At 34.7% G+C, this 288,358-nt stretch overlaps 2 protein-coding genes across 2 annotated transcripts; one reads left to right on the plus strand and one right to left on the minus strand.

Moving 5' to 3' along the window:
• Positions 1-24,276: 24,276 nt before the first annotated feature.
• LRRIQ1 (leucine rich repeats and IQ motif containing 1) lies at positions 24,277-207,015 on the minus strand. Its single transcript, XM_060113615.1, has 25 exons — positions 206,872-207,015; positions 205,593-205,704; positions 200,975-201,066; positions 199,649-199,766; positions 198,873-199,096; positions 195,028-195,102; positions 189,667-191,301; positions 183,584-183,736; positions 181,109-181,259; positions 160,972-161,165; positions 160,323-160,450; positions 155,325-155,398; positions 151,930-152,023; positions 124,840-125,016; positions 122,310-122,759; positions 119,420-119,630; positions 113,175-113,294; positions 93,184-93,273; positions 92,407-92,528; positions 91,815-91,910; positions 91,472-91,554; positions 83,844-83,945; positions 37,405-37,534; positions 34,838-34,898; positions 24,277-24,429 (listed from the first exon to the last, which is right to left on the minus strand). Exons 1-25 carry the CDS (start codon positions 207,013-207,015, stop codon positions 24,277-24,279), a joined length of 4,989 nt encoding a protein of 1,662 aa, XP_059969598.1.
• A 9,733-nt stretch (positions 207,016-216,748) lies between these two features.
• On the plus strand, positions 216,749-229,732 carry TSPAN19 (tetraspanin 19). The gene is made up of 8 exons (XM_060113974.1): positions 216,749-216,814; positions 216,904-216,976; positions 218,649-218,764; positions 222,117-222,191; positions 225,366-225,476; positions 227,245-227,388; positions 228,305-228,388; positions 229,664-229,732. The coding sequence occupies exons 1-8, from the start codon at positions 216,749-216,751 to the stop codon at positions 229,730-229,732; spliced, it is 738 nt and encodes a 245-aa protein (XP_059969957.1).
• The last annotated feature ends 58,626 nt before the right edge of the window (positions 229,733-288,358 follow it).

The raw sequence follows: 288,358 nt of genomic DNA on the forward strand, positions 1-288,358 counted from the left end.
TTGTACTCATCCACAGTGTAACCCTATATTTAAAAGGCAGCTTGTATATTTTTCATTGTTTAGTGTAATTCCTTCAGCAGATAATTATAATTTAAAAAACATATTGTGTGATATTACAAGACAGCTTTATAACAATTTTGAAGTACATTTTCTGTGGAATGAAAACGCTGGAGGAAATTAGTCTTTAAAATTACATAAATACTTATGTGAATATATAGCTTTTTAAAAAACAATATTTTAGATGTCATTAAATAAGCTTGCATTTTATTGTTTTGCTACATGTAAATAAACAATTTGAGCAGTAATCAATATAGCTTATTCTCTCATTGCATATAGTGAGAGTCTTTGTTATCATATAAATTATTGAACCACCAGATATACAGAAACAAATTGAGGAGTAAAGCAACAGATCTACGAAGGAACCACGTATTGGCATTCATTGCAAAGCTGTTACTTTGTCCTATGATTACTCTAGAAATGAAAAAAGAAAATAAAGAAGCAATTTAATATAGTCAATGTATAATCATTCTGAAATTACTTACCCACATGAAAATACAATAGTGAGAGAATCTTGCCTCAAAAAATGGATATTAGAGCTAGACCTACTGATGGGTTCCTGGAATAAAAAAATTATAACTAAAGGATCTTTGCCAGTTTTTTCTCTTTCCTGCAACATTATTGTTACAGATTTTACGTTTTTTTAAACAACAGTAGACTGCATATTTTCAGGTGACCATACAAATCAACCAATCAGTCTCTTACATATATGCTGAAAGTATGTGTTGATAAGTTCGCTCTATCTTCCAGTAACTCACTGCTTGCCACATAATCTGTGTTCTGCTAAAGATTTGTTCTGGTCCTTTAAAATTTTGGGGGGGTTAAATCCTTGGTTCTTTAACAAATGTCAAGCTCTATATATGCTGTGTTTTGATAAGTAATTTAATATGTAAAATGCTTTGAATGACTCTCCTGGTATGAATAAGAAAAACTTCCTTAAACAGGTTAAAATAGAAATTTCATGATGCATAGTAATACGTCATCGGATTTTTGTCGATACACTATGTGTCTGGATATAGAAATCATTTCAAAGTCCTTCCCATATTGTACTGCTTAACAGCAGATACAGCAGAAGTAAAGCATGAAGGAAAAAAAATCAACATTTTAATGAAAGTGACCAGAACAAATTTTTAGCAGCAAAGCGTTTACATCAATTTAAGTGCTGTGAGTGAGTTACACTGGGCAAGTTTGAGGTTGAGGTAGATATTACAGTGTTCAAATAACAGTTGCTTTTTAAGGCTATTGCTATATCCAGCCTTGGATTATAATGAGTATTTATAGATAGATAAAGTCTAACACTAAGAATGAAAATAAAACAAATAAACAGGTTGTTTATATCATATTCAGATTGACTCAATGTAACATGGTGATTTTGCTTGTTTTTGAAATTGTTTTCAAGCTTTTTCAGTGAATAGAAATTTTCTCTATAACTTATAAAAATACTAATAAAATTTCCCTGCTTCTTGAAATCCCAATTGGACAATGACATTTACAGTTATCCTTCTTACCCAATATTTAAGAGACATATAAAAAAGAAAACCAGTTAGGTTTGGTACATTTGATAGTCACAAAAATATCCACAGTATTTGTTATTGTTGCTAAAAATCATGATGCCTGATGTTTCTTTTTAAATCAACGTGACATATATAATTTGCTTTGTCTATGTACATTTATTTTGAAAAAACAATTCCTAATGAGCATAAAATCTGATACATATCATATAGGGTAGGGTATCTTATTTTGTTATACAATGTAGATTTTTACTTTTGTATTTTGCCCATTTCTTCATCTTTTATAATAGCTACCATTCATATTTGATCTAGAATCTTTGAGCCCTCCCTATAGTATACAGTGTTACCCCAGGTTTTATTATTTTTAACATACTATTGTGTAGATTTCTTCTTAGAGGTGTGTTTGCACAGACAAGGATGGCTAGAATGTGGTGCTAAAAATACTATTTTATTTCTTTATATCCTGTGGTTCTTATACTAATATTGTTCAAGATTGTTTTAATTTTTTTTCTGGAGGAAATTTTTTTGAGTGATTTATTTTTTGGTTATAAAATCTAAATTGGTTTTGTGATGTTTTTCAGAATTAGATTTGCCTTCTGTCACGTGACCCTTCTGTCCTGGCTTTTCTGGCTTCCCACCAAACTAGTAGATACTTGCGTATTTAACCTCCTAAATTGACTAGGTAATAAAAAGTGTAACTCAGTAAGGAATTAAGAATGAAATTTAACAAATCTATAAGTTATCTAGGCATCTATTTTCTTCTGTACACAGTTGGTTCTAAAAAATCAGGTCATATGTCCCGTTATTCTTGTCAATTCAGAAAAGGTCTGTTCCCAAATTCTCCAGTCATTCTAAAATTATTCTCTTCACGACTCTATTCAGTTTTATTATACTTACAACTAAGTGTCCATAAGCATTTGTAATTAAGGAGTAATGGCATGAATTATGCTAATAATTGAGAGCATTTTTTACCCTTAATTGATATGCATATTCCTTTGAAACAGCCCAGTTTTTATATAACACTCTAATTTCTAATAATCTTGTCTTACCCCTCATTTTCCCATGTTAATTAATTTTGCCAAAAGTAAACATATAGTAAAAACATGCATTTTAAGTAAATTCCCAAATGTTTATCACTGTGCAGTTATCCTTTGGAATTTAACTATTTAAAACCTAAATTAGATTTTCAAGATCACTTGGAGTCTTTGAAAGCTTGAATTTACTCTTCCTTTTATTTACACATTCATTCAATACATATTTACATATTTACTTAGTGCCCATTACGTAGCAGGCACTGTTCTATTCTGCCTTTCAATGAAGCTTCCCTGTCAATGTTCCTCCATGTGCCAAGTAATATTAGTAACCATCATACTACAGTTGCTTTCTATTTCACTCTATTCTCAGAATTCCATCCTTACAATCCTCATATGGAACTTGTATAAAACAAATACTTATTTCCACATTCCCAGATAGTGAAGACTTGTGGATAGGTTTCCCAAAAACTTTTCATGGAAACTTTCATTATCCCTTTTCATGCACATTAGTTCTTAGCAGGGAGACATTTGGCAACAATAAACATGACTCGCCTGAGGATTTATTATATTATTGCACTTCAGTTTCATTCATTTGACAAATGCATTTCACATTTGACCATACCCATTTATTTTTGCACCACATTAGCTAGTGTAAGAAATCGGTTGGAAAGCGACAACCAAAAAAAAAAAAGTCAAAGTCAAGCTATTTATTTATGAAGGAAAGGGGTAAGAACTAAAATATTACAGTTAGAAACATGATGCTTTAATCTATTATCAATAGAGCATACATGGATCCTGTCCTCAAAACTGTTAAAATGTGTGTAAGTTGGGTTTTTCTTTTGTTTTTTTTTACAAAGAATAAATGTAGTTGACATATGTACAACTAGTTCTCTCACACAAGTACAGTTGAGATCTGTCTTTCTCTGGATATGTCAACTGCTGGTGAAACTAACTACTGTTTTAGATCTGTAAACATTATTCTGTGGTTACTAATAACTGTTATATTTAACTGTCTGGAATCATTGTTGACTGTTGCATTAAACTGTCTCGGATCCTGGAAACAGGCTGTATTGAGTTGTTAAAGGACATTAAATCAACAGCTATTTATTATGTGCCCTACTCTGTGCTAGAATTTTAATATATGTCTGTTGGATGTTTCCGGCAACCACGTAAACATGCTCTTGGTATAATAGTAATTAATTTTGACTATCCAGTTCTGATTACAGGAATATTTGAAGGGTTGAGGTGTTAATGTTAATGTGTTTGTCTATTCAGGGACAAAATATTAAGACCTAACAAATCTGTATTAAAGTTCCTGCCAAAAAAATTGAGACCAAGAAAAATCAGAGTTAATGGTTTAAGCAATAATAAAATAAAAGCCTTAAAGTTTAAACTTTTACATTGTTAGAGACCAGCTCTTGAACAAAATTTTTTAAAAATAGTAATTCTACGAGTTAGCTCTAAGATTCTTTACTGATGTGTTACTTTAAAATTAAACTCTTCAGCTAAGAAACAAGAGGATAAACAAAGACAGATTTTATTATACACAGAACAAAAAGTTTAACTTGGCCACAGTTGTTTATAAAAATCTTATTTTTACCGTATTTTTATCTGGGGAAAAAAATAACATCTAGAGCAGGATTAAAGTTTGAATATTTTAAATAGGAAATCTGATAAGTCAATTTTTACGCCTACAGTGAAATTTTGCAAAAATTGACATAGATAGTGGAATTGTTTTATTAGAAGACTTTGTGGGCAGAACGCCTTCATTTATAAGTATGCCAGTTAATTAAAAGTATTACTACAGTGTGCTTTTTAACAGCCTCTTTATTGTGCATTTAGCATCAACAATATTTTTGCTTGTACACAATTATATTACTTTTTACTATCAAGTCTATTAAAAGACTATTATGTGCTATCGTCCACATTTTCTCATCATGCATTTGTCTTCAATTCTGCCAATGACCTTTTACTCATAACCTTCCTGAAAATGTCATACTGAAGGAGTAGCAGGGATTTAGGAATCCATTATGTTCCAGGCCCTGGCTTGGCATTTTTTATTCACCATCTCATTTAATCCTCAATACAACTGTGCACGATACATATCACCCTCATTTTAAAAATGGGGAAACTGAGGCAATGCAGTTAAAGTATTTGCCCAAAAGTAAGTGACAGTAACCCAAGTGAAACTTGGCTTTACCTGACTAAGTTTTATTAAAAAGAAGACAATATCTTTTTTTAATTTAAGAAATAAAATATGCTTCTAATATAACAGTACCATAAAGAAAATCATTAGGCAGCAAATGTGAGATGTGTATCTGTTTTTGCATGTCTTGTAATGAAAGAACTGTCCATTATGGGAAATAGGCCTATGAAACTAAAAATGAATAAAATGTATAAATGAAAAACAATACTATCCTTAATTTCTGTAAGCTGAGGGAAAACAAGAGAAAGATATTTCTTTATCTGTATCTATATCTATATCTTACCTGTATCTATGTATTATATCATAACCCTTAACATGATTTTTTCTTTATTATTAAGCTTTTATTTTTTTAAAAAGAGCAGTTTAAGGTTCACAGCAAAATTGAGGTAAAGGTGCAGAGATTTCCCATGTACACTTGGCCCGCATATATGCACAGCCTTCCCCATTATTGACATTCCCCAGAGAGGTACATTTGTTACATTGATTAAACTATATCATAATCACCCGAAGTTCAGAGCTTACATTATGGCTCGCTCTTGGTATTGAAATTCTGTGGGTTGGACAAACATATAATGACATTTATTCATCATTATGGTATCATAGAGAGTATTTTCACTGCCCTAGAAGTTCTCTGTGCTTCACCTATTAATCCCTCCCCTTCCAACATGATTTTTTAATTTAAGAATTACTTTATCGAAAGATTTTTTTCAGACTTTCTTACCCTTCACTTATGTCACTGTCTTTCTGTTTACCTGTCAAGGTCTTTGTAAAGTAGGTGTTACCAGAATTTCTGAAGTCCTTCAAAGAATACTCCCATATTTGAATGATTTTGGCTGAATTACATAAACATGTACTTTAATAAAATAACATTAATGAGTGTCTCCTTTGAACTTTGCAAAAATAGACATGGAATATTAGAAACTACACGTTTTTTTCTTTAAGAAAGTATATGAGGACAATGTATCAGAATTACATAGCTACCTAGAGTTTCTAAAGGCCATGTACAAGTAAAATCAATATGTTAGTTAATTAGTGGACAATTGAACCAAAACTCAATTTTTTTAAATATACAGTTTCAGTGTATACTAAAAAATATGCAGGTAAGGACATAATTAAACATAACTTTCACTCACCTTTTGATCACTCTATGTGACAGAAAATTAAGTTAAATGTAAAACGTTTCTAAACATCCAGTGAGGAAATAATTGATTTGTAAATTTAAGTTATGGAATGTAGGGAATCAGTTGGAAGTAGCAGAGCTGCCAAAATGGTCAAAATGCCAGTTAGGGATCTTGGAGCCTTGAAAAAGGGAAATTTCAAAGGAGATGCAGGTTAGGAGTAGGGTGGCAGAAGGCTTGGAGAGCAGCAAGATGACAAAATGGGGAGGTAAATTCACCAGTGAAGCATCAGTGACTAGTATTCATAAATTAAAGTCATTTATAACTATATTTACAACTGTATTCACCCAATCAAGTTTCCTTACTGTAGGAGTGGAGAGAGACGGCTCTTGACCGGAGATGTGGGTCCTCCCACATTAAAAATTAACATTGCCATTCATTAACACATCTTTGCGTTGGATGAAACTTGTTATTAATACTTTCAGAGAGAAAAACCGAAGCTATTTCATATAAGATATATTGTTCATGTTTTTGAAATACCAAAATAATAAGACAATTTTTGAAAATAAATTTAAGCATTACTTTTTTACAAATTTGTAATATGTGCTATATTAAGTATAAGGTACACAAGCTGACTTGTATATTTTAAAAATTTAGAATTTTGATATTTAATTGAATTTGAAATCATCTCTATTAGAGATAGAATCATGCCTAATATATAATATATATAATATATAATGTGTTCATTAAATGTTCATTGATTAAAACAGCCACAAATAACTTCAGAGGTACAATTCATTCAGGATGGATTTAAAGTATTACTAATGTTATTAGCCTTGTTTTCAAAAGAGATCCCCTAAAAAAAGAGAGAAATCCTCTCTCTCCTTCTGGTTTTTGCCCATAAATATACTAGAATTTTCAAAACATAACACTGCTTCCTTCAGGAGAGACTGCAGGCCTGGTTCTCTAATTAATATTATGCATGAGAATAATCAGATTTAAAACAAAGGCCACCTCTTTTTTTTCATTTTTAAAAATTGTATTTACTTTTTTATACAGCAGGTTCTTATTAGTTATCCATTTTATACATGTTAGTGTATATACGCCAATCTCAATCTTCCAACCAAGGCCACCTTTCACACAGTCCTCTAAGTTGAAAAACTGAAATTTCTTTTAATGAGGATAGCTGCCTAACATGTAATTCCTTTGTTTTTCCTGTAATAACAATATATATTTGTACAAAATTTTATAGCCTTTACTAATTACTTTCAGGATAACCTATTTATTAAATTACCTCCTACCTGTAGGCCTATAGCTGGCTCCCTACTTAATTTAAAATTTACAAGCAACTTCTTTCTAAAAAGTAACTATCTAGCTAAAGCTTAAGCTAAAGATAATTTCCAAATACCACCCTATGAAATGTTGACTGGGTTCTCAATATGAAAATTTTTTGTCTTTTAAAAAAAATGTATTGGGACATTAAGATATCAACTACTAAGTAAGCATTTACTGTAGAATATTCTTAAGCCAAATTATTTTAGTAAGCATGTTGAGATTTATAATCACTCCTAGATTTTTAAAATTCAACTTGATTTTATGAAATAGCCATCATTTCTCATAGATGATGGAATTTTCTGATCTTTATTGAGAAAACATTTAAAAGAAAGATTTATTTATTCCCCATCTCAGTTGACTGTGTTTAGCTCAAGTAATCAGAGATAATTTAAGCAATGATTGAAATCAGGGTCATTTAAAAGTATTCTGGCATGGAGAAAATTTTCAGTTACAAACATGATTTTCATACAATAAAACATCAGAAATAATAGCTTCTGTTGCCTTCTAATTGGAAAATTGTCATATATAAAGTTTTATTGTTTTAGTTGCAGATTATGGAATTTTAAAGCTATAAGAATTCTTGGATCTCATTTGTGTTTGTTTTTCTCCCCACCTTCCCACATGAGCACAAAATATATACTTATATACTCATCTAATTTTCAGCAGGATATATATATTTTTAAATATTTATTTATTTATTTGGCTGTGCCTGGTCTTAGTTGCGGGATGTGGGATTTATTTCCCTGACCAGGGATCGAACCCGGACCCGGACCCCCTGCATTGGGAGTGCGGAGTCGTAAACACTGGACTACCAGGGAAGTCCCAGGATATTTTCTAAATGAACAAACCAAACATGAAGTATCTCATCTAAGCTCACAAAAACATATGTGTGAGAAATGGGATTCAAATTCAATCTGTCCTTCTCCAAATTTCTTTCCACTATTCCTGGGTACCTTTTCCTACCAAACCTAAGGTCACAAACAAGCTGGTGAAGAGCCAAGGCAGGACTAGAAATTGACTTCTCAATCTCTTAACACATACTCTTACCAATACCACACTGTCTCTCATTGTGTTTAAAAATGCAATTGACATATCAATCATCTCTCACCTCTGTGCTTCATAATTCCAGTTTAGTAAGAGCTATGCTATACTTTATTAAAGTCATTCTCTAGTTAATTGTTTTCCCTAGTTAATGACATGGCTTTATAGGCTGTAAGTTTCAATAGTTTCTAAAACTTAGAAGAAAGAGAATGATAGGACAACATTATCTTAACAATTTGAGGTCTTCTCATACTTCTCCTCAGTTTTTCTCAATTGTGAAATTTTTTTTGCAATTTTTCTCAATTAAACATGATTTTTAGCCTAAGACACCCTGAGTAAAATAATACTAGGCCTTAATTTGGTCCAAGTTGTGAATCTCTTTGGGAGAACAGTGAGTCCAATTTATTTTTATAAGGATATTTTTCATACATATACTGATAATTCATATACACATATATATATAAATGACTGTATTCAGAGACTAGTAATTTAGTACATGCATATGTGTCACCTATCAATGTATTGCCTCTTAGCAATGAATACACCCTTCATTACATGTTTTGTGATAAAAGAATTCCTTTAAGCACTTCTCCTTTAAAGTGAGAAAAAAGTGAAGCCTTCTCAGTAGAGGGTACTGAAGGGTACTGCCAGTCGAAGAGGCTTTGCAATTTCTGGCATAGATGGAGGTGGTGGGGTTGGCCTTGTGGGTTTGAGGCCCTCTGATACAGGTTGCCTGAGCCACAGGCCCAGAACATGATCCCTCTGCAACCTTGCAGCTTTGACCTAACCAAAACCTGTGTGCTGTCCTCTCTACAGGGAAATCAAAGCCTGCACACCTTCTGCCCTTATCAAGTCTACTCACTGCTTACGCTACCCACTGCTCATCACCTGTCCCCCTCCTTTACTCCAGAGAGTTGCCCTGTAACCCCAGAGCAGCCTTGGTCTGGCTAAACCAAGAACTTCTCTGCTATTCAGTGGCCAAACCACACCTTCTCCAATGAAGTCCAAACTTCCAAGTTTATCTTCCTTGGGTGCTCTTCCTCAGCCCTAGGATATGCCATTCCTTACATTTTATACTTGTTACTTTAGCATAAATAACACTTAAGCTTTCCCTGTTTAACCTACTTTACAATAACTATCTCCTGATTGGACCCAGACTGTTACAGTGGATGTTTATGTAGATTATAACTCCATGAAGTCCAGAATTACGCTCAGCACTCTTTCCCCTGTATGAGGCGATGGCCTCCATACATATTTTTGAATGAACAAATGACAGGATTGGCTCCATGTAAGCTAGATCTATAGGAACTTGCAGCTCATGATCTGGGCTGTTTGAAAGACTCATCCAGAAGGAAATCCTTGCCATTTAGGTAGATTGTCCTCTTTAATGATAATAGTACCAGGAGTTTGAACAGGCCAGGTGCTTTTAGAAGCCTTGGCAGATACTTGAATGTCTACCAAACAGTAAACCTTCTACCCACCTTCTTTGTCAGTACAGCCTGCCTCCCGCTACGGAACTCGAAAAACATGTCAGATATTCTCTTTTCTGGCTCTAACGCAGCTAAAGGATGGCCATGTTCATTCATTCATACATTAATTCATTCATCAAATATACATCAAAGGCCCTACCATGTGCCAGAGTTAGCCTAGGCACCAAGGATACTCCATTAAATTCCCTGCCCCCCTGGAACACACACACTAGCAGGGGAGAAGGAGAATAAACAAGAAACATGGAAAATTAGTACCACACTGTTGTGGCCAATGGAATCTGAAATAAAGTGTTTAGATTTTCCTCCCTGATAGAGGCTAAGTCCTTCAAAATTCCGTCTTCATGTTGACTGAATTCCATAATAGAGTGCTATTTATAACATATTACAACCTTTCTTTAAAATCTGTAACCATTTACTAGTATAAATCTCATACAAACAGTTTAGAGAGAAGGACATAAAATGTTAATGGAAATGTTTTCCCTTGTTCTGGAGAAGATAATATCCATTGAAAAATAAGGTGATATGAATATATGATATAGGAGAAAAGCAACAATGGCTGATAAATTCATTTATTCTCTTAAGTGCTTTCTATGTGCTAAGCATATACAATTCCTCTTTGTACTTTTTTTAAAAAAGAAATCATAATTTACAATATTGTCTTTTTGTCCCATCTTTACATTGAGATAGATAGAAGCAAAGCATTCATGATGCAGACAAGTTGGATGGGAAGCAATTGATATCTTTACACTAGGAATCACGAGACTCAGATTTGAGCCTCAGCTCTACAACTTTCTGCATCCTTAGCTCTGGACAATTTATTTATAAAATTAAAAGCTAAATCTCACCTATTCCAAAGTAAATCTCAGGCAATAGTTGGTAAGGAACACCTTTCTGAGCTTTTCTTTTCACTTTTTTTCTTTTTTCCCCTCCTCACTGTTATTAAGATTATTTTTTTAGAGCAGTTTCAGGTTCACAGAAAAATTGAGAGGAAGGTACAGAGATTTCCCATATACCTCCTGCTCCCACTCATGCATAGCCTCCTTCATTATCAACATCCCCACCAGAGAGGTACCTTTGCTACAAATGATGCATTTAAATTGACAAAATATAACCACCCAAAGTCCACAGTTTACATTACAGTTCACTCTTGGATTTTGGTTTTGTACATTCTATGGGTCAGGAAAAATGTATAATGAATGGCATGTATTCATCATTATGGTATGCTACAGATTATTTTCACTGCCCTAAAAATCCTTTATGCTCAACCTATTCTTCTTCCACCCAACCCCATACAACCTTTGACATTTTTACTGTTTTCATAATTTTACCTTTTCAAGAATGTCACATAGTTGGAATCATACAGTATGTAGCCTTTTCAAATTGACTTTTTTCACTTATTAAAATGCAATTAAGTTTCCTCCATGTCTTTTCATGGCTTGGTAGCTCATTCCTTTTTAGCCTTGAGCAATATTCCATTATCTGATGTACTACAGATTATTTAGCCATTCACCCACTAAATGACACCTTGGTTGCTTCCAAATTTTGGCAATTATGAATAATGCTGCTATAAACATCCATGTGCAGGTTGTTCTACAGACATAAGCTTTCAACTCCTTTGGGTAAATACCAAGGAGCAAAACTGCTGGATCTTATGGTAAGAGTATGTTTAGTTTTGTAAGAGAGTGCCAAACTGTCTTCCAAAGTGGCTGTACCATTTTGCATTCCCACTAGCAATGAATGAGAGACCCTGCTGCTCCACATCTTTGCCAGCATCTGGTTTTGTCAGTGTTCTAGATTTTGGCCACTTTAATAGGTGTATAGTGGTATCTCATTTTAATTTGTTTTTTTCTTTATTGTAAGTATTGAAGTGGATGTGTTGGCCTTCCAACTTTGTTCTCCTTCAACACTGTGTTGGCTGTTCTAAGTCTTGTACCTCTCCATCTTCGTACTTGCTTAATGATCTGTACAGTGCTTTGCTTACTGTAGGCATGCAATTGCTTGCACCCACTACGTACCCATGATGTGGTTTATATAATGACCCACAGATATATGCAACACTATTTAAGTCTTAAGTTTACTCAGTGAGGGATTATAAATGCATATTATGTATGTATACTGCAGCTATGTACAAATTAGATACCATATATATGTACATATATACATACAGACATACATAAATATATAACATGCTAATAATTCTTGACTTGCAAATTTTAAGTTATGTTAATGAATGTACTTAGTAAATTTGGTCATCCTTGAAATCTACTTTTGCTTTAGCTACCACCTTAGTCTCTCAATCTCCACATACTACAGAGCACTGACATCTAGTAAACTATATATTTCACTTTGTACTTTTGATAATCAAATTAACCTTTTTTGATAAGAGCTGTAAAATTACTTTGTCAATATATTGGAGTCATTGTATAATGTTAGGATTGACTCAGAATGCCTTTCTTCAACTGATCTTAGGCTTTCTGAAACACTAAGGTATTTTCAGAAATCTTTGTTACTCATTATCAGTAGGAAAGTCCAATTCCTCCACTTTACTTTCAAACTTACCTGAAACTAGGCTTCATTTTTAATTCAACCTTATTTTACATTACTTCAGTATGTGGAACCTCTGGTCCAGACAGACTCCTCAAATTTTAACAAATATATTTCACCCTTTGCCTTTGTTTAGTGGATTTATTTCCACTTTTTTCCTTACTTAAATCCCAAATGTCATTCTAGGTACAGATCAATTGCCTCCAAGAAGCCTTCTTCACTCCAACAACAATAGCTGTTTTACTTCTGAAAAATATTTTTTTCCATATTCAGAAAATTCAGTACCATATTAAAAGGGCTTACATTTCATGAGAATTTAGACATGCTCAAAGAAGAAGCTGATTTGGGGCTGAGTATGCACTCTTACAGAGGTATTGTGGATTTTCAGTCCCTGGCTAACTTTGAAAATGGAGTATGTCCTGGAAAGTGCAGAGATGATGAGAAGAAGGCAACTGGAAACCTAAACTAGGTATATAGTGAGTAATGATCAATCAATAAATGGCTCTTGAATGAATGAATGAATAAGAGGAACTACATTAATTATGTTCTATTCTTACTAACTAAGCTATATATTTTGGCCCAAGGAAGAATAGAAGACAATATAGCACTGAGTTTGGAATAAGAAAAGATGGGTTCAAGTTGCTGCTTTCCCTTGCTAAGTTTTTTTTTGTGTGTGCCAAAGTCAAATTAAATAAACTCTCTAAGTCTCATTTATATTAGCTCTCAAAGAAAAATAATCATTATAAATAAGAAAAGATAATTAAAAGAAATTGGTTAAGCTATAAATTGCTAGAGCAATAAAGTTATTATTATTGTAATGCATCCTTTATTTTGAGTATTAAATGGGAACATTAATCGAGAAAACCAAAACCAAAACTATTTAAGGAAGTCAAATATTTTTTATCTAAATATTGTCTAAATGAGGAAATTTCTTGGCATAGTCATTTTATAAATGGCACATTTTTAAATAAGAATGTGACCTCTTTCATCTCTTTTCAAGTCATTAGATAGATTATAAAGATAGGTAGCAGAAGATCCCCTTGGCCTCTTGTAAGAGAGCAATAAGACCTAAAAGGAAAAGGACAAAAAAACAGGAAATTCTCTAAGAAAAGACAGTATTGCTTGAGATGGATAACATGCTGAAAGTACAGTGGTTCTGGAATTATTTGACACACAGAAAAGGAAGACAACTCTACTTTGAAGTAATTTAAAGTAATTCAGCAGTAACATAAAACATACAACAATAATAAACAATACAAACGGAGCCCGGAGGAAGATGGCGGAAGAGTAAGACGCGGTGATCACCTTCCTCCCCACAGATACATCAGAAATTCATCGACACGTGGAACAACTCCTACAGAACACCTACTGAACGCTGACAGAAGACCTCAGACCCCCCAAAAGTCAAGAAACTCCCCACATACCTGGGTAGGGCAAAAGAAAAAAAGAATAAACAGAGACAATAGGATAGGGACGGGACCTGCACCAGTGGGAGGGAGCCGTGAAGGAGGGAAGGTTTCTACACACTACAAGCCCCTTCGCGGGCGGAGACTGCAGGTGGCGGAGGGGGAAAGCTTCGGAGTAGCGGCGGAGAGCACAGCAACAGGGGTGTGGAGGGCAAAGCGGAGAGATTCCGGCACAGAGGATCGGTGCCCTCAGGCACACACCAGCCCGAGAGGCTTGTCTGCTCGGCCGCCGTGGCGGGCGGGGCTGGGAGCTGAGGCTTGGGTATCGGCTTTCAGTCGGAGCGCAGGGAGAGGACTGGGGCTGGCGGCAGGAAGAGAGCCTGAAGGGGTTAGTGCACCACGGCTAGCCCGGAGGGAGTCCGGGGAAAGGGTCTGGAGCTGCTGAAGAGGCAAGAGACTTTTTTCACTTTTGCTTCCTGGTGTGCGAGGAGAGGGCATTAAGAGGGCTGCTTAGGGAAGCGCCGGAGACAGGCGCGAGCCCCGGGTAAGGCGTGGACCTCGGAGACGGGCTTGGGCCGCCGCCGCCGCCGCCACGGCCCGCCGCCGCCCGCCGCCCGCCGCGGCCCGCCGCGGCCCGCCGCCGCCGCGGCCCGCCGCCGCCGCCGCCGCCGCCCCCGCGGCCCGCCACCGCCGCCGCCTGCCGCCGCCCGCCGCCGCCGCAGCCGCGGGGCCTGTGTGCGAGCGCGGGTCACTGTCCACCCCGCCTTCCGGGGGACCTGTGCACCCCGCCACTGCCGGGGTCCCGAGACCCGGGGACGGCTTTCCCGGGAAAGCGCACGGAGCGCCACGGTCTGGTGCAACGTCACGCCGGCCTCTGCCGCCGCAGGCCCGCCCCACACTGCGCGCCCCTCCCTCCCCTCTGCCTGAGTGAGCCAGAGCCCCCGAATCAGCGGCTCCTTTAAACCCGTCCTGTCTGAGCGAAGAACGGACGCCCTCCGGCGACCTACGCACAGAGACGGGGCCAGGTCCAAGGCTGAGACCCGGGAGCTGTGAGAGCAGAGTCAGGGAAATCTCTCTGTGCAGCCTCGGAGGCAGCGGGTTAAAGCTCCACGGTCCATTTGATGTGCCCTGCGTCTGTGGAGTGCATGAATGGACAGCGAATCATCCCAAATTGAGGAAGTGGACTTTGAGGAAAAGATTTAAGACTTTCCCCCCTTTTCCTCTTTTTACAACGAATTATTCCAAAGTAAGGAGGTGGACTTAGAGAGCAAGATTTCAGACTTCTTGCCCTTTTCCTCTTTTTACAACGAATTATCCCAAATTGAGGAGGTGGACTTGGAGAGCAAGATTTTTGATTTTTCCCCCTGCTCTCTTTTTGTGAATGTGTATGTGTAATCTTCTGTGTAAGATTCTCTCTGTATAGCTTTGCTTCCACCATATGTCCCAGGGTTCTATCGGTCCGTTTTTTTTTTTTTTTTTTTTTTTTTTTTTTTTTTTCAATAATTACTTTCTAATTTTAATAACGCTACTATATTTCATACTTTATTCTATTTTACTTTACCTGCTCTTTCTTTTTTTCCTACCTTCCCTTCCTCCCTCCCTCCCTCCGCTCTTCCTTTCCTTCTTTCTTTTTCTTTCCTCCCTCCCTCCCACCCTTCTTCTTTCCACTTTCTTTTTCTTTCCTTCCTCCCTCCCTCCCTCCTGTCTTTCTTTCTTTCTTTCCTTCCTCCCTCCCTCCCTCCCTTCTTCCATTCACTCTTCCTTTTGCTTTCATTGCTCCCTCCCTCCCTCCTTTCTTTCCTTCTTTCTTTCCATCCTTCCTCACTCCCTCCCTCCTTTCTTTCTTTCTTCCTTCCTTCTTTCCTTTCTTCCCTTCTTCCTTTCTTTCCCTCTCTCTTTCTTTCTTCTACTAATTCTTTCTTTCTGCTTTTTCTCCCTGTTATTCTGAGCCGGGTGGATGAAAGGCTCTTGGTGCTGCAGCCGGGAGCCAGTGCTGTGCCTCTGAAGTGGGAGAGCCAACTTCAGGACACGGGTCCACAAGAGACCTCCCAGCTCCACATAATATCAAGCAGCGAAAATCTCCCAGAGATCTCCATCCCAACACCAGCACCCAGCTTCAGTCAACGACCAGCAAGCTACAGTGCTGGTCACCCTATGCCAAGCAACTAGCAAGGCAGGAACACAACCCCACCCATTAGCAGAGAAGCTACCTAAAAACATAATAAGGCCATAGGCACCCCAAAACACACCACCAGACGTGGACCTGTCCACCAGAAAGACAAGATCGAGCCTCAACCACCAGAACACAGGCATTAGTCCCCCCCACCAGGAAGCCTACACAACCTACTGAAACAACCTTAGCCACTGGGGTCAGACACGAAAAACAACGGGAACTACGAATCTGCAGCCTGCAAAAAGGAGACCCCAAACACAGTAACATAAGCAAAATGAGAAGACAGAAAAACACACAGCAGGTGAAGGAGCAAGATAAAAACCTACCAGACCTAACAAATGAAGAGGTAATAGGCAGTCTACCTGAAAAAGAATTCAGAATAATGATGGTAAAGATGATCCAAAATCTTGGAAATAGAATAGACAAAATGCAAGAAACAGTTAACAAGGACCTAGAAGAACTAAAGATGAATCAAGCATCGATTAAAAACACAATAAATGAAATGAAAAATACTATAGATGGGATCAATAGCAGAATAACTGAGGCAGAAGAACGGATAAGTGAGGTGGAAGATAAAATAGTGGAAATAACTGATGCAGAGCAAAATAAAGAAAAAAGAATGAAAAGAACAGAGGACAGTCTCAGAGACCTCTGGGACAACATTAAACGCACCAACATTCGAATTATAGGGGTTCCAGAAGAAGAAGAGAAAAAGAAAGGGACTGAGAAAATATTTGAAGAGATTATAGTTGAAAACTTCCCCAATATGGGAAAGGAAATAGTTAATCAAGTCCAGGAGGCACAGAGAGTCCCATACAGAATAAATCCAAGGAGAAATACACCAAGACACATATTAATCAAACTGTCAAAAATTAAACACAAAGAAATCATATTAAAAGCAGCAAGGGAAAAACAACAAATAACACACAAGGGAATCCCCATCAGGTTAACAGCTGATCTCTCAGCAGAAACTCTACAAGCCAGAAGGGAGTGGCAGGACATAATTAAAGTGATGAAGGAGAGAAACCTGCAGCCAAGATTACTCTACCCAGCAAGGATCTCATTCAGATTTGATGGAGAAATTAAAACGTTTACAGACAAGCCAAAGCTGAGAGAGTTCAGCACCACCAAACCAGCTTTACAACAAATGCTAAAGGAACTTCTCTAGGCAAGAAACACAACAGAAGGAATATACCTACAATAACGAACCCAAAGCAATTAAGGAAATGGGAATAGGAACATACATATCAATAATTACCTTAAATGTAAATGGACTAAATGCTCCCACCAAAAGACACAGAGTGGCTGAATGGATACAAAAACAAGACCCATATATATGCTGTCTACAAGAGACCCACTTCAGACCTAAAGACACATACAGATTGAAAGTAAGGGGATGGAAAAAGATATTCCATGCAAATGGAAATCAAAAGAAAGCTGGAGTAGCAATTCTTATATCAGACAAAATAGACTTTAAAATAAAGACTATTAGAAGAGACAAAGAAGGACACTACATAATGATCAAGGGATCGATCCAAGAAGAAGATATAACAATTGTAAATATTTATGCACCCAACATAGGAGCACCTCAATACATAAGGCAAATACTAACAGCCATGAAAGGGGAAATCGACAGTAACACAATCATAGTAGGGGACTTTAACACCCCACTTTCACCAATGGACAGATCGTCCAAAATGAAAATAAATAAGGAAGCACAAGCTTTAAATGATACATTAAACAAGATGGACTTAGTTGATATTTATAGGACATTTCATCCAAAAACAACAGAATACACATTTTTCTCAAGTGCTCATGGAACATTCTCCAGGATAGATCATATCTTGGGTCACAAATCAAGCCTTGGTAAATTTAAGAAAATTGAAATTGTATCAAGTATCTTTTCCGACCACAATGCTATGAGACTAGACATCAATTACAGGAAAAGATCTGTAAAAAATACAAACACATGGAGGCTAAACAATACACTACTCAATAACGAAGTGATCACTGAAGAAATCAAAGAGGAAATTAAAAAATACCTAGAAACAAATGACAATGGAGACACGACAACCCAAAACCTATGGGATGCAGCAAAAGCAGTTCTAAGGGGGAAGTTTATAGCAATGCAATCCCACCTTAAGAAACAGGAAACATTTCGAGTAAACAACCTGACCCTGCACCTAAAGCAATTAGAGAAAGAAGAACAAAAAACCCCCAAAGCTAGCAGAAGGAAAGAAATCATAAAGATCAGATCAGAAATAAATGAAAAAGAAATGAAGGAAACGATAGCAAAGATCAACCAAACTAAAAGCTGGTTCTTTGAGAAGATAAACAAAATTGACAAACCATTAGCCAGACTCATCAAGAAAAGAAGGGAGAAGACTCAAATCAGTAGAATTAGAAATGAAAAAGGAGAAGTAACAACTGACACTGCAGAAATACAAAAGATCATGAGAGATTACTACAAGCAACTCTATGCCAATAAAATGGACAACCTGGAAGAAATGGACAAATTCTTAGAAATGCACAACCTGCCAAGACTGACTCAGGAAGAAATAGAAAATATGAATAGACCAATCACAAGCACTGAAATTGAAACTGTGATTAAAAATCTTCCATCAAACAAAAGCCCAGGACCAGATGGCTTCACAGGCGAATTCTATCAAACATTTAGAGAAGAGCTAACACCCATCCTTCTCAAACTCTTCCAAACAATTTCAGAGGAAGGAACACTCCCAAACTCATTCTACGAGGCCACCATCACCTTGATACCAAAACCAGGCAAGGATGTCACAAAGAAAGAAAACTACAGGCCAATATCACTGATGAACATAGATGCAAAAATCCTCAACAAAATACTAGCAAACAGAATCCAACAGCACATTAAAAGGATCATACACCATGATCAAGTGGGGTTTATTCCAGGAATGCAAGGCTTCTTCAATATACGCAAATCAATCAATGTGATACACCATATTAACAAGTTGAAGGAGAAAAACCATATGATCATCTCAATAGATGCAGAGAAAGCTTTCGACAAAATTCAACACCCATTTATGATAAAAACCCTGCAGAAAGTAGGCATAGAGGGATCTTTCCTCAACATAATAAAGACCATATATGACAAACCCACAGCCAACATTGTCCTCAATGGTGAAAAACTGAAACCATTTCCACTAAGATGAGGAACAAGACAAGGCTGCCCACTCTCACCACTCTTATTCAACCTAGTTTTGGAAGTTTTAGCCACAGCAATCAGAGAAGAAAAGGAAATAAAAGGAATCCAAATCGGAAAAGAAGAAGTAAAGCTGTCATTGTTTGCAGATGACATGATACTATACATAGAGAATCCTAAAGATGCTACCGAAAAACTACTAGAGCTAATCAATGAATTTGGTAAAGTAGCAGGTTACAAAATTAATGTACAGAAATCTCTGGCATTCCTGTACACTAATGATGAAAAATCTGAAAATGAAATCAAGAAAACACTCCCATTTACCATTGCAACAAAGAGAATAAAATATCTAGGAATAAACCTACCTAAGGAGACAAAAGACCTGTATGCAGAAAATTATAAGACACTGATGAAAGAAATTAAAGATGATACAAATAGATGGAGAGATATACCATGCTCCTGGATTGGAAGAATCAATATTGTGAAAATGACTCTACTACCCAAAGCAATCTACAGATTCAATGCAATCCCTATCAAACTACCACTGGCATTTTTCACAGAACTAGAACAAAAAATTTCAAAATTTGTTTGGAAAAACAAAAGACCCCGAATAGCCAAAGCAATCTTGAGAACGAAAAAAGGAGCTGGAGGAATCAGGCTCCCTGACTTCAGACTATACTACAAAGCTACAGTAATAAAGACAGTGTGGTACTGGCATAAAAACAGAAAGATAGATCAGTGGATCAGGATAGAAAGCCCAGAGATAAACCCACGCACATATGGCCAACTTATCTTTGATAAAGGAGGCAGGAATGTACAGTGGAGAAAGGACAGCCTCTTCAATAAGTGGTGCTGGGAAAACTGGACAGGGACATGTAAAAGTATGAGATTAGATCATTCCCTAACACCATACACAAAAATAAGCTCAAAATGGATTAAAGACTTACATGTAAGGCCAGAAACTATCAAACTCTTAGAGGAAAACATAGGTAGAACACTCTATGACATAAATCACAGCAAGATCCTTTTGGACCCACCTCCTAGAGAAATGGAAATAAAAACAAAGATAAACACATGGGACCTAATGAAACTTCAAAGCTTTTGCACAGCAAAGGAAACCATAAACAAGACCAAAAGACAACCCTCAGAATGGGAGAAAATATTTGCAAATGAAGCAACTGACAAAGGATTAATCTCCAAAATTTATAAACAGCTCATGCAGCTCAATAGCAAAAAAACAAACAACCCAATCCAAAAATGGGCAGAAGACTTAAATAGGCATTTCTCCAAAGAAGATATACAGACTGCCAACAAACACATGAAAGAATGCTCAACATCATTAATCATTAGAGAAATGCAAATCAAAACTACAATGAGATATCATCTCACACCAGTCAGAATGGCCATCATCAAGAAATCTAGAAACAATAAATGCTGGAGAGGGTGTGGAGAAAAGGGAACACTCTTGCACTGCTGGTGGGAATGTGAATTGGTGCAGCCACTATGGAGAACAGTATGGAGGTTCCTTAAAAAACTAAAAATAGAACTACCATATGACCCAGCAATCCCACTACTAGGCATATACCCTGAGAAAACCATAATTCAAAAAGAGACATGTACCAAAATGTTCATTGCAGCTCTATTCACAATAGCCCGGAGCTGGAAACAACCTAAGTGTCCATCATCGGATGAATGGATAAAGAAGATGTGGCACATATATACAATGGAATATTACTCAGCCATAAAAAGAAACGAAACTGAGCTATTTGTAATGAGGTGGATAGACCTAGAGTCTGTCATACAGAGTGAAGTAAGTCAGAAAGAGAAAGACAAATACCGTATGCTAACACATATATATGGAATATAAGGAAAAAATGTCATGAAGAACCTAGGGGTAAAACGGGAATAAAGACACAGACCTACTTGAGAATGGACTTGAGGATATGGGGAGGGGGAAGGGTAAGCTGTGACAAAGCGAAAGAGAGGCATGGACATATATACACTACCAAACGTAGGGTAGATAGATAGTGGGAAGCAGCCGCAGAGCACAGGGAGATCAGCTCGGTGCTTTGTGACTGCCTGGAGGGGAGGGATGGGGAGGGTGGGAGGGAGGGAGATGCATGAGGGAGGGGATGTGGGAACAGATGTATATGTATGACTGATTCACTTTGTTATAAAGCAGAAACTAATAAAAAAAATAGAAAAAAACAACAACAACAAAAAAAACAATACAAACAACAAGGACTATACTTTAAGCCCTTACTTATTACTAGGCAATATATCACATACTTTACATATATTTTTACTTATTTATTCCTCACTATAACTCTATGAGATAGACATTATACTTCCATTTTATAGAACATAAACTCATTCTCAGAGGTTAAATAATAAACTCATTCTCAGAGGTTAAATAATTTATCCAAGGTCACACAACTTATATGTGATGGTGGAATGGGGTTTTTAAACCTGAATGTATCTAACTGTAAAGAATACATGTTACAAATATTATAGCAACATTGAAAGAGCTCAAAGGCTGAAAGAATTTTAGAGCTGCAGCCCATAAACTACTCTCTAGATTTGGTTTGTAAAGCTAAAAGAAATATTTTAGCTTTTATAAGGCGACAAGATTTTGAGAGAGAGACAGCTGTTGGAAAAAGAGCTTTCAAAATACCCAAACTGTAAGTGGTTGGCCCAGGACCATGGGGGCCTAGGACCCAAAGACTTTGAGAGTTAAAAGGTTTCTATGGGTAATAAGCTATGCCAATGTTTTCAGTCAAGTAACTATTAAGAGTACATTTCTTTTAAGCTGAGCTCGTTAGCCCGTGTGACTCAACACTAAAGACTTCAATATCTTACTTCAATTGATTTTTTTTTTATTTTACAGCTATGTGTGGGTAGCAATTACTAAGAACATTTACTAATCACTTATTCTGAGCCAGATTCTATTCTAAATGTGCTACATTTGATCCTAAAACAACTCTACAGGTAGGTATCATTCCCATTTTAAGGATGAGGAAATTAAGTCATGATACAGATCTAGGCAAACTGGTGTCTGAGCTCACTCACATCCTTTACCATTATATTACATGACGATTATAGTAAACTAGTAATGACAATAATTCAGCAAGTAGTATTTATTCATATTCATTCTGTTATTTAATAAAAACTCTTTTTCTAAACTGTCTTGTCTTAAATTGTCACTAAGTGAACAGATTTAGTGATTAGTAGTGTTTTCAAAAATGTCACTTATTGGGGCCTCCCTGGTGGCGCAAGTGGTTGAGAGTCCGCCTGCCGATGCAGCGGATACGGGTTCGTGCCCCGGTCTGGGAGGATCCCATATGCCGCGGAGCGGCTGGGCCCGTGAGCCATGGCCGCTGAGCCTGCGCGTCTAGAGCCTGTGCTCCGCAACGGGGGAGGCCACAACAGTGAGAGGCCCGCATACCGAAAAAAAAAAAAAAAAAAAAAAAATGTCACTTATTGACAAACTAATTGAAATTACAGTGAGAATTGCCTTACTACAGTTTCTTAGAGAAAGTGTTAAGAAATGAACTCTCTATAATGATCTTGTATACTCTAAAATCTATGATTCAGTGTCTATGTAAGTGAAAGATGAAGCTTGTGCATTTCAGGATAGTTGCTGACATTGAGTTATTTATGTTTTAACATTCAGATGGTACATTATGAACAGAAGCTTTGTTATTCTGTACAGGGACAAGGCAATTTTTGTTAAAATTTTATTTGGTTTGTTTCTTTTTACCTACACTGCTTCGAAGTGATATGAGTTTGTAATAGGCAATGCTTAACATGGATATGGCAATATTCATTAATATGTGTGGCACATTTCCTTCTGAAATGTATATGTATATGTGTGTATATATATATATATATATATATATATAATTGATGTAATTAACACATTATGTTGCTGTAGAAAATTTATATTAAATGAATAATTTTACTTAGGTGAATGAACCTAAAATATTTCTTAACCATATTGACTAGAATAACCTTTCATGACCAGATTCTATAATTAAGTAAGGAAATTCAAGCACTCTAAGAACTTTGAAGGCAGGGAAATATTTTTAAGTTAGACATATTAAAAGAATAATTTTAAAACAAAATTAAAATTTATCAAAATGAACTTGCATGTATTAATGGATTTAAATGACTGTAATCTAATAATACCAAGCATCTGGATGAAAAGTCAGAGAATCATTTTGAAGTTTTCATTTATCTGAAGAGCACCATCTGGACTGTTGAATTGTTCATATTCAATCAAATATTGACTTTGTGTGTATATAACCACACCATCAATGAATAATAAATCTTTTTATAGAATAATTATTCCTTAAAATGAAGTGTAAGTTAATGTGTGGACTTTTGAGGTTCACTATACTTTGGGAAAATTAACAAAATACGGTATTAAATGAAACATCTTTTATACTCATATACCATAACACTGTAGAAGATATTTCAAAATCTCTACAGTGTAAGTTAGTTGAAGAGTTTGAAAAAATTAGGCTTTATTACCCCCAAATATCCTAAGATACAGATATTTTTTAATGTTTACAATTTTTTCAGAGTTAAGAACTGCTATGCAATTCTTGTTGAAACCAATATATAGTTTTATAGTTATATTACCAAATTAAAGGTAACAGATGTGTGTGACAAGTTTACAATTGGAAAAAGTCATCATTAAGAAATATAAACTGTCATCTTTTCAATGGAAATAGTTTTTAAGAGCATGGTTTTGACAGTATAATATTATTATCTAAAATCTGTTATTTAAAAAAAATTTTCCTTCAAAAACAAACTTTACTTACAATATATATTAAATTAATGACAAAAGACCAAAACACACTACTTTGATATATAAATCCAACTTTTTACAATTAGCCTAAACAAATTCTTTTAGAACTAAATGATCAAAGAATTCAATACAATCCACGGGGGTTGGGGGGTGTGGGGGGGTAGACCACTGAGTCACAGAATACAATTAAAATAAAAACTGATGCTATTAATTTTGAAATAATTTAATTCTGTTTATATCAAAAGAAGACATTTAAAGAAGGAAAAAATTCAAATGCGTAGTTTTGGGCGGTTCTAGTTGCTGGCATCCTACCCCTTATCTGTTAAAGAATGCTTGCTGGCATTAGTTTCCATCAATTCATTTGTGATTTCTAAATTAATTCTGAAGGAAACCACAACTTACTTGAAGATCCTGCTGAGTGTCTGTGGGCCTGATTTTTTTTTTCTCTCTTCACAGACAAAGCACTTCCACTGGTCATGGAAAAAAGGTCTAAATCCGTGTCTTCTCTGCTTACAAGCCTTGCCTGGGAGCAGTGGGAGAGAATGTATACAATCATGAAACAAAATATGGCATTTTCTGAATGCAGCTCACATTACCCCAAATAAACAAACAGGCTCTGTCAAACAACCTTCTTCAAAATGATACCACAATCCTTTATTGCTGCCCAGGCAGAACAAATGCACTATGTCAAAGCATTTTTTGTAAATAAGAGCCAATTTTAAAATTGAGGTTTGCTATTTGAGTCTGTACAACAAAAGAAAATACTTTAGTACAGTAATTTTGATGAAAATCAATCTTAAAGGCAACTGATGAAATTTAAATAACTTAACATCACTTATTTACCAAGGATGTTATTTAATTCTTAATTGAATGTTAGAATTGTCACATCGGATTATTTTCTGCAATATTTATGTCTTACTACTTATAAAATTCCCTGAAATGCCTTTCGTCACATATTTGTATACTACAAAGTCACAAAAGATCTCTACCTTCTCATTATAGTCATTATTAATATAAAAATACTATACATTAAGTCTAATTTGGGAGTAAGGATAGATAGAAATTTCAAGATATTTTATTTTAAGGACATATGTGTTAGGTAATTTATTTCAACCAAAATTACTCTCAGAACTTTTATTACTATCTTGGGCTGAACTTAAGAGTTGAAAGAGTCATTTCTTGCCCATAAAATATTGCTTTTACGTAATGTCTAATATCATTAAGTAAGGATTTATCAGGATTCAACCCTGAAGTGGGAGAAAATGCCATGATGGAAGCAAGGCAGCCTCAAAGTAGCTGGGATTTCACCCAAACCACAGAATGCTTGAAGTCCTGTGAAAAAGCATTGTCCTTAATGTTTGATGTGAGAAAAATTTAAATAGAGTGAAATAAAGCCATAAAACCATCACTGTGGTTAAAAAGCTATCCCCATATGATGAGCTACAAAAACTCATGAAACCAGAATCTAAAGATCATCTTCTTTCAGATTCAGATCTTTGCTCTTCTCATTTACATCCCCTTCCCACCTTCCCAGCCATATGCACGACCTTCTCATTGTTAAGTGAGCAAGTTTGCTATTAGTGAACTCAGAATAGAAACCATTCTATAGCATCAGTCACTTTTTAAAATGTATCTGGCTAAGTGATACAATTGTTTTGTTAAAAAACCTCAGTAGAAAGCTGTTGAAAATGAAATAAATAACAATTGGCTTCCAATTTACACTTGTGATTTTAGTCTACAAAATGTAACACATTCTTTCTGGATTTTATTTCAATTAGTGCACAAGAGTATGTATTTAATGTTCCCATTAGAATAGCTCCATCAATGCTAAGACATCAAAAGAACCAGTCAGGAATAAGGGGGAACTACCAAAGCAATACCACAATTTTGGTGAGACCAGTTACAAAACAAGGAAAAACATGTTAACCACATAGGGGACTCTCCTGCTGGCTAAAGAGGCTTTATCTGTAAGCCTCAGGATTTTAAAATCAGGTTTTATTTGCTTCAATTTAATGACATAATTTCACTACACTTATTTAAAATGCAGAAATCCCACCCTCCTCCAAACAAGACGATACCTACATGTCAAGAAAATATTTCTGAACACATGCCTTCCAAAAACCTTATCATCTAAGCCATTAATATCCAAAAGATTGTTTCTTCCAAAATAGAAAACAATGTCAGTTACTAATTAAGCCAGATTATACCAGGGAATCAAAGTTAGAAGCGAAAATTAACAATAACACACAGGGCCTCCCTGGTGGCGCAGTGGTTAAGAGTCCGCCTGCCGATGCAGGGGATACGGGTTCGTGCCCCGGTCTGGGAGGATCCCATATGCCGCGGAGCGGCTGGGCCCGTGAGCCATGGCCGCTGGGCCTGCGCATCCGGAGCCTGTGCTCCGCAACGGGGGAGGCCACAACAGTGAGAGGCCCACATACCGCAAAAAGAAAAAAAAAAAAAAAAAACAATAACACACAATTTCACAACGGTGCCACCTAGCAGCTTAAATGCAAACCTAGAAATTTCATAAAAGAGGCTAGCTACAGATCCAGTAGTGCATATGTATTTATATTCAAATTCTATTTCTGAAAACACTGGCTTTCAAATTGAACACCATTCTTCCTCTTACTGTTAACGAGTAGAGAGATCATAAAGAAAATATATATGTTCTTCTATGTCATGCAAAATGGATATACTTAAAAATGGAATATAATCGACCATGCTTTTAATACTTGTTCTACAAAAATGTATGTTTAATTCCAAAACACTGTAATATTAAACATTCTGTATGGTTATAACACAATAAACAGTTCTGAGTTAATGTCAGATAGGACATTTCTTATATGCAACTCAATAGCAAATATTTAAATAGTGATTTTGCAAAATTCTCGTTGGTCTTTGTTTTCTGATCAGGTCACATTTGCAGCCCCATCTACAAAGTTCGTAATATTTTTTCTCATATTTTCACAATGAAATGAGGGGTATGAATTTTGGAACATGACTTCTCTAAGCAAGTGGATCCTGGTTCACCTCCAAACCAAGTAACTTAATTTTAAAATAGAGAATGTCTCTCATTTAATAAAGAACAGTGAGTTCCTTTTTCTTCTGCTTTTTTCATAAACAAGATTTTATTAAATATTTATTTTAAAAGTTTTTATTTTTAGAAGTCAAGACATAAACAGTACAGATAAAAATAAATACCTATTTACTTATTATCCAGATTTTTTTTTTTTTTTTTTTTTTTTTTTTTTTGCGGTATGCGGGCCTCTCACTGCTGTGGCCCCTCCCGTTGCGGAGCGCAGGCTCCGGACGCGCAGGCCCAGCGGCCATGGCTCACGGGCCCAGCCGCTCCGCGGCATATGGGATCCTCCCAGACCGGGGCACGAACCCGTATCCCCTGCATCGGCAGGCGGACTCTCAACCACTGCGCCACCAGGGAGGCCCCCAGATATTTTTTAAAAAGAGAAATAAAAGGTTATAAAGTGAAGTTCACTTATAAGCTACCTTTTAGTATTTCTACATATAGGTATTCAAAAATTTTTAGAGTATTATTTTCAAAATTAACCTAAGTGGTATCTTTTTTCTGCAACTTGCTTTTTTCACTGTACATTATTACATCTGTAATAATTAGTTACAGATGTAATAATAATTAGATTTAGTTCATTCAACTGTTTGAATAATATGCAAATTATTGTATATGCTATGAACATACCACATAATTATTTGTATTATTTCTAGACATATGAGTGATTTTAATTTTTTTATTTTTTTTGCGGTAAGCGGGCTTCTCACTGTTGTGGCCTCTCACGTTGCAGAGCACAGACTCCAGACGCTCAGGCTCAGTGGCCATGGCTCACGGGCCCAGCCGCTCCGCGGCATGTGGGATCCTCCCGGACCGGGGCATGAACCCGTGTCCCCTGCATCGGCAGGCGGACTCTCAACCACTGTGCCACCAGGGAAGCCCTAAAAATATTTTTATCTTCGGTTGCAGAAAGATGAGGTATGCATACCCCTCCATTCATAATACTTTGTCATCATTGCACAAGCCCCTTTTCTTATATAATAAGGCAGAGACCTTGTTATATAACATATGTGGGCATGGAAGGCACTTCAAATGTTTTACAGGGCTATAATATACATGTAATGAAACGCACAGAACTTAAACATGAAGTTCAGTCACTTTCAAAATTTTCATTTTGAATTTAAAACTCTCATAGAAGCTGCAGAATTGGTACTAAGAGTTCCCTGTATACCCTCCACACAACTTGTCCAAATGATACCTTATATAATCAAAGTTTGATTAAAAAAAACAGGAAATTGACATTGGTGCAATACCATTACTAAACCACAGACCTCATTTGCCAGTTTTCACATGCAGTATTGTGGGGGTTTTTTTGGTTTGTGTATGCTTCTATGACATTTTATCACATGTATAAATTCATGTAACTAACACCACAATCAGAATAGACAATTATTCCATCTTCCCAAAGAAACTCCTCTGCTTTCCCTTTAGTCATACCCTCCCCCCAGTCTAATCACTGGCAACCACTAATATACATCCCATCGCCATAATTATATAATTTTGAGAATGTTATGTAAATGAAATCATACAGTAGGTAACTTTTTAGAAAAATTATTTATTTATTTATTTGGTTGTGCTGGGTCTTAGTGGAGGCAGATGGGCTCCTTAGTTGTGGCTCCCCGGCTCCTTAGCTGTGGCATGTATGTGAGATCTAGTTCCCTAGCCAGGGATCGAACATGGGCCCCTGCATTGGGAGAGAAGAGTCTTAACCACTGCACCACCAGGGAAGTCCCAGTATGTAACTTTTTGAAATTGTCTTTCACTCAGCAAAATGCTCTTGAGATCCATCAGAGTCTTTGTGTGTAACATGAGTTTGTTCTTGTTTGTTGCTTTTTATTCCTTTTTTTGTATCCATTGTATGTATGTACCACCATTTGTTTATCCTTTCACTCACTGAATGAGATTTGAGCCATTTCCAATTTTGGCTCTCACAAATAAAACTGCTATGAACATTTATGTATAGGTTTTTGATTGAACATAAGTTCATTTCTCTAGGAAAAATGCTCAGGAGCAAAACTACTGAGTCAAGTAAGTATATATTTAACGTTATAAGAAATTGACACATTTTTTTTCCAGTGGCAATGTATGAATATTATTTTTTCCTCAGTAGCAGTGCATGAATGATCCAGTTGCTCCACATATTCGTCAGCACCTGGTATTCTCAGCATTTTATTTTAACCACTCTAATAGGTTATGAGTGGTGTCATATAGTGGCTTTAACAATTTCCTTAGTGATTAATGATTTTTAAAATTGTTTCGTGTGCTTATTTCTATCTGAATATTCTCTTTGGTGAAGTAACTATTCAAGCCCTTTGCTCATTTTCTAATTATATTGCTCAGTTCAATTATTAAATATTAAATAACCAAATATTTAATATTTGGTTAAATATTATTTCTGGGTGTGTCTGTGAGCATGTTTCTGGACGATATTTATATGTAAATCAGCAGACTAAGTATACCAGAATGCTCTCCAGAAATGTGGCTGGCCACCATCTAATCCTTGAGGGTCTGAATAGAACAAAAAGGTGGAGGAAGGGAGAAGTCATTCTCTCTGCTTGACTGATGAAGCTGAGATATAGATCTTCTCCTGTCTTAAGACTGAAACTTATACAATAAGAGCCAGGAGAGCACTCCTGGCTCTCAGGCCTTCAGACTTGGACTAGAACTTAATACCATTGGTTCTGGTTCTCAGGTCTTCAGATCAGACTGGAACTACACCACCAGGCTCTCCTGGGTCTCTATCTCACAGGCAGCAGATCATGGGATTTCTCAGCCTCCATAATCAAATGAACCAATTCCTTATAATAAATAGTATATAGTTCTTTATACTAAGTAGATAAATATATTTATAAAATCTCTAGTTGACTAGCTTGCTAATAAATTTCTCTCTCTCTCTCTCCATATATATATATATATATACACACACACACACACACACACACACACATACACATACACACACACACACATATATAAAAAACCTTTGTATAGGGCTTCCCTGGTGGCGCAGTGGTTGAGAGTCCGCCTGCCGATGCAGGGGACACGGGTTCGTGCCCCGGTCTGGGAGGATCCCACATGCCGCGGAGCAGCTGGGCCCGTGAGCCATGGCCGCTGAGCCTGCACATCCGGAGCCTGTGCTCCGCAACGGGAGAGGCCACAACAGTGAGAGGCCCGTGTACCACAAACAAACAAACAAACAAAAAACACCCACCTTTGTATACAGGACCTAGAATAGCCAATGCAATCTTGAAAAAGAACAGTAAGAAGACTCATACTACCTGATTTCAAGACTTTTGGACCAGAACTGTAACTTATACCATCAGCCCTCTGGTCTATCTATTTATCATCTATCTATCTATCTATATATCTACTTAGAGAGTTAGGATATAGGATATATATATATATATATATATATATATATATATATATATATCTTTTCATTTTTGAGTTTAAGTATGCCATTGCAAGAATATACCACAGTTTATCTATTCTCTCGATAAACATTTAGGCTGTTTGCATGTTTTAGCTTTTATCAATAGGGCTGCTATATAATTTTCATAGAGGTCTTTATGTGGACATTTGTTTTCATTTCCTCTGGGTAAACAACTCAGAGTAGAATTAATGGGTCATAGGGTAGGAGTATGTATAAATTTATGAGAAACTGCCTATTTTCCCCAATGGTTTTATCACTTTTCACTATACATCAATGTGTGAGTGTCCTAGTTGTTCCATATATTTACCCACATTTGCCTTTTAAATATTAACCATTCTAGTCCTATGTAGTAGTACCTCATTGCTCTTTTAACTTAAAGTGTTTATTAACCATTCAAATATCTTCATTTGTGAAGTCTCTCAAACCTTTTGCCACTTTTTTAATAACTTGGGGTGTCTGTCTTTATATTATTGATTGTAAGAAGGCTGTGAAAAGACAAACAGGGGGCTTCCCTTCCCTGGTGGCGCAGTGGTTGAGAGTCCGCCTGCCGATGCAGGGGATACGGGTTCGTGCCCCGTTCCGGGAAGATCCCACATGCCGCGGAGCGGCTGGGCCCGTGAGCCATGGCCACTGAGCCTGCGCGTCTGGAGCCTGTGCTCCAAAGCGGGAGAGGACACAACAGTGAGAGGCCCGCGTACTGCAAAAAAAAAAAAAAAAAGACAAACAGGAAGGGGGGAGGGAGGGAAGGAGGGAGGGAGGGAGTGAGGGATGGAGGGAGGGAGAGGGAGAATGAATTTTTCTCCTAGGATGTGGTTTGACTTATCATTTCCTTTCATTTTATGAATGTTGTTTCTAAGTACAAATGATTTTAAATTTGATGAGGTACAATTTATCTTTTTCTTTTTTTGATTATGCTTTTTTTGTTTTATCTGAGAAATCTTTGCCTACTTCAGGTTTTTGAAAATACCATACTATGTTTTCTTTGAGAATTTTTATAATTTTAGCTTCTACATTTAGGCCCATGATTCATCTCAAATTTATTTTTAAGTAAGATGTGAAGTAGGAGTTGAGATTCATTTATTTTTTCCATGTAGATGTCCAGTTGCCCGGCACTATTTGTTGAAAAAATTATTCTTCCCCTCTTTTTAATTGCCTTAGTATCTTTAAGGAAATCAATTAACTTTATAAGTATGGTATTCGTCTGCACTCTCTATTCTTTTCCATTGATTGATTTTTTTTCTTTATGAACATAACATACAGTCTTGATTACTGGGGTTTTATAGCAAGTCTTGAAATCAAATAGTGTGACTCTCCTTACTATTCCTTTTCAAGAGTGCATTGACTATTCTAGGTCTTATGCATCTTCATATTTAAAATTCCATTTTAAAAATCTGTTCATTTCTACTAAAAAGCTTTCTAAAGTTTATTGAATTTATAGATCATTTGGATAGAACTAACATCTTACAATTTGAGTCTTCCTATTAATGCATGTGGTATATCTCTTTGATTTTTTTATAAGCAATGTTTGATAGTTATCATTGTAGGGGGCTTGCATGTATTAATATTAAGATTTATCATTTAACTCTATTGATATTCACCTTCTCCTGCTCAATCCTGCGTTTTTCATCCCTCAAAGGAGTTGTTCCTGAAAGCCTTCCCCAATTAACATCCTGCTTTCAAATATCAGAATCTCAGAGTATGTTTTCTGGAGAATCTGAACTATGACTGTCTTCTGCAGGAAAATGCTAGCGTTTTGGGGGGATAAATTTAATAAACAATATAATTGTCTAGCTCTATGACATGCCTTCTGAAGTATATATTTGGAAGTAAGTAAAATAATATATTGTTTCCATTTTTCTCATTCCTGTCTGTCATACAATATGCTTTAATCCCATTTGAAAAACAGAGAGGTTATTTATTAGCTTCCTCAAAACCCAGCATTTGAATGTTTGATTATGTCTAACTGTCCTCACTTTTGAAGGTTAATGATGAATATTCTAGATGATATTTATATGCATCCCATTATTAAGAAATAACTCCATTGTCTTTTGGTATGCCTTGTTCTGATATGATGTTAGCTGTCAATCTATTGTTCCTTTGTAAATAAACTTTCAATTCACTAATTCTCTATTCTATGATGTCTAGTTGAGGGTTCAGTTCAATGATATTTTTTATTTCCAGAATTTATAATAGGCTTATTTGCATATCCATCTCTCCTTTAATTAAAATTTGATCATTTTTGTTCCATAATTTTCTGTCCTTTTATTATGGGTGTTATTCTTATGTCTTTGAGGATCTTATAGTAGCAGCAGTTGCAGCTTTTTAAAATTTTAAGATTTTCCTCTTAGTTATGGCCTGGTCCCAGTTGTGCAATTATCTGTACAAGTTCCCCCACTAGTAGGGTGTTTTTATTCTCCAACACCCTGCATGATTTCCACTCTTGGCCTTCAATTACCCCAGTATCCTTTTAGCATAAATCCTTGATCCATTCCCCTGTCTTGACTCAAAAAAAAAAAAAAAAGTCTGTTCTACTACTATTAATACTTACCTTGCTTTGTGTTCAGCTGTACCTCTTCAACATATTAAAAAAAAATCATTTATCATTGCTATGTATTTGCCATACATTTGTAGGTGGTATAATATAGTGGGATAGGGAGGAAGGAGATTAATGTCAGAGCATTAATCTCATAGAAACATTTTGATTACTAATCTACCCAATCTGTTTTCATTCATTTTAGAGGTATAATAATGAAATGTAATATCCCTTCCTTTATCCTGGCATTCCTTGGCACTTTTATATTCCCCATTCTTGCTCCAGAGTGGCCACACAAAAATCTGTGCAAAAGTGCTAGTCAATAACATGTAGGGTGTTAATAGCCTGAAGTACCAATTTTCCTAGGGTAATCTACATGTCACTCTGCCACAGGGATCTCTATTAAAATGCAAGAAAATACTTGCTGAGTGATTATTTCAAATATGTACATAGATTCTATATATTTTCATAAACACACTAATTTTAGCTATTGTCCTAATTTTTCTCCACTTTCAGGAAAACTCCTTGAATGAGTTATTCATGAGAATGATGAATAACTGATCTGGATACGATAATACTAGTTCTCATTAGGGAATACATTATTTTTTATACTAAATTCTACGTGGTAAGTTAAATTATAATCAGTTTTCTTGGTGAATGTAGAATCTGAGCAAGGAGTATTTACTAGTTGACATAAATGGAAGGTGTCATAAAGTTAGGGTCACTTGATGCATCCATTTTCATCTGCCAAGGAGGCCACACACTTCAATCATTGGTTAGGGTAACCTCTTCTCTGGAAATTTCTGGAAACACATTTAAAATTTCTTGTTTGGGGAGTCTTTCTCTAGACTCCATATTGGCCATTCTCCTTCTGCTAATATAGTCTTCCTTCTAATAGCATATACATAGTTCAACTGACTTTTGCAATGCCCATTAGTTATACTGTCTAGAGTCTACACTCTGGTGACCAAGTTAGAACTTGGTTGTTCCTAAGGCTCCAACAATTAAAAAATAATTTTCTTTGATGTGGCCCATTTTTTAAAAGTCTTTATTGAATGTGTTACAATATTGCTTCTGTTTTATGTTTTGGTTTTTTGGCCGCAAGGCATGTGGGCTCTTAGTTCCCCCACCAGGGATCGAAACCTGCACCTCTGGATTGGAAGATGAAGTCTTAACTACTGCACCACCAGGGAAGTCCTGAGCTCCAATAATTTACACTTTATTACTTAGAATGGTGGAGTTCATAATTACTTTCTAATTTTTATCTGGTTTGATTTCCTGAGTTGTGAGGGTAATTTGCTGTTTCCCTCAAATATCCTACTCTTAAAATATTCTAGAAAATAATGTTATTATACAACTTCTTGTCCAGAGTATTTTTAAAAATATGGTAGCGTGCTAATATTTTAAAATCTACCATATAGAATTAATATTTTAAAGTAATATCATATTTTAAAGTTATATTACAAGCCAAGAAAACATGGTATTATTATTATTATTATTATTATTATTATTTTATTATTTTTTTTTTAGGTAAGCGGGCCTCTCACTGTTGCGGTCTCTCCCGTTGCGGAGCACAGGCTCCAGACGCGCAGGCTCAGCGGCCATGGCCCACGGGCCCAGCTGCTCCGCGGCATGTGGGATCCTCCCAGACCGGGGCACGAACCCATGTCCCCTGCACCGGCAGGCAGACTCTCAACCACTGCGCCACCAGGGAAGCCCCATGGTACTATTTTAATACATAGCATTTTGACATTATCCCAAAAAAGATACAGTTGTGGTATTTTCATAATTTACACTACTTATGGACATATCTTAAAGTGCCATTTATTGAGTACTGGTGTGCACAACATTTTTTCGGAACTTACTTTAAACACATTTCTTACCACAAGCTGAACTCTTCCACCATTAAGTACATCTGGATCTAACTCAGGCAAGAAGTGATTGCTGCATAGTGACAAAAACAGAAATCATATCATTATATAAATGTAGAGGAAGACTATGAAAGACATGCCCAGTGAACATTTTGGGAGAAATAAATAATTTACAAAATGGAAATAATAGTTTTCTTAAATTAGGTGACATGCAAAAATACATACAAATTTACATCTTTTCATAGTCATTTTAAAATACAATTTGACATGAAATTTAAATTTCTAAACAACACTTTAATGCCACCCTTCTTTGCCGAACATAAGCACATACACAGATCAAAAATCTGAAAGTACCAATAACCATAGCTAATAAATTATAGAAAAATATAAATATTTTACTACATGTACTTATATATCTTACTTATAAGAAAGGCAAAACTTCCTATTTTTAAAATAGCTCTGGTGTATTTAAGGCATTATATTAATGCTCACAATGAACTTCTGTTGATATTTGGCTTTTCAAGAACTTCTGTTTTTGAAAACAATTTTTCTTAAAATATTACTACCTATATATTCTTTTATATATTATGTTATATTTTCAAAACAGAAAATCCATCAACAATTGCCTGTTGCATTATATGGTTAAACATAACTTATTTAGGAGTAAGGGATGTTGTGAAATGTTTAAGCATATCTAAAATACATCCTGAAACATTTTGCTTGTATTTTTCACATTATCTATACAGATGCTTTTATATTTCTAAACCAGACCTTTTATACCTGGTTAATACGGATGGTAAGGTATGGGTTATACTATACTTGTTTACAGTCCTAAGAATGTCATATTATGAATTATGCTTAATTGATTAATACCAACATAAAATAAATTGTGCTTGCATTAATTAGAATACTTAGCAAAATAAAAAATTCTCAAATGTTGATTGCTTTATTCCTACTTTCTTTGCTCACAATGAAATAGGATATAACAATCCAGATTTTGAAATGTTTTAATTTCACTTTCATTCTTCACTTTCTTTTCCATGTTTTGAAAGAAATTATATGGATAGAATTGACTACATACAAAGGTTTCCATTCGTATATATTATAAAAAAAGGTTTCATTTTTGCATATTATAATTTTCTGCTAAATTAAGTTTTAGCCCTCATAATTGTAGATTTATTTGTTTGTTTCTCATTAAAATAGTTATCACCCACAATCCCTGGAAACATTTCCAAAGTGTCATCTACATTTAGATTCAATACTTGTTTACATATTTAATAAATGCTTATAATAGCACTTTTTTTTTTACTGTTTTGTGGATATATGTAGCTAAAATGAAAGTCTTAAAAATTTATGTCAGCTGTATAGCACAGGGAACTATACTCAATATTTTGTAATAACCTATAAGAGAAAAGAACATGAAAAAGAATATGTATGTGCTGTACACCTGAAACTAACACAACATTGTAAATCATACTTCAATTTAAAAATTTTATGTCAAAATATTATATCCAGACTTCTTTTTCCTTAAAAATTTGGTTTAGTGGTTATGCACATAAGTGCTTTATGTTACATTTTTTGGGCTGAATTTTGTTCCTTCAAAGTTTATATGTTCAGATCTTAATCTTCAATACCTCAGAATATGACTATGTGAAGATAGGGCATTTAAAAGGTACTTAAGGTAAAAAGAGGTCATAGGGGTGGGCCCTAATCCAATATAACTGGTGTCCTTGTAAGAAGAGGTTAAAACACAGATAACACAGGTGGAGGGATGGTCATGTGAGGACACAGTGAGAAGGTAGCCATCTGCAAGCCAAGGAGACGGACCTCTAAAGAAACCAAACTTGCTGACTCCTTGATCTTGGACTTATAACCTCCAGAACTGTGAGAATATATCGATACATCTCTGCTCTTAAAGCCACACAATCTGTGGTATTTTGTTATGGCAGCCCTAGAAAACTAATACATACATTAATGTAATAAAAATTTGTTGATTACCTATTAAGCTCAAGGCACCTTGTTTGCTGCTAAGGGACATCAACATTTGATACCCTCAACCTTGAGAGCTCACTTCTATTGTGAAATAGAGAGATAAGATATTATCATCTCACTATAAAGAAGAGGAAACTAAAGCATTGAGACATCATTGAAAATCAGTTACATGACTGGTAAAGTGGCATCAGGATTGAATTATAATTTTAACTGCCAAACATAAATGATAACAAAAATAACATAAAATAAAATACTATAACCTCCAATACATATGATATTTATAAACAGTTAATCAATACCATGCATTTTACTTTATAAAGTAGAATCCTTTGTGTGGTTCATCATCACCATCAATCATTTGTGTTGGTTTTAAGCAATAAAGAAACTAAGTTCTTGAATATTTTATGGTGAAAAATATAAAGAGTGATCAAATCTATTCTACATAAGAGGCCATTTATAACCTGGCAATGTAGAGTATTGGCCTTTGGCTATATAAAGTCATGTTTGTTTTAGCACAGTTAACCTAGGTTTCAGTTTTCAAGATGTATTTGCAATACAAAAATCTAATTTAAAGGAAATGACCTCACCATTTCATGTTTCTGGAACTAGTTTCATGAACCCCAACCTGTGTATGAAGCCATTGGTATGTATAATCTTTATTCCTTTCTAATTTTTCATTTGCAGCGGTATCCTTACACATAAATTCTTCTTCCTTACCTAGGGAAAAAGTATCGAAATTTTATTTGTTATTTAAAGAGATCAAATTTTGGCCAAGCAGTTCAGTCTAGGCTAACAGTTTTATCACAAGAAAAAAAAGAAAAACAAGACAATTTAATTCATAGGAGCTAAATCATCTGTAAGAGAAATAATGTCAGTCACGTATAGATTAAGTGCTTTACCAGCTTGAGTTTCAAACCCACCTATTTTGAAAAATAAAGGAGTTGTTTTAGTGCAACCTACATTTTATAGGGCTTGTTTTTTAGTGTTTTAGAAAATTCAAATAATTATTTTTGGTAGACAGAATTTAAAGTCTAATTGTCCTCATGCTATCTTATCCATATGTAGAATTTATCAATTATATTGAGGATTTTCAAAACAGAATTTTTTTTTTCCTTTTTTTTGCGCTACGCGGGCTTCTCACTTCTGTGGCCTCTCCCGTTGCGGAGCACAGCCTCCGGATGCGCAGGCTCAGCGGCCATGGCTCACGGGCCCAGCCGCTCCGCGGCATGTGGGATCTTCCCAGACCGGGGCACGAACCCACGTCCCCTGCATCGGCAGGCGGACTCGCAACCACTGCGCCACCAGGGAAGCCCCAAAACAGAATTTTAATTCTATGTAAAACTAAGCTTGGTTCATGTAAGCTAGTACAATACTTAAGTTAGGATATCATTTATATTAGGTTTAGGAAACCTGTGCTAATGCCATAGTAGTGATTTCAAAGATGGAGGGGGGAAAGCATAACAATGAAGATGGGTATGGAGAATATGCAAGAGGAGAAATTATACCAGGTAAGAACACAAGATAACAAGTATAAAGAAAAATAAAATAGTAAGAAAATAAAAGAAAAATCCGACCATTATATTCACATTTAAATTTACTATATATATGTTTGTAGTTTTCAAAAAAAAAAAACCCTGCAGACATTGCTGCTACATCAATGTCATGCATTTGAGTTACAGTGAAGACCTGTGGTTTTAGAGCACTTCTCTTGAGTTGTTAGACTGCTTATTTTTTGGTGCCATCACCATGCTTAGGGACTTGTTAGCATTGTAGGCTTGACTGACAGTACACCAGAGAAGGTACCTCTTGAAACTAACTCATGGTAATCAAACTCACAAGAATTCTATAATTTAAAACCTGATGTTTAAAATGTCCATTTATTAACTGGAATTATTCTTTCACTATAGATGGTACATAGAAAGTCATTATTCTTTCACTATAGATAGTACATAGAAAGTCATTTTATATTTGCAAGTTGTTTGGAAAACAAATGGAGCATGGTGCAAAGCCTATTTTGAATTCTTGGTGCTGTACAGAGACACATACATGTATACACATGTATACATCACACATGTATACACACATTTAGCATCTGGCTTTCTGAATATGTTGAGGATAGTACATTCATCATGTCTTTTTATTCCTTAAAAGTTACTGTTGTATTAGTGAAATGACTCTAGTTTCAGTCCAAAGAGATACTGGAGCCAGTTCTCAGGAAAGCTACAAAGCAAGATTTTTTTTTCTCTAAATTATGTTACTTAGTAAAGTTAACTTCCTGTTAACTTCTTGTGCCACCTTATGTTTCTAAAATGGTCATATCCCTTCTTCCTGAGTTTAAGCCAATCCCTCCATAGTTGCTGTGTTGAAGGAACAATTACTTCACTTTCAAGGGCTGACCACTGAATCCATGAGCAGACACCACTTTGATAAATGGCCTTCCTTATAAAGAAACTATAAAAGAGACTCAAACAAAGGGAAGATTTGGGGTTGCTACACCCATACTGCATTAAGCATTAAGTCTCTTCGCCAGCAGAGTCCCAGCCTTTTATCTGCCTTTCTTGGTTGACTAGACCAAATGGTGAACTCATGAGTACAATGACAGATAGTAGTGAGGAATCAGTGACCCTGATAATCAACTGAACCCATGACTGGAAACTTACCTACTCTTGATATGTAGAGAATCGTTTTGTAGCAAGTGTACTTTTAGCTGAAAATAAAAATTATCTCTACATCTTTCTGTTTTTAAAAATAGTGACATATACTTGCAATAGGCCCTTTTTAAAGTGTTCGTTTAAAAAATTTTCCTCAACTGTACGATAACACTCCATAAATCCTAAGTGGTTTTACATCAGAACTCAGCCAATGTTCTAAACAACAATCCCTGGGTAAAGATGAGAGATTTCACTGTAAGGGTCCAATTCATATTAACCCTTTTAACCTGAAGGCATAGATTGGTAGATTGACATGAGTTCAGTGTAAGAAAGAGAACTAGCATAGTGGTGATATTGGTTGGATGTATTCAAAAATACTGCCATTCAAATGCTGGAGGAAATGATTCTGGCAAATGATTTTCGCTAAACCATTTTAGGATTACCCCTGTCACTGAGGAGAAAGTAGTATTTACTTCTTGAAGCTTGCTTTTAGCATCTTGTGTAGGAAGAATTATGGTGACCCGGATTACTTAACAGATGCTTATCACCTTCTACTCAGGCTCCCCAATAAATCCTCTTGGTTTTAGAAGAAGCATCATTTGGTCTGCAAAACTCGAACCTACTGCCTATCTACTGCTCTTTCCTGCTTCTCTGGGTCTTCATAAATTTCTCGTACCATCAACCTAAGAAAAAAGGTCTCCTTTTGATCCCTGCTCTCCCCTAGTTACTAGTCTATATATGCTGCTTTACTTCAAAACACACATTTTAATAATTTTATTTAAACAAATTGTTAAACTTTTTATTATAAAAATAATATTTTCATAATAGATGATTTTAAAAATACTAAAAACTAAAAAGTCAAAGAAAATAAAATCCACAGAAAGCCCCACTATTCAAAGACAACAACTGGATAACACTTTTCAGGCATTTTCTTTTAGTTCTTTTGTTCATAGATTTGTTTTTTGTTTACATACAATTGTATGTATCCTATACATTCTAGTTTTGAGTTAGTACTATAACAAATGCATTCTATGTAATGGAAAGCTCATCCTGAAAATGCTTTTAGAGGTTATACACTGTGAGGTACTAACTTGTTACATGAAGGTTTTTAAGTATTCTATTTAATTAATCCATTTTTTCAGGTGGAATTAAAGATAACATGTCTGAAGTTATAAATATTTTGAGGAACACAATATAATCTATATTGTCAAATAGTTTTTAAAAGTTTCACCAATTTACCACATGCTATGTGAGGTTATTCACTTCACTAAGCCCCTAGTCAACATTGGGATATTAAATATTTTAAAGCTGTTGATAATTTGAGAAAAATATTGTCTAATATGATTTTAATTTATATGTCTCTACTGCTAGTGAGATTGAAAGTGATTCCATATGATTATTTACCAATTATAGGTCATAAAGTGTAAAATATCTTTCTTGTTCTCCCCAATTATCTGCTGGGTTCTAGTACTTCCATTTTTGTTTTCAACTGACATTCATAATCCTTTATCTGTTATCACTGGTGCAAATATTTTCTTCTCTAGGTATCCAAATTTATCTACTTGCTAAATATTTTCTAAACTATAAACAAGTTTCCTCTCATAATTTATAGATTTGTATCTCCCAATTAGATAAACTTATATAAAATGACACATAAGATTTCAGGGACAAATTCTATACTCTTCTAATATTTTGTCTTTCACACTAAAAGATACCAGTTGTTAACAAAATTCTTTTAAGAGGAGTCTACTCTCTCGGTCTTTCCTCTCCATTTCCTCCTTAATTTATTGCAATCTGATTTTGCCAAATTGAAATTGTCCTTACTGTGAGGGCCTTAAACCATCTTATCTACCAAACACATTTATTCCTTATCTTCATTGGCCTCTCTGCTGAATTCAACTACACAGAACATTTTCTTTGTCTTAAAACTCTCTTCTCTACAGGACTTTGGAGCATCAGACTTTGAGTGTTTCCTTTCAGTCTCCTTTATATTTGTGTTCCTTCAGATGTTGATGCTTGTCATTCTGCAAGTATCTAGGAGCACCCGCACCCCTGCTGTCCACCACCACACCCCATGCTTGGTATTGTGCTGGCTTTTTTTGTTTGTTTTTTTTTGTTCTTTTGCGGTACGCGGGCCTCTCACTGTTGTGGCCTCTCCCATTGCGGAGCACAGGCTCCAGACGCGCAGGCTCAGCAGCCATGGCTCATGGGCCCAGCCGCTCCGCGGTATGTGGGATCTTCCCGGACCAGGGCACGAACCCTTGTATCCTGCATCGGCAGGCGAACTCTGAACCACTGCGCCACCAGGGAAGTCCTGTGCTGGCTTTTGATGCCAGTCAATTAGATATGCATTGTTTATTGCCTCATGAGACTGGCAGCTTAGAGAAATAGACATCACCAAACTCTATCTTATTCCTGTTCTCAGATCCAGCTGAACTTCAGAATCACAACTTGTTTTTATCATTATCATCCTACTAAGTCTGGTTTTTCTCCTGAATTCCTAAGTCATTCAGACCAGATATTCTGGAGTAAACCTTGGCTGCTCATTCCTTATGTAATGACATCTAATCCAGAAACTGGGTCTAGTCTCCCTGCTGGGTATCTCAGTAATACCTGGCTCCTCCTTTCATCCCCACTGCCCTCATTTTGAACAGGAGTGAGTGAGAGTCTCTGTTGACTTACTAACATTCGTGCTTCAGCCCACTGCAATATGGCTTCCTCCCCACACCATTTCACTGGAACCATTCACACCAAGATCATTAGTACTGCTAAATCTTTGGGACTTTTTGAAATTCTTACTGACTCCTCTATAATATTATACACTGTTCACGTCTTCCTTCTTAAAAGGATTATTTCCTTTGAGTCTTGTTTAATTCCACTTATCTGGTTTTTCTCTGCCCTTTTGTCTAAACCCCAGTTTCCTTCAAGGGCTCATCTTCCTTTGCTATCTCTTCCACTCTCAGGATTTTTCTCTGGGGTACTATCCTGGCCCTATCTTATTCCTTGGTTATAATCTTCCTGTAAGAGGATATTCATTCAAGTTCTTCAATCACTTTCCTCATCTCCTTCTGAAATGTATCCATCCAAAATCTCTCCACTGTGGTATCCTACAGATAATTTAAACAGAATATGTAAAAAGCTGAACTCATGTATTATCCCACCTTTTCTAAGTTCCTATAATTCTACCATCATCATCAATGTAAAATTCAGAAACCAGAGTGTTGTACCGAACCAGCATTCTTCCTCACCCTTCAGCTGCAGATTTTACCTTCTAAATTCTTTTCATTCTGTCAAATTTCTGGTATTTGCATTGTGACTATTTAAATTCAGCCTACTATCATCTCTTCTTAGTTACTGTAACAGCCTTCTCACTGGTCTTTTTCCTTTTGGCCTTGTTCCCACTTAGATATCTCCATACTGCAAATGGTCTTGCTAAAGTACACGTCTAGTTTGCTCTTTCAGAGGTTGAACTCTTGGTTCTCTACTATCTTTGGATAATGTTCAAAACATTTTGCATAGTATACAGGCCTTCCTTATACCTTCAGACACATCTATTAAGTTCCTGCCTCAATCACCCAGATGTATTATAATTACTCAAAATGATCTTTTTTGCCTATAGACATTGTGTTTGGGATTATCCACTTTACCAATGGTGCTCTTACTTCAGGTCTTCAGGTCTTAGTTTAGAAATTACATTCTTTGGGGTAAGCTCCTGATCTTTGAACACTTCCATTCCTTATTCAAATTAGGTTAGAGATGCCCTCCAAAGGATAATATAGAGACCCCATGATAGCATTTATTACATTATGCTTTACTTACCTATTCATGTGTCTGTTTTGCCTACTAGAATATACACTTTTTAAGTGATACATAGTAGGATGGTGCTCAACAAATATTGGTAAAATTACAGAGTGATTATCATAGTTGATTAATGTTCTCTGAGAAATATAGAGTTGGAATTTAGATTTTTAGCACGTAGATGAACCTGTGCATTGTGGAGAATAACACATGTCTAAATGTGATTAACTTAATTATTATAATAGAAACTTCAGCTCTGAAAGTCAGAATTAGATTGGGATAAAAGTTGACAACCAAGGGTAGTAAATTTAAAACAATATGTATGTGTGTGTGTGTGTGTGTGTGTGTGTATAGCTATTTTATAAATAAAACGTTGACAATGTACACAATCCTAGAAGAAAGCAGTTCAGCTTTAAGAAGTTCTCCAAAAGAAATGAAGCCTTGGTGGCTTCCCTGGTGGCAGAGTGGTTAAGAATCCGCCTGCCAAGGCAGGGGACACAGGTTCGAGCCCTGATCCAGGAAGATCCCACATGCCATGGAGCAACTAAGCCCGTGTGCCACAACTACTGAGCCTGCACTCTAGAGCCCATGAGCCAACTACTGAATCCCACGCTCCTAGAGTCCACGCTCCGCAACAAGAGAAGCCACCGCAATGAGAAGCCTGCGCACTGCAATGAAGAGTAGCCCCCGTGGTGGGGTGGTGGTGGTGGTGGTGGGATGAACTGGGAGATTGGGACTGACATTTATACACTAATATGTATAAAATGGATAACTAATAAGAACCTGCTGTATAAAAAAATAAATAAAATAAAATTCAAAAAAAAGAAAAAGAAAAAATAAGAGTAGCCCCCACTTGCCACAACTAGAGAAAGCCCGCATGCAGCAATGAAGACCCAACGCAGCCATAAATAAATAAATAAATAAATAAATAAATAAATAAATTTTAAAAAGAAATGAAGTCTTTTTTAAATTAATGGAAATATTTTTTCTTCATGAAAAGCAAAATAAGTGTTCATTAAACTCATATGCCTCAAATTAATCAGTTTTCTAAATTTAGAGGGAGGTTAGGATTCAATTATCATTTGGGGCACACAAAAAGAAGCTAATTATTTATATTTTTAATACATATGCTGACTTTCCCATGACTATTTTCTTTTCTCTTTATGGCCTTTCTCAGTAATATAATAACAAAATACTCTTGGTTTCATGGATGGAGATGAGTTCATTTCTTTACTCAAAGCTTTTGAAGGACGTGGTTGCATACTGAGCAAAATGCTTCATGTGATGGAAATATTTTTGGTAACTTTGATAAATGGCTGATTCTATGTATCTTATACTGGGTATAGTAAAAATGTGATTTACATTATAAAGTGTAAGTGGTCTGCATGTGTTTATTAAAAGAAATTATTGCATCATACCTCACAATATAGGACAAATAAAATTGGATTTTGGCATAAATGTTATACTAACAGAATTTTAAATTCATTAACATCTGTATAAATACTTGTTGATAGGCTGTTTATGGCTTATTTCTTAACCAATCCAATCTGTTGTTGGAAAGTTGACAGCACTGGCATGAAACCAATAACTCTCTAAGAGCCATTTGTGTATGACAAGCAACATTTCAATTCTTTTAAAATATACTTAAATATGCATGTAATTGATCACTAAAGAAAGATTACTGTATGAATAAAGAAGAGGACTGTTGGTACAAGAGTTTAAAAACAGATATTTGGGGAACAGAGCCAAACTATATGTAAGGGTCAAAGGCTAACTGCAGCTCTAATCACTCCTTTACATATTTCACTAAATTTTATGGCAAAGAGGGTTAAAAAAGAAAGTACTAGAATAAAAAATACTTGCTAGTTTCTGACATTTGAATTTTCAAAATTCATCTGTTTGGGGGGTGTTGGGTAATACATAAAGTGTATGAATGACCCTTATGAAAGCAAAGAAAAATAAAAGTGAGTTACTAAATTATACATTTTAAAATACATGGATTTTGTAAGACATAACTTTCAATACTATGGAATTGCTAGCTTTAAGAAAATCCCTCTGGAATAACAGAATCATTCTTTTACAAAGTGGGCATAGTTGTGCTTATTAAACAGTTACAAGCCTTCTGTATTTATGTATAATTCTACCTGAAAGGATATGCTTTCCCAATTGTATTGTTCAGTTGAGCTGTATCTCCTCATTAATGTCTTTATAGAGGAGTACCAACTACTATATAAAGAGTGATTCTTTGGTTTCTCCTGTGACAGCCACGTAACTCAAGAAAATAGCAGGTTTGTTCATGTATGGTGTGTCCATGTTTGCTGTTAACCAGGGCTGAGACTAGGATAAGGCAAGTGGGGCAAATGAGGTACTTGCCTTAGCACAAAATTTAAGGGAATGCCAAAAAAAAATCAGTAATCGAGATAAATAATATTTTAATGTAATATTTTAAAAGCAAAATTAATGCAAAAATCCATGATGAACAAAATATCAAAGTTTTAAATGACAGAATCTGTAACAGGGTGGTGCTAAGCGCTATTGGAGCCTGAGGTAAAAGGGAAAGTTGGTAATACTGATCCTTCTCTACCATGGTATTGGCAGAATTACCCATTCCTAAGTAATACGAATAAAAGTATCAACAGGACACTGTTTTAAGAACTACCAGATAGCCACTGTCTAAGATTGCTTTCCACTGTTTCTCATGAACCAGGCACATCACTAAGCTTTCCAGTAGATGAGGCCCTTGATTTGTGACATATAAGAAAATAATTATAGAATAAATTAATTCAGTCTATAAAGGAAAGCTATACATTATTCATCTTTCTATCTGTCTAGAAACTAATTAGCACATAGTAAGTTGACTTTTCACTTACTGTGTCATGTTGGGCAAATTACCCCCTCTCTGCCTCAGTTTTCTCCTCTTAAAATGGATATATTAAGAATATAAAATCATAGAACACATATAATGCTGCACATTTAGTATGGATTTAATAACTATAGCCATTTTTCTTTTCTTTTTTTTTAAAGTGAAATGAGCTCCTTTATGCATAGCTTTAATGCTATCTCAGTTATCACAGGTTAAGACGTACCTACCCTGGAGGTGGGACTATCTGTAGAAGTTTCTAAATGTAGGCTAAAATCAAGGTTTCAGGGGGTCACTGTCAGGAGGGGAAGATTCCAGTATTAACCACAAAATTAGACAGAAAAATTTTCTGGGCAAGTCCAGGAAGTCCTCCTTCACAGAATTCTAAATCTGCTTCAGGTATTTTTTAAAATGTATTTATTTCATAATATATGAGGATTTTAGTGTGTCTTTAATACAGAAGAATTAATTTCCAAAAGATAAGAAGGGTACAAAGTTCTAATTGATTTGAACTTATCTCAAATAATTTTTAGCAGTTGCTCAGCAATAACCATGAAGGAGGCTCCATTGACATGATTCTCTTCTGTTTCACTCTCTCAACTTAATTATCCTTGGAGAATATTCCTCTATCCAACCTAGACTCCCTCAGGGAGTGTTAATGTAGTAGGTCATCCAAACTAGGGCCCACTCAATAGAATAATGGAGAAACTGATGATGTAAGTAGGTTGACTTTCAAAATAACATGGTTATAATGGCCGCATAAATATTACTGCCACCTGTGTTTTGTTTTTTTGTTTGTTTGTTTTTTTGGTACAGTTTAGACTTCAGCTCCCTGTTGTATCTAAAAGTTTCTACTCTTTGGTAAAAAGACATCTTTAATTCATGTATATTTATTAATTGAGGCCAAGTAGGTGATTAATTTTCTTTACTAGTTTTATTTCAAAAGAAGCCAACAAGTGGTATTACATTAGTACATTAATGATAGAGGCTTGATGAACCAAATTAGACACTTTTATCATTGTAATCATTGTTTTTGAATAGCTATAAAACGGAAATGCTCATAATGTATATGTCTATACATTCCTATATATTTCTCATTGATTACTTATTAATTTTCTGCATCTGATGATTTCTGTATTTACCAAACTTAAGAATACAGATACACTTCTGTTATAGGTAGAGATAACATCATATGAAACACTGAATAATTAAAGTATTGCTTGATTATTAAAAAATAAGTAAATGTAAGTAAAAATAATTTTCTTTCACAATTTGAGTAACAACATATCAGAGACTAATAAACCTGGCCCCAGACTTATTGTTTTTCATTGGTAATAATTTAAGCAAGTATCCCATAGCCTGCTGAAGACTTAAGAGTTTTCTAAGTGGATACTCACTAGTGAAAAATTTTTATCTTTTATTATACTACCCACGAAAGATAGAACTTTATGTAGCAGAACTGCATTTGTAAATGAATCAGGGCCTCCATTCATGAAAAGCATTACTGCTCTACTCACAGTCTAGTGGAAAAAAGAAGTCAAGGTAGTAATTATAGGACTTTCCTACAAAATTAACTTTTAACTTTATTTAGATAAATATTGATTTGCAGAGCTCTTTTATTTTTTGTAGAAGAGGAATTGTGGGTGGGGTTTAAAGTGGGAAGGGTCCTCAACTGGGTGAGTCACCTCCCTTATCAGAGCCTTAGTTTTGTCATTCATGAACACTAGAAAGAAAAGCAAAATATGGAATGCTTCATGAATTTGTGTATCTTCCTTGGTGTTGTCAGTGCTCTGGACCTAGGCCATTCTAATAGGTGTGTAGTGCTATCTCAGTGTTGTTTTAATTTTTTTAATCCATTTTTAAAACTAGGTTGGTTGTTTTCTTATTGTTGAGTTTTAAGAGTTTTTGCTATATTTTGGATAACTCTCCTTTATCAGGTATCTTTTGCAGATACTTTCTCCCAGTCTATGGCTTGCCCTCTCATGCTATTGATCGTGTCTTTCACAGAGCAGAAGGTTTTAATTATTTATTTCCTGCATCATGCTTTTGATATTATATCTAAATGTTCATCACCAAATCCAAGGTCACCTAGATTTTCTAATACGTTATCTCCTAGGAGTTTTTAGTTGTGAGTGATTGCATTTAGCTCTATGATCCATTTTGAGTTAATTTTTGTGAAAGTATAAGGTCTGTGTTTAGATTCTTACTCTTTTTTTTTTTCTTTTAATTTTTGCATGTGGAAGTCCAGTTGTTCTAGCACCAAGAGCTGGAACGGACCTATCTTTTCTCCGTTGTATTGCCTTTGTTTTTTTAATCAAAGATCAGTTCACTATATTTGTGTGGGTCTATTTCTCACATGTCTATTCTGTTTCATTGATTTATTTGTATATTCTTTTGCCAGTACCACACTGTTTTGGTTAACGTGGCTTATAGTAAGTCTTGAAGTTAGGTAACATCAATGCTCCAGAACGTATTTTAAAATGAAAGTTTGAGCTCGTAAAAAAGGTAGAGAAGTCCTCAGAAGTCAGAAATGACAAGAAAACACAAATATAAGGATGAATGAGTCTAGAGAGCTATTGTACAGCATGATAACTATAGTTAAAAATATTGCATTGAATACTGAAAACTTGCTAAAAGAGGAAATTTCTCATGTGCTCTCATCACACACACACAAAATGATAATTATGGGAGGATATGATACTTTAGTTAGCTTGGCTTTGTAATCATTTTTCTCTACATATGTACGCCAAGTCATCAGGCTGTACACTTTAAATATATATACTTTTTGTTAAAAATAAAATTAAAAATATTGCTGAAAAATTACAAAAAGAAAATATATAGGTGTAGCAGTGATTTCTTACGAGTTATCTCTCCAGGGTAAGGGGGAATGTGCCCTCTAGTAACTGGCTGAAGTAGTCAAAAATCTTTCAGAGTTGGATAGGTTAAACTCACACCTCTAAAAATTCCCATTAATACAGATCTAAAGAACACAAACTAATTAAAACAATAGCAAAAGTCACTAAACACATTGGGAAATATGCCATTAGAGTGAGAATCAACAGAAAAAACAAACCATAAAATCGGTCCACTGAATCATGAAGGTAGTGGATTTATCAGATATAGAATAAAAAATAAGCATCTTTAACTTGATAAAATACACAAAATATTATGTATCTGCATACCTAAAAATAGATCTTAAAAGGTATTAAAGCAATAAGAGACTAGTAAAATCAGGAAGTTTTGAAACACATGGGTAGCAATTCTAGAAATGAAATATAATTGATAGGGCTTCCCTGGTGGCGCAGTGGTTAAGAATCTGCCTGCCAATTTAGGGGACACGGGTTCGAGCTCTGGTCCGGGAAGATCCCACATGCTGCGCAACTAAGCCCGTATGCCACAACTACTGAGCGTGCACTCTAGAGCCCAAGAGCCACAACTACTGAGCCCATGTGTCACAACTACTGAAGCCCACGTGCCTACAGCCCATGCTCCACAACAAGAGAAGCCACCGCAATGAGAAGCCACACACCGCAAAGAAGAGTAGTCCCTGCTCACTGCAACTAGAGAAAGTCCACGTGCAGCAATGAAGACCCAACGTAGCTAATAAATAAATAAATAGATACATTTATTTAAAAAAAGAAATACGATTGATAAAATCATAAAACTGAACTATAACTGATATTACTAACTCAATAGATGTAGTAAACATAAAATTTGATTGAAGAAAACAATTAGTGAACCTGGTTTGCTGTTATTATGCATTATTTATGAAATTAGCTATTAATTTCCCAAAAACAACATACACTATTTTAGATTGTTACCTAATGTTATAAACCTGAGATTTACTCAGGATTCACATGACCAAAAGTACTGGCATTTTTCTGTAGAGACTTAAGAAATTCTTTCTGTCTTCTGGCTCTATAACTCAAAAGAACATGTTAGTGGGCATTCTTAACTCCTATGAACATGGAAAGCACTCAGCTGTGGTCTCAAACAACTCTGAACTCACTGGTTGCTTAGTATTAGCAATATAGTGAATTGGGCACAAGAATAAGACTTAGCAGAAGGTTCTTGATTTGTCACTAACTAGCTGTTGCATCCTTGGTAAATCACTTAACTTTTCTGAATTTCAGTTTTCTCACTTAAAAAAAGATTGTGTGTTTTTATTATGAAATAAATGCATTTTCATTTGTGAGTTTATCTCTGAGTGTAGCTATAGTAAATACATAAAGATTAATAAGCCTATCCTTAGGCTAGTAAAAAAAAACAATATGGGGCCTCCCCGGTGGCGCAGTGGTTGAGAGTCCGCCTGCCGATGCAGGGGATACGGGTTCGTGCCCCGATCTGGGAGGATCCCATATGCCGCGGAGCGGCTGGGCCCGTGAGCCATGGCCGCTGGGCCTGCGCATCCGGAGCCTGTGCTCCGCAACGGGAGAGGCCACAACAGTGAGAGGCCCGCATACCGCAAAAAGAAAAAAAAAAAAATATGATAAACAGTTCTAGTAAATATCTATACCTAAGAAATTGATGTCTAAGATATATTCTTAATATTTTGAGGTGGCTGCCTCAGGAGAAAAGAGGATAGAATGAGATTTGTTTAGCAACCAGAATACTATCGAGAGACCTTATATATCTCATTGTGTCTTTACGATATCCTTGGAAGAAAACAATAATTATCCCCATTTTTCTGGAGAATGAAATGAAAGTTTTGAGTTTATGTAAGAGTAGTGTGAATTTGAACCTTCGTTTGGCTGAGTCCAAAGCCCACAGTGTTTCCATTTCATCAAGAAGCCGTATTTTCCCATGAAATTCCCCTTAATGTCAGATTCTGAATATGGAAATAAATGACATTTAAAATGTTCTTAATATACCAGCTGTAATAAATAACACAGAATTTCTTTTTCTCTTGTGGATAACTTTTGGAAAATAAGGAATAATTTTGAGATAAAATTTTCCATATTTGGTCTCAGAGGAATTTGTAAATTTCTACTAAACCTATTCAGATGTTAAATTATGGGAATAAAAAAGAACAATAGACCTTCTAGCCATAGGAAATTATGTATGAATTGGTCAAAAAACAGTGTTCTATAATGCTGTACTCTTTCTATAGTAAATGCTTTATGAAGAGTAGCTTTTTCACACATTTGAAGAATAAATAAATTTATGACTATTTAAAGCATATTTTTTGTCTATGCTCTCTGAAAAACTAATTTTTAGCTACATGTGCTTCTGTGCTACAAAAGAATTATAAAACAGCATATTTTGACCTAAAGATAGTAGAACTTTAATTTTTTCCCTCTTTTTTGTCTTCTCCTTGTAAACTTAAATGTAAATGATTTGGCTTAGCTTTTGAACTTACTTTTCAAATTAAGAAAACAATTTTATAAAGAGAAAATTTTTACAAGTTGAACACTCAAAATCATAGACAGTAAGTAGGACATAATAGTTAGTTAGATTAACCATCACTATATGGTTGCTTTAGTCTGAATTCTAATAGAAAGAAAGGAGAAGTAAGTCATTGGTTTCACATTCAAAACTGACCAGGTGGTAGTGTTGTGACACAGTTCTCCATTTCTGAACATCCAGGAAGTGTGGCACTAACTAGCCTTTTGTTCCAGACTATTTTTTCAAAACCATTTGTATATCAAACAGCCTTATAAGATGAGATAGTGTCTCCTTTGAAGCAAGGGCAGATTTGTTGGCTGTCCAGTAAAAGATGTTTTAACATCAGTACAAAATGCAAGTTAATTTACAACCCGTTATAAAGTATTTGAGCTTCCTAAGCTTGGGGTTTCTCAACTGAGACACAAACCTACCTTGAGCTCAGTATCCACCTGGACTCCTACATGTTAGTCCCGTGGAAATTGAGGGGCTAAGGGAACCAACACAAATATTCTAGTGCTCAGGCTGCTTGCTATGCTGTAAATAATAAAGCCCTTTGTCCCTGACCTAGGAGTCTTGTATCTTCTGCCAGCATTCATAAAATAATGTCAGGCTACTTTTCTACCTGAAAGTAGGATCAAATCTCAAGCTCTCGGAGTTCTTGACATAGAAAAACTTTAATTTTGCAACTTAAAAAAAATGAATTACCAATAATGGGCACATATAACTATATAATGAATCATTCTTGCTTTATGAACTGTTGTTTAAGCGTGTGTGTACTTTATCCCATCTTTTTGATTGACTCATTTTGTGGGAATGCTGTTAGTAACCACAGGTGTGTAATTATTGTTTATTAGCTATATAGTAGTTTTAAGGAATACTAACTTACAATATTCTAGGACTAAAAATGTGTCAAATTTGTCTGGTAGTGGCTACGATTTTAGGACAAGTGTTACGTGAATAAGCACAAATAAACCTTATGCCAAGAAACATGTCATTTTCTAAAGCAGAGAGAAAAAAAGTCTTGAAATCATGCAGACCTTGGCTCAAATATCAAAACTGCCATTTCAAAGGTTTGTGTCCACCAGAAACAAGAAAATGGTAATAGTCTTTTTATTTACAGTACTCAAATGATTTCATAATTTTTTTTAAGATTTATTTTTGATGTGGATCATTTTTTTCTTTAATAAATTTATCTATTTATTTATGGCTGCATTGGGTCTTTGTTGCTGTGCACAGGCTGTCTCTAGTTGTGGTGAATGGGGGCTACTCTTCACTGCAGTGCGTGGGCTTCTCATTGCAGTGGCTTCTCTTGCTGTGGAGCACAGGCTCTAGGCACACGGGCTTCAGTAGTTGTGGCACACAGGCTCAGTAGTTGTGGCACACAGGCTTAGTTGCTCTGTGGCATGTGGGATCTTCCTGGACCAGGGCTCGAACCCATGCCCCCTGCATTGGCAGGCGGATTCTTAACCACTGTGCCACCAGGGAAGTCCCGGATGTGTATAATTTTTTAAAGTCTTTATTGAATTTGTTACAATATTGCTTCTGTTTTTTGGCCACAAGGCATGTGGGATCTTAGCTCCCTGACCAGGGAGCAACCCGTGCCCCCTGCACTGGAAGGCAAAGTCTTAACCACTGGATCACCAGGGAAGTCCCTGATTTCATAATTTTGCTTCACAGATTGGCAAGACATGTATTATTCCCATTTTACAACTGATAAAACTGAGATTTAAAGTGGTAATGACCAAATTTTCTGCTTCTTAATTCAATTCTCTCTCCACTACACCAAGTTATATTAAATTTGTATCATTCAAAAATGATAGGCAATGTTTTCATAACAAATATTCCAACATAGTAAAATAAATTGAAAGACAACTCTGGTTACTATTTCTTTTCCATATATTGAAAATTTTTCCCTTGGTTTTAGGAAAGATGCTTATAGTAAGTACATAGAAGGGAAATGAAAGGTAAAATTGATGAAACAAAGTACAGAAATACTTCTGGGCAGAAAAGGGCTATATGAGTTTTATGATATTGGAATACAGAAGTAAATTTGGACAGAAATAATGAAAGAGTTGAAGGGGTAAAAATGATACAGAACTTCCATTTGGGGAAATAAAGAGGGATAAATCAGTTCTTCTGCTAAGATAAACCATAAATTCAGAATATAATTTAAAAAGTTATCTTAAGATGTGAATTTATTGTAACATGATCCCAACCTGATAGCACCTCTATATACTTGGCAGAACTGAAAACATCATCTCCGGAAAAATGCAGGGGAGGCAGATTTGAGAAAAGCAAATATAAATTTTAGAAATGAAAAACAAAATAATCAAAATTAAAATCTATAATGCGTGTTTACTTGCAGATCAGACAAAGCTGAAGAAATAATGAACTTGGAAATATGTGAGAAGGCATTATCTAGAATCTAGTGCAGAGGAGCAAAGAGATGAAAAATTTTAAAAATAAAAATATAGAGAGAAAGCTAGAGAAAATTTAAGTTATGTTTAATTGGAGTTGTAGGAGGATTGTCAAGATAGCATGAGGTAATGGCAATATCCAAGATAATGACTGAAATATTTCTTGAACTGGATAAAAGACATCAAGCCATAGATTCAAGAAGGTGAGTAAATCATAAACAGGATAAATTTTAAAAGAAATCCACAGCTAGACCCATAAGAATAAAATTATTTACAGCAGAAAAAAGAAAATCTTAAAGTAATGAGAAAAAAAGCAGCCAGGTTATCTCCAACAAAGTTGCAGTTAAACTGACAGCTAATGTCTTAAGAGCAACATGAGAAGGCAGAAGACAGTAAAATATCTTCAATGGTCTGAAATTTGTATGAATGAAAGAAATTTACTGCCAAACTGGAATTCACCAGAATAAGGACAAAATACAGACATTTTCATATTTAACAAAAACTGAGTTTGCTACTAGCAAACTCTTATTAAAGAAATTTATTTAAATGGACAGTCTTTTTCACAAGAAAATTCCAGATGAAAGATCCATGTTGCAAGAAGACAGAAAAAATTCATAAATATGAAATATGTTGGTAAAATCAATATAAATTGACAGTATAAGTAGCAATAATATCTTGTGAAATTAAATATGTCACAAGTAAAATACAGACAAATATTACTATATAATTCAGAATTGAGCTGAATTGAGTTAAAATGTTCTAAGATTCCTATACTCCCTAGGAAGAGAAAAAGATTGGTTAATTCTAGATTATGTTAACTACATATGTTATGATTTCCAGAGTAAAAACTAAAATGAATATATACAGATAATATTATTTCCACATTAGTAAAAAGAAAACAATAGAAAGAAAAGAAGTACTCAATCCAAAATGAAGGAAAGAAAGTAAAGAAAAAGAACACAGTGTATCCAGGCTAATAGAAAGCATAAGATAAGATATTCATTCAAATATGTCAGTTCTTACATTATGTATAAATGGTTAAATAACCCAGTTAGCATATAACAATTTTTTCTAGATTAAAACAAAAAAAATCCAAGAGCCAAACTTAAATTATGAAGGTACAGTAAGTGTGAAAATAAAAGGATAGAAAAAATATACCACAAACACATTAACCAAAAGAAAGCTGGTGTTGTCATGTTAACATAAAACAAAATAGACTTTAGGGCAAAAACAAACAAAAAACCCCTAAATTTACTAAATATTTACTAAACATTTCTAAACATTAGTGTTGTTTCAAAATGATAAAAAGTTCATTTAAGGGCTTTCCTGGTGACGCAGTGGTTGAGAGTCCACCTGCCGATGCAGGGGACACAGGTTTGTGCCCCTGTCCGGGAGGATCCCACATGCCACGGAGCGGCTGGGCCTGTGAGCCATAGCCGCTGAGCCTGCGCGTCCAGAGCCTGTGCTCTGCAACGGGAGAGGCCACAACAGTGAGAGTCCCGCGTACCGCAAAAAAAAAAAAAAGTTCATTTAACCAGGAAGATATAATACTTTTAATTTTAAGAGTATAATATAGCCTCAAAAGTAATATAAGGTGTCTGCTCTAAGACCACAATGGCATTAAATTAGAAATCAATACTGGAAAGATAACTGGAAAATCCCAAAGTACAGGGAGATTAAGCAACACTTCTAAATCATACATAGGTCAAAGAAGTAATCTCAAGAGAAGTTCAAAAATATTTTGAACTAAATGAAACTTTGAACTAAATGAAAATGAAATGAAAACACAACCTATTAAATTTGTGAAATGCAGAAAAAGCAGTGCTACAGGGAAATTTATAGCATTGAATGCATATATTAGAAAAGAAGAAAGATCTAAAACAATAATCTAAGTTTCTACCTTAGGAAATGAGAAAAAAGAGAACAAATTAAATTCAAAGTAAACAGAAGAAAAATAATAAGAATTAGAGAAGAAATCAATGAAGTTGAAAATAGGAAATCAATAGAGAGTATCACCGAAACCAAAAAGCTAGTCCTTTGAAAAAGTCAATGAAATCAATAAACCTCTAGCCGGGAAAACTACGGAAAAAAAAAGACAAAGAACACAAATTACCAATATCAGAAACGAAAGAGGGGACATCACTACAAATCCCATGGACATTAAAAGAATAATAAAGATATGCTATGAATAACTCTATTCCCACAAATTTGATAACCTGTATGAAATGGACCCATTCTTTGAAAGACACAAATTTCCAAAGCTCACATAAGCATAAATAGATGGTCTGAATAGGCCTATATCTATTTTTAAAATTGAATCAATAAAAATTGAATCATGATCATCTATATAAAAAATCTAAAATAACCAACAAAGAAACTTCTGAAATTAAAGTGATTATAGCAAAGTTGCAGGATCTAAGGTAATATACCGAAGTCAATCACTTTCCTATATACCAGCAATGAACAAGTGGAATTTGAAGTTAAAAAACAATACCATTTACATTGGCATCCCCCAAATTAAAGGCCTTAGGGATAAATCTAACAAAATATGTACAAGATCTATATGAGGGAAACTGCAAAACTTTCATGAAATAAAGAAGAATTAAACAAATGGATAAATATTCCATATTCATGGATTGGAAGATTCAACATCATCAAGAGTTCCATTTTTCCTAACTTAACCTATAGATTCAACAAAATCCCAGCAAAACATTTTGTGGATATTGACAAACTGACTCTAAAGTTTATATGGAGAGGCAAAAGATGTAGACTAGCCAACAAAATATTGAAGGAGAAGAACAAAGCTGAAAGACTGACACTACACTACTTCAAGACTTGCTATAAATCTATAGCAAAAAAGGCAGTGTGGTATTGGCAAAAGAATAGACAAATAGAAGAGTGAAACAGAGCAAACAGCCCAGAAATAGACCCACAAAAATATGGTCAACTGATCTTTGACAAAGGAGCAAATGGAACACAGATAGTTTTTTCAACAAATGGTGATAGGACAAGTGGACATCCACATACAAAAAAATAAATCTAGACACAGATCTTACACCATTCACAAACATTAACTCAAAATGGATTACAAACCTAAATGTAGAATGCAAAGCTCTAAAACTCCTAGAGATAAAACAGAAGAAAACCTATATGACCTAGGATATGGCTAAGACTTTTTAGATAAAACACCAAAGGCATGATGTATGAAAGAAATAATTGATAAGTTGGAATTCAATAAAATTAGAAGTTTCTGTTCTGCTAAAGATAATGTCAACAGAATGAGAAGACAAGAAACAGACTGGGAGAAAATATTTGCAAAATACTTATCTGATAAAGGACTGCTATCCAAAATATACAGAGGACTCTTAAATCTCAACAGAAGGAAAACAAACAACCTGATTAAAAAATGAGCCAAAGGGCTTCCCTGGTGGCGCAGTGGTTGAGAGTCCGCCTGCCGATGCAGGGGACACGGGTTCGTGCCCCGGTCCGGGAAGATCCCACATGCCGCGGAGCGGCTGGGCCCGTGAGCCATGGCCGCTGAGCCTGCACGTCCGGAGCCTGTGCTCCGCAACGGTAGAGGTCAAAACAGTGAGAGGCCCGCGTACCGCAAAAAAAAAAAAAAAAAAAAAAAAAAAAAATGAGCCAAAGACATTAACACATACTTCACCAAAGAAGATATACAGATGGCAAATAAGCATATCAAAAGATGCTTCACATCCTATGTCATTAAGGAAATGCAAATTATAACAACAGTGAGGTACCACTACACACCTATGGGAATGGCCAAGATCCAGAACACTGACAACAAATGCTGATGAGGATGCAGAGCAACAAAACCCTCATTCATTGTTTATGGGAACGCAAAATGGTACAGCCACTCTGGAAGACAGTTTGGCAGTTTCTTACAAAACTAAACATACTCTTACCAAATAATCCAGCAATCATATGCTTTGGTATTTACACAAATGAGTTGCAAATTTATACCCACCCAAAAACCTGTACACAGAGGTTTATAGCAGCATTACTCATAAATGCCAAAATTTGGGAGCAACCAAGATATTTTTCGGTAGGTGAATGGATAAACTGTGGCACATCCAGGCAACAGAATATTATTCAGTGAAAACAAACAAATGACAAAAAAAAGATCAGCTGTCAAGACATGAAAAAATATGAACTTTAAATGCATATTACTAAGTGAAAACAGCCAATCTGAAAAGGCTACATACTACATGATTCCAACTATGTGACCTTCTGGAAAAGGCAAAACTATTGAGACAGTAAAAAGATCAGTGGTTTCCAGGGCTTAAGGCAGTGGGAGGGATGAAGAGGTGGAGAATAGAGGATTTTTAGAGCGGTGAAACTATTCTGTATAATATCATAATGATGCATGCAGGCCATTATACATTTTCCCAAACCTATATAATGTACAGCACCAAGAGTGAACCTTAATACAAACTATGGCCTTTGGGTGATGAAGTGTCAGTGTAGGTCACTGACTGTTACAAACGTACCACTCTGGTGAAGGATGGTTATAGTGAGGGAGGCTGCGCATGTGTGAGGTATATGAGAATTCTCTGTACGTTCTGCTCAATTTTGCCATGATCCTAACCTACTTAAAAAATATTTTAAAATATTTAAAGTATTTAAAATATTTTTTTTAATTTGGTATCTTAGGTGAGCTGTATATAAAGGTTTCGTTCACCACATTGCCTGAAACAGATATCTCTAACAATTATTGTGGAAGCAGAAGCTCAACAGCCCAAGGCCAATAGGTGATAAACTGTAGTGACAGAGTACATTTTTGATATGGCTGGAGGGGATATTTGGAGGTTAGAGATAAGATTCTAGCAGCAGTAACAGGTACAGTTTTCTACTGAGGACTTACATGCCCAGCAGAGGTCCACACACTTCCAATACGTTATCTCACAAGGACTCTGAGAAGTCTACAGTATTATTGTCATTTTAAAGATAAGAATGCTTCAGCCCAGAGAGGTTACATATAAAAACACACAGTAAGTGGTAGAGCTGAGAAATTAAAATTAGTCTGGAGCTCCTACCAGAACATTTCTTAACTAATATAATCATAATTTTTTACATTCCCACCAGGGAAGGAAAGTTCAGGTCTCAATTTTATCTACCTTCATATGCAGGATTTGGGAGTCAGGAGTTACTTTCAAATTTCTATCAAAAAACAATTTTTGATGTAGTCACTATATTCATATTTTTTTCCCTACAATTCATGGTGTCTTTCTGAGGCTGGATAGTATTGGGAGGAATACTTTTATGTTTCTTAATTTGATATCATAACCCATATAATTTTGTCATTTTGTTTTTTAATATTTCTCTTAATTCTTCAATTATTTCCTACTTTGTCTTCACTCATCTTCTATTTTTCCCTACCTTTACTTCAATTACTCTTTTCCCTTCTATGCTTTTCTCAGTGTTCATATTATGGCATGAATACAGATACTTCTGACAATAGTGAAAGAAGTTGAGGAACAGTCTATAAAGGCACCTCTTGTAGGGGTCATTCCATTCATAGAGTAACATCAGGGCGTAACATCAGGGCTGGCGGGAGAGTGCTGATATTCAGTGTGTCTCCTCACTATTGAATTTAGCCATTTGCTTTTCCTTAGCTTCATCTGTAGGCTCCAAGCTAGGCATTTTGGACATGAGTTACTTCACTAACAGGAAGAATACCCTGGCTTCCCCTGGCTGAAGGAATGTCTTTGAATGAGTTGTCTGTTTATATTTTACTGGGATTTCACTAATCTTAACTTGATCTTTCAAACTGACAAATTGTGTGCCTGTACTTGCTTGGATTTGAAATTCTCCACCTTGTTCTGTCTCTATTACTTAAGGCATCAGTTCAGAATGGGAGGTTTGCAGAAATGGAGAGGTAATGTTGCCTTGCTGAGCATTATTTCTTAATCTATAAAATTAAGGGATCACAACAATTTCATTTGCCTTACTCTCAGAGTTGAATCCTATTTTAAAAATTGATGTGTAATAGCGGTAATAGTAAAAACTTTTTAAGCTTTATGACAGGGGCACTTATCAATCAGAAAGGACACTGGCTCTGAACTGGAACAGAGTTCTGAAGGGCCCCTACCCTACTGTTCAGGGGCCCTCTAGTTACTGAATATCATTGACAGGGGAGTAGCTAAAGCAGCCATAGTGCCTGGCATGGCAGCAGTGGGGAGGGACTCAAGGAAGTAGCTATTTAAGATAAAAACGTATTTCAGTATTTTAACAGATAACTGTTCCAGTCATACTTGAATATGCCAGTCTTATATTAGCTCTATTTAAATGCTCTCCAAAGTTTAGAGCACTATATTATTTCATAGTGTCTATGATGCTTTGATCTTGATCTTGCTGAAAATGACAACTGAAGGTTTTCACATAATGTGTCATCTACCACCTGGCTGACAGCAACTTCTAAGCTTCTATCTATTATGAGATGCATTCTGAGTTCAGAGAGGATAAAATGTGAAAAAAAATGCATATCTTGGCATCAATGAAATATGAATAAATTATTAATATTTTTATTAGCACACTGTGTTCTATAATATGAAATGTAATTATCCCTAACAGTCAATCTTGGATCATTAAATTAGCTTACCCAGAACAAGAATTATGCTACCTGATTTTTGATTGTTACTCTAATATAAATTCGATACATTTTGCATGAATTGCTTTATTTTTTTATTGAGTGCCTAATATTGCCATGCATTATGCTAATTGGTGAGGATCTAGCAGTGAACCAACAGAGTCCTGAACTTCAGCAGCATACAGAATAAAGACATTTTAGTTAGTGCTATTCAACATATACTTCTGCATGTGGTAAGTACTAAGGACACAAGTAAGTCTGTTCTAGGTTCAATAGGAGTATATAAGAGGGGAAGTATTCTTTGGTAAAGACTAATCAGGTACACTATTTTTATATTGTGCTTTGTGAAGCCCTAGGAGGCTTTGCAAATGTGTCTTAGTGGCTGCTATGGGAAGTAGCCAAGAGATCAGACCCACTTCCTAAACCAGAGCAGATGTACTCTTAGCTATTTTACACACTATATTGAATTTGGGGTAATATTTCACTTGAAGAGAGAGGTTTTCTGCTAAAATATAAAGTTTGAAAACCACTGATATGGTGGACAGAGCAGTAATCTCAGCATGAAAATGTTTAAATTAAATTTCCAACTCTACTGCCTATTTATAATTTGACTTCAAATAACCAAACCACGTCTAAACACATGACTGACAAACAAATGATTTCAAGTGATTCTGATCCTAGCTTTCAGTTAAACTGTGAAGAAAGATATGCAAATTATTCTATTTGGGCTGCTGTGCATGGAACAGCCTTCATTTCATGCTGTGATTACAAGAATTCTAGAACTATCCTGTATCCATTATGTGTCAGAACATTCATGGTTTTCCCTCCTTTAAAAGGCATATAAAAAAAGAATATCATCATAATAATAAAGACGACAATATGTGCTGGAAGTTGTGACATGTCCTTCACATTACATTAATTTTTATTTAATTCTTATAAAAACTCCGAGTGATCCTCCCTATCTTTAAAGTGAGGAGGTTCAAAGAACTAAGTCGTTTGTTCATGGTGACAATGGTGAAGCTATGATTTGAAGCCAGTAGTCTGTCTTCTCTAGACCTTATCTTTAGCCTTGCTACCTCTCTACATCAATTTTCTATAACCTAGATATGGTTAGATTAGAAAGATGGGGGATGGGAAGCAGTGTGTACGTCTCTGAGGTACCCAAAGAGATGTACGTAAGAAGTTCTTACATATATAACTTCAAAAATGCACTAAAACAATAAGCCTGCTTGAAAATAAATGAACATTTGTTCGAGAAATTAATAGATTACACAAACGTCTCCTTACTTGAAAAATATTTGCATATTTCACTAGTTGTGAAATGCTACTATTAAAGTACTCAGAGAGCTGTATATACACAAAATAACATAGTTTTATACCATGGCAGGATAGATAGCATATGTCACTCAGACTAAGGGGGCTGACAAATGTATGTAGGCAGACTAACCTTCCTGGCTAAGAACCAGGAGTTACGCTTGTTACATAGAACTCTCAAGGGTACCATGCAATCAGAGGTCACAATCGAGGTAACAAAAGCAATGTCACCATATCAGAGAATGGGCCAATTCAGATCTGGTCCCTGACAGTCACTGAGGTCAAGGCTTGAGGCAAATAATTGTATTAAACAGGAATATTCCCTGCACACTTTTAGAACTGTCATCTGAACAAACAAGTCCAGGTCATCTGTAGGTTAAATCTCCGTTCTTTTCCCTGGTACTTAGAACTTACGTGCTAGTCTTAATCCTTTACAGTTTTTAAACTTACAACTGTAATTTTCTTTTGATCAAGGAAATGCTTAATAATTTTTTTGTTTGTTTTCTGATCTTAACAACAGCAAACCTTCATTTAAATGCATGCATTTGTCATTTAATTCCATTTTACTATTGGCTGCCCTACGCAATTTTAAAATTCTGACTATATGATAACGATCACAATTTAAACTTCATATTTTAGTGTATAAAGTGCATTATATATAAAATAACAAGGAGAATAGTCATATTCAAATGACAGAATCTCCAATTTTAATATCATTTATATATCATTGCATGTATCATTTATATAAAAGCAACTAAATTCAGAATAGTCATTTTAAATAAAAAAGATACAAAATTTACAAATAGTAATTAACATATAACAAAAGGTGTATTTATAAATAAGTAGCTGAAACATGAACTTAAATCAAATAGAGAAAATAAAATATATATGAATAGAGTTTTATTTAGGTTTATATGAGATACATGATGTACAATATTAGTTCACATTTTCCTCACAGCAATTTGGAATTTATGAATTATTACCACCTTGTTTAAAAAAAACTCAGATCACACCTGAAAATTTAATTTTAGTCCATGTTTTCAATTTAATGATAAATGTTTAAAACATCTTTAATTATGCTACTCTTTTAGTTATTGTTTAAATAAAAGTCCTTGAGAATTTTTTATTTTTCCTATAAATTTTACTACTTTGCATATTGTTTTAACAAATCATACTTGGATAACTGTACATTCTAGGGCTCTCTTTTGTTCATATAAATTCCAAGAAGTAAGAAAATCAAGAGTTTGATTCTTGGTTTTATTTTATATTTCTCTTTGAAAATTCTTATATTTAATATTTAAATTATACACACATACACACAAACACACCACACAACCACACAACATAGTTCCAAGTGAAATACTCAATAAACTAAATTATAAGACTGTAGACTAAAATTGGCAATAGGTCAACATTCAACTGAATAAGACTGAAAGTCTATTTTTTCATGGCTGAATAATTAGTATACTATCAGTAGAAAACTGTGGTCCTATGAGTAATATGACACATCACACTCTAAAACAGTATCTAAGATAATACTATTCTTACTGTTTAGTCAACTGTATAGCGTTTAGCTATTTATTTTATGATTCTTTAGAATGTGTAAAATCAAAACTGAGAATTTATAGTTTAAAAAATTGTATGATCCCTGTGAGAAGTGTAAATCTCAGCTTAGTTTAAACAGCTCAGACTAAGTGTCAATTTCAGAGATTTCTTTCTATATTTACTCTTTTAAAAATATATTTTTAAGTTTAGTTCTAATATATCTTTAATACATAAGTTTATTAACTGTACAAGAGGAAAAAGTATCAAACGTATGTTAAACGTTAAAACTGTTATTTTAAGGAAACACTTCTTGACCTCGTTAAAATAATTAACGTTTCACATTATATTTCACATCCAAGTTATGAAAAAGCAAAAAAATTATCAAAACAAACTACAGTCAATTACATTTTCAGATCAGTAAAATGCACTTGTAAGAGTCTTCCTTCCCCTAATCCAATTGCCAAAGGCATTTTAGCAGCTCAAATAGGTGGTTAGAAACATTCCTGCCATACTTTCTGAAATATACAGGGGTTTTTTTTGTTGTTGTTATCCTTTTATGATTTCCCTCTTTCTATAGCTATAAATACTAATAAAGACAGAAGATTACACTCACACATACACACACACATATTCACACATACAGGTACATATGTAATTGGAGTTAATTTTAACATCACTATTCTCAAACTACTGAAACATTATTAGATGTGATTTCTTTACTTATTTATTTTAGAATCTGAATTCCTTAAAAGACTAGAAATGAAGAATTGTACTACAAGTTAAATCTTTTAGAGACACCTGGGGAATTTCCATCCTAATGGGCAATAAAATCAATAATTTTGATCATTTTAAACACAATGAACAAACAAGTTAATACATTTCATTTTGATTCTTTTGTATTTAAGATACACAATTCCACTTTAAAAGGAAAGACTTTGGTTAAACTGTCTTCTACTTTTTTAATCCTATGGCATTTGACGTGTTTCTAAAATTATCTGAGTTTCGCACTCTAAGACCTGGGTCACAACCTTATTTAGGGACAGGAAATAGTTATCAGGTCACTGAGTGGTCAAATGAAAAAGGATTTGAAATGCTTCAGCACTTAGGACTCCGCTCATTGAAATGATTGACTTCTATGTTGTTTAAAAGGTTGAAGTTTCTTTAGTGGAACTAGTCAGATTATGCCTATATGAATACAGCAATTTTAAGAAAAATCTACAGGGTATAAAGAGACATATTATAAGAGTACCATTGAACAGCCTTATACATTTACAAAAAGGAACGGTCTGTAGAATATGCACAGATATTTTAATTAACAACTTATCTGAGTCCAAGGCTAATATAAGTTCCTTGGCATTTGAGTGCAATAAAACTAGGGGTAAAAGCAAAGGGAACTCAAAAGTTATTTCTCTACACTGTTTTTCCTCCAGAGTAGACTAATAACCTGTTGTACTATTTAACAGCACACTTTACCATCATATAGGATATTCTTGTATGATAATGATTAACCCAAGCCTGTTTTTATATTCACCTGATGCTACTTCCAGCGAGTACAATCTATCTCTGATGATGGAAATAGGCAAAATAGGGGGAAGTTGGGGCAAAATGAGTATATATTTGATTTGCCATTTAGCACTAGATCAGTTTCCCTAGAATTCAAGTTCATTATTAGAAATCAAAATTATATTTTGCACAGTTTCCAAGGCATGCAGTGTCAGGGGTTTTATGCAAAGAGAAGCTTGTGCCTGGAAAAAAAATTTTTTTTTAATGTATGAAAAGTGATAGAAGAGAATTAAGCCAAAGTATTGCCTGAATAACTCATTTTCTAATGTTTGAAAGCCTAAGGATAGGGCATTAGAAAACTGCATCAGATAAAGGTATTCCATATTTACGTAACTTTTCTATATGGTCACTAAAACTTTAAGAAATAGATGTTTTATTCCACAAATGTTAAAGGAAGCAATCCTATCATTGATAGACAGAAAGTTGGAAAACTGGGCACAGATTTTATTTTTAAGTTTTATTTTATAATAAGAAACTGGGCCATTAAAACTATGTAACCAAAGCTGGAGTGCGTGCATGGGAAGGCCCCTGCAGTCTTTTACAACTTTTCAGCGGCCTCGGTTGTGAACTGGGTTTGCACTCTGCCAGCAGAGCAGCTCTGACCCATGGAGAGCACTCCTTCAGATCAACACTGCCTCGGGCTTTTCTGCTTTCTCCAAGAAGTCTTACATTTCAGGCATCAAGTTGAATTTCTTCTGGAGATGATTAACCCAAACCCATGACAGATTTTTTCCAAGATATCCAACCCCTTATGTTTATTTTATCCTGGCTCTTTTTTGGATGTACTGGACACAAGTAACTTACTCATTTTACATGTTAAAGGGCTGGTGGAGAGCCATTAATTCCCTTAAAAAATGAGAAAATATTTCAATGTGCCGGGCTCTATTGTGTGAGCTCAAATTAACTACATGATTCAAAATTTTAAGAAAGATGTCTGTCTTCTAATATAGAATTTTTTAAAGCATTTCATCACATCTCAAGATAGGGATCTTCTACTTTTTGGGAAATGCATTCTTGTGGTGTATTAAAAAACACAATGTTAGAAGGATCAGTTACTGTTTCCATAAGCCCAGTTTGTAGGGGGTTTCAACTAACCTAAGTCTTGGCACACACAATTTTAGTTAATAGTCAAATAAAAATATATGGAAGGGTCTATTCTCTTTCTCATATGCCAACCCCTGTCATTGTTTCTATTTCTGCAACATTTTCTTCTTATCATGGGTGAGATGAGTTGTAGGAAAATAATTCAGGTGTTTTTACATACTTCTCAAAGTAAAATATTTTAAACTTAGAGGTGATTGGATGACTTCTTTGGAGATGACTATTAATACATTTTTTTTAAAGGACAATTTTTTCTTCTTTGTAGAAACCATGCAAAAGGGTAAAATTTTCATAGTTTTTAAATAGATGTTTTTTCTCTTAGGATAACGTAAGGTTCCAAATGAAATAGCATTTTTATTATGAACATTCAAGTTGCTTTAAAAATATTTTAAATATTAAAACACTCAAATATAAATTATGCATAGAAATAGAAAAGCTTACTAAAGAATGTATTTGAACATTTTACTCTTCTAAAATTAATAGAAATATATCAAAGGAAAAAGACATAAAATTAAACTTAAGGGCCATTTAAAATGTAAAGCCTTGGTTTAAATATAGATACTGATAAGACAAGCAGTTTAAGAAAAAAATGTATAAATTCCAATTTAACATTGCATGCCAAGAATAAGAACTCATTTCATGAGACGAAAATTTGTATATAGGTACATGTGCAAATACATGAGAATGGAAACAAGCACAGCGTGAAACTGGAAAGCAGCTTCAAGGTATTACACCACCACAAACACAAGTAATTCCGTTTGAACATAAGCGTGTCATTCCTAAGTGGCAATTCTGAGAGCTAACAACTTTGAGCTTTATATAAACTTTGAGCTTAGCATTTCGGTGATGACAAAATGTTGACTCTATGGTAAATAAGTTTTAATTTCTTAAGATTAAGTCTAAATATTACTTCTGATGGTAATACAGTAAATTAATTTACAAATACTACTTGATATAATCTTTTCTCTTTAAATAGGAAAATCTCTTATACAATTTATGGTCACTGGTGCAAAATATCATAGGACATATTTTAGAAAACTTCAAGGGATAATTTTACTTCCGTCTAATATTGATAAACATTGAAAAATTGTTAAAAATTATAAATCTTAGATTCACAAGACTTATAGAAAATCAATTCACTGCTCCATATTAGTTTTTTTATTCTTCTTGAACAAAATTGCAAAATAAATTTTATCTTTACAACACATATATCAATATCTGAATCAAAATATTTTATCTCTAAGTGGAGGATAAAAACTAAGTTAATTTTTATAATTAGATTTATTACTGGAATGTTTAAAGATATCAGTTTCTTTTTTAATTCAGGCCTCAATGGGCTACCTAAGTTCAAGACCTTCCACAGAGTGAAGAAAGAAAATGACAAGAGATAGCATATACATTGGGGGTGGTAGGTTAATGCCAGAAGTGTGACTGATTGACTGACATCACTTTAAAAAGTCTGGAATAAAGCTTCCTATCAAATCTGTCCAGCTAAAATTTTGAGTTGAATGGATCCTTGATCAGAATCTGTATCTTGTCTATTCAGGTACATGCATTTACTGTCACCTAGAAAATCCCTTTCTATGGAAAAATGATCAGCTAAGCAAGAATAATAAATTTCCCCACACACAAACACACATACACCATACTTTAAAATATAACGTTTCAAAGTATATGGAGTTACTATAATCAAATTCTAACTTGTATAGATTTCATTGTAAATGGCTACTTTTCCTGATAATAGCAATAGCTAAAGTGTATGGAGCTTACTATGCATTAGGTACTATTCCCAGCATTTTACAGGTACTGATTTATTTACTCAACTCTGTATACTCTGCATTATTGTACCTCATTATACTAATTTCATAAATGAGGAAACAGACACAGAAAGATTAAGTGTATGATACAGTCATACCTGTAGCAAGGGACAGAGCTGGAATTTAAACCTAGATAGTCTGGCTCCATAGCTAACTCTCCTAAGCATTAGGTTGAGTATTGTTTTTTCATTAAAATAATGATTAAAAATCCTACAGAAGTTAATGAAGCTGTGGGGAAAATATGTGGGATGCCACAGCTCTATTAAGCTACTCTAAAATATAAACGGAAACTAGAAATCACTTAGTTTTCTGGGAACACGAAAACATATAGTGACTTTAATATATTATCCATCTCTACTCTTCTAGAAAATGTTTCAAAAACTATGAAACCTTAAAATGAAAGGATACTGTTTATAATGATGAGGTTTTCCAAGATCCAAAACCCCACAGCTGGTGGAGCTTAAGTAGGAAATGATTAAATGAATTCCAAAGTGTGCTTAGTAGATCTAAGGGGTGGCTGAGGCAGTGGGACCTAAAGCTCGGATGTGAACACTAAATGAGTTGTAAGTTTAAGTTGGGCATAGGCCAATAATCTGACTTTGAGTCAGAGCAATTGGCAGGAAGAGTGTTTCTGAGACTCCAAAGATATTTTTTTTTTAGAGTCAGAACTGTTTATTAATTCAACAAATACTTATTGAATGCCTAGTATAGATGAATCTAATACTGTTGCTAGGTCCTGAAGATGGGAGGAAACAGAAATATGACTAAAAATCGATCCCTGACTTTAAAAAGGTTTACAGTCAGGGGAGGAAATAGATAGGACGGTATTAAGGAGATATGACAAAGGCCTATGGGAAGCTTGGTGTTATTCGGAATGACTTACAAATGAAATGACACTTATCTGAGTCATGAAGGATAAGTAAAAGTCTGAAACTAGAAAGGTGAGGAAAAGCAATAAAGATAAAGAAAATGGCGTGAAAATAGGAAGAGCAGGACAGTTTTTGGAAAGAACAAGCACTCCATTATAGTTGGGGATATAATTAAGTAGTTCAATATGGTTAGAGAATATTTGGGGGTTAGCGGGGAGAAATGATATAAGGTGGTACTGGAAAGGTAAGCTGGGAACAGTATGTAAAGGGCATTGTATGCTTAAGCCTTTGGAATGTATACTAGACGAAACAGAAGGACATTACAAGATTTTAAACAGGGGTGTGTTGTATGCAGAATTACAGTTTAGAAAGTCATTGCTATACAAGTATAGAAGATACAATTTATAAGATGAAGAGATGTGTGAATATTAGAAAGGAGACCATGACAACATTTCAGGGCAAGAGACATTGCAGGCAATAGCTGATGTGGGGGTAGTGCTTACATTCAGCAAATGAAAAAGAGAACGGAATTAAGAATGATTCTGATTTTTCTCGGTTAAGTGAGTGAATGGCTACCGATGCTATTAACAGAGACAGCGAAAAGAATCAAACGGGTGGGTGGAGTGGAATGTATATAATACACCTCATATTAAACACACTGGGTTAAATTTAAGTGTCTAGAAAAAATCAAAGGGGGAAAGATGGAGATGGATATTTAGTTGTCACTTCCTGTAAACATAAGTTATATGAGAGAATTAGGTGTTATATCTTGATCTTTTCATCACACCCTGGGAATAGGTCTGATTTGTACTTCCATGATGTTTTCTTTTGCTTATTTGTGTGTCTCCTCAACTGGACTCAAGGGTAGTTTTTTAAAGACAGAGACTGTCTTACTCATCTTTGTATCCCTTGACCTAGTATAATGTTTGGCAAAGTGAACATCTGCTGTATTAGTAAATAAATATGTGGATTGAATATAGAATAAGGTCAGAGACAAAATTCTAAAGGATATTGCTCTTTTAGGAACAGGAATAGGCAGAGAAGACAGCTAAAAAGGAGTGGTCAGATAACTAGGAGAACCAGGAGAGAGTGGGAATGAGGATGTAAAGGGAGAAAAATTCTAGGGAGAGAAATTCCTGAAGAAATGGCAAGTAGAAGGAGGGCAGAAAAGAGGTTCCTGAGTTTAGCAATTAAGAGGTTAACACGGATTACTGTAATGAATGCAGTTTGAGTAGAATGATGAGAATGTGACTAGAATGTACACTCTGCATAACTTTATGAAAGGACTGTACATGAGATTGTAAATTTCAGTTTATTAGTTTGTCTCCCACTAGGCTGAGCTTCTAAAGACGGAACGGATTTTTACTCGTGCTTCCAGTCTCAAGTACAATAAAAGAAAGCAGAAGCTTAAAAATGTTTTTTTGAAAGCATAAAAAATGTGGAATGGGGGCTTCCCTGGTGGCACAGTGGTTGAGAGTCCGCCTGCCGATGCAGGGGACATGGGTTCGTGCCTCGGTCCGGGAAGATTCCACATGCCGCAGAGCGGCTGGGCCCGTGAGCCATGGCCGCTGAGCCTGCGATCCAGAGCCTGTGCTCCGCAACGGGAGAGGCCACAACAGTGAGAGGCCCGTGTACCGCAAAAAAAAAAAAAAAAAAAGTGGAATGAACAGAAGATGAGAAATAAAGATACTGATTAGACTGCCTAAGAAGGCTGATAAGGAAGAGAGAGAGATGGATGGGGTAGTCGAAAAGGAGGTAGCAACACATTTTCAATGGTAAAGATGCAGCTTATTCATATGTTGATTTTAAGAAATGGATATAATAGAGGCAGAAATTTAAGAAACGAGATAGGAGCTAACTAAACATGAGAACATTAACAGATCAGGCAGAATAACATCCATAGCAAGGATGAAAAGTTTAGCCTTGGATTTAAAGAGAGAAAGTAAAATTTGGAATATTAATGGGAATAAAAATAATGATTGCTGCTACATGTTGAACATTGGGCTAAGCAATGGTTTGGCTACTCACAACTACTCTATGGGATAGTATTATTCTTATTATTCAATAGGTGAGAAGCAACTTAAATACATTCATACCTTGTGATTGCTATTTCTCTGCTTTTCCCCTTACATCTCCATGTCTACTGTGTTCACCCTGGTCCAAGCTACCATCTCTATGCTGGCCTACTGCAATGACCTTCTAACTGGTCCTATCATGTTCACTCTTGTTTCTTTTCTATCTTCTCTCCACATCACATGTTCCATAATCATTACACAAAGAACACATCTGACCATTTCATCTTTTGCTTACAAGGACTATTGTTCTTGGAATACAGAAAGCCAAATCCTCAAATATGGACTAACATGGACAAACTAAAATTTCTCTGTTCCCTGCCAACTTCTCCAGCTTCACCTCATTCCTTGACCTCTGGCCAAACCAGCCTTCTTTCAGTTCCTTTAATGGCCCAGTCTACCCCTGTCTTCAAAGTCTTTCATTAGGCCCACACTTTGGCCTGGAACACTCTTTATCCACAACTTCCCCCTTTGTCTAGTTACTCCTACCCAATCTTCAAATTCATCCCAAGTGTCACTTCTTCCCTCATCCCTCTGGCTTAAGTTCATAATAAGTTCCCCTTACTTTTCCTCAATAGAACTTTACTCATTTGTATCATTATGCACTTATATGAGTATTAATAAATGTCAGTCACCCTCTTCCCTGCTCCTGTCAGATAGTGAACCCCATTACTCATGGTCTGTGTTTATTTCATTCACCACTGAATCCTCATCTTCTTGTATAATGCCAAGCTCATGGTGGATATTCAATAAAGATGTGTCAATAGATTAAACAGGAAAGTCAAGGAATTATGTCTGAATTTCCATGTTCTAAAGGCTAGCCCATTCTAGTATCTTCCTAACATTTTTATTTAATTTATCCAGTGATTTTATGTGGTATGTATTATTTGCTCCAATTAATTAATGAGAAAATTAAGTATAGAAAGGTTAAATACTTTCACCAAAATTACATAGGTTTGGGCTGGGATCCAAACTCAGTCCTAATTCCAAGCTAGTTTTGTCTTTCTGCTGGGGTGGAGATAGCAAAAGTAGAAGGAACAGGGGAATGTAAGACTCAACAAAATAAAAAAAGAAATAAATTCCTAGGTAAGTGATTTGATGCACAGCTTAAAAAAAAAGTATAAATGTTATTGATACCATGTCTATAAACATAATAAACTCACCAGAATTTAAAATCATTGTTAGATCTCCTGGACTAAGTCAATGTTTATTTAGATTTACCCACATACTCGTCCTTCTTTGCTCTTCATTACTTTTTTTAAAATTTGTGAATTTATTATTAAATGCTTTTAGAAACATCTCTGATATCCCAATTTCCAAGATTTATTTCCCTATTATAGGTGGGACATTTTCAATTTTTAAAAAAAATTTTATTGGAATATAGTTGATTTACAATGTTGTGTTAGTTTCAGGTGTACAGCAAAGTGAATCCATTATACATATACATATATCCACTCTTTTTTAGATTCTTTTCCCTTATAGGCCATTACAGAGTATTGAATAGAGTTCCCTGTGTTATACAGCAGGTTCTTATTAGTTATCTATTTTATATATAGTAGTGTTTATATGTCAATCCCAAACTCCCAACATATCCTTCCCCCACCTTATCCCCTGGTAACCATAGCCGTTACTCTGTTTTGTAAATTAAACAGAGTTTAATTTACAAACTACCGTTGTTTTGTAAAATTTTAAAAAAGGGTAAAAATGATCTTCATTACTTTCTATGTCTCTAAGAGTTCATCTGAAATCCTTTTCCTTTTACCTGAGGAATAATACCCTTTAGTATTTATTTTAGACTTGGTCTATTGGTGAAAAATTCTGCTTTGCTTGTTTAAAAATGTCACTGTCTTACCTTAATATGTTTTCATTTATTAACTTTTATTAAAAAACAGGACCTTCAATGGGTGATTTCAAAAACACTTAATTTAGTCATTTTAAAAAATTAAATTTCATCAATGTTATATATGTGCATGGCTTTAAAAATGGAAAATAATAATCCCCAGATCTACCCCTTTCCATTCTCAATTTATACTCTAAAGGCAACTACATTCAGCCATATTAGTCTTTTCTTCCACTGCTAGCCTGTGTATATCTTGATGTTTTCATTTTTGAAAATATTTTATATTACTTATTGACCTCACAAAATAAAAGATAAAGATTTAGCCCTTTTACAACACCTCTACCATAAACACATATACCTCATCTTCCCACTTCTTAGACAAATCATAATTTTTGGTTAGATCAACACTTAGTGTTTACCTATTTATGACAATGTAAATATCATTTATAGCTGAGCCACATAGGGTACTGTAAATACCCTATATGAGCCATAAGGGAAGGGTTATTAGCTTGTTCTATGGTTTTCCTCTAGTTGCAGGGAGGTGTGAGGATTTAATCCTCAGGTCAAGAAACTGTTAGAATTTAATCTCTACTGAATTCAAGATCAGTGAGAATTCAGCTGTACCAGATCAAGCCCTTTTACATCATTGTTGAGATTGTTTATTGACCTACAAGTAACCAATATGGATAAAATGCAACTGAACCAGAGAATGGAAGCTAGTTATATATCCCCAAGTGGACTCAGTTACTAGCTGGTCATATACCGGAGACGACTACATGACTAATTAATTATAAAAGCTGCTGGGATCACCAGAGCTGATGGCTTCCTTTAACTGAGATTATCTACACACTCATAGCCTCGACTTGACTCTGATGCCCATACATTTCCTAAGTGCAGAATGACTAGGGCACCAGGTCCTATGCCTAGGTGTCACAATGTCCTCACTATACTAAGCATGCTTTGTAGTCTCCTCTCCTTTGTCCTTCCTTAAAGCTAAGTAAATTTAGTGTTGTGTGAAGCCTACCATGTTTCATGAATTTAAGTGTTGATTTGAATTCAAAACACACAGCTTCTAACAGAAAAAAAAAAAGCAAAGCAGTTACAGATTACATTTCCTTTCTTGTATAACTTGTTCCTAACATTTAGTTATTTAATTTTTTAAATTTAGTTTTCTATGTACTATCATTAGTGTCCAAATTCTTTGTTAGAAGGATATGTCTACTATATATTCATGAATTAGCCTTGTACACACATATCAATAGGTCACCCCAACGCTCTCTTCCTAAGGAGTATATCTCCTATCAAATATGTTTGAGCACATCAGACAATAAAAACAATATTTTTTTCCCTCAGAGAGATTGCTCATGATGTTTTCAGTCAACATGGAGTATTTATTCTCAAAACCTGTGTGAGCTGTCATCCTGGGATCTCTCTTCACCATCATTGTAAAGATTCCTTTGTCTGTTTCTTTTGCTAGATCTCATATATTCTTTTTCATGGTTTAACTCTTCATTTTTGTGGAGTGGTTCCTCCAGTAGCTTCCTGAGCAAGGTTGCAAGGGAGATAAATTAAGATGATATGTTTTTATATTTTTAAATTTTATTAATAGTTTGCCTGTTTATAGAAGTCTAGGTTGAAACTAACATTTCCTAAGAATGTTGAATATACTCTTCCATCATCTTCTAGGTTCTAAGATTAATGTTAGGAAGTCCAGTGCCTTTTAGATAACTGATTCATTACATGTGATTTGTTTGTCTTTCTGGAGGACTTCTAACCTCTTTCCTTTGTCCCTGGTTTTATGACATTTTCTAAGATGTGCTACAAAGGCTTTATATTCATTCATTTTCCTAACATGGGCCCTTTTGATCTGGAAACTGGAAATTCCCTTAGTTTCGGGAATTTTTTGGAATGATTTCTCTGACAATTTCCTTCAATATATTTGTTGTTGTGTTCTCTCTTTCTGGAACTTCTATTAGTTATCAAGGTTGGACCTCCTGGACTGAGCCTCTTTTCTTTATGTTCTCTCTCATGTTTCTTATCACTTTGTATTTTGCTCCAGTTTCTGGGAAATTTCTTTAACACTATCTTCTAACTTTATCTTCTGCCAATTTTTCATTTCTGATATCATTTTTTTTATTTACAATGAGATATTTTTAGTTCTCTGAGCTCTTTCTTTCTTATTATAGCATCTTATTCTTATTTCATGGATGCAATTTTTTCTTATGTCTATGAAAATATTCATGGTATTTTTGAAGATTTTTTTCGCCTGAAGTTGACTATCCATGTTTGTTACTTTTTCTCTATGTTTCTTAAAAGTTTCTTTCAGATGTTTAAGAATCATCATTTGTGTGCTTATATTTAGAGAGGGAGTCTATAAAATTGATAAGAGTGAGTGATGCCTATCATCTTAGGGTGACCTACCTGAGTCCTATATTGGAAACACTTGATGTCAATATTTAGATGTTTCCTCTTGGACTGTTAAGAATCTCCAGAAAGACTCCTATAATGTCTTTCCTTAAAGTCAAAAGCATGGTGCTATGGAGTAAATGTCTGTGTTTCCCTAAAATTCCCATATTGAAATCTTAACTCCCATTGTGATGGTGTTTGAAGAGGGGGTCTTTGGGAGGTAATCAGGGTTAATTAGGTCATGAGAGTGGGGACCTAATGATGGAATTAGTGGCTCTGTAAGATGAAGAAGAGAGATCTCTCTCTCTCTCCACGTGTGCTAAGGAAAGGTCACACATGTACATAACAAGAAATAAGCCAGAAAGAAAGCTCACCCCAGGAACTGAATCAGTTGACGTCTTGATCTTAAACTTCCCAGACTCCAGAACTGTAAGATATAAACTTCTGTTTTTTAAGCCACCCAGTCTATGGTATTTTGTTATGGTCACTCGAGCAGGCTAAAAAACGTGATTATCAGCCTTCTGGTAGCTAAGCAGGGGAAGGGTTTGTGGCCTTGGCATTTAACATGAATACCTACACTTACTCTTCTTAGTTTTAGCAAGGTGCCAGGGTTTTTCCTGAATCCAGAGACTCTGTTTTATCCTATATAAAGAATTAAGTTCAAGAATTTTTCAAGAGTATCCTAGACCTATTTATTTTATTACCCTTTTCACCCCACTTCCACAAGCCCTAATATCATCAATTCCTGAAACTTTTGGTTTGAGATAGTTCTCATATTTCATTGCTAGTTTAAGCTTTTGTTTTCTATTTACTCATATATTTTCTAGTCTAAAAAAACTATAACTATAATGCCGTTGCCCCTTCCTTATATTCTCATGTTTGTTAGTATGTGTCTTTAAAATATCTCCCCTGAAGTTTTAGTGAAGGTTTTCAGATCCATCATCTTTACCTGGAAGACCTTAGATTATCACTTAATTTTCAAAACATCACGAGAAGTAAAGATTTGTGTTCCCAATTACAGATGAGAAAAACAAACACAAGGAGCATACTGCTAATGAGTATTTATGCAAGATTCAAACTGAAGTCTCCTCAGTCCAAATCCATTGTTACTTCATTACCTCATGTAGCCTTCTTTAGATAGAAAACTAATGTCCTTGATGATGAACTTTCTAAGATATTGTAATAATTCTCCAACACCCTGATAGGATTATCAGCCATCCCACAAATATAGGAAGTGTCCTAGGTAGCAAGTGAATAGGCAGCTGAAATGTGGACAGAAAGGTTATTTTCAGGGAGCAAGAGACAACACAGTTAAATAAAGGGTGCCATAGGCTTCTCCCAGAGCCAATCTCTTTCCCCATTTTCTCTGTGAAGCTTTGGCTCGGGAATCCAGATGTCATCCTCCTTCTTCCTTGTGGCTGTACAGAGAAGCAGCAGGTAGAGAGCTGGGTGGCATGAGTGTCTTCCTTTCATTTCTGAAGAGAAAGTTTTGTTGGGTATAGACTTCCATGGTGGAACTTATTTTCTTTTAGCACTTTGAAGATATCATTACATTGTGTAATAGTCAGCTTGAGCTGCCATAACAAGATACCAAGGACTGAGTGCTTAAACAACAGAAATATATTTTCTCACAGTTCTGGAGTTTGGAAGTCCGAGATGAAGGTGCTGGCAAGTTTAGTTTTTCAGAGGCCTCTCTCCTTGGCTTGCAGATGGCCACCTTCTTACTGTGTCCGTACATGACCTTTCCTCTGTGAATATGTATGTGTCTTTTCCTCTTCTAATAAAAATATCAGTTCTACTGGATTAGGGCCCCACTAATCTGACCTCATTTAAACTTAATTAACTCCTTAAAAGCCCTATCTCCAAAATAGTCATATTAAAGTTTAGGGCTTCAACCTATGACTTTGGGGAGCAGCATGATATATAACAATTGTCTTCTGACTTTCATAATTTCTATTAAGAAGCCAGCTTCATTATTATTGCTCCTTTGAAGATAATAAACTTTTTTCTCTGGCTCTTTAAAGAATTTTTCTCTTTGTCTTTGGTTTCTTAGTGCTTTTACTATGATGTGCTACAGTGTGGTTTTCCTTGTATATATTTCCTTTGTAGTTCATGGAATTTCTTGAATCCATAATTTGAGGTTTTATCTCACCTTAGTAAATTCTCAATTATTAACTCTGCAGACATTATTTCTACACCATTCTCTCTTACCTTTCCTTCTTGAACTGAAATTACACGTGTGTTAGACATTTCTTCTGTATCTCACGTCTTCTCTTTTCTGTATTTTTCATTCTCTTTCGTTTCATGCTTCAATTTGAATATTTCTTTCATAGCTATTGTCCTGTCCAGTAATTCTCTCTTCAGTTTTGATTAATCTGTGGTTAAACCCATACAGTGAGTTCTTTATTTCAGTTGTTGTGCTTTTAATTTATAGACTTTCCAGTCAGATATTTTTATAGGTTTAATATGTATACTGAAATTCTCAATCTCTTCTTCTATATCGCTAAAGTTATTATGTATGTTTAAAGTCTTTATTATCTGAAATCTTCTTGGCTCAATTTCTGTTGTCTATTGTTTCTCATGGTGTTCAGTGATGCCTCTTCTCCTTCTATGCCTTTTTTTTCTATTGTGTGCCAAAAATTATATAGGAAAAAATGTAGAGATAATTTGAAGCTTGAGACGATGTTATCTATTTTGGGACATAGTTTATGTTTGTTTCTGGCAAGAGGTTAGTAGAAAGTCTATTTCCAGTTCACGTAGACTGGTGACATTATCAAAAGCTTTGCTCAGCTACTCAGCTCTTGGGATGTCCTTCTTGGCTTATAATTCTTTACTTACTTGTTAGTTCTCCAATGACGTCAATTAGCTTTTTTAAAACTACATTTTCCAGCTTTTAAAGTTGTTCTCGGAAAGAAAGTTGGTTTTAATTAAACAGTCCTCTATTTCCACAAGTGGAAACCCTCTTTTATTTTTAATAAAAAATAAACTAATAATACCTCACAGCCTACATATCACGGTTATTTCAAAGAACTCTAAAAGTTCTGAAATCCCTTTTCATTTTTGTCCATATACACATCATATATATATGAAACATATACAGTCTATATGTCAATTATATATATTATATATTTGTATATGATATATGTAAATAATATATACACAAGACATATATGTAAATACAAATATATACTTTGGAATAGAATATATACATATTATTATGACTGAATTTGGGTGGAAATTAGAAAATACAAACTATTTACTACTGATGTAGATAAGGAAGAGTTTAATCAGCTTCTCTCTGGCCCTGGATTGCCATTCCCCAAATCTCACTTATCCATAGACACATACTTTTTTAAAAACTGCCGTTTGTTTTATGCTTCACTAGACTGAATTCCCTAATCAGATCTTTTTGGTTGTTTTTCTGTAGAAAGTTGAAATGATTCCAAACTTTTATACTACTAAATGGTATGATAGTGCCTAAAATGTATTTAGGGAGTTTTGATTATAAGCATGTCTCTTCTTAAAAGAATACCTTCAGGTAGTCTTTGGTTACCTGCATTAACCTGTGGCATTTATTTTACCAGCTCTTAATACCTAATTGTGTTGGCACTATTAGCAAGTACTCTATATAGCTATGGAAATACAAGACCTACTATAAAACCACATACAGAATGTGACTCTGTGCTCTAAGCTGACATTAAAAGAAAGTGTGAGAAGAACATGCTTGTAATCATACAGTAAAAATTACCACAAAAGAATATGGTTTGATTAGAAATGCTCTGAAGTAAAAATTATAGAAATTGAAGTCTTTTTTTTTTTTTTTTTTGCGGTACGCGGGACTCTCAGTGTTGTGGCCTCTCCCGTTGTGGAGCACAGGCTCTGGATGCGCAGGCTCAACGGCCATGGCTCACGGCCCAGCCGCTCTGCGGCATGTGGGATCTTCCCAGACCGGGGCACGAACCCGTGTCCCATACGTTGGCAGGCAGACTCTCAACCACTGCGCCACCAGGGAAGCCAAGAAATTGAAGTCTTTTAATGACTTCAATACTCAAAAATTTAATACAAAAATATTTGAACATCTATGATATATAAAAACATATGGTATGTGTGAATCTTCAGTTTTATAAGAAGAGAAATAGAAGCATGTTAGTGATGACAGCACCAAACTGGGAATTATGAAAATCTGACTTGAAAGTGAAGTAAAATTGTCCCAGGGATTAGAGGAACTAAGACTGAACCTACCTCTCTGTGAAGGTTGATGGGCCAGATCCAATTATTTTCTTGGCTTGTCTAGCTTCCTTCCTTGGCCAAAACCAGAAGTCCAAATTTGGCATTGGGCTTTAGTAGTAGGAAATTTAAGTTTCAGCAGATTAGGGCAGGGAAGTTATTTAATTTATGTATAAATAAAAAGAGGGATAAATAAAACAAAAATATAGTGTTTACTTTTGGGCTGGGTGGAGAGGTTCTCATCTATCTGAAAATTAAAACAGTTGATTGAAAATATGGTAACTCCTAGAGTTTAAAAGATTTGGTGCTTAATAATGTTAGGTGATCATAATAAAATTAGAATAGATAGCATCTAAATATAGGTCACAAAACAGATATTTATCACCAGGTTGGCACTGAACTGTTTCTTAATTTATATTAACGCAAGCTATAAGAAAGGAATAAAAAACCAAAATATTAGTTTCCCAGAGGTTTGCCTAATATAATAGTCTTTTAATTTTTTCTTAATTTTTTTTTTTTTTTCCCGGTACGCGGGCCTCTCACTGTTGTGGCCTCTCCCGTTGCGGAGCACAGGCTCTGGACGCACAGGCTCAGTGGCTATGGCTCACGGGCCCAGCTGCTCCGTGGCATGTGGGATCTTCCCGGACCGGGGCACGAACCCGTGTCCCCTGCATCGGCAGGCAGACTCTCAACCACTGCGCCACCAGGGAAGCCCTTCTTAAATATTTTGATTATAAGTTTGTATACATTTCAGGGTTACCCAAGAACCTTTGCTCTTCAATGTCTATATTTTGTTATATTTTTGTTAGCTTTGTTTTGATAAAGAAATTATCCCCATTTCCCTTCAGCCACTTACTCTCTGTATGACCTTGGGCAAGTCACTTATCAAACTCTCAAAACCAGTTTTCTCTGTAAAATATTGACAGTTATAATACTTTCTTAAGAGTTTCTGAGAAGACTGAACCAGAGAATTTAAATAAAACTCTTAGCACAGTACCTAGCAAGAAATACAATAAATACTACCAATTGCAAAGAAGACAAACAACAACAACAAAACACCACACCTATACTTTAAAAATGACTGTTGCCAAAGATTACAACTTTTGAGCACTTACTATGTATTTATACTGTGTGCTTCAAGCATTTCACAAGTAGGATCTCATGTAATCCCCAACAAGTAGGTACTATTAATATCCAATTGTACAGGTGAAAAAATAATGCTAAACAGGGAAGTTAAATAATGTCCCCAAGGTCACAGAGCCAATAAAAGGTAGAATCAAGATTCAAACTGTGTTTGACTAACTCTAGAATCTACACTTAACATCCATTAAGCTATGCTTCTTCTTATATCTGTGATAGCCATAGAAGAGTGACGTAAGGGCTCCAAATTGAACATTTGAAACAAAAAAAAGGAGACTTGGTGGAAAATATTTAAGGTAATAATTTAAAAATGTTTTACATTCTAAGGCAAGATCAGATATTGAAACTTAAGTAGAAATCATTGGTGATACAGATTAAACCAAGACACGTACTGGACATTAAATAAATATAAATAAATAAGCAAATAAATCAAGTAAACCAGTGTTGAATCTGTAAAGTGCTCAGACTCTTAAATTGCATATCATAGGAAAAACTAACTGACATCTGACACATGGCACATGTATGAGGTTACCCTGAGAACAGGTGTGGTCGAAGATTCTTCAGCCTTAGGTCTGAGTTAAGGGTCTAATGGGTCTTAAGGGTTAAGGGCAGCTAGACAAAAATTGCCAGCAAGTCATGAATATAGCAAAATATAAAGATATTTTGTAAAACATGGTCTGTTAAAAGGATATAACTTACCTTATATCATTTAATATAATTTGACATTTCATATTAAATATTCCCCATATGTAAGCATATTTTGAAATTTCATATTAAATATTCCCCATATTTAAGCATATTTTAAATCCCAGACCAACAGAGTATATCTACCATCCTCTCTGTCCTGCTAGTGATATCCAGATAAAGACAAAAAAAAAAAAAAAAACCCAAAGAATTTTAGTACAATTTATAAGAGGAATCATGAAAATCCCACATAGGCAACATTGCAATGTGAAGTATTTTTAAATTTAGGTTTTTTTAGTCAAAGTTATTATAAAATATATGTGCAGTATAGAAAAAATATTCAAATAATACTATCATCTAATTCCAACAAAACCAAGAAAATTATTACAAAGCCGGCATACAAATATGTTGAGATACTGTTCCACATAGAGTCATTCAATCTAAACCTACAGTAAAATTTAATTCTGATCTCCTTCACTTTTGGGGGTAAGATACCCAATTATTAATTTTATTTGAATTTTTTAAGGGAAAGCAAAGTTTTTCCAATGTTTTAAAATTAGATTGTGGTGATTTTAATTAGATTAAAATTATATTAGATTTAGGTTGTATAACTGTAAATATATTAAAATTTATCAAATCATACTCAGAACAGGTGCATTTTATACTATATAAATTGTATCTCAAAACACCTGGTTTAAAAATGTGCCCTCCACTGGGAAGCTGTGGTTAGTCAGGTTGCTAACTTGCAAGCTGCCTGTCCTTTGTGGCCAGTCAGAAAATAAAGAGTATGAGTCTAGGAGGTGGATGAGGCCAGAGCAGCAGTTAAATATAACATGGGGTTCAACGTGGCCAGCAATAATCAAATAATCTTTGACTTACTCTTTTCCCCTTAAAAAAGGGGACAGAAATAAACATATTAGGGAAAATAATGTTATTCTACAAACAATCATTTTTGCCAAGCCTATTCTTTCAAAAAAAAAAAAAAGCCTTAAAATAACTATGTCACTAGAATATATGGTACATACATAAAGACCATTCAGTGAAATTAATGACATGCCAAATGTACTTGAGGTTTAAAAATAAAAAGTAAACTAAACACATTTCATATGGAGGAAAGAAAACAAAAATGCACATTGTATCATAAAGTGTATACAGAAATGTTTCACTTTATTTCTATCACTATTTGAACTTCTCCTGGCATATTTTATTTTAGTATACAAATCAATATATATACTGTATACATATATACTATTCTTGATGGTAACATATCTTTACCTTTCATAGGATAAGAGAAAATGTAACAGAACAGGTTGGGATAGATTTCTTCTTCCTGATTCTAAAGTACATGCTAATTTAAAGGGTAAAAATGCCCCAATTATCTTTCTTCCTAGGCATATCCCTTCTAAAATAACAGTGCTATACTACTTAAGAGGTAATATCTGTGGAGTTGTTATTGATTTTAGCAGAATTTCTACTCTTCCTTTCAAAAACAGTGAAATGGTGAAGTTAAGACTGTTACAAAGAAATGAGCCCTGATTAAAACTGAAGCCTTATTTTACACTGAAAATATTTTTTAATTATATTAAAATACTAATCCATAAACATTTTTTGCATTAATTTTGATTTTTTACACCTTCACTGGTCATCACATTTTTAATGTTTTACTATGGAGAATTTTAAATATTAAAAAAAATTGGATGGTAAAACAAACCTCCTTATACCATCATCTACTGATCTAACAATTTCAATAATTTGCCAGACTTGCTTTACTTATCTTTCTATGCATATTTTTATTACTATATACTTAAAGAAAATTCTAGACCCAACGTCTTCCACCCCTACATACTTAGTAGGTATCTCTGAATAAATATAAAATTAGTAGCTATCAAATTTTTCCTTAATTGAGACCTTACTGAATAGAAATTTAAATTAAAATGTATCGATTTCAGTCATGCTATAATGATGCATAACTTTTAAGATTTATTTAAAATGTACAGAAGACAAAGTATTAAAATTTCTGAATAGTTCACTTCCATTCAAAATATTTGACTCTATTTTCTCCTATTAGAAATTACAATCCAAAACTATAGGCAAAATTATGACCATTTTAATATTAAAGATAAAGCAATAGCAAACTTGTTTTAAGTCATATTTGCTGCTCTATTACATTTAAATATTCCTGATTACTAATATAAGTCCATAATTGTTCTGAATACTGAAATAAGGAATACAATCTGCCACTTAGATATGCAGATCCTTTACCCAAGAAGTGAGTTGGACAAGCTTCAAATATAGTAAAATATTTAAAATTCCAGAGTTTAATTCATAATGTTTAATGCAATTTGTATATATTGGCAGTAAATATATTAGAATGTCATTTCAACATGTACTCACTTCCATTGATATAGGGTGACATTATCTGTCAGTGTAAAATTTAAATATAATTAGCAACACTGATGATACAGCACTATAAGGCTTTTCACATAAAAATACAAAGAATTTAAATTTATATAAGCATTTATAGAAATACTAAACTACTATGCTAATGAATCAAGACACCAAATTAGTATTTTAGCTCCAAGAGCCATATTTTGACTTTTACTTAATTATATTTTATACATAATTTTTAATATATGTACTTTAGGGCTAATGAGGAATTTTAAAATTTGCTTTAAATACAATTTTCCATCTTTTTTACTTTTCTATATATCTGTGATTAAATCATACCTTCAAAGTAGCCATCTCTTTGTGGCTGTGCTTTCTTTGGTGGTTTTGCATCAGATACTTTATTTTCATTGTTTTTGAATAATGCTAGGCGCACAGTGGGATCTAGATAAAATAAAAATAAGACAAAAGCTCAGCTCTGGTTTCTTCCTTCTCTGAAATCGTTATACATTTTTTATAATAATATTAAAAATAATAGCCATTCTATAAAATTCTGTGAAATTGATTATGATGTTATCTTAAAAAGCTTTATAATATGAAAAAGTAACCAACAGTTATATATTCTTGGTTATCTGATTAAGCATATAGCCAATACTTTATATACAGGGCAGAAATACTAATAATTAGAAAAAATTTATATTAAAATTTTCCAGTTATGGCATCATCTTTTTACTTACAGAGTTGTTTTACTCTTTATTATTTTAGCTCCTTTGTTAAATTCCTGACATTTCTGTTGGAATAAGGTAAATTTTCATAAATACATGTAGATAAAATCTATTGTTACAGGAAAAACCATATACCCTACATTTTTAATTCTCTAAACTCTAAGGAGCTAAGATATAGGAGATGGAAGACAAGTAATGAGATAAGAAACAGATAAAATATAATTTTCAATAGTTTTATAGATAAATGAATGATTTTTTGTTTGCCTTGATGTATGATATTTTACATAATGAAGATGTATAAACTCTAAGTAATTTTATAGCCAAGAGAATTCTGAATTTATTAATTTTACAAAATAAATAGAATAATTGTAAACGTAGGGGCCTATAATTATTTTTTGATAATAAATGGTTCTATGGAATATGAAATTAGGGAGTTAGTGTGGTTGAATTAAGACAAAAGCTTTTTGCTTGTTGAAGAACTGTAAGAAAAGAAAATAGTGAAATAAGTAACAGGGAGTAGAATAAGGAGTGGGAAGTTCTGCATTTAAAGTAGGTAATGTATCTACTGACATTGTACGACATTGTATGTCAATGATACCTCAATAAAAAAATAAATGAAGTAGGTTAACATAAAACCACAATTCAGGGCAGCATATATTTTATTAATATCTTACATCATTTTGCAAAAAGAGACTTTAAGAATCTTCGATTACTATCTAGTGCAATAGAAGTGAATATGCTAAATGAAAAAATAAGATTTAAAATATCATAAAACCCAAATTACATATTTTAATTAAAGGCTAAACTAGCACGTTTTTTAGAACGTGAATTGCAGAAGAGTATCTGCAGAGTTATTTCTCAAGCATGAGCACACTGAAGATTTCCATTAGTCTTCCAGTAATAATTTACCCTTGCTAAGCATGATTTACATGTTTCAGAGAGATTATATATTTCAGATTAGGAAAGATATTGGTCAATATTTGGATACATCTCATAATTATAAGTGACCTAAGGTATTATGAGTTGGGTGCTTCTATATGAATTCAATATGAATTATCAATAAGAATAATAAAAAAACTCTGTCTATATATTTAATTGAATAAGTATTATATATCACTTAAGTCATTTACAAAAAAAAATAAACGACATGTTAAAAAGAACATTAGTCAGTCAGGGAAGGCAGATTATCATGGGTTTACATACTCTATGATATCTTATTATAACCTGCTGATCTTTCTACACATTCTCCTGACTTTCTTGCCTTTTTATTTGAGCTATGTATTTCCTGAGCAAAAATATTACAATTCAACAGACCTGGGTTAGATCCAAACTCCAACTTTTACTAGTTGTATGATTCTGGACAAATTGGTCTCACCCTCTGCCTCTGTTTTTGTCCAATAATCCTGACTTTGAAATATTACTGTGAGAATTAATGAGATAATGTGTGTAAAGCAGCAAGACGTAAGTGTAGGTGCTCAATAAAGGGCAGCTAGTAAGCATATAATTAAAACATAGACAACAATAATATTTCCAACTTAGTATATTCTTGGAAAAGATCTTAAATCATTGCTATTTGAATAAGGTGGGACATATAGGAAATAGATAGATGGATCCATAACTGACTTCATTTTATTCAGTATAGCACATGAAATAAAAGCAATGGATCTTTTTTATAAGTTCTTTGACACTCTTTTGGGCAAATAATCTCTCTATGACTTGATTTCTTAATATGTAAAACATGGATAATGACAGCACTTTCCTCACACTATTATCATGATTAAATAATTTAACACATATAAAATATTTAGAAGAGTTGTCTAGCTCAATTTACTCAATAAAATCATTTTATTCATCAAGAGCACATAAAGAGTGCTACATTTTCAATCTTTGCATTTCAGAACATTCTGATTGAATCACCTTAAACTGATTAAACACAAATTAATTCAAATTGCTAAGGAATAATAATAAGGAATAATGATAAGAAGCAAAAAATATAGTAATTCTAGATGGGAAAAAAAATCACTTGATTCTGATAGTACCCAAAAAGACCACCATGAATGATACTACTGTTACCCTCAAAAAATACACAATCAAGTAAGAAAGCCAGGATATAAGGATATTGTAAAGAGCATTACAAAGTCATTTAAATCTACTCCTCAGCAATCATCAATGGCAGGTCAATGTTGTTGTTTTTAAAATTTTTAATCTCCCAATATGACTTGCTCAGTATCTGGAAAATAGGTTTTAAATACATCTTTATCGTATAGTTAAAGAAATCCGTAAGTAAGCTGACTTTCCATTATGTATGTGGCTCTGTACTCAACACTTTCTATCCATTACCTCATTTAAGTAATAATTTTATTTAGACATTATAATATCCTTAAAATTATTCCATCCCCTGGGCAATCTCTTTACAGTTTCTACAAACCTAATCTTAGCTCACTGGTTTATCTTATTCTCATTAATGACATACTTGAAAATCTGGTTATTATCCATTTTCTGTATGTGCCATGTAGAGCAGTGCTGTAAAATAAGTTTTATGCTAAGATTGAATGACTAGCTATAGTTAATTTTTATAAGGAGTATTATTTACTAATTTAAATTTGCCTTGTCAAATATAAACATATATTTAAATGACTATAAAATACACACAGTCATACACAGAGTCAAATGTCTTTAGTGACTTTTAGCTAACCTACTGCTGATTTGGTTAACAGTTATTTATTGAACATCTACCATGGTATTAGGTTCAGGGAATTTGGTGGGGAACAAGCGGAGACTGGGTCCTCCAGGATCTTAGTATTCAAATAAGTTTTACTATTGTTTTGTTCAGAGCACAACAAAGTAACATTTGATCAAAATTCTTTTAAGTTCCTTTTGGGAATCACTAAGGTAAACAAAATAAATCAGCAATAAACTTCATTTTGTCACAGTTTTGTCTAAGTTGTTCCCTTTTGATCCTTCCTTAACATTTCTTAATTACCTTATCATTTTGCAACCTGATCTCTTTGCTATATAGCCCATGAACTGTTTAATTCACATTAAGAAGTTAGCTTTAATTATTTTCTACCTGACTTAATTCTTGGCTATAACTAAATGTTGCTAACACAGTCTCAAGCTTTTTTCTTCATTGAAATAAAATCAGCAAATATTTATTGAATGCTTAACATGTACTTGAAACTGTGCTAGGTGTTACTAACAGCTGCAAGATGATTCTAATCCCTAGTGGTGGCTCTACATTTATAACAAAATTAACCTTGTCTGCTTCATCCTGATCTTTTCTTCTAACTAAGAAATTTGACATGCATAAATATTATAAATGTTGGAAAGCCACGTTATGTCTTCATCCTTATATTCTTAGCCCTTAAACTTTTTACCATCTGCTCTCCACCAAAATCCCTATACTCAAAACCTGTCCTCTCTCAGGAGTGCTCCACATCAAAACCACTCACTCACTCTCTTTCTCCATCTGGCTCATCTCAGTCTTGCTACCAATTATGCTATCTTTAGGATATTGACCCTCGGGTTTTCAACAACCCAGCAACTCTCACCTTACACATGATGTTCTTCACTGCAGTACTAAACTCTAAACTTCCCTGCTAAATTCCAACCCAGAACACCAGATTCTGAAATTACTTCTGTGCATGATGCAACACTAAAAACAAAAAGACAAACAAAACCCCACAAACACAAGGCCAGTCATTACTGGCCCACACTTATGTCCATCATGAGGAAAGTAGCAATGACTTACTAGGAATAACAACAATTAGAAGCCAAAACCAAACTAAGTAAATCATGGTTAACTCCTCACAATTTTAGATTCCATCCTGTGGCTTCTAATTAATTCCTCCTCCCCCTCCTTCTCCCCCTCCTCTCTCTTCTGTTTAAAGCAGATGACCTCATTTATCCTAATGGAAGTCATCAATACTGAGTGTCCCCTGATGGCTGCCCAAACTGCTTGCTTTCTCAGCCCCTTGCTTCTTCATTAATCAGCAACCTCAGTGGTATTCTTCCTCTATCTGCAACTTTCTTCAAAGAACTAACCCCCTACCTTCTGCCCTATTTTCACTCTCATCTTAAATCAGATATTGTTGACTCATATCCCTTGGCTAAATAACTATATGTACAAGACAGAAACAGGAAATATTATTAAGAGTTTGCTACTGAGCAAGTTGCTCTAAGGTTTTTCATGGCATGAAAGTTGAATTAAAGCTTCCACACTTCGTGCATTTATGAGTCACCTCCACGAGGATTAGTGCTTTTTTAGGTTTTAGGGACTCCATTTAATTTTTTATTCTCTGACTGCCCCACTTGACACCCTCCCTACCCACACAGAGCTGGTTAGTCTCCAACAGTTTTACGAAAAATGTTGCCCTCTGGTGGCTTGAAATTTTCAACTTGGCAAGTTGTGCATGTAAGATATATACATATATATGTATATTTGAAAATTACTTGTAAATTTTTAAAGTATTTAACAGAATTTAAGTATCTAAAAATCATTTAAATTTATTAGTGAGTAATAAAAGTTTAAAATTATGGCCATTATTTTAGGCAGATTCAAATAAGTTAACAGCATAGCACAAATTGATTGCATTAATACTAGAAAATTCTTTATTCTGTAAGAAGAAAGATGGAGTTACCGAGTCTTAAATGATTTGCTCACATATACAAAATGACATAAATTCTACATCATCAACCTACTAAAGATTAAAGTATCATAATTGTAGAGGATCCCACTGATTTTCTTTTTCATCTTTAATCTTGACTATTTCTATTCTGTGTATATGTTGTGAAGGGGGAGCAGAGAAAAAGAGTGAGGAGGATTTAAAGGTCATCATTAAGTTTTACACTTCAGAATTCAAATTTAAAAAAATTGTTTTTATTTCATCAATCTAATACTATTTTGATAAAACCAAAGCAAAACAAAAGCTTAATGTAAAGACACAAAACCACACACAGGAATAAGAATGCAATTTGGTTTACAATCATGTAATTAGAGTAAATAACCCCATAAAAATTATACAGTTGCCATTTTGGACTTTTACCTAACAGGTCATGCTTTTTTTTTTAAAACATCTTTATTGGAGTATAATTGCTTTTCAATGGTGTGTTAGCTTCTGCTTTATAACAAAGTGAATCAGTTATACATATACATATGTTCCCATATCTCTTCCTTCTTGGGAGGGAGGGAGACACAAGAGGGAAGAGATAACAGGTCATGCTTAATGACCACTGTCAAAATGTTAAATTTAAGATGTGGTTGTTAACTTGGATGTCCTTTTTCATTTGTTACCCTACCATGCCCCCTTGTGACAGATAAAAAGAGGTTTAATTTTTGCTTCATAATAATTACGTCTAATTTTTGGCCATTAAAGCAATGATTTTTATGTATGAGCATATATTCCTTATTAAATTTTTTCTAAAAAATATTATTTACTATGCTGATCAATTAAAAATGTACTCAACCTAAAAAAAAAACCTCAGTTACAAGAATTAGCAAGAAACACCTATATATTTCCAGAGACAGATTCCAACAAGATAAAATTTTCCTTACTTTCACTATCACAGACATTGCAAACACTGTAAATATCTAAGAAATTAGATCTTGAACATAAATAAATAATAATTGTTTGTTGAACGTTGACTGAATCGGTTCTTAAGCCACTTCTGGTATTTGAACTTGCCCCAGGAGTTTCAGTAACTTTTATTTTTCTCCAAACTTTGCTTTAAACATTGTTTTTGATACCGTTGAAAATGAGTAGAAATATATATCAAAGCAATATAACATTATCAAACTACCCCGATTTACTGAATTCCACTTCCCTGGAACTGAGAGTCTCATCATCATTAAGGGTTTGGGGTTGTATTTCCCTGGGAAACCACCACAGAGCCCTGATGAACTTAGTAGGAGTTTACAAGAGTACAGGAGGCATAAAGCAAATTGACAAACAGAGCCCATATTTAATTTTCTCTAAAAATGCTTAAAATTTCAATATTTTAAAGTTGACAAACGTTTAGTACACAACAAAAAACATTATAGTTATCTCAAAAAGATAAAAGGGAAAATTAAGATATCACTAATATAATGCCAAAAAAGGAAAGTTGAAAATTTAGGAATATAAAAAACTGAGTCATCAGTAATTTATCAATGGCTAGTAAGTGCTGTGCCAACAAATAACAGTTATTACTTAGAAACCAACAGTATCTTGGTTATTTTTAGTTCTGTTTTTAAAAATTAAATATACATATTTCTTAGAATTCTATAACTGAACTGATTAAAATAATAGAAAAATTAATAAAGATAAAAATTAATCTGAGTGCTTCTTTGTATGGTGATATAAGCTAGAACTATAGGATAAATATAGATTCCTTGCTCTTCTCAGGAGTAATGTTACTTTTATGGAAACATTTCACTGACATTAAGATCTTTATAAAAGAAACTGATGAGTGAGAGAAACTCAAAACAGATAAAACAAAAAGTCATGTTACTTATATTGAGCCTATGAGTCCATGAGTAAATATAAAGTTTTAAGTAAATGCAGTTATATGAAATATACAAATAATTTTAAATTGTTTTAATTATGGTTATAAATTCATAACAACCAATTTCTTGCTCTGACATCTATAAATTACTCCACATATTAAGTAATTTTAATAAAATGATTAGAGGTGTCCAAAGAACCACAAATGATTTGAATAGTCTGGCAAATGGAATAGAAGAAAAGATGCCTTTGAACATTTCACAAGTTCAGCATAATCACAAAAGATATACACTGTGCTCCTCTTCCAAAGTGTCAAGTTGTGAAGTCTTCATAGCTGATATTCATGGAACTGATGAATTTATAGAAATAATTTACTGAATAATCAAGCAATTTAAAAACACACAAAGGAATAATCACACGAAGCAGACGCTCTTTAGAATCAACATTTGCTGAGATGAACCAGCTTCAAAATGAATTACAGCTTAATTCTCCGTGCACAATAGATAGAATAATCAATAGCCAAGTAGCTAAGAAACAGGAGAAAAGTGAAAATAACATTTAAGAGTATAATAAATCATTAAACGTAATATCATAATTTTCTCTAAGTTTTCTTGTTCTTTTTTTATGGATTATTGCCTTGGACATTCTCGTATCTGTGCATTTCATTTCTATTCTCATTAAATACAATTTGCTAAAAAATAGTTTAAGAGATTTTATCTTTAATGTCAGATACATAGTTATGCAAAGATCATTGATTACCCACCTAATTTTTTCCTTAATTTCTTTGATTTCATTTTCTGTGCTCTCTTCAGCATTTGCTGAGCAGTAGAAATATCCTTAAAGCCCCTATTAAAAGATTAAATTTAATAAAGGCAAAAAATCCCCAGACTATATTTATATATGCAAATACATATAAACACACATATCTGAATTATATCATACCCAAACAAATTTGAATTCCCATTTAAGAATCTGTAATTTAACAGAGGTATGGTTTCTTAAAAACTAATAAAGGTATTCTTGAAATCTTGAAAAATATCTGCTTTGGATATTTAAAAATTTCTCAATTTCTTAATAGTTTAGTGTAAAACAGACCGACCACATACCATTCTTCTGAAATTTTTTCTTCTTTTTCAGATTTTAGCAAACTCTTTCTGCTGGTCTTTGATTCAGGTGTCCTGGATAAAGTTCTATTTTCTGAACTAGCAATAGGAAAAAACCACACTTAACTGAATCAACACAAGTATATCAGCACTTTTTAAAACTACAAGCTGTTTATGTTGTCTCAAACTCAGAAATAAAATACATTTAATTTACAGAAAAACTTTATCTTGAAAAGTAATAAAAGTCTGCCATTAATTTAAAATGTTTACATTTCAATTACTTGAAGCATATTTCAATCCTTTCATTGAAAGAAACACAGCATTGGAATTTTTATTCTAACCCTCATCTCTACCTATATAGCAGTATTTAAAATTTCACTTGTTTACAACAGTTAACATTATTTCACTGACACTTAAGTTTGTATTTGCTTTAATAAACTTACATCACACATTTTACTTACACTGATAACTCCATAAAATCATTACATTTTTAACAAATTCATACCTCTTTTCATCATCTTACTACTTTTGTAAAGAGTATAATATTCTTGTCATTCATTAGAGGTTGATCCACTAAAAGAGCAATTTAGCTTACCTGCTATTAAATTGCACGTGTTCCAATGAAAACAAATTTTCTTTCTCATTACACAGCCATGCTTGAGCTGGATGACTTGGTAAATTAAGTGAAGTATCATCAGATTTTAAGGTTCCAGAGAACTTATCAGGAAAAAAAATGTACATAAGTATAAAATAAATTGAAAAAAAATCTAGCATGTACATTGTATTACTTTACATGTATATTACTGAGTAGCCTAAGGAAAACTCACATAAAAATTAAAAATTATAATCAAATGAAATTTATGGAATATACATACAAATGTCCTTTGTTATAGTCATGAGAGATATGCTTTTGGTATAGTTTGCATATACAGAATGATTAATTGCAAAGATCATGAAAAAATTCAGAAAACAAAAACTTCAAAGATTATCAAATAAATAACAGATATTGCAGTCCATTGACCTCTGACTGAGAATCTTCAGCTGTTGCCCTTTTAATGCATATTTTTGTATTTTTAAAGTGCTGTCAACTAGTGATTTTATGCAGCTGAAGCATATCTTTTTTTTTTTTTTTTTTTTTTTTGCTACTGTGAAATAAAGTGTTGAAAGAAGTCCAAAATAAAGAAAAAAATCAGGAGCAAATGAAAGAAAAGCTACATGAAAAATTACATCTGGGGATGAGGAGGAAGTCAGAGGCTTCTAAAAGTAATTGTGTTTTTCAAGTCAATAAATTGTATTATTAATCACTGCAGCAGAGCATAACCTTAAGAAATGAGCAAAGATCGAGCACTAAGAGGTTTCCATGACATGTTACCTTTGGCCAGTGCAGCTGGTTTGGAAGAAGCAGTGTTTGTGAAGGGAAGCGGGTGGAATCTAAAGCAAGCCATTCCTTCTCTAAGGCAGCCTGCACAAATAATAACATTAATGTACATAATTTAGTTTGCATAACTTTTACAAAGATTCTTTTAAATTGTCTTATATACTACACATGTTAAGAAAGTATTTCAGCATTTTTATTTAGAGGAAAATCTGCTACTTGCTCACTCTTGTGAGATGTTATGTATCTGTTTAATGCAAACATTCTAAAAAATGGGATAAGATTTTTCATCCCCAAGTGGAAAAAAGTAAAGCCTTGAGTACTCACATGCTCTAAAAAATGAGACGTGCAGATTGTTCAGTGTATTTAACTGTTTGAGAACTATGACTCTGAGCCAACTCTAGATGTAACTGAGGGAAATAATCCTTTAGCTCTTTATTATGCAAAATATAATATTTTCCATCAAACCTCACCATTAAAAATTTATAGTATTTTAACATATTAGTATCAATTTTCTGTAAATACCATCTGTAAGATAGCTTTTACTTAACTTTAGTTCAACATTTCATGAATTTTCTGAATAGATGGAAAAAAGACTTTTGTAGCAATATACAGAACATGGTTCCTGATATTATATTCTCTAGTTCAAGAGTTTGAATGATAAAAATATAAATTTAAATTTTGGAATGATCTTAAGTCACTTCACTCTTCATCTTACAACATCTTTGTTCCATTTATGTAATTTCCAAATTTATCGTTCTACAATGGAAATATATTAGTTATGCTTGTGTTGTATAATTTAGGGTATAATTATCTAAATTTTATTCACTTGGATTATCTAATATGGTTTAAATAATATTCTGTGGTTCTATAATTGTTTTTGAATCTTTAAGAGAAAATGATGATCATAATACCAATGAACTTGTTTTTTTAAAGTTTCTAAAATGATCAAACATATTTATGTTTAAAAAACTAGAACGACTATAATCTGAGAAGACCTAAATGCAATTTTCCATTTATACAGCTTCAGTGTTTCTTGACTGTCTCTTGAAAAACCATTGGAAAGGCAAGCCTAAGACGTCTTGACTACAGGCCAGCAGCGCAATGACAGACCATTACTTACAGCATTTAGTCTTAGGAAACCTAATCAGATTCATGTTATTTGAATATCTATGTAAAAAGGATACAGTTGTGCACCAGTACATTGTCCAGTTCCTTCTAGGCAGAGATCATTAACATATATATCACAGTTATATACCAGTTAGATGTGGTTTAAGAATATATAACTGGTTTAAGAAGAGCTATTTAATGCAAAATTGCAAACAGTATGGAGGGCTCAGATTTCTAAATTCTTTCTTTTGTATGACAAATAAAGGAAAATTCATATTTATGCCAGGAAAGATCAAGGCCCAAGGCATATCAGCTATCATTAAATTAGTATTCTTACTCTGTAAAATTGCTAAAATGAAGAGAAGATGTGGAGACAATATTACGAAAGGCAATGTGCCAGAGGATTCTGGGAAGATGGTGGGGTAGGGAGCATGAGGAACCTGTCTCCCAACCTAGAAAACAGCTAAACTGGCAGAATCTGTGTAGTGTAACCATTTTGGAACTCTAGAGTCTATTGAAGGCTTGTGATGTCCTGGGGAAGACTTGGATGGTAAATTGTGGTTAATTTTGGTAAATGTCAGCCTTTAGCACAGTTGCAGCTATCTATCCTCCATTCTCCAGCCCCAAGGCAGGCAGCTATTCATGTGTCTTAGAAGTACCTTGCACACAGTTTGCAGGAGCCAGGGTGGACAATGAGGACACTGTCTTCCAAAGATTGGAGATCTGTACTCTGACCGTTGAGTGTTGCTTCTGATCTCAGAGGTACAAAGAGGTGAGTGGCACCTCCCCTATTGTTGTAAGGCTATTTACCCCACCTACTAAGTGATTTCCAGAGGATTTAAAGGGCAGGTGTTCTTCCCCCAACTCTTCCCCTCTTCATTTTTCTCCTTTTTCTTTTTTGGGAAACAAACACTAAGGACTAGAATATTCATTTTAAAAAAGACTAGGATATTCAAAAGCATCTGCATATATGGGGGAAAGTCAGCATACATGCCCAGGGGAAGGCACAGGCTTAGAAAAGAAATGAGAAGACCTTGAGTTTACAACTCAGTCTGATCCTTGGCACAGACACAGACTAAAACAATCAAAACAAAAACAAAAACAATAAAAACAAAAGCAAAAAACCTGGCAAACACTGGGGAAGAGAGAGAATCTTATTTCCACAGTTACCACATTATTAGATTCAATGTCTAACTTTAAATAAAAATCACAAGGCATACAAAGAAGCAGGAAAATTTACAGCCCATTCAAAGGAAAATAATCAACCAAAACTATGCCTAAAAAAGACCTCATGGCAGATTTACTAGACAAAGACTTTAAAATAACTGTCTTAAATATGTTCAAAGAACTAAAAGAAGGGAGAAAATGATCTATGAACAAAGTGGAAATATCAATAAAGAGACAGAAAACTTGAAAAGAAACCAAGAAGAAATTTTAAAGCTGAAAAGTACAATAACTGAAAAGAAAAATTCACTGGTAGGATTCACTAGAGGGATCTGCCTATGAGTAGGCAGATAAAGGAATGAGTGAACTTGAAGATACAGCAATGGAATTATCAAATCTAAAGAACAGAAAGAAAAAAGATTGAATAAAAATGAACAGAACCTAAAAGTCCTGTGAGACACCATCAAATGGACCAACATATGCATCATGGGAGTCAGAGGAGAAGAAAGAAAAAAACGGGCAGAGAATATTTGAAGAAATAATGACTAAAAGTTTCCCCAATTCAATAACAGACCTGAATATAAACATCCAAGAAGCTCAATGATCTTGAAGTAAGATGAACTCAAAGAGCCCCACACCAAGACACATTATAGTCAAACTTTCAAAAGACAAAGACAAAGAGAGAATCTTGAAATGACCAAGTAAGAAGCAACTTGTCATGTACAAGGAATCCTCAAGATTATCAGCAGATTTCTCATCAGCATCCTTGACATCCAGAAGGCAGTGGGCTGATAAATTAAAAGTGCTGAAAGAAAAAAAAAACTGCCAATCAAGAGTCCTATATCTGGCAAAACTGTCCTTTGATTTGAGGAAGAAATGAAGACACTCCCAGATAAACAAAAACTGAGAGAATTCATTACCATTAGATCTGGCATGAAAATAATGCTAAAGAGAGTTCTGCAGGTTGAAGTGGCAGGATACTGGGCAGCAGTTAAAAGGCATATGAAGAAATAAAGATCTTAGTAACTACATGGAAAATTATAAAAGCTAATATTATTGTATCAACAGTTTGTTCACTCCACTTTTTAAGATACTAATACATTTAAAAACAAACAATTCTTAGTTTAAAAGCTAGTATTATTGAAACTTTGGTTTGTAACTCCACATTTTCTTTTCCACGTGATTTAAAATACTAGTCTATTTAGAGAAATTATTAGTCTGTGTTTGGAGCACACAATGTATAAAGATGCAATTTTGTGACATCAACAACTGAAAGGGGTGGAGATGTAGCTATAAAGGAGAATAATTCATGGATGCTACTGAAGTTAAGCTGGTGTAAATGCAAATTAAGGTGTTTATGACATTAGAATATTAAGGGAGAATGAAGAGTTATTGTTTAACAGGTATATAGTTTCAGTTTTGTAAGATAAGAGTTCTGGATATGCATGGTGGTGACGGTAGCACAACTTTATGAATATACTTAATACCACTGAATGCACACTTAGAAATGGTTAAGATGGTAAATTTTATGTTATGTGTACTTTCCCACAATGAAAAAATTGGAAGAGAAATTTTAAAAGTAATATGCTATCTGAGGAGTGACTGAGGAAAAGGACTAGTAATGCCAGGCAAGGAGCCTGACTTATGCACTAGTTTTTATATAAACAAACAACTTTTTTTTTCTTAAACACCTGCCAAACCACCTCTTTTTATACTCTCTGGGACTCCAGCTGTTTTCTTTCTGCAGCAGGACAAGGTCCCACAAAGCACAGTGATTTCTTTGCTGTATCATATAGATGATGATGGAGGTTTCTTCCTTGGAAAGGCTACATGAAGTTTGAGGAAAAAAATTAGTTCTTTAAATTGATATCTAAAAGTGCAGAAAAGCTTGAAAATACTTTTTCTTGGTTTTTAATATAAGGTCACAAACTTTTGTTAGATTCCAGAACAATTCCTTTTTTTTAATTAATTTTTTTGGGGGCATAGTTGCTTTACAATGTTGCGTTAGTTGATTCCAGAACCACTGTCTCTTGGAAATTTCTAGAGACATAAATAGAAGGTTTAATATAAAATGCTAAAGATACTTTCAGTAATTACATAATCTCAACCAAAAATATTACCAAGACTATTGATTTATATGAGTTCAAGCTTATTAATATCAACTATATTTGGCAGTACCTAGTATGTTGAGGAAAAAATCTCAAAATGTCAGGAGGAATTGGCCAAGATTATAAATATACTACTGTTTAAAAAAATGTATATTAATATATCATGCTTACTACTGGACATTTATACAAATTTCAATTATTGCTTAAGAAAACCTTCTGTTAACTTACAACTGAGAATTTGGAAAGCTTTCTGTTTATTAGAAGACTATTATCAAATTTACTTACACATTAAAAATAAACTTGAACTTAGATAAATTTGTAACTTTGTACTCACAATTGAACATTTGAACAGATAAACATACATTTGACTTTTTATCAGAGAAGAAATTATTATCCTATAATCCAACTTTGAGAGACTAGGAAATAAGGTTATCAGAAGAGCCGGGAATAACATTCATGTTTATTTGCATATGTATGTACAAAATTTTTCATACCAACTAATATAATCCTTTCATTTGACATATGAAACTAGAACCAGATTTGCTGTAAGCCACAAGTTAGTTAGAGTTGAACAGGTCCTAGAAATTCTAAAAGCCATGTCTTGGTCTCGTTTTTATTCTTCACCATCCCCAACTCTGAGTCCCAATACTTTCCTCCTCTTCTATCCAAGTTGCCTCATGCCATTTTCAAAAGAATTCTTTCTAACATTTCTTGATAACTTTTGTAGCACCTCAGAATCCTTACAGTTTGGAAATTTGTCCCATTATGAATCTCAAATCTCACTTTCTAAACCCTCTCCTCCATTCTCAACTTTTGATACATCTTCAGGTTATCTATCAGCTAAATTTGGCCATATAACTGTGGCCCTTGAAATTCGTCTGTATAATTTTTCAGTTTTCTGAACCATTGGAGCCTGACAGTCATGTGCCTTTTATCACAAAAGGTACTCAACAATGAGCTGATAGTCTGACTTCACCACTCTCACTTCCTTCTGTCCACATACCTAAATAAGGCAATATGATCAGTTAATATGGCTGTCCCCAGAAAGGGATCATACCCTTGCAGCTACTTCCTAGGTAATGATTATGAAAAAATACATGGAGGATAATACAGTCCTATTTTGACAACTCTGGATTCTCTCCTGATCATTCCTGGGCATGAAACATATTTCCTTTCCCTAATAGGATGTCTCAGGCCAGCATGATTGACACATCCTCTGGGTGCAGCCTGGATGTTTTCCCCACTCCCATTCTCAGTCATCCTATGGGGCGGACAAATGCCACTTGGAAGGTGTTCTGGTCATAGATCACCTTCAGACATTTAAGGAAACACCATTATGGTCCTGGAAAGCATTCAAGTCAGCTTCAATTCACTGGCCAGGGTTATTTTAGATGGCAGAACTGCCTTCAACTTCCTCCTTGCGGGCCCAAAAAGAGTCTGTAATAGCTAATACTTCCAGCTGTACCTGGATTAAAGCCTCAAGTCTAGTGGGAAGGTCAATACAGAAACTTAAAGAGGAAACGTCTGGGGTATTGCTAGTATCCTTCATTAAATGTATCATGAGGATAACCTAATGGATTTTGTCCTAGCCCCTGTCAGATTATTCAGAGTAGCCACTGGAGTGGGTACTTGTGGGAAAATTTGCCATGTACACATGAAGGGTACATATTGTTGGGAGATAATTCTCCATAGGTCTCTAACATTTCTTCATGACTTATGACATTTTTTGTTCTGGACTATCTTTCTAAGGATGTTAATATAGCTAACAGACTTGGAAGATACAGTATTTGAGTGATTCCTTCTGGAGCAGAAGGAAAAATTTGTTTGCTGTCTGGTATAAGAAAATAACTAGGGCCTCCCTGGTGGCGCAAGTGGTTGAGAGTCCGCCTGCCGATGCAGGGGATACGGGTTCGTGCCCCGGTCTGGGAGGATCCCATATGCCGCGGAGCGGCTGGGCCCGTGAGCCATGGCCGCTGAGCCTGCGCGTCCGGAGCCTGCGCGTCCGGAGCCTGTGCTCCGCAACGGGGGAGGCCACAACAGTGAGAGGCCCGCATACCGCAAAAAAAAAAAAAAAAAAAAAAAAAAAAAAGAAAATAACTATTTCCTCTGGAGCATAGGATGAACAGGTTTGTTAGCAGCCTTTTATAAAATATAGGGTTTCCTAAGCTTCTGGATTCCTAAGGGGGAATTCCTGCCTATGGAACCTGGGGCAAAGGGAATAGATAAAAACATGACGCTTCTGCTGCCTGATGTGACAAGTAATAAATGTCTCATTTCTTCTGCCAGCATCCATGAAAGTGTGGCAGCCTAACTTGTTAGACTGCATGCAGGATACAATCTCAGACCCCTCAGATTTCTTGGAACTTAAAGAATTAAGGTTAACTCTGCTTAATAAAAACTAAAACAAATTGATCTTCGTTATCAGTGTCCCCTTGGTTAAGCATTTGTAAAATGAAAACACATTTCAGAGGCAACAAACGAATATAAAGACTTCATGGCAGATTGATCCAGGCTTTTTGTTTGAGGCTAATTTATTAAGACAATTTTATATTTACTTCTTTTATAGCTGAAAATATTCAAATATATTTCTGACATCTCCTAAACTTGGGGCCATGTCATATCTGTCTATGTACTTACCCTAGCACCAAGCACAGTATCTACCATACTGTAAACATTCAGTATTTGTTGGCTGGGAAGGAAAATATAAGTTTGAATACATGTATATCACTACAACTCTCTTGTGATAAATCTTAAAGAAAAGTATAGACTGTACCAAAGGCAACTACTGTTATGACCTAAATAAGTGATAAAAGGGAAGTCCTGGTTAGATATGTCTTACAGTTGTATAGAGGAAAGTAAGAGAAAGAAAGAACAAAAAATATAGGGACACTTTTGTAATCTGATTATGTCATCTGAAGTTGTAAGATGATTTTAAAATGAAGTGATGGCCATAAAAAAGGGAGTAAAAAAAAATGTCAAAGGAAGGCAAGGTAATAATACCTTCTTAATTGGTATTTAGCTTTAATTCTTAGCTCCCCTAAACTATAATCTCTGTATTACAAACAAATTCATCCATTTAAAACAAATAATACATTTAACTCCCTTGCTCAAAACCCAATAATAATGTTCTATCACATTTGAAACAAAATTCAAAGTTCTTGACTTCATATCATAGGCTTTATGTGAACCGTCCCCTGACCATTTTTCTGTTTCTTCCCTATCTCTGGTTATTCTCCACAGCTAATCAGTTCTACTTACTGTGAATTTTCTGTTTCTTTAGTATACTAAAAAAGTTCCTGTTTCAAGGCTTCCATACTTGCCCTCCACTTAGCCCAGCACCACATTACCCAATGGCTATCCCTTCACATTATTTTCACATCTCTATAAAAATATTTCACCTCATGTAGGCCTCCCATGATTGTCCAATCAGATTCTATGCTCTATCTCTTAACTTTCCTTATAAAAATTTTTATAGTAATTTTCAATATCTTATAGTATTCTGTATATTTATATATTTATTCACTGTCTGTCACCTTAAGTGAATGTAAGGTCACTGAGGTCAGGGATTTTATCTCTTTTGTTCACTGTGGTGAGAACAATGTCTGAAACACTTAAAATCATCACTGACTTGAAATATTTATAAACACTTCATTTTGGACATTTTATTCTGGTATAGCTTTAATTAGAATTAAGATTCGTCTGAGAACAACTATAAATATTGGATTAAAAAAGGAGCTGAAGGTACTCAAGAACAATTGAAGCAGTCAAGACTTAAAAAGCTAAGATCCCAGAGAATAAGAGTCTCATGCGGATGTGAACCCTGTATTTCCTGCCACATTTTCCCTCAGGGAAAGCCCCAATTTTATTAACAGGAAAGAGAAGCCAAGCAGAAATCTAAGGCCTACTTGTAGCAGTTTCACTGGAATGAAGGGACAGAGGTTAAAGTGTAGGGATGCCAAGGCAGTTAGGACTGAAGGACCAAAATCCCTGAGAGGAGAGAACCACTGAAATGTGAGCTCAAAGTCAAGTATAAAATAAATCCTTCATATGTTTGCAAATTCCAAGTAGTATGTGTGTTGGAGAGATACCTAGACTCAAAGTGCAATAGCAATAGCTGGCATGCTAAAAAGCTAAGAAGAAATTTCTTTAGTCATTTGATGCTATGGAGAAAGGGATTAGAATTCAGGAAAAAACAAGGTAACCTGGTAAATATTCCATTCTCAGTTTAGACATTATATTGGCTCAACCCTAAGAGAAACCAGAAATAGAACAGCCCTAACAAAGCTTAAAAATAAGCCTCAAAAGGTTCTCTGTCTATACAATATCTGCCTGTCAGAACAAAATTAAATCCTCTTTAGAGAAATAAAACATCTTTCAGTGTCTTTATACTTTTTACATATATGTCTGATACTTAATCAATGACTAAATGCTAATAAAGAGAATTGGCTGACTCAAAATATTGGGTTGGCCAAAAGGTTTGTTCATTTTATTCCATAAGATGGCTCTAGTAGTGCTTAGTTGTCTTAACTTCATTTGAAACAATTTTTTTAGATTGTATTGTGACAGATGTCATATCAGCGTGCATTAAAAAAAATCAAAATTGGTGAATTTTTGTGTAGTCATTTAATATTGAAGATGGAAAAAAAAAGCAACATTTTTGGCATATTATGCTTTATTATTTAAAGAAAGGTAAAAACACAACTGAAATGCAAAAAAAGATTTGTGTAGTGTATGGAGAAGGTGCTGTGACTGATCGAATGTGTCAAAAGTGGTTTGTGAAGTTTCGTGCTGGAGATCTCTCCCTGGATGATGGATAGACCAGTTAAGTTGATAGCAATCAAATCGAGACATTAACTGAGAACAATCAATGTTATACCATGTGAGAGATGGCCAACAAACTCAAAATATCCAAATCAAGTGTTTAAAATCATTTGCACCAGCTTGGTTATGTTAATAGCATCGATGTTTGGGTTCCACGTAAGTTAAGTGAAAAAAAAAACCTTCTTGACCATTTTTCCACATGTGATTCTCTACTTAAACTGGTCCATTTTTAAAACAAATTGTGTCAGGTGATGAAAAGTGGATACTGTATAATGATGTGGAAGGGAAGAGATTGTGGGGCATGTGAAATGAACTACCACCAACCACACCAAAGGCGGGTCTTCATCCAAAGAAGGTGACGTTATGTATATGATGGGATTGGAAGGGAGTCTTCTATTATGAGCTCATTTCAAAAAAACCAGACGATTAATTCCAACAAGTACTACTCCCAATTAGACCAACTGGAAGCAGCACTCGACAAAAAGCCTCCAGAACTAGTCAAAAGAAAATGCATAATCTTCCATCAGGATAATGTGAGACCACATATTTCTTTGATGACCAGGCAAAAACTGTTACAGCTTGGCTGGGAAGTTCTGATTCATCTGCCATATTCACCAGACATTGCACCTTTGCATTTCCATTTATTTCAGTCTTTACAAAATTCTCTTAATGGAAAAATTTTTAATTCCCTGGAAGACTGTAAAAGGCACCTGAAACAGTTCTTTGCTCAAAAAGATAAAAAGTTTTGGGTAGATGGAATTATGAAGTTGCCCGAAAAATGGTAGAAGGTAGTAGAACAAAAGGGTGAATACGTTGTTCAATAAAGTTCTCAGTGAAAATGAAAAACGTGTCCTTTATTTTTACTTAAAAACCAAAGGAACTTTTTGGTCAACCCAATACAAGATATAAATTGTTAATAGAAATAAACCTACAAGTGATCCAGATGTTGCAATTAACTGAGAAAACTTTGAATATACCATACTCAGTATGTTCAAGAAAATATAGGAAATGATGGAAAACTTCAATATATAACTTGAATTTACAACAAATAATCAAGTAGAAATTCCAGAACTAAAAAACAGAATAACTGAAATTAGGAATTTAATAGATAGGCTAAAAATGATTAGATAACTTAAGAGAGATGATTAGTGAACTACAAGATGGGTCAGTAGGAAACATGCAAATTAAAACACAGAAGTAAAAGAAGAAAACAATTCAGAAAAGAGTCTAAGAGACACATGAGAAATGGTAAGGGATTCTAACATATGTGTTTTTGGAGCTACTTTACCTCAGAGAAGAGAGATAATGAAAAAGATTAAATATTTGAAATACCTCTGGCCTAGCAATTTCCAAAACTGATGAAAGACATCAACCACAGATTTAAGAAGGCACATAACCTCCCCGACTCCAAGCAGAGTACATACAAAGAAAACCACACCCATGCTGAAAAACAAATACAGGGCATAAACCTTAAAAGTAGTTTGGAGAGTAAGAGTTGGAAAGAAGTATCTTCAAAGAAGAAAAAATAAGACTTATTACTGACTTTTCAATAGAATCTATGAGAGCCAGAAGATAATAAATATGGCATCTTCAAACACCAAAAGCCTACCTGGAATTCTATATCTAAAGAAGATATCCTTCAAAGTTTTAAGTAAAAGAAATTTTCAAGCAATCAAAAACTGACCTGAACTAAAATAAATATGAAAGAAAGTCCTTAAGGTAAAAGAAAATGATGGAAGCAAAATAATGCAGGAAGGAATGAAGTGCATAGAAAGAGGTAACCATAAATTAACAAGCTAATGTGAGAAATAAAGGAAAAACAAAAATACCTGATTAAAGGGAAAAAAAGGTTAAAAGAAGCAAAAAGGAACACAGAACTAACAGGACAAATGGAACACAAACAGAGAGATGATATACATAAACCTAATTATACTCTCAATTGAAATAAATTTAAAGTCTGAATACATTAATAAAAAAATCAAAATGGAATATAAAAATAAGCAAAATACAACTGTATACCCTTATAAGAGTCACAGTTTCAATATAAAAGCAACAGAGATGTTTAATGGGAATGGTTAGGAAAACATGTATTATAAAATTACCAGTCAAAAGACAGTTGCTGTAAATATGAAGATATCAGAGGGAATGGCCAATAAGGCAATTAGTTAAAGAGGGAAATTAGAGTTAAAGAGTGAAATTTTATCATTGTAAAAGGGTCAATAATACAATGACTTAACTATTCTAAACATGTGTACCCTAATAACATATCCTCAAAGTATGAGGCCAAATTTGACAGAACTAAAAACTGATTTAGAGAAACCCACAATCTTAAGAAGAGATTTTAGCATTCTCTGTCAATAACTGATAGAAACCTCCCCAAATCACTAAAAATAAGGATTCTTTTAAACACAATTAACAAGCTTGAAGTAACTGAGATTTTAGTAACCATAACACCTGAAAAATGCACATTCCTTTCAAGTGCACATGGAATATTATCCCAAATAGATTATGTGCTAAGACAAATTTTTAAGAAACAAATAACATGAATCTTACATCAAACTCTTCCAGAAAATAGAAACCTAGGAAACACTTCCTAATCAAATATAAGGTCAACACAACCTTGATAACAAAATCCGAAGAGTTTTAAAAGAAAGAAAATTTATGGGCACAGCTTCTTCTAGAATATAAATGCAAAAATCCTAAACGAAATATTAGTAGATCAAATTCAGAGATATATAAAAAGATAATGTATTATAGCTAAGTTGGTTTATTCTAGGAATACAAGGTTTAATTTTTAAAAATCAATGTTATAGGTATAAAAAGTATCTGATAAAATCCAAATCATATATAGAATCATCAACATCATCATCATATTAAACTTTTGGAAAGGTAAGAAGATACTAAGGAAGGTAACTCAATCAAATATAGAGTTTCTACAAGAAACATGTATTAAACATCTGACTTTAGGATGGAAAGCTTTCACCCTGAGACCAGGAGCTAGCAAAAGATGCCTGCTAAAATCACCATTATTTAACATTTTACTGAAGGTAGTAGTCAGGACAATAAAGCAAGAAAAATAAATAAGAGGCACAAGAAAAAAAATCTCTGCTCTTATGGGCAGAGATTTTAAGTGGCTTAAATAAATGATGAGATATTCTATGTTCATGAATTTAAAAATGTAATATTCTAAAAATATCAGTTCTCCCAAACTGATTTACAGATTTCTTACAATCTTAGAGAAAATACTAACATTTGTTGTGCAAATTGACAGGATGGTTCTAAAATTTGTACATTAATGAAATGGATCAACAGTAGCAATAGCAGTTATTTCTTGAAGAAGAACAAAGTTGGAGCTCTTATTAGACTAGATAACAAAATTTTTTATAAATTATACAGAAATTGAAGTAGTGATATAAGAATAAACAACAGAATGATGAGAAAAATTAAGAGAACCCATGCACAGAGTTTCCTGAATTTAAATAAAAGCCTCCACTGTAATCCATTGTGAAAAGTATGGTCTAAACAACAAATGGTTGTGGGTCAACAAAATAACCAAATGTGCATGTTTGGAGGGGAAATTGACCCCTTAATCACACTGCAGGGAAAATTTAATTCCAGATGCACCACAGACTTAAATGCTGAAAGTTAAGATAATAAAGTTTCTAGAATATGTTAATGACCTGAGTAAGCAAAGATATCTTATATGTCACAACTAAAAACTTTTGTTTTTAAGTTAAAACAGAAACATTCTGTTCATCAAACTAAACCATAAAAAGAGAAAAAAAGGGAAATCCCAGAATTTAGGGAATGTATTTGCATGGGAAAACAGACAGGTATTTAGATTATATAGAGCACTCCTACAAGCCAATAAGAAAAGAGATGTTCAACACAACATAAAAATGCACAAACGACCAGTCCCTCCCATCAGGAAACTTACACAAGCCTCTTAGAGAGCCTCATCCACCAGAGGGCAGACAGCATAAGCAAGAATAACTACAATCCTGCAACCTGTGGAAAAAAGACACATTCACAGAAATATAGACAAGATGAAAAGGCAGAGGGCTGTGTACCAGATGAAGGAACAAGATAAAATCCCAGAAAAACAACTAAATGAAGTGGAGACAGGCAACCTTCCAAAAAGTAATTCAGAATAATGATAGTGAAGATGATCCAGAACCTTGGAAAAAGAATGGAGGCAAAGGTCAAGAAGATGCAAGAAATGTTTAACAAAGACCTAGAAGAATTAAAGAACAAACAAACAGAGATGAACAATACAATAACTGAAACAAAAACTACACTAGAAGAAATCAACAGCAGAATAACTGAGGCAGAAGAACGGATAAGTGACCTGGAAGACAGAATGGTGGAATTCACTGCTGTGGAACAGAATAAAGAAAAAAGAATGAAAAGAAATGAAGACAGCCTAAGAGACCTCTAGGACAACATTAAATGCAACAACATTCGCATTATAGGGGTCCCAGAAGGAGAAGAGAGAGTGAAAGGACCAGAGAAAATATTTGAAGAGATTATAGTCTAAAACTTCCCTAACATGGGAAAGGAAAGAGCCACCCAAGTTCAGGAAAAACAGCGAGTCCCATACAGGATAAACCCAAGGAGAAACATGCCGAGACACACAGTAATCAAATTGGAAAAATTAAAGCCAAAGAAAAATTATTGAAAGCACCAAAGGAAAAATGACAAATAACATACAATGGAACTCCCATAAGGTTAACAGCTGATTTCTCAGCAGAAACTCTACAAGACAGAAGGGAGTGGCATGATATACTTAAAGTGATGAAAGGGAGGAAACTACAACCAAGATTACTCTACCCAGCAAGGATCTCATTCAGATTAGATGGAGAAATTAAGAGCTTTACAGACAAGCAAAAGCTAAGAGAATTCAGCACCACCAAACCAGCTCTACAATAAATGTTAAAGGAATTTCTCTAAGTGGGAAAAACAGGAGAAGAAAAGGACCTACAAAAAAAAAAAAAAAAACAATAACAATTAAGACAATGGTCATAGGAACATACATATGGATAATTACCTTAAACGTGAGTGGATTAAATACTCCAACCAAAAGACAAACACTTGCTGAATGGATACAAAAATAAGACCCATATATATGCTGTCTACAAGAGACCCACTTCAGACCTAGGGACACATACAGACTGAAAGTGAGGGGATGGAAAAAGATATTGCATGCATATGGAAATCAAAAGAAAGCTGGAGTAGCAATACTAATATCAGATAAAATAGATGTTAAAATAAAGAATGTTACAAGAGACAAGGAAGGACACTACATAATGATCAAAGGATCAATCCAAGATGAAGATATAACAATTCTAAATATATATGCACCCAACATAGGAGCACCTCAAAACATATGGCAACTGCTAAAAGAGGAAATCAACAGTAACACAATAATAGTGGGGGACTTTAACACCTCACTTACACCAATGTACGGATCATCCTAAATGAAAATAAATAAGCAAACAGAAGCTTTAAATGACACAATAGACCAGATAGATTTAATTGATATTTATAGAAGATTCCATCCAAAAACAGCAGATTACACTTTCTTCTCAAGTGCACATGGAACATTCTCCAGGATAGATCACATCTTCGGTCACATATCAAGCTTCAGTAAATTTAAGAAAATTGAAATCATATCAAGCATCTTTTCTGACCACAACGCTATGAGATTAGAAATCAATTACAGGGAAAAAAACATAAAAAACAGAAACACAAGGAGGCTAAACAATACATTACTCAATAACCAAGAGATCACTGAAGAAATAAAAGAGGAAATCAAAACATACCTAGAGACAAATGAAAATGAAAACACGATGATCCAAAACCTATGGGATGCAGAAAAAGCAGTCCTAAGAGGGAAGTTTATAGCTATACAAGCCTACCTCAAGAAACAAGAAAAATCTCGAAACAATTTAACCTTACACCTAAAGGAACTAGTGAAAGAAGAAAAAACAAAACCCAAAGTTAGCAGAAGGAAAGAAATCATAAAGATCAGAGCAGAAATAAATGAAATAGAAACAAAGAAAATAAGAGCAAAGATCAATAAAACTAAAAGCTGGTTCTTTGAGAAGATAAACAAAATTGATAAACCATTAGCCAGACTCATCAAGAAAAAGAGGGAAAGGACTCAAATCAAAATTAGAAATGAAGGGGCTTCCCTGGTGGCGCAGTGGTTGAGAGTCCGCCTGCCGATGCAGGGGATACGGGTTCGTGCCCCAGTCTGGGAAGATCCCACATGCCGCGGAGAGGCTGGGCCCGTGAGCCATGGCCGCTGGGCCTGTGCATCCGGGGCTCCGCAATGGGGGAGGCCACAACAGTGAGAGGCCCGCGTACAGCAAAAAAAAAAAAAAAAAAAATTAGAAATGAAAAAGGAGAAGTTACAACAGACACCATAGAAATACAAAGCATCCTATGAGACTACTACAAGCAACTCTATGCCAATAAAATGGACAACCTGGAAGAAATGGACAAATTCTTAGAAAGGTATAACCTTCCAAGACTGCAAGAGAAAGATATAGAAAATACGAACAGACCAATCACAAGTAATGAAATTGAAACTGTGATTTAAAATCTTCCAACAAACAAAAGTCCAGGACCAGATGGCTTCACAGGTGAATTCTATCAAACATTTAGAGAAGAGCTAACACCCATCCTTCTCAAACTCTTCCAGAAAAATTGCAGAGGAAGGAACACTCCCAAATTCACTCTATGAGGCCACCATCACCATGATACCAACACCAGACAAAGATACTACAAAAAAGAAAATTACATACCAATATCACTGATGAATATAGATGAAAAAATCCTTAACAAAATACTAGCAAACAGAATCCAACAACACATTAAAAGGATCATACACCATGATCAAGTGGGATTTATCCCAGGGATGCAAGGATTCTTCAATATATACAAATCAATCAACGTGATACACCATATTAACAAATTGAAGAATAAAAACCATATGATCATCTCAATAGATGCAGAAAAAGCTTTTGACAAAATTCAACACCTATTTATGATAAAAACTCTCCAGAAAGTGGGCATAGAGGGAACCTACCTCAACATAATAAAGGCCATATATGACAAACCAACAGCAAACATCATTCTCAAGAGTGGAAAAACTGAAAGCATTTCCTCTAAGATCAGGAACAAGACAAGGATGTCCACTCTCACCACTATTATTCAACATAGTTTTGGAAGTCCTAGCCACGGCAATCAGAGAAGAAAAAGAAATAAAAGGAATACAAACTGGAAAAGAAGAAGTAAAACTGTCACTGTTTGGAGATGACATGATACTATACATAGAGAATCCTAAAGATGCCACCAGAAAACTACTAGAGCTTAACAATGAATTTGGTAAAGTAGCAGGATACAAAATTAATGTATAGAAATCTCTTGCATTCCTACACACTAATGATGAAAAATCTGAAAGAGAAATTAAGGAAACAGTCCCACTTACCATTGCAACAAAAAGAATAAAATACCTAGGAATAAACCTACCTAGGGAGACAAAAGACCTGTATGTAGAAAACTATAAAACACTGATGAAAGAAATTAAAGATGATACCAACAGATGGAGAGATATACAATGTTCTTGGATTGGAAGAATCAATGTTGTGAAAATGAATACTACCCAAAGCAATCTAAAGATTCAATGCAATCCCTATCAAAGTACCAATGGCATTTTTTACGGAAGTAGAACAAAAAATCTTAAATTGGTTTGGAGACACAAAAGACCCTGAATAGCCAAAGCAGTCTTGAGGGAAAAAAAAAAAATGGAGCAGGAGGAATCAGACTCCCTGACTTCAGACTATACTACAAAGCTACAGTAATTGAGACAATATGGTACTGGCACAAAAACAGAAACTTAGATCATTGGAACAAGATAGAAAGCCCAGAGATAAACCCATGCACCTATGGTCAACTAATCTATGACAAAGGAGACAAGGATATACAGTGGAGAAAAGACAGTCACTTCAATTAGTGATGCTGGGAGACTGGACAGCTACATGTAAAAGAATGAAATTAGAACACTCCCTAACACCATACACAAAAATAAACTCAACATTGATTAGAGACTTAAATGTAAGACCAGACACTATAAAATTCTTAGAGGAAAATTTAGGAAGAACACTCTTACATAAATCACAGCAAGATCTTTTTTGATCTACATCCTAGATTAATGGAAATAAAAATAAAAATAAATAAATGGGACCTAATGAAACTTAAAAGCTTTTGCACAGCAACGTAAACCATAAAGAAGACCAAAAGACAACTCTCAGAATGGGAGAAAATATTTGCAAATGAATCAATGGACAAAGATTAATCTCCAAAATGTATAAGCAGCTCATGCAGCTCAATATTAAAGAAACAAACAACCCAATCCAAAAATGGGCAGAAGACCTAAATAGACATTTCTCCAAAGAAGACATACAGATGGCCAAGAAGCACATGAAAAGCTGCTCAACATCACTAATTATTAGAGAAATGCAAATCAAAACTACTATAAGGAATCACCTCACACCAGTTCGAATGGGGATCATCAGAAAATCTACAAACAACAAATGCTGGAAAGCATGTGAAGAAAAGGGAACCCTCTTGCACTGTTGGTGGGAATGTAAACTGATACAGCCACTATGGAGAACAGTATGGAGGTTCCTTAAAAAGCTAAAAATAGAATTACCATATGACCCAACAATCCCACTACTTGGCATATACCCAGAGAAAACCATAATTCAAAAAGACACATGCACCCCTATGTTCATTGCAGCACTATTTACAATAGCCAGGACATTGAAACAACCTAAATGCCTATCGACAGATGAGTGGATAAAGAAGATGTGGTACATATATATGATGGAGTGTTACTCAGCCATAAAAAGGAATGAAATTGAGTCATTTGTAGAGACGTGGATGGATCTAGAGACTGTCATACAGAGTGAAATAAGTCAGAAAGAGAAAAACAAGTATCGTATATTAACGCATATATGTGGAACCTAGAAAAATGGTACAGATGAACCAGTTTGTAGGGCAGAATTTGAGACACACATTCAGAGAACAAACGTATGGACACCAAGGGGGGAAAGTGGCATGGGGGGGCCCCGGCGGGCATTGTGGTGTGATGAATTGGGCGGTTGGGATTGACATGTATACACTGATGTGTATAAAATTGAGGACTAATAAGAACCTGCTGTTTAAAAAAATAAATAAAATTAAATTTTAAAAGGAAGCACAAACACTTGATCATGTCATAAAAGTAGATATCCAAATGGCCAGTAAGCATATGAAAACGTATTCGACATTATTAGTTATGAGAGAAATGGTAATTAAAACAACTAGATACCACTACAAACCTACTGGATTGAGGGAAAAAAAGACATGAAAATACAAAGTGTTGGTGAGGATAAATCTCCTCTGAAACTCTAATATTCTGATGATAGGACTGTAAATTGATACAATCGCTTTGGAATACTGTTAGGCACTAGCTACTAAATATAGGTAAATGTTATGACTCCGAAATTCAGCTCCCAAAAGAAATGTGAACTTGCACATCAAAAAGCATGTACAAGAATGTTCATAGCTGGCCTTCCCTGGTGGCGCAGTGGCTAAGAATCCGCCTGCCAATGCAGGGGACACGGGTTCAAGCCCTGGTCTGGGAAAATCCCACATGCCTCAGAGCAACTAAGCCCTTGCACCACAATGACTGAGCCTGTGCTCTAGAGCCCATGAGCCACAACTACCTGAGCCTGCGTGTTGCAACTACTGAAGCCCGCACACCTAGAGCCCGTGCTCTGCGATGAGAAGCCACCGCAGTGAGAAGCCCACGCACCACAGCAAAGAGTAGCCCCCACTTGACGCAACCAGAGAAAACCCGCGCACAGCAACGAAGACCCAACACAGCCAAAAATAGATAAATAAATTTATTTTTTAAAAAAAGAATGTTCATAGCATCTTTAGTCATAATAGGCAACACTAGAAATAACTCAGTAACAAATAATCCACCAAAAGAATGGTTTATATACAGCTACAGTCAACCACATAGGTATATCTCACAGACATAATATTATGTGAAAAAAAGAGTACATATTGGATGATTTCACTTATTTGGAAGTTCAGAAATAGGCAAAACTAATCTATGATGATGGAGGTATGAATACTATGAAGGCACGAGAAGTCTTCTGGGGATAGTCATATGTCCCCTACCTTAATCTGAGTGGTAGTTATGTGGGTTTAACTGTCTAGAGAAGAGGAAACAGAATAAGCAAGACTAAGGACGTAAAAGGTACAGTAAGAAGGTGCTCAATGTGGTTAGAGCATGTGGACGCCACAGGTGGGAAGTGGTAAATATGTCTGTAGAGTTTGCTGTCTTATTGCTGAATACTTGAATAACAATTTAAGGAGGCTGTCCTCATTTTGCTAGGCAACAATGAGCTACTAAATCTTGTTGAACAGGACATAAATAAGCTCAGTTATATTTAATGAAGAATAATTGATAAAACATTGTGTAAATCTGGTTGAAGAATACACACGAATTCTTGTAAATATTCCATGACCACATTTACACACTGTACAAGCTTGTATCATAAATGAAGATGTTAAAAAATTAGAAGCATACTTTTTCAAATGCAACCTGAAAAAAATCTATAACACAGTGCTAAAAGGATGAAAACCTTAGAAAAAGGTTTAGCTCCAAAATAGTATACTAAAGTATTTTAAGACCAATATCTATATGTTCTAGTTGGCACTTACTTCATCAAATGTAAAATCTTCTAAATCTATTTCTTCATATTCTTCTTCAGATTCTTCATTCTTAATAGCCTCTAGAGCTGTTGTCAGTTTCTTTCGCAAAAGAAAGCCCTTCCAAACTGCCTAAACAAAAATTTAAAGCATGTTATACAAGGTTATAGATCAAACTCCAAACCAGATTCTCTGTGTTATCCCATTAGGAAGATAAAACATCTTAGACCTTAGTTTAATGGCTCAATAATCTGTTTTTTGAACTTTATGTGACATTTAAAACTGGAAGATAAATTAAATGACTGCTTGTGTCTAAAGCTCTGAATCTCAGGAGATTTTCCTTGTGGTAAGCAGAAAAGAATCTTTAAAACTCCCTCAACTGCACATGTAGGTCAACCAATCAATTATCTGACAATTCCTCTGGGACCCATTCTAAATTAAGTAGAAAGAGATACAGAGGAAAACCAATTTTGCTAATTTTCAAATGATTATGTATAAAATAAACTAACACTCATTTAGGAAAACTTCAACATATATAAATGGCCATATTAGAGACTTAGTATCCTGGTCCATAACAATTAACTAATTTCATCTTTAAATAAACCAAGCACATAATAATAGAATTAAAAACATTCAGATTCCTCAATAATCTTGGAGGAATCTTGGAGCTTTCCTAACTATAACTCCAAGAACACTGGAGTTTTTAAAAAATTTGTATCTGTATACACTGCTAGGGAGTAAGCTCCAGGATATATAGTAAGTGTAAAACACAGGTAGAAATGTGTATTGCATGCCTCCATTTATCTATGAAAATCCATATAAAATATATAATAAACAATATACATTATATAACTTATATATTTAAATCTATGTGGTTGCTAATATTTATGAAGTGAAAGCATAAAGCATAAAATTAATTTTAAAAATTATTACCTATAGAGATAGAAAACAGTAGAAGCCAGATGTCTCTGAATATATACCTTGCTTAGATTTGATTTTGGAACTGTGCACATGCTTAATAAAATAGTAAAACAAATAAATATGAAGTAAAAGAAACTCCCCCAAAAATGTAAAAACATATTTTGTGCTACGGGCATAGCCACACAGAAGGTATTTAAAGTGACTTTAAAATAGATTTATTTGACTATATTCCTAGTGAAGTACAATCAAAAGATAAATTTAACTACAAAAGTTACCTTAAATATGTTTTAGTAACCATACTGCAAGCAATAATACTGGTATTGTTATTCTGAAAAATATATATATTGAGAAGAGAAATATACAAACATATAATGGTCAGAACATATATGACAATAGAAGTCACACGCAATCTGTCAATCAGCCTAGGAAGCCAAACCACAACCTCTGCAACAATTAGCCAAGAATGGTTAAGACTTGGTCAATGACTGCTAGCTTCTCTATTTTTTGTCCTTACTTCTTCTAACTCAGGACCAATTGGACCAACCAGAGATAGGCAAATATGCTTCCCAAACCAATCACATAAGATGCCCCACTTCTAATTGGGCATGTGTGTGTGTGTTTGTGTACGTGTGTGTGTGCACACATGCACATACATAGTGGAAACAATCAAGGGCTTCACAAATGAGGAAAAACAGACTATAGCAAGGGAGTCAGCCACCATCCCTTGCCTTTGGCATAGACTCAAAGGCAGGGAAGGAAGTAGGATAAATGTATATACACTTATATACAGTGATGAACACATGATTATCACGTACTAGGCATACATTAAATATTATTTTCCCAATTTCCTTGTCCCTTTGTTTTTGACAATTCTATTTACTTCTTACTTTATCAAATAAGAAAATAGTGTGATATTAAACATCACATAAAGTTCAAAAACTATAACTAAATTTTAACCATTTTTGTCTCTAAAAATGAATTTCAGTATAGAAATAGTATACCATTATTTTGTAACTTGCTATGAATAAATAACTTCTCAAGAGAGTTCAAAACTCTTTCTGAGGAGAAAGGATGTCAATATGAATCAAGAACTTGAACTGTATTAAATGGTAGAAACAGAAGAGAGGACATCTTTGGTGATGAGGAACATGATTAAAAGTATTGTCTGAGAAAGTGGCCTTCCTCTTTTTAACTTACCCATTATGGAGAGTACCATCAAAGAGTACCATAATAAAGCTCTTGCCGCTTTATTAGTCTCATGCAGCTGGGTTGTTATTATAGACCTGGGTGTGTCATGTACTGTGGGTGAGTGGCATATGCAAGCTAGCTATCTCAGAGGAAAACAAACTATTTTTCTTTTCCCCATTTTGTCTTAGTTTGTTTGGGCTGCACTAACAAAAATACCATAGACTTGGTGGCTTAAACAACAAACGTTTATTTCTCCCAGTTCTGGAGGAGGCTAAGGAGTCTAAGACCAAGTCATTGACAGATTTATTGTCTGGTGAGAGCAAGGTTCCTGGTTCATAGATGGCTGTCTTCTCACTGTGTACTCACATGGTAGAAGGAACTAGAGAGCTCTCAGGGTTCTCTTCCATAAGGGCACTAATCCCATTCATGGGGGCTCCACCATCATGATATATTCACCTCCAAAAGGCCCTGCCTCCAAATATCATCACATTGGGGATTAAGTTTCAACATATGAATGTTGTGGAGAATGTAAACATTCAGTCAATAGCACCCTTCATTTTGGAATTTTTTCTTAACTCCTCTTTTTTTATTCCTTTATCCAGTATTTATGCTCCCTTTGTTCCTTGCTACCTTTCAAAATCCTTTCTCTCTAACATGACAAATGGGCCTGTGGCTTATTCCTGTTAGGGAGGTACCCTTCATATCCTTTCTTCCCCAACCCTGTCCTAACAAGGTTCTAAGAATTAGGGAAACATGCTTTCCTTCCCTTGATTCTTTTTTTGTTAGGTCATCTCTTCCTCAGTTATCCCTCCTCCACCACCCCCCTTTTTTTTACACCAGTGTAATTATAAGATATCAAAATTAGGCGCAGACCTAGGGAAAAGAGAGTATAAAGGGAACTCTTTAATACAGACCTTCAACAACAAAAGCAAAAGGACTGACTCATCATGGCTCACAATGGATCCAGCCTACCTTGTCAGAGATACGATTTCTGCAAAGCTCTAAACTGTAATACACAGTGTATATTTTTCTGGTGTGACATGTATAGATACCTCCCTCATGAATCTGTGTAGGATCAGGAATTAAAGTCCCAGCCACCTCTGTTCAGTTTATCGGAAATAAAGTTAATATAAATGTGTAATAAGTAATGTTCAGATTCTTCTTCTAAGTTATTTATTCATGTCAAGGTTTCAATTTTTCTCCCAGCCATCCATCTATGATTAATTCCTCTTTCTCACACATTCAAATCAATTCCCTGGTCAGAGTCTATCTATATTAGACATACCCGACATCTTTTCTTCTCTAACTACCATCAACTCCCAATCCCAGAACATACCCATACCATACACTTGTTTCTTGCTAAAATTGTTCACACATCTCTGCCCATGTTTCTCCTATATTCTCTTAATATTCTAGTCCTTATAGTAGTCTAGCTGCAATATAACTTATTATTCCAGTAATATGAAATCCTATGTTCTTTTACTCCTACTATCTTTTTTACCTGGGATTCCATTCTCTTACATATTTACATTGAGCCCTATCTATTTCTCAAGCTATATCTTATATCCTTTATATTAGTTAGGGTAAGCTAAGCACTATAAAAATATCCAGAAATGTACAATAATTCAAAACTAATTTATTTCATGATCATATAGCAAGCATTGAGAGTGAAAACAAGACAACTGATGGCAGTTTAACATAAAGTGCTTCAGATATCCAGGATTTGCAACTCTGCAATCCCAAGAGACAGCATCCAAGGATGCCCTAAAGGCTGTCTTCACTTCAGCCAACCAGAAAGGGAAAAGAATATGAAAGAATGTTTGTGGGAGGTTTTATGGGCCAGACATGAAGTGGTGCACATATTTTTCATTTACTCAGAAAAAAGGGCCATACTAAGAAGTGCAAGGAAAGCTGGAATATCTAGGCTGGCGGTATGCTAGGAAGAAGAGGAGAATGTGGGTTTTGGTGAGCAGAGAGCAGTCTCTACCACATCCTTCATGAAATCTTCATTTTGCTCCTTCTAAAGCCTGGGCTCTTTCTACCATATCATGCTCTACTCTCCAGGATGGTTAGACAGTCTAGAAGTCATATTTCTAAGATGAATAGTTTAAGAAACTAGATTGTACTCAGGAGAAGAGAAAATGAAGTTGAGTTGACTTCAATGATTCTAAGTATAATATCATGACATACCTCAGAAGAGACTTATTCTATGTTGCAAAGAAAGGCTGAATTATGCTTACATTTGTTACAGAGACAAACTTAACAAAAGGACATTCAAAAGATACATGTCACTGAACTAGACTATTTCATAAAGTAATGAACTTCTCTTTATTGAACAGAATGAAGCAAAAGTTTAATATCTGTTTACCATCAATGTTGAAAACTGTATTGCTCATCCACTCATGACAGGAGGAAGTTTGGACTGCATGACATTTTCATTCCTCATGCAGCAGAACAGTATTTTGAGACAGTAACTGAGGTTCCTTTCTTTTCCTCAGAGTTTCCTTGAATCTATTGTCCTCCCTCCACTCCCAACCCATTCAGGCATCAGTAACAGCTTTGTCTATGCATTGCCCTTAGGAATACAGTCCAGACAAATTAAGTCAACTGAAATACTAAATATATTCATTAGAACCATAGCAAAGATAATTCTCTTGAAAAACTATGGCTTTAATAACAAAACCCATAAACTTAATTTTAAGGCTATTTTTCCAGTTGCTTATGCCAATACTTTATAGGCATCCCTGACTCCCCTCTGTCTTTCAAAGACCACATCTCCATGTACTAATATCATCAGATCTACCTTCAAAGTATATACGTATACCCTCAAGATAAATCAACATATATTCAGGAATGTGATTTTCTTACCACTTCTTCTGCAATACTCTGGTCCATACTACCATAATTACACTTTGGATTGCTGCAATAGCGTCCCAATTTTGCTGCTTCTACTATTGCCTTCCTATAGTATAATCACAACATAAAGGAAACTTGGTCATGTGAGTCCTTTGCTCAGATTCCTATAATATCTTCTCATGTGATTCAGAGTAAAAGCCAAAGTTTTTACAATGATTTAGGATTTATAAGTCCTACTCTTCCCCCCTTCACCCCTCTTCAGTCACACTGTTTCTTACTGCTCTATAAACACTGTGGGTATGCTCCTAAATCAGTGCCTTTGAATCTGATATTCCTCTGCCTGGAATATTCTTCCCCGAGATACCCAATGGCTTATCTCCTGCTGCAATGTCACCTTTCCTGGTCTTCCACATCCATCCTGTCTAAAATGATTAATTTTCCTTAGATACTCCTATCCCGCTTTTCCTGATTTATTTTTCCCCTTAGTACTTACCACAATCTAACATACTTACCTTATTTATCTGCACATCCCAACAGAATGTAAGCTAGTAAAATTTTGTGCCAAGTAATAGTTACTAAATGAATGAATAAAGGGAAACACTACATTTTTTTTTTTAGTTACTGTCATTCAATTCAGGTGTAGTACCATGAATTTCCAGACTTTATTTTATGTATTTATTTATCCCACCAGGGCATAAACTCCATGAGGGAAGAGGTCTTGCATGGTTTGTTCCTAGTTAAATTTCCTGAACCTGAAATAGTGCTTGACAAACAGTACGTTCCAAAAATTATTTGATGAGTGAATAAATAAAAGGATAAATGTGATCAGATTGAACTTCATTTTGAAATCTGATCTTGGTGAGGTTCTGAATTTTTATGTTAAATGGATATTTGAAGGACTTTAACAATTATTTTAGTAGATTTTTAAACATGCTTCTAGAAATAGCTATAGATTAGGCCAAGAGAGACCTGCTTTGACTAATCAAATGTTAACATATGTGGCAAATGCCACATCTGAGCAGAAGTTTTAATGATTGTGTGGTTCAGCTTGACCCTCAGTTCATAAGAACAGTATTTACAAATTATAGACTACTCCTTAAGCCTAGATACTCAGCAGAAGCAAAGCCAACCTGCGGCTAACCGGCAGCCTACATGTCATGTGAATAAGAAATAAATCTGCGTATTTGTAAATGGCTAAGATGCAGGGATTGCCTGTTATACAGAATAACCCAGTGAAAGATAACTAATACATTTCTCATGATTAATTATTTCACCCAAAGATTAAAAGTAACCTGAATAAGAATAGCAGCCTTCTCCCTCTGTTCTTGGATGTTGACAGTATTTTTTATTTCTTCTTTCTTTAAAATAATTTGGTTTTCAATGCAGGAATTTGACTGGGATATCAGGGGTCCTATTGCAGCAGGATGCAGCTTTATAGAGAAATGAATCTGTCTGCGCACAGTGTGACCACGCCAGCATGCCTGAATTACCATAGCTGCCATACTATTAAGAGGAGAAAAAAAAATATTTTTAGTACCCAAAAATATACAGTTGTAGTTAAGAGGTCCTCATAAGCTATATTTATTTGTAAACATAGACCATATAAAGTATTATTTAAAAATAAGACCCGTTCTTTTATTTAACTATAGTCATAGAAGTAAAAATAATACGGAAACCTTAAAATCTGAAGGAGAGAAATGGGCCAGTAACTTAGAGAGGGATATGAGTACTAGGGATTTTTGTTTCTTTTAAGGAGGAAGATATTACCGAGATTTTGTATGATAGCGACGATGCTGAACCACTAGAAAGGGGGGAAAAATGATGATGCAAAAAGGGGAAAAATATAGGAGTCAGTTGGCAAGAGAGGGTGGGATACTATTCAGAGCAGAGAGACTAAGTTTTGAGAGGAGGAAGGGCCCCCCTTCTCTCTAAGAGAAAGGACCCATCAGGTCTTCTAGCTTCACTTGCCTATCTGCCCATGGACAAATACCTAAATCATTCTCTTATAAGCCCAGTAGTAAATTTTAACATTTTTTCCAGCCTACAACTATTTACCAATTTCTGGCACTGAATCAATCAACACTGTGTTTTTCCCACATCCCATAAGCTGCCCAGCAACATTACCAAAATTTGAATAATAATGTACATTGATTGTAAGTGGGTTCTCAGCTTGCTTAATCATTTAATTCTTCATCATTGGATATGTTTTCCTTTCCCACATAGATTATTGCAGAAATATTATCAAGGTACAAGGTAGAGTCAAAGTGCTAACTACTGGCTTAATTGTTCTTCAAATCTTTGGGTTTACTTTTAAAAGGCATATGAAGGAGAAGTGATTCATGTATATTCACCTTTTCCAGGCTCCCTTGAAAAAGTTTTCAATAATTTTATAATTGCCAAGCCCAAAGAAATTTTTTCATTCCTCATACTTGTGAGTTTAAGGCAAAATGGAATTAAGTGATAAACTGCCAGACATCACCTTATATTTTTTTTCTCATAGAAATATATTTGTGGGAAATTAGAATGGAATGATGTAACCACTTTCTATTGTTATTAATATTGTCATCATCATCACCATTTTACCTAAAGCTTGTGGAAGGCTTCAATCTATTTTGATATGAATTGAAGTTAGTGGCTAAAATTTTTTTCTGGCTTAAGATAATTGCACTCCCTATAGGAAAAAAAATCATGTTTCAACAAATCATTTCCTCCTCCTAGGGTAAATAGAACTTAATAAACTTTGCTATGGAATTAATTCACATTTGGTCATTCAACCGTTAATTCATTCCTTCATCTTTTGAACAAAAATGAGTTAAAGAATTTGAAAAAGAATAGATATATGTATAACTGAATCACTTTGCTGTACACCTGAAACTAACACAACATTTTAAATCAACTATGCTCCAATATAAAATAAAAAAAAAATTTTAACAAAAAAAGAGTTAAGGAATTTAAGACACTATAATATGTATTTGGGTGATAAAGAAAAAGATCTGAAAACATATTTGCAATGCATAACTGGTAAAGAATGAAAGGTCTGTAAGAAAACACATTTAACCTGAGACAGCATCTTATATTTCTCTACAGATACATACAAATTTCACTGACTGTAACTGTGAATTTCTTGTAAAGCTGACCAGTCATTTAGTGCTTGAATTCCTCAGCTCACTAACAGCAAAATTTCCCAAGGAAGAAAGTAAAAAGGTAGATGAGGGATATTTTCCTCAGTGACACTAACAACAGGATGCTTTGCACCATGCAGAAAGCCGTGAGAGCAGGTAAAGAAGCTGACTTTAGGGCTTCCTAAATATAAGGTGCTCTCCATATTGGGAAAAACAGCTCGTATTACTACTATCATTATCTTCATCTTTTATCTAGTAAAAATAATGATGATAAAAATGCCCTTAGCATAGGAACACATGTAAATTATGCTTAGGAAACGCCTACACAACTGACAGTGAATCTTCCTGAAACACTGAATGGCAAGGTTCAGCAAGTGGGTATACATTTTCTTTTCCTTTTATTCTTTAGGTCTTTGGTTTGTCTATATTTTCAGTTCCTCATCCTTCCTTATTATTATCATTTGGCTATTTTAGTTATCACGAATTAAAAAGTTCTAAATGTTGTTTATCTGGAATTTCAGTAGGAAATGTCTGGAATATTTAGAGCTAACGGGATTCAAATAGGCAATGTCTAGGGTACCCCGGCTAATACTATCCCAAAATATACCAATGTACCCTGGCATGCTGAATATTTTAAGCTCAAGGAATTTGAGAAAAGGCATGTGCAGGAAGGATTTTCTGACTTTCCCTGGAAGCATGTCATAAGACCCTCGTGTGAGAGGTCTTTATAGTATTTTAAGAATAATGGGATTATTTTATTTCTTCTTAAAAATTCATTTTAATTATTTAGAGATTAGAAGGCAGAAAAAATAATTTCACAGTTACTCATTTTAAATTAAATAATACTAGTTAATTAAATCAGAACCTGCCAAATTTCAACCAAATTGATCTGCACTGTAATTAATAATTTGTGCATATCATAAAAACATAAGGGAATTAACATGAAATATAATAGTGATTGAAATCCTTCACCAAATTATTATTTGGTAACAATGACTAAGATTATCCATAAAAAGTAATAAAATACAACTGTAAAAGAAAAGTGATCTATAAATCTTACATTTTTTCATGATGTTCAGTATTCTGGCAGTTCTTCAATAGAGACCTTGTCATTACTGTTTCCATGAATGGTATTCTTTTGGTGGGGAAAGTGATTGCCTTGCTGTCTTCTCTTTTCTGGCCAACTACTTTGTCCTGATTTCTTCCTTTAGTATCTTCACATAAGGAGGGGTTGGTTAGTGAGGAATGACTAGAGCCAGAGTCCATCCATTTCTCAGAAATACCTGGTGAGTCCAGTTTGTGTTCATTTGCATAAGAGTAAAGGACTCTACTTTGCAGTATGCTGTCACTGTTTGTAGAAGGCAAATGATTTTTCTGAGCTTCTGATTCCTCTCTCTTGCTGATACTTACATCACCATGTTCATGTGCATATCGACAATCATTACTAAGTGTCATCAATTTCTTGAAATAATGGCAGAGATTTTCTGCAGCATCCAACGTGAAAATATTTCTGAGCAAATAAATAATGAGGATGTTTAATAATAAGAAGTATATCAGCAAATATTAACACTTATACAGGTTTTGAAAATATCCCTGTGTGGCCTGACATATTAAATTTTACTACAAAATTCATTAAAAACTTATTTCTGATGGTTTGTATAAAAATTTATCTTATTTCTCACAAAATGTGAAAATATTTGTTTACTTAATTTCAATCCATTAATCCAGACAAAACGTCTGGAAGTTTTAGAATCATTTTTATCCTAGGTACCTTTGGTACAAATGAATGAGAAAAATCCATGCTTTTACTGCCATAAGCATGAGAAATGATGGCTGCCTAAATTTGGAGAAGTTATTTATGAAACAAAAGTACTTTGTACATTGACTTTTGCCATGCAAAATATTTGTATTGGACTTTTAAACAAATAAGTTATATCATGGGAAAGTTTTTATTGCCATTTTTCTCTGGAAAAAAAATCCATTGCAAAGAGAATTCAAATACTTTAAGACGTAAATGCTTGTGATTCTCCTGAACTGTTGTTGGATTTAGCTATACCAAACAAAATGAAAGTTATAATTATTTCCTAAAATATAGAGATAGACACCTCGTATGTTTACAAATGTAGACATTAGCCTAGGTTCTTCCAATATATTTTAATATTTTGTATTTCATTCATTTTATTGGTGAATAATGCAGAAAAGGTTCAGTTCAATGTTGGATGTCAACTGTTTATGCTTAAGTGTTGAATTCACCACCATTTATGATCAAACATAAAAAATACAGTCTATTTTAAATTCTCAAGTAAAACCTTCATTGTAATAACAATAAATTCTCCCAAAGAATTGTAAATCTAAATTTCAACGTAAGGGGTGTCAAGAGTCACCTTTACATAAAAATTGTAGATTACTATACATACACAAGGAGATATCAGTTTAGATTTTAAAAAGATAAATGTAAATAACCTTAGTTTTTGCTAAAAGTCAACATTATCTATAAGAATTGGAATTATTTTTAAAGCTGTGAGATTTACTTATAATATGAATAGGCTAGTTGGGATAGGGAGGGTGGGAGGGAGGGAGACGCAAGAGGGAAGGGATGTGGGAACAGATGTATATGTATGACTGATTCACTTTGTTATAAAGCAGAAACTAATAAAAAAAAGAAAAAAAATGAATAGGCTATATTTAAAAACATTTAAATAGAAAAACCAACTCTTACGTAGTATGAGCATGTACGAAAGTACAAATAGCAAAAATTTAATATGTAATGTAGTAATTAAATTTAGACATTTGGAAGCACATAACTGTTCCACTTATAATGCAGAATTATCATAAGTAAAATATAAAATAATTTTCCTTTCTCATTTGTGTCTTTTTGGAGCAGTATAAATTAGGAAATACAGTTTTAAAAAGATCAATTGTAATTAATTCATAGTAATGCATTCAGAATTCAGGGTGGGGAATGGGAAGTTCTCTTTCTTTGATATATTTTTAGGACTCTGTTCTCAGCCTCTGTCCTCTGAATGTGTGCACATGTTGACTGCTTTTCTCCACTATGCTCCCATAATACCTTAGTACACAAATATATGTGTAATATGATTCCTTATATAATAAATATACATAATAAATATCATTTGTTTTATAAAACTTGCCTTGTTCCATTGTAACTATTTATTTAGCTAATTTTCTTTTAATGTAATCGTGAATTCTTTGGGGGTAAAGTGTAATATTTAGCTTATTATATGTCTTGCCCATCAATAATTGTTGAAAAAATGTATGTATGACTGATTAATTGAATGAACAGATGAATGAATGTTTTCATCTTTTCTTGAAGCTATCCTCATGCTTTCATTTATTTTCATCTAATTTTAGCTTTTAAATTATATTCTAAATTATGTTCAAAATACATATTAATACATTTCAAATAATAAAAAGTGATGCCCAGAAGTCCTTTTCTAAAGAGACAATATCCCTAAAACACGCTGTACTAGTCCAAAAGAGTAGCATTGTATTGATCAGAATAATTTTTAATCACATGTGTAAATTGCATTATACCTTTTAATTATGACAAGGGGAGATATCACTCTTACCTTTCTCCAGTATATTTTTTGGTTAGTAAGTTAAATTCTCTAATCTGGGACTGACAAAGTACCAGGAAACGCTCGAATTCTAGTTCATAGTGCTCTTCAGTGTGACATTCTGAATAAGAGGTTAGCATTTCACCATTGAGGATTTTTACAGCAGGTAATATTTTAAGTAGAGAATCCCTATTGAAAACAGGAAAAAAAAATAATTTTGAAAAGGCAAGTTTATATCTAAAATAACTATATGCCTATTACTTAAATAATATAAATACAGAGTATATCTATGAAACATTGATTTTGTAGAGAAAATTATACTGTTAATTTTTTAAAAAAATTATTGTATCATATCATGTACAAAGTTTTAGAGATCTTGACACATATTTAACCATTTTATTCTCTTTTTTCTTTTGAATTTTATTTTATTTTTTTTATACAGCAGGTTACTAGTGAACCATTTTATACATATGAGTGTATATATGTCAATCCCAGTCTCCCAATTCATCACACTACCACCACCACCCTCACCACTTTCCCCCCTTGGTGTCCACACGTTTGTTCTCTGCATCTTTGTCTCAATTTCTGCCCTGCAAACCGGTTCATCTGTACCATTTTTCTAGGTTCCACATATATGCGTTAATATACGATATTTGTTTTTCTCTTTCTGACTTACATCACTCTGTATGACAGTCTTTAGATCCATCCACGTCTCTACAAATGACCCAATTTCGTTCCTTTTTATGGCTGAGTAATATTCCATTGTATATATGTACCACTTCTTCTTTATCCATTCATTTGTCGATGGGCATTTAGGTTGCTTCCATGTCCTGGCTATTGTAAATAGTGCTGAAATGAACATAGGGGTGCATGTGTCTTTTTGAATTATGGTTTTCTCTGGGTATATGCCCAGTAATGGGATTCCTGGGTCATATGGTAATTCTATTTTAAGTTTCTTAAGGAACCTCCATACTGTTCTCCATAGTGGCTGTATCAATTTACATTCCCACCAACAGTGCAAGAGGGCTCCCTTTTCTCCACACCCTCTCCAGCATTTGTTGTTTGTAGATTTTCCAATGATCCCCATTCAAACTGGTATGAGGTGATTCCTCATTGTAGTTTTGATTTGCATTTCTCTAATAATTAGTGATGTTGAGAAGATTTTCATGTGCTTCTTGGCCATCTGTATGTCTTCCTTGGAGAAATGTCTACTTAGGTCTTCTGCCCATTTTTGGATTAGGTTGTTTGGTTTTTCAATATTGAGCTGCATGACCTGTTTATATATTTTGGAGATTCATCCTTTGTCCACTGGTTCATTTGCAAATATTTTCTCCCATTCTGAGGGCTGTCTTTTGGTCTTGTTTAGAGTTTCCTTTGCTGTGCAGAAACTGTTAAGTTTCATTAGGTCCCATTTGTTTATTTTTGGTTTTATTTCCATTAATCTAGGAGGTGGATCAAAAAAGATCTTGCTGTGATTTATGTCAAAGAGTGTTCTTCCTAAGCTTTCCTCTAAGAATTTTATAGTGTCTGGACTTATATTTAGGTCTCTAATCAATTTGAGTTTATTTTTGTGTATGGTGTTAGGGAGTGTTCTAATTCCATTCTTTTACATGTAGCTGTCCCGTTCTCCCAGCACCAGTTATTGAACAGACTGTCGTTTCTCCATTGTATACCTTTGCTTCCTTTGTCACAGGTTAGTTGGCCATACATGCACGGGTTTATCTCTGGGCTTTCTATCTTGTTCCATTGATCTATATTTCTGTTTTTGTGTCAGTACCATATTGTCTTGCTTACTGTAGCTTTGTAGTATAGTCTGAAGTCACGGAGCCTGATCCCTCCAGCTCTGCTTTTTCCCTCAAGACCACTTTGGCTATTCGGTGTCTTTTGTGTCCCTATACAAATTTTAAGATTTTTTGTTTTAGTTCTGTAAAAAATGCCATTGATAATTTGATAGAGATTGCATTGAATGTATAGATTGCTTGGGTAGTATAGTCATTTTCACAATAATGATTCTTCCAATCCAAGAACATGGTATATGTCTCCATCTGTTTTTATCATCTTTAATTTCATTCATCAGTGTCATATAGTTTTCTGCATACAGGTCTTTTGTCTCCCTAGGTAGGTTTATTCCTAGGTATTTTATTCTTTTTGTTGCAATGGTAAATGGGACTGTTTCCTTAATTTCTCTTTCAGATTTTTCATCATTAGGGTATAGGAATGCAAGAGATTTCTGTGCATTAATTTTGTATCCAGCTACTTTACCAAATTCATTGATTAGCTCTAGTAGTTTTCAGGTGGCATCGTTAGGATTCTCTACATATAGTATCATGTCATCTGCAAACAGTGACAGTTTTACTTCTTCTTTTCCAATTTGTATTCCTTTCATTTCTTTTTCTTCTTTGATTGCCATGGCTAGGACTTCCAAAACTATGTTGAATAATAGTGGTGAGAGTGGACATCCTTGTCTTATTCCCAATCTTAGAGGAAATGCTTTCAGTTTTTCACCATTGAGAATGATGTTTGCTGTGGGTTTGCCATAAATGGCCTTTATTATGTTGAGGTAGGTTCCCTCTATGCCCACTTTCTGGAGAGTTTTTATCATAAATGGGTGTTGAATTTTGTCAAAAGCTTTTTCTTCTGCTATTGAGATGATCATATGGTTTTCTTCTTCAATTTGTTAATATGGTGTATCACATTGATTGGTTTGCGTATACTGAAGAATCCTTGCATCCCTAGGATAAATCCCACTTGATCATGGTGTATGATCCTTTTATTGTGTTGTTGGATTCTCTGCTAATATTTTGTTGAGGATTTTTGCATGTATATTAATCAGTGATATTGGTCTGTAATTTTCTTTTCTTGTAATATCTTTGTCTGGTTTTGGTATCAGGGTGATGGTGACCTCATAGAATGAGTTTGGGAGTGTTCCTTCCTCTGCAGTTTTTTGGAAGAGTTTGAGAAGGATGGGTGTTAGCTCTTCTCTAAATGTTTGATAGAAATCACCTGTGAAGCCATCTGGTCCTGGACTTTTGTGGGAAGACTTTCCATCACAGTTTCAATTTCATTACTTGTGATTGGTCTGTTCGTATTTTCTATATCTTCCACCTGCAGTCTTGGAAGGTTATACCTTTCTAAGAATTTGTCCATTTCTTCCAGGTTGTCCATATTATTGGCATAGAGTTGCTTGTAGTAGCCTCTTAGGATGCGTTGTATTTCTGTGGTGTCTGTTGTAACTTCTCCTTTTTCATTTCTAATTCTAATGATTTGAGTCCTCTCCCGCTTTTTCTTGATGAGTCTGGCTAATGCTTTATCAATTTTCTTTATATTCTCAAAGAACCAGCTTTTAGTTGCACTGATCTTTGCTATTATTTTCTGTTTCTATTTCATTTATTTCTCCTCTGATCTTTACGATTTCTTTCCCTCTACTAACTTTGGGTTTTGTTTGTTCTTTTAGGTGTAAGCTTAGATTGTTTATTTGAGATGTTTGTTGTTCCTTGAGGTAGGATTGTGTTGCTATAAACTTCCCTCTTAGAACTGCTTTTGCTGCATCCCATAGCTTTTGGATTGTCGTGTTTTCATTGTCATTTTTTCTAGGTATTTTTTGATTTCTGATTTGATTTCTTCAGTGATCTCTTGGTTATTTAGTAACGTATTTGTTTAGCCTCCATGTGTTTGTGTTTTTTACATTTTTTCCCGTAATTGATTTATAATCTGGTAGCGTCGTGGTCAGAAATGATGCTTCATATGATTTTGATTTTCTTAAATTTACTGAGGCTTGATTTGTGACCCAAGATGTGATCAATCCTGGAGAATGTTCCATGCACACTTGAGAAGAAAGTGTAATTTGCTGATTTTGGATGGAATGTCCTATAAATATCAATTAAATCTATCTGGTCTATTTTGCCATTTAAAGCTTGTGTTTCCTTATTTATTTTCTGTTTGGATGTGTGAGGTGTTAAAATCCCCCACTGTTATTGTGTTACTGTTGATTTCCTCTTTTATAGCTGTTAGCAGTTTCCTTAAGTATTGAGGTGCTCCTATGTTTTGTGCATATATATTTATAATTTTTATAGCTTCATCTTGGATTGATCCTTTGATCATTATGTAGTGTCCTTCCTTATCTCTTGGAACATTCTTTATTTTAACATCTATTTTATCTGACATGAGTATTGCTACTCCAGCTTTCTTTTGATTTCCATTTGCATGGAATATCTTTTTCCATACCCTCACTTTCAGTCTGTATGTGTCCCTAAGTCTGAAGTGGGTCTCTTGTAGACAGCATATATATGGGTCTTGTTTTTGTATTCATTCAGTGAGCCTGTGTCTTTTGGTTGGAGCATTTAATCCATTCCCAATTAAGGTAATTATCGATATGTATGTTCCTATGACCATTGTCTTAATTGTTTTGGGTTTGTTTCTGTAGGTCCTTTTCTTCTCTTGTGTTTCCCACTTAGAGGAGTTCCTTTAGCATTTGTTGTAGACCAGGTTTGGCGGTGCTGAATTCTCTTAGCTTTTTCTTGTCTGTAAAGCTTTTGATTTCTCCACTGAATCTGAATGAGATCATTGCTGGGTAGAGTAATCTTGGTCGTAGGTTCTTCCCTTTCACCACTTTAAATATGTCATGCCACTCACTTCTGGCTTGTAGAGTTTCTGCTGAGAAATCAGCTGTTAACGTTATGGGAGTTCCCTTGTATGTTATTTGTCATTTTTCCTTTGCTGCTTTCAATAATTTTTCTTTGGCTTTAATTTTTGTCAGTTTGATTACTATGTGTCTCAGCATGTTTCTCCTTGGGTTTATCCTGCCTGGGACTCGCTGTGCTTCCTGGACTTGGGTGGCTCTTTCCTTTTCCGTGTTAGGGAAGTTTTCAACTATAATCTCTTCAAATATTTTCTCTGGTCCTTTTTCTCTCTCTCTTCTCCTTCTGGGACCCCTATAATGCGAATGTTGTTGCATTTAATGTTGTCCCAGAGGTCTCTTAGGCTGTTTTCATTTCTTTTCATTCTTTTCCTTTGTTCTGTTCCACAGCAGTGAATTCTACCATTCTGTCTTCCAGGTCACTTATCCGTTCTTCTGCCTCAGTTATTCTGCTGTTGCTTCCTTCTAGTGTAGTTTTCATTTCACTTATTGTATTGTTCATCTCTGTTTGTTCTTTAATTTTTCTAGGTCTTTGTTAAACATTTCTTCCATCTTCTCGGTCTTTGCCTCCATTGTTTTTCCGAGGTCCTGGATCATCTTCACTCTCATTATTCTGAATTCTTCTTCTGGAAGGTTGCCCATCTCCACTTCATTTAGTTTTTTTTCTGGGGTTTTATCTTGTACCTTCATCTGGTACATAGCTCTCTGCCTTTTCATGTTGTCTATCTTCTGTGAATTTGTTGTGTTGTCTATCTTCTGTGGTTTTTCCTAACCATTTTCTTGTAAAACACAAATGGTAAATTCAAGCAGTTGGAAACTTGGGCTGGGAATAAATTAAAGACTGCATTATGAGAAGAATAGTATCAGACACACTCTTTTATTTTACTTTTTTAAAGTTTTTGACTGAGTTGGGTCTTTTTTGCTGCACGTGGGCTTTCTCTAGTTGTGGCGAGCAGTGGCTACTCTTTACTGTGTGGTGTGGGCTTCTCATTGCGATGGCTTCTCCTGTTGTGAAGCACGGGGTCTAGGTGTGTGGGCTTCAGTAGTTGTGGCGCACAAGCTCAGTAGTTGCGGCTCATGGGCTCTAGCGCACAGACTCAATAGTTGTGGCTCATGGGCTTAGTTGCTCCACAGCATGTGGGATCTTCCCGGACCAGGGCTTGCAGCTGTGTCCCCTGCATTGGCAGGCAGATTCTTAACCACTGCACCACCAGGGAAGCCCAGAAGAACTCTTTTAAAAATAAGATAATTAAAATGATTTTACCAAAAGTTCCTGTTTATTTCAGAAATAGGTGTGAATTCTGATTGTTTCTCAGTGAAATACAGTGAGTTGAGGGTTAAACCAAAACAGAAGGAGTGGTGATTACCCCATATTACATGATCTGGAAAACCTAAATTTATTATATTTCTCCTTGAATCTTAGTAAGGATTATAATAAGAATCTCCTAGATATGAGCAAAAGTCTTTATCAATTTAAAAGGCCAATGCTATGAAAAACCAGACCAGAAAGCAAGAGTGGTCCACCAAGCTCAGCCACCTTGAAGTACTTCCCAAGCCTTTCACAAGAAGAGTGTGTGGGCTTCTTTTCACAAGGCTATTGATGATCACAGGGGCAAAATAAACTTCTTGAATGAGTAAAACTTCTTACTAAAAAACTAACAATTCCTATGAGGAAAACTACAAATCAGTGACAAAGATACCAAAGACTAAATAAATGGAAAGATGTCACATGAAAAAAAAATCTTTGTGGCTAAGAAGATTCAATACCGTCAAGAAGTCAGTTTTTCCCCACTTGATCTATAGATAGAACACAATTCCAACTAAAATACCAGCAAGATATTTTGTGGATATCAAGAAATTGATTCTAAAGTTTATATGAAGAGGCAAAACAAGCATATAGCCAACTTAATTTTGAAAGAGAAGGAAAAAGTTGGAAGAATGACACTAGTTGACTTCAAGATTATCTATGAAGCTACAGTAATCAGGATAATGTGGTAATGGCAAAAGAATAGTCAAATAGATCAATGGAACAGAAGACAGAACCCAGAAATAGTCCCACATAATACAGTAAACTGATCTTTGACAAATGAGAAAAAGTAATACAACTGAGACAAGATAAGTCTTTTCAACTACTGGTGCTAGAACAACTGAACATTGCTGTGTTAAAAAAAAAAAAGGAATCTAGACATACAGACACAGACCTCTCACATTTCACAAAAATTAACTCAGAAAGGATCACAGACCTAAAAGCAAACTGCGAAACCCTAAAACTCCTAGAAGTAAAAATAGAAGAAAATCTAGATGACCTTGGGTATGGTGATGACTTTTTATATACAATACAAAATACACATCTAAATTATTAATGAGCTGAATTTCATTAAAATTAAAAATTCCTGCTCCTAGGGACATTGTCAAGTAAATGAGATGATAAGTCATACACTGGGAGAAAGTGTTTGCAAAAGACATATCTGATAAATGACTGTCATCCAAAGTATGCAAAGAACGCTTAAAGCTCAATGATAAGAAAATGAATGTCTTGGTTAGAAAATGAGCCAAACTCCTTAAAAGACATCTCACCAAAAGAGATATAAATATGACAAATAAGCATTAATTAATGAATTGCAAATTATAACAACAATGAGATACTACTACTTACCTATTAAAATGTCCACAATCCAAAACACTGATAATGATGTGGAGAAATAGGAATACTCCTTAAGTGTTGGTGGTAATGAAAAATGGTAGAGACACTGTGGAAGATAGTTTGGTGGTTTCTTACAAAACTAAACATATTTTTATCATTTGATCTAGCAATCAGGTTCCTTGGTATTTACCCAAATGAACTGAAAATGTATGTCCACACAAAAACCTACCCACACATGTTTATAGCCGTTTTATTTGTATCAGCCAGAACTTGAAAGCAACCAAGATGTCCTTCAGTAGGTAACTGATAAATAAACTGTGATACATCCATACAATGCAATATTATTTAGCATTAAAAAGAAATGAGCTATCCAGCCATGAACAAAAATAGAGGAAACTTAAATGCATATTACTAATTGGAAAAAGCCAATCTGAAAAGGCTGTATGTTGTATGGTTCCAACTGTTACATTCTGGAAAAAAAGCAAAACTATGGAGACAAAAAGATTAATGGTTGCTAGGGGTTAAAGTAGAGGGAAGGATAAAAAGGCAAAGCATAGAGGATTTTTAGAACAGTAAAACGATTCCATATAATACCACACGGTGGATGCATGCCATTGCACATTTTTCAAAACCCATAGAATGTAGAACACCAAGAGTGAACTCCTATGTAAAACTATGGAATTTGGGTGATAATGATGTGTCAATGTAGGTTCACTGATTGTTAAAAGTGTACTGCTTTGGGGTTTCCCTGGTGGCGCAGTGGTTGAGAGTCCGCCTGCCAATGCAGGGGACACGGGTTCGTGCCCCGACCCAGGAGGATCCCACATGCCGTGGAGTGGCTGGGCCCGTGAGCCATGGACGCTGAGCCTGCACATCCGGAGCCTGTGCTCCACAGCAGGAGAGGCCACAACAGTGAGAGGCCCGCATACCACAAAAAAAAAAAAAAAAGTGTACTGCTTTAGTGTGGGTATTTACAGGGAGGGGGGCTGTACATGTGTGGGGACCGGGGGTATGTGGGAATTCTCTGTACTTTCTGCTCAATTTTGCTGTTAACCTAAAATTGCTCTAAGAAATAAAATTTATTAATTAAAAAACAAACAGTTCCTAAACACTAAATGAAGGATGGGAGGGTAAGATTCCTAAAATACTAAGAGTTAAGAAGACAAAGCCCTAACAACAGTTATTCCTTTTACCTAGACTGTATAGTCAGGATTGGTATATCTATTTATGCCAACACAGTTGTAAAATATAATTTTAATTATTTTTTAATGGAGGAAGTGGTCCATTAAGGCAAAAATGCATAGGGCCAACCAAGATCATAATGCATCCCTGTGTAGAGTTATGATCTTGGTAGCCTTGGTATTAAATAAAATAATCATCAGAGAGGTACAAATACAAATACGTTTCAGTGAAACAAAATAGAGGAGTACCACAGTTTTTCAGTTACTGAGGACACAGTTGACTAGCTCTTTACACCCTTCCACCACTTCAGAAATGATGCTTTTTTTTTCTTACAGATATTTAATAAGGAAAGAGAGAAAGGATTAGATTTGGTTCTTCAGGGTAATTATCAGATGTTTTACAATGTTAAGAAGCAGACAAAAGCTTAATGGTTTGCTAATAAAGAGTTAAAGCTATTAAGAAAATTTGAGCCCATATATTTTGAAGTTTTTAGGAGGCTTGAAGCTAGAAATGCTTGCCAAATCAAAAACTACCTACCATGTTTACCACAAAGGGTTAAATAAATGGCATATATTGTTTTTCTGCTTAGATTCATTTTAAGATATGGTTTGAAAGCAGGATGTTACATTAAGATAATATCTATTCTACAGATTCAGTGCAATCCCTATCAAACTACCACTGGCATTTTTCACAGAACTAGAACAAAAAACTTCACAATTTGTATGGAAACACAAAAGACCCCGAATAGCCAAAGCAATCTTGAGAACGAAAAATGGAGCTGGAGGAATCAGGCCCCCTGACTTCAGACTATACTACAAAGCTACAGTAATCAAGACAGTATGGCACTGGCACAAAAACAGAAAGATAGATCAATGGAACAGGATAGAAAGCCCAGAGATAAACCCACGTACATATGGTCACCTTATCTTTGATAAAGGAGGCAGGAATGCACAGTGGAGAAAGGACAGTCTCTTCAATAAGTGGTGCTGGGAAAACTGGACAGGGACATGTAAAAGTATGAGATTAGATCACTCCCTAACACCATACACAAAAATAAGCTCAAAATGGATTAAAGACCTAAATGTAAGGCCAGACACTATCAATCTCTTAGAGGAAAACATAGGCAGAACACTCTATGACATAAATCACAGCAAGATCCTTTTTGACCCACCTCCTAGAGAAATGGAAATAAAGACAAAAATAAACACATGGGACCTAATGAAACTTAAAAGCTTTTGCACAACAAAGGAAACCATAAACAAGACCAAAAGACAACTCTTAGAATTGGAGAAAATATTTGCAAATGAAGCAACTGACAAAGGATTAATCTCCAAAATTTATAAGCAGCTCATGCAGCTCAATAACAAAAAAAAAAAAAACCCAATCCAAAAATGGGCAGAAGACCTAAATAGACATTTCTCCACAGAAGATATACAGACTGCTAACAAACACATGAAAGGATGCTCAACATCTTTACTCATTAGAGAAATGCAAATCAAAACTACAATGAGATATCATCTCACACCAGTCAGAATGGCCATCATCAAAAAATCTAGAAACAATAAATGCTGGAGAGGGTGTGGAAAAAAGGGAACACTCTTGCACTGCTGGTGGGAATGTGAATTGGTACAGCCACTATGGAGAACGGTATGGAGGTTCCTTAAAAAACTACAAATAGAACTACCATATGACCCAGCAATCCCACTACTGCGCATATACCCTGAGAAAACCATAATTCAAAAAGAGACATGTACCAAAATGTTCATAGCAGCCCTATTTACAATAGCCCGGAGATGGAAACAACCTAAGTGTCCCTCATCGGATGAATGGGTAAAGAAGATGTGGCACATATATACAATGGAATATTACTCAGCCATAAAAAGAAACGAAATTGAGCTATTTGTAATGAGGTGGATGGACCTAGAGTCTGTCATACAGAGTGAAGTAAGTCAGAAAGAGAAAGACAAATACTGTATGCTGACACATATATATGGAATTTAAGAAAAAAAAAAGTCATGAAGAACATAGGGGTAAGACAGGAATAAAGACACAGACCTTCTAGAGAATGGACTTGAGGATATGGGAGGGGGAAGGGTAAGCTGTGACAAAGTGAAAGAGCGGCATGGACATATATACACTACCAAACGTAAGGTAGATAGTTAGTGGGAAGCAGCCGCATAGCACAGGGAGATCAGCTCGGTGCTTTGTGACCGCTTGGAGGGGTGGGATAGGGAGGGTGGGAGGGAGACGCAAAAGGGAGGGGATATGGGAACATATGTATATGTATAACTGATTAAATTTGTTATAAAGCAAAAAAATAAAAATAAAAAAATAAAAGACAAAAAAAAAAAAGATAATATCTATTCATCACAGGTGATGAGGTAATCAGAGGTGTTCAGCCCAGAGGTACAATATTAAATATAACATGAAATCTTTAACTGAGGCTCTCATCAAAGCAAGGAAATATTCCACCCTACCAAATAATTTATTACAGTACTAAGGAAGCTACACTGTATTCTAAATCTTTATCAAAATACCCAGTGTCAAGGTTTCTTTAAGACATGATTGTAATGTCAAAATAACTTATTTAGTTATAATTATAAAATGCCAGGTATGAAATAATGATTTTTGAGATGCGATAATAAAGGGTATTGAAAGTTAAGACTGCATTGGTGTTCATCCAGCTTAAAAAAGATGCTCTAATTCTATTACTGGTCCTGTTTCTTCAAAGTAAATTTCCTACATTGTAGAAGATCAAATAAAAACTTTAATAACTTGATGGAAATAGTTCTTGAGAATAGCCAACAGTTCTAATTCTTTGGGTACCAAGCAAATTTCTACCCGGTACCTTGGTCTCCAGAGTGGACCTGACTAGCAGAAGGAATGACGTGCGCCAGTGACAGGCTCTAATGTTTGAAAAAGGTATGTCATATAAGGAAAATTAATAAAGCATATTACCTTATTATAAGTTGGATTTCTTAGCAGTTAGGTAAAACTGATTTTCTTTTCTTCTAGTGTATAACCATTTCAGTAAGCTTTTGTGTGTACAAAACTTTTTACCAGGATGGTGGACCCACAGTGGTAGTGCAGATGCAGTAACACCTATGAGACACTCTTGAGTGGTCATCTTTCAGGTCTCAGTTTGGCTAAATTGAGGAGGTGTCAGCAAAAGGAAGGCAATGCTCATGTTGCTAACATGAGAACCTCAGGGTCCAACACATCTATACTTTGTGTTAGTCACTCTCAAAATTCATTGAGATGAGGGCTTCCCTGGTGGTGCAGTGGTTGGGAGTCCACCTGCCGATGCAGGGGACACGGGTTCGTGCCCCGGGCCGGGAGGATCCCACATGCCGCGGAGCGGCTGGGCCCGTGAGCCATGGCCGCTGAGCCTGCGCGTCCGGAGCCTGTGCTCCGCAACGGGAGAGGCCACAACAGTGAGAGGCCCGCATACCGAAAAAAAAAAAATTCATTGAGATGAGAATTCAAGCTAGATCCCTATGTGTGCCTCCAGCCCTGAAGGGTAGTGTTTCTGAAAAGATTTTCCTTGAACTACTGTATCAGTGGTACTTGGGGTGCTTTTTAAAATGCAGAGTCTTCAGCTACACATAGACCTCTACTGGCAGGTTCAGGGAAGTCTGTATTTTTAAAACATAGTCTTTCTTGTGCACCTTAAAGTGTAAAACCACTACATTGGGAAGAAAATAGACCTCAGCACGTTATGCTAAAATCAGACATGATCGGGTTTAAAGTTAAAAAAAAAAAAAAAGGAACAAAAAAAAAAACTCTTAAAGAAACTCTGAAATTCAAATCATTTGCAAATTGTCCTAAATTTTAAAAAAAGGCTTGCATGGAAACTTATACCATAGTCTATATATCAATGATATCAGAAGAATTTGCTAAAATAAGGGATACTGTGGTCCTGGGCAGTTACATTCCAATGATATGTCACTGATTAACATTGCCATTGGCTTTATATAAATGTTGTGAACTTTTTAAAGTAAACTATTCCTGTAACTCTAAAATTAGAGAGTACATACCAAATAAATAAAGAAATCAGCTTTCTACTCAGAAATAATTGATGGTTGGAATAAAGAGCCATTTTAACCAAATAATCTAATATAATCCAAGAGGCAAAAATATAAGAATTTGCTTTATCAGATTAAGGAACAGATCAATGTTTTACCACAAACATTTTACCTAATAAAAAAAGGCTTATGCTCCAGACAACCAAAGTAATGAAAAATAATTTCAAAGGTAATACAGGACATTAGAATTCTTTCTAGGTGTTGCAAGTGGCATCATGTGGAAGCTGTTGAGATGTTAATTGACACGGATCAGCAAAATGATAGTTTTATCATCAAATGCTATAGTTTGGACATGGTTATTGATATAGATATCATCAAGTATAATATTTTAGCTACACACAATAATTCTAGAGAATCTGGGTCAACAGTGTTTGAATTTTACATTTGGCATATTTTGATATTACACTCATCACCTTTACATTAAAAGTTCCCAGTTTATTTTAGTCACAATATTTTAAACTTCTTTGGATGTAAAAATTTAGTTTGCTTGGATCTTCAAGAATACAACAGTATCTTCAAATTTGTGAACCACATAATAAATATTCAGATTGAAGTTGGTGTTTCACTTAAACATTTTTTTCTTAAGTCTTTTTTTTAAGGAACAATAGTCAGATTTGTATAAGTTAGCAGTGCATGAATTGGCCTTAAATTCAAATGCAGCCTTATAAAGAGCCTATGATAAATATATTAGAAAGCACTGTAACAAGTTGATTCATGTTCAGAATGAAGTATAAGGACACTGTGAGATCTCAGCCTTAGTTTTTCCAGCTGGGCTCCTCCTAGTCAAGGGCTGAATCAATATTTCATTTAGTGAAAACTTCCTGGTGAATATTCTGCCACTTAAGAAGCTCTATTAATCATTAATGAATGAAACACATTCCCAAAGGAAATTCCAAACTGAGTCTGTGGATTAAGTTTTAAAAAGAGATTTCTTTTAGTACATCAGTTTTGTTCGTGTTATCACTGGCTAGACATGAAAGTAAGAAGCCAATTGGGAAAATCTATAACTAATCCCTTCGTTGGTATCAAGGGGTTATGTAAAGTTCATTGGAACATACTGGTTAAAGTCTGAGTTGATCCTTTCATTAACAAATCCATATTTTATAGATTACTAGATTTTAACCTCTTTAGATAAATGAATTTCTTCTTAAAATTATGGAAGCTGTATTAGAGCAACTGATCTAAGTGAAATTTGATAGGTAAAATTTTCAAGTTGCTATTAGTCCAGTCCATAAAAGTTAAATTAAACATAGAAATTGTAATAGCTAAATAATTGTATATATAAATACTACCTATTCTCTTTCAGTATTGATTATTTCTAATTAAATATTTTCTTTAAAACTATAAAGTATATATACTTTGTAATAAAATGTGAATGTTTATCTTTATATATGTATTACAGTGTTATAGCAAAAGATTTTACAAGAAGCACATTTTATTCAATAAAATAGTGCTTATGCTTTCTACAAACAAAATAATGAAAAATAAATAAATTAAAAGGTTACTCAGGACATAGGTTTGTTTCTAGTTGTTGCAACTTGCAACATGGCAGCTGTTCAGATAGTAAGTGATACCAGATCAGCAAGAGAATTCATGTCCTATTTGCCCAACACCTAACAGAAAAACCATTGCCCCCCAAAGAACTTGCTCTGAATAATGGGCACAGCTGCTATTTTTGTTTGTCACTGTATGCCAACTATATAACTTGTTCTATAGAATTACTTGGGAAAATATCTCTCTAGAAACAACCCATCAGACATTTTCATTATAAATAATATCACCTGCTAAGCAGTCTTTCAGACGTTACACTCTTCTTTTTGTATGGGAAATTTCACTCTAAGATCTAGTTCCTAGAAATGAGGACCCAAAACTTGGGGGATTAGTGCTTTAAATCTCAATGTAAGAGAAGCACAGCCCTAGAATGTGAGCTAGTGCATCTGGATGGGGACCTTGACTGCTTCTATTCCAGAAAAGGGAGTCCTTCACCAAGCTGGTAAGAAGTCTAGAAACATATCTAGGTGGCCTTTTCACATATGCACAAAAAATCTTCAAATAGTTTTAATTTCTGATCACCTTATGATTTGACATTAACTAATAGTTGATATTTCCTATAATAACTTGTCCTAATATCAGCTTCTCAGGAAACTTGGAGAATATGATAAATACTATGGTTCCCTAGGAGTCTGAGGACTCCAATTTTAGAATTCCAGATATTGATAATTACTGCAAATCAGCAATAACATAAACTTTCAATTTATAGAAAATAACATTTTCAATCACTAAAATAAAATTGAATAAATTCAATAGAAAAATTAGAGGGGCTGAAACATACATTTTTTTCAAGCTTTTACACATTATAATGTAATTAAATTCAGTAGTGTATTCCTCCAATAAATAATTTTGGGTGTCTACTAAACACAAGGCATACAAGGACTCTAAACTATAAGGATCTGTACAATAATCTGGGGTCACTTCTACTACATAATTTTAGCCTTTTTTTTTTTTTTTTTTTTTTTTGCGGTACGCGGGCCTCTCACTGTTGTGGCCTCTCCCGTTGCAGAGCACAGGCTCCGGACGTGCAGGCTCAGCGGCCATGGCTCACGGGCCCAGCCGTTCCGCGGCATGTGTGATCTTCCCGGCCCGGGGCACGAACCCGTGTCCCCTGCATCGGCAGGCGGACTCTCAACCACTGCGCCACCAGGGAAGCCCAATTTTAGCCATTTTTTAATGCTTGGATTTTCATTTAATTTGGCTACTTTCCCCTAATTTCTTGTCACTTTTCTACTAAAAACAAGTTTCCCCAAATACTATTTTCATTTTCGTACAACTATTCAAATTTTCTCTATAGCTCCTTAAAAATAATGGCTAGCATTATCAAGTATGCTTTCTGACAGGCACTACTATAAAGTGCTGTCATGTGGTAACATATTTATTCCTCATAGAGACTCTTGGTATGCTCTGATACTCGTGTTCTTCTCTATTTTTCCCAGGGTTTTTTTGCAGTTAATTTGGCCATGTGACTAGTTACAGTTAATATAGTATGAGAGAAGTGATCACTGCCACTTTTGAGGGCAGAGTGGTTAAATGTCAATTGTTTTCCTGGTGGTCATTTTCCCCACCACAATCTACTACCTAAAAATGTGAGGTTATGTTGAAGTTATGTGACACAAAGTCACGAAATGAAAGCAGCCTGAGTTTCTGAGTCTGCTTAGATTAGACAGGCCAAACTCACATCAGAAATAATGTAAACAAACAAACAAAAACCTTCTAATGTATTAAACCGCACAGATTTCTGAGTTTGTTGCTGTGTGGTATAACCTATACTACCCTAATGAATAGATCCTATGAGAAAGGTACTATTATTATACCCATTTTACAGATGAAGGAAGATACGTAGCAAGATTAAATAACTTGAGCAAGGCAAACAACCAGTAAGTGGTGGAACTAGATATGCACCTGAGCAGTTTACTCACAAGGCCCATGTATATATTCACTATGCTACAGTCCCTTTCCATGACCACAGGATAAAGGAGACTTTTTATCCTCGCATATGAAACCCTTTACAATCTGGCAGTAATACAACATATAAAACCGCAGAGTACAATGTTTAAATTCTAGGCTTCAGAACTCAAATTCCACTCCTGACACTTACTTCATAACTGGGTAAGTCACAGGGTATCTAAGCTTCAGTAAATACTCTGTAAAATGAGAATGATAATTACAGAACCTAACTCAGCTGCTATGAAATGAAGGAATATATATAGGTACTTAGCCCACTCTCTGACACACTGTAAGCATAAGTACTTGATTTCTTACTTCTTTACAATGGTATTCCCACTATACCCACTTTACCTGAATAGACTGGTCTTCTAACAGAGCCTAACTTCACCCTTCACATTCCCTCCTTTTTTGGATATTTCCTCCATCAGAAGTGCTTTCTTTTCTTTTAATTTGGTTTTCCTTTTTTTAAAAATTTTATTTTATTTATTTAGTTTTTGGCCACGTCGTGCAGCATGTAGGATTTAGTTTCCCGACAAGGGATTGAACCCGTGCCCCCTGCATTGAGAGAGCAGAGTCTTAACCACTGGACCACCAGGGAAGTCCCTGATTTTCAGTCTTACCAAACTTTTGAGGTTTAACTCAAAGTTTGCCTCTTCAGCGCAGGCAGTTTTCCCTGGTCACACTAAATTAAGATAATATTTTCAAATTTCTAAAGCATATCTCTTGCCTACAATAATCATCTGACACATATTTTATTAGGTACTAAAATCTAAGAGTTAGGAGCACATATTCTGGAGCTCGACTGCATGGATTTGAATCCTTGGTCTTTGACTTGCTAGCTGTATGAAACTGGGCAGGCTACTTAGCCTTTTAGGAACTCAGTTTTCTTAAGTATAAAATGGGGACACTAGGTTGCTATTTCATCAGGTATATTGTGAGGATTAAATGAGAATGATGAGAATGGTGTTGGGCACAAAGTCAATGCTGTTTCAGTGTTTGTTACCATTAGTTTTCATGGTTATCATTTTTGCATAATTTTCTATCCCTAACAAGATTATAAAAATGACTTGAGGGCCTCCCTGGTGGCGCAGTGGTTAAGAAGTCCGCCTGCCGATGCAGGGGATACGGGTTCGTGCCCCGGTCTGGGAGGATCCCATATGCCGCGGAGCGGCTGGGCCCGTGAGCCATGGCCGCTGGGCCTGCGCATCCGGAGCCTGTGCTCCGCAACGGGAGAGGCCACAACAGTGAGAGGCCCGCATACCGCAAAAAAGAAAAAAAAAAAAATGACTTGAAATCATGGGTTACATTGAATTTCTCTTATAATATCTAACATGTTAGGACACTTGTTGCATATAGAAGGCACACACTAAATACTTGGTGACTGAATAAGAACCCATATATAGTCTGGTAGGCCTAGTAATAGAAAATAATAGATTTTTGTGTGCTTACCGTGTTCTAGGAATTGTTATCAACAAGATATGTGTATTATCCCATTCAAATCTAATGGCTATACCATAAGATAGGTACCATTCTTATCCTCATTTTACTAATGAAGATTCAAAGACATAGAAAAGTTAAGTTACTTGCCCAGGATCACAAAACACGGGGCAGGAGGAAGATGTCCTTGTTTAAGAACACAATGATTTCCAAACGTTAGTGCACACTGAATCACACAAAGGGCTTGATAAAACACAGATTACTGGGAATCACCTGCTAGCTTCTGATTCAGTGGATCTGGACAGGGTCCAAGATTTTGCATTTCTAACAGGTTTCCAAGTGATGATGAAGCTGCTGGTCTGGGGGATATACCTTTAAGAGCCACTGCACTGGGTTATACTCTTTCCTCCATGCTATACAGCTTAAATTGAACTTAGAAACAGATGTTTCTAAACTAGAGGTTGACAGGTTCTGTTCTAAAACATGTGGAAACATACCAGGTTTCCCTAAAAAACACTGTAACATTAGAAATTTATGTGGAAACTGAGCTTTAAAGAAAAAAGAAAGAAATCTAGATTTTCTGGCAAAAAGATAACTCTTCGGTGATACTCATCAATGAGTAGCAAATCACACAGGTGTTTGACTTGGTGTAAAAATGCTGCTGTTTTCTTAACTAAATGTCAATTAACAAATTCAAGAAACCAAAACATCTAGAAAGAGAATGTCACAGGTTTGCAGTGACCTTAGACAAGGGAGGGAACAGCGACTACTCCCTAGACTCTCTTATCTTTTTCTACAGGTGGATTAAGTCAGATAAAGGAATTTTAAACATAATCAAATCAGATCATTGGTTCTTCTGTAAGATATCTTATATTCCTCTGAAGTACTCAGAAAAACAAGGATCTTCCTGGCTATGGCCACACATCACAGGGAAACCAAATCAGGGGGAAGAGTCAACTGCTTCTGCCCCTAGGACTGGATGTCACAACAAACTTTTTTTCAGTTATTCATTTCTCCCTGTCTATATTTTACTCATAACTTATTTTAACTACCTGGTCAAATTGATAAGACTTGCTGACTTGATCCAAACTTAAGATCCTGAAATAGATTTTCTTACATGAATTTTAGTAAATGGTTGCCTTTCCCTACACTTAGCATGTTGCCAAACACACCTTGCTAAATTAGGCTACAAGCCCTGTCCATTTTGGCTTGCTCTGTCTTGATGTATCTATGACCTGATATGATACAAATGTCAAATGTACAATAAATCATATTAAACCATCTAACAAATGCATGCTGTTGGACATAAAAAGAGATAAGACTTCAGGCCATAAATATCACCAGTACTAGAAAATTCCAAAGTGGATATATACAAAGTTTTTCAGTATACTGGAATTTAATTCACCTAGACCTGGTAAATGAGTCTGAGGATGTGTGAGAGAAAAACCACTTAAAGGGCTTCCCTGGTGGCGCAGTGGTTGAGAGTCCACCTGCCGATGCAGGGGACACGGGTTCGTGCCCTGGTCCGGGAGGATCCCACATGCCATGGAGTGGCTGGACCCATGAGCCATGGCCGCTGAGCCTGCGCGTCCAGAGCCTGTGCTCCGCAACGGGAGAGGCCACAACAGTGAGAGGCCCGTGTACAGCAAAAAATAAAAAATAAAAATAAATAAATAAATAAATAAAATTTAAAAAACACTTAAAGCCAAGGGAAAGAACAAGTGCGAAGCAAAAGGCAGAAAAATTACAAGAACTCACATGAGCATGGGAATAATTCTCATCAGCCAAAGTTGAAAGGATACATATAAGAGACATTGGGCAGAATGCTCAGAAAGTTGGTGCCATAGTAGTGGGGCTAAATTAGCACTAGTCTGAAGATTTCTTTGAGACTTCCCTAACAGAACTTAAAAGGAAGTTTTGAAAGTATCTCACTAATTCCAAGTAATGTAGCTATTGCATGTGAGAAGCAAAATATATGTTATTTAAAGGAAAAAAAAATTAAGAAATCAACAAGTATAAAATTTTAAATGTCCAGACTACAACCAAAATTGACTGGGCATGCAAGAAGTAGGAAAATATGACCAAGAATCATTTAAAAAATCAATAATATTAGACCTCAAAATGATAGAGATGATGAAATTAACAGACAAGGATGTAAAAACAGCTATTATAAATATTATCCATATGTTCAAGGTGATTCAGGAAATATGACCATGATTAGGAGAGAAACTGTAAATGTTAAAAAATAAAGGAAACGTCTCAAAATGAATATCATAATATCTGATCTGAACTGAAAAACAGTCTAGATGGGATTAACAGAAGAGTAGCTATACAGCAGGAAAATATCAGATAATTTGAAGACATAGCAATAACTAGTAAGACTGAAATACAGGCAGAATAAAAGTATAATAAATATAAGAACAGAGCAATAGCAACTTCTGGGATATATCAAGTGGTCTAATACTGATGAAGTTAGAGTCCTAGTAGGATAAGATAGAACAAAATATTTGAAAATTCCTAGCCAACAATTTTCAAAATTTTATAGAAACTATAAATCCACTGTATCTGAGAGGTTCAGTAAATCCTAAACATGGGTCGACCTAGAGATTATAATATTAAGTGAAGTAAGTCAGACAAAGAAAGATAAATATCATATGATATCACTTATATGTGGAATAAGAAAATGATACAAATGAACTTATTTACAACACAGAAATAGACTCACAGACCTAGAAGACAAACTTATGGTTCCCAAAGAAGAAAGACAAGGGGAAGGTATAAATTAGGAGTTTGGGATTAATAGGTACACATTACTATGTATAAAGTAGATAAACATTAAGGACTTACTGTATAAGAAAGGGAACTATATTCAATAACTTGTAATAACGCATAATAGAAAAAACTCTGAAAAGAATACACACACTCACACATAACTGAATCACTTTGCTGTACACCTGCAACTAACACAAAATGGTAAATTAACTATACATTAATTTTTAAAAACTTAAGCCAATAAAAACTAAAAAATCCTAAGCAGAGTAAATCTATATAAAAGCAACCAAAGCACATTATAATCAAATTGCTGAAGACCACTGATGAAGAGAAAACCTTAAAAGTACTCAGAGACAGAGGAATGAAGACATGAATGTTCATAGACTTCTCATCAGAAAGAGTGAAAGTTATAAGACAGTGGAGAGACATTTTTAAACAATTGGAAGAGGGGACTGACTACCCAGGGGCATAAGGTAATTTTTCAAGGTGATAAAAATGTTCAATAACTAGATTGTAGTGGTTTTTACACAATATTCATACTCATAAACTGATACTCAAAATTGATAAATTTTATTATATGTAAATTATTTCAAAAATGTGATTATAAAAAAGATGAAGCTTAACTTGGGGGAAATGGTGTTAGCATAATTTCAGAGTTTCAGATTAGAGAATTTTTTAAAAAACAAAATACATTAAAAAAAAATCACAGAGCAGAAGCAAGAAGAATTACAATCCTGCAGCCTGTGGAACAAAAACCAGATTCACAGAAAGAAAGACAAGATGAAAAGGCAGAGGGCTATATACCAGATGAAGGAACAATATAAAACCCCAGATAAACAACTAAATGAAGTGAAGATAGGCAACCTTCCAGAAAAAGAATTCAGAATAATGAGAGTGAAGATGATCCAGGACCTCAGAAAAAGAATGGAGGCAAAAATTGAGAGGACGCAAGAAATGTTTAACAAAGACCTAGAAGAAGTAAAGAAAAAACAAACAGAGATGAAAAATACAATAACTGAAATGAAAATTACACTACAAGGAATCAATAGCAGAATAACTGAGGCAGAAGAATGGATAAGTGACCTGGAAGACAGAATGGTGGAATTCACTGCTGTGGAACAGAACAAAGAAAAAAGAATGAAAAGAAATGAAGACAGCCTAAGAGACCTCTGGGACAACATTAAACACAACAACATTCACATTATAGGGGCCCCAGAAGGAGAAGAGGGAGAGAAAGGACCTGAGAAAATACTAGAAGAGATTATAGTCGAAAACTTCCTTAACATAGGAAAGGAAATAGCCACCCAGTCAAGGAAGTGCAGAGATTCCCATACAGGATAAACCCATGGAGAAACACTCCAAGACACATAGTAATCAAATTGGCAAAAATTAAAGACAAAGAAAAATTATTTAACACAGCAAGGGAAAAACAACAAATAACATACAAGGGAACTCCCATAAGGTTAACAGCTGATTCCTCAGCAGAAACTCTACAAACCAGAAGGGAGTGGCATGATATATCTAAAGTGATGAAAGGGAAGAACCTACCACCAAGATTACTCTACCAGGCAAGGATCTCATTCAGATACGATAGAGAAATCAAAAGCTTTACAGACAAGCAAAAGCTAAGAGAATTCACCACCACCAAACCAGCTCTACAGCAAATGCTAAAGGAATTCCTCTAAGTGGGAAACACAAGAGAAGAAAAGGACCTACAGAAACAAACCCAAAACAATTAAGAAAATGGTCATAGGAACATACATATCAGTAATTACCTTAAACGGGAATGGATTACATGCTCCAACCAAAAGACACAGGCTCGCAGAATGGATACAAAAAACAAGACCCATATATATGCTGTCGACAAGAGACCCACTTTAGACCTAGGGACACATACAGAATGAAAGTGAGGGGATGGAAAAAGATATTCCATGCAAATGGAAATCAAAAGAAAGCTGGAGTAGCAATACTCATGTCAGATAAAATAGATGTTAAAATAAAGAATGTTACAAGAGACAAGGAAGGAAACTGCATAATGATCAAGAGATGAATCCAAGAAGAAGTTATAACAATTATAAATATATATGCACCCAACATAGGAGCACCTCAATACTTAAGGAAACTGCTAACAGCTATAAAAGAGGAAATCAACAGTAACACAATAATAGTGGGGGCTTTAACACCTCAATTACACCAATGGGGAGATCATCCAAACAGAAAATTAATAAGGAAACAAAATCTTTAAATGATATAATAGATAAGATAGATTTAATTGATATTTATAGGACATTCCATCCAAAAACAACAGATTACACTTTCTTCTCAAGTGTGCATGGAACATTCTCCAGGATAGATCACATCTTGGGTCACAAATCAAGCCTCAGTACATTTAAGAAAACTGAAATCATATCAATTATCTTTTCTGACCACAACGCTATGAGATTAGAAATCAATTGCAGGGGGAAAAAAGTAAAAAACACAAACACATGGAGGGTAAATAATACATTACTAAATAACCAGGAGATCACCGAAGAAATCAAAGCAGAAATTTAAAAATACCTAGAGACAAATTACACTGAACACATGATGATCCGAAACCTATGGAATGAGTCAAAAGCAGTTCTAAGAGGGAAGTTTATGGCAATGCAACCCTACCTCAAGAAACAACAAATATCTCAAATAAACAAACTAACCTTACACTTAAAGGAACTAGAGAAAGAAGAACAAACAAAATGAAAAGTTAGTAAAAGGAAAGAAATCATAAAGATCAGAGCAGAAATAAATGAAATAGAAACAAAGAAGACAATAGCAAAAATCAATAAAACTAAATGCTGGTTCTTTGAGAAGATAAACAAAATTGATAAATCATTAGCGAGATTCATCAAGAAAAAGAGGGAGAGGACTCAAATCATAAAATTAGAAATGAAAAAGGAGAAGTTGCAACAGATACTGCAGAAATACAAAGCATCCTAAGAGACTACTACAAGTTACTCTATACCAATAAAATGGAAACCTGGAAGAAATGGACAAATTCGTAGAAAGGTATAACCTTCCCAGACTGAACCAGGAAGAAATAGAAAATATCAACAGACTAATCACAAGTAATGAAATTGAAACTGTGATTTAAAATCTTCCAAGAAACAAAAGTCCAGGACCACATGGCTTCACAGGTGAATTCTACCAAACATTTAGAGAAGAGCTAACACCCATCCTTCTCAAACACTTCCAAAAAACTGCAGAGGAAGGAACACTCCCAAACTCATTCTATGAGGACACCATCACCCTCATACCAAAACCAGACAAAGATACTACAAAAAAAGAAAATTACAGACCAATATCACTGATTAATATACATGTAAAAATGTAAAAAAAAACAAAAACAAAAAAAACCAGAATCCAACAACATATTAGAAGGATCATACACCATGATCAAGTAGGATTTATCTCAGGGATGCAAGGATTCTTCAGTATACACAAATCAATCAATGTGATACACCATATTAACAAATTGAAGAATAAAAACTATATGATCATCTCAATAGATGCAGAAAAAGCTTTTGACAAAATTCAACACCGATTTATGATAAAAACTCTCCAGAAAGTGGGCATAGAGGGAACCTACCTCAACATAATAAAGGCTATTTACAACAAACCCACAGCAAACATCATTTCAAGGGTGAAAAACTGAAAGCATTTCCTCCAAGATCAGGAACAAGACAAGACTGTCCACTCTCACCACTATTATTCAACATAGTTTTGGAAATCCTAGCCATGGCAATAAAGAAGAAAATGAAATAAAAGGAATATAAACTGGAAAAGAAGAAGTAAAACTGTCACTGCTTGCAGATGACATGATACTATATAGAGAGAATCCTAACGATGCCACCAGAAAACTACTAGAGCTAATCAATGAATTTGGTAAAGTAGCAGGATACAAAATTACTGCACAGAAATCTCTTGCATTCCTATACCCTAATGATGAAAAATCTGAAAGAGAAATTAAGGAAACAGTCCCATTTACCATTGCAACAAAAAGAATAAAATACCTAGGAATAAACCTACTTAGGGAGACAAAAGACCTGTATGCAGAAAACTATATGACACTGATGAATGAAATTAAAGATGATAAAAACAGATGGAGACATATACCATGTTCTTGGATTGGAAGAATCAATATTGTGAAAATGACTATACTACCCAAAGCAACCTACAGATTCAATGCAATCCCTACCAAATTACTAATGGCATTTTTTACAGAATTAGAACAAAAAATCTTAAAATTTGTATGGAGACACAAAAGACCCCGAATAGCCAAAGTGGTCTTGAGGGGAAAAAAAACGGAGCTGGAGGAATCAGACTACCTGACTTCAGACTATACTACAAAGCTACAGTAATCGAGACAATATGGTACTGGCACAAAAACAGAAATATAGATCAATGGAATAGCATAGAAAGCCCAGATATAAACCCATGCACCTACGGTCAACTTATCTATGACAAAGGAGGCAAGGAAATACAATGGAGAAAAGACAGTCTCTTCAATAAGTGGTGCTGGGAAAAATGGACAGCTACATGGAAAAGAATGGAATTAGAAAGCTCCCTAACACCATACAAAAAAATAAACTCAAAATGGATTAGAGACCTAAATGTAAGACCAGACACTATTAAACTCTTAGAGGAAAACATAGGAAGAACACTCTTTGACATAAATCACAGCAAGATCTTTTTTGATCCACCTCCTAGATTAATGGAAATAAAAACAAAAATAAACAAATAGGACCTAATGAAACTTAAAAGTTTTTGCACAGCAAAGGAAACCATAAACTAGACGAAAAGACAACCCTCAGAATGGGAGAAAATATTTGCAAATGAATCAATGGCAAAGGATTAATCTCCAAAATATATAAACAGCTCAAGCAGCTTGATATTAAAAAAACAAACAACCCAATTCAAAAATGGGCAGAAGACCTAAATAGATATTTCTCCAAAAATGACATACAGATGGCCAAGAAGCACATGAAAAGCTGCTCAACATCACTAATTATTAGAGAACTGCAAATCAAAACTGCAATGAGGAATCACCTCACACCAGTTCGAATGGGGATCATCAGAAAACCTACAAACAACAAATGCTGGAAAGCGTGTGAAGAAAAGGGAACCCTCTTGCACTGTTGGTGGGAATGTAAATTGATACAGCCACTATGGAGAACAGTATGGAGGGTCCTTAAAAAACTAAAAATAGAATTACCATATGACCCAACAATCCCACTACTGGGCATATACCCAGAGAAAACCATAATTCAAAAAGACACATGCACCCCTATGTTCATTGCAGCACTATTTACAATAGCCAGGACATGGAAACAACCTAAATGCCCATCGACAGATGAATGGATAAAGAAGATGTGGTACATATATACGATGGGGTATTAGCCATAAAATGGAATGAAATTGAGTCATTTGTAGAGACGTGGATGGATCTAGAGACTGTCATACAGAGTGAAATAAGTCTAAAGAGAAAAACAAGTATCGTATATTAACGCATGTATGTGGAACCTAGGAAAATGGTACAGATGAACCGGTTTGCAGGGCAGAAATGGAGACAAAGATGCAGAGAACAAACGTATGGACACCAAGGGGGGGAAGTGGCGGGGGGCGGGGGTGGTGGTGGGATGAATTGGGAGATTGGGATTGACATGTATACACTGATGTGTATAAAACTGATGACTAATAAGAACCTGCTGTAGAAAAAAATAAATTAAATTAAATTAAAAAAAAAAAAAACATCACGGGACTTCCCGGGTGGCTCAGTGGATAAGAATCCACCTGTTAATGCAAGGGACACGGGTTCAATCCTTGGTCTGGGAAGATCCCACATGCCATGGAGCAACTAAGCCCATGTGCCACAACTACTGAGCCCATGCATCACAACTACTGAATCCCGCACACCCAGAGCCCATGGTCTGCAACAAGAGAAGCCACTGCAAGGAGAAGCCCGTGCACTGCAACAAAGAGTAGTCCCCGCTTGCCGCAACTAGAGAAAGCCCACGGGCAGCAATAAAGACCCAATGCAGCCAAAAATTTTTAAAAATTAATTTTTTTTAAAAAAAGTTGAAAAAAAAATCACAAAATTTTTTTTCATTTACATCTAGGTACTGCAATATTCCAAATAGAGGCATGAATTCACATATACTTATAATACATACTTTAACAGACACCAACTTTCTCTTTTAAGAAAATAAAACAAAATCAAATTACTGGCAGAAAGGAAATAATTTTAAATAGCAAGCTATGGGATTTAGATGACTCAAAAAGTAATTCCCTGGGCTTCCCTGGTGGCGCAGTGGTTGAGAGACCACCTGCCGATGCAGGGGACACGGGTTCATGCCCCGGTCTGGGAAGATCCCGCATGCCGCGGAGCGGCTAGGCCCGTGAGCCATGGCCGCTGAGCCTGCGCGTCCCGAGCCTGTGCTCCGCAACGGGAGAGGCCACAAGAGTGAGAGGCCCGCGTACCGCAAAAAAAAAAAAAAAGTTATTCCCAGGAAATGTCTTTTCTATAAACACAAAACCTAAGTTGACATCATACTAAAAGTGTCACATAATCCATGGTATGGATCAAAATTATCATTTCAAATTTTCATTAGTTCATACATGTACAAAAATTATTTTAGGTAGAAGATAGTTTTTAAACTATTTTTACAAAACTGCTTTGTTTTGAATAACTTTTAAATTATTTTTTATTAACTTTTCCCAAGTAATTAGTATATACAGAACAATTTTCATCGAACTGTGTTCTCTGCAACTATAATAAAGTATGTACATAGGGTGCAACATTGTTTCTTTACCTCCAGTTTATTTCTTGAAGAAGTGGGTTTCCAGTGAGAGACAATTCATGGAGAGAAAAGCATGCATCAAACCACCTTAGGGCACTTGTAAGATCTATAGAAAATAAACAATAAAAATTATTATGAAAGTTATCACAGATAACGAAAAATAATCATAAATCAATGACCATTTTATTTATGGGTTAGCTATTAAAGAAAGGCAACAAAAATATTTATTTTGCAGAATATGATATGCTTTTAAAAGGAGCCCATATTAAGAACATAGACTCTGCTGTCAAAATACATATTTCTACCATTTAGCCACTGTGTGAATTTATGCAAATCATACAACTGCTTGATGATTCAGGTTCATCTCTATCTCATAGGATGAGGATTAAATGAGACAATGTATGTAAAGGGCTTAGAGCAGATTGTCCCAGATTGCAAATACAAAATCTAAAAAAGTAAAATAAAAAGTAATAAGATAGTGGTAAAATTGAACGTATGCCTAAACAGAATTATATTTATACTTTCAAAAGTAAAAATAGTAGGTCAATCTAGGATACATTAAGAGTAATTTATACCAGAATTACTCTCCCACAGAAAACAATCATAAAACTGAGCAATAAACATGAAGCACCTGTTCTTAAGCCTCACTCAGAGAAAAGGGAAACACAAATGGTGAGCTGACAATCACAATGGTTTTCTGCCTAAATACATTTTACCTTAGAGCAAGAAAGTGGAAACCAAGCAAAGAGGCTGTTTTGCTGAGTGAGGAGGCACAGTTTAGATGTGAAGCTGGAATTTATGGTGAAAAGTTCTGAGAAGAAACTGTGTGTGCATATGTTGGGGGGAGGAAATTGGGGGAAGAAGTCTATGTGAGGATTTGCCACAGGTCCTTGGAGTGCTAGGAGTTACAGGCAGGGGAACACTCTGAAAAACCTAGCAGAGATAACCTGCTATCAGGCTAAAAGCCGAATGATGACATTATAGTTCATGCAGCAGTGAAAGACATTGGAATTTCAGCCCCGTCAGATGAGACTCAACTGAATAGCTAAGAGATGCAGCTAAAATCCAGAAAGACCATGCATTAGGAGTGAAGACAATGCCCTGGGGTAGGGGCATGCACTGAGAGTTGAAAACTAAAATGACTTGTCCTAGGAGGGAGTGAAATTAAGGCTGACAGCAACAAAATTATCCACCACTACTTTAACTGCCGCCAGAATTACACTTAATATCCTTTAAAAGGAAGACAACAACAGCCAGACTCAGCAAACTGTACTACGAACAATGTTCAACATACAGTTAAAAATTATTGGACATAAAAAAATAGGAAAATATGACTTATCATTAAGAGAAAATCAGTTAATAGGGACACATCCCAACATAGGCAAAATGTAAATCAATTTTTTGACAAAGACATCAAAGTCATTCAATGGTGAAAATAGTTCGTTCAACAAATGTTGCTGGAACAGTTAACTAAATATCCATATTAAAAACTGAACTCATCCTCTACTTCAAACCTCTCATAAAAAATTACTTTGAGGTGGATCACAGACCTAAAAGTAAAAACTTAAAGTACAAGACTTCTTACTTTCTTACAAGAAAGTAAGAAAGCATAGAAAATCATCTCAATCTGGAGGTAGAAAAATATTACAAAGGATACAGAGAGCAAAAACTATTAAAAATAATAAAGTTTCACCAAAATTGAAAACTTCTGCTCATCTAAAGATATCATTAACAAAATTAATAGGTAAAAGAGGGACTGGGAGAAACATCCACAAAACATGTCTGACAAATAATTTCATCCAGAATATATAAAGAATTTATTCAAATCAATAAAAGGCAAATGACCAAATTTTTAAAATGGTAAGACACATGAATAGACACAAAAGAATATACAGAAATCATCAATAAATACATGCAAAGAGGTTCAATATCATTATCCATCAGGGAAATGCAAACTAAAACCATAATGAGATAACACAATGAAATACTAAAAACCCTGTAAGAATGGAGCGACTGGAACTCTTACACATCACTAGCGGGGAAATAAAATGTTACAACTATTTTGGAAAACAGTTTTAACAGTTTCTTATAAAGCTAAACATGCACCTACTCTATTATCCAGTAACTACACTCTAAACATTTACCCAAGGGAACTGAAAACATATGTTTACAAAAATATTTGTACAAGAATTTCCATAGGAACTTTGTAATCATAGTAGCCTCAAACAGCAAACAGTTAAAATATCAATAAACAGGATAATGGACAAAGTGTAATATATTTATACAAAGGACTATACTTCAGAAAAAAAAAGACTACCTATACAAACAACTGAACTGATGTGGTGGAATGTCACATGAATGCCAAGCAAATACTATTTGATCTCATTAATACAAAGATGTACAACAGTCAAATTTAACCTATGGTGACAAATTTAGAACTGTGATTGTCTCTATGAGGGGACTGGCTGAAAATGGGGATGGGGAAATTTGGGGGGAGGGACTGTTTAACCAAATCAATTCATCATTCTTTAATTTAATAAACTTTTAATGGATGTCTGGTTAGGAGTCAACAACTTAACACAAGTTTGTTTACTTATCTTCATTAGCCTATTCATTTCATAGGTAAAAAATATATGAATTTTAAATAAGAATTCTGACATTTCCCCAGGTTTACCAGAAAGATATGGAAGTAATATGATTTTAAAAGTGGAGAGAAATTTTGAATTAAATTATTTCACCACACATTTGAAGGAGTTTAGAATACACCGCACCTCAGTACGCCATTCTGGCATTTTGACTATTTTGAGTTAAAGGCACTTAAAAAAGAGCAGATGCAAGGGCCCTCTGACCTTCCTTCTTTTTCTTCAAAGCAGGAGATTAAATTCCTATGTGAAAGATATTCGACCTATACCAGAAGCAAAGGGACATTCTTGTCACAAGGACAGGAAGTCCAGGCCAAGAGATATGTATACAAACAAACCTGTTAAACTAGCCTTTGTTTCCTAGTCACTTTTCCATCCAATTAACTACCTTAGCCCAAGCCCCTCTGCCTCATCACATTTTCACAATTTACTACTCTTTGTCCAGCTCACTATGTAAGTTCAACTCTAATTGCTTCTTGGGGTCTTTATTTTCTTGTGAGAACTCCCATGTACATGTAAAAAAAAAAAAAAAAAACAATTAAAACTTGTATTCTCTTTTTCTGTTTATTTGACTTACATCAGTTTAATTCTCAGGCTTAGCCTGAGAAGGTAGAGGAAATTTTTCCTCCTCTACACCATTTTGTATAGATATGTTATTTGTAAATGCCATTAACTCATCTACCCAAAACAACGCCTTACCATACTTGGAACAGAAACTCAAAAGCCTATTATTTAAAAAACAATTATATATTACTATAAACTTACCAGAAAGACAATTGTTGCTGACATCTAGTTTTTCCAAAGAAACAAAATGAAAAAGTGGTATGATTTTTGTCAAGCTGAAAACCAAAATGGAATTTATAAAAATTTTAAATTGGAATGTTCTTAATATTATTGATGTAATTATATATTTATATGACACAATTATATAATGTTATAAGTTATAAATTTGGCAGAAATGTATAACTATATACAATTGCATTTTCACAATAGAATACAATAATATAATCTTTACTAACAGTACTTATTAAAAATGCAGTAATTATAAGATTTTAAGTATTTATTCTATAATGAAAGATTTATATTTATTTCTAAAGAGATGTTATCATGGAATTGCTAGTATCAATCATAATTATCATGAAGCTTAATGTGTACTTGGTATTTAAATAAAAATAAATGGGTTTTTTGTTGTTATTGTTTTGTTTTGTCTTTGCATATGGCCAAATTTACACAGAATTCATATTTTCTATGTATTTTTTTCTGGCTCAAACATTTAACAAACCATTAAGAGGTAAAAACATAAAAAATATGTATTTTTACTTTTTAGCAATATAACTTTAATTAGAGTCACTAGTTTTGTTTCTAATTTAAAAAAGGTTTCGTTTACTAGATTAAAAGTATTATAAGTTCTGTAAGTGCACAAGGTTACACTGGGGTTATTTTTAAATTGGAAATATGCATTTAAGGAACACATAATAGTAACTGTTTTCTATTGATAGAATAAACTTAAATTTGGCAGAAATATACTAATTTTTAAAATTAATACTCGTTATTAAAACAAGCATGTTCAAATTCTAATAATAATAAACTTTTCTACTACTTTTAAAAGTTTCTATCATTTTCTAAGATACAATTGTCATTAAGACCCCATATCCAAGCAAGGAACATAAGTGATACTGAAAATATTCACTGTATTGGTAACAAAAGCTATGAAGGGCAAATTAATTTTAGTTTGATTTACATTTCCAACTAAGACAAATTTACACTTACTTTGTTACATAATATCATATTACCCTAGCTATTTGGCAATAAAAATTAAGCTAGTTCATCTAAATCTTTAAACAAGATAAAATTTACTTTGTATAAAATATATTCTCATCACAAATGCAAAACTAATCTGAACTAATCCCCTCTATAAATGTTGAAGATACATATATGTTAAAAATATACTTCCACTAAATGAGTATTTCTGGTACAAAAAAAGTATGCATTAGTTTCCACTTCTACTTTCTTGGTTTTTTTATATTGTCCCTCCAGTTTACCTGGCAGAGATATTTACATCTTTATTTCTACCAACACCCTGTCACGGTAGGAAAAAAAAAGTACTATTATTCTAAGATCAGAAGCTAACAGGATAATACTGTGACTGGAAGCCTCATGGCACAAAGCCAACCCTTGTACTGACATTAACTCCTCTCCTGTATTATCCTGTTCTGCATTAGAAGAGAGACAGAAGATGCTACTGATGATAAAATAGACTAAATAAGGAGTCTGGAAGACCTCTCTGATTGTAGCCAATCCTAAGTACAATATTACTATTTACACTACCTATATAACACTGCTTCTTAAAAACAATTTCCAGGGGAAAAATCCAAGGTAATAAAAGAAAAAGTGATCAAATATTGGACATTACACTTGCATATACAGTTCATTATTTGTACACACACTCTTTAAGAAAAAATTTACTGAAATGTCACATGTACACTGAAAAAGAAACTTAAAACTTTGTCAATATGTAATTAGTGCGTTCAAGTCCTAGTTTTGTGACATTTCCTATTCAGGCATTCTAGATCATTACTACAAGTAAGAAATTTAAGTTATTTAAGTGAAAATATAATGATAATAAATGTATTTATTAAAAGAAAATTATTTCTTTTTTACCATTAGTATATTTCTAATGCTAAATCTTTACCCTCCTACTAAATGGATTTTGAAAGATTAATAGATAATGAGTTTTCTTTTTTCAGAATATCTCATGTTTTTAACCAATAGGTTATATGGCAATATTTGGTAACATATAGGTTATATGAAGACATTAACTAAAAATAACCAATAAAGTGTTAGAATTAAAAATAAAAATTCCCTTTGCAAAAATAAAGTATTTCATCAGGTGAAGAAATATTTGGTTTGACCACATATTTTTCATAATATCGAAATTTTGTCTTTTCAGATAACCATGCTTTTAGAATCATGTTCCTTTTTGGAAATTTTAATCAAGAAAACTGGCTATTTATTCACCATTAGGATGGTAGAAACCTAATAGTAGAATCGTTTTTATTTTAACCTCTAGAACTTTTCCTTTTACTGACATTCTGTGTATATTTTTTCTAAGAAAATTTAAACCAGAAAGACAAAGGACATTAGTGAAAACCTAATACCATTTGACCTTGTCACATTAGCCCTGGGCATAAAAAAGATATAAATTTCAAAGACGACAAAAAGCAAAAGATTTGTACAATGAGCAGCCAATGGGTAATAGTTTCCACTTTCTGCTCCTACTTAGAGTCTCACTGGAAGTAGAAAGGCTTATGAAGCTGGAAAGTCTTCCAGTTAGAACTCCGCTGAGAAAAACTTAAAACAGTCACATGTCCTAATGAAAATTTAAAACAGAAGTCAGGATGAAACACGTATTTCAAACAATATGTACTAAGTATCATTCTTTATATGTATTTCATTTGTTGGAAAAAAGCATATGGGCACATAATTTCTTCCTCGTGATGAAAGTATTTATTAAAAATTAAAAGAAAAACACATACAATTTAAAAGACATACCACACACAAATCCAAATATCACATTTATAAAATTCTTCTCAGGTTTTCAAAATGTATTGACATACATTTTCCTTTTGGGTAATCATTAAAATCCTATAAAATAGGTAAGGTAGGTGTTACCACCCCTTTTACAAGTGAAAAAACTGAGGATCAGGTAGTGAGAAAAGAGTTAATCAGTGTCAACTGACAGATAAGTTGTAGATTCAGAATTCAAACCCAGATCTGTTGACCTTGAGCTTTATCAAACCTAAAATAGTTCTTAAAAAGTCAATGCACATGTAAAAGCTTAATATAAAATGGGTAATTTCTACAATTAATGATATTAGCTTATGGTGAAAAATCCCAAGTTTGAAGATAATTTTTCACTACAATTTTAGGAAATAATTTCACTACTCTATATGTTCATTTCTATCAATCACATTTCCCTGGTGTCCTCAGGACTTATTCTTTCATCCTACTGGAAATGGTAGGAGGTTACTTGTGCAAAGAGCTTTGAGAGACCCATTAAAAATATCTTCAAATATAAATGACAATATTATTAAAAATTCAAAATAGCATATATTATATAATAATTTCACCACTTTTTTATATAGCTAGGTTCAACAAATTGTTATTTTACATCTAAGAGATTTTTTTGAGGGTCAGGACATATGGTACTCAGTTTTGTATCCCCTAAAATGGCAAACACCACCTCAATATCCAAATGTTATAAAGCTAAACAAACAAAATTATAAATATGGATTATTTGGTTTAAGTATCCCAGTTATTGTTTTCAACTCTAAAAACTTTTTAATAGTCCAGTTTATTATAAAATTATAAAATTCCTGGTCATATCAGATTGATATGAGAAACAAGGCACATCATATTGATAGGGCAAAAGTCTATCAGCTAGTGTTAATTTTAATTTTTAAAAGCAGAATATTTCTTTGATGGCATAAATTGTCCAAAGAAATAAAGGCATTATTTCTCAAAAGATGTTCTTGATTTAAATATTTTCTAAATTCTTTAAAAATTATTATGCTTATCAATGTGGCTTGAGATCTAGTTCTATAAAATATACTAGATATGTTAATTACTGAGTGATTTACTTCATATGTCCAAAGCATACCTGAGTATTTCTATTGAAGTTGTATTTCTTACCTGAAAAATATTGTGAAAAGATCCAATAAGTTTGTGATGGCCCAAATTACTTTAGTATTATCTGACAGCGCTGTTCGGGGTAAATATCCTTTTAAAGACAAATCAACTTTCATATTTTAGATGTGATTAAAATAATTTGAGGGAATTTAAAAATACAGATTCAGTTTTTGATCTGTCAAATAGCAGAATTATTTAATAGGTGTAAGTTAAATCATTTAGGACATATATGCTCAAAGGACGAGCACTATTGTGACAGAAATTGAGAGAAAACTACGTTTGGGAGGGGACAGGTACATATATATTAACATTGAGTTGTCTTGTTCACTTGTTTTGCAAGAATTGTATAACTCACAGAAGCAACTTCTTGTTAAAGATAGCTCCTTTCCCCTACTCCTTGTGCCTTTGATGAACAAATTAATCATATTAGGGCGAATAGGTCTCAATGAAATATTAAACAGAGGGAGACATACACATATTGTGCTCCTGTTTTGGTTTTAGACATTTATTCTCTGCAAAGATCCAGATGTTTGGTGGTTTTAAATGGATCTTCTGTGGCAGGTACCCATATCAACTTAATGTTAAGGTATTTTTTTTAAGTGTTATGTTATATCCTTAGGGAAATCAAATTTAAATCAATCTTAACAGTTACAAAAAGACATGCAAGTTGAGAGCAGATTAAAAATCTTTCTTCCAGGACTTAATAAGTACCATTTGAGAGAATGAGACATCCTTCTGAATTAAATTAACTACCTCCTGTATTTTCCAAGAACTATATCTTTACAAATATAAACAAACCTGCCCTGAGAGATTTCCATAAGTACATTTTTGAGAAGAAACAAAATGAGTAAATAAGTGACAATTAAAATTCTACTAAAATTTGAGGATATGTCAATACACTTTAATTTTTTTAATTCTATGAAGTTATATTTATAATTTATGTCCAATTTATTGTAATGTACATTCCTTGAATTACTGGAAAAACCTAACAGCTTTTCTACTTATTATGAAGATCACACATTTATGTTAATCATTCACTGCATTTAAGCTTAATTAAGCAAATTATATTTTTACCTGTTTTGAGAGATACTCAGGATTTGTAGTAAAGGCAGCCAATATGAAGAAAATGTTTCCACACTTGAAATGTTGTTATCATCCAAGTGCAATTCTCTTAGAAGAACATGATTCTCCAAGGATGGAAGCTATATTTAAATTTGGGTTATTAGCTTATATTAAGCAAAATATTTTTGTCATTTAGCCAAATTTAAAACAATAAACCTACCAAAACTAACAACAGACATATTCTGGTAAACAGCATATCATAAATCAAAGTATAATATTATGAGAATTTTAGTATGAATAAAATTTCCAATAATGATTTTCATAGTTAGCATTTCTTTAATACTTTGTGACAAATTTTAATTAGAATTTCAGATAAATTTGGTCCCACTTACACACTGAATCATAACTGAAAAGTTATGATTTATTATATTTTAGTATTATAAAAAAGTAATGTTAAATTAGATTTCTTATAAAATATTGTAATTATGTTGAACATGTTTTAAATAGTGAAAAGTATATAATAGTTTAAACTGGAAATCAAATACAGCTAATAAGTAAAAAGAATAAAAGTTAAAAATGCATTTAAAATGTATGATTGATATTTCTAGCAAAAGAAAAATGCTGTGTTAATCACAGAAATCAATTAATTCAAAGGAATTACCTCACTTAGATAATTTCCCTGTAACTTCAGTATTTGGAGCAATCCACAGTTTTCAATGCCCTCAACTTCAGTAAGATGATTATGTGAGCAATCCAGGTATATAATGGTAGGCGTATCACAAAGACCTTTTGTACTAATTAACTGATTATGGTCCACAATTAGTTGCTGAAGATTTTTCAACGATTCTAAGCCACCTGGAAGAAAAAAATTTCCATGATCACTTTATCATACATTCATCCAGACTCTAGAGTTTCAATTTTTTTCTAAATAACTACATCTTTTTATTTCTAATATTCCTAATGACAAGACTTAGCCCAATTTCCTGGTGAAAAATGTGTAAGTGTAAAATGTATTATTATTTAAACTTGTGCCTAAGAGACGTATTTTTGAATGACTTAATTATATATCACTTCAAAATTGAACAAAATACTAGAAGTCATACATTGGGCGCTGAATGTTTTATTTTCAGTTGACAATGGAACAAGGGAGAGGGAGGAGTCATTGAAAAAATAACAGTTTTCAATTCAATTCCAGGGTCTTTGAATTTTCAATGCTTGGTTAAGATTGTTGCAGAATGTAATTACAGAATGTAATTGCAGAATACAATTTTTCTACCATTGAAATATCTACCTTAGATTCACAAATGAAGTAGGTGCAACTGTATTAAAACCAATAAAATATTAGTATATTCTTCTGGTATTATAAGATTGTCACAAGTGGCCTCCTTTTTACCCAGATAAACTTAAAATCAATATGATTCCAATCTAAAAACTATCAGAGGAGCCTTAGACTATAGCTCAGTGGCCATAAAAAAAAAAAAAAAACTGAGGAGGTTGTTTAAATAAGTCATCATAGTTAGCACTGGAAAGAGATGCTGAGGAAGTCTGTAAAAATTTCATGGAAGATATTAAAAATCTAGAAAATTTTATTAGATTGAATATTGGACTACATATGTTCTCTGTAGTTACTACCCTGTGTAATATTAGGTTACACACTGAAGAAAGGTAAAGGATTTAGTACAAAAGCTAAAAATTAAAGGAAATAGCACATAAAGCAGAACAATTGGGAGAGGAAAAGGCAGATGAGATTCTGTGATGATGGGAGTGATTAGTAAAGGTACATTTTACAATTATCAAAGGCATTTTTATTTACACTAAATTATATATGGTCAACAGTGTGAGTCAGAGTGGGCAAAGGAGTATGAAGAGGCCACTGCTTGACAAGTAGTGAAGCAGCCAAAGACTTTTGCTAGAGGCATCCACGGAGTAAACAGGATGAAAGCCACAGTGCAGTGGAAGTGAAGACAGTGAGTGTAGACTACTTTTTAGATATTTGACAATGGAGAGAAGATCCTCCAAAGTCCTTAAAATGGAAACACTATCTCTGAACTCATCCTCTGCTACTGTCCCCTTCTCTTGGTTCATTCTAACATGCTGACCTCCTGGCTGTTCCCTCGAACATGTCACACGTGTTTCCACCTTAGGGCTGCCTACATATGTAAGAAACAACCATCGGTGTGTGGCATGTTAGGCTAGGAGGAATTAAATAAAGCTTATCAGCTAACTTCAGGTATTAAGACACCATGATTATCAATCGATATACAGAGAAGTTACACTTATCTATTCAACAACCCATCAGAGATTCCAATCTAGTGAAATTATCATTATTTCAAGCCTCAGATACTAAGGAATCTTTGACTGAGCATTTCTACTTCTAGGAATCCATTATATACTAACACACACACATACACACAACTATGAAGTAATATATAGATTAATTCCTTGCCATATTATTTAAACAAAGAAATGGAGAAAAGTTAAATGTCTATCAGTAGTGAATAGTTAAATAAATTATGGAGTATCTATCAAATGAATATGTATAATCTTCAACATGAAGTAGTCTGACATAGAAGTATGTGCATGATGTACTACTGTATGTAAAACCTAAGTTGCATACATAGGCTTTTAGCTATTGAATATACCTGACTTTCAATCTACACATCTATTAATTGTATCGCATAGAACAAGGTCTGGATTGATTTGTAAGCAACTGTGAACAGTGGTTACTACTGCAAAGTAAGAAAGAGAACGGGGTAAGCAGAGAAAGTTTCACTGCTTACATTGTATACTTCTCTATTTTTAAAATTTTTAAATGAGAATGCACTTCTTCTATAATATTTTTAAAACAATATATTTGAAAAAAATCAGAGCAAGTACTGAATAGAACTGTTATTCTGTATTTATTCCTGACCACCACCATCACCAAATGGTTATTGAACTGAAGAAAAATGAGAAAACCTGATGCTGTCATCCATCAGAAGGGTTTGTTAGATAGCCAAAGTGTGGGAACACTGTACATAGACAGGGGGGCATACCTCTTAGATTTTAAGATCAAAGGTTTAAAGGGAAAAGTGAGATGGAAAGTAGATCTTTCAGCCTCACTGAACCTTGATATGATGGCAGTCCTGTTTGATGGCTTCATTGCAACCTCAAGAGAGACCCTGAGCCAGAACCACCAACTAAGGCAATTCCAGATACCTGATCCACAGAAAATAGGAGGTAATAAATGTCTTTGGTTTTAAATTGCTAAATTTGGGGGTACTCTGCTTCACCAAAGTATATAACTAATATAGTATGGATCCTATTCGGAAGAAAACATGAGAAAGAAGAAAATATGTTTGAAAATGTTTTGGGCTAGGGAAAAACATTTACAGAAATTTAATGTAACAAGAATTCAAAGATACTAAAATAACAGATGTAGGTAAACAAATGGACCAAAATAACACCATGACAGAACTAAAAAATAATTTAGAAAAAATGTTGTACAGGACAGAGAGCTAAAGATTGAGTTGCTCACAAGAAGAGATAATCACACTGAGAACAAAATGTGAAGAAACAGAAGATAAAGCAGCAAGATTACGGTAATTAAATAAAAATAGACATAACAGATAAAGTCAATCAAAATATGGATCATCCATGATTGAAAAATAGAACCAAACCAAAAAAATGTTCGAATATATAGAAAACAAAAATTTTCAGAAATGAAGAAATAACAATCTATAGTTTGAAAAGGACATTATATTCCACAAAAAAACTTATGTGGTTTTATTGACAATAAGACGTCTTGCTAAATTTATTAATCAAGGACAAAGAAAATACTATTCAGGTATCTGGGCAGAAACCAGTTTTGGGGGAGTAAAATCAAGTTAGCCTCTAGTTTAACCACAGCAACACACAATATCAAAATGCAACGAAGCAATGTCCATGAAATATCAAGTGAAAATGTGACCCCAAAATAGAATGAACAGCTATATTTTCATTCAAGTATGAAGGCAACTGACAGATACTCTTCAATGTGAAAGAATTCAGGGAATATGGCATCCACTAGTCCTTCTTTGAAAAATAAGATGTAAAAAGAGTTTTAATGAACTATGTAATCCAGACAAGCAGGAGATGAAAGAAGCAGTTTGTCATTAAAAAAAGACTGGTATTGGGCTTCCCTGGTGGCGCAGTGGTTGAGGGTCCGCCTGCCAATGCAGGGGACATGGGTTCGTGCCCCGGTCCGGGAGGATCCCACATGCCGCGGAGCGGCTGGGCCCGTGAGCCACGGCCCTGCAGTCCGGGGCCTGTGCTCCGCGACCGGGGGTGGCCACAGCAGTGGGAGGCCTGCGTTCCACAAAAAAAAAAAAAAAAAAAAAAAAAAAAAGACCGGTATTGACCCATTTTCATACAGATCTAATGCTGCCAGAGGAGATAAGATAGAGTCATAAATCCTGATTTGATGTCATAAATCCTGATGTGAAAAACAAAAATTGTGAAGGGAAAAGAAGATTGGAAAAAGTGTAAATATCCTAATTTATTCTATTTTCTTATAGAGGAGTTAGTATTGCCTAAAATGGATAAATCAAAGCACATCTTTTTATAAATCACTGAACAACAAAAATATTATAATTGACAAAATTATTAGGGGGAGATGGAATTGTAAATGAGATAATTTTATCATTAGTAGTATGAGGAAGCTAACAGTCTAAAATTTTGAAATCAAAACATTTTCATATAATTTCCTGCTCTATTGCTTAGCAATGTTTTCATGAGCTTTTAAGTATGTCCCATCTTAGCAAACTGCAGGAAAATTTGCTGAAAATGAATGTTTCCAACCAGTAATTCACGTGTGTATGATTTTTGATCATCAAAAGATTATTCTATGATACCTTAATATATTTCAACAATTGATTACTTTATAAATCACTGTACTTTTAAAAAATTCAAGTTGAAATTCTATTTCAGTAGTGATAAAGTTTTGACTGCATCATCTCAAAAGAAGTACTAAAAAGTTAACTGTTACTTTACTATTAGAATATAAAATATATGCCTAGAGCCCATCTCTTTATATATACCCTAATAATCACAGGTATTATTAAGCTTTGTCTCATGTTTAATTAAACTTTACTTAACTAATTATCTAAACCTTCTTTAACTAAACTGTACCCTAAGTACATTTATTTATATAGAAAAAGTTGGCATCATTGTCTGAATTGTTATAGATCATGTTCATTCAAGTGATTTCTTATCTTGATCACATTTTTTTCATAAATATGCCTCCTTCATAAAGGAGGACTTTTTTTTTTTACCATTTTATATTTGTTATTCCTCAAAGAGTTTTGAATTTCTATTCAGGTGTTAGCTAGGCTTATTAGAGTTTTATTTTCTTAATAGTTATATATGACAATTTTTTCTAATTTCCTGAAATAATAGGCATGAAGTATCTTTTCTGTTAACATATGTAAAGCATTTATAGTTTCCACACTTCTACAAGAAATATGAAAATCTGTATTTTGCAAAAATAGCTTTACTTGTAATATAAAACTCATAACTCATTCTACAAGTCCTAAGACTGTGTTGTGTCCTCATAGAAATAGAAAAAGGATATAGACAGAATCTCTGCTCAAGTATCATTTACTTGATAAATTCAACTAGAATATTTTTTTTAAATTATGACATGTACAATTATTCATGATTTATTAAGTGAATAAAGTTAATTACAAAAAATATTATAGTAGTGATTTTTAAAATGGATAGAAAACAATCTGGAAAGCTCACCAATACTGGCTATATCTGGATGGTGGGCATATGGCTTATTATCTTGTCATTTCACATCATAATTTAGAGACAATAAGCATATATTAATTGTGTAGATTAGATTAAAAGTTACTTAGAAAAAAATACAAAATTCCATTTTCAGAAATTTCTGCTCAGATACTGTGGTCTTCACCCCTGAAAATAACTAAAAACAGTAATTACATTTTTTAAATGTTTCCAAATGAGCTGTTAAGAAAGCAAAGAATTCTTAGTCCAAAATCTAAATACATATGGTAGGCAAAGAGAAGCAAGCAGAACAGTAAAGCCAGTTTTCAGTGCAAGAAAACTTGTTAAATCTGGTGAATATGAAGATCAATTTCTATACCCTCACAGTTTGAAGAAAGAAAACTTAAAATTCACCAATAGGAGGCAAGTATGACAGACAATTCCAAGTAAACCTGGACCCCAATCAGCTACACCCAACTGAAGACAGGAAATTAAACTACCTATCTCAATCTCAGTAAGAGGGGAAAAAAATCCTCCTTTAAAATAATAAATACAAGCTGACTCTCCCATAGGTTTATGGCTCAAATTCATTTTCATGGTAATCAGAAAACTTCCACCAAAAATGTAGCACAAATCATTCTAGATTGTTTGTGTCCTTTTGCATCTGAAAAATCTCTAAAGAACAAAATTTAATCTCATAACTAGGAATAATCACAAAGCTTAGATTCCAAGGGAAATAAACAGGTGACAAAAAAAAATCACATGAAAAACACAAAGAAATAAGATGCCATAAGTAAGAGTTAGCAGAAATAACAAATCCCAGCAAAACCAGACCCATGTGAAAATCAGAATTAATTCAAATTAAAAACTCAATGACCAGGATTAACAGCAAGTCAGAATTTTTCACTGGAATATAGGTATATAGAAAGTAACTAGAGGCAGCAAAAAAAGACAGAAAGATAGAATATAGGAAATATGGAGGCAAGAGTCAGAAAATCTAATATATGTGTAGCGTTTCAACAAAATGAGGAAGAAAAAAGCTTTTTGAAGAGATAATGGCTAACAGATAAATTTTTAAAGTGAAAATCACATATTCAATAATTGCATCAGACCCTAAGAGGATGAATTAAAAAGAAATCCATGCTTAGACACATCAGAATAAAAATTCATAACAGGAATAACAAGAAAAAAAATACTTGAAAAGACATAGAAAATACCCTCAAAGTTTCCAAAATTTAACACAGCTGACTTCTTAAAGCAACAGTGAAAGTAAAAAAGTAACAGAATGATATTTATGAATTACTGAAAGAAAATAAACTTCAATTTATAAAAATACACCCAGTTAAATTATGATTTAACAATGAATGTTAAGTAAGCACATTTACAGAAAAATTATCTTCCATAAACTAGTTCTTTTACTAGAGGAAATTTTAAAGGATCTATATCAGGAAGAAGAAAAGAGATCCAAGATCTTAAATGAAAAGGCTAACAGGCATAAAAGCAATAAATATGGGCAAATATGATCAAACTTTGACTGTATAAAATAACCATAATGTATAGCTTGAAGAGTTAAATAAAAATACATTTAAGGGCTTCCCTGGTGGCGCAGTTGTTGAGAGTCCGCCTGCCGATGCAGGGGACATGGGTTCGTGTCCCGGTCCGGGAAGATCCCACATGCCATGGAGTGGCTAGGCCCGTGAGCCATGGCTGCTGAACCTGCGCATCCGGAGCCTGTGCTCCGCAACGGGAGAGGCCACAACAGTGAGAGGCCTGCATACCCCCCAAAATAAATAAATAAATAAATAAATAAATAAATAATATACATTTAAAATCCTGAAAAACAAACACATATAAGTCAGGAAATTTGAGGTAAAGATACCAATTAACTTGAGATAAATTGAGTATATTTTATAATTTCTACGGTGACCACTAAATAAAGTATTTAACTATCAAAAGATTGAGACAAAAGAGAAAATGAGGGGGGAAATACCAAATAAGTCAAAAGAAGACAAGAGAAGGGGAAAATAGAAAATGTAGCAAAGGCTTTCTGTTTACAGTAAAGACGGACTAGGTAATGAGAAAACAAATATAAACATAGCTGCTGAAGGCATTTAAGAACTAAAATGGTATTATAGAATAAGAGGATTAAGTTCCAGAAGAAATGAAGTGAACACATTATTCAGGATATCTATTAATTCTGAGAAAGGAAAGCTTGCGGCATCAGGGTGTCAAAATTTGGGCTCCAGAGCTCTCAGCAAAAGAGGCCTAACAAATCCCTACCTTACTTTTGGTTGGACCTCTATGTGCTACACATTAATCCAAATATGGAATAGCTCCCAAGGTACTGAAGCCAAACTTTAAATAATATCAATAGCAAAACATGGATTTAGCTGCACATAGATCACTAATGCTTGCAGTTTTAAACAATAAAGACCTCTGGAGGAAAATAATAACATCATAGCCTCAAACTGATTCTATAGTTTTGTTTTTCTTAGTATTTTCTGACTGTAAAATGACAAAAAACTAAGCAAGGAAATAACATCATGTGAACAAAAATCAAGAGAACAGATAATAGAAACTATCCACAGGGTATCCAGATAATGAAGTTACCAGACACAGAAATTAACAAAACTTTGTTGAACATATTAAAATTGGAAACTTACATATTAGATACTATAAAAATGTGAATTGAACACTAAATAAAAGAAGCAAATAAAAGTTCTAAACTTGAAAATCTACAACTACAAACAAGACTTTCATGAATGGATTGGACATTATATTAGACACAGCTGAAGGGAGAATTAGTGAACCATAATTTGAGTCACAAGAAAACATCCAAAATGATGTATAGAGATGCAAAAGAAATGTAAGAGAATTATAAAAGCATAAGGGGATTATAGAATATAGTGGGAATATATACCTGGATCTAGATCTATAGGTAAGTAGGTAGCTCAGAATTTTTCAACACTGAATAAAGTTGCCAAGCCACTGATTTAAGAGGCAAAATGAATTCAAGCAGGGTGAATACTAAGATAACCACAGTAGAAACATCAGAGTAAACTGATGAAAACAATGGCCAAAAAATATATATATCTTAGAAGGGGAAAAAGAAATTTTCTTCTAAGGATCAACCATTAGGTTGTTGCACATCACCCTAGGCAAGGAAAGCTATAATAAAATAAAATCCATTCACAATGCAGAAAATGCATGCCAAATGGTAAGTATATATCTCAAAATACATAAACAGAGATATGTGTGTGTGTGTATGCATATTCTTCAGGTGAAAGGAATATCACAGATGAAACGTAGAATAAAGATCAATGGAAAGGTTTAAAAAATGGATCAATCCAAATGATATTGTCTTTATAAAATAATAATGTCTTAAGGCATTTGAAACACACATATAGATACATATATAAACATGCAGAGTTAAAATACTCAACAACAATAGCACATTAAGTTGGGAGGGAGTAAATAAAGTTTAAGCTTTCTAAGACCCTAGAATTGCCTTGGAAAAGAGGAGAAAGTGCTACTGTTGGTGGGAATGTAAATTGATACAGCCACTATGGGGAACAGTATGGAGGTTCCTTAAAAAACTAAAAATAGAACTACCATATGACCCAGTAATCCCACTACTGGGCATATAGCCTGAGAAAACCATAATTCAAAAAGAGCCATGTACCACAATGTTCATTGCAGCACTATTTACAATAGCCAGACATGGAAGCAACCTAAGTGTCCATCGACAGATGAATGGATAAAGAAGATGTGACACATGTATACAATGGAATATTACTCAGCCATAAAAAGAAATGAAATTGAGTTGTTTGTAGTGAGGTGGATGGACCTAGAGTCTGTCATACAGAGTGACGTCAGTCAGAAAGAGAAAAACAAATACCATATGCTAACACATATGCATGGAATCTAAAAAAAATGGTTCTGATAAACGTAGGGGCAGGACGGGAATAAAGACGCAGGAGTAGCGAATGGACTTGAGGACACGGGGAGGGGGAAGTGTAAGCTGGGATGAAGTGAGAGAGTGGCATGGACATATATACATTACCAAATGTAAAATAGCTAGCTAGTGGGAAGCAGCTGCATAGCACAGGGAGATCAGCTCGGTGCTTTGTGACCACCTAGAGGGGTGGGAGGGAGACACAAGTGGGAGGGGATATAGGGATATATATATACATATAGCTGATTCACGTTGTTGTGCAGCAGAAACTAACACAACAATGCAAAACAATTATACTCCAATAAAGATGTTTAAAAAAAAAAGAAAAAAGAGAGGAAAGTGCTAAATAAACTTAGATTTGGTAAATAAAGAAGGCATGATGTAATATCTATAGTAAACCAAAAGGATAGTAAAATAATATAAAAATGGTAATATGATAGAAAAGAAAAATGGAATAATTTAAAATCTCAACCAAAAGAAGGCAAGATAAAAAAAAATAAAGAACAAGAACAAATAGAATCAGATAGTAAGAGAGTAATTTTAAACTCAAATATATCAATAATTGAACTTTATTGATTACACTTAATTATTAGGGACTAAAGGTTACAAATCAAAGCTTGAATTTGTCAGGCAGCCTAGATAAAACAAGAACAAAAACAACAAATTTTTATGTTACATTACAAAAATTCCAAAAATAGAACTTGTAGAAATATTGTAAGTAAAAGGACAGAAAAAGATGTATTATGTAAATATTAAAACAGTAATTCTCAAAGTGTGGGCCAGTGTCCCCATCCTGAGATACCTTTAAAGGTTCCATGGAGTCAAAACTACTTTCATAATAATTCTAAGAGGTTATTTGCCTTTTCCACTCCCATTTGCTCAAGAGTGTAGGGTGGAGTTATCCAGAGAACTACATGAGGTGTGATACTGTAGTAAATTGAACGCAGAAGGAAATACGGAAATCCAGCTGTCTTGTGTTAAGCTAGACATTAAAGAGATTTGCAAATATGTGTAACAATGACCCTTTTCTCACTGTATCTTTTTGTTTAAAAAATACACTTATTATTCTAAAACTGTTAGGAATGCAAAGGCTTTATTGTCTTAAACTTTGAATTAATACAAAAATTTTGTTTTTTCCTAATGCAGTAAATATTGATAGATATAACCCACATAAATGAAAGCTGTCTGAAGGAGGTCCGCAATAACTTTTAAGAGTGTTAGAAAGGCCCTGAGTCCAAAAAAAAGCTGGTTTGATTATGTCAGACACAGAAGACTAAGGCAGAAAACTTTTAATACAGTTGAAAAGGGACATTTAAAAATGATAAAATTGGTCAATTTAACAGAAACATATAACAGTTATAAATTTGTGTGCACCAAATATCATGGCCTCAAAAATATTTAAATCAAAAAAATAAATTTAAAAAAGCTATGAGAATGAAGATCTACAATCTACAAACACCATGGGTGTCATGTATATAACTTTTTCTCCAGGACTCTGCTAACATGACAAGTACTCCACTTAATCAACAGGCAGTATTGAATAATCAATAATGAATAGGCTCTGAGGCAGGCAGTCCTGAATTTCAGTAACACATGCCTATTTGAAAACTAGCTATACAACTATAAGCAAGTTACTTAACTACGCTGATCCTTTGTTCCTTTTTTGTGGAGTGGGGGTGATTTCACATTATTGGGAGGATTAAAAATAATATTTTAAAGTAGCATTTACAACACTTTCACGTGTTGGGTACTAAAAATGATAGTTATTGTTTCCTAACAATTATCCTCAATAAAAACAAGGAGTTAAAAAACTGTAACTGAAAACAAACAAACAAACAAAAAAAGAAACCTGTAACTGTGGTGACCAAATAAGGCTTCAAAGAGATATGTTTGAGCTAAACCTTGAAGAAGGAATAGGATATTAATACATACTCAGAAAAGTCTATACACAACTGATTAAACAGTAATTTGATCCAGTCAGTGCACTGGATCAAAAGGAGGAATCTAGGTGGGAAGGAAGTTAGAATAAATTCCCCCCCTTCTTCTTTTAATCTTAGAAATTCTTCGCTGTCAAATAAAGGATGAAAACTGAGCAAAACAGACTTACAGCAAGACTTACGTTAGAACACCATTACTTCCTCAACATCTCTAAGAAAATAATTCTCTCCCTGTAAAAGTTGTTATTTCTTCTACTACCCATCTAAAACAAAACAAATAATAACCACAAAAATATTCAAGAGTCTCTTTCAAAGGGCTTAAATATAATAAATATAAAGGATTGCTTAAATATTCTTGAGTTTACTGCTTCAAAATATTCTTTATTAGCCCTTTAAAAGTTTCCTAGGTCCCACAAAATAAAATTGAAGCCAACTATGTTTATCCCTCAAAAGGCCATTGCCCATGGCAAAATTAGCATTTGGCTATACTTGCTACAAATATCTATTTCAAAGAATTCTTCCCACAGAAATGAGCCAATGGTCTAATAAAACATTCCTGCCACAGGGGGAAAAAACTCTCCTGTAAGGAACAGCAATACTAAAGATGTTGAATTAGGCTGGAGGTTTTCACTAAAAAAGTGTTTGGTAAAGGTCTACCTCCTTTAGCTGCTCAATGATTGCTATGTTCGACAGTTACGTACAAATATGCTGAGTTACACTTGAGATTTTCAATTTCAATGCAAAAGTCCTTCAGGATCATACAGGTTGTACGGAAAAAAGAATACTGAAACAGGAATCAGGAAATGTGGATTCTAGCCCCACCTCTGCCAGTAGTTAGACGAAAACTATGTGGGTCTGTTTTTCCATCTGTAAACTAAGAAGCCTAGACTAGCAGATCTGCAAAATCCCTTTCAGCTTTGTTCTAGGCATTGTGTTGCATTTCAAAACTAAAGAGTAAGCTAGCACCATCTAGTGGAATCCAAAGAATTCACTAAGTATATAATGAAAAACATTTCTACAAGCAAAATATCTACAGCTTTATCTTATTTTACTTCATTATTTTTTCTAATGTTCCAATGACAACATTTGGCAGCAAGAATTAATCCAGGCACATTTCCCCTATGAGCCATGACATAGTAATCAAGCCTATGTGAAAATGTTGAATTATTCAATATCTTTCTTACTTAGAATACTAGTTTCACTTTTCCACAAAGCAGTATTATCTGAAAATAAAGCAGTAGAAAAAAAATCTCCTAGTATCTCTAACTATTTACAATAATATTTTCTAGGGCTGTATTACCTGAAATTTATAAATTAATGATTTATAAATTGCTGGCATTAAAGACATTAACATCATACTTATTTTCATTTTTACCCAATAGTCAATAAAGGAAACATGGCAATTTACTCTTTTCCTCTTTCTCTCTATAACTATCAGTAGGATAATCTCAGTGAAAGTCAGGATAGTCGTTTATTTTGTTTATTGCTGCATCCTCAGCAATATTCCAGTGCTGTGTTCTAGTGCCTGGAAAAGTGCTTCCACATAGTAGATGCTCAATAAGTTGTTTCATTAATAAATTTATTAATGAATAAACCTTAAAATCATTATATATTTTTCAGCATAAAGACTTTGTAATATGGTGTAACAAAACAGTAATAATCTTAAATATTAAATACATATTTATGAGAGAGGCAATAGAATGAATCGATTAAAAAATTTGGTACCAGGACAGACTGCTGAGTTTAAAATCCTGGCTCTATCATTAACTAACGGTGTGATTTTAGACAACTTACTTATTAAACTTTCTATGTTTCAGCTTTCTTATCTGGAAAAAAAAAAAGATTAAATAGTACCTAACTAATAACACTTATGTGAAAATCAAATGAGTTAATATGTATAAAGCACATGAAATGCCTGGTGGTAAAAAAAAAGTTATCTATTACTATATTTATTATACTTAAGTTGTATTTTTTCTAGAAACACTTTGGTCATGCAGCATGGATTTTAAAATTTAGTTTAGTTTTAAAATGTTTCTGCTAAAAAGTCAATAAAATTCAACATATTTGGGGAGGAAAAAAGAAAACTAGATTATATCTTATGAATCACCTATTTTTCATTTGCTTTGACTATTCATTAAAAAACTAAATCAAAAATACTAACTCAAAATATGAAATATTCCTCATAGATAAAGTTTATAAATTTTAATGAACACTGTGGCAACATTCATTTAAGAAAAGTTTTCTCCACATTACTTATAAAAAAAAAATGTCTTACCAATTTTGCCTGAAATTTACTCATGGGAAATTTCAGGCAAAAGAAAGCAAGAAATATAATGAAGATAACAAACCCTAAAATTTAAACTGAAATCCACCCAAATTAAAGTGAGTTATAAAAGATAAAGATTTGTGTAACTTCAGGGAAAAAAACATTAAAAATTTAAAATTAAAAATTATAATAAAATCTCTTTTCCAATTAAAATAAATCCATCTTTAAAATCATCAACCTGAAGTGAATTTAAAGAGCTTAAAGTAATTATCTTGTGTGTTCAAAACATGCAAGAACATGCCAGGTGAAGTAAAAATACTCTATAGTCAAAAACGTGCTGCCAAAATAGAACCAATTATAGAAAATAATATAAAAACGTACAAAGTATTCTTTACATGACTACAAAATTTATATGACCATATATGCCCAATATAATAGTTTATTTTTTGCTACATTTGACCAGAAAATAATCTGTACCTCAATATGTAATACATCTTAAGGATATCATTTTGAATTATATTTTAAATTAATATTTCAGTTATGATTAATAATAATAATTAAGACCATTTCTTTCTATAGTCACAGCACACAATATGTTTAAACATTAAAGAACTAACTTTGTAACTTTCAATTTAAAGAACTAAATTTTAAACTATTACTTTAAAAGAGTATATTTCACATTGTGTTTCTATTTCTACAATTAACCAGTTTAATTAGAATGGAAAACATTCAGCATAAATTATTTCAAATAAAGTGCCTTAAAGAGAGTGATAGAGTTGCTATTTTCAGTCACTAAATGCAAAGAAAGTAAAAAATGTACACTAATGTTTTCTAATAAAAAGAGTAATTAGAGTTAACATTGCGAATTAACTACTGCAAAAATATAGCTTAGTTAGAATTAGGAACAAATTAAACTCGAAACTACAAATGTAGAATATTTGGTATTGCTTCCAATTTTATTTCACCTCCTTAAGAAATATTATAGCATGGAATAGTGACTTATTAACTTATAAACACAAATCTATCTTTGTGCCCCTTCATAAGAGTTCTTAGCATCAATATATCATTGAAAGACAAAATCTATGCTTTTCACTTAACTCAACCAGAATCTCTGTAAGCAGTTCTTGAAGATGAAAAACAGACTCCAACTGGTCTTCAGAAAATCTACTTTCCCATGTATATTCTTCTCACACTCAATAAATACAGTGTTTTCATTGTACCCAACAGACAGCAAAGATGTCTTTTACCTTGTTTGCTGAAAGTGTACTACATAGAGATACCTCAGGTACATCAATTAATAACATGGCAGTTTTCACATAAGTCTTGCAGATATCCTATCCCAGGAAATCCACTGACTACAAAAAATCCCATACAGCACTGTTGGCAATGAAAATGAAGTGAATGGCAGTTCAAGCATTTCTTCTTACAAACAGCCTTTTTCTTTTTTTTCAAGCTTGCTTCAGTGAGTACCAATAAAGTAACATACATTATCAGTGCACTTGCCTTTATTCCAACAACAACAAAATTATTTCTGTATGTATTTTAAATTAAAATTTTACAATAAATAATTTGTTTCAAAAGTATCAGTATTTCCATATGGGAGAAGTCATGAGTGGTCCCAAAGCAGCAGAGACACATAGACAAATAAACATATTAAAGAACATTATACATTACATTTTAGAAATTATGCCTTGAAATGTTTGCAAAACAAAATCTTGCTTTGTGAAAACCACGATATTTTCCCCAAATTAAAAAACAAAAAATGGGGACTTCCCTGGTGGTGTAGTGGTTAAGAATCCACCTGCCAGTGCAGGGGACACGGGTTCGAGTCCTGGTCCAGGAAGATCCCACATGCCGCAGAGCAACTAAGCCTGTGCACCACAACTACTGAGCCTGTGCTCTAGAGCCTGCAAGACACAACTACTGAGCCCGCGTGCCACAGTTACTGAAGCCCGCGTGCCTAGAGCCCATGCTCCACAACAAGAGAAGCCACCAGAAAGAGAAACCCGTGCACCTGCAACAAAGAGTAGCCCCCACTCACCGCAACTAGAGAAAGCCCGCGCACAGCAATGAAGACCCAACACAGCCATAAATAAATAATTTATATTTTTTAAAAAGGGAGTTGATGGTGACTGATTAGATCCAATTCTCCCCAAACCTCCTCCAAAAATTCATAAAGTGTAACAAAGAAATCAAAATACCCATAACCTATCCTTCCATTGCAAATGGGAGATAAAGAAATCACAAGCTAAATTTCTTTCTAAGTGGGGTAATAAGTATCCAGGATCAACACAATCCAGGCTGAATCGACACTCGTACAGAGGAAATCCTATGGATATTGAATGGATAAGTAAAAACTGGAGGTGCCCCAGGGGTGGAAGAACCCATTTATTACCAACAAGGCCTCCCTCCAGAAATAGAGAGCATCATCCTCAGTGGGATGACAGTACTGAGACCAAGTATATGAATTAAATTAACAAATGCAAATGGCCATGGTCTATATGAGAGAAAAACATTTAAGCTTGGATCAAAAAATAAAACCCAAATCCATGCTGTATACAAGTACATACCTAAAACAAAGTGATTCAGAAATGTTAAAAAGTTTTTTTAGATTAGGCAAATACAAACAAAATGAAACCATGTAAGACAAGGTAGAATTCAGTCACAAAAGCATTAAAGAGACAAAGAATGGAACTTAAAATTTTCAAGGCTAAAATTCACAATAAAGATAACACAGTTAAGAATATCTGTATAACAGCATGGAGCAACATTCATAACGCAGAAACAAAAGGATGTACACAAAGAAATCAGCTGATTAAGAACAGATACCCAGCTCGGTGCTTTGTGACCACCTAGAGGGGTGGGATAGGGAGGGTGGGAGGGAGGGAGACACAAAAGGGAAGAGATATGGGAACATATGTATATGTATAACTGATTCACTTTGTTATAAAGCAGAAACTAACACACCGTTGTAAAGCAATTATACTCCAATAAAGATGTTAAAAAAAAAAAAGAACAGATACATTCAATCTAGCTCAACTCCTTCAGTCCAAGGTAAATCAAGTACACATTTAAGACCTAAAATAAAAGATCACTAATGTAGATCTTAAAGATGAAAATATATACTTTATATTCCAACAAAAAACAACAACCTTTTTTCAAGTGCACATGAAACATTCCTGAAAATTAACAATGTATTAGAAAACTACAAGTTTCAAAAAGCAGATATGGCACAAAAATAATTCTCTGACTATAATGCAATAAAACTAGAAAAAATAGCAACAAAAATGGCCTTTCCATATGCAAATTTAAAATTTTAGGTAAAAGATAAAATACATCATATAATTGTAGAACAGACAAAAATACCTATACCTTATTCAGAAGTTACAGAATAAGCAGTGCTCGGAGTAAAATTTATAGACTTAAGTACTTATGTCAACAAGAGTGAAAAATGATAAATAATTAAATTAAAAATTTAACTTAAAAATAGAAAAGAACAGCATAATAAACAGAAGAAAAGCAAAAAAAGCAAAAAACAAAAAACTCTGCCATTAACATGTATTAATGGTAGGAGTGCAAAGTGGTACAACCCATATAAAGTGTGTCGGGCACTATCTTCCTAGATTAAAGATGTCCTTTGCCCCCCCTAAATATATATATATATATCAGGAAACTAACCTAAAGATATATCTGATGAAGTATGAAATGACATAGGTGTCGGGTTAGTCATGATGGCAGTGTGGAAGATTGTAAACCATCCATTATCCATCAACCAGGGACCAGTGGAATAAACTCTAGTGCATACACACAACTGAATACTATCAAGCCATAGAAAAAGAATGCTATGAACTCCATATAGGTTGTAAAATGAAAAAGAGCAAGATAAAGAACAGTACTTAAAATATTCTATATTTTGTGAAAGAATTAGCATATATACATATATTTCTTATATATATGTATATGTATATATATTTACAAACACACATATATCACATATGTGATACACATGTATTATTATACACATATATAAATAAATATCTGTATATAAAAGTAGATCGGATAACAATGAAATGAAAAAGGATGAAAGCACAATCTCTTTGAGTCTTCTTAAATGTAGTCTGTAGAAACATGTATCTGTCTTACATCTCAAAAATAAAATTGAATCAAAGGGAAAAGTGAACTAATTATATTTCAAATTCATAACATAATCACAAAGATAAAATACTTCAAGTGAGCAAGCACATCACTTTGGGGGACAAAGTGTAAGGGCCAAAAGAAATGCAAAAAAAAATCTCAAAATTAATTTAGAAGTTTTCTTCTAAATACTTCTAAAATGCTTCTAATACTGGCATTGTTGTTTTGAAACTATTTTATGGCTATTATAATCCATAGAAAATAGTTATGTTAGTGTTGGTATCAACCAAGGACTACAGTGGAAGAGAAAGTAACACAACTATAAAGTTCAGAAAGTAAATTTGGAGATATCAATATTTGATATCTTCAATCAAATTCACAGGACTGGACAATTTGAGTATCAAGCAGCATAATAAGAAAAGAGACTGAAATATTCTATATTATAAAATTCTATGAGTTCATAAGACCACTAAGAAAGAGAGAATAGCAGGGAGAGAGAGAAAAGTGCAAAAGCAAAACAAAATAAATGAAACAAAGAAAATTCATTTGACACCACTGAAAGAAATGACCTTACTGTAAAAGTCTATCAATATAAAGGTAGGCATTTATTACTGTCTTTCCTCTACGAATGATTCCAAGGTAACCAAATAGTTATTAAATAAATGATTCCAGTTTTTAAAATGTGGAAGGAATGTTCAAATTAGAAAACTCATTTTTTGTATCCCCCACTGCATTAATTGATTCAGGCCACATTAATCAATGGATGAAAGCATTAGATAAAAGGTTCGTGGGAAACTTTATAATGGAACGTTTAGGCTATCACTCACATACCTAACATGCAACTGTAGCATCATTAAAAGCAAATAATCACTGTATGACTCCTGACGTAAGGCAATACGAAGCACAGAGCAACCCCTCTGAAAAATTCCTGCCAAAAAAGACTAAATTTTAATCAACTCAAGCCTGTTGCACTAGCTTTCATTTACAGGACATGAAATATTTATAGGCAGAGTGAAACAATTTTAATACACTAAAAGGAAGTAAATGGACAAACCCAAAATGTGGGACACTGTATAGGACAATTAACATAGGTTTTGCAACAAATCAATGGCATGGAGGAAAAAAGTGGAAGGACTACTACAGATTAGATAGGACTTCAGACACCTATGTAAATGTAATATGTGGTCATTGTTTGTGTTATGATTCAAACAAACCCTGATAGTTTTAAGAAAATAAGGAAATTTGGATTATAGATTATCAGTTGATAGAAGGAATCACTCTTAATTTTATTAGGCAACACAATGCATTGTAGTTAAGTAAGAAAGGACCATATTATTAAAAACCATCTCCTAAGGTATGAAAGGATGAAACTTTATGATTTGGGGATTCGTTTTAAAAAAGAAAAAATACAATAAAAAACAAAACAGTAATGATGGACCAAATGTTGACTATAGTATATGGAATCTCCATGTATTCATTTTGTAAATGTTTGAAATGTTCAACAATAAAAAAAAATGAAAGAAAAAACAAAATATTATATAGGCAAACAAATTAAATTAATATCCAGAAGGCCTAGGTAGAACCAGGCCTAAACACAGAAAGCAGGCTTACTTCTACTCCTCCACCTGCTCCCATCCCATTTCGTGATATTTCAGTCCAGATCACATTTCCTGACCACCATAGGATGGAGAAGGTGGAAAGAATGTACCTTCTGGCGGTCCAATAATTTAAGCCATTAGTAGTATACCAGAGTAATGTTTTTATCTAGTTCATTATTTTCTGCCAGTCCTTGATTATTGATTAACCATCATTTAAGCCCTTATCAAGTCCCTTGAGAATCTCACAGTTAAATTTACAAAAACCAAACAAACAGAATTTTAAGCCAGGTATTAAAAAACATGAGATTTTTATTTTAGACTTACCACACTGGAAATGTATAGAAGTGAGTTGAAGCTGAATTTCAGTGGGCAGAAGAGGGAAGTTGGGTAGTAAGAAGTGAGAGCAAGAACAGAACACTCTTTCACAAGACTTGACAACAAGAGGAAGAGAGATGAGGCAATGGACGGCAATAGGAAGAATCTGACATGAGAAAGGTGATAAATGATGGAGGAAGATACCAGAGGAGAATGACAGGTATATTTACGTAAAATAGAAGGGCTGGTCTTAAATAAGAAAAGACATTTTCATCACTGAATTTTATGGATTACAAAGAATAAGGATGGAAACGCTATTGATATATAGGTATACAGACAGACAGATGGAGGGACAAAGATGATTAGGGAGATTCAAACTGATAAACTCTTTCTTTTATGTGGTAGCCTTACCTAAAGAAGGAAAGGTTAGTACAAGTGATGTATGTAGGTAAGGAGAGTAGTGTCATACCAGGAAACAGTTATGACAGTTGCTGAGAAGTATAGAAAGCATAGGGTCCATAAAAATATGATGGCAACAAACTAGGGTATTATATTCTTCAGTAGAGTTCAGATCACTGTTGGTTATAAGAAAAGGAACAGGGAGGTGAATATACTAATTTAAGGAGCTACTAACAACCACCCATTTGCCAGTGGTGGGAGCATATTCCTTTTATATGTATTAAAACTAATTTTGTTTCCTTCATAAATCTGGATAAAAGATTAACTAAGTATGGCTTGGATAAAATAAGCAAATTAGTGATGGTGGCCTATTCTCAAAAAAGAATAAATGAAACAAAATATAATAATGAGAAATAAATGTCAATATATATAAATTCCATTGTTCTCACCAATTCGAGTGATTTTATTATGTGAAAGTTCAAGATTTTGGATATTAGTGCAGCCATCCAAACCATGAAAAGAAGTCAGTTGATTTTTATTAAGAAGAACAACACAGAGATTTTCTAAATTTTCACAGTTGATAGACTCAATATTGTTTTCCTAAAACAAAGAACAAATGTAATTAGTTTTATTTCAATGGCTTATTAATGAAACATTTAAAGCTTGCAAAAAGAGGGAAGATGAGATATATGATCTTTAAATGAATATCTGAATCCCTATCTTTTAAGATAACTATGTAGAGTGTTATACTATCTAGATGAAAATACTAAGTAACCAAATAAATGATTTTGTATTTATTAATAATCTTTTAAAATATAGAAAACACAGAGGATCATATAACAAAATATTTCAAACTATCTAAATGAACAAGAGCAAACATTTGGTCATAGCTGTTAAAAAACTTATTTTAAAGAAACCAAACATGGAAAAATTTGAAATCTCCCCATTTCCCTTCTTCAGTCCCTTTTGCTATCTTTCCCTCCAAAGAATACCAATACCATGAATTAGGTATATATCTCATGTATAGATTTATACTTTTATTAAACATACACATCTCTGCAATACATAATATTGGTCTCAATGTCAAGATCATATGTCACGGATGCAACAGCAATTCTCTTCTTTTAAGATTTCAGAAAGCTAAATGGGCTTCTAAGAATCTTAATGGTGTAGTCCTATAACATCCTTCTCAAAAATATGAATATAGCCTTTGTCTAATGGAGTAAACTTAATAAGAAGCATAGGAAAAACAAAGTTTGAAAAGAAAATCATATTGGTAGAAGCACAGTCAGTTTGAATTGAAAATAATATAATCTAAAATAAAAATAAAACTCTAGCACACCACCCCCCCTCCCCAAACTTCTACGAGAAAGAAACACTGAGAAAAATTCTCAGCTGCAAAACAGGGCACTTCTTATGGAAAAGAAAGTATGCCTTTGGGGATTCCCTGGTGGTGCAGTGGTTAAGAATCCACCTGCCAATGCAGGGGACATGGGTTTGAGCCCTGGTCTGGGAAGATCCCACATGCCACAGAGCAACTAAGCCCGTGCACCACAAGTACTGAACCTGTGCTCTAGAGCCCGCGAGCCACAACTACTGAGCCTGTATGTTGCAACTACTGAAGCCCACGCACCTAGAGTCCATGCTCCACCACAATGAGAAGCCACTGCAATGAGAAGCCCATGCACCACAATGAAGAGTAGCCCCTGCTCACCACAACTAAAGAAAGCCCACACACAGCAACGAAGAACCAACACAGCCAAAAATAAATAAATAAGTAAATAAATGGGAAAAAAAAAAAGAAAGTATGTCTTGAGAATGGAGTTAAAAGCCGAGTGGGCAGAACCAAAAGTCACAGAGACCCATTCCCATGGAGCAGAACCAAGTCCTTATTAATAACTGATGGTAGTTTCTTAGCTATGGACCAGGGACTGCCATGAGCTTCTTGTTTTCTCCCATATTGAATGGTAACAACTCTTGCAATTAATCAAGTCCTGTCTCACCACTGTATGTGGGTGTGGGGGAGGGAGGGAAGACAACTTTTCCTTTAACTTCATAGATCTCTGAGTTGAAAGAACTTTCTCTGAGCAGATCATCTCCACTTGGATCTGATTTAGATGAGAAGATTCTGTGCTCAAGTTTGAGTCTGATGCCATGAGTTAATGAGACTTTGGGGTCTTTGGGACATGAGTCCTTTTGCATGCGGGAAGGATGTGACTCATTAGGAGCCAGGGGCCAGACTGCAGGAGATTGTTACTTTGTAAGCAATTCCAATCAACCTCACAACCCAATATTCACACATCCACACAGTCCCCTCCCACATGAACTGAAAGCTCAGCCAATAGAACACAAGCTAGCATGATGCCAGCAGATGCTTGATAAGCACTTCATATTGAAGCTTGTCTTTTTGGAAAGCTGACCCTTTTAAGATTCCCAAGAAAGCACAGAGAGAGAGAGAGAGAGAAATTCCAAACTCCCAAGGCACCAGACATGTAAAAGAAGGCATTTTGGACATTCCAGCCCCAGCTGCAAATCACATAAGAGACCCAGGCAACACGGTATGAAGCAGATGAAATGACAAGATAAGTCTGGACTCAATTCACAGCCCACAGAACTGTGAGCAAATAAAGTGGTTGCTGTTTTTAATTAACTAAATAATGTGGTCATTTGTTATGCAGCAAAAAGTAACAAAACAATAACTATATCATCTGCAAATAGAGATAATTTCAAGGTCATACCATCTAATCATCTTCCCTGTATGGTTCTCACAAATTTTGGCCCTTGATATCTTTTAGACCCTGAGTTATAGGTTACTTTAGTAAATGCTTCTTCAAAATTGTCATTTCTTAAAATGTACACCTGAATTACACCTTACTCCACTTTATATTTTATTATAAAATAAATATTGAGAACATAGGACATACCTGTGCATCAATGTACTTTAACTTTTTGCAGTTACTCAGGCTGTGCAAAGAGGTTAATCCACAGCACCGAAGAGACAGAAACTGAAGATTTGTACACTCTGCCAGTGTGGAGAGACTACAACCTGGCAAATCTTGAAATGTTACTGTTGTAACCTAGAGAATTCAAGAAAGTTGGAACACAAAACATTATCTAACTATAATGAACATAAAGTATACTAGCCTTGCAAAATTGTTTTAAAAACTTCATCTAAAAAAAGTAATGCTATATATTGAAACCTACACTTATTAACAACTCAATTTCATTTAAGCTATCTGGCCTTTTTGCCAATTTTGTTCCCCTCATAGAAAGACAAAATAATGCAGTCATTCATGACCAATTCAAGTTCAATACTAATATGCATAGAAGCAATAATAATGTAATCATTTATTAGTTCACTCCCTGATTTTTCACCAAATTCATTTTCCTTGTTTTTCATGTCCCTTGGCATTATTTTCAGGATTGCACTATATAAATGTTTAAGATCTGTGTTTGACAGTATCTTAGGGATACCTGGATAGTACCAGAAGCCACAACAGGTCAGGGGATAGATTTTATATCCAACCTGCCATGCTTCAACTAGAATACCTTAGCTATCTTCCAAAAAAGAAGCAAGTTTAACTGAGAAGAGATATTATAGAACCTGTAATAAGTAGAAGCATGCAATAATAATTGAACCATGCAATAAAAACAATATTCTATTATGTCTTCTGTATTATAAAGGTATGAATCATTCCATACTACTGAATAATGTAATATACCCAGCACATATAGAATCTGCGGTATAAAAAATCACGAATAGTTCTTAACATACATTTACAACATTTCTTATTATTGAGATATTACTGTGGACTCAATACTTCCTTTTTTCCTAAGGCACTTTTCTCTTTTTAAGTCTTTCCAACTAAAGAAAATTCAATATCAAAGAATGTATTCAACTTTATGGTATGCATATTAAGGACTACACTTAGAGTTCTACAAGAATATGTCAGATAGAAATATTTTGAGATTACTGAAAAGCACTCCACTTATTAAACTCAAGAGCTCTCACCTAAGTAAAATTGGCACAGTAATAATGTAATAATATGTTGGTTCTTCACCATAATTGAGTCCGTGCACTGAAATAATTACATAAGCTAAATTGCTTTATAGTAAAAATACTTTCATACTGCCACATCACAAGTCCTAAGGCCAGGTTTCCCGTGTACTGAATAACAATTCTAAAATGATTAGCTTTATAGTATATATCATACTAGCGTATATCTTACTCAAAAGAAATTTTTTAAATGTTTTATTGAAATTGAAAGCATTATTACTTCAAAAAACCTGGAAAAAGTATAAAATTCTTAAGTGCAATAACTCCTCTTCATGTGAAATATTTCCTGTGCATTAAAGTTTTACATTTACATATTTATGTAAGTAAATGGGAAGACCATATGTTCATGGAGATAGAAGGGATTAGTCTGCTCCTTGCTTTAAGTAGCAAAAGCAATAACTGATTATTTTTAAAACTTTGGGTGAATAAAAGTTTCTAGTTTCATAATGATTCTAGGCATTTCTCAATTACTCATAATGTAAAACAACTTTTGAAACAAATTTCTTTTTTATTATTTTTCAGAAAGAAAAATATTAATCTACTTGTGTCAGGATAACTGCTGTGTAATGCCCATTTAATTTGTCCACAAAGAGATACTATAAATTCTGTAACTGGAAAACTGGCTCTATACTAAAAAATGAACACACTATTTAGAGCTGAGCACTTAAAAACTGAAAACCCTATAGCTGCAGCTTTATAGTAACAAATGCTGCTCTACCTTATAATTTATATTATCCTGCCTGATTTAATAATATGCTACTTACAATCAACTACATAAGCACAATTAAGTTCTAGTTATGATGTGGCAACCTCTCTAATTTAATTACAGTACAGGAGTGGCAGCTGTTGCAGTATCCTTGTTGATGGTGTCTACTTGTGAATATGAGGTATTTAATGGTACTTCCTCCTCCCTTTTATTAAACATTAAAATTTTTTCCTTATGATATAGCAATTTATTCTCTACTGCACTCTCGTTTTTTCCAAACATATGAGATCAAATAAACTTCTACATTCATCATTTTCATACACGCATGACAATAATTACATAAATAGAACCTCCTTATGCTCTAAAAATTAAGGTCAAATAGAATTAGTACCCACAGGTGCTCATTACTGCATGGTCAGCCTGATAAAAGAGCAACTGGGGCATAGTGGATGGTCGCTAAATTCTTCTTAAATAACTAAACGAATAAACTGTCTTAGCCCTATGGCAAAACTAAAATATTTATAGCATTCATAGTTTCGTTCCCTTACAAAGGATAATATAAAAATATTTGGAAGATTAATATTTTTGGTCTCTCATGACTTGAAAATGAACTACTCCATCTATAGAAAACCTATGACTCATTCATTATATTTTGATAAAAGATCACAAATCAGTTTTCCACTTAATCGTCTATATTCCCCCAAATCCTTGACAGTTTTGGTAAATAAAATGACCTAAAATAGCTACAGATTTTTGATAGAGTTCACTTTCAGTTACTCTTGAGTTCAACTGAAGCAGTGTCAGTCATCTATGGTAAACTGTAATTACAAAAGTAACGAAAGCAATGACTGTTTTGCTTCATGTTCAGTGCCACAATCTCAAATTTATTCAACCTGGAGAAATAATATTGTTCAAAAAATCAGCGGCAAAGAGACTGAATCTGAGCTATGATTAGTGGCTTAAATGAATGAGAATATAACTTCAAGTAAATCATGTGCCATCACAACACCAGTTAATTACAATTTGCCTTGAATGAAGTGAGACATTCAGCCCCTAAAATGTTATCATCCATGGCATGTTATAAAGCCATAGCAAAAAATCCTTAAGCTAGTACCCTTTTTTTGTGGTTTCTATTTAAGGCAAGTTACAATTAGTAGCAAAATGCCCAAAATAAAAGAAAAATGAATTAGTTAAAGCATTCAACTAGGAAAAAGAAAACTATGTTAGTTGTCAATAATCACTTCTCTTCAGTCATATCCTTTTGGGATATTATTCCATATAGTAGATGATCCAGCATTTTCAATGTTAAAACGTATTTGATGAAAGAGGCTATTAAGCAGCCCTCAAAAATCCATTTGCCTTTCTCTTCAGATGTTTGCGATCCACATTTGACAGTGACTATCATATGTGTTAGGAGCATAAGACTAGATTCTTCACATACGGTATTTAAAAAGTCAACAGTCCTATAAAGTAGGTATTGCTCTTCCCAGTTTATAGAAGACAAAACTGAGGCTCAGAAAGGGAAAGGTCAAGCACCTTGTACAAGGTGACACAGCCAGTAAATGGCAGAAATAAAATTAGAACCCTGATCTTATTTGGTACAGGGATTGTTAGTACTTTATTAAATTACACTCAAGTGATTTTTATATTAATTTCATTTTTAATCAATACAACCTAGCTAATTGTGAAGCTGATAATAATATGGAGATAAGATTAACATTCCGTTGGACTTCTTTTTCCATCCCTTTATCCATCCTCCCACTCATCCATCTCAGAGTCAAGTAATGAAAACCACTGTTTGTCTGGCAATAAATAAAGAAGTATGGACAAGAGGCAGACCTGAATCATGTCCTGAAGGCTCAAAGTGAGAGAGTAACATAAGCAAAATGAATTGATTACTGGGTGAAACTCCAGAAGAATAAATTTTTCTCTTCTAAAGGTATACTCCAGAAGGACTTTACAAAGGTGGCAGATAATGACAAAGACGTGAAGCTAAGAGATTAGAAAATCAAAGTGAGAAAGTGAGTTCATGAGTCAGTAGCAGTGGTGAATGAAGATACCACAATAAACCACCTTGCAAACAGTCATTACAAGATGGTTTTTATAACACTTCAGCACTTACATGGCACATTCACTTATATTTTCATGTTTATACTGTATATTTGATGCTTCAAAGAAAAATTAAATGTTTGAAATAGTTGTTTGAATAGTAGTCAAAGGATTACAGGGTCCTTTAGAATATTGCTGCTCAAATTAGTCCATGAACCAGCACCAACAGCATCACCCGGGGGCACTGTAAAAATGCAGTATGCTGCAGTTGATCTCCAGACCTAAAGAATCAGAATCAACATTTTAACAAATCCCCAGGTGACCTATATACACATTACAGTTTGCAAGGTCTTGCTCTAACAAGTATAAGAAAAGGTTAATCCTCACTTTCTGTAAACTGACAAGAGTTCCATAGAAGGAACAGAGTGGGCAAAACAAGAAACACCAAGGAGAAAGAGGTTCATATGTCTTAACTTTCTCAGTTCTCCTCTCACTGGACAAAACAGAGAACCACAACGAAAGAGAAGAGAACTACTGGTTTTTCTAACTATTGAAACAAATACTGTAGGCAAGAAGCTGTGACTCATGCCTAGCCCAAATAGATATTCATGAAGAAAATTATTTTAAAGAAAATAAAAGAGTTAGTATCTAATGCCACCCAATCAGAAAGCCTGCATCAACATCTTAGGTAAAGTAGGAAAAGAATGATTCCAGAGGTAATGTGGCCAAAGAAAAAAATGTAGTAGAAGAGCTATTGAGAGATTTTGTATGTAACTCTATAGGTCTGATAGATATGAAAAATACATTGCCTAGGGAAAAAAAATACACTTCAAAGTAGTTCTTGTTCTTTATACTGCTCTTTCACATCCCAGAGATCTCTTTAAATCCTACTATCTTGTTATTCTCTCACAGAATACCCTGAAATCTTATAGCAATTATCAAAATCTGCAGTAATGTATTTATGTGTATTTATTTGTTTAATGCCTTTTTGTCTACCATAGTCAGATCCATAAGGGCAAAGACTGGGGTTTGTTTCTGTCCCTTTAATCTAACAATAAATATGGATTGATCATATTAGACACATGAATATTTGCTGAGTGAATGAATCAAATAATGCATATGTATTAATAAGAATGTTTCCTTTTCTAGGCATCTACCTATATCAAGAAACTAAATAAATTTTATAAATACATTTGAGTTTCAGGCCCCAGATAAACATATGTATTTTAATCTTAAATCCTTTCTAGAACTTCACTATTTGAAATATTCTCTTCTGTTTTTCTACACATTTTTTAGTTTCTGTCTTATTTTTGATTGAAACTCTGTTTCCATAAACATAGAAAATTAGTAGCATTTGGTGACAACGACTTTAAATTTCAGGCATAGATGTATCATCTTTATATAGCAAGTGACTAAATAACTCTGTTTCTATATAGAAATTCTAGAGTCTTCCATTGTTGTAAGCCCTTCTTTCACAGTACTTGTGAAATCCACTTCAAGGAAATCCACTTCCTTCCGAAAGGAGCCACTAGGTGGTGTTGTGGCCCAGGACTAAAGCAAACTAACTCCTGAGTATCAAGCTAGGAGTTTCCTATTCTAATTCAGCTCTACATTCCGAGATGCCTCCATTCTTGGAAGCCTAGTAATGGCTATAGGGCCCTTGAACACAGGTTTCAAGACAAATCAAAGCCCTTCATAGTGCTTCACTGAAGGAGAAGATGACCTGAATACTTTTAATTGAGGAGATCTTTTAAGTGCAACCTCTCTCAAATAGGAGAAATATTTCATTAGCAACTTCACTGATTAAGAGACAGAATTCTTGGATACAAAAAAAAAGCAGACTCCAAGAAATAGAGAACAAACTAGTGGTAACCAGTGGGGAGAGGGAAGGGGGGAGAAGAAATATAGGGGTAGGGGATTAAGAGGTACAAATTATTATGTATAAAGTAAGCTACAAGGATATGCTGTACAACACAGGGAATATAACCAATATTTTATAATAACTATAAATGGGGTATAACCTTTAAAAATTATGAATCACTATATTGTACACCTGTAACCTATATATTGTACATCAACTGTGCTTCAATTAAATAAATGAATAAATAAAATATGCCTTCTATTAAGATTTTTAAAGTTACATTTTAGTGAACCAATCAATCACAATTCAATATGAAAAAAGTATTATAAAATACCTGCTGTAAAGTATTCCAAGGGCCACACTGAAGAATTTCTAGTGTATTCAAAGGGGGCATCATGTTGACTGGGCATTTTACAAGTCTCTTTCTCCTAACAATCTTCTTCTGTTGATTTTGCTTGAAAATTTCAAACCAGGGTTTAAATGATTTTATCCAAGCAAGCCTCTTTTCTTCAATAGAAAATATAAGTGTTGGCTCTGGTACAGAGCAGGTCACTATATTTTCACATTCAGTTCTATTTTCATGACATTCTTCCGGAATTTCTTTAATCTGAGACTTCAGAGAGTTTACTTCTTTAAAAACCAAGGAGTTTTTTGCAGTGTTGCCACCCAAATCTTCACAAGGAGCATCTCTACCTAAAATATAATTTTGCTTGTTTATTTTGCCTTCTACATTTATCATAGCATCATTGGTGTTAAAAACCAAGTCACTATTCAGAGCACTGCCTTTTGGGTTCTCCTCAGTTTCTTTAGATTTTAAATCAATTTCTTTTTCTTGTAGTGTTATATTTTCCCCTATATCTGCAGGATTTTCTAATTTTAGTTGTAGTGGTTTTTGTTTTATTGAAATCACTGAAATTTTCTTCATATTATTGTCTTCATATAATGTTCCATTTTGTTCTGATATCTCTTCTTTTTCTACTTCTTGTATCTTATTCTGTTGATTATCGATTATTTTCTGTGCTTCATTGTTTACCTCATTAATTTCTTGATTATGTCCTAATATTTTTATTTGGGTTTCTTGTCTCATAATCTCATTTATGGAAGGTTTCATGACTTCTTTTTGTATTTGAGAGTTTAATTCTTGCAGCTGAAACTGTTCTTTCACATTTTCTTTTAGATCTAGGTGTTCCAATTGAGTTTTTTGGTCTATGTTTTCATAATTCCTTGCTTTTTTGACCGATTCTTCTGAACATTGTTTTGCCAGGTTTTCATTTTTTTCTTCTATTTTAAATACTGGCAAAATTGCTTGGCTTGATATAGATTCTTTTAATTGCACTTGCATTGATTCTTTCAATACAAGCTGTCTATCTACATTTTCTCTCTTATTCGATTCTTCAACTGGCAAAGGGGGAGCACCTTTCCACTTCTTTGACTTTTCATCCCCTAGTCTTCCGGCTACATCATCCTTATTCTTTGATCTATCTTCGACAGTTAAATATTTGGCATTATAATCTCCGTTTTTTAATGCTCTACTTATTATTAGCTGTTTTCTTGCAGCCTCTCTTAATCTCAATTTTTCCTTCTTTAGTAGTTGCTCTCTTTCTTGTCTCAGGATGTTCTTTTTTTCTTCATATTCTTTTTCTCTCCTTTTCCTTCGCTCTTGCTTCTGCTTTTTTATCTCTTCTTCTATTCTTTGTTCCTCCTCTAATCTTTTTCGTTTTTCTTCTTCCATTTGTTGTATTTTTGCCTCCTTTTCCTTCCACTCTTGAGCTTTCCTTTTCTTACTTTCTATTTGTTCCTTTATGATTGGGCCATATTTTTGGTAGGCCACAAATGCTTTATATTTAGCTTGAATTTTTACAGCTGCATTATGCTGCAGTTTTAACAAATGCATTTTTTCTTTTTCCTGTCGGTCTTTAAATTTTGTTTTTTCTTCTGCCATTTGTAAATGCAAGTTTCTAATAAATTCCTAAAATAAAGTAAGATAAATAGTCAGCATAAATTAAATGTGAGATGTTACTAAAGTATCATCCAAAATATAGATTGAGAACAAATACTAAAACTGAAATCATAGTAAAGTCAATATAAAATTTACTTAGAGGAACTAAAGTAATTTATTTTAAAGGGTATATTAATTTTTTAAATATTTAGGAGCTTCTATCAAGTTAGTAAGTTGATCCTGTAATATTATGGCTATACTAAGCCACCCAGACATAGATTGAGGAATTCCTTGAAGATAGAAAGTTTATGAAATCAGAATGACACAGAGAAAAAGAAAGAAAAGCCTCAAGCTAAAATCTGTGTAGGAGAAAAGGACTTCAGACTTTCTGAGATGGGAGTTCTGATAAAGGAACTAGCACAGGGACTGAAGAAGTGGGGAATTATTTTGTGACTTATGATACCAGGAAGGTGAGGTAGTACATACAAATAAGCCTAGTTACACATCTTATCCTTTCTCAACTATTAAGAACGTTGATAAACACATTTTGCATTAAGTGAGATAATCTGGAGGTAGGTGAGAAAATAGCATTGTCACTAATGTTCTAAAACAAAAGGAAACAGATCAACAAAATTTGGTAAATATTTGAGAAAAACTAACACAAAAGATATGAGGCAATAAAAATGCTTCAATAAGAAGATGGAAGAACCAATTTCTGCGAAAAAAGCTATTTAAGTAAAAATTAAAATAAAGATATTTTTAAGAAAAAATGTGTAAACAAGAATAACCCCATATAAAAATGAAATGCAAGTCCTGAAATAAAAATATATGACTCACTCAAATAAAAAAATCAGTATAAAATTGCTGAACAGCTGATTGTCTAAACAAAAACTTCAAAATTAGGTGTTTCCCAAAACAACATATAAAACACAAAGTTATGAAATATATGTCAGAGATGTTCAGGTGTAAAGATAATCAACACAGAAACCTCAACGTATGACTAATAGGAGTTCCAAAATGAAGAACTGAGAAAAACCAAAGGGAAGAGAATCATAGAAAAATATGTTTTCTAAACCAAAAAAAAAAAAAAAGCCTGTTAAGATACAGAGTTAACTTCATGCACACATACACACACACACACACACACACACACACACACACACAGTGATACACTCATATACTAGATACTAGCAATATTTCAGAACACTAAGGAATACAAGCTCCATGAAGGCAAGGATTATTTTCTGTTTTATTCACCGCTGTATGTTGAGTACTTACAGAAATGCCTGGACACAGTAGAAAACCAGCAAATATGTGTGGATGAATGTAAAAAGTGAAAAATTCCAAAGCTTCAAAAGAATGTAATGAATGAGTATCAAATTTGCAATCATAGATGGCATGTGAAAAAATAAATATGCAATAGAGTTATATCTTTAAGTTGTTAAAATTAAGTGGTAATAAACCTGCATTCTGTGTCCAAGAAAACTAATCATTCAGTTTTAAAAGCATTTTCAATTGTGCAAAGATTGAGAAAATTTGCTGTCCAAAAGTATATTTTTGACAAGTATTTAGCTATATACTCCAGGAAGGGAAAACTGAGTCCAGAAAGCAGAGGAAGACTGGATTCAAAGAACACTAATGATCAAAGAAACCCTTAACACTTAGCACTTAAATTTTTTATTTTGCCTTCTTCTTTCCATCATTTCACTTAAGGAGTCAGCTGTCAGCTTACTGCTGCTCCTTTTTAGGCAATGTGTCTTTTTTTCTGGCTGCTTTTAAGATTTTTCCCTCTAGTCTTGAATTTCAATACTATTAAATTCCCAGGTGTGATTTTCTTTGTATTGATTCTACTTGGAGATCTTTAATCATCTTCAAATGTTCAGACTGATTTTTCTAAAACAATTTGAAACCATTCCAACTATTATCTCTTTACACATAGGTTCTACCCCATTCTCTCCACTCCTTCCAAGATTACTATTATACATATTTTTTATATTTTCATTATGTATCACATATTTCTTGTGTACTTTTCTGCTTTTCCCATTCTTTTTTTGCCCTCTCTGTGCTTAAATTTGGGTATTTTCTATTGACTTCCCTTCAGCTTCATTAATGTTCTCACCTGCCGTGTCAAATCTACTGTCAAACTTATCCATTGAAATTTTATTTTTATACACTGAACTATTCAACTCTAGAATATATACTTGGTATTTCATTAAAGATTCTAATTTTCTTTTCATATCACCTGTTTAATTATTTTGCTACTGCATGATAGTTATAGGGTTTTTTTTAACATCTTTATTGGAGTATAATTGCTTTACAATGGTGTGTTAGTTTCTACTTTATAACAAAGTGAATCAATTATACATATACATATATCCCCATATCTCTTCCCTCTTGCATCTCCCTCTCTCCCACCCTCCCTATCCCACCCCCTAGGTGGTCACAAAGCACCGAGCTGAACTCCCTGTGCTATGCGGCTGCTTCCCACTAGCTATCAGTTTTACATTTGGTAGTGTATATATATATATATATGTCCATGCCACTCTCTCACTTTGTCCCAGCTTACCCTTCCCCCTCCCCGTGTCCTCAAGTCCATTCTCTAGTAGGTCTGCGTCTTTATTCCCGTCTTGCCCTTAGGTTCTTCATGACTTTTTTTTTTTTTTTTTTAGATTCCATATATACGTGTTAGCGTACAGTATTTGTTTTTCTCTTTCTGACTTACTTCACTCTGTGACAGACTCTAGGTCCATCCGCCTCACTACAAATAACTCAATTTCGTTTGTTTTTATGGCTGAGTAATATTCCATTGTATATATGTGCCACATCTTCTTTATCCATTCATCTGTTGATGGACACTTAGGTTGCTTCCATGTCCTGGCTATTGTAAATAGAGCTGCAGTGAACATTGTGGTACATGACTATTTTTGAATTATGGTTTTCTCAGGGTATATGCCCATTAGTGGGATTGCTGGGTCGTATGGTAGTTCTATTTTTAGTTTTTTAAGGAACCTCCATACTGTTCTCCATAGTGGCTGTATCAAATTACATTCCCACCAACAGTGCAAGAGGTATTTTAATGGCTCTCCTAACTCCAACATTTGTATTACCTGAAAGTGAGCCACTACTGTCTTTTTTTTTTTCTTGTCATTCATAATGAACCATGTGTCTTCACATGCCTAACCAACTTTTTTTAATTTAGAGATGGACAGTATAAACATACTTTTTCAGGAATGTGTTTGTATAAATTTTAAAAAGACCTGGAAAACATACAATGATAGTTAATATTTTTAGCTACATTACAGGATTATGGGAAATTTTATCTACTTCTAAATTTAAAATAATTTTATATAAAAACTGTGGAGTAAATTAAAAACAATAAACATGTCATCAGGATCATCTTAAATTTAAAGGGGTTATTTAACACATTCAATTAGTTGTGTTAAAGAAATGCAGTAACCTTTTATAACAATCCTCAATCATAATGAAATATTCATAATAGTATGTTTTCTCAAAACTTAAAAGAAATTTTACAATTACAAGTTTATATAGACATGTTCACTCATTGAACCAGTTTATTTTCCTTTTCAAGACATTCTATTTCAAGGAGAGTTTCTATAACTAAGGTATTTTAAAACTTTAGTAAATTAAATCCTATACCAACTAGGCAATATTATTTTAAAATACCCATTCCAAGCATAGTAATTTATTTCAAATGGAGAATTATTATTGTGCTGCTTAAAAACAACAAACACATACCTCATGCTGTTTAAATTTCTCCTTCCATATTTTCTCCTCTTTATGAAGTTCGTCATTCATCTTGTCCTGTTCTTGCTGAACATATGATAATATTGAAATATTATATTCAACTATCAAACAATATTATGTTTATTATGTATGATTCTTATGACATATATTTGTATAAAATGGTTAAAGATAACAACTCACCCAATGGTCCTCAGTTATTAGTACTGGGATAACAACTTTAATCTCAACCTGAAATATAATAAAATGATACCTAGGGTTCCCATTAGCATATAAAGATATTTAAAATCTGGGTAAGTCGTTTTATTTATTTGAGTTTATTTATATGTTTATTCATATAATAAAATGTTTTGGCTAGAAATACTCCTGGACAATGCAAAATTTACAGATGATAATGTGTGTTAAGATGGGTTTTGCATTACAATTTTTTTCTCTCCACACCATTTCATTTAATTCACATAATAAATCAGCTCAGAGGGTAATTGTTTTCTTTCATTAACTCTTTATTAGCGTCTATTTTGTTAAGGCTCTGCTGAATAAAAAAAATATGTAAAATATAATCCCCTCCCTCAAAAACTTTACCTTTAATAATATAGGAATGCAATCATACATTCACAAGTTGCCCCAAATTCAGCAAAATAAGTTTATCACAAAATAAGAACTATAAGGATTATGGTAGGAATAGGTGCTATAATTAGAGGATCATGAAAGGTTTCATACAGAAGATTGTTTTTGAAATGACTAGGCTTTTAAGAGATTAAATAAACATTTTAGGCATTTATTAAATGTTTTTGAGCTAGAAAAATGATTACAGCCCTGTTTTAGAAAAATTATAAGGTTACATTTGATAGAATTAGAGAAAGTAAGTCAAGGAGACACTAAGGATATCAGTGAAGTAGGTATTAGAGAAGTCCATGTGAGAACCAATGAGGGCCTTCTGCAGATCGGGTGGGAGGATCAGAAGAGACACAAACACAATGTAAATATGAAATGGTCATAAACTGCCAACTGACTGGATAAAAGGAAGCGGGAAAAGTTCTTTGGACATTATCTTATAAGAATTGTGGGAACTTTTGATGGCATTTAAGCAGGGACATAACATTTCTTAGAAAATAATTATCCTACAAACTGCACTATGGTGCATGAGTTTACAGAATACAAGACCAAAAGTAGGGAGATCAATTAGAGAGTATAGTAAATATTCCAAGCTAGACATTAGGACATCCTGAACTATAGGCTAGCAGTAGACATATGGATGAGACAATGAATAATATAACTATTAGAAGGAAGAGGATAATAAAAGAGAGAGAAGAGTTAAAAATGGTCCATATCTTTCTAGCTTCGACTATGATGATAGTGTAACTCATCAAAATAATGAACACCAGAGGAGGAGCACGATTCAGAAAGAAAGACAGTGCATTCAATTTTAGATACATTAAGTTCTGAGTGTAGGAGAGTTATGCAGTTTGCCTTTTTTTGTTATAACTATAGATTTGGTTCTGAACAGCCATAACTGTGTTTGAGATTATCAAGAGAGAAAATACATGGAGTAAGAAAAGAAAGAACAAAGGGTGGAATCCTTGCTAGGACCATATTCAAGGAGAAAGAGAAAAAGAAGCCTAAAATAGATATCAAGGAAGAACGGCCAAACATGTAAGAAGACAGTCAAGGCAGTATGGTCCCACAGAAGTCAAGAGAAAAAGAAATGGTCAGCAATCAAATTTTTATTGGCATGAAATGCTAAAGAGGCAAAAATAAATACTGAAATAGAACCTGTGAGTATGGTTCTAGAAGCCATTGGTTATTTTTGTCCAATCCAATTTAGAAGACTGATTATTTTGGTCAAAAGCAGTTTCATTCACTGGGGCAGTGGTGGAAGATCCCCAGCAGATTTAGGATTGAATGAGAGATGAGGAAATGGATTGAGCACAAATAACTCCTCCTTAAGAAGCCTGCCTATGATAAGTAGAGCTAAAGAGCAGCTGATGTGAGACATATAAAGGAAAATGATCTCATGATTTTTCTTTTGTTTTGTTTCTAGGACAGGAGAAAATTGAACATGCCTATAAGCAATAGGAAAGGAGGAAGCTGTAGGGGTGTTTCAACATAAAGGAAAACTGGGGTAAACTAGAAAATGATAGAATATAGAGCAAAGGAGGAAAAGCTAGCCTTTGGTAGAAGAAACCTCTCTTACTGAGATAAGAGCAAAGGCAAAAAAAAAAAAAAAGGCAAAAAGGCGACCACAGAGATTGATGGTAACTAGATGCAGGATGAGAAAGAAAAAGAAGTTCGTAATCGATGCAAAAATCTTATGTGATAATTTGCTAATAACGAGGAGGGAGGAGTTGTGTAGAACTCTTAAGGAAAGAGATTTACGATAGCTGTTTTGGAAAATGGAAGAGGAAGTTAACAAAGGACACAATAGAATTACTAAATAAGTAAATTATTTAGAATCCATCATTATAAAATTATGGAATGGTCCCACTGGAAAAATTTTAAGCCCCAAGGTAAAACAAAGCACACATTTAGAAACTCATTAAACCTACTAATGTCATATATATTTTTTAAATCATAATTTTATGATAAAGCACAAATTACTTTCAAAAAACAAGTTACAATTCTTCAACGGTAGGGCCCTGGTGTTAAATCTCTTTTCTATCATGTAAGCACATAGCTGAAAGCTTTGCCCTTAAAGTAGTCAGTAAAGTTTTGTTACAAAACAAATAAAAATGGCAACTTAGCTGAACAGAATATAAAAATCAGATGTTTTTTAGAAAATATTTGAAAATATCACTAACAACCAATAGCAATAATACGTTTTACCACAGGTCAGCAAACACTTCTCTAAGAATCTACATTATATTCACTCCTACTCCGGAATTGAAAAAAACAAAACAAAACAAAAAAAACTTCTGACTTTTGGAAATGACTAATCTGGTCTGTGGAAAGGAAAATATAACTAAAAGAAAGCTAGTCATTCATAGCTTACTATTAGAAAAAGCCATGGCCAAGCTGGTTCGACAATATTATCACTTTTTAATTTATTTATTTTCTATATAATCAGGAAATGCAATGTACTCAACATTGGAGGCTTGAATACCCTGAAGTGCCTATGTGACTACATGCTTAGGTTCTCTATATGGAACACTCAAACTAGTAAGTTGTGAGTAATATATAAGGCAACTTTAGTAATGTAAAACAAGAGATGTAAGTCCTGTCTGTTATCCATACATTCTAAGCGGCCTAATGGCCCACAGGTAGGTCCTAGAAATCCACCAGTTTCTCAATACGCCACTACCATGACCTGAGGATGAGGACCACCTGAGGTGCAGCTGGGAGGAAACAGAAATGAAAACACAAAACTCCTTCACACCAAAAAAGTTCTAGTCCCAGGAATTAGCTCAATTATGGGAATGAGGCACATACCATCACCTACATGGCTAAACCACTCAACCAAATATGTTTTACATAATTGCTAGATATCAGACCACATAGCAAGGACATTACATGATTGAGAAAATTCTATTGCCTTTTTCTGATTAGAAGGGTGTAAAAAAGTAACAACTTATGTAGTAAATATCAGATTTTTTAGGACAATCTTTGAAACTATGAAGTTTCAAAGCAGTACCTGAAATTCTAATGAATTTCATGAAAACTAGGCAAGGAGTCCATATTAATACTGTTAATTCACAGTCAACTGCTTTGATTATTAGGACTAATTAAAACCCATAGAATGGAGCTCAATCCGCACCATAAACTAAAACATCAATACTGTTCAGAAGTAGATACTGATTTTTAAAAATGTATGAAAAACAAAAATTAAAATTAAAAAACCTTACCTTCTGAATATTCTCCAATTTCTTCTTTTCAACTTCAAACTGTTTCATCCAGTAATGTCTTTTTTCTTCTTCTTCTTGAAACTGCTTTTCTTCTCTATCCCTCTGAGCTTTGAGAGTTTGTTTCTTTTGGTCTTCTAGTTCTTTCTGTTTGTCTTGCCAAGCCTCAAAGGACTGCCTACATCTTTCTTCCACTTCACAGTATCCGAAATTTATATCAGCATCGTCTGTATTCATGAGGAGAAAAATTTTTAAATCAAAACAGTCAAAACTGATCCAGTGCAATGTTTAAAAGTAATTTCAAAATAAATAAATAATGTCAATATATTACCAAAGTAAAAGTAATAGTATGCAAAATACATGTAAATTCCATTGCATCAATAAAGAAGTCACATAACTTGCCTTAAACTATTCCATAAGACTTCTATAAAAACATAATGTGTGTGTGTGTGTGTGTGTGCATGTGTGCATGTGTGTAGTTAAGGGGTACATAAGGAACACAGTTAAGAGACACTTAAAAAATTCAGGTCTGGGTATATCTATTGCAGTCAGGTATATATGTGGAAAATTTTTAACTCTACTTACATGAAGTTAAATTAGGAGTCATAAAAAAAACTATGAGAACATGTAATTAAATAAGCATAGCAAGTATACAATTTTTTCAAATATTGTGACTATATTCTTCTAAATGTCAAAAGAAAACTGTCTACATTTTTTTCAGATAATTAAGGTCAATCACATAAAAATTATCATAAATATCACCAAGCAATTTAGTCCACCTGGCAAAACATGTTCGTCCACAGGCAAATCACAAGGATCAGGCTCTGGAACAGAATCAGGACTGCCACAATGAGTTTTCCTTCTCAGAAATTCTTCTTTTTCTATTTCAGATAACATCTAAGAGGTTAAAAAAAGTACCAGTGATTAAAGAAAAACAAAATAGAGAGTAAAGCTATTATTTTAATAATGTATTAAGTATTTACATATACATATCTAGAACTTTATTTACTTCAAATCACTCTCAAATACAGTTCTATATAGCATATTGATAATTATTCTCTTTATGGTGAAGAAAAATGTTTTTTCCATGCAAGCGCACTGTGTTTTACCCTCCTAATGTTTCTTCAGAATTCTAATTACTTTCTAATATTAACTCACAATATTCAATTAAACTGCTTAATAATCATATCAAAATGTTTCTACTAATATGTGTTTTCCTCCTAATACCTTTCTATATTTCTTATCTGCAGCAATAGCTCACATATACAAATTGCTAATATATTCAGTATGTTTTAAAAATAGAACTATTCTCTAATTTGCCCTGACTTACACAAAGTTATAATTTTGATTAATACTTTACCATAATTATACTTCTATATATTCTAGCTTGAAAGATACAGGATATCTATTCCACTGAAGTAGCAATATGATAGTTCAAAATTAATATGTTTCAGGTTTGAAGGTTACCAAAAAAGAGAGTAAGAAAAATACATACAAGTAATTTTCACATTATGCTAAATACACAGAGAGCAAGAATAGAGTAAGGTAAAATTAGAGTTGGGTAAAATGAGAAGTAAAAATGATTTCAAGATGCTGAACTTGTGGAAGAAGTTTTCTCTTAAATACATTTCCGGGAGTTTCACCCAAAAATGCTAGGCTCTCCTTTACTCTTACTTTTTTATGGATGTTTCTGTTTTACCATTAAAAAAACCCAAAACTAACATAAGATATTCTACGTTTAAAGTTTCCACAGGGTATTTAAAGTCTCCACTAGATCACAGTACATTCCTAAGCAAAGTAATAATATTAGAGTATATTTCATTGTTTTCCTTGGAGTTTTTAGGGAAAAAATACTATTCAATATAGTTCTGCTCTCTTATCTACATTAAATTCCCAAGTATTGATGGTTCAAATCACTATTTCTAACATTTATAAAGATTGAAATTTGTATTATTTTATATTATACACCAGAGAAGGAAATAAATCCAAAACTTATTAGCTTAAAATAATTTAATTTTTAAGCCAGTGAACTTTAAATGCTATGTGAGAGGTAAAGGTAAATTTCTAACTGTAATATTGAGTACTTTCAGTCAAACAACATATACCTTCATTAATTGTTCTGGATTTTCTTTACATTCAGTTCGTAATTCTATCCTTAAATGCATATGATTATTAGAAACTGCTTCATAATCATAGCCTATAAAGAGAAAGAAATATTATAACTTTAAATATTACAGCAGGACACAACATGTTAAAATCCCAAACTATTTCATCATCCTTTAATCTCAAATTCTACCACAGTATATTCTTTATCAGTAACTCAAAACAATAGGAAAATACTGAAGAACAAAGAACATAGGAAATCTGTAATCTTTATTCAAAAATAAAAATAACAGATTTTTAGAGCTCTTTATCACCTTTCATATTCTAGACTGAAGTTCATTTTCCATGTACACAGAATAATGCTGTGTTTAATACCACAATGACACATTGATTAGAAACCAACAAAAGTTCAATTCTACCTGCCACAAACTAGCAGTATAATCTTGCAGCACAAGATACTGAAAATGCTTTAATAAAAGTCTTAATTTAAGAGGTTACAATTATTAACATGTGAATGAAGTAAACTTTCATTCCCAATTTTTTGAGTTTTTGTTGAATTTTATTGTGTTTTTATCATCTGTGCAGATGCAGTTATGTTTCTTTTCTTTATTCAATTAACATGTTTTATCATGGTAATGTTCCCTAGTAGTAAACTATTTTTTACAGATGACCATTCTGCTAATTAACTGACTATTCACACCTATTTTGTCTATTATTATAGATTTTCTTTTTCAACACCAATTCACATCCTCTCTGACATGTTTTCTTATGTGAGAGCTGAAAAGCAAAAATAACATTCTCCAGATGCCTTTGTAGCTAGGTTTCTGAGGGTGATTTAGGTTCTGCCAATTGATACATTTGTGTACATCTTTCTTTTCTTTTTTTTTTTTATAAGTAAATTAATTTATTTATCTTTGCCTGCATTGGGTCTTCGTTGCTATGCGCGGGCTTCCTCTAGTTGCGGCAAGCGGGGGCTACTCTTCATTGCGGTGTGCAGGCTTCTCACTGCAGTGGCTTCTCTTGCTGCAGAGCACGGGCTCTAGGCGCGAAGGCTTCAGTAGTTGTGGCTCGCGGGCTCAGTAGTTGTGGCTCACGGGCTCAGTAGTTGTGGCATATGAGCTCAGTAGTTGTGGCTTGCGGGCTCTAGAGCGCAGGCTCAGTAGTTGTGGCGCACGGGCTTAGTTGCTCCATGGCATGTGGGATCTTCCTGGACCAGGGCTCGAACCCGTGTCCCCTGCATTGGCAGGCAGATTCTTAACCACTGCGCCACCAGGGAAGCCCAGTCTTTATTTTCATAAAAATATTTTGTGTGTAGAAAGGCAGAGAGAGAAATTTTCATTTTTCTGGCTCAGACTATGATAGAGGGTGCTTTGGGTTGGAGATAGCAGGGTACAGTAGAGGATTAATGTCTCTGAATTTCTTTATTATATCAACAGCTCTTTATCATATTGCTGCAGCCCAGTTCTACAATGTACTTGCATGTATATTTTCTACACTTTGGATGCTCAGCTTAGAATCTGTTTCTTCAGTTCTATTAACAATTCTGTTGTTTATTGTAATAGCTAGTCTCCAAAGATGTCACTCCCACACTTCCTGGTATGATACCCTGTGTAGTCCCCTCCCACACAGAGTCTGTGCTGACCCTATGTAACCATCAGAATGTAGTAGAAATGATGTTGCATGACTTCTGAGAATAAGTCATATGAATCTTTACAGGGTTCCATCTTAGTATCTTGATATTTTGTTCACAGGATGCTCTTTCTCAGAATCCAGGTGCTATGCAAGCCATAGGGAGAGACCACATAGGTGCCTCCAGCTGACAGCTCCAACTGAACTCCCAGCCAACAATTAACATCAACTGCCAATCATTTGAGTGAGCCATCTTACAATTCCAATCCAGTAAAGACTTCAGATGACTGTGGCCCTAATCAACATCTGACTGTAAATGTGTAAGAAATGCAAGCAAGAACTGCCTAGCTAAGCCCAGTCAACCCACAGAACTATATAAAAGATAATAACATACTGTTATTTTAAGCCACTAAGTTTGTTTTACACAAATACTCCCCAAAACCTTACTGCTTAAAGTAGCTAAAACAGCTTTTGTCTACAAATGAGAGCCCTAATCAGTACATCCATATTCATAAATAAAATTAGCCTCAGTTTCTCTTACGTATGTGTATGTGAGGCTTGCACAGTTTTGTATTTAAAATGTGCAGTTTTGGGCTTCCCTGGTGGCACAGTGGTTGAGAGTCGCCTGCCGATGCAGGGGACATGGGTTCATGCCCCGGTCCGGGAGGATCCCACATGCTGTGGAGCAGCTGGGGCCGTGAGCCATGGCCGCTGAGCCTGAGCGTCCAGAGCCTGTGCTCCGCAGTGGGAGAGGCCACAACAGTGAGAGGCCCGCATAGCGTACCACAAAAAAAAATTAAAATTAAAATAAAAAAATAAAATGTGCAGTTTTTTATAAATGAAATATTATATAATCTGCAGATTCTTTTGCTCCTTGATGGATTGGAATAATTAAATTGTGAAATTATCCTTAGTTCCTAACGACATTTGAGAAGAAATCTCTTTCCACCTTCAGCCAAATTATTGATTTAATCATGTTTTCTCCTTTATCAAGCAATTTTGATAATTTGAATTTTCTTAGAAAATTATTCTATTCATTGAGACTATCAAACTTATTTGATTAGACCTATATACATGGGATCTTATAATTTTCTAAACCACTGTTATAATTGTAGTTATATAATCTTTCATGTAACTAATTTTTTATAATTATATTTCCTTTGCTTTTTTTCATAATTAGGCTCTATACTTGCCAATATATGTAAAATACATTTTCATTGTATAAACCTTAGTAAATATAAATAAGAAAACCATTAAAATCCCCCATAACTCGACTATAGATAAGCACTGCTAAAACCTAAAGGGTCTACATAAGTCTTTATATATCCTTTCACACAGGTACTCAGAACAAAAACCTTGGAGCCAAATTTCCTCTTTTCCTTTCATACAAATCCATCAATAAATACTTTTGTTTCTTTCTACCTTAAGAATGTTTTCTAGAATGTGACTGTTTTTCATCATTTCTACTCAAATCACTCTCATCTCTAACCACACTACTGTGACAGTCTTGTAGTGGACTCTTGCTAACTCAAGGCATCTTCTCTACAGAGTCTCCAGAATGACTGTCTCAAAATATGCCAGATTCTGTCACTCCTTACTCAAAAACCTTCATATACTCAGAACAGAATCCAAAGTCCACACCTTGAATTGATAAGAGCCCTGTATGATCTGACCCCTTATTTTCTTGGATATAACCACAAAGGCTTACTATTCTTTGAACATATTATGCCCACTCAGTGTGCCTTGGCCTTTATGATTCCCTCTTTCTGGAACACCAGCCCTCTAGACATCCACGTGACTCACTTCTTCATTGAGATATCCCATGTGGCTTACTGTCTCATTTCAGTCACTACTTAAATATCACCTCCTCAGAGAGGCCTTCCTTGACTTACCCTATCTAAAATAGCAATCTTCAATCTCTATCCCCTTCTCTCTTTTTTCTTTTCTTTTTTTTTTTTTTTTTTTTGGTTGTACTGGGTCTTAGTTGCGGCAGGCGGGCTCCTTAGTTGCAGCATGTGAACTCTTATTTAGTTATGGCATGCATGTGGGATCTAGTTCCCTGACCGGTGATCGAGCACAGGCCCTCTGCATTGGGAGCACAGAGTCTTAACCACTGCGCCAGCAGTGAAGTCCCTATCCCCTTATCTTAAAATCCTTCCTTCATAGAAGTTATCATTATTGAAATATTACATATGTACTTATTTGTTTATTGTCTGTCTCCCCACACCAGAACATTAGAATAAGAGAGGACCTTTGCCTATCTTGTTCCCTGCTGCATTCTCAGTGGCTAGAACATATCCTTTCACACAGTAATATTTTTGGTACAAATATCTATGAATATCCATATTATAGTTTATACTAATATTTTTATAAATGACATTAAGTTTCATAATAATTTTAATAGTATATCATGAAACTCTTTATGTTATTAAATATTGTCTAAGCCGTATTTTTTTAATGAGTGTATTGTTAGACACACCAATGTCCTGTTGAAGAGGTTGTTGCCATTTTTCATTATAAACTAAGCCAGGATTAATTCTAGTTAAATCTTTGTTCATTTTATTATTCTTAGAATAAATTTGCAAGAAGTAAATTTGCTCAGTTGAAGCAAATAAAGATTGTGAGGCTTTGATATAAATTATATTTTTCTCCAAAAATATGTATGAACTGATACTTTTAAAATAGTCCCACAATTAGTTTTCTTTTCTTTAACATAAATTAATAGAATGTCTGGTTTTAATTAGGACTGGTAAAACAAATTGTTAGTGGCTAGTACTTACTGGAGATGTAAGGAAGGTAGTAAGTAAAACAAATGAATGAAGTAAATTGAACAGACCAATATACTACGGATATTTTATTAGAGATAAATGCACATACCTGTATATGACAAGAGACAAGAACTTCAAGCCGTTTAATTTTCTAAATTATAAATTATTCATTATTCATACTTACAGAAAACTTATCTGCCAAGCAGATGAAAACTGTACTTACTTAAAACATCAGTATCTTCCACGTCCTGAAGAATGAGCTCTTCAACAGTTTTACTCTTATTCTTTATGATGTTAATACAGTGAAGAACTGAGTCAGGTAATTCATCTAAATCCTAAAAATGTAAATAATGAAAGAGACTGTAAAATTCTTTACTAAAACCATGTATCAAAATCTGTTTTGATATGTCAAAAATTTGAGTAAAATGTATAAATGAGGTAAAAGGGCTCCATATAAAGAGCATAATCCAAAAAATTTATTTGGTTAAAATTTGCTTTTAATTTTCAGGTGGTTATAAATTGCATCCATGATTCTGTTGGATCTCATATTCAAATGAATAATTTCAGAAATTTTGTCACACGTAAATTAGCTGTGAATAAAAAGATACAATAATATAAAAATATTATTTTCTCCCAAAGTATTATAGGTTATTGCAATCTAATTAAAAATCAAAGTGTAATTATTTTTTGAAACTCGACAAGTGAGTTTTTTGGAAAAAGCTTAGTTGAAAAGATTTTGAAATAGCAAAACTACTAAAGGAATTTGACCCATTTTATATTTAAAAATATAAAACCACTATAGGGCAAAAATTAACACAGTAATGGAAAAGAATAAATAGGCTTGGATAGATCATATGTATAACAACTAAATATATACAACAGATATGACAAATCAATTGAGAAGAGGTGGATTATTCCATAAGTGACCCTGGGAATATTTGTTAAATATATGCAGGAAATTTTTAATTAGATCTACTTTTTTATAACATAGCTGAAAATAAGTTTCCATTGGATTAAGGATTTTTATATAAAAGAATGAATCCATGAATAACTTTTCTAGGCATATAAACATTGGAGAAAATAAACAAATGAAAAGAAAATAAATGTTTGATTTCCAAAAAAGTAACTATTCTTTGGTCTAAAGATTTCACATACATTTTGCTTTTTATGCATATCTAATCACATTAGAATGTTCATGATTAAGTAAAAAAAGCAGGATACAAATATATACATATGTGTATATACATGTATATGTACATACACATAATTATATGTACAGTACAATCCCAATTTTGTGAAAAATGCACACATATACATGTGAAATTATAGGTAATTTCTACCTTCAATATACCTTTTATATTTAAATATCTATTAATATATATTGCTTAAAGGTGACCCTAAGGAAAAAAGGAGATAAGTATACAAAACACACTGAGAAAAATAATATTTCTCCTAAAAGGCTTATCCAGTTAAAAGGCTCAAAAATACAACATAACACTTACTGTATCACTATTATCACTCTGGGTTTCTGATTTTGAATCACTATCAAAATCATCTTTTTCCAAGGAAGAAATGCTGATTTTATCCAATTCAGCTTCTATTTCTTCTTTGAGCTTTATATCATCATCATCATTGTCTTCCATCATCCTTCATAATAAAACATGAAACCATTTAAAGAAAATTGAAGAGCCTAAATGCCTGTAAAAATTATAGGTTCTTTAATGTGCCATACCAATCCAACATGCTGTAGGTAAAAATTTAGTTTAACATAGTTTTAGTTTAACAAACTTTTGTCACACCTTATCATGGCTGTACTATATATTAAAGAAAATGTTTTCTCCCTATATTTATTCATTATTTCTTTAATGTTTTGACTACAAAATGATCAACTCTAATAGTACTCTTTAAATTCTCTAAAGGAAAAGTTACATGGAATGAACTGGCTTACCTTTCTGAACCAAGAAACTTCATTCTAAAATTCATTTTCATGGTAATAATTAATGGCAAAATACCTCTGAACAGATTGAGTATTCAGAGGTTAAAATACTTGTAAGAGAACAACCTATGTCTATATATGGGGAAACATGTGGTTAGTTTCTACTCATTAAATCAGAGTTGTTAATTCCACCAGATAGCTACATGTTTTTACCAACAATAACATGTTGCAATAATGGCTAATACATGGCTTATAAGTTCAATATTTATTTCATTTAAATCTCCAATGCTTGTAATGGATATGGGTCAAGCAGTACATTGTAGTAGGTCTTCACATCATCATCATTAACTACCATCATTAGCTTCCATGTATTAAGTACCTGTGACAAACCAGGCACTAGAAGACACTTGAGTGATTGATAACTTAATGGGTTAAAGGTCATTATAGTCATTGTATAGATGAGAAAACCAAGGTTGGAAGAGGTTACTTAACTGCCATAGTATGATGCTAGCAAGTAATGGAAGCAGGATCCTAACTCAGAGAGCCTGAATCCAAAGCCAGTGCTTTTCCCACTATCAAATGGTATCCAAACTCAGTCAAGCTCATTATCTGCCCATCAATCCCTTGAACAAATTCTAGTCCAATCGTCTTCAAACTGCAGATGGTAACCCATTCGTGGATCAATAAATTAATTTAGTAGCTCTTGATCATCTAGTTTAAATGATAGGATAGGATAGGAAAAGTTAGGATAGGTCAAAAAAGAAACTGTAAGTGCATTACATATACTACAGGTAAAAGTTGTTTTAAAAAACTTGTTTCAATTATAAGTACATGTATATGTATGCATGTGTGCATGATCTGCAATGAAAATGTTTGTTTGTTTATTTTACTGTGGGTCTTGGTATAAAAAAAGGTTGAAAAACACTGTACTAGTCAGCTTTTATTTTATTTTCCAGACTATTCCAAACTTTCATTCTTTCCTCCAGTCCCTGGCCTTTCCACTGCTCTCTTCTTCCCGACCCTTCCTTCTTTTCTTTCCTTCCTTCCTCCTTCCTTCCCTCGTCCATGCTCTCTGTTCTTCCATCCCTCCTTCCACTCCCTTCCTCTTTATTTTCCATCTTTTATTCATTCATCTCAAAATCAACTTTTTGGGAGCCTACAAGATGCATCCACAACAGTGCTAGGTGCTACAAATACACTGATTAAATAAGTAACCTGTTTTCATAGAGTTTACAGTCTAGTTAACAGAGAAAATGAAACATCCTCATTCTCCTATTTCTTTTCCTGAAGTCTCTTCTTACTCTAATCTTATTAGGAGACCCTCTTCCTAATAAAGTGTAATCCTGTACTTATGCCCTGAATCTGACAACTTCTCACCTACTGAACTGTCTGCTCCATCCACTATTCCTTCTGTTTACTACTTTGCCATACATTTGTGTTCCACTGCCACCCCCTCCATAAACAAAATTAGTTCATTCCTATCAAAAAAAAAAAAAAAACCCACACAATACCTGTGCCTGTCCTTCCTCTAGCTATAGATATCACATATCTTTCTTTCATGCGTAAATGATTTAACTTGACTGATCTCCATGTATTGCATATACTCTTAGACATTTATCCCAGAGAAATGAAAATTTATGAAAATTTCATTAATAAATGAAAATTTATGCTCACACCAAAACAAATGTTCACAACGGTTTTATTCATAATAGTCCCAAACTGGAAACAACGAAAATGTCCCTCAATAGGTGGATAGTTAAACGGACTCTAGTACCTCCATACCATCAGCAATAAGAGGCACGAACCATTGACATATGCCACAATACCAATGAATCTCCATGAATCTCCAGGGAACTATGCTTAGTACAAAGCCCACAGCAAAAGGTAATAGACTATATGATTCCATTTACATAACACTTCTGAAATACTAAAATTTTATAAAAATGAGGACATATTAGTGATTGCCACTAATGGAGTGGATGGGATTGGAGGAAGGTGGTTATGGTGATAAAAGGGCAACATGAGAGATCCTTGTAGTGTTGGAACTGTTCAGTATCTTGACTGTGGTTAATTAGTGAGCATATTCAGATGATAAATAGTGTATTACATAACACACACACAAATGAATACAAATAAAATTGAGGCAATCCAAATAAGATTAGCGGATCATACCAATATCAATATCCTGGTCGTGATATTATACTAGAGATAACAAAACATTACCATAGGGAGACACTGGACAGAGTGTATAAGAGGTATTTCTGCATTATTTCTTTAAGCTGGATGTGAATCTATAATTACCTCAATAAAAATTTATTTTAAAATATCCTAAGTACTAAGAGGACAGTTAAATAAATTATGATAAATCCATAGAATGGAATACTATACAAGTCCTTTAAAAAATGGGTACATTTACTGTACTCCTGTGGAAAGGTAGCCAAGAAGAAATAATTGAACAAAGGTAAGTGGCTGAAAACTACAGAGAATAACATCTCTTTTGCATAACTACATGCACGTACACACACTTTTTTTTAGACAGAAACTTTCTGGAAGAAATTGGGGAACTTTTAATTTTCATTTCATACCTTTATGTTGAGTGATTTCTTTTTATCATGAATATTTATTACTTTTATAACTTTAAAAGCTAATTTTAAGATATTCAATTTTACTCATAACCTCCCTCTTCCAAAAGAAAACAAAACAAAACCAGAACCAGTGCAAAATGCTACCCGTAATCAAACAATTAAAATGTGATTCAAAAGCTTTGCTAGGTGGAAAATTAGATTTTTTAAAAAACATGGCTATAAAGCAGAATGTACAGGTTCACAAAACTTTCTATAGAAAGAAAGGCAGGAGAATAGGGTAAAGGAAAGAGACATTTTCATTATATGTCCCTCTCTGCTCATCTACTGGCTCTTTAGATCAGCCCTGCCCAATTACATATTTGAGCAACATATTTGATTTTAAATTTTGTAATAGCAAATTTTTAAAATGTAAAGAGAAACAGGTGAAATTTTAATAATATATTTAATTCAATCCAATATATCCAAAATATTATTTCAACATATAATCAATAGAAAATTATTAATTATAAGGCCAATGTAATTACAAAGTTTACACTTTTGTTTTGTAAAATAATTCTTCAAAATCCGATGTGTATTTTACACCTACAGCACATTTCATTTCGCACTCGCTGCATTTAAGCCCTCAATAGCCACCTGTAGCCGGTGGTTACAGGATAGGACAGGGCAGCCCGAGATGGATCCCATTGCAAACAGGCTACAGTAAACTACTTCAAGTTGACGATACATCACTTGGAGCTGGCTAAAGCTGCCAAAAATGGGAAATTTTAAGGAACTCCACCCTTCAACTGTAGTTCTTCAAGTTCTGAATGAACTACCAAAAATCTTCAAAACTGAAAGGAGCCTCTCGCTCCACAGACTCGCTCATCCACCCCCTGGGCGCGCGGTCCCCCCTTCGCCCTAAAGCCTGGCCGACGCGGAGAGGAGCCCGGCTCCGCCTGCGATCCCGCACCTCTCTGCCTCGCTTCCCGCTACACCAACCCCGGCCTAGAGGGGTCTCGGCTCACCCAGCCGCAGCTAAACCTTCGGCTTTGTTGGAAAACAGCGCCCGGAGCCTCCAAACAAAGAGTAACCACGGCAACTGCCAATCCCAAGGAAGATGGACCTTACCGGTGCCCCAGTAGGACAAACTATCTCTACTCGAAACCAGAAAGAACGCTTTATCTCAGGAGCTGGATAAGGAATTCAAAATTTCTTTCAGGTACGTTTTAATATTTAAATAATTTTGGAAAGTATTTAGTAAAAAAGGACACTTTGTTACAATTACCCAAGTAGAGGTAGCCTGACCTTTAAATTGTTTCTGACCTATCTATATTTATTATGTGCATCTAGTAAAGGTTGAGTTGCCCATGTGTAAACTGTACATTCCACAAAACCTTAACCCTGAATAGTGATTTGTGGGGACTGGAAGTATGAAAAAAATGTCAATAAATTGTTTGCCTTCCGTGACAACAGTTTCTTTTAAAAAAGAAAAAAATCAATCAATTATCACGCAATTATCAAAATCAGTTATGAAAAACTTCTAAGTGAATGGATGTGTGGGGTGAGAAATTTGAAAAATTATTTTCTGTAATATGTTTTACTGTAAAATATTGACGGTGACACACACTGTTTTAATATAAAACTTGACGTTTAAGTATATATCATAATATTTAATGTTAACTTAAAAATTCATCAAAGTTTCTTTTCTTGGTGTATAGTGTACCAAATGTAAAATTTCATTTTAATTAATAACAGATATCCCTGATTTTAATTTTTTTGAAGTTTTCAAATGAAGCATTAAATTCCAAGGGGAAGTAGTTAAGCATAATTGTAAAAGATATCTGATATACAATAAGCTAAAAGCAAACAATTTCATTGAGCCTTTGAAAGAAAATAGACTATATTTCTCTGGTAACAACTGAATAATAAAATGTATTGTGTCAACTTAAGAATTAATAATATAGAGTGAGAAACCAGTAGACTTTTGATATTAAAAAAACACATTAGTTCCTCGTTCAAGAAAGATAATGATTTTCAAAAATAAACTACTTCTGGTTTCAGAATTAAATTTTGGGTATTTTCATTATTAAAGTCCATGCTCAAGTAACGTTTTTTCTTTTTTTAGTTTAGTTTTGTTGCTGATTTATAAACTACCAAACTCTTCATTTAAAATGCTCAGACTAACATTATGTTGAAATTCACATTAAAAAAACCTTAAAATTTTTTTTGTAATTATGAAATTATTCATACTTTTCCCAAAGAATATCAAGTCCATTTGTAATAAATTAATTTCTAAAACTAATTTTAAACAACTAATTTGAAGATATTGTCTGAATTGCTTTCCTTCTTAATGCTTACCTTTGTCAAACAAATTGATAGCAAAAAAGAAAAACATTGGAAGTTCTTCTGAAGATAAATTAATCCATGGTGCATGTCTCTACAACTCATACTTTCAAGTTACTTATTAAAAAGAAAAAAAACCTACTCAGGTTAAAGGATTATGGACAAAGTAACATAATCCACTTTCGGCTATAATTTCTATGAGGAGTGCAATTAAAGAGATTTTTGCTAAACGCTGCCTAGTTAAACAATAGTTTCAAGTTGAACTGATTTACAATCTATGACTATTTGCAAATTCTTGGCAAAGCACACATGATCCCTCACAATCTTTACTGAGTCTACTGCTCCAGCCTTATCTTTCATCTCCTGCCACTCTACCCACACCCTTGTGCACTTCACTCTAAAGCCTGTGAACACAGTGTTCCATCTGTCTTGAAAATTCCTGCCTCTATCCTGTGTTTGCCTGACTGGGACCCTCTTAATCATCCTTCAAGGATTATCTCAAATTCATTGCCTTTCTGAAACTTCCCAGCTCCGTTATTCCCAGTCCCTACAGGCCCAACACAGTTCAGAGTTGGCCACAGGCTTTAATACTTGATTCCCTAATATTTTGTCTTATTTATTCATTTTTTTCTGTTCCCATCTCCTGGCACTGAGAAGGAACTTAAGAACAGTAATTAGAGTATTATTTAACTAGTGAAAAATGACACCTATTAATAGGTGAATTATTGTAAATTGTCCCTCCCTATAGCGTTTATACTATTAAAAATATCTCTGCTGTTGGACCATTTATTAACTAATCAGGAAATGAACCAAAGAAATACCATACCAGGACCTTATTTGAGTTAGTTAAAAAAATTCTTTGTCTATAGCAAAATAAAATACAAGTCTACCACACCACAAATATTTACTTAGGAACTGCACGAACTTGCATATCTTTGTGTAAGCAAATCTTCATTTTCATCGATGTTGTTTTTAGTATGTGGGGCTTGTGGCTGAAAAGATCACACGTGATCATCTCTCACCATTCTATGTAAACGTGGCTCTGGGCTTCCTTGGCTAGTTGCTAAGACACCTTGTTTGTTGTGTTCTAACTCTTTAACTTGAACAGCTTGCTATGGTCTGAATGTTTGTATCCCCTCAAAATTCACATTTTGAAGTCCTTACACCCAATATGATGGTGTTAGAAGATGGTACCTTTAAAAAGAGGTGATTAGTTTATGAGGGTGTATCCCTCATGAATGGGATTAGTGCTCTTAGGAAGAGATCCCACAGAGCTCCCTTTTGCCATGTGAGGATAAAAGAAGTCTGAAACTTTGCATCTTTATCTCAAACTTCCAGCTTCCAGAACTGTGAGAAATAAATTTATGTTGTTTATAGACTACCTAATCTGTAGTATTTTGTTATAGCAGCCCAAATGGACTAAAACCCTACTGTTCTGAAGTTACCATGAACATCCTCCTTAACCAAGTTAGCTGACTTTGAGAGTACAGAATTCTCTCCCTTTTTGACATCTTTCTCATGTAACATTATTTTAGAAATTTCTTCCTCGATTGGTTTCCGTGAGATCATACTTTGCTTATTTTCTCGTTTCTTAAAGTCTGCTTTTAAAAAAATCCAAATTCCTAATTATATCATTCTCTACAATCAAACCTCTGCTCATTTTTATCTATAGTTAATCCCTCATCTCTTTCATTTATTCCCAAGATATCAGCTCTCTATGGATGACTCCCAGTTCTGCATAGCTTATGCTCTCCACTTACCTGAAATCTATTTCCAGTGCTTAACCACAAGGGTATCTTTTACCAATTCAAACCCAATTATTAAATATTAAATTTATGGAATTTATGAAATTTTTTCAAACAATTCTAGTGATTCTCATTATTCTTTTATTTTCCCATCATAAAAAATCTTTCTGATCATCTTTGATTCTTTCTTGCTTGTAGTAAAGCATATTGAAATGTATCAAAACCCTCTTTTTCTCCCTCTAATTATCTTTTTACTGCCCTTTCCTATCTATCGGTCATTTTGTCTGGCTTTTCCCACCCTAAATCATTTCTTTCCTTCATCTTGGGCACATAGTTACCTCTGCCTCCAACTGAGAATTGCCATGTGATTAATCGCTATGTGCCAATGGAATATGAGCAGAAGAGAAGTATGCAACTTCCACCTCACTTGCTTAAAAGATGCTCACCTGAGTTTACTCATCCTCTTCCTTTCTGCTGACTGTAAAGGATTACACCTTGAGCAAATTTGGGAGCCATATATTGAACAGGCTGGAGCAAGTCCCATGTTCCTAAGATGATTTCCCAGTAGAGAACCCATTACCCATCTTGGACTGAGAGAGAATAAACTTCAGTTTAGTTTCGTATTTGGGTCCTTTGATAAAACATTTTAGCCTTGACTCAACCCTGCTAATTGTTATCAAATCAACAGTCAAGCCTCTGCCTTCAACATTTCACACCAGAATCACTGCAGAAATCTCATTCATTAGTCTTCTTTCTCTTTCTCATTTATAGAGAAACAGAGGCTAGGTCTTTGGGTTTAACTTCTCATTCAGACTGTAGGAGAGGATCACAGCTTTCTCATATGCTGCAGTAAATAGAATTGAAGCCAAAATGTAGATCTACAACATCTTGGAAAGAAACTGAAATAAAAATCAAGCAGTCTTTCCAACTGAGTGTCCCATCCAAATAATCCAGGAACTGGAGGAATCCAGGAATAAGACTAGAGGACAGAAACTGAAGAAACCAAATGATAGCAGGAGAGTTTGAGGCAGAGGGTGGAAGATAAAGCCTGGAGAGACTCCTGAAGCTGGGAAGAAGTACCTTGGAGATTTTTAGGAGGAATATGGCCTTGGATTGAAGTAGGGAGGGAAGTGCATGGATGCTAACCTAGACATCTCTTACTTATCCACTTTCTAAGGCATCTTTCAGTTCAACAAATGGATTGGTTTCTTCCTAACTAGGGGCAAACAGCTTCAAGTTAGTCTTACTAACTCTGCTTTTGTTACTGAACCAAACTTGGGTCTGCTCGCCCACACGCAGTAAAGCCAATCTACTGACACCAGGTTGTGCTGAAGGAAAGTAGGGCATTTACTGCAAGGTGCCAAGCAAGGAGAACAGGCAGCTCCTGCTCAAAAGACCCAAAGTCCCCCATGGCTTTCAGGGAAGGGATTTTAAAGGCAGTATGAGGGAGACGGTTGCAGGGTGCGTAATCAGCTCGTGCACAGTTCTCTGCTCGGTTGGCATCAAGGTGAAGTTTCAAGCATCATCAACCTTCTGGTTTCAACCAGTCTAGGGTCTATGTTCTTATGTCAGCAGTTTTCATCTGGTGGGGGTCTGCTTCCTATAAGAACAACTTATGAATGTGTGTCAGGCCTTTATCAGTGTCTTTCAGGGAACTGGGAGTTGGGTGATTCTGCTGTGTAGCAGATTTATAGTCTAAATTGTTACCAGTTCCCCAGCCCAACAGCTCTTCTTTGTTTCTACATCTTCACATTTCCCAATCACTAACTCTTGAGTCAGCCTTTTGAGACTCAAGGGAGGCCTGGGAGGCTAAAGCAAAAGTCTTTTACTTCAAAGGACAGGGACATCGGGGCTTGTATACTGTTTCACTTTCACCAGGTCAATTATGTACTGCATGTATTGAAACATTGTAAACTACGATACTTTTTAAAATACTGAGCCAGTTAGAATTGAAACAACCAAGGAAAAAAGAAAACCCAGACACATACCCAAGAAAATGTAAAACCTCCATATCTAATAGACCAAGCACCAAAACCGATAAGTATTGATTTTTACATAAATGTTTTAGGAAAATTGGCTATCTGGAAAATAATTTTTATTTAAAACCACCTTAACTTAGTTCCCTTCCTTACACTGTATACCAAAGTAAATTGTAAGCTCATTGAATAATTTAATTCACCTATTCATTGATTCATTCATTCAATAAATATCTATTGCTATTGTACCCACCATGTGCTAGACTCGGGGTTGTAATGGTATACAAGATCTACTCTCTCCACTTAAAGACCTCAGAGTCTACATGGGAAGGAAGACAAGTAAAGATGAAAATAGGCAACAAATAGAGATTAGGGAAAGCCTTCCAAGGCTAGACCTCAGTGAAGAGTTAACATTGTTCTGGGAAAGAGGAGGACAGTCAGATGTAAAGGAAAGGTTTCTAGCAAGGAGAACAAGGTGTGTTATGACTGGAAACAAAATATTTCATTTTCTGAAAACTGCAAGGAGTTCAGTTAAGGCAGCTATTGACATGTTCTACAAATGCCCTCTTGGTCTCGACTGCCTGGCCAAAAAATGCAGATAAAGAAAGACAGGTACCGTTTCAAGACATCTTCAATACTTCCTTATATTCAGGAGAGCAAAGGGGAATGTTATACTGACCGCTGGTATGAGAACAAAAATATGCAAATAAAGGAGGTAAGTAGGCAGAATTATTTAAAGTTATTACTGTGGTGAGTGTTTATTGTAAAAGTTGTGTTTATCTTTTCAGAATCATCAGTATATGGGGAGAAAAAGAATGTTAAGGAAAAACAAAACATTAATTTTTAAATACTTTCTTAACCTCATTAATGGAGCTTTCTTGGTAAGTATCTTCATAATTATTTAGTAAAGAAAATGTGCATTTATATTGGCAATTAGTTCAAAAATAAGTATTGGCTATCTTTTTTGTAGGCTCTTGGACTTTTACTCATGGGATTTGGTGCATGGCTTTTATTAGATAGAAATAATTTTTTCACAGCTTTGGGTATGTATCTATTTTCCTTTTTCTAAATCAAACAAAGAATTCAGTGTTAAACAATTTCATACATGATTTATTCAGCAGGTGGCAGTATTTCTCTAAAATTCATTAAGTACTGTCCAATTTTTCCTCAGGAAGTCTTTGCCAATTGTTCTAAAAGCACCTTATTAAATAATAAGACTTAAATCCAAGACCATAAAGGAAAGGGAATTTTGAGAGAGAGATCTAGGAACTTTGGGCAAGAGAGATGAGAGAAGTGGAAGATTGTGGTTATTCTGCTGACTCTGGGCTTTTACAGATCTATAGACTTGAAAGGATAATGGAGATCAAAATAGCTTCACTGCCCAAGTTAAATTATCTCTTTTAAAACTCAGTCATCATATCCTGTCACCATCACATGCTTAGAAATAAAATAAAATATTCCCTATGGAAATAACTTAAATGTACATCAGTGGATGAATGGATAAAGAGATTTTATATATATAGATATAGATATAGATATAGACATATAAATATATCTATCTATATATAGATATCATATCGTTAGGCACTATCCCATGAGCTGAGGATACAGAAGTGTACAAGAAAGATAAAGGGCCTGTCCTCATGGAGCGTAATTCCAGTGAGGGAGACTGAAAACAGCACATAGAATGTTCATAATTTGACCCCTGCAAACCTTCCCAGTCTCACCTGCCTGAAACTGTAAATGCCAGCAAGGCTGAGTTTCCTACACACACTGCACCATTCTGTGTCTTAGAATGCTTCCACCATTCCAACCTAGAGACTTCCAATTATAATTTAAAGCCTAAACCCAGGTGTTACCTTCTCCAGTAATCTTGCATATCTTCACCTTCTCCCCCTACTAGATTAGATGTTCTTATACCCAGTGGTGTGCTGGTAAATGTCCTGGGATGGAGTCTCAGTTTATGGTATTTGCTGATTTCTGTGGTTTAAATAATCCCTTGATGGCCAATTTCAATGTGCCAGTGTGGACTGAGTTGGTTTACAGATTTTTTGAATATTTAACAGTTGGCTTTTATGTGCCAGAACAATCTGGTTCCAGCACACCACTGCCCATTGCCACTACTCTTCTCCCATAAAACCTAGGGCATATTTAATTTATTTATCTCCCTTTAAAAACAAATTGTTAAGCACTACATCTGTGCCATAGCACTAAGCATTTAACAGTTAGCCTGTTGACTATATAAATATATATAGTCTCTAGCACAGACAGCTCAGTCTAGATGGGGAGAGAATAAAATACAGTTTTAAGGGGGCCAAATTAGCAATAAACTCAGGGTTTCATACATGGGAAATTTAACCCACATGTGTTAAGTACTCAGAATATTTTTGATGAATGAATGAATGAATATAAAAATGTTTACAGGTACATTAGACATAGAAGAATTCACCCTAGAAAAAGTCATATTCTTTCATAGAAGACAATAAAGATAAGGTAAAGTTAAAGGGATCTTCTGAGATTGAAGAAATTCTCTATCATGTCATTAAAGGAAGAAAAGTTAAGAGCAAGTAAGAGGTGCTAGAATGAGGTTAAAAAAGAGAGAAAGAGAATCCTAGTGGTTTGTTAACAGCTGCCTAGGAAACCTTGGGTTGCTGCATTTATTATTAAATAGAAAACAAATATCACTTAATAATAGCTGTTTTGTGGATTCCACAGATGAAAATAATCACTTGATAGTATATATTTTGATTGGAACTGGTTCTGCTACTGTTCTTCTTGGTCTCTTCGGTTATTTGGGAATTCACAATGAAATCAGATGGCTTCTAATTCTGGTACGTATTTCATTTCAATAGCCTGAATCTGTATCTCTGATTTTCAGTGTTTGAGTCACACACGTGAGCAAGAATGATTTACGTCACTGTAACACTGCAGTACAATGTGCTCTTGGGAGTAAGGCCATGAAGTGCCCCCTCCCAAGAATCTTTTCTAGGTAGAATATTCTTCGTGCGTTTCCCATGGACTAAATCTGGACCTCAACACTTACACACTTAGATATTAATTTTGAACACAGAGTCAATAGGAATCCATCTCCTAGGCTGAACTACAATTAACCAAACTTAAATCTGAAGCCTAAAATCAGAATACAGTATGTTAAAGGCAACGAACAATGAAGTTTAGCAGGGAAAAGGAAACATGGCCTGTAGTCGGCACATTTTCTCCCTGTGGGTGTGCCATGTGGGAAGCTAACTTGTAACTGAGATCACAATTTATAATTTAACAAAAAGAAATACAACTGCTGAGAGGGCCAGACTCTGGCATCTGGCTAGCACACTATTTCTCCACAGGCATATAACATGAAAAGGTAAATTATAATGAACATGAGCCATTTACCATACGTGGAATAGGTATGGATCACAATCAGTGGATTCAGGTAAAATATAGCTTTTAACCTTTTCTTTAAATCAGATGAGTTTTAATTCACAGGCACTTTCCTGTGAAGCAGATAGGAAATTCAAATGTATCCAACTGTGCCCCTCTTGTCAGGAAGAATGCAGACATACTTAGCTTTTATGTAGTGCTGAAAGTCTGGGTGGTCACTTTGGATTCCGTTTATCAGTCTACACCAGTTACCATGAAAGAACTCACTTTCCCAGCTGATGTGGTCCCTTCAGGACTACATATTCTGCTGTTTGAATGGCCTAGGACAGCAAAGGCAGCGCTGTTCTTCATCCAGTATATACCAGTACAGGCATATCGGTGAAATTCTTTTGTGAAGGATTGGTATGTAACCATTACCTCAGTTCCTTTCCTGCAGTTCCCCTTCCCTGAGACCTGAGACATTCAACCCTGCCAAGGACACAACAATTAAAGGAGTCATGCCTGACAGAGGAATTAGTTACTGCCTATTGTTAATAATTGCTGCCTATTATTATCTGAATATTACCCATGGTAGAGGCATTTTAGGCAACACTGGAAACCACACCTTCATTTCCCTCTGGGTCTTGCCTCCTTACCACGGCAATTCCAGGAAGCCAAGTGCTAGCCCCCATTGCTTTGAGAATCTGCAGACTCTAGGATCAGTCTCACAATCTTTTTAGTCTAAAAAAGACCTCACTCTCTCTTCTTACTCTCCTCAAAGGCACACCCTCTATTCTCAAATTTTATCTTTCTCTTCTCCCAGGGCCTATAACATAATTTTCTCATGGGGGCTTCTGATTTTGGATATGGAAACCAGGACAGAAATGATTTGCAGGAAAATTTTAATTTTCTCCTTGCCACAAATTCCCATTTAGATAAAGGAGACAGAGAGCCTGCTATTAATATAATGTTGTGGTTTGAGGATGGGAAAGGAAGGGGGCAACTAGAGGGAGAAAAACATAAACATCTTATAAGTTTCTGCCTCATGTAATTCAAGTATTAATGGACTGTGACTAAGAAAGCCTGACAGACCCCATCATAAGGAATATACATGCTACCAGGACCTGATAGCTTAGATCCTGAAGCCAAGATACCATTCTCTCTTCCGGACGGTCCATGGAAGAGTATTGCAACATTTTGAAATCACGACACTTTTGCTATTCTCCTCTGAATTTAGCAATACTTTTTTGATGGACACACTTTTTCTTTAACCATGTTAATTCACATAGTCAAGCTATGGGCAAATCTTATATAGGCCTAAACACTATTCTCTGGCTTAAAGGTGATTTTGCATGCTCCTACTCTAATCAAATAGATATTACTTTTGCATTTTAACTCCTTGGGACAATTTCACTTTCCTGTTAAAAGTTCTCCAGCAGTCTCTCACTGTGCTCTCTAAGTGCTAATAACATACAAATACACTGAATATTTCTTCTGTAGATATCTAACTGCTGTTAAAAAGTAATTTTCAAAGGTAAAATCATGAATCACCTATATGAAAATGAGCATGTATCAGAGACTTTATTTATATAATTAGTTAATAGAGGAACCAGTAAGAAGTAACAACCAGTCTAAATAAGAATTAAGCTTGTGGAGATTTATATTCTCTATAGACTATTAATTTGCATTTTCATGAATAGTAATCATTTGCATTGCTATGGAAACTTTTGTATTACTATCAGAGTTGTATAAGTTAACTCTTTACAGAGTTGAATAATAGTTTAGTCAAAGGTAATATTTCATACTCCCATTGAATCAGAAACCTGGGAAGGTCCACAGACAATAACCAGCGTGCCATTGAAAAGAAACCCAGTGACTTTTTAAAACAATTGTTTTGCGCAGTTTTCCCTTTCTCTACCTGTCTTCACTACTATCCATTGTCAATGAAGATTAAGTAAGGTGTTGTGTGTAGAAGTATTAAAAATCTAAATTTCTAAAGGAATCTAAAGACCATATTTTTGTCTCTGAAAATAAGAAATATATTTGTCAAGTAAGCAATTTTAATGGACTATTTTAAAGTATTAAATGTTTAAAATAGGTGAAACTAAGAATACTAACAGTAAATCATCCTTACTTATATTGATATTTTAGTTAGTAAAATATTCAGACTGCTAACTTTTAAAATTATTTTGAATTCTAGATAATATGTATCACTATTCATTGCTATGATGAAGAAGATTGCAGTGGCCATAAGTTTAAAAAAAAGAAAATAGTCAAATAATGTGAAAATCATTTTGTTTGGCTTTGGATAGAAGTATTTTCAGTTTTCAAAGAAATAGTCCAAATGTGCATACAGATTAACTTTACTATTGCTGTTGCTTTTGTTACTTTCTCATTATTTTTATTGTTGCTGTTGTTACTTTGTGCATGATGGAATAGTTTACATGGTAGGTCACAATTTAGTGAGTTCTCCACTGGTAGCAGAATGGTGTAAGTGGAGGTCTAGATATTTAAGTTCCCCTCTATGACAGTTTTAGATCTGAATGAAGAAGGTATCATCATCAACTCCACTAGACCAAGTAGTCTGTTAGGGTTCTCATGAAGCACTATCACTTCTTTCTATCTTACTCTTATACAAATGTTCACTGATTTTTTTTCTTTGCCTTTTGTTTCAATAATTTCACTCGTGTATGAGAACAGGAAACTTCAGCAATACCTATGTATTTTAAGACTGTACATTTCATGTGATGTGCATTTTCCCATCCTTGTAGCATCTAAAAATATATTAGGAGCATAGTTCTCATTTCTATGTTTCTTTTGTTTTAGTATGCAGCACTGTTAATGTGGGTCTTTGGTGTTCAAGTTGTACTTTCAGCACTCATCTTCACAAAGAAAGAGGAGGTATGGAAACATCATCCTTTTATTTGAAAAATAAAGAAAAGTAGATACTTTAGATTATTGAGACCTAAACCTATATTAAAAGCTAAAGGTAAATGTCTTTGGGGGAAAAAAAGGATTCAATGGAAGTACTAGAATTCCATATAGGAAGGGGACAGGGGTCAGATTGGAATGTTGGGCTAGGAGAACTTGTCTTTAACTCTGTCTGCAGAAGATTGAGAATGTTGTAAATAACAAAGAATGTAGGGGAAGAGGAGATGATGCTTATTGTGGGATATCCAAAATTGTCCCCCCAGCCAACCCTGGCTGCCACTACTGACTCCATCACTGTACTATATTCTATTTTTGTAAAGAAATACCTTTAGATTTGTACTAATTTCAAATTTAGCAATTTCATTTAAATAAGATTATTGAATAATTCATATATTTTGTACAGGTATGGTCATGAGTGATACAATTAAGTTAACTAGAACAAGATTTATATTTTTCAAGTCAAGTTCAAAAAAGCACATAATAAATTACTTGAAAAAACTTTTTGGTAGCAAAACTTACCTATTACAGCCTACAGACTTTCAATTCTTTAAGAAATTTCAGTGTTTCAGTGCAGTCAAGGTCTGACTTTGTCTCATGGGAGACTCTCCTGTAGCAATAAGAGCATGGACTTGAAGTCATACAGATCGGCACGTGACTAGATAACAGCAAGCCATTTAACATCCCTGAACCTATGTCTTCATCTACCTACCTTATAGAGTTATCATTAACTGACAATTATAAAGTTCCTGTTATAGAGTAGCTATTTGAGAGCTCTCTGCCTTCCCTTAATTGATTTTGAAGGAGAACCTGATTAATTTCTAGGCTTCCTAGCCTTCAGATTCTTTCTATATATCAACTCCTAATTAATAGCCAAACCTCGACAAAATCTTTCCTATACAACACCGTTGCCCTCCAACTTCATTTGCTCTCTTGTCCTTGGCATCTATCCTGGATATCTAATTATCTAGGGCCTGTTGTTAATGGTTTGGCATTTGGAGCTAAAATTTCTTCTTTCCATATCCAAAATGTGTGTGTGTGTGTGTGTGTGTGTATGCACACACTCAAGTGAGCCCTATAAAGCGGTTTTGATGGTAAAGCACCAGATCCCAACCCATCAGCCTCTAACTTTTGGACCTGGTGATGGAATCTGAATATCACACTTAAGGACCCTTAACACATGAATATAGTTAATCAGTGTCACCCATATTTATTTATTATTCACATACTCCTCTCTACCTATTTTAAGAATAATAAGAACTATCATTTAATAATAACTACCATGTGCCAGAGACTGTGATAAGCACTTTATTAGCACTATATTATTGATCCTCACAACAACTCCTAGAGATGCATTGTAAATCCTTCTTTCTAGGACAGGAAACTGAGGCTTTGAAAGGAGAAAATACATGCTAAAATATATCATAGCCAAATGAAGGAGTCTGCACTCTAACACTTATTAACTGATCCCAGAAATGACAGCTTTGTTTACATCACTTGCTTTCTACATTCAAACTGGACTGAGCTCTCATGAGCCTCTAAATAGTTTATGTCATTTACAGTGCCTAACTCAGTGTTGGAGATGCACTAGGTCTTCATGGGTTGTTTGTCAAATTGAATATGTGTGAGAGAATTTTATTTATATAGTAGTCACCTAGATTATAAATGAAAATCATTTTTACTCTTATGTACTAAGGTGTGATTCATATGCACTCTGAATCTCCCAAGTAATGCTTTAGAAGGTAAGTAAGGACATAAGTCTGCTCCCTCTCCACAACAATATAAAATGGAAAAACATCATTTTCTAAACTAAATAAAAATTAACCTAGGGAACATGTTAAATTGATCACTTATAGATCTAAATAACATGTTATTTTATTCCAATCTTCTTAAATGTATTAAAGCGTAGATACGTAAGTGGGTAAAAGTTTAACTTGTACAGATGTCTTAAATATTGTAGTATTCCCACCAATTATTTAGTTTTCATTATTAAAGAACAGCATATTACAATGAGAAATTATTAGACTAGAATCCAAATGAATTATATTTAGAAGTCTCAGCTCCTCTTCTTTATTCATGTAAACAAAGCAAATAATCATATTCTCTGAGTATCTATATCCTTGTTCATAAGATACAAATAATATCTGGCCTTTCTACGATTTTTGGGGCGGCCGCACCATGCAGCATGCGGGATCCTAGTTCCCTGACCAGGGATCAAACCCTTGCCCCTGCAGTGGAAGTGCAGAGTCCTAACCACTAGACCTCCAGGGAAGTCCCTGGCCTTTCTACCTTTTGCTATTTTACAGGACCAAGTTAGGAATTAGTTATTAAAGTCATATAAACTTCTAAATGTTTAAAAAGTTCCTACTAAAAACTACCTCTGCAAAATCTAGATTTCAAAATAGCAGTTTTCCCCCAAACTTTCACATGATTGTTTTGGTTTTAGCATTGTGAAAAGATAATTTTTTAATAAAAATCATAATTCTTGTAAAAATATACAATAGACACAGGTCAATAATTTTATTTAACATCTTGTTTAATGCAGGAACCAGTTAAGATATAAAAACCAATTCAAAGGAGAGTCCAAAGAGAAGACACTACAAAACCGAAACAAAACAGGCTTGGAAAGGGGACAGATCAATTCCATCCCCACCAGAAAAAATTCATCTGCATTTCTCTGACAAAGAATCATTCGCCTAACTACAGTTTTCTACAACTTACAAAGTTGTAAGATAAATTAAAAACTAGGAAACGTACAAACTCGTAGAATCAGAGGACCCTGAAGGTATACTAGAGAAAGCCTAGTTTTCATTGAAAAGATCCTCAGTCATTTTTTTTTTGGCCCATTTAAAAGCCTTTCACAATTTTTCCTGAGGGTGTAAAAAGAAATGTAGAATCCTTTGACATTCAGGAGAACAGCACATAACTTTCTCCCTAATCAGAAAATAAGTCTAATGTAGTCTTCCTATAGATCACAGTGTGAAAGGCCAAAGGCCTCCATACTCACTGATTGCTAATAATAGTTATAAGGAAGAAAAAAACACCTAGAAATAATTAGAAAACAACAAGCTGACTTTGAATACTTTTTATGAAGAACCATAAGGAAAGTTTCTATCAAATTTTCACTTTTAATAAAATTTTCAACAGGTTCACCAAATATGGCATGATAAAATTGATTCAGTCATTTCTGAATATGGATCTAAGGACTTGCCTGAAGACATACCCAAGTGGACAATTCTAAATGCCTTGCAGAAAACAGTAAGACGAAATTAGCATAAAACTAAAAATTAGATGCCAAAGGTGACCGCTGCTGAGAAATGGGGAGAGAAGGAAGGACAGGGGATGGGGCACAGGAATTAGAGGCTCTTGTATTTCATCTAAACCAACAGGGTGGGATAGGATTGTCACAACTTACAGATCTTGAGTTTTATCTTTCTTTCGTAATGTGTATCTCCTTTTCTGGGTTAATTGATGTGCATTTTAACCTGAATTCACGTGTAAAAGTGTTGGGAGTCTACTGCCAGGAGGAATAATCTACCCTATCGCCCCCATGGGGAGATAGGGTCTAAACACAGCCCCTGCTGGCAGCATAGTATCCTGGTGGTTACCATTTGAGCCTGAACATCAGGTTTGCCATGCAGTAACTTTGTGATACTGGATAAGAAGCCTTAACTTCACATACCATATTAACAAAATAGATAGGCAGAATGACCCCTACCTCTGGTTGTTAAGAATAAAGGAATTAGGGCCTCCCTGGTGGCTCAAGTGGTTGAGAGTCCGCCTGCCGATGCAGGGGATACGGGTTCGTGCCCCGGTCTGGGAGGATCCCATGTGCCGCGGAGCGGCTGGGCCCGTGAGCCATGGCCGCTGGGCCTGCGCGTCCGGAGCCTGTGCTCCGCAACGGGGGAGGCCACAACAGTGAGAGGCCCGCATACCGCAAAAAAAAAAAAAAAAAAAAGAATAAAGGAATTAATGTAGGGAATATAGAGAAAGGCTTGGATCTGGGACATAGTAAGCAACTAATACTTGTTAGCTAATGTTGTTAGCATTATTATTTTCACAGTTCAGATTTTTCTCAGCAAGGTAAGGGAGTGTGTGTAGTCAGCCAAATTGCAAATTGTTTACAAGAGTAGATCAGCATGGGGACATAGTAAGTGCTTTATACCAAAAAGAAAGCAAACATTTAATAGCACCAGGCCCTTTTACAGGTGCTTTTCATATATTAACTCATTTAGTCCTCCCAACCCAATGAGTTAAGAACTGTTATCTTCGTTTTATAGATGAAGGTCAGAGAAATTCAATAACTTAGCCAGTGTCACTTGGCTAATAAGTGGCAATCCCAGACAATCTACCACTAAATTTTGTACTCAGCTACTACACCAGAGCCTCACAGAAGCATAGTTATTATTTTTAGTATATTTAATAACAGAAATGCTTTTTAGGAGAATTTAAGTGTATTATAAATGATTTTATTCATCTTATTTTTTTCACTGATGTATGTGATCTGAACATGTATTGCATTTTCAGATTGCATTATGACTGATAGCAGGGTATCAAACCTTAGGAAAGTTTGATACCCTAAGAAAGTAGTAATAACCTTGAGTCTTTATGTATGTTAAACACATATGGCAGCACATGTTGGATAAACTATAAAGAAAACTGTTATAGTTAAGAGAAGGTGTGGCTAAGGTGATTCTCTCTTCTGTTCTGGATCTAAACATGGTTTAGTAAATCAAGTATATCTTTCATCCTGAGCTTCTATAAGGTAAATTCAGATATAACAATTTCATTCATACATAGCCCACTTATATGAGTAGAGATCTTTAGCTCTGGTTAACATCAACCATAGCAGCAACAAGGTAATGGATTAAACAAACAAAAATATACTTATTGTTTTAATTCACTACATTTGAATGGAGAATAAATTAAAAAATTTATCACAAAACTACTTTAATATGCATAGGAGTCATATAATTAACTGCATTTTCAATATTTTATAGTAAAATTTATAGAATCTTTTTTCTAGTTACAGTGTTGTGGCCAAAAAAATTACACAGATTGGATGAAGAATAAGAATAAAGAAAATTCAGAACAGGTGCCATGTTCCTGCACAAATTCTACATTAAGAAAGTGGTTTTGTGATGAGCCACTGAATGCAACTTACCTAGAGGTAAATGTAAGTTAAGGCTTCTCCAAGTGTTTACGGTACCTTTTTTTTTGCAAGTCATTTTAGAATTCTGAGCAATTTTTTATATTAAAAACAACATCATTTATGGTTATTAGGTTCTTAAGCAACTTAACTAAAATGAAACCACAGCGAGGTGAATTGTATTATTTGTTATATAACAAATTAATTAAACTTGCTGGAGTATGTGATATAAGTTCTCCTAGAACTTGGGATACCATCAACTTTCTCCTCAACCATGCTTTGATGAAAGAGGCACTTTTGATAAATCTCTGTTGTGTAAGATTGGTAAAGGAGCTGCAATAGCAGAAGTAAAGAGGCATGAGGTTTGGCAAAAACTGAGGGAGAAAACCCCAGCAGTGATAAAAATGGTGTTTAGGTAAAGGCGGCAGAAGCAAGAGTAGAGGTTCATCTGTAGCAACTGCTATTTACAGAAACAGAATATTGATAAATTAGGGATTTCCATCCCAAGAACTTCTTAAACTTTTGTAGTTTATATACTGATGTTATTCTATCTTTAAGATGTATCTTTCAATAATATAATTCATTCATAGATAAATGGAGCATTATGTTTCTTAAAAGATTCTCCTATTTGGGAAGTATCACTTTAGGCAGTAGTATGCTGAATTACAGTAGCGTGTAGAAAATCAAATCCCTCTCAAAACTAAATTTCTGATTTCAACTACATGACAACATCTTAGCAACTTTATAAGTAGCAACCGAGGTGTCCTGCAATTATATGAAGATTTCTGGGCTAGTAAGTCCAGTCTCCAATTAGACATTGACTTGCTTTTTAGACTTTGGTAAATTACTAATCTCTATGTCTCTTCTTCTTTGTAATGGAATTATGTATAAAAACATTTCCATCTCCCAGTCAGCCTAAGTAAGTTCTTTTCCTTAGGGTTGTGAAAATAAAATCAACACATGGTATCATACTAATGCTTTAACATTAATTGGAATTAACTTTGGACTTTTGGCTTCAGAGGTAAGCTTTTGTTTATATGTTTAAAGATAAAAAGTTTAAGTATAAACTATATAGGATAAACTGTAGAACAACCAGATGGAGACCTAATCAGACAAATTAATCCAATAGGAGCCAGGACACTGAGACTGTTCACACCCAGGAGAGGAATAGGTCCCAACTGGAGGTGATATCCCTAAGTCAGCCTGGGTGGAGCTTGTTAATAAGTTATCATCCTGGGAGGTGGTGATTTCATTGCTTTGTGATTTTTTTAGAAATATCAATACTTCATATCTCGGCAGTGAGAGGACCATGTTTGGCAGTCTGCAAGCTGGCAAATTTCTTAAATCTAGGCTGATGTTTGACATTAGTAAATCTATTCATTCAAATACTCATTTGTTCATTGCCTCATTCATTCATTCAATAAATTTGGAGGAGGGGAGAACATCTACTGTGTGTCAGGTACTGTACTAGATGTTAGAGATACAATGGGAAGCAAAATCTACATATTCCTTGACCTCCAGGGTGCCAACTGCAGAATCAAGGTTCAGAAATAGCATTTCATTCTCCAGTTTCAGTGAAGACTGATGAAAGCTAGTGAAGGCTATGGATTCAAAGAAACTGTGAGAGTGGATAGATTATTACTGTGTAGACTAAAATGTTGGAATAAATATGTAACGCATGGTTTGGCCAAAATAGGATACCAAATTTAATTTTATGTTGATCCACAAAGGTACTGACCTAAAGTTCCATAAATTCTTTTCAGCTGGTAACAGTGTTAGTCTCAGGATAGTGGTAAACAAGACATTTTTATAAGCACTGATATCATTCTTTTTAAATGTTTATTCTCTATTCATGCTGAGGTATTTAAGGCAAGACTGAATGGAGGATATTATCTGTACTCCATTTTATCATCTACCCTTTGCAGACCACCTTTCATGATCCTGTAACAAAAAGAGGGAGTTTTGTAGGAGTGCTGACAAAGTTAGAAATATGATGAACACAAAACATCAGCAGTTCATCAAGGCGTCTAGCCCAATGATAGCCCATGTAATTAAAACTGAGCAGTCTATTCTTTAGCCCCCTCTATAAATGAACTTGGTGACAGCTGGGTTACCCTACAAGACTCATTCTACAGACTTCTTATTCACAACCATATGTACATTACTCTGAAATTTTCTTATTCTCCTTGATCCCTTTTCCATTTACAGAATACATTTTGGTGATTATATAGTATTAGCTTTACAAATTATTCTTATTGATTACATTTTGATCTCTTATTGTTTCCTTTTTTTCCAGGTTTTGCAATTCTCATTAACCGTTTCCTATATCAGACACATCAAGAATAGAATATATGCAGAAAAGTGATCTTTAGATTTTAATTTGTCCAGAAGAAACCAGTTAATTCTCAAAATAATCACGTTGTATTCTTCTAGTCCAAAAAATTAAAAAGTTTGAATTATATTCATTAAGTTTAAGATTTATTCAAGTCATTGATTATATGTAACACAGAATTATTGGATATTTTAATAAATCAGTCCATGAAATTTTTATTAATTTGGTTTTTCAAAATATCAAATTCTGGAGAGATTGGAATTGACATATATACAATATTGATACTATGTGTAAAATACATAACTAATGAGAACCTACTGTATAGCACAAGGAACTCTACTCAATGCTCTGTGGTGACCTAAATGGGAAGGAAATCCAAAAAAGAGGGGATATATGTATACATATAGCTGATTCACTTTGCTGTACAGTAGAAATTAACACAACATTGTAAAGCAACTATACTCCAATGAAAATTACTGTAAAAAAACATCAAATTCCATAGCTCAGGACTTTACCTTGACTTATTTTATGAATTCAGAGAATATCATCATATATACTAATTTCAAAATATGGTAAATCATCACATATATTTTGAGTTTCTTATGTAGAAAAAATACCTATATGATGTTCAGAAAACACTAAGTAAGCAATTATAACATGTACTTTACATTTGCAAATTTAAGGAAACAATACTGATTTATAGGAGATTTAAAAGAAAGGTTGAAAAATCTTCATGACACTACCTCCACATTGAATTAATAATTTATTTCTCTCTTCTTATAGTGCTTGCAAGTGAAAAATAAATTTAAAATTTTACAGATTTGGATATACTTTAGTGGCAATAATAAAATATTAAAATAACAATGAATTTTTAACTATAGCAAAAATAATCTATTCTAAATATTCGCTGAATTCTCATACTCATTACTTTCTCCTCATTTTTTCCCTTTTTTTATGTTTTGTTCTGTGCATGTATGCACAATTCTCTGAAGGATATAAAAATAACCTACCTGTTCTATTTTCCTAACAATGATACTGTGAGAACAGAAAAAAAGTCCTTTGAAAAAATAAAAGCTGCTATACAGATATGAGGTATTATCATATCATTGCTGTCCTTTATAGTAAAAGGCTGCCTTGACCTTGAGGAAATGAAGAAAGAATAGATTAACTGAAGATCCTGCATAGAAGGATCTGCTCCTATAGAAGGCTCACTCTCATTTACTAATTCAATCATATCTCTTTTCCTCTGTCTATTCAGTACACTGCAGATTACAGAGACCTATGGACTTTTTTTTTTTTAGTCAGCACAAAAGAAAGTAGAATAACCATTTTTTTATGAAATGACCTGTAAATAGACATGCCTTCTAAATTTAAGGGAAATTCTCTTGGGATTTAAAGCTCATTTTCAAATTCCTGTTTTCTCTAAAATATGCCACAGGAACACACTGATAGCAAAAATCTCTCTCTTACTTGGGAGTTGAGAACCAACTTCTTTGTAATCAAATAAATATTTTAGATATAGTCTGATATATTTGTTTTTTGTATCAAGGAAACAAAAAAGGTCTCTAGATACTAGATTGCCTATTTTCAGTTACTACAGTTAAATCACAAAATATATGCACTACTGATCAAATCTATCACCTTTATGATTTTAGGAAACATTGTCTTAAAAGATGTTGCTTTACACCTTGAATAAAATAAAGACTTACTTGGTAAGACAGGGTAGATCAGGATCGTATCTCTCTCAATATTTGTTTTTCATTTCTGAAATAGAAAATGTAGAAAATCAATCTGGATCAGAAGTGAAACAGTGAATTAAAATTAAGGGCAACACATAATTCTGACTTCCCCTGCAAGTTGTTATATCACTTGCAAAACACACTTAGCTTACTTCAGGCTCCCCATTTTAATTATGTTTCCAAAAATCAGGACTGTTTTGTGATGGTACTATATAAGTGAACTACTTAAAAATTCCTTTTATCTTCTTTTCTTCTTCCAGATAAAGATGCATGCATTCAGTCAACAAGCATTTATGAAGAACCTACTATGTGCCAGGGACATTACTCACTTATGAGATATGAAGATGAATAGATACATGTATAGTTCCTCTTCAGGGCTAGCTTCAGGAGCATACAACCTGTCTTTAGAAGAGCTCCACACTTGGCTTAATACTTGGCAGTTGCCATCTTGAAATTCTTAACTTTTGAACAAGGGACCTCACATTCACATTTTGCGCTGGGCTCTCTAAATTAGGTAACCAGCCCTGTCCCTGTAGTTAAACTCAGAGTCAGTCACACATCCTGACATGTGAACAAATAAATTGTGTGCATGTTATAATTTTTATGGACACCCAGAAGGAAAATGCCTAAGTTTGCTTTAGGAAATCAGAGAGCACTTCAAAAAGGAGAATCACTCATTCAACAGTTACTTATTGAGCAACTGCTACTTCTTGGGCACTGTTCTAAGTGCTAGAGAAAGAGTAGTGGATAAAACAAAACAAACAAAATATCATGAAGGTTACATCCAAGTCAGCAGAGCCAAACAACAACATATAAAGAAAATTATTATGTCAGATGGTGGGAAGTGCTATAGAGAAAAAATAAGTCAGGAAGTAGAATAAGGAGTGTTGGGGAATTATGAAGATCGCAGTTTGAAATAGGCTGTACAAAGATGGCCTCATGGAGAAAATGACTTGAATGAAGAACCAAAGGAAATGAGAGGATAAGGGGAAAGAGCACTTCAAGCAAGAGGAAACAGCAAGTAGGAAGGAAGAAAGGGTCTGAGACAAAAGTGACCTCTAAAGCCTTGCTCAGTACTTCACAGTGTAGGTGGCCAATAAATGTTAATGATCTTTAATGGGTCAGATTACTCAGGATGCCATCAGTTATAAAACCCTATTGCCGGGAATTCCTTGGCGGTCCAGTGGTTAGGACTCCGCGCTTCCACTGCAGGGGGCACGGGTTTGATCCCTGGTCAGGGAACTAAGATCCCGCAAGCTGCAAGGTGTGGCAAAAAAAAAAAAAAAAGACAACAACAAAAAAAACCCTGAACAAACAAAAACCCCAATTGCCCTCTGAGGTTGTCTGACTCTGTACTCTATGGTTTTGATTCCATTAGGCAATCACAAATAAAATCTGTCCAAATTTGTTTGGTAAACAATAGCTGCTAGTTCGGTTAGTCACTGCCACCCACATTTCCTTTCTCCAGGCACCTGAATGAGAGATGTTGGCAGAACAAAAACTTCTTTAAAAGGATTTCAATGAAACAAAATACAGTAGAAATACTGTTAGTCCTGTTTGTTTAATGTTTGCGACATTTAAAAAATATGTGTATGCCTTTATTTTCTCTTTCTGATCTTAGGGGAATAATTCTTCAGGGACATAAGAGCCCCTGGCAAACAGAAAACACAAAAATCTAATGCATTTATTGCCATGATATAAGGCTACAAAAGAAAAAAAACTTTTTATTTTTTACACTACCTGTTATGTTTCATTATTTAACCTCTTTATTTTTCTTCTCTATTCCTTTTTCTTTTGAAGTCACCCATTAAATGAAAGAGGATAATGGCACATTTCCAGTAAATTTATAAATATTTGTTGAATGATAATGGGTTTTAACACTATATAAATGATAAAACCAGGGAAAGCAGAAGCTATTTCTTGACAAATCAAATTATTTTAAGATTAGCCTTTGCTAATATTCTGAATATTTGAAACAAAGTAAAAGGAAACTTTTTTTACAAGAGCATTTGTAATGTGAAAACAAAGTGTGTAATCATTGTTGAAAATTATTAAAGCTTATTATTAATTGTATTCAAGTATAGTAGACATTCTCCTGAATGTCTGAAAAGATTTATGGAATGAAAAACATGCAGAACTGCTCATTTCTTTAATTAATAGTTCATCCCAGTTGCACATTTTATTTCAGGGAAAAAGTATAAAAGATACTGGACCACAGAATATGTTTGTAAGAATCTCTACAGTTTTTTTAATCAGAAAATTGGTTTAATATGTGTGTAAATGTATGTGTATAAATAGCATTTAAATTATTATATGTAGTGCAGTTAGAAGATATTATATGAAAAAATTCAGTCATTTCATTATAATTTTCTAGGGTATAAACACATTATAATATGAGTAAATCAGATTTTATAACTGATATTTCAGCGTAAGTTGTTTACTATTTATTCATTTATTTGATTTTATTTCACTTGGGAGGAAATGCTAATTTTTTTCTTTTTTAAATGTATTTTATTACTATTGAAACTCCAGAAAACAGAAAGTATTGGAAAAGAGTTAAGCAACAAGATCAGATTTAACAACAAAATCAGCAATTTTCCTGTTGTATTAAGTATATCACTATCTAGTGTGTCTAAATACCACTGAATGAAAAATGGCCAGCATGTCATGGGGAAACAAATTTAAATCAATTGAGATTATAAGAATTTCTTCTGTGTTAAAAAATACAACACGTTTTGAAAGGTCTGAAATACTTCTACAAGAAAATTTGGTAAACATTACCAACGACCTCAAAATGAATTAAAAACAAAATAGTCACAACATTAAGAGGGTTATTTTTCAAGACTCTTATGATATAAAGATACTGAGTTTTAGTGTATACTTTTGTGTTTATTGATGTTTGACTTTCAGGTATAGTCATTTTCTTTCAACTCAAACATGCCTGCACTATTATTGGATATATGAAACGGTGTTTTTAATTAGTAATTCTTACTAAACACAAGAAACAGGTAACCTTGCATCCCATCATACCAATTTATTACACATATTATTATATGAAGTTTATCATGTCATATATTCATCCATATTATTAAAAATATTGCCAACACCGTTATCCCATCTTTCACTATTGGTCTATTTCAAAGCCAACCAAACTTTTTTCTATATTTCTGATGTCTCTGTTCAATCTATAGACACTGTACCAGAAGTGGATTTTTCATCAGAAAATTCAGCTTTTTTCAGAAACATTACCTATCTTTATTTTCCCTAAATTAAAATCTATATGCTCCAATATTACAACCATAGCTGCGTGGACCTTCTCGTTCCCTAAGCTTCTTTAGGGAGATTCATGTGTTACCAAGAGGATGAAAACAAGAGTCCTCTCATTTTCTGAGCATATGGGTTTCTTTAAGCCCTCTACCACCACCACTCCGTAAACTCTTACCATAGGGTATAGGTTAAGGTCTGCCCAATTCAGTTGGTCCACCCTCTTTGCAAGACGTGCAAGAATGTCTTGCATTATACTTTTGAACATGAGGATGTTTTCAAGCTATTTGTTCTCAGCCTGAGGCTTCAACCACAGTCCACATATAGGTAAGCTTTGAGTACTGTGATTTAGTGTCCCCATCATATCACAAGTATACATCAAATAAATTAATTTATTAACAAAAACATGGATACATCTTTCATTTGTGATCTCATACTCGGAATAAAAGGCAGTATCCTTTACCTCATAAAGTCTCTGAAGACCTTCTGTGCAGGAAAGAGTTAGTGTAGTAGGCCTGAGACTGTCTAGTCTTAGAAAATCCTGCATGTAAGGTGGCCTCTTAGCTTACACCTGGGAACTTGGCTGATAAACAGTTCCCCACTGATGGGAAACTTCCTTAAATGACAAGAGTGACTCATTGTACCTATACATGTCAATCCCAATCTCCCAATTCATCACACCACCAACCCCACCACCCACCGCTTTCCCCCCTTGGTGTCCATACGTTTGTTCTCTACATCTGTGTCTCAATTTCTGCCCTGCAAACTAGTTCATCAGTACCATTTTTCTAGGTTCCACATATATGCGTTAATATACAGTATTTGTTTCTCTCTTTCTGACTTAATTCACTCTGTATGACAGTCTCTAGGTCCACCCACGTCTCTACAAATGACCCAACTTCGTTCCATTTTATGGCTGAGTACTATTCCATTATATATATGTACCACATCTTCTTTACCCATTCATCTGCCGATGGGCATTTAGGTTGCTTCCATGACCTGGCTATTGTAAATAGTGTTGTAGTGAACATAAGGGTGCATGTTTCTTTTTGAATTACAGTTTTCTCTGGGTATATAACCAGTAGTGGGAGTGCTGGGTCATATGGTAATTCTATTTTAAGTTTTTTAAGGAACCTCCCTACTGTTCTCCATAGTGGCTGTATCAACTTACATTTCCACCAACAGTGCAAGAGGGTTCCCTTTTCTCCACACCCTCTCCAGCATTTGTTGTTTGTAGATTTTCTGAGGATGCCCATTCTAACTGGTGTGAGGTGATACCTCATTGTAGTTTTGATTTACATTTCTCTAATAATTAGTGATGTTGAGCAGCTTTCCATGTACTTCTTGGCCATCTATATGTCTTCTTTGGAGAAGTGTTTATTTAGGTCTTCTGCCCATTTTTGGATTGGGTTGTTTGTTTTATTAACATTGAGCTGCATGAGCTGTTTTTATATATAGGAGATTAATCCTTTGTCCGTTGATTCATTTGCAAATATTTTCTCCCATTCTGAGGGTTGTCTTTTTGTCTTGTTTATGGTTTCCTTTGCTGTGCAAAAGCTTTGAAGTTTCATTAGGTCCCATGTGTTTATTTTTGTTTTTATTGCCATTTCTCTAGGAGGTGGGTCAAAAAAGATCTTGCTGTGATTTATGTAAAAGAGTGTTCTTCCTAAGTTTTCCTCTAAGAGTTTTATAGTGTCTGGTCTTACATTTAGGTCTCTAATCCATTTTGAGTTTATTCTTGTGTATGGTGTTAGGGAGTGTTCTAATTTCATTCTTTTCCATGTAGCTGTCCAGTTTTCCCAGCACTACTTATTAAAGAGACTGGCTTTTCTCCACTGTATATCCTTAACTCCTTTGTCATAGATTAGTTGACCATATGTGCGTGGGTCTATCTCTGGGCTTTCTATCTTGTTCCATTTATCTATATTTCTGTTTTTGTGCCAGTATCATGCTGTCTTGATTACCGTAGCTTTGTAGTATAGTCTGAAGTCAGGGAGTCTGATTCTTCCAGCTCTGCTTTTTTACCTCAAGACTGCTTTGACTTTTCAGGGTCTTTTGTGTCTCCATACAAATTTTAAGATTTTTTATTCTAGTTCTGTGAAAAATGCCAGTGGTAGTTTGATAGGGATTGCATTGAATCTGTAGATTGCTTTGGGTAGTAGAGTCATTTTCAAAATATTGCTTCTTCCAATCCAAGAACATGGTATATCTCTCCATCTATTTGTATCATCTTTGATTTCTTACATCAGTGTCTTATAGTTTTCTGCATGCAGGTCTTTTGTCTCCCTAAGAAGGTTTATTCCTAGGTATTTTATTCTTTTTGTTGCAATGGTAAATGGGAGTGTTTCCTTAATTTCTCTTTCAGATTTTTCATCATTACTGTATAGGAATGCAAGAGATTTCTGTGCATTAATTTTGTATCCTGCAACATTACCAAATTCATTGCTTAGCTCTCTAATTAGTTTTCTAGTGGGATCTTTAGGATTCTCTATGTATAGTATCATGTCATCTGCAAACAGTGACAGTTTTACTTCTTCTTTGCCAGTTTGTATTCCTTTTATTTCTTTTTCTTCTCTGATTGCCATGGCTAGGACTTCCAAAACTATGTTGAATAATAGTGGTGAGAGTGGACATCCTTGTCTTGTTCCTGACCTTAAAGGAACTGCTTTCAGTTTTTCACCGTTGAGAATGATGTTTGCTGTTGGTTTGTCATATATGGCCTTTATTATGTTGAGGTAGGTTCCCTCTATGCCCACTTTCTGGAGAGCTTTTATCATAAATGGGTGTTGAAGTTTGCCAAAAGTTTTCGCTGCATCTATTGAGATGATCATGTGGTTTTGCTTCTTCAATTTGTTAATATGGTGTATCACATTGATTGATCTGCATATATTGAAGAATCCTTGCATCCCTGGGATAAATCCCACTTGATCATGGTTTATGATCCTTTTGATGTGTTGTTGGATTCTGTTTTCTAGTATTTTGTTGAGGATTTTTGCATCTATATTCATCAGTGATATTGGTCTGTAATTTTCTATTTTTATAGTATCTTTGTCTGGTTTTGGTATCAGGGTGATGGTGGCCTCATTGAATGAGTTTGAGAGTGTTCCCTCCTCTGAAGTTGTTTTTTTTTTTTTTTTTTTTTTTTTTTTTCAGTACACGGGCCTCTCACTGTTGTGGCCTTCCCGTTGTGGAGCACAGGCTCTGGACGCGCAAGCTCAGTGGCCATGGCTCACAGGCCCAGCCGTTCCATGGCATGTGGGATCTTCCCAGACTGGGGCACGAACCCGTGTCCCCTGCATCGGCAGGCAGACTCTCAACCACTGCACCACTAGGGAAGTCCTCTTCTGCATTTTTTTGGAAGAGTTTGAGAAGGATGGGTGTTAGCTCTTCTCTAAATGTTCAATAGAATTCACCTGTGAAGCCATGTTGTCCTGGACTTTTGTTTGTTGGAAGATTTTTAATCACAGTTCAATTTCATTACTTTTGATTGGTCTGTTCAGATTTTCTATTTCTTCCTGGTTCAGTCTTGGAAGGTTATACCTTTCTAAGAATTTGTCCATTTCTTCCAGGTTGTCCATTTTAATGGCATAGAGTTGCTTGTAGTAGTCTCTTAGGATGCTTTGTATTTCTGCAGTGTCGTAACTTTTCCTTTTTCATTTCTAATTTTATTGATTTCAGTCCTCTCCCTCTTTCTCTTGATGAGTCTGGCTAATGGTTTACCAATTTTGTTTATCTTCTCAAAGAACCAGTTTTCAGTTTTATTGAGATTTGCTATTGTTTTCTTTGTTTCTATTTCATTTATTTCTGCTCTGATCTTTATGATTTCTTTCCTTCTGCTAACTTTGGGTTTTGTTCTCTTTTCTCTAGTTCCTTTAGGTGTAAGGTTAGATTGTTTATTTGAGATTTTTCTTGTTTCTTGAGGTAGGCTTTTATAGTTATAAACTTCCCTCTTAAAACTGCTTTTGCTGCATCCCATAGGTTTTGGATCATCGACTTTTCATTGTCATTTGTCTCTAGGTATTTTCTGATTTCCTCTTTGATTTCTTCAGTGATCTCTTGGTTATTTAATAACGTATTGTTTGGCCTCCATATGTTTGTGTTTTGTACATTTTTCCCTATAATTCATTTCTAATCTCATAGCATTGTGGCCAGAAAAGATGCTTCATATGATTTCAATTTTCTTAAATTTACTGAGGCTTGATTTGTGAGCCAAGATGTGGTCTATCCTGGAGAATGTTCTGTGGGCACTTGAGAAGAAAGTGTAATGTGCTGTTTTTGGATGGAATGTCCTATAAATATCAATTAAACCTATCTGGTCTATTGTGTCATTTAAAGGTTTTGTTTCCTTATTAATTTTCTGTCTGAATGATCTGCCCATTGGTGTAAGTGAGGTATTAAAGTCCCCCACTATCATTGTGTTACTGTTGATTTCCTCTTTTATAGCTGTTAACAGTTGCCTTATGTATTGAGGTGCTCCTATGTTGGATGCATATATATTTATAATTGTTATAGCTTCTTGGATTGATCCCTTGATCATTATGTAGTGTCCTTCATTGTCTCTTGGAACACTCTTTATTTTAAAGTCTATTTTATCTGATATGAGTATTGTTACCCCAGCTTTCTTTTGATTTCCATTTGCATGGAACATCTTTTTCCATTCCCTCACTTTCAGTCTGTATGTGTCCCTAAGTCTGAAGTGGGTCTCTTGTAGAAAGCATATATATGGGTCTTGTTTTTGTATCCATTCAGCGAGCCTGTGTCTTTTGGTTGGAGCATTTAATCCATTCACGTTAAGGTAACTATAAATATGTATGTTCCTATGACCATTTTCTTAATTGTTTTGGGTTCGTTTTTGTAGGTCCTTTTCTTCTCTTGTGTTTCCCACTTAGAGAAGTTCCTTTAGCATTTGTTGTAGAGCTGGTTAGGTGGTGCTGAATTCTCTTATCTTTTGTTTGTCTTTAAAGGTTTTGATTTCTCCATCAAATCTGAATGAGATCCTTCAGGGTAGAGTAATCTTGGTTGTAGGTTCTTCCTTTTCATCACTTTAAGTACATCATGCCACTCCTTTCTGGCTTATAGAGTTTCTGCTGAGAAATCAGCTTTTAACGTTATGGGAGTTCCCTTGTATGCTATTTGTCATTTTTCCCTTGCTGCTTTCAATAATTTTTCATTGTCTTTAATTTTTGCCAATTTGATTACTATGTGTCTTGGCATGTTTTTCCTTGGGTTTATCCTGTATGGGACTTGCTGCAGTTCCTGAACTTGGGTGGCTATTTCCTTTCCCATGTTAGGGAAGTTTTTGACTGTAATCTCTTCAAGTATTTTCTCGGGTCCTTTCTCTCTCTCTTCTCCTTTTGGGACCCCTATAATGCGAATGTTGTTGCGTTTAGTGTTGTCCCAGAGGTCTCTTAGGCTGTCTTCATTTCTTTTCATGCTTTTTTCTTTATTCTGTTCTGCAGCAGTGAATTCCACCATTCTGTCTTCCAGGTCACTTATCCGTTCTTCTGCTTCAGTTATTCTGCTATTGATTCCTTCTAGTGTAGTTTTCATTTCAGTTATTGTATTGTTCATCTCTTTGTTTGTTCTTTAATTCTTCTAGGTCTTTCTTAAACATTTCTTGCATCTTCTCAATCTTTGCCTCCATTCTTTTTCCGAGGTCCTGGATCATCTTCACTATCATTATTCTGAATTCTTTTTCTGGAAGGTTGCCTATCTCCACTTCATTTAGCTGTTTTTCTGGAGTTTTATCTTGTTCCTTCATCTAGTACATAGCCCTCTGCCTTTTCATCTGTCTATATTTCTGTGAATGTGGTTTTTGTTCCACAGGCTGCCAGATTGGAGTTCTTCTTGCTTCTGCTGTCTGCCCTCTGGTGGCTGAGACTATCTAAGGGGCTTGTGCAAGTTTCCTGATGGGAGGGACTGGTGGTGGGTAGAGCTGGTTGGTGCTCTGGTGGGCAGAGCTCAGTAAAAATTTAATCTGCTTGACTGTTGATGGTTGGGGCTGGGTTCCCTCCCTGTTGGTTGTTTGGCCTGAGGCGACCCAACACTGGAGTCTAGCTGCGCTCTTTGGTGGGGCTAATGGTGGACTCTGGGTGGGCTCACGCCAAAGAGTACTTCTCAGAACTTCTGCTGCCAGTGTCCTTGTCCTCATAGTGAGCACAGCCACCCCCTGCCTCTGCAGGAGACCCTCCAACACTAGCAGGTAGGTCTGGTTCAGTCTCCTATGGGGTCACTGCTCCTCCTCCTGGGTCCCAGTGCACACACTACGTTGTGTGTGCCCTCCAAGAGTGGAGTCTCTGTTTTCCCCAGTCCTGTCAAAGTCCTGCAATCAAATCCCGCTAGCCTTCAAAGTCTGATTCTCTAGGAATTCCTCCTCCCGTTGCCAGACCCCCAGGTTGGGAAGCCTGACGTGAGGCTTAGAACCTTCACTCTATTGGGTGGACTTCTGTGGTATGTGTTCTCCAGTTTATGAGTCACCCACCCAGCAGTTATGGGATTTGATTTTATTATGATTGCACCCCTCTACCATCTCACTGTGGCTTTTCCTTTGTCTTTGGGTGTGGTGTATCTTTTTTTGTGCGCTCCATTGTCTTCCTATCGATGACTGTTCAGCAGTTAGTTGTGATTCCAGTGTTCTTGCAAGAAGGAGAGCACATCCTTCTATTCTGCCATCTTCAATCAATCTCATGGACACTGAACTTCTGATGGATCAGGTGTGTGCCATATGACTCCACTGGCCTTTCACATGATAATTTTCTAACACTACCAATAACTTCAAAATAAATTGTGAACAGAACAGTCACAGAAGTAAAAAGTTTGTGTTTCAATCTCTAGGATTTGAAAATATACTGAGTTTTAGTGTTTACCTCTGAGTCTACCCTTGTTTGAGCTACAAATCTTGTCTTCTAATTCCAACCAACTATGGTGGTTGACCTTCTTGGCCTTCTGGACTCTGAAGACTTAAAATTAAACCAGAAAAATATCTTGGCCTCTGACTTCAGTTCCTGACACTCTGTGCTCATAAGTGCCCCATGAAAACAGTTCTTTTACCTTTGTAGTACTTTTGTCTATTGACAAACTCCACAGCCTCATTATTCACACCTTCCACCTGTCTTCTCCACTCTTTTTACTTAATTAGATTCATGATTCATAAGTAACTTCTTTACAACCACCCTTATCTCTCCCTTAATCTTAGCAGCCAACTCTATGCTGGCTCTGGTGTAGCTGAAGTTTGCTGGAGAAAATACTGAATATTACTCCTGCGCAGAACACTATAAAATCATGATCAGTGACATTAAATCAGCACTCTGTACTTCCTGGCAATGCTAGTGGTTTTCTTCTAAGTTCCCTTTCTCATGGGAAATAAGATTGTTTGCAGAGTATTATGGAGAAGTGAGGAAGTATTCTTTTAGGAACCATAAAAATGATAATAAATAATGAATATGCAAATACGTGTTCCTTGTTTATGGATTTAGCAAAAGCTCACGTTAATCCTTAGACCAGTATGTTATGACAGAAAAAACAGAGTTAAGAATTAAATAACCTGAAGTTGAACTCTGGATCCACTTCGTATAGACTCTGGAGTCACATAATCACTTGAGCCTCAGCAGCTCCTTCCCACCAACTTACTTCAGCTGATTTTGACAGCCAGCAAAATATCTTGAAAGCATTCTGTCCCTATTACAAAATGAGGTGCAGAAAGGAATTCATGTCTGGGAAGGAACAGCGAGCCTCTACGTCCTTTCCCTGTGGAATGGGGGCCACCTCACCCTCCCATCACATCAGTGATGTGGCCACCAACCAAGAAGCTTCACTGATTTTCCATGCCCAGAATTTTCACTGCAATTTCATTACATAGGCAAAACTGATTAAATCATTGACCATATGATTGAACTCAATCTCTAAACTCCCTCCCCTCCCTGGAGGTCAGAACTTTGGCTGGTATCTTGTGGCTCAAAGCTCCAACCCTTTAATCACACAATTTATCTTTCTGCAGTGGCCTACATCATCCTAAATTATCTTTTAGTGTAAGATCACTAGGGGCCCACCATGAGTCACCTTAGTAGTATAAACTATCAGGGCCCACTATAAGTAACAAAAAGCTTCTATCACTAAGGAAACCCAAGGCGTTTAATTTCCCTCTTAGGAAACAGAGACAAAAGCTAATCAAATTCTTAATGGTAACAACAGTTACACCGTTTTTATTACTAATAGATATAACAATAAACAGATGGTATATATTGTATATGAATTTAATACAGACAGCATATAATATTTGCTACTATTATTTTGGCCCATAGTTCATGTAAATCAAAGTGCCTTATTTCACAGCTCCATCCTACATCACTTCTGTCACCTCTTGAGGCAGTTTCTTAGATTCAGTACCTCAGTTTTCTCATTTGTAAATGGTGAAAATAAAATATCTACCTCATTGCTAAGTATTTGTTTCCTATTCTAGTCTCCTGCTCATTTCTGTGCATATCACAGACTTTGTCTTGTTATATTCATATCCTTTCTAGTGCCTTACACATAGGGAGTCACAAATGGATGTTCCAGGGATTTTCATGGATTATGAACCCAAGGATACAACTATTATTTTGTGCTCAGTTACTTCAGTTATCTTCCTTTGGCTCAAAAGAGGGGGAGGATTTAGGAAGTAAGGGGAATTTTATCAGAATTCTTTCTCATATCAAGAAATGGAAAACCCAACTCAAACTGGTTTAGGCAAAATCAAGAATGTAGTTGTCCCTGCAACTAAACAACAGTCCATGCCTAAACAAGCAGCTCTGCCTTCCAGTACAGTTTGCTTCAAGCCTGAAATGTCACTCAATCCATGCCTTGGTTCACCTTTCCCTGTGCTATCTCTATCCCCAGCTTCAACTGATGGATTCTACTAGCTTCAAGCTTTTTCCTAGTGATCCCAAGATGGCTGCAGAGAGACCTCAAATCTTCATACTACCACTCCAGCAGAAGATTGAAAGAGTTTTTCTTTCTTAGAAACTCCAAAAAACATGTAAGTACTGACTCAGATTGGATCATCTGCCTATCTGAATTAATCACTTTGTTCAGTGAATAATGAGATATACTATTACCTTAAGCCTATCATATACTACCCTTAGAACTGGGCATCCAGTTAACCCCATCCAAACCAAAGTTAATAAAAATGCAAAATGTGAATTCCCCAGATGAGAAAAGTTAGGGTTGTCTGATGGCTTGGGGACTGATGGATGCGGTGAAGGCAAACTACAAATTTTCATTTCAGCCACTGCCTTGCAAATGCCACCTTCATCATTCTTCAGGGAGACTATGATACTCCCTGAGGTCTTTCCTCTCTTCCCTTCTTCCTTCCTTTTTCTTTTTTCCTTCCATCTTTTCTTCTTTTCTACTTTTGTTATTTCTTTCTTTCACTCTTTCTACTTCTTGGCTATTGACTAATTTTACTCAATCTCTTTCTTCATTTCTCACCCTATTTTCTCCTTCTCTTTAATTATATCTGACTTCAATTACATTTCAGAAATTTTGGTCATTAATAAGGGTACAGAATTAATAACCCACAGATATTTATTGAGTATAGAGTTTATCCTTCTTACCCTGGGGTAATTCATTGTGAGATGAATTGCCTTCTGGGAGAATTCTTCAGTTGAATATACCTCTATTTCAAGGAACTCAAAAGAAACCCATAGGAAAAAGTTTTATCATGACCCCATTTTTTAAAATTCAACTGCCAATATGCAGGGAAGAGAGTATTCTTGACCTTGAATGTCCCTTGTCTCACTGTGCTTGCAGCTTACTACATCATCCCAAAGATGAATCAGTCTGTTTTTAATAGCCTGAAACTAGGATTCACAATTCTCTTTTGGCATATGATGTTTACAAAAGCATTTGATTTTAATATGCAGTTGTTTTGTTAGTGTAAACACTTTCTGACCTATATCCTTTCTTCTGTATAGCTTCCTCAGCTGGGGAGGAAATGCTACCATGGCAACACATCAGCTGTGGCCACCTCTTCATGGCTTCAATTGTCTATTCAGAAGTAAATATAATTTCCAAACCAACTTACAGTGAATTTCAGTGGCAGTACAAGTGACTTCAGCATCCTATTGCCTCATGAAATTATTTGTAGAAATTCTTGAATTTCTTTTAAATTTAATCATAGCCTCATGTGGAAAGTTAACCACATTTTAAATTTCACTAAAGTTCTATCTCTTGTGTGATGACTATCTTTTGCCAGAAAAGAAACCCTCTCTGAAACAGTGTCATGAATCTTGTCCAAATGAAGTGACATTTGATATGCCATTCTTTAAACATATTTTCTGGCTAAAAAAGCATCAGTTTCTTTGATCTCTTGCTTTTTACTTTATGTTTATCACTAACCTTAGAAATTGTCTTCTTTTCCTGTTCTTTTTTTTTCCATAAGGAAATGCAGCTTTATAATTTCACACAAGTTAAAGTGTACTCTGAGATACGTTTAGATGTGGTTGGTTTATCTGCTTATGAGTTAAATAATTTATCCATACTAAACCCCAAGCACTTCTATTTCTATCCTATATGTCTTTTAGTTTTTTAAAATTATTTTTCAAACTATTAGATTATTGTTTCTTGATGTCTTCTGAAATAATTCTTCTATCTGACATTCCAACTCACTAATTCCTCCTTGAGCTGTATCTAATCTCTTATTTTTCTCACAGATTGTGATTTTTATTTTGACTACTAGTTCTGCTCTTCCCTGTACCTACATGTTTTACATGGAGGAGGAAGCCCATTACTTCCACAGCATGCACTATTACTTCTTCACAACCCAGGAGAAAGGTGCATTTTGGAGCAGCCACACAGGTGCTTATTCTTTAGATAGTGCAGCCAGAGCTTAGACTGACTGCAGAGGCTGTCAGGCACTAAATGTTTTTTGATCAAAGTTTTATTAAGAAACTAAAATTTAAAAAAAGAAATTAAAGTTAAAATCCACTATACAATTATTTGTAACATCTAAATCCTAGACAAACATGACACCTTTTTCAAAAAAAAGGTACTAAACGTTAAAAAGATTAACCTTATTTTGTTTTATTCTATCAAATATTAGGGCTTCAGGGTCTGGATTGATGTCATAAATTCTATTAATCAAAAGTCACATGCTTTTCATTTTTTAAAATTTATTTTATTTATTTTTATATAGCAGGTTCTTATTAGTTATCTATTTTATACATATTAGTATATATATGTCAATCCCAGTCTCCCAGTTCATCCCACCACACCCCCACCATTTTCCCCCCTTGGTGTCCATGCATTTTTTCTCTACATCTGTGTCTCTATTTCTGCCTTGCAAACCGTTTCATCTGTACCATTTTTCTAGATTCCACATATATGCGTTAATATACAATATTTGTTTTTCTCTTTCTGACTTACTTCATTCTGTATGACAGTCTCTAGGTCCATTCACTTCTCTACAAATGACCCAATTTCATTCCTTTTTATGGCTGAGTAATATTCCATTATATATGTGTACCACATCTTCTTTACCCATTCATTTGTCAATGGCATTTAGGCTGCTTCCATGACCTGGCTATTGTAAATAGTGCTGCAAGGAACATTGGGGTGCATGTGTCTTTTTGAATTATGGGTTTCTCTGCATATATGCCCAGTAGTGAGACTGCTGGGTCATATGGTAATTCTATTTTTAATTTTTTAAGAAACTTCCATACTGTTCTCCATAGTGGCTGTATCATTTACATTCCCACCAACAGTGTAAGAGGTTCCCTTTTCTCCACACGCTCTCCAGCATTTGTTGTTTGTAGATTTTCTGATGATGCCCATTCTAACTAGTGTGAGGTGATACCTCATTGTAGTTTTGATTTACATTTCTCTAATAATTATTGATGTTGAGCAGCTTTTCATCTGCCTCTTGGCCATCTGTATGTCTTCTTTGGAGAGATGTCTATTTAGGTCTTCTGCCCATTTTTTCTTTCTTTCTTTTTTTTTTTTAATATTGAGCTGCATGAGCTGCTTGTATATTTTGGAGGTTAATCCTTTGTCTGTTAATTCATTTGCAAATATTTTCTCCCATTCAGAGGGTTGTCTTTTTGTTTTGTTTATAGTTTCCTTTGCTGTGCAAAAGCTCAAAAGTCACATGCTTTTCAAAAGCACCACAGTCTTTTTTTTTTTAACAGAAAATAAAAATGGCTTGCATTCTCCTCAACAGAAAAAAAAATCACAAGTTATCTACTATACTTTTATCTGTCCATATTTTTTACATCTTATTATCTATTTTATTTTTTTCTTTGTCTCATTTGATGTTGCTCTCAGTAGAGGAAAGAGAGCAAGATGTCATACACAACACATCCTTTGTGGATTGTTATCAATACTGAAAAGATATTGAGAATTATTTCTTACTTCCTCTTCCTTAAGCCCACAGTAACATCTTGCTGTCCCTACCCAGGGAACTTCCCACACTGAACCCCCAAACTGAGCTTTATTTATGCTTTATTTTCCCTTTATAATGAAAATGCAGTATATGGCATTAAAAGCTGTGTGAAAGAATAAACTCCAAATATTTTTTCCTCAGAGTCATAATTCATCATTCTGTGTGTGAACCCACAGTTTTCAGAAGAAGTAAGGAAGCTGGCAAACAGATGGTCAGTGAATTTAGAACCTCTGGATTCACATGGATTGGGCTTTGGCAAACTGTTGTAGAGACCAACGTTGGTTCCTCCAATTCCTTCTCTCCACTTCCAGTATATAAGTCTTAGCTGGACTCATGTCCACCTAGCTAAGATTAAATTTCCTCGCGTCTCTTGCCGCTAAGGTGGTGATGTAACTAGTTTCTGGTCGATGAAGATGAATGGAAGTGATGTTTCCAACAATCACTCAATGCCCATAAAACTGAAAAGTTCATGCCCTCCCTCTCTCTCATTTCCCCTTTCCAGGAATGAAATGTGGATGAAAGGGTGAACTACCTTCTGCTTCTGCAATCTTTTTGGAGTGGAAGAGCAACAGATAGAAAGTACCTTCATCTCTAACACAGTAGAGATGGCATACCAGCCACAGAACAGAGACACAGACTACCAATTAAAAGAGAAATAAAGAACTTTTAAAAGATACTCTGGTTTCTAGTCTCTTATTACAGAGTTCAGTCTTTATTCTAACCATCAGCCACAACTAATCCCCAAATTTGGTGTGTTAAGGTTTGTTGGGAGGCATTGAAATGATGAAGTTGCACGTGTAAGCACTGTCCGTTTGAAATGATGAAGTTGCACGTGTAAGCACTGTCCGTTTCAACCTACAACAGCAATGAGTAATATCAATGGACATAAATGAGAACAGAACTAAAATTCCAGTTTCACACACACTCTGTGTGTATGTGTTTATGAGCATATGTGTATGTATATTTACAGTTTTTAGAATTATTATTTTAAAAGTTTAAGCTATGACAAAGATAACTATAGTGCTAAAGTTTAGTATAGAAATATCACTTTATATGTGAGCTTTCAACTTTCTACAAATTTTAAAATCTGTTCCTATGATTTTAGGAGTGTATTTCATATTTACAAAGGTGTTTTTAACAGTGCTTCCTAATTTGAAAATTTTGTTAATAACTGTGTAACGTGAGTTAATACTTGTTCTTAAGGAAAAAACAAACGTCTAGATTGAATAATGACTTTGTGTGAAAGAGTTTCAAAAAGTTTAGGATATTTTTACCAATCTATATCTTGAATATTCTTCAACTATAATTACATAAATTATCTCCTTTAACCTTCACAACAAACTTATCTAGTGGGTACCCTAACCACAGATGAGAAAACTGACACAGAGAGCCACGAAGTAACTTGCAAAATGACCTGAATTTAGGAAATAAAAAGATCTGGGATTTAAACAAGCAATCTGGCTACAGAGTAAGCTCTGCTTCTTCTACACTCTGAGGGTTGCATCCAACCAGCCTTTTGTCATGGGACTTTTTTGTCGAGTAAGATTTGAGAAACACCGGAACAAACTATAAAGTGTACAAAAGCTCTTCTTCTTATGAACAGGGTAAATTATGAAAGGCTACATCTAAATTTTATATGCTTGTATATAAATATATATCTAAGTTTTATATGCTTATAATGCCATAGCAATACTGTACTAGTAAATGGGGACGGGCAGAGGTGAAAATACTTTTGTTCTGAAAAGTATGTTCAAATCTATCAAAGTTTGCAAGTTGGAGAAGTTTGTAAAAGGAGGAGCCTCTGATTATGACTTTTTTTAAAAAGCAAAGTAGAGGCTGATTGGCTAGAACAACCTGTCAAGCAAACAAAGGCAATTAGATTTAGGACTTGGACTTGAGGCAGAATCATATTTAATTAGAATTCCCCTTAATCACAAGCATGAAATAGCACAAGTAATCCTTTATATGCTAGTATTCCATTAATATATTCCTTTAAACTACTTCTTGGTAGTATATTAGACATTTGAGTTGGATAGATATTTAAGTAGAGAGATATTTGAATTAGTATTCAAATAAGAATTCAATTATAATAAAATGTGCAAGGAATTAGGAATTAGACACTTTATCTTTGGACCCCAAATAAGCCACTTAATAGTTGTGAGACATGGATAAAAAAAGGCCTTTTTGTCTCTCTGCTTCTAAAAACCTAATTTAATAATACCTACTCTTAGGGTCCTTATCAATATTAAATGAGATAACATTATGTAAAAATGATAAGAATAGAGTGGGATAGTTACACAGGTAGTTTTAGAAATCCCACTAGGGGATTAAAGATAGAGAGGGAACTTTAGGGAACTTTGGGAGACCACTGTAAGTTAATGATCACTCAGGAAAGCTATCAGAAAGTTAGGAAATGCCGCAGGCTTGCTTAATAATAAAGCCATAAATAAAAGACGAGATGTGCCCCAGGCCATTAAGTGAAAAAATGAGGCTTGCATCCTGCTGGTGGAGGTCAGCAAGATAATGATCCTTAGGACATGCACCTCTACACATACCAAGGACAGGAATATAAGGGAAAGGCGACATTCCAAATAGAAGACACTCATTATAATGAAACCTGAGATGATTTAACATATTTTAGTAAATGTTACCACCCTTCTGCTGATTTGAATAACAGTCCTGGTTTGAACGTATAGGGTCAAAAACTTTCCCATCCAACGTGAAGGAGGAGCTAATGATGTAAGCCTGACGTCTACTCGAAGATGAGGAAGAAGGTGGTCTTCTCTCCCTCCCCACTTTTCCTTTGATTATAAAAAATGTAGCCCACTTAGTTCTCAGGGCAGAGCCCTCTTGCCTGCCAGTCTGTATCCTTCACAAATGTCCTATACTAATAAATCTACTTCTTACTTATCATTTTGCCTCTTGCTGAATTCCTTCTGCGAGGAGACATAAAAGAACCTGAGCTTTATTAAATTCTGAGACAAGTTGTGCAGTTTCAGTTGGAAGATTGTGGGCTCAAGTCCCATCAGAGGTGCAGATTCAAAAGCACCTCATACTGTGCCAGATCCACAATATATACTTAAAAGATCTTTACTCTTAAAGATCTTTACCCTTGCAGCCTCCTGCATTATTTTTTTTTTGGTTGATTTTATATACTATATACTCACATGTGTACTCATACTCATATGTAATATACAGTGTCATTCTTAATTCTAAAGTCTTACAGCTTCTAATGAATATTACCTATTTCATTTTACCATGGTACTTCTAACTTCTCCCTCTCACTGGATCCTCCCTATATTAGTTAAGTATAGGGTAAGCCATTAGGAAAAAGAGACTTCAAAATAAAAAGGCATAATGAGATAAATGCTATTTCTCTCTTACCTATTTTGTCTGGAGACGAGCTGCAGATGTTTCTAATTCCTTCACAGAACCAATTTCCCTTGATCTTGTTGCTCTTCCTTGAGGTTGAATTAAGTCACCAAAACTTCCATATTCCAGCCTTTTGGAAGAAGAGGGCACAAAATTTCACTTTGAGGCTTACAGAAGTTGCAAAGATCACTTCCATTCACATACCACTGGTTACAGCTTAGTCAGTCATAGTCAGTCTAACTTCCCTTAGCTACAAGGGAAGTTGAGAAATGTAGTCTCCAACTGAGTGGCTATGTGTTCAGCTAAAACTCTATTGCTGTGGGAAAAGAGAAGAAACTTTAGGGGCCAATTAGCAGTCTGCCACACTTCTCACCAACACCTAGGTTTATCCAAGTTTCTTCTATCTTAAAAAAACAAAACAGGGCCTCCCTGGTGGCGCAGTGGTTGAGAGTCCGCCTGCCGATGCAGGGGACACAGGTTCGTGCCCTGATCCCGGAGGATCCCACATGCCGCGGAGCGGCTGGGCCCGCGAGCCATGGCCGCGGAGCCTGTGTGTCCGGAGCCTGTGCTCCGCAACGGGAGAGGCCACAGCAGTGAGAGGCCCGCGTACAGCAGAAAAAAAAAAACAAAAAAAAAAACAAAGCAAAGTGTAGGGGAACAAAATTTGTCACTCCAAAATGTATCTGGCATGCAGATTATTTCGAGCTAAAAGCAATCAAGGCCCAAAAGAGTCAGGAAGAGACTTTAATATTCCTCCTAACTGCCTAGAAGATTGTAAATAGAGGACCTATTCGAGAAAGTAGACTATCACCAAAGATAACTATAGTATGAACTAAATGGGCAGAGAGGAACCTAGCAATATCTGCTTGTTAAAATTTCTTTCTATGTCCCATTGTTTCTGTGTGGCTCAGCAAACACTTGTTTATCATACAAGTGTTTTTCCATTTTCATGTGAATTGCTTTCCTCCCCTTTGAAGTCCCTAACCACTACCCTCCAAATCCCCTTTTTTCTCTAGCTGAAGATGGTATTTAAAGTGAGGATTTCTGCTACTTTGGTGAGCTGCTCAGTTGTCCTGGGTCTCTCCCATGTATATCCATGTAATTAAATTTTTGTTACCAAAGGGAACTTGAGTCCATTCACTTACTGTGTAGCAAAGCCAATTTACTGACACTGGGTTGGTGTAAAGGAAAGTACAGTATTTATTGCAGGCACCAAGAAAGGAAAACAGATAGCTCATGTTTAAAAGACCTGAACTTTCTGATGGCTTTCAGGGTTTTTAAAGGCAACATTTGGAGTGAGGGCTGCAGGGTGCATGACTTTCTTCTGATTGGTTGGTGGTGAGGTAACAGCGTGATGTTTTGGGAATCTTAATCATCAGCCTTCTGGTTCCAACCATCCTCCACCTGGGTGAGGGGTCTTAGTTCCTGCAGAACCACTCAAAGCTACGTGTCAGATTGTTATGTATATCCTTTGAGGAGGATCTATTGCCATTGCTTTTCTTGCTTTACTGCTTTTCCTTTGTTTCTGCATTCCCTCACTTCCCTAATTAGTAATTGCTTGTGCTGCTCTTTGGAACTTGGGGAAGGTCTAGGAAACTAAAGTCTTTTTCCTACAAACAAGAAACAGGGAACACGAAGGGTCTTTTGTACCCGGGAAGGTTCCCAGGGTCATGCTTGGAACTCCGTTTCACTTTTGTGTGATTTTTTTTTTTTTACTGTCAATCTGTCTCATGTCAATCTAATTCTTAGACCAGCCAGAGAACTTAGAAGGGTAGAGGAAAATTTCTTCCTCCTCGACAAAAGTTAAAAATATTAAAACTTTTACCTTTTTTCTACTTTATCTTCTAGATACTGTCTTACCTCACCATTCTTCCCATTTGTAGCCAAACTTTCTCAAGTGCTATTTCCAGTCTCTCTCATTCCTAAGGCTATCTGATGATCTACCTTTCCCTCCTACTTTATAAAACCAAATACCTCCTTCCATAGTTTATATAGATTATAAATACATAAATTATAGGGACTTCCCTGGTGGTCCAGTGGTTAAGAATCCACCTTCCAATGCAGGGGATGCGGGTTCAATCCCTAGTTGGGGAACTAAGATCCCACATGCCACGGGGCAACTAAGCCGTGTGCCACAACTACTGAGCCTGGTCTCTAGAGGCCACGTGCCACAACAAGAGAGCCCATGCACCGCAAGTAGAGTAAATAAATAAATAATATATTTAGGTGTGATGACTTTAATCATTAATTGAAACATAATTGTGAAGTAGGTCACTGTTCTAGGGGATAAATTATAGCGGTGGTACTCTTATTGGGGATGCAGAAAATAAACGTGACACTTGATTAATGTTTTATTTTGCCATTTCAATGAGGACTAAGAAAGCAGGGCATTGTAATTCTATGAAGTCATGATTACAGAGGCAAGGCAAGAACACATAAGGTGTGATGGTTAATTTAATTCATCAGCTTTATTGGGCCACTGGTTACAGATATCTGGTTAAACATTATTTCTGGGTGTGTCTGTGAGAGGGTTTCTGGAAGAGATTAGCATTTGAATTGGTGAAGTGAACAAAGTAAATTCCCACCCTTCACCCCCAGTGTAGGGGAGCATCCTCCAATAGAACAAAAAGGCAGAGGAAGGGTATATGTGCTCTGTCTGAGACATAAGTCTTCTGCCCTCAATGCTCCTGGTCCTCAGGTTTTCAGATTACAACTGGCATCCATACTACTGGCCTTTCTGGGTCTCCTGCTTGCAGATGGCAGATCACGGGACATTTTAGCTTCCATAATTACATGAGCCAATTCCTTATGTCAGGAACAAGAAAATATTCCTTTACCCTTCTAGGTTCTTCTGGCTGGTCTAAGAATTCAATTGACATGAGACAGATTAATAGTAGAAAAAATCAAATTTTACTTCATATGTGCAAGAACTCCACATACATGAGAGAATCAGAGACACAACAAATATGAGGAGATTCAAAGGCAGAAGGTAAAATGAACTGTATATGTCACCCTGAGCTAAGGAATGGTATAGGAGCCTGGGGGTTCCAAAGACAGGAGGGTCATTCACAGGACAATAAGAAGAAGAGCATATATTTGGTAACTAGATGTTTGCCCTGCCATATAGATGGGGCCACTTAGATAAAATTTATCTCTGGTAAAACTCTTTTCCTGGGGAAAAGCCCCAGTTTAAATTCTTCTAGTAGTTAGGGAAGGACGGTAATTTCTCTTGACCCTATAGGGTCTCCATTTCCTTTAGCTCAAAATAATCCAAGTGCCAAAGTAGCATATTTTAGGGAGGTCTGTTCTGAACCCCTACAGTTTTGATAAAGCTCATTTATTCATGTGTGTATACAAAGAGATTAACATTTGAATATATATATATATATATTCTCCTATTGGTTCTGTTACTCTGGAGAACCCCAACTAATATATAAGGCAAAAACTATGTTTTCCCTCCATTGTATTTCTACTGCCTAGTACAGTGTCTGACACAGAGGAGGTACAGAAAAATTATCTATTAAAAAAATTAGAGAATTATAACTGATCATGTATTTATTTTATTGGTTTGACTTTTCAGAAGTTCAGAGTTAAAAGGTATTGCTCACTTTTTGCAATTGTACAAGACTTATGATATGCATTGTATATGCACACAGACTTTCTTCTAAGTGGCTTAGTGGCAAGCAAGGGTGTGGTATAAGTCTTGGGTGCAAAAATACACTTAATTCCTAAGTAATAGCCTTGGGAGATTCCCTTAAGCTATTAAAGCTTCAAGCTTCTCATCTATAAAATGGGTATAACACCATGTACTTTATACTGTTTTTGCAATTAAATCATATAAAGGAAATTAAATATCATAAGTACTCAGTATTCATTAATTCTCTAATCAATTGAACTATTTGGTAGTGTAAAATTCATGTATTTCTTCTCTTCTTCACTATAGTAAACATAAAATGGTAAAAATGAAGATGTTTCCCCTTTCGAGATTTGTTCTCTTTGCCATAGTTCTCTTCACAATATCATACTTTTCACAATAGACTATTAAATGCATTGCAATTTACATGGAAGGATTACATGACCCAGAAGAATATTTGTCTACATGATACACTTCTAACACTGGTCCTTATGCTGTCACATCTGCATTTTTTTTTTCTGATTGAAGATATATGTATAGCCAGAGTTCTTAATAGAGTGAGTAAATTGGGTTACTTTATAATGGGTACTACAGGATCTTCACTCTCCTAGTTTTATTAAGTTTCCCAAACTCAAATAAAAAGATTGTGTGTAAAAAAATCTTATGGATTACAGTAGACATGATTATATCTTGTCTGTTATATATAATAACTGTATATCTATCTATCTATCTATATATATATATATATCTGTATGTTATATTATATATGTTATTCCATATATTATATATAACATATTATATATGTTATTCCATATACATGATCTTATAATTCTATTCAATTTAAACTGTCCTGTGGACTCCAGAAAAAGAATCTCCTCTGAAAATGTATTTCACAAGCTATCTTTAAATGAGCATGGTGATATTAAAAAAATTCTCATTCTTATTCTTAATTGTGATGGTAACAGAGGAAGGTGTTTGTGAGTATAGAATTACCCTTTTTCATATTATACAGCAGAAAAAGGTTTACCTTATTTACTAAATATAAACATAAATGAAAGAGACAAAGGAATAGAATGATCATATATGTATATTTTAAAATTCAACTTCATAACAACCTCTGGAAAACATACCCCTTTGTGTTACCACAGCCTCTCACTCCAGTTTTCTCTGCTTTTCTTTGCATCTTTATTTTCTTCCCTTAACAATCTGTATAATCATTGCAATAAACTTGAAAACTCCAGTTGCCTGGATCAATATTTCTGTCTGTTTCATTTTGCTTAAATCCTTCTACATACTGTTGCAGGCCAGCAGAGTCACATAAGCACTGTCACATGTCTTCTGTTGCTAAGGGCAACACTACAGATGGAAAAAACTGGCTATTGTACGTCACATGTTACACACACACAAACACATGATGGTTTGAAACAGCTTAAACCATTCAAGGGCAGTTGCCTCTAAGTGTTAAGATTTTAAATGCCATGTGATCACACGACCTTTAAAATACTAGGCTGAATCCAGTTAAATAAAATGATTTCCACTTTATGTTATTATGAAAGCAATTAATTACCTTTGTGACTAGGCTAAACCTCATTTCAAAGACAATAACAAACATATAAAATATGTAATATACAAGATCATGTGTAAAAAAGGATAGGGTCAAGTTTATACTACATTTGAATGTTTAATTTGTATATCTCTGCATAGACCATTGTATTGTGCATGCTGTCTTTCTCCTGATTTTACTTTGAATAAAATGTTTCAGACTTAGCGATCCCACATTCTTTTAAAAATACTTACTACTGGAGAGACAGAAATATATATGCAAAAATATAAATATACATAAGTAGATGACATTTATTATATAAATACATACATATATAAAATGATATAAGTATTATTAAATTATAAATCTGTGGGGGTTTTTTGACAGAGTGAAAAACTGTTCTTTCAGAGATCAAAGTTTTTGCTTGACTTTGTCTGGATTTTGTTCTTTTGGAACAGCTGTCAATCATTTAGGTGAACAAAATTGAACAGATTATCTTGGAAAAATTTGAATGTGATTTTCATGCAAAGTTGAGTCTCAAGTTAAGCCTCTATGGACAAAGAGAATTGAAAAGCTGAAGCAATTATTCAGCTAATTAAAGAGAGAGAATGAAGCACATCGCCTAATCTAACTCACTGAGATATTACCCAAATTTTACATCACTATTGCAGATATGAATTAATAATATTACTAAAAAACAGAATCATCTGAAACCTCTAAATATTTGGGGACACAAAAATGATTTTGGCTTTAGGGTACCATTTATCTCTTTCTGTATTATGTCTGTGTTCTCCATTTTTTTGTGAAGTCAAAAAAATGGATTTAAATCAGAAATCCATATTCGAATTTCTCCTTTCCCACTGACTGTGAGTCTAATATGATATTGGAGTTTGTTTAACCTCTCTGAGTCTCAGTTTCCTCATATGTAAAACAACAAAAAACAATAACACAGGGGTTTGGAACATTCACTTGTAAATATATTTTTAAATGATACATTTTCACATACATATGTGTTGTTGTTAGGTGCTGGTTTATTGTTTTAGGACTTTACCAGAGGTAGTATCCATTCGGGAAAAAAATGGAATCAGATCAAAATTAAAAAACAAACAAAAGCCACAAATTAACACATCATTTAAGTTTTGAAATTAAAGTATTGCCTAATAGCGTAATTTGAAATATTATCTAACAGATAAATGTTCACATATATTTGTTTTTATATATAGTTGAAGGATATATCTCAAAATGTAACAAATAAAGGCATGTAAAATAAAGATAGAATAATTTTCTCAATTATTGATTTATGGGGAATAATAATATTGTTTAGAACTCTCTTAGAGTCCATGTTTTTATTTTACCTTGCCTATCCATATATAATTTTCCATGAGTCCTTAACTAAAATTAGGAAAATTGAACTATTTAGTGACATTCATTTTACTAATCCGTATGTGCTTGTTTTAGCTAATTGAATTGCAAATAATGGGAACAAAATATATATTTAAATATTCAATTCAGTTATTCAGAGAATCATATTTCTGAGAGATATAATGGTCTTAGGAGATCATCCAGCCCTGTCACATGCTGCAAATATTATCAGTCACATTTATAAATAAGATAGATTGAACAAGATTGTGAAACAACTTTGAAGAAATAGGATTATAATTCATATTTCTGTAATTTGCATAATTGTTCAATGAAGCACTGACTTACTTTATAGAAAATTTTCCCTTAAAAATAATTTAGATGATTCTATCTTACATAGCCCCTTTGTTATTTTAACTAATTCACCTACAATTTCACTATTTTCCTTAAGAAATGCTCTTGCTTTCTCTCAGAGGAGATGAAACATAGATTTTAGTTGGGGATATAAGTTTTAGATACATGGTCCCTGTGCAGCCACCTAAGCTTAGTGTAGACTGTGGAAGTTCAAAGATCTTACAACACTCTATTCTTCGGGAATCACTCTTTAGAGAGTCTTGCTTCTACCAGGGACACTGTCTCTTTTGCCTTCCCTTCTCAGGTTAACTTAGACATGAGTCTTAGCCCCTTCAACAGTCTGCACAAACAGTCCACTTGGACTACATATTTTATGGGCTTCAGTGCACTCAACTGGAGATTTGGGAGAAGGAGTCGTTGAAACAGGTGGCAATTTTCCATGCCGCTCCCCGTAGCTGCACTCTCTTCCCTCCGGAGTCCTAGCTTGGCCTTTATCTCTTATCCCTAAAGTTCCCTCCTAGAATGTGTGATTCTTTTTCAATCCTGAAGAGCAAATTGGTTCCCTTGGCCCTAAACTCAAATTTGCATTTTGAAACCCACAAAGGAACTCAGCACCTAGGACCAGGGGTACATATGACTACACTGTTTCAAAAGAAGAATTTGCACTGTATCCATATATTTTTTTTAAACAAGACAAATTTTGCTCATGCATGGATGTGGAGGGAAAGAAGAAAGGATGAATTCCGATCTGAGACACAATAGACCCTGGGAAAAGCACACTCTCAGAGACATTGAATAATTTGGCTGTGGTTAACTGATGCTGACGTAGGCCCCAGTCAGAATCTGAGGAGAGGAAGCTAGCCCCTGGCATTTCTGCTCTAGATGAGGCTTATGCTCTGGGCTCCTCATCTTGGGATGTCTCTCATTAGTCACATCTCCACTTGAATCTCAAAGCTAGATTTTACTCTCCAGTCTGGGTTGTGGAGTGTTGTCCATCAACATTCATTGGTTGCTGCCTGTGCTTAATCATGGCAATAAGAAGGTACTGCATGTGCCCTGTGTCCTAACTGGGTTAAGTTGCCACTAAATAATTCAGACATAACTATATTTTTGTTTTCAAATTTGATTTTTTGATTGAGGTATCATTGACATATAGCATTATATTGGTTTAGTTATATAACATAATGATTCAATATTCATATACACTGTGAAATGATCACCACAATAAGTCTAGTTACCATCCATCACCACACAGAGTTGCCAATTTCTTTTTGTCAAGAGAACTTTCAAGATTTACTCTCTTAACAACTTTCAAACATACAATACTGTGTTATTATTTCTTTGACCTTATCATCCTCTCCTTAATGTCTCTTTACTTGATTGAATTGATCCTTAAAAGGATCAGTTGATGGGATAATAAAAAAAAACAGCTTCTAATACTTATTATTATGTATAAGAAAAAGGCAATTTTTCAAATGAATTCAACCTCTTATTTGAATTGCATTCAAGAAAATTTAATTTTTCTGTATTAACAGATTTCCTCGTGTCAGTGAAGAGCAAAATAGGCATAGAACAACTGGAGAGCTTAAAACATCCTCAATTTAATAATTTGATTATTAGTCAACCCTCAGTAGTGATGTTTTATCCCCCTCTTCTGTTTTCTCTCAATACCAAATTTTGTTTTGACCATCTGTTCCTCAATTTCTTTTCAAAAGGTCAGTTGTAACTATTCAGCTGCACATTTATCTCAACTGGTGTATATTTAATGTCTGCTGTTTTGCAGAACTGTTCTTTGTTATGTGAATATTATAGAGAAGCATAGAGCATGGTCTTTGACTTGAAAAAAGATAAAATATGCTTAGGGGGAAAAAATTAACCATGAGAACAATTTGGAGAACAACAAGTAAGTACTCTATGCATAGGATAAAGCAGGCTTTCATGTTTTTTCCAGGCCACAAAACAGTACTGAGTCTCTTGTTTTTGCAAGGCATTCTGCTTGACGCTTGGGATACAACGCTGGAACATATAGACATGGTCCTTACCCTTGTGAAAGGGAACAAATATTTAACAAATAAGTGCAAGAATTAGGCAATGATAAGTGCCATATGTTGTGAGCCTCAGCAATAAAGAAGCCTAGTCTGGAGAGTTGAGAAGTGTACCGTGAGAAAGTTACATGTAAGTTGGCAACTGCAGGAGGAGTAAGTTGTGGGTGCAGAGAAGAGAGTAAATCAGAGGAAGAAGAAGAGGGGAAAGTACTGACTAAGAAGTTTAGGGCATTTGAGGAGAATAAGGATGGGGGCGAGGGTGAGGGGAGGAGTGAAAGATGATGATGAAGAGTGGCCAGATTTCGCAGGATGTTGTCGGTCACATAAAAGATTTTGGATTCTAGCCTAAGTGCAGTAAAAGTCTATTGACAGAGCTTTAAGCAGGGGAGTAAGTACTGTGGTCAAATTTGCCTTTTAAAATGTCATTATGACTACTAAGAGAGAATGAATTTTAGGTAGTGGAGGGGGCTATCCATAGTCTATGTAGTACAGAATGAAGACGTGGTCTGAATAGTGACAGTGTTAGTAGAGATAAATAAGGGAATTTAAATTGCATTTACTAAGTAGAATTAAGAGTCCCTATGGGTTGAATATGTGAGATGAAGGAGAGGAAAGTATGAGCAAAGGGCCCCAGATTTCTGGCAGGAGCACATAGGTAGAATAATGGAAGAGTAAACTAGAAAAGGAAACATTCATGTGAGCTGGAGTAACTGATTAAGGTTTACGCAGGATATGATTCAGAAGGATACTTAGGGTTTAGGTGGAGAAGAGAGGGCCGGGCCATTAGGCAAGGGTATCTGTACACGCCTGCTAACAGTGAACATTGGAGTTGGACACATCATTGGTGATACTTATCGATAGGCTTAGGTAGACAGAGAAATTAGAATTCTTGAACATTAAAGTATTGATTCTGTAGGGAATGCAGAGCCATTCAACATTTGGATAAGCAAATGGTGTACTAGCTATATTTCTTTTGAATTAAAGCACAAGATATTTATAATTTTGAGATGCTGGAGACAAATGTACTGATTGTAAAACTATTGTGAAATGAGTAGGCAAAAGACAAAGCCTCTAAAAAGAAAATGGACTAAATATTATTGTAAATTAACTATACTTCAATTAAAAAAAAGAAAAAAAAAAGAAAATGGAGTAAAGACATGAATTAGTAATTCACAAGGAGAATTATAAATAGCCAGTAAACATAAAAAAAATGATTATCAGTATTCAAATGGCTGAGAATTAAAACAAGATACTATTTCAAGCTATAAAATTGATAATTTTTTTAATGATAATGCTAATTTTTTTGAAGGGTGACAAAACAGACACTCATACATTGCTGAAAGTAGGTTTGGAAGGATATTTGGCAAGATTATTTTTAAAGTTTTGGTAATTCATGCTATTTAACTCACTATTTCCACCTCTTGGCATTTATCTTTAGGAAATAGTCAGAGATTCACATAAATGTGTATATGCAGATGTCCATATCAGTGTTATCTATAATAAGGAGAAATTAATAATGAAACAAATATTCAAATGTGGGGATTAAATGCATAAATTTTGGTGTATTTGTGAGAAAGTAATATAATGCAATTATGAATCATGTTCAAAGAAAAGTGAGAAGCAATTAGAAGAATTTACAATAAGATGTGAACAGCTGCTTTAACTAGCTCACAGCAGAACCCAAATTACATGCATTACATTCTCAATGTTTAAAATTTTTCTATTTTCTGATTTCTTAACAATTGGAAAAGGAGCAACAATAAATTCTACTTTTAAAAGTTATTGCAGTAGTTCAGTATGAGATCAATGAACTAGGCCAGTTGCAATGAGAATAAAGAGAAAAAAAGAAGGATGAGAACATTTTTGAGGAGAAAACCAACAAAATTCAGTGACTTATTAAACTAGATTAAGAGCAGAATGGAGTAGATTTAGCATCTGGATGATGAGAAAATAGTACAGCTATGATTAAAGCAGGAAGTTGCATGACTTTGGGGAGGAAGATGAAAAGTTCAGTTTTGGAAATGTTTAAAGAAAAAATATTCAGTATTCTATAGGAGAATAAGACTGGAGCTTAGGGAAAATGTCACGTGGGTAAATTCACAGAAGAAAAGAATAGAGAGAAAGACTAGAAGACTGGGGACTGAACTTAAGTTCCTACTGGTCCAAAACTGGCTTTTAGCATTTTCATTAACAGAGATAATAGGATTTGTATTTAAAGTCAGTAACTAGAAAGCTAATGTTTTTTGACAGCTGCATATACACTCACTAGATGAGATTATAAATTAAATTGCTTAAAGCTATTTACTTTAGTGATTTCTGGGCATTGTGGCTTTAGTGAGGAGACATGCCAGATGTAATTTACATTATGTAGGTATTAAGGACAAGTCTTGTGATGCTGTTGGCTCATGTTTCAAAAAAAATTCTTTTTTGATTTTTAAAAAATTTCCTAAATTATGTTTCTTAATGATTACTTGTTCAACTGGGTTTTATTTTGGATGAACTAATTTCAGAACATAATATCTTATAACTATACTTTACATGAAAGATGTGAAGACTATTAATTGGAGATAATTTACTAACTATTGGTTCAATATGGGAAGCACCATAAAACCTATTTCTAGAACTTGTCTTCACAGGAATTCATTATTCTTTAATGAAAATATTTCAAATAAAATAGAGTAAAATATCCAAGCAGTGTTTGGAATTTTAAAGGAGAAGCATTTTGTTTAAAATTATTGTTACCAATGTGATATATTATTTGTTAGCAGAAAACTTATAAAATAAATATCTTTTCTTCCTCCATTACAATATAAAAGCAGGAACAGACTATTGTGCCTGTTTTTATTAGAGGCTAACAATGAGTTGCTCATTAAATAATAATTGAGTAAGTGAATGCATCTTTTATCATCTCTATTATCTCAATAAAAGTACATAATAAAGCTATGTGATACTCATAGTTCTTTTGAATTTTTACAATATGTGAGCCATGATAATAAAATATCATATTTCTACCTCAAACTAGACTTTTTTCCTGAAACTTCATTTTGAAAATTACCAAGCTTACAGAAAAGTAAAGAATTTTATAGTAAATAAACATGTACCCACCACCTAGATTCTATGATTAACTTCTTACTGTACTTGCTTGATCACATAATTATCTAATCATCCCACTATCCATCTATTCACCCATCTTAGTTTTTTATGCTTTTCCAAATAAGTTCAGACCTCAGTATGTTCCCCAAATATTTAAGCGGGCATAGCATTTACTAAAATTTTACAAAATTATTTTTTTCTTTTGAGGTAAAATTTACATACAATGAGATGCAAAAACTTTCAATGTGCCATTCAGTAAGCTTGGGTACCATTCACAGTACATACTCTTGCGCAATCCCAAATTCCTATCAAGATACAGAAGATGACCATAACCCCAGAAAGCTCCTCAGTCAATCCTTGCTCCTACCACCCAAGAAACAGTCATTATTCTTTTTTTCCCCATAGATTAGTTTTTCCTGTTCTAGAACTTCATATAGATCACACACTATGGACTCTTTTGTGTACGATTTCTTTCACTCAGCAGTATGTGTTTGAGATTCCTTCATATTGCTCATTTATTTTTATTGCTGAGCAGTATTCCACTGTATGAATAAGCCACAGTTTATTTATTTATTTTCCTATTGGTGAGCATTTGGGCTGTTTCTAGTTTTGAGCTATTACGAAAAAGTTGCTGTAAACATTTTTGTATATTTTTGTGTGTGTGCGAGCATATGTTTTCATTTCTCTTGAGTAAATTCTGGACCACAGAGTAGGTATATGCTTAATTTTATAATTATTGCCAGACATTTTTGCAACGTGATTGTACCATTTTCTATTCTCACCAATAATGTATGAGGGCTGAGTTTGGTCTACATTCTCACCCGCAGTTGATGTTGTCAGTCTTTTTTTTTTTTTTATGTTTAGACATTCTGATAGATATAAGATTTTAAAAGTGACTCCTGTGTTCCTAGGTTCTTCTTTTATAGGTCACAGAAACTGTTTCATTCTGGTTAGAATGAATTCCAAGACACATATAATCCTGTGAAACCAGTGATTCTTTTTCCTCTTCCTTTATGCCCCCATCTGCAGGACACAACAGACAATCTTAGAGGTTTTTTGCACTAAGAATCACAAAGGAACACGGGGATGAGGAACTATAGGTAAGGCTGTCCCTCCTCAGCCTCTAGACTCTATCAGGATTCAAGAGGGAGCCCAGAAGATCTGTGTGCTCTAAGTAAGACCACCCCTTGCTGGCCTCAACATCACCACTGTCCAGCAAAGACGGGGAGCCCAGTCTCTGCATGCTCCTGGCAGAAGTCTCCTCTTTTCCAAATGCTACTCACAGCCTCAGCATCACCACCTACCTAGAGATGATCAGAACTCCTTTTATTATCCCTTAAACATGATATTACTTCAGTCACAACAAGGAGGTGAGGACATACAGTCTATTCCCCCTCCTCTCATCTCAAGTCCTCATGTGGTTCTAAGGGCAGTGGGACAACTATAAGATATAATACGTATTTTGTTTGTTGTTTGGATCTTGCCACTAGTATATAACCTCCATGATAGCAGAGATTTTTTTTTTCAGTTTTTGTTCACTGCTGTATCCTCAGCACCTAGAGTACCTGGCACATAGTATATGTTTAATAAGTATTAGTTGAATGAATAAATTGCCCTTGACAAAGAAGTCTCATGTCCTGGAATGAGAAAAACTTTGGTTCTTACATATAAATGAGAAAACCAAACATACACGTTACTAAAGGATTTACTGTCAATTATACTAGCTACTCAGTGGCAGTATTAAACCTTGGACCAGGTTTCCTGGCTAATTGAATCTTAGGTCAAAGTTGGAGTATCCTTGTATTCACCCTCCTACCTTCTGTACAGCTAACTTCTGTTATGTGTTTGATATTCTAGTTTTTGATTGACATTTCCAGGGATAATGAGAAAGTTAACAGGATGTAAAAATAAGATTCTTCTTGTCTTGACTTCTGGGCCACTTTTTTCAGTGTCCTATATTATTAAATTATTTAATCATCACAATGAACCTAAGAAGTGGGCAGTATTAATACCAGTCAGGTAAGAACAATTTATAGAAGAAACCAAGATAGCAAGGTTAAGTAAGTTAGAATTTGAAGCTGGAGAATCTAACTCCAGAGTCTGTGCTTTTAACTATTCCACTATTCTGTTTTTCAGATACCAAAGTAAGTCAGATTGTGCTGAAGAATTTCAAAAGGAATATAACCAAAAACCAGTTCTATGAATCTTGAACCCCCCCCTCACTCAGCTTGGGCACAAAAACATGAAAGGACTGAGGGACTAGATCCTGACTAGAACCTTCCTCAGAGGAGCTGGGTGGGGTGCTCCCTCTCCCTTTCAAATCAAGACAGGGAGAAGCTTTGATGAGTCTCTCAGAAAATATATCTGTCTCCTAAGATTAAGAAAGTATATTAGATTTGTTCCAGGCTCTCAGCTGTGAATCTAAATGGCAGAGATGGGTCGGGCAGCTGCTCCAAAGGCAAGGGTAAAAGGATTTTGCTACTTACTTAGGATCAACTTTCCTCCTCATTACTTACAGGAGCAAAGGATGTCTAAGTGTTTCTTGAGGGCCACATACGGACCACATGTAAAAGAGAGCTAGCATGCAGATAATATTAGGCCTTGGCTAGCAGGATAGTTTTAGAGGAGCAAAAGAACCTTAGTATTCAGTGGTAGATATCACTATATCCCAGGGCTTGCAAGATTAAGCAAGAAGCTACAAAAGAGAAGAGAGAAGCAATTGCTCAGATTGAGGGAACTACATATGAACAAGGGAGCCTCTGAAGAATGCACAAACACAGTTAAATGGGACATTGTCAGTTTTAAATATTTGGTACGTGCATAAAGAATGAATCTGGGAAACAAGAATACCAGCCAAGTAAGACCTGGCTTTCTCCCCTCACTCTCTATTTCAACCTTGAGGAATCAGACCTGTAATTAAAAAGAGAGCTAGCACCTAAGGCAAAATGAGATTGGCTGCAAACTTGAATGAAATTAACAGCTTTGGCTACTACATAGAACCAGATGTTCTAGAAGTTGAGTTGTTCTAAATATTGAGTTGTTCATGACACTCACTTTTTCGATGTACTCGTTATAGGAAGGACCTCTAAAATCCAGGGATTACTGAGGTCATGATCCAGTTCTTTACCCTATGTGGTGGAGCTCTATCATGGCACCAAGGTTTCAGAGCAGACTGGGAGTTTGTTTTTTTTTTTTTAACTTTCTACTAGAAATAAGAGCTTGCTGTTCTCCTCTATGATACAAAGAAAGGATTATGCCCAGGTATATGTGGACTGACAGTATATTTCGTAAGTAATTTTTGGATTATGTATTCTTGGTGGCTAGGATTTCTTTAAAAAGTAAAGCAGTTGCCAGCCTGTGCTTTGAAGACTTTTTTTCCTCTACAAAAATCTGCATTCTTTGGAAAAATATAGGTAAAATTTAATACTAGTGATTAGATGTTAGATAACGAACATAATTTGCTTCAAAATGTGTTTTAAATAAAACAGACAATTCTACCAACTAAACTACACCAGATGGTTGTTCTGATTTATTAAAATTATCTCCCGGGCTCCCCTGGTGGCGCAGTGGTTGAGAGTCTGCCTGCCGATGCAGGGGACACGGGTTCGTGCCCCGGTCCGGGAGGATACCACATGCCACAGAGTGGCTGGGCCCATGAGCCATGGCCGCTGGGCCTGCGCGTCTGGAGCCTGTGCTCCGCAGCGGGAGAGGCCACAGCAGTGAGAGGCCCACGTACTGCAAAAATAAATAAATAAATAAATAAATAAATAATAAAATTATCTCCCTACATATGATATAAGAGTTGAGAAAATACAGAATACTTCCAATATCTCCAAATTGGTCTCAGAAAGAAGTAAATCTATGAAAGGTAGGTATGTAGGTAGATAGATAGATAGATGATAGATAGATAGATAGATAGATAGATGGATAGATAGATAGATTCAGTTTCTGTTAGCATAGCCTTGTTAAAGGAAGACCATTTAGAATGGGTTTCATCTGATTAATAAGGACTTCTGGAAGATGGGGAGAAAGCTTAAAATTAATAATGTCCCATCACAAATTAGGTCTGCTCTAATTGGTCTTCCATCCATCTATGATGGATCATGTCTTAATCTCTACCCTATTCTTCAAACTCTCCCTAGGATGGAAAAGATACGACCTGGGTAAACATTCCTTGTGTAAAAATTCTTTACATTTCTGTCAGTCATGTCAATTCAGAGAGGAAGAATGCCTGCACCCAGGAGAATCTTCCATTGTGAGATCAACAAGGGTTGGGGTTTGTTGTGTGGGTTCCTAGGTTTTTTCATTTATCTTCTCCACACATCAATGAATGCTAGTCTCCACTTATTGTAAAAGTACATAGATAATATGATATAGCATAGTTTCACCATAGAAGTGGTCCAGGGAAAGATAAAAATCACAGAAATACTTTCATAAAGCATTCGATTATCTCCAGAAATCAAAATCAACAATAATTTGGGTGCACCAAATTTTGGCAAGAATAACAACGAATATTGAAGCTGGTTTCCAAAGGTAGCAAAAAACAATTCCACTCATCTCTCCCACCTGCTGCTTTTCCCACAAGGAGGTGGAAGTTGTGTCCCCTCCCATTGAATGTTGGCTGGGCTTATCACCGCTTTAACTAACAGTGTGTGAAAGAAAGGATGCTCTAGGACTGGTGAACCCCCAAATTAAAAAAAACTTGTCTTGCAAATCCACCTTCGTTTTCTAGAGCATGGATCTCAACATGGAAAAGGTTCAGGCAGATCTACTTGAGGAAGAGAAACAACGTAAAGGGACATTGAGGAGCCAGACAGCCAGTCACAGTGGCCGTTTGACGGTACCTGTGTGAAGATTCCAAGTAAGACCAGTTGAGAAAGTGCATATCTGGGCCCCACCAACCCACAGAGCCTGAGATACAACTAAATGGTTGCTGTTTTAAGCCACTAGATTTTGGGTGGTTTGCTACAGAGCAATAGAGAACTGAAACAATAAGGACCCCCTAAATCTTGCCTTCTCTTGAATGTACTGAATTTGTTTCTTTTTTCAATCAAACAAATAAGCAAAGCTACCTCTGCTGAGGCCTTAAGTATCAACTACGTTTTTAATTGGCTCCTGAGTTTTTACCTCTTGTATAATATCTCATTTACCTAAAGCATATCCACATGAAAAATCTCATCTCTTATACACTATGACAAAATAGACTACAATATCCCCTTTTCCTTAGGGGCCAATGACTAAGATAATTAACTATCAATAACTACCCACTCTGATTACTCACGTTGCTTTCAAACAAGGCAGGGTACAAAGCCAGAGGCCTGACGAGAGAGCCAAGAAAGCCTTAGCCCACTTGTTTTGAGATTTTGTGCCAGAATTAAAGAGATGATGCTGTATGGTTGAATTTTGTGCAGATTTGAATCATATGAATTTGAGGTCATGTGATATAAAATACCAAGTCTCACTTTGTGATACAAATCCCACAGATAAAAATAACTCTTAAGAACCACATAATTTCAGACCATTATTTATAAACTGAGTTTACAGCATTGCCACATGATGGGGCTACAAAGACCTACTATCATCAGAAAAAATCACCTGGAATTATCTGGGTTTTCAATTAGGTAGGCTATGAGGAGCAAGATTTCTTATGTAAAATTCACTACCCTGAGTATTTCAAGCTTATGTTGCCTAAGGTGGGAATGGAGATGAGTGAAGAGAAGCAAGAGGCAGCTTTCAACCCATTTGTTTGAAAACTTAAGAGCTCTTTGTCTACAGAACCACAGTACAAATGCTTAAAGGCCTCTCTCTTGGGATTCAGGAGATCTCAATAAACTCTAAACCTAGTTCTGCCACTTACCAAGGAAGTGACGTTAGGTATCTTACTTAGCCTTCCTGTAAGTACTTCAATAAATGGGATTCATTCATTCTATTCCATTCATTTATTCACTCACTCACCAGTGAACATTTTTGAATGTCTACAATGAGCTAGGCACTGTGCAATAAAAATGCAAACATGAATACATTCTGATTATTGGTATAATAGGACTTATAACACCATATAGGGAACAGAAATGTGAGCAATAATCTCTGGGATCTACTCTAAAACTCTGTAATATTGATTCCTCTTGATGTTCCAACACAAACTGAAATACAAAATAAAAAAGGCAAGCTGCATATTGATTTTATTTCTGTCATAACCTTGAAGCTATTAGGAGATCAGCACACTTTCAAAAACGACTGCTTGCTTTGATAGTGTAATAGCATCCCTGTATAGTTTTGTATTGTTCAATGAAATACTCCATAAGCTACAATATAATCACTGTGCAGAGGTAATTTTTGCTTGCAATACTCTGTTGAGTTGTAGAACGGCCTCTCCATAGGTTTAACGCCTCCACATGGGTGTTAAAAAATTGAACAATGAATTGGAATACTTAAATAATGTCGAAATTCTGCTACTTCACTTTTGTAAGCCAGAAAATCAGTTTTCATTCTTTTTATGGAATCTACAGGAAACAATATCTTGGGGATTTATGAGAGGTGGGAGGAGGCTTGGAGAGAATTTGTCATATGTTCAGGGTTTCACAGTGGGGTCTGCAGACTACCTGCTTCAAAAATCTTGAAGGGCTTGTTTTAAAAATGCAAAGTCAAAGGTTTACCCAGTCCTAGTGAATGAGAATTTTTGAGGCAGGTCTTGGGACTCTTTTCAGATGCTCCCCGTATTGGTTCTTTCTTACTCTGAACTTTGTGAATCACATGTTCTAATCCTGTCCCTTTATTTTGCAGATGAAAAACCTGAGGCACGGAGAGGTTAAGTAACTTGTTCTTTCTAAAAACCAAAGGAGCAAAGCAAGAGTGGTATTTTTGAATAGGTTCTAAAATGGAAAAAAAGAAAAAGGTATGAGGAAGATAGGGACTTTTTCACAGCCTGCTTTTTCCATGCTTGGATTTATGATGAGTATATTCATTTCTTTCCATCCTCCTTGGAAAATTCCTTCAGCTATTCACAATTCAATTGGAATTTTAAATGCTATTGACCTAAAGTGAGCTTCAAATCATTTGACAAGGCAAGTAAAGTCACAATAACTCTATTCTCTCAGCGTGTATAATCTTAAGCTGAATACACAATCAAAACAGAATAGAAACAGAAGGGGGAAAACACTTTGGTACAAACAACTGAATATATTTAAAATCACCTGTCTCATGGATAATCTGGGTGACACGGTACACACTTACTAAAACCATACTGACATCATTAGTTTTAGTTCACAAATATCCATCTTAAAATAGTTATTATACTTTTTAAAAATTAATTCTACAATTGAGTAAAATACCTTAGTCTTTAAAAACTTAATCTACAAAATCACCATCTATAACAAATAAACTCACTAGGTTCTGCTTTAATCCATCCTCTCCTTATTTTTGATGAATAAGAAAGTAATGTTCACTTCACATACTAGGTACACAACTGATGTTTAATGACTGCCTAAGCCATAAGCCATACTTTGTTCAAGAAGATTTTGTATAGGCACTAAATTTACATAAATAAAAATATTTTTAATATTGCTAGTATATTTATTCTTACATTCCTACTGTTAATTTATGAAAAGCTAAGAATATTTTGTAGTTACGTATGTATATGTTTTACACTCTTGGATGATTAAGTTCCCTTCCAGGAAAATAGAATTTTAAAAGTTTTATTCTGGGCTTCCCTGGTGGCACAGTGGTTGAGAGTCCGCCTGCCGATGCAGGGGACATGGGTTCGTGCCCCGGTCCGGGAGGATCCCACATGCCGCGGAGCGGCTGGGCCCGTGAGCCATGACCGCTGAGCCTGAGCGTCCGGAGCCTGTGCTCCGCAACGGGAGGGGCCACAACAGTGAGAGGCCCGCATACCGCAAAAAAAAAAAAAAAAAAAAGTTTTATTCTCTGGAAAACAATCTCTTGAAAATGTCATGCCAGTTATTTATGATACTTCCTTCAGGGAGAATGAAGAAAACAGAAACGCATTTTTAAATTAGCTTAGGGGCAACTGTGACTTGGACAAATAATGTAGGTGTTAGTAATATCATCCTATCTGGATTAGGGTTTCACGCAACATTGCTGGTAGAAATTAATTTTTATTTGATGTTGAATTCTTGATGAAGTTTTAACTTGTTAAGAGTTGTAAGCTTATAAATGTGTGTATATGGTAATATTTTAGTCAATTAAGCCTCATAATGCTCTAGGTATTTTATTGTTCTGAAAAGGAGATCTCTTGAACATGTTGTTTCCTGTACCCACAGGCTAATCCTCAAAGTGTACATTCATAACTGAACATTAGTCTACAATTTTGAAATAAATCCTGTGGCATTCATTATTTAAATATGTATTATTTTCTGTACAACACAGCTTTTTTGTTGACAGTTTTTGGAGTATGAAATGGAATGAAGGCCTTTTCTATGCCCTTTTTCTTAATTTAAAAATATGAAGAAATCTGACATTACATAAGATTATCAATGGAAATAAAACCAGAAGTGCACTGATGCATACGTACTTTTAAGGAGCCAATGCAATGATCTAGTATACTCAATATTATGCATTCATGTAAATGTTTCATATCTAAAGACAAACTTACTTGGAGGTCTTTTATTCATCTTCCTTGAAATAAAAGTGTATCACTGCAATTAACTAATAAAGCAATAGGTAACCTTTTTATGCTACCATTTATTTAACCATGAGATTTAACAATAGGCTACTTAGGATATTGAACCACAAAACTTAGCTAAATACGGGAAGATAACTACAGAAAGAATTATTATGTTACAAACCTTATGGGAATGATATTATGTCATTCTGGGAACACTTCCCCTATCTAGTATTGTAAAACCCAAACCCGTTGATGAAGTCCTGAAGAACTATTATTAATATTTACCTTTATTGAAAGGCTGCTATATTTTGTGCACTGTGCTAGTACTTTAAAACATTTTTGTTTGTCTTATTTAACATCGCGGCAGCCCTACACACTAGCTATGTCACAGATTTAAAAATTGTGCTATAAGAGGTAAAAATAAGTAACTTACTGAAAAGGGCATATTTGATATGAGGTGAATCTAAAATTTGCCTGATTTCAAATTTCATAAAAGGAAAATATAACTTTAATATATAGGCATTAACTTCTAAGGTAATTAATTGGAAATATAAATATCAAAGATATTTCTTTAAGAAAAGGAACTTATTACACCAATGGGAGTTACATTGACTGTGAAAGTAAATAAATCATTTTTAGTCACTGCACAGCAGTGAGGCAGCATAACATAACAGTGGCTAGATGTTGTCTTAGCATATACATTTTGGAGTCTGACAGGCTAAATTAAAATCCCAGCCTTATTGATAACTAACTGTGTGACGTTGGGCACATTACCAGTGTCTAGGTGCCTCAGTTTCAATATCTGTGAAATGGACATATTAATAACACCAATCTCACAGAGATAGGGAGGATTAAATGAGTTCATGTCTGTTAAGTTCAGTGCCTCCAGATAGTAAGTGGGGGTGTGCACATGAGCTACTGTTCTATCACACAGGACATTCGTGGTCCATGATGTGACATTGTAGAGTGGGACAGTAAGCATCAGTCAGATTAGGAAAAATGTTGAAGGAAATTTGGAGTTGGAAACAAGAAAATATGTACATTCAGCTAATTAATGGGATGAAGAGTGAACAATGATTTATAAAAATAATAGAGAGAGCTGATTGTGGTATTCATATTTAATCTAGCAAAAATTAATTTATTCAATAAGCATTTACAGAATGAGTTTTGCATGCCAGGCACTACGTTAGATGTAAGAAACTTTAGGGTGAGGGAAAGAGGAATGCTCCCTAAAAAACAAGAAAATCCTGCCATATGCAACAATATGAGTGAACCTGGAGGACACTATGCTGAGTGAAATAAGCCAGACACAGAAGGATAAATCCTGCATGATTCCACTTATGGAAGGTATCTAGAATAGTCAAACTCACAGAAGCAAAAGGTAGAATGGTGGTTGCCAGGGGTTGGGGGAGGGGGGAAGCAGAGAGTTATTCAAATTTTCATTTATACAAGATGAATAACATTGTTGTACATGGCTAACAATACTGTATTGCGTACTCATATTTGTTAAGAGCATAGATCTCATGTTGTGTTCATACCACAGTTTTTAAAAAAAATGTAAAAAGAGATATTATCCCTGCCCTTTTAAGGCTGACAATCCAGTTTTGTATTAATAAGAAAATTAAGCTCAATGAAAAAAAACTTTTCTTAGCGCAGCTATCAAGTTGAGATTCATTGGAGTCTCTAACATATGTTCAGCATAAAGAGTTAAATGTCTATTGAAACTATCTATTACTGCGGTATTATCTAAAGAGAAACTATCTGCTGAATAAGCCTTAATTTCAGTGAATGTGGCATGAATTTACCTGAATATAAATCACCCAACAGATTCAGGTGAGTAAGGAAGAGTGAAATGCATGTGCAAAGTGTTGATTTAGTCAAATAGCAATTGATAATAAGATAAACATTAAATATAGTAAGATTAAGAAATTACCAAATGCCTAGAGTGTTATTCTACTTTCATCCTTTAAAATGATATCTAATTTCCTATAACTTTTCTACTAGAGTAAAATTGGACATATATTTATGATCATTTCCATCATTTATATAGAAAAAAATCAAGCTATATTAAGTGGATATTTTTAAAGTTTTAGCAGTTCCTAACTGAGAAGAGAAAGCTGCCAGAAACTGACCCTAACTCCTAGAAATGACAGGGTGGAAGTTGGAACTATCAAATCAGATCAGGAACACAGTAAAAGAATTCCTTTCATTGTTGGTCGTTCTTTGGTTTTTAGGTTGTGAGAGTCTGGCAGAGATTACCAGCGTTCATCAAATATCCAGGTGTTCCCTTATACTTCAGAGACCTCACATGTCTAACTGGGTAAAGGTGGTGATTTATCACCACTTTATTGGAAGGGGAAGTGAAGTGATGAGTCACTCTGGTTTAAGGCAGCCAAGGGTGTGTGGGTCTCTCCATTTTCTTTTCTCCTCTTTGAGCTGGAAAGCAAGATGGAAACAACCTGGGCTAGGATTAATAAATAATCCTATTTCTACTGTAATCAATACCATTTTTATCTTAAGTCTTTAGAAAAAATACCCCAGCTCAAACCTGAAAAAACTTGCTTTACTGTTATATCTAAACAGACAATGTAAAGTGGAATAAAACATCCATTACAATATTGTGCAAATTCTATGCTAAATAAAATGGATAATTGTGAAGTTTTCACTTTATTATCCTAATTTAATTTAAGTAATTAGAGTAATACATCTAGAAACTTTTTTTTTCAATTTTAATAGAGGCAAAAATTATATAATGCTTATTTTAAGAGTACAGTTTATAATAGAAAAAAATACTTCTGGCCATAGCCCAACATCAAATTGGGAAAACAACAAAGTAAGGCGTATTGAACAGAAATAACTTTGAATATCTCAAATCTTAATGCCAGTCTCCATTTCGTCTTAAAGAGTTATGAAATTAACATTTAAATTATCTGTCAGCAGTATTTTCTGGCTATAAAATGTAAGCAGTTTCATAGTTGGCAATATAAAAAGAAATGATTCCACTGTTTTGAAGAAGTCTTGTTTCAAAGAATAAATTTAATTTCTCAGAATCACTAAGTTAATTGAAATTTAAATTTTATCACATTAAGGTCAGATTGTCCTCTTAACAATGTAAGAACACTTTCCCTGTGTGTTTTTGTATGTGTGTGTGTGTAATTTTAAAATTTATTTAGACATTATCTCTCTGTCCTTTATTCATCAAATTATTCATTTTTTGGAAACAAAAATGTCTTTTTTTTTGTACTCACAAGTTTCATTTGATAATTATTAAGCCATATGAAAAATAATCAGCAACACAGTTTTTTAATAAAGTTCTAAAACCATTATTTTCAAGATGCATATGATGTAGCATAGCAGTAGAGTCAGAAAGATTTAGTATTTATTAATTGTATCATATAGTTAAAAACAAATTTACAGATTTCCTGTAAAAAGCAACTTATTTATCTTCTACTTCTTATCTAAAGTATCATGTTCTAAATAGATTTAGGGCAATTTATAATTTATGCTGTCGACATATCTCAAGGATTTAAAACCACCTTCCATAAAATGTATTCTTTTAAAAACATATATTTCTAGAAGTGCTATATTATCTGAATTCTCAGAGGGACACAAAAAATTTTTCTTGTATAGATCATTTTCACTTCCATCAAACAAATGTAAAGGTATTACATTTTGACTCTATGGTCCTAGATAGGACAGGGACTCTATTTCTATTCTCAGTATCCATAATGGTTTATAGTTATTGTTCCCAAAATGCTTAAGGTAGGAAGAAAAGGAGAGAGGGAGGGAGGGAATGGAGAAAGGAAAGGAGAAAAAGAGAGAGGGAAGGAAACTAGGAACGAAGGAGGTCAGTCACTTAATTGTCTCTCCACATGTGTCTATGTTTCCCCAGGCATGAAATATCATTCCCATCCATCCACAACTATTGGTATCCCATTCATTGTTCAAGATCAGGTTCAAATTTGACTAAATTCGATGTCATCTGATTACAAGTGGATGTAATTGCTTTTTGCACAGCTTGTTTAAGCTTACCCCTGTGTAGGTAGACTTCATTCCAAAGTAGCGTCTCTCAGCTAACAGCAACTTCAAGTTTACAACATCTATGAAGCTTTTATTCCTAGGTGTGAGTGTGTGAGAGAGATACAAAGAGAGAGAGAAAGAGATGCACTCTGTCTTGGCATCTATCAAACCCTAAAAAAAAAAACGAAATCAGCTAGCTAGAGGAATGAAGTCTTTTTGTTGTTGTTGACCCGGATTCTGCACTCAAACTCTGTGATACCAGAATCACATGGTATAAGAAATGCTCATTTCTCGCAAAGAAATTTATACTGTCTAGAGAAAAAAAGTCAGATACCCACTGTATATTGCATTCCTAAAAACAATTCAATATAGGGTATAAGAAGGCAATGAATAAATATGATCTTAAAAATGAATAAATAAAGGAATGCAGTTCTATTACTATAAATAAGTTTCATAATATCGAGCATACATTAAGCTGAAAAGGACACATATCTTAGAAGAGAGTAAACCATATCATAAGAATGTTTGAACATTTTGACCCATTTAGAAATCTTAATTTTGTTTCTCATAAATGCCTTATAATAGGATATGGATATTAAACTAATTTTACTCAACTATGGCTTTCTTAATCCTTTCTAACATTTGGTTGAACTTTTTGAACTTGTACAAATTTTCCTGGAAGCATGATTTGCATTTTAAAATAAATGTATGCCAGATTTATTGGGTTGGGTTTATGCCTTAATTAAAAAAATGTTTTAACATATTTATAAAATGAAAAAAATAAGTATCAGCACAATCTGACAAACACAATATCGCTCCATTTTAAGTTTACATTAAGTCTACTGCAGTGATATTTTCTACTTCCTCGTGTGGTAAAACATTTCAAATGCAACGTTTAATATAAATGGTATAACTGATGAACATGGATGCAAAAGTCCTGAACAAAATACTAGCAAACAGAATCCAACAGCACATTAAAAGGATCATACACCATGATCAAGTGGGATTTATCCCAGGGATACAAGGATTCTTCAATATATGCAAATCAATCAATGTGATAAAACATATTAACAAATTGAAGAATAAAAACCGTATGATCATCTCAATAGATGCAGGAAAGCTTTTGACAAAATTCAACACCCATTTATATAAAAACTCTCCAGAAAATGGGCATAGAGAGAACCAACCTCAACATAATAAAGGCCATATATGACAGACCCACAGCAAACATCATACTCAATGGTGAAAAACTGAAAGCATTTCCCCTAAGATCAGGAACAGGACAAGGATATCTACTCTTGCCAGTCTTATTCAACATAGTTTTGGAAGTCCTAGCCACAGCAATCAGAGAAGTAAAAGGAATAAAAGGAATACAAGTTGGAAAAGAGGATGTAAAACTGTCACTGTTTGAAGATGACATGATACTATACATAGAGAATCCTAAAGATGCCACCAGAAAACTACTAGAACTAATCAATGAATTTGGTAAAGTAGCAGGATACAAAATTAATGCACAGAAATCTCTGGCATTCCTATACATCAAAAACGAAAAATTAGAAAGAGAAATTAAGGAAACACTCCCATTTACCATTGCAACAAAAAGAAAAAAATACCTAGGAATAAACCTGCCTAAGGAGGCAAAAGACTTGTACTCAGAAAACTATAAAACACTGAAGAAAGAAATCAAAGATGACATAAACAGATGGAGAAATATACCACGTTCTTGGATTGGAAGAGTCAATATTGTGAAAATGACTATACTACCCAAAGCAATCTACATATTCAGTGCAAGCCCTATCAAACTACAAATGGCATTCTTCACAGAATTAGAATAAAAAATTTTACAATTTGTATGGAAACACAAAAGATCCCGAATAGCCAAAGCAATCTTGAGAAATAAAAATGAAATTGGAGGAATCAGGCTACCCAACTTCAAACTATACCATAAAGCTACAGGAATCAAGACAGGATTGTACTGGCACAAAAGCAGAAATATAGATCAATTTTACAAGATAGAATGCCCAGAGATAAACCCACACACATATTGTCACCTAATTTATGACAAAGGAGGCAAGAACATACAATGGAGAAAAGACAGCCTCTTCAATAAGTGGTGCTGGGAAACCATAAACCAGACAAAAAGACAACCCTCAGAATGGGAGCAAATATTTGCAAATGAAACAACAGACAAAGGATTAATCTCCAAAATATACAAGCAGCTCATGCAGCTCAATATTTAAAAAAAACAAATAATCCAGTTAAAAAATGGGTGGAAGACCTAAATAGACATTTCACCAAGGAAGACATACAGATGGCCAAGAGGCACATGAAAAGATGCTCAACATCACTAATTATTAGAGAAATGCAAATCAAAACTACAATGAGGTATCACCTCACGCAGGTCAGAATGGCCATTATCAAAAAATCTAGAAACAATAAATCGTGGAAAGGGTGTGGTGAAAAGGGAACCCTCCTGCACTGTTGGTGGGAATGTAAATTGATACAACCACTATGGAAAACAGTATGGAGATTCCTTAAAAAACTAAAAATGGAACTACCATATGACGCAGCCATCCCACTACTGGGCATATACTGAGAAAACTCTAATTCAAAAAGAATCATGTACCAAAATGTTCATTGAAGCTCTATTTACAATAGCCAGGACATGGAAGCAACCTAAGTGTCCATCGACAGATGAATGGATAAAGAAGAAGTGGCACATATATACAATGGAATATTACTCAGCCATAAAAAGAAATGAAATTGAGTTATTTGTAGTGAGGTGGATGGACCTAGAATCTGTCATACAGAGTGAAGTAAGTCAGAAAGAGGAAAACAAATACTGTATGCTAACACATATATATGGAATCTAAAAGAAAATAAAAATGGTACTGATGAACCTAGTTGCAGTGCAGTAATAAAGAGATAGACATAGAAAATGGACTTGAGGACATGGGGTGGGATGGCGAGGCTGGGGTGAAGTGAGAGTAGCGTCGACATACATACACTACCGAATGTAAAGTAGTTGGCTGGTGGGAAGCAGCAGCATAGCACAGGGAGATCGGCTCGGTGTTTTGTGATGACCTAGAGGGGTGGGATAGGGAGGATGGGAGGGAGGCTCAAGAGGGAGGGGATATGGGGACATGTGTGTGCATATGGCTGATTTGCTTTGTTCTGCAACAGAAACTAACACAGTATTGTGAAGTAATTATACACCAGTAAAGAACTATTAAAAAATATATATATATAAATGGTATAAATATGGAAAGTTACTGTATGGATAGATTGCTTTATTTGATTTTATGTGTGCTCATTTGATCAATTTGCATTTTTTGATTATACAAAGTATTCTATAAACCCTAACATTCTTAGCAATGGATTTTAACTAACACTAAGTATTAAAGAGTGGCCTGATTTTCAAAATGAAAATTATAACTGTACTTGTCAATTATTGATGTTGTATCAGGAAGGGTATTATACTTTCACCATGTTTCCATGCCTTCTGTACTTCCAGCATCTGTGTGTAGACAGAATACATTTGGCTGCTTTAGTACAACACTGGGTTAAGGTGCCTACAGTAGGTCATTTAAATATGTTTGGAGATCTTGGCTACAAATAACCATGGCAAGAGCACTAGGTGGCATTGTTAATAAATCTATCCTTCAGAGGGATACAGGACTTGGCAACAAATTTAGAACAATATCCCTCCCCCCCACTCCTATCCCTGGGTGATTATTAATCACCTAATTTGTTTTCATAAAATATCATTTACAAGGTTTTATTTCTAACAGACAATATGTATTCCTACCAGAGAGACTTCTATGTATTTCTAGCAATGGATATGGAGACTAGTGTTGGGTATATGAGAAGACATGTTCATTTTCTTACTCTGACTTAAAAGCTGGTAACAAAGCTGGATTTTATAATATCAATCTTTTACTACTGTACTGCCCAGATAAATAATATCTCCATGTTGTACTATCTACAAACATCTGTGTATAAAATTGTCCAGTGTCCAGTTTTAGGCAGTAACAGTGTTGGGAATGAGATTATAAAATCACTCTAGCCTCTCGGTTTAGAACATGAGGTTAGGAACACAGAGTATGCAGAGAACCCTTATGGAATTGGGTGGCAAAGATTGAGAATTACAGATGCAAATGAAGGAAACTTTAGAGATCATGCTATTAACATAGTACAAGGATCACAGGATCCAGATGCTAGTTAGTACTATTATGTTGATCAGTGAAACTGGCTTTTTAACACAGTCCTGTGCTTTAATTTCCAGCCACAAGTCCACCATCATAAAACATTGTTTTCAGTTCCAAGAACCAAGATGAATACTTTTAAGGGTAAAAGATGTCCTAATATTTGCTGTTCCTTTATCACAGATACATACGTGCCCTTAAGTGAATTAAAAGTAGGTTAATAGTCATAATTACTATCTGCTTTATAAATTAGTTTCCAAACTAAACTAGTGTAGAATAAATCACCTCAAAGTTTATTCTAGAGCTAACTCCTCTGTCTTTATGTTTTGGTGCTGGTGACATTATTATTCAGCTATAGATTTTGTATGTTACTTATTAGTATCCTAATTTTATTTATTTGAATTAAAATTAGCCTAGGATTTAGGAACATTAGGATTTTTTCCAAATTTTAAAATATGTGGGAGACTTCCGGGGAAGATGGCGGAAGAGTAAGACGCGTAGATCAACTTCCTCCCCACAGATACACCAGAAATACAGCTACACGTGGAACAACTCCTACAGAACACCTACTGAACGCTGGCAGAAGACCTCAGACCCCCCAAAAGGCAAGAAACTCCCCACGTACCTGGGTAGGGCAAAGCGGAGAGATTCCCGCACAGAGGATCGGTGCCGACCGGCACTCACCAGCCCGAGAGGCTTGTCTGCTCGCCCGCCGGAGCGAGCGGCGCTGGAAGCTGAGGCTCGGGCTTCGGTCAGAGCGCAGGGAGAGGACTGGGGCTGGCGGCGAGAACTCAGCCTGAAGGGGGCTAATGCGCCACAGCTAGCCGGCAGGGAGTCCGGGAAAACTCTGGAGCAGCTGAAGAGGAAAGAGACTTTTTCTTCCCTCTTGGTTTCCTGGTGCGCGAGGAGAGGGGATTAAGAGCGCTGCTTAAAGGAGCTCCAGAGACGGGCGCGAGCCGGGCTAAAAGCGCGGAGCCCAGAGACGGGCGTGGGACGCTGGCGCTGCTGCTGCCGCCGCCAAGAGGCCTGTGTGGGAGCGCAGGTCACTGTCCACACCGCCCTTCCGGGAGCCTGTGCAGCCCGTCATTGCCGGGGTCCCCGGATCCAGAGACGGCTTCCCTGGGAGAACGCACGGTGCGCCTTGGGCTGGTGCAACGTCACGGCGGCCTCTGCCGCTGCAGGCTCGCCCCGCACTCCGTGCCCCTCCCTCCCCCCCGGCCTGAGTGAGCCAGAGTCCCTGAAGCGGCTGCTCCTTTAACCCTGTCCTGTCTGAGCGAAGAACAGACGCCCTCCGGCGACCTACGTGCAGAGGCGGGGCCAAATCCAAAGCTGAGACCCGGGAGCTCTGAGAACAAAGAAGAGAAAGGGAAATCTCTCCCAGCAGCCTCAGAAGCAGCGGATTAAAGCTCCACAATCAACTTGATGTACCCTGCATCTGTGGAATACATGAATAGACAACAAATCATCCCAAATTGAGGAGACAGGAGTCAGTGCTGTGCCTCTGAGGTGGGAGAGCCAACTTCAGGACACAGGTCCACAAGAGACCTCCCAGCTCCACATAATATCAAACGGCGAAAATCTTCCAGAGATCTCCATCTCAACACCAACACCCAGCTTCACTTAACGACCAGCAGGCTACAGTGCTGGACACCCTATGCCAAACAACTAGCAAGACAGGAACACAACGCCACCCATTAGCAGAGAGGTGGCCTCAAATCATAAAAAGTCCGCAGACACCCCAAAACACACCACCAGACGTGGACCTGCCCACCAGAAAGACAAGATCCAGCCTCATCCAACAGAACACAGGCACTAGTCCCCTCCACCAGGAAGCCTACACAACCCACTAAACCAACCTTAGCCACTGGAGACAGACACCAAAAACAACGGGAACTACGAACCTGCAGCCTGCAAAAAGGAGACCCCAAACCCAGTAACATAAGCAAAATGAGAAGACAGAAAAACACACAGCAGGAGAAGGAGCAAGAATAAAAGCCACCAGACTTAACAAATGAAGAGGTACTAGGCAGTCTATCTGAAAAAGAATTCAGAATAATGATGGTAAAGATGATCCAAGATTCTATTTCCCAGATCCAAAATCTTGGAAGTAGAATAGACAAAATGCAAGAAACAGTTAACAAGGACTTAGAAGACCTAAAGATGAATCAAGCAATGATTAAAAACACAATAAATGAAATGAAAAATACACTAGATGGGATCAATAGCAGAATAACTGAGGCAGAAGAACGGATAAGTGAGGTGGAAGATAAAATAGTGGAAATAACTGCTGCAGAGCAAAATAAAGAAAAAAGAATGAAAAGAACAGAGAACAGTCTCAGAGACCTCTGGGACAACATTAAATGCACCAACATTTGAATTATAGGGGTTCCAGAAGAAGAAGAGAAAAAGAAAGGGACTGAGAAAATATTTGAAGAGATTATAGTTGAAAATTTCCCTACTATGGGAAAGGAAATGGTGAATCAAGTCCAGGAGGCACAGAGAGTCCCATACAGAATAAATCCAAGGAGAAATATGCCAAGACACATATTAATCAAACTGTCAAAAATTAAACACAAAGAAATCATATTAAAAGCAGCAAGGAAAAACAACAAATAGCACACAAGGGAATCCCCATCAGGATAACAGCTGATCTCTCAGCAGAAACTCTACAAGCCAGAAGGGAGTGGCAGGACATAATTAAAGTGATGAAGGAGAAAAACCTGCAACCAAGATTACTCTACCCAGCAAGGATCTCATTCAGATTTGATGGAGAAATTAAAACCTTTACAGACAAGCAAAAGCTGAGAGAGTTCAGCACCACCAAACCAGCTTTACAACAAATGCTAAAGGAACTTCTCTAGGCAAGAAACACAACAGAAGGAAAAGACCTACAATAACAAACCCAAAACAATTAAGATAATGGGAATAGGAACATACATATCAGTAATTACCTTAAATGTAAATGGACTAAATGCTCCTACCAAAAGACACAGATTGGCTGAATGGATAAAAAAAACAAGACCCATATATATGCTGTCTACAAGAGACCCACTTCAGACCTAGAGACACATACAGACTGAAAGTAAGGGGATGGAAAAAGATATTCCATGCAAATGGAAACCAAAAGAAAGCTGGAGTAGCAATTCTCATATCAGACAAAATAGACTTTAAAATAAAGACTACTAGAAGAGACAAAGAAAGACACTACATAATGATCAAGGGATCGATCCAAGAAGAAGATATAACAATTGTAAATATTTATGCACCCAACATAGGAGCACCTCAATACATAAGGCAAATACTAACAGCCATAAAAGGGGAAATCGACAGTAACACAATCATAGTAGGGGACTTTAACACCCCACTTTCAACAATGGACAGATCATCCAAAATGAAAATAAATAAGGAAACACAAGCTTTAAATGATACATTAAACAAGATGGACTTAATTGATATTTATAGGACATTCCATCCAAAAACAACAGAATACACATTTTTCTCAAGTGCTCATGGAACATTCTCCAGGATATATCATATCTTGGGTCACAAATCAAGCCTTGGTAACTTTAAGAAAATTGAAATTGTATCAAGTATCTTTTCCGAACACAATGCTATGAGACTAGATATCAATTACAGGAAAAGATCTGTAAAAAATACAAACACATGGAGGCTAAACAATACACTACTTAATAACGAAGTGATCACTGAAGAAATCAAAAAGGAAATTAAAATATACCTAGAAACAAATGACAATGGAGACACGACAGCCCAAAACCTATGGGATGCAGCAAAAGCAGTTCTAAGAGGGAAGTTTATAGCAATACAATCCTACCTTAAGAAACAGGAAACATCTCGAATAAACAACCTAACCTTGCACCTAAAGCAATTAGAGAAAGAGGAACAAAAACATCCCAAAGTTAGCAGAAGGAAAGAAATCATAAAAATCAGATCAGAAATAAATGAAAAAGAAATGAAGGAAACGATAGCAAAGATCAATAAAACTAAAAGCTGGTTCTCTGAGAAGATAAACAAAATTGATAAACCATTAGCCAGACTCATCAAGAAAAAAAGGGAGAAGACTCAAATCAATAGAATTAGAAATGAAAAAGGAGAAGTAACAACTGACACTAAAGAAATACAAAAGATCATGAGAGATTACTACAAGCAACTCTATGCCAATAAAATGGACAACCTGGAAGAAATGGACAAATTCTTAGAAATGCACAACCTGCCAAGACTGAATCAGGAAGAAACAGCAAATATGAACAGACCAATCACAAGCACTGAAATTAAAACTGTGATAAAAAATCTCCCAACAAACAAAAGCACAGGACCAGATGGCTTCACAGGCGAATTCTATCAAGCATTTAGAGGAGAGCTAACACCTATCCTTCTCAAACTCTTCCAAAATATAGCAGAGGGAGGAACACTCCCAAACTCATTCTACGAGGCCACCATCACCTTGATACCAAAACCAGACAAGGATGTCACAAAGAAAGAAAACTACAGGCCAATATCACTGATGAACATAGATGCAAAAATCCTCAACAAAATACTAGCAAACAGAATCCAACAGCACATTAAAAGGATCATACACCATGATCAAGTGGGGTTTATTCCAGGAATGCAAGGATTCTTCAATATACGCAAATCAATCAATGTGATACACCATATTAACAAATTGAAGGAGAAAAATCATATGATAATCTCAATAGATGCAGAGAAAGCTTTCGACAAAATTCAACACCCATTTATGATAAAAACCCTGCAGAAAGTAGGCACAGAGGGAACTTTCCTCAACATAATAAAGGCCATATATGACAAACCTACAGCCAGCATCATCCTCAATGGTGAAAAACTGAAACCATTTCCACTAAGATCAGGAACAAGACAAGGCAGCCCACTCTCACCACTCTTATTCAACATAGTTTTGGAAGTTTTAGCCACAGCAATGAGAGAAGAAAAGGAAATAAAAGGAATCCAAATCAGAAAAGAAGTAAAGCTGTCACTGTTTGCAGATGACATGATACTATACATAGAGAATTCTAAAGATGCTACCAGAAAACTTCTAGAGCTAATCAATGAATTTGGTAAAGTAGCAGGATACAAAATTAATGCACAGAAATCTCTGGCATTCCTATATACTAATGATGAAAAATCTGAAAGTGAAATCAAGGAAACACTCCCATTTACCATTGCAACAAAAAGAATAAAATATCTAGGAATAAACCTACCTAAGGAGACAAAAGACCTGTATGCAGAAAATTATAAGACAATGATGAAAGAAATTAAAGATGATACAAATAGATGGAGAGATGTACCATATTCTTGGATTGGAAGAATCAACACTGTGAAAATGACTCTACTACCCAAAGCAATCTACAGATTCAATGCAATCCCTATCAAACTACCACTGGCATTTTTCACAGAACTAGAACAAAAAATTTCACAATTTGTATGGAAACACAAAAGACCCCGAATAGCCAAAGCAATCTTGAGAATGAAAATTGGAGCTGGAGGAATCAGGCTCCCAGACTTCAGACTATACTACAAAGCTACAGTACTCAAGACAGTATGGTACTGGCACAAAAACAGAAAGATAGATCAATGGAACAGGATAGAAAGCTCAGAGATAAACCCACGCACATATGGTCACCTTATCTTTGATAAAGGAGGCAGGAATGTACAGTGGAGAAAGGACAGTCTCTTCAATAAGTGGTGCTGGGAAAACTGGACAGGGACATGTAAAAGTATGAGATTAGATCACTCCCTAACACCATACACAAAAATAAGCTCAAAATGGACTAAAGACCTAAATGTAAGGCCAGACACTATCAAACTCTTAGAGGAAAACATAGGCAGAACACTCTATGACATAAATCACAGCAAGATCCTTTTTTACCCACCTCCTAGAGAAATGGAAATAAAGACAAAAATAAACACATGGGACCTAATGAAACTTAAAAGCTTTTGCACAGCAAAGGAAACCATGAACAAGACCAAAAGACAACCCTCAGAATGGGAGAAAATATTTGCAAATGAAGCAACTGACAAAGGATTAATCTCCAAAATTTATAAGCAGCTCACGCAGCTCAATAACAAAAAAACAAACAACCCAATCCAAAAATGGGCAGAAGACCTAAATAGACATTTCTCCACAGAAGATATACAGACTGCTAACAAACACATGAAAGGATGCTCAACATCTTTACTCATTAGAGAAATGCAAATCAAAACTACAATGAGATATCATCTCACACCAGTCAGAATGGCCATCATCAAAAAATCTAGAAACAATAAATGCTGGAGAGGGTGTGGAAAAAAGGGAACACTCTTACACTGCTGGTGGGAATGTGAATTGGTACAGCCACTATGGAGAACGGTATGGAGGTTCCTTAAAAAACTACAAATAGAACTACCATATGACCCAGCAATCCCACTACTGGGCATATACCCTGAGAAAACTATAATTCAAAAAGAGTCGTGTACCAAAATGTTCATAGCAGCCGTATTTACAATAGCCCGGAGATGGAAACAACCTAATTGTCCATCATCGGATGAATGGATAAAGAAGATGTGGCACATATATACAATGGAATATTACTCAGCCATAAAAAGAAACGAAATTGAGCTATTTGTAATGAGGTGGATGGACCTAGAGTCTGTCATACAGAGTGAAGTAAGTCAGAAAGAGAAAGACAAATACTGTATGCTGACACATATATATGGAATTTAAGAAAAAAATTGTCACGAAGAACATAGGCGTAAGACAGGAATAAAGACACAGACCTACTAGAGAATGGACTTGAAGATATGGGGAGGGGGAAGGGTAAGCTGTGACAAAGCGAAAGAGCGGCATGGTCATATATACACTACCAAACGTAAGGTAGATAGCTAGTGGGAAGCAGCCGCATAGCACAGGGAGATCAGCTCGGTGCTTTGTGACGGCCTGCAGGGGTGGGATAGGAGGGTGGGAGGGAGACGCAAAAGGGAGGGGATATGGGAGCATATGTATATGTATAACTGATTAAATTTGTTATAAAGCAGAAAAAATAAAAATAAAAATAACGTTTCTTCAAAAAAAAACATAGGCAGAACACTCTATGACATAAATCACAGCAAGATCTTTTTTTGACACACCTCCTAGAGAAATGGAAATTAAAAAAATAAACAAATGGGACTTAATGAAACTTAAAAGCTTCTGCACAGCAAAGGAAACCATAAACAAGACAAAAAGACAACCCTCAGAATGGGAGAAAATATTTGCAAACGAACCAACTGACAAAGGATTAATCTCCAAAATATACAAAGCAGCTCATATAGCTCAATATTACAAAAACAAAGAACCCAATCCAAAAATGGGCAGAAGATTGAAACAGACATTTCTCCAAAGAATATATCAGAGAGCCAACAAACACATGAGAGGATGCTCAACATCACTAAGCATTAGAGAAATGCAAATCAAAACGACAATGATGTATCATCTCACACCAGTCAGAGTGGCCATCATCAAAAAATCTACAAACAATAAATGCTGGAGACGGTGTGGAGAAAAGGGAACCCTCTTGCACTGTTGGTGGGAATGTAAATTGATACAGTCAGTATGGAGAACAGTATGGAGTTTTCTTAAAAAACTAAAAATAGAAATACCACACAATCCAGCAATCCCACTACTGGGCATATAACCTGAGAAAACCATAACTCAAACGAGTCATGTACCACAATGTTCATTGCAGCTCTATTTACAATAGCCAGGACATGGAAGCAACCTAAGTGTCCATCGACAGATGAATGGATAAAGAAGATGTTGCACATATATATAATGGAATACTACTCAGCCATAAAAAGAAATGAAATTGAGTTTTTTGTAATGAAGTGGATGGACCTAGAATCTGTCATACAGAGTGAAGTCAGAAAAAGAAAAACAAATACCGTATGCTAACACATATATATGGAATCTAAAACAAACAAAAAATGGTTCTGAAGAACCTAGGGGCAGGACAGAAATAAAGACACAGACCTACTAGAGAATGGACTTGAGGATATGGGGAGGGGGAAGGGTAAGCTGGGACGAAGTGAGAGAGTGGCATGGGCATATATACACTACCAAATGTAAAACACATATAGCTAGTGGAAAGCAGCTGCATAGCACAGGGAGATCAGCTCGGTGCTTTGTGACCACCTAGAGGTGTGGGATAGGGAGGGTGGGAGGGAGACGCAGAGGGAGGTGATACGGTCATATATGTATATGTATACCTGATTCACTTTGTTATACAGCAGAAACTAACACAACAATGTAAAGCAATTATACTCCAATAAAGATGTTAAAAAAAATAAACATTAATTTATTGTACCACCTAAAAGAAATAAAAACGTGTTAAAAAGAAAAAAAAATATTTGTACATTAAGGACATAATTCTTCCTTAAAATTTATCTTCCCCATTCCCACCCAGACAAATCACTGCAATGACTACAGAAACCGTCTGGCATAGGAATAAACACTCTAATTTAATTATGTTATTTGCTAGTATGATCTGATGAGAATAAAAATATTTCTCAATGACAGGTAAATTGCCCTAATATTGAGAAATGGTTCAAATAATATCCAGCAACCAATATAGGATCATTTCTCAAAAATTCAAGATACACAAATCTGGACCAATGTGTTAATTCAGTGAGACAGAAATGTGACACACTATGATAAGCCAATACACAGGGAGTACTAGGATGAACTTTCATTGTAATATTACTGAATTCTTTGTTTCCCCTCCCAGCTGAAATAATTGATACCTGACCTGAAATGACATTTCAGGTATCAGTATCACTTTCTAATAAATAGAAATATTAATATTTCCCTTTTAGAGTAACAGATTTTCTTTGTCAGATTGAGTCTCCACCATTTGAAAAATGTATATGTTTCATGGAGTACTAGTAGTTACTTTACTGGGAAACAAAGATACATAGCTCCCTGACTTGGAGTTGTGAATGAAAGT

The sequence above is a fragment of the Mesoplodon densirostris genome, chromosome 11, assembly GCF_025265405.1.
Source record: "Mesoplodon densirostris isolate mMesDen1 chromosome 11, mMesDen1 primary haplotype, whole genome shotgun sequence".
Lineage (NCBI taxonomy): Eukaryota > Metazoa > Chordata > Mammalia > Artiodactyla > Ziphiidae > Mesoplodon > Mesoplodon densirostris.

Excerpts from the sequence above, each read along its gene's own strand:
- TSPAN19 (XM_060113974.1), top strand. The coding sequence starts at position 216,749 with ATGTTAAGGAAAAACAAAACATTAATTTTTAAATACTTTCTTAACCTC. Across the intron at positions 216,815-216,903 it reads TCATTAATGGAGCTTTCTTG|GCTCTTGGACTTTTACTCAT; the intron begins GTAAGTATCTTC and ends TCTTTTTTGTAG. Across the intron at positions 225,477-227,244 it reads TAAATGCCTTGCAGAAAACA|TTACAGTGTTGTGGCCAAAA; the intron begins GTAAGACGAAAT and ends TCTTTTTTCTAG.
- LRRIQ1 (XM_060113615.1), bottom strand. The coding sequence starts at position 207,015 with ATGATGGAAGACAATGATGATGATGATATAAAGCTCAAAGAAGAAATA. Across the intron at positions 195,103-198,872 it reads AATTGGAGAATATTCAGAAG|CAAGAACAGGACAAGATGAA; the intron begins GTAAGGTTTTTT and ends TCATATGTTCAG. Across the intron at positions 92,529-93,183 it reads ACCAGCTGCACTGGCCAAAG|TTCTCTGGAACCTTAAAATC; the intron begins GTAACATGTCAT and ends TTTCCTGATAAG.